The sequence below is a fragment of the Onychostoma macrolepis genome, chromosome 01 (genome assembly GCF_012432095.1).
Source record: "Onychostoma macrolepis isolate SWU-2019 chromosome 01, ASM1243209v1, whole genome shotgun sequence".
NCBI classification, from domain to species: domain Eukaryota; kingdom Metazoa; phylum Chordata; class Actinopteri; order Cypriniformes; family Cyprinidae; genus Onychostoma; species Onychostoma macrolepis.
The window spans coordinates 16,682,310-16,970,667 of NC_081155.1; the positions used below are offsets into that span (position 1 = coordinate 16,682,310).

The 288,358-nt window shown below is 37.6% G+C and overlaps 11 protein-coding genes across 31 annotated transcripts; 7 read left to right on the forward strand and 4 right to left on the reverse strand.

Annotated features, from left to right (window-relative positions):
- Positions 1-4,268: 4,268 nt before the first annotated feature.
- On the forward strand, positions 4,269-129,911 carry grin2bb (glutamate receptor, ionotropic, N-methyl D-aspartate 2B, genome duplicate b). Its single transcript, XM_058777380.1, is given in 17 exon segments — positions 4,269-4,324; positions 7,555-8,206; positions 22,401-23,018; positions 75,745-75,888; positions 80,752-81,022; positions 81,617-81,809; positions 103,472-103,586; positions 103,842-104,050; positions 105,087-105,258; positions 111,900-112,053; positions 112,155-112,280; positions 112,841-113,070; positions 114,137-114,297; positions 115,833-116,020; positions 119,839-120,077; positions 123,221-124,640; positions 124,643-129,911. Coding segments are annotated over 16 exon segments (5,340 nt in total). The 5' UTR covers positions 4,269-4,324; positions 7,555-8,179; the 3' UTR covers positions 125,716-129,911.
- A 353-nt stretch (positions 129,912-130,264) lies between these two features.
- Positions 130,265-139,768, forward strand: LOC131541564 (uncharacterized). Of its 3 annotated transcripts, none has more exons than XM_058777393.1 (2): positions 130,265-130,510; positions 135,113-139,768. In XM_058777393.1, exon 2 carries the CDS (start codon positions 135,424-135,426, stop codon positions 138,637-138,639), a length of 3,216 nt encoding a protein of 1,071 aa, XP_058633376.1. In that variant the 5' UTR covers positions 130,265-130,510; positions 135,113-135,423; the 3' UTR covers positions 138,640-139,768. The 3 variants fall into 3 exon arrangements, 2 of the variants coding, with proteins under 2 accessions (XP_058633376.1, XP_058633386.1); XM_058777403.1 differs by lacking the exon at positions 130,265-130,510 and adding an exon at positions 130,851-130,884; XR_009271536.1 differs by lacking the exon at positions 130,265-130,510 and having other exon boundaries at positions 133,589-139,584; positions 139,639-139,708.
- On the reverse strand, positions 132,823-150,646 carry si:ch211-243a20.3 (uncharacterized protein LOC100151507 homolog). Of its 2 annotated transcripts, none has more exons than XM_058777426.1 (5): positions 150,332-150,646; positions 143,268-143,371; positions 141,695-141,822; positions 140,433-140,562; positions 132,823-133,574 (listed from the first exon to the last, which is right to left on the reverse strand). In XM_058777426.1, exons 3-5 carry the CDS (start codon positions 141,807-141,809, stop codon positions 133,259-133,261), a joined length of 561 nt encoding a protein of 186 aa, XP_058633409.1. In that variant the 5' UTR covers positions 141,810-141,822; positions 143,268-143,371; positions 150,332-150,646; the 3' UTR covers positions 132,823-133,258. The 2 variants fall into 2 exon arrangements, with proteins under 2 accessions (XP_058633409.1, XP_058633400.1); XM_058777417.1 differs by lacking the exon at positions 150,332-150,646 and adding an exon at positions 143,518-143,605.
- A 3,105-nt stretch (positions 150,647-153,751) lies between these two features.
- Positions 153,752-162,235, forward strand: si:ch211-243a20.4 (uncharacterized). 5 transcript variants are annotated; one of them, XM_058785425.1, is made up of 8 exons: positions 153,752-154,023; positions 155,459-155,593; positions 156,029-156,107; positions 156,284-156,568; positions 156,962-157,083; positions 159,691-159,798; positions 159,955-160,044; positions 162,028-162,235. In XM_058785425.1, the coding sequence occupies exons 3-8, from the start codon at positions 156,044-156,046 to the stop codon at positions 162,079-162,081; spliced, it is 723 nt and encodes a 240-aa protein (XP_058641408.1). In that variant the 5' UTR covers positions 153,752-154,023; positions 155,459-155,593; positions 156,029-156,043; the 3' UTR covers positions 162,082-162,235. The 5 variants fall into 5 exon arrangements, with proteins under 5 accessions (XP_058641408.1, XP_058641400.1, XP_058641412.1 ...); XM_058785417.1 differs by lacking the exon at positions 155,459-155,593; XM_058785429.1 differs by lacking the exons at positions 155,459-155,593; positions 156,029-156,107.
- f8a (coagulation factor VIII associated) lies at positions 162,202-166,771 on the forward strand. Of its 2 annotated transcripts, XM_058785394.1 has the most exons (12): positions 162,213-162,496; positions 162,865-162,911; positions 162,989-163,061; positions 163,148-163,307; positions 164,131-164,199; positions 164,324-164,444; positions 164,561-164,653; positions 164,922-164,986; positions 165,118-165,199; positions 165,292-165,338; positions 166,030-166,085; positions 166,187-166,771. In XM_058785394.1, the coding sequence occupies exons 1-12, from the start codon at positions 162,288-162,290 to the stop codon at positions 166,266-166,268; spliced, it is 1,104 nt and encodes a 367-aa protein (XP_058641377.1). In that variant the 5' UTR covers positions 162,213-162,287; the 3' UTR covers positions 166,269-166,771. The 2 variants fall into 2 exon arrangements, with proteins under 2 accessions (XP_058641384.1, XP_058641377.1); XM_058785401.1 differs by lacking the exon at positions 164,131-164,199 and having other exon boundaries at positions 162,202-162,496.
- Positions 166,772-166,849: 78 nt separating this feature from the next.
- On the reverse strand, positions 166,850-170,772 carry emp1 (epithelial membrane protein 1). Of its 5 annotated transcripts, none has more exons than XM_058785461.1 (5): positions 170,523-170,772; positions 168,989-169,107; positions 168,701-168,809; positions 168,264-168,404; positions 166,850-168,129 (listed from the first exon to the last, which is right to left on the reverse strand). In XM_058785461.1, the coding sequence occupies exons 2-5, from the start codon at positions 169,064-169,066 to the stop codon at positions 167,969-167,971; spliced, it is 489 nt and encodes a 162-aa protein (XP_058641444.1). In that variant the 5' UTR covers positions 169,067-169,107; positions 170,523-170,772; the 3' UTR covers positions 166,850-167,968. The 5 variants fall into 5 exon arrangements, with proteins under 5 accessions (XP_058641444.1, XP_058641454.1, XP_058641439.1 ...); XM_058785471.1 differs by lacking the exon at positions 170,523-170,772 and adding an exon at positions 170,266-170,504; XM_058785456.1 differs by lacking the exon at positions 170,523-170,772 and adding an exon at positions 170,106-170,216.
- Positions 170,773-172,750: 1,978 nt separating this feature from the next.
- si:ch73-90k17.1 (adhesive plaque matrix protein) lies at positions 172,751-176,229 on the forward strand. The gene is made up of 5 exons (XM_058770775.1): positions 172,751-173,211; positions 173,425-173,543; positions 173,846-173,996; positions 174,089-174,207; positions 174,277-176,229. Exons 1-5 carry the CDS (start codon positions 172,899-172,901, stop codon positions 176,026-176,028), a joined length of 2,454 nt encoding a protein of 817 aa, XP_058626758.1. The 5' UTR covers positions 172,751-172,898; the 3' UTR covers positions 176,029-176,229.
- A 6,501-nt stretch (positions 176,230-182,730) lies between these two features.
- Positions 182,731-192,846, forward strand: LOC131539148 (uncharacterized). 2 transcript variants are annotated; one of them, XM_058773503.1, is made up of 18 exons: positions 182,733-183,356; positions 183,445-183,609; positions 183,704-183,822; positions 184,302-184,470; positions 184,670-184,782; positions 187,427-188,246; positions 188,465-188,589; positions 189,172-189,442; positions 189,524-189,660; positions 189,736-189,826; positions 189,947-190,069; positions 191,072-191,244; positions 191,318-191,415; positions 191,495-191,622; positions 191,811-191,991; positions 192,205-192,346; positions 192,441-192,510; positions 192,681-192,846. In XM_058773503.1, the coding sequence occupies exons 1-18, from the start codon at positions 182,918-182,920 to the stop codon at positions 192,701-192,703; spliced, it is 3,387 nt and encodes a 1,128-aa protein (XP_058629486.1). In that variant the 5' UTR covers positions 182,733-182,917; the 3' UTR covers positions 192,704-192,846. The 2 variants fall into 2 exon arrangements, 1 of the variants encoding a protein (XP_058629486.1); XR_009270790.1 differs by lacking the exons at positions 192,205-192,346; positions 192,441-192,510; positions 192,681-192,846 and having other exon boundaries at positions 182,731-183,356; positions 191,318-191,410; positions 191,811-191,948.
- Positions 192,847-193,240: 394 nt separating this feature from the next.
- On the reverse strand, positions 193,241-239,237 carry evi5l (ecotropic viral integration site 5 like). Of its 7 annotated transcripts, XM_058773547.1 has the most exons (24): positions 239,018-239,237; positions 226,147-226,515; positions 222,165-222,354; positions 221,806-222,030; positions 221,177-221,251; positions 220,959-221,084; positions 220,321-220,464; positions 219,770-219,859; positions 219,572-219,669; positions 219,396-219,456; positions 218,918-218,971; positions 218,388-218,420; positions 217,665-217,805; positions 210,630-210,746; positions 210,249-210,389; positions 209,923-210,090; positions 209,355-209,501; positions 209,030-209,125; positions 208,833-208,928; positions 202,639-202,843; positions 194,479-194,651; positions 194,038-194,154; positions 193,567-193,732; positions 193,241-193,379 (listed from the first exon to the last, which is right to left on the reverse strand). In XM_058773547.1, exons 2-24 carry the CDS (start codon positions 226,386-226,388, stop codon positions 193,282-193,284), a joined length of 3,003 nt encoding a protein of 1,000 aa, XP_058629530.1. In that variant the 5' UTR covers positions 226,389-226,515; positions 239,018-239,237; the 3' UTR covers positions 193,241-193,281. The 7 variants fall into 7 exon arrangements, 5 of the variants coding, with proteins under 5 accessions (XP_058629530.1, XP_058629508.1, XP_058629502.1 ...); XR_009270796.1 differs by lacking the exons at positions 193,241-193,379; positions 193,567-193,732; positions 194,038-194,154; positions 194,479-194,651 and adding an exon at positions 198,651-201,861 and having other exon boundaries at positions 202,421-202,843; XR_009270795.1 differs by lacking the exons at positions 193,241-193,379; positions 193,567-193,732; positions 194,038-194,154; positions 194,479-194,651 and adding an exon at positions 198,651-201,969 and having other exon boundaries at positions 202,421-202,843.
- Positions 239,238-252,627: 13,390 nt separating this feature from the next.
- ddx39aa (DEAD (Asp-Glu-Ala-Asp) box polypeptide 39Aa) lies at positions 252,628-268,923 on the forward strand. Of its 2 annotated transcripts, none has more exons than XM_058785581.1 (10): positions 252,628-252,734; positions 253,900-254,112; positions 254,423-254,550; positions 256,748-257,024; positions 257,116-257,234; positions 257,364-257,495; positions 257,582-257,691; positions 257,765-257,909; positions 258,406-258,553; positions 268,017-268,923. In XM_058785581.1, exons 2-10 carry the CDS (start codon positions 253,905-253,907, stop codon positions 268,031-268,033), a joined length of 1,284 nt encoding a protein of 427 aa, XP_058641564.1. In that variant the 5' UTR covers positions 252,628-252,734; positions 253,900-253,904; the 3' UTR covers positions 268,034-268,923. The 2 variants fall into 2 exon arrangements, with proteins under 2 accessions (XP_058641564.1, XP_058641556.1); XM_058785573.1 differs by lacking the exon at positions 252,628-252,734 and adding an exon at positions 252,857-253,257.
- Positions 268,924-270,623: 1,700 nt separating this feature from the next.
- Positions 270,624-272,013, reverse strand: LOC131543675 (mucin-2-like). Its single transcript, XM_058781282.1, has 4 exons — positions 271,633-272,013; positions 271,428-271,492; positions 271,024-271,169; positions 270,624-270,808 (listed from the first exon to the last, which is right to left on the reverse strand). Exons 1-4 carry the CDS (start codon positions 272,011-272,013, stop codon positions 270,624-270,626), a joined length of 777 nt encoding a protein of 258 aa, XP_058637265.1.
- Positions 272,014-288,358: the final 16,345 nt, after the last annotated feature.

Genomic DNA, 288,358 nt, shown 5'->3' on the forward strand with positions numbered 1-288,358 from the left:
GGGAAATGGAGTCCATGTGATGTGTGGTGTGAAAGTCCATGTGGTGAGCGAGTGACCTCTGGTGGTGAATGAACGGAAGTGCAGACCAGATTCGTGACAGAGTTCAGGGACGGCCTCCTTGGCCGAAACAGGACGGGGAATCAAGGACGGCCTCTGTGGCTGTTGCAGAGCAAGACGAGAGTTGGTGAGTGGATACCACTGACACCTCCGGAGGTTCTGCAGCGGTTGCCGCCACCTCTGGAGGTTCTACAGCGGTAACGGTCTCCTCGACGGCAACTCGACAGACCGCTTCTGGAGGTTCTGCAGCGTGTGCCGCCACCTCGGGCAGTTCTGCGGTGGTGTACGCAGCCCAAATGCAACAAAGCGATTCCCATCAGGGGAAGTGCCTCGGACAGGGGAATATGCATAATAACAGGAGGGTTAGAGTGAGTTGGTTTGGGGATACCAGCCATGCGTGCAGACACCAGCGGTACATCCCTCAAACTAGACATCAAATTGGGATAGTGGAAGACTGACCTTGATGATCTGGGTGTGTCAGCCGTGACTCTGGAAGATCAACAGAGACGTGACTTGACTCATGACGAGACTCTGGACGAGCAGCTGAGACGTGCTGCTGGGACTCTGGACGAGCAGCTGAGACGTGCTGCTGGGACTCTGGACGAGCAGCTGAGACGTGCTGCTGGGACTCTGGACGAGCAGCTGTGACTTGTGAAGATAAGCTTTGACTTGGCTTGATTCATGACGATCAACGGTGACTTGACCTAGCTCATGAAGTTCAGCTGCGACTTGGTTTGACTTGTGAAGATCAACTGTGACTTGACTTGGTTCTTTAAGACCAACTGTGGTTTGACATCAACTGTGACTTCACTTAGTTCGTGAAAATTAGCTGTGACTTGGCTTGACTCATGTAGATTGACTGACTTGACTTGGCTCATGAATGGCAGCAATGACGTGACGGGGTGTTGTTGTGGCCGCCATTTTGTGAACGGCTTCGGTGTCACTGCCATTTCGTGAGCGCACAGAGATACGTCTGCCATTTCAGTCAGACACGCCGTCGCGTTCCTCTTCTGCAACACCCACAGTAAACAAAGAGCCAGAACATAGCAAAGCATAGTCCAAAAAAATCAGTCAAACTACAATTAAACTTTCCTTCCGGTAAACATGACTTGATTGGCTCACTTAATCCAAAATGGAAAATGTCCTTTAAGACAACCTCATCAAAAGGAATCCTATACGCCAGCTCACAGAATTGAATGACGTACTCTTCAATAGATGAACTACCGTGTCGCAGATCGAGCAGCTGGTCGAATGGATCCATACCTGGCCAGGGTTCCTTGGAAAAGCCGCTGGATCCTTGTGCAGCCGAGTATTCTGTTACAGGCTGACGAGATGTGAGACGTGCGGATCCATGTGCAAGCTTTTATTTAAAGGCATGGTCATAAATACAGGCAGGGTCGAAACAATGGCAAACAAGTATGGCAGGGACAAGACAGAGTAATCCTAAGGCAAGCGAGGGTCGACGATCTGCAAACAGGATCCAGAGGGGCTAGGCAGAGAGATAATCCAGGTAAAACAGGCTAGAGTCCAGTAGGGGTGCAAACAATGTCCAAACAGCAAGGCAAGGGTTAATCCAGGGAACACAGGCTAGAAACAAACACAGGAGAACAGGCAAGACTAAGACACTAACAAGGGCTCTGAAAGTTGCTACAGCTAGGGGAGCGGTAAACGCAAACAATACTCGGCAGTGAGGCAGAGAAAGTCCAAGGCTTATAAAGCGTGTGTGATCAGTATGTGCCTGGGATCAGGTGTGCGTGTGATTAGTGCAATGAGTGATTGGTGACAGCTGTGATCAGTGTTGGATGATGGGAAATGGAGTCCATGTGATGTGTGGTGAGAAAGTCCATGTGGTCAGCGAGTGACCTCTGGTGGTGAATGAACGGAAGTGCAGACCAGATTCGTGACACTTAGTAAGTGGTTGTTCTAATGTAAAGTAACACCAAGGTCACATTTTACCTGATAGACGACCAGCAGATATTTGTCTTGTTATCCAAGAATCTATCCACTCAAAACATCTGGAGAGCAATAGTGGAATGATAAAGATATCATATGTGACCCTGGACCACAAAACCTTAAGTGTCAATTTTTCAAAATTGAGATTTATGCGTCATCTGAAAGCTGGATAAATAAGCTTTCCATTGATGTATGGGTTGTTAGGATCGGACAATATTTGGCCCGAGATACAACTATTTGAAAATCTGGAATCTGAGGGTGCAAAAAAAAAAAAAATATTGAGAAAATCGCCTTTAAAATTGTCCAAATGAAGTCCTTATCAATGCATATTACTAATCAGAAATTAAGTTTTGATATATTTATGGTAAGAAATTTACAAAATATCTTCATGGAACATGATCTTTACTTAATATCCTAATGATTTTTGGCATAAAAGAAAAATTGATAATTTTGACCCATACAATGTATTTTTATCTATTGCTACAAATATACCCAGCGACTTAAGACTGGTTTTGTGGTCCAGGGTCACATACAGTATAATATACAAGTCAAAAGTTAATTTGAACACTTGAGCTGTCAAACAATTGCGCTGCGCAATTTTACATGCAAGAAGGTAAATTATCTATTGTAAAATAGCATAAAGATGAAGCACTGTACAGAAGTCACATTTTTGTTGGTTAGCGCAGCAATTTGCACGATCAATTTGAACATAATTGAAATCTGCATGATGAACCCTTACACCTTTACACGTGAAACTCCAGATCAAGCAGATTCCTATTGAAATGACTGGATTTTGTTCTCAGAATTTTGAGAGAATTTTATGTACAGAAACAGATATTACATAAATGATTTATCACCATAAAAGTTAATGTCAAAATAGCTTTAACATAATAGTTAATGTTAAAGCTGATTTATCTGATATTATTGCTTATAGCAAATCTCCCCATCTTGTGTTATGCATCTAACATTCAAACTGGTCACGGCAGAGGAGTTATAAAAATGACTAAGACAGCACATTATTCACAATCTGCTATATGGCTGGTGATCTTGTTCTCTCACATTACCCATCTTCTCATGGGAATTGCACAAGTCCCATTGGTAAGCAACAGCCATTTCCCATCACTCACCGTCAAATAACACATTCAATTAATGCTCATCTCTCTCTCTTCTCCATCTGTTTGGCAACATGATGACTATATGTGTGCCAAAATTGCTGTCAAACTCAATACAGAATACAGCTGCTAACTTAGCTGATCTAACAAAGTCTCCCTAATCAAAACAGTACAGTGGTAGAGGGTCAAAAATATTACTTCTGCTTACTCTCTGCTTTTGTTTTGTAGACAGTCCTAGAGCATGATATATGTATTCTCTGTACTAAGGGGGAGAAGGAACTAATTCCTATATAGGCTTCCATATTTTTGTCTTATTTGTTGTCTGTTTGTCTAAATACATTTTGTAATTTAAAGATGTATTTTGATATCATTTTGAATATAATACATAATCTATTTTTCCCAGTATTTATTCATCTTTACGTTAATTTGCAATGTAATTTACAATTTTGCATTAGTTCAGAAGATGCAGTGAGTTAATTTGGTTCATACAGTAAGTCTGTGTGTTTCTGTTGAAATATAGGGATAAATAGTGAAACTGGTTTGACTTAATTTATCAGTTATTGCTGCTGCAAACAGTGTGGATGAAATTGCCCATGACAAAAATGGTGTGGACACATTGGACGGCCCCAATGTAAATGACGCCAATAATGCTGCCAGTATTGATTCAGTTATATTCGAATTGTACGTAGGCTACATGAATTCCAAACAGGGTTAAAGTAGCTTTTATAGTGCTTTAGGGTTAGTATTTAGGATTGGTGGTTTGTATTTAGGAATCTGTCATTGATGTGCAACCCTCTAAGATAGTCCTCCAGTATCTGTTTATCTCAGTTATGACAGTGGCACTTCAAGCCTGAGATGGTAAACTGTATTTCTTAACCTTTTCAATTCAAATGATAAACAATCCTAAAATCTTTATGCACAAATTGCACCATTTCCATGGTCCTTCTGTAACTCACCTTTTATTTTTGTCTATTTCCAAATGATCAACAGACAGCAACAGGCAGACAGACTGTGATTTTTAAAAAAGGAGTGGAAGACAGGTGCCAAGAAACGGAGGATCAAAAGCACAAGTGATCAGTAGCTCAAGCCAAGAATCCAGAGAAAGAGAGAGTGAGCCCTTGAGAGAGCAGACATCTGAGAACCAGACATTCACATCTACACAGAAAACTCCGACTCATGACAGATGGAGTGCTAGTGCACCGGTACAAAATCAGTATCTGAGCAGGACTGGGCAATATTCAGAATTAAGAATTGGCTGCATTTCAATTAATGAGCTTGAATTTTAATTTAATTGCCTGCCTGCATACCACAGGATGATAAAAAGGAATTAGCAGTTTTTCGGAAATTCAACATAGTCATAAAACAAAGAGATTTCATTTCTGTTTTTAACAAAACAAAAATAATCAGATAATTCAGATCACAAATAGAGTATATTTTTTTGAGTAAATATACATTTCAAACTTTTATTTATTGTATCATTTAATCTTGTGTTTGGCAAAATCCCCCATACTGTGTATATAATAACTTACTATGAAAAACTTTACTTTACTGTAGTAATGCTACTTTGTGGCATTACTACTGAACTACATATTAAACTGCACATAAATGTATGTATAGGTACAGCCATACATTCTCAAATTCAAATTGACAACTTTGCATCCTGTTTGCCGCCTCATTCATATTTAGTTAGACTGAACTGGAATTGAGAAGGCATTCTTTTTCTCACTCAGTTGTGCAGTTATCCTGTAGAGGGCTCCCTCTCATTCTCCTTTCTCTGCCTCACTCCTACTCCATATCCCTCCATCTGTAAGGGAGGGGAGAGAGAGAGAGAGAGAGAGAGAGCTCAGTCTCGATGTGTGGAATTCTTGGGCAGACATTGCAACCATTACACCTCTTTCTACTGTTCTGCCTCAGTCACTGTCTGTGGAAAAGGGCTATTACTTACTGCAAACGGAGGACTCCTTCTACAGAAGCCAAGAGAAAGAAAGAGAGGAAAAAAGAGTGAGAGAGAAAGAAAGACATGAACTAAAGCAACAACTGGATGACAGGAACAAACTGACTGCATTTCCCTGTTTAAAAGAAAAGAAGAAAAACGGAAGGCACTGGAGTATTTGTTTTTTTCTTTCGTTTTGTTTTTTTCTTCTTTCTCATCGTGGTGCTGGGAGGCACATCATCTTTTCATTTATTCGCTCTCTCCATCATTTGCCTCCTGATATATTTCTCCATCTATATGGTGTATAATTTTGTCTATTTATGACGAGACAGGAGAGAAGAGAAAGAAGGGGCAAGTTTGTTTGTTTTTGTTTTTTACTCTACCACTCATTTTTTACTATTTATGACCCCCTTCATTCCTTCACCTGTCCCTCCTTGCCATCTCTCTCCTCTGATCATCCCCTCTTCCTTCCATCCCTCCCTCCATCCCAAAAGTGTGATGCTCCCTGAATGAAAGTTGGTTAGAATTGTGAAAGAGACTCACAAACCATCTCCACATCTCCTAATCAGTTTTTTAATTCTTTTTCTTTCTCTCTTTTTTTAAACAGTTCTTTTAGTCCTCCACCATCTACCCTCACGTATCACTCTTTTTTTCCCTGGATGCTTTAATATTCTTCTAGGTAGGTTTAACGGCTCGTTTAGTGTCTGTCCGTTCTGTTTGTCTGTGTGTGTGTACTTGTGTGTTCCTTTTTTACACGCACATAAAACACACATTGACACACACATACACACACACACACACACATGCATTAAACTAATGGACAGCCAGGTGTCAAGAATTAAATATCATTTCTCCATGCCCATTTTTACCCTTCTCCAACCCTGTCCATTTTACTTATGAACAGCAAGACATTTGTTTCCCATCATTCTTTCTTTTGTAACACACACATTTAAAACACACTTACACACATCTGGTCTTGGGCTGCCCGGTCTGAAATATCCTCCATTCATCTCCAGTGTCCAGTGCAAGCATCAGTGTCCTTTATTTTGGTTGAGAAATCGTTGCAGACACATTTCAGATGAGCTTCTGCTTTGACTGAGATGGGTGAGGTTGGCGTGACTGCTTAATTTGCGGTTCTTGGACACATTTTGAACTTGTGATTTGTGTTGTTGGCAGCTTCCTCTGAGCTGGTGAAACACGAAATCTGAATTGTGAATAATAGACTGGCATTTGCTCCAAATATTGATTAGTTGTTTTTTTTTTTTTTCTTGTCTCACCTGCTTGCGAGCTCGAGACCATTTGAGCTGTTATGTTCACTCCTTCATTTTATAGAGTGTTTAATTTTCTGCTGGCGCTCACCAGCTTTTTCTCTCATTTTATCCATCCATCTAACACCTTTCGGACAGGCCGTCACCTCCTCTTCTTATCACAACCTCTTGATTTTCTTTGTACTCTTTGAGGGTCCCTGTTTTTATCTGTCGTGCATGACCACTGTATGACCGTTAGCTCATTAGAGAATGAAAACTTTTCACTCCCCACTGTAAGTTATTTATATCCCCTAATTCACCCTCCTTGAATGAACCTTTTGCACTTCATTATGTACATCATTTTAATTCAGAACTGCCTTCTTTGATTTGAGATTCTCTATAAGTATTTTCATTTTATAGAATGTAGTGTATATTTACCTCTGAATATAAAAAAAGAGTCAAGAGTTTTATTTTTCCTTGGTTTTCAGTTGATTTTAAATGAATCTAAGAAAGGGATGGTGATCCAAGAAGTGCCATTGTGACGCAACTTATGATGGAAAGAAATCTGAATATCTCCTTTTTCCATTCATACTGATATTTTATTTTCTATGCATTGTATTTAGTTTATATGCTTGTGCTCTCTTCTTGGTGACTGGTTAGAAATGCCAATTAACATTTAGCTTTAGTTTATTTTTTTTTTTAAATAGGAGTTTCTGTAGACATCCTGAATTCATCATCTTCATCACAATTTTTCTTATATATGGACTGTATGAAACCAAAAACAATGAACTTGCCTATTATTGGGCGAAATGGACATATCAAAGGAAGGCGACCATCTTGTCTTATGTTTTTGAATGCTTGCACTCGCCCTCTGTCTTGTGTATTACATTTTTGTAAACATTATCCAAATATTAATGATGAAATGCCACAGGACAGTTAGACTGGTAAGTAACACGATAAAAATATCACACATAAATGTATTTGTATACATTTGTAAGCGTGTTACTGTGTGTTTGTGAAACATGCCTGTCCCTTCTATGGCTCTAAATAGACTAAACTTCATCTATTACGTAACAATTAAGCAATTAGTGTTGAGCACTCTATATTAGATCAATTGAAAAAATAACAAAAGGAAAAAAAGAAAAGAAAAATCTCAGTCAGTTTTCCAAAGCCCTCATCAAATTTGACATTTTTTCAATATCATTTGCCAGAAAACATGTGCTGAAGATACTGTTCTCTTCTTTTCCAATAGTGTCATGAGAAGGACCCAGCAAAGGACGTACATGGATACCTGAACCAATGACGATTTAAGACCAGACGTCGCAGCTCTTTCACTACCAGGCAGCAAGCAGCTCCAGAGTTTGTGGACTTGTTCACAGATGAAAATGGACTTTTAGACTCATCAAGAAAAATCTTCTTCTTTTCACCTTTTTTTCAATTTCTATCACATTTTTGTAGCCAATGTAGGCTTTGTCCTAGACTTTGTCCTGGTTCATTTTCAATTTTAAGTACATTTCTTAGATTTGATATAAGACTTTTAACTTTTCTTCAGTGATTGAACATCATTTTCATAGCTCATACATTCAAAGTCTTACTTGTCTTTTATTTTGTCTTCATTTGTGAGCCAGGCGTCTTTCTTACTTTTCTTAAGTGACTTTACTTGATAGTTTTGATTCAATAGACAATACCTGTGCTCAGTCATCCAGCCTGGATTTACAGTAGGGGCCAACACTTTCATCCACGGTCTCTACACCAGTCCTACTTTTTCTTCCCAATCTCTCAAACTACTTCAACGGTCAGTCACTCCTCCATCCAGGGCTATGAGAGGAAGAGACAAGACCCAGCTCACATCAACATGCAAGAGTTGAGGAGAGAGAATGGGAGTTGGGCTGGCAATGTTCAAGGTAAGGGAAGAACTCTGTTTTCTTTTCCTCTCTGATGTTTTGTAGTACTTAATGAATAATGTACGCTACCATTCAAAAGTTTGGGATCTGTAAGATTTTTTTTTTTTTTTTGGAAGATAAAACATTAAGCAGCACAATTGTTTTCTACACAGTTAATAATAAGAAATGTTTCTTGAGCAGCAAATCAGCATATTAGAATGATTTCTGAAGGATCATGTGACACTGAAGACTGGAGCTGAAAATTCACAATATTACTTTAGAGTAAGAAAGCGTTCTGTAAAAATATGGCACAATGTACTGTATTAATATTAAGGAATTTTCCATATTGATTTTTACAGGCGTTTTACCTGATTTCTGTATTTTGCGCATCATTGCGTTGTGTTTTAGGGTAATTGGAAGTGTCCATAAAATTAATGGATAATGTCCTGGCAGAAAATTACCAGTACAATTTCATTTTTTGTGTTTTTAAAAAAGTGTGTGTTTTTTTTTTTTTTTAAATACCGTTTTTACTGTTTTATCAAATAAATGCAGCTTTTACTTCCATTGAATGACCATCAAAAGAGAAAATGCTTTTTGCCCACAGTATGGTGCTAATGGTCCTAAACGGACCCGGCCAAATCACTTTAACTTATCAACTGGCATCCAGTTAACATCTTGGTTAACTGCTTTTTTAAAAATCGTTTAAAAGTGTTACACAAATTGGCAGTTCAATCAAATAACGAGTCATGAAAAAGATGTTAAATAATTTTACGTTAATTTATCACAGTGGAAATGAAGTACAATTGTATGCTGCCCATTTTGACAAATGTAGCAGGTTATACTCAACATATACAGGAAATTTGCATGGAATGCATACTGTAGCAATTTTAAAACTAGTAATGGTAGAATAATATTCTGAACATTGCCAACCATTCTTTATCTTTGATGTGCACTTTTAAGCACACACGTTCACTCTCTCTCATCTCCATTTTATCTTCTGTCACTTACTCGAAGGCCTTAACGACATGTCTGTTTTTCCTTCCAGGGCTGTAATTTTCTGTTGCCTCAATGAATGTGTGTGTGTGTTTGTGATCCTCAGTGTGCCATTGTCTTATTTTCGTGCAGGCGTTCGCCCAAATTACTCTTGGTCGTGCTGCCTTCTATCCAGTCTGAGTAATGTGCCTGTGGTCTGGGTCAGACATGGTAGCTAAGTGGGTTAATGAAAGCAAGAGCAGGAGCGATAAATACTGAGAAAGAGAGAGGGGGTAAGAAAATAGGGTGAGAAACAGACGGAGAGGTCGAGCTGCCTTTCACTATCCTGCTCTCTTTTCTCAAGCTGCTCCAGAGACGCTCCTGATCGCCGTTAGGCTCCTTCTTGGGAAAACACAAAAGTAGTTAACGGATCTGAAAACGTCTGATGACGTTTCCCCCCGTATCGCCCTCTTAAGATGCGCCGCTTCTGATTAACGTGAGGTGACAGCATTTTTTACCCACGTCAGTGGGGTCGAAGCAGCTGTCAATCAAGCTTGACGTTGATTGACGGGGACCAGAGGGATGAGGACAGTGTGGAATGTCTTTCAGAGTGAAGCATCACTCAGAGATTCTGTTGGTGTGGTAACGGAGCTTCTGTTGGCATGGCAACGGAACATAGGGACACGAGGGCATTCTAGACTTTCAATGATATAACTGCTACACAGAGATGGTGCAAATCTGATTTCGTGTCAGCTGTTGTTTCATAAATAATGATACTTACGCTGTAGACACCTTGCTTGTGTATACAAATTGGCTGACGATGTACTGCTCGACATTGCACTGGTGTATGTGTGTACCGAATGAGCAAACAACAGGCTATCTATCATCCTGAAAACTGGGGGAATTTGACTTGTATAAATGTTAGTTTTCGAACAACAAGGATAATAGTCAATAAAAGCCTCTCAGGGATGCAGGGATGGATGATGAAACATGTTAGATGTGTAGTGTTGTTTTTGGTGCTTATTTGCTTTATACTTTTGCGGTGAAGATAAAGTAAAAGTGAATCTGGGGGGCTAGTATGTTGTGTACTTTCTGGTAAAGGTCTGTTAATTTATTATTATTATTATTAATAATTATTAATAAAAAAATGTAATAATATAACCAAACCTGGCTCTCGCAATGAACATAGCCATAGAAGCTGACATGGCATTAAAAAAGGAAAGAAAAAATGTAATAATAATATAAAAATCATTATCATTAGTAAAAATAAAATATGATTAAGAACAATTGTATTATTATTAATACAAATAACAATAATAAAAAATAATTATAATACTTTATGAAAAATGCATAATAACATTTTTGAAATCCAATGTATCCAATCCAGTTAGACAAGGAAATAAAAAATGTAAAATTTGTACTACAATTTGGAAAGATCCTAATGCGATAATTTCCAATGTGATTCCAACAAAAAAATATTTATTTATTTATTTAAACAGGATTCATATTTGACTTGTTTGGCTTCAGAATCATTAATTATTATTGATTATTTTAATATCAATAGAAAATAGAAAGATAGTAGATATGTAGAAGTGTATGTACAAAAAAGACTGACTTATAAAGAAAAGGAGCTCTTAACTCAGCTAAACTGAATGAAATTGAAAGTGTATTTTTTATTTTTATTATTTTCATTTGGGTACAGCTGTATATTTTCAGATAAAACTGAAAAACTGAAAGCAGGTTACAGAGTTCAAACTGTTGTCTGCTAAAATGCATAAACACTTTTGTGTGAAAGTGTTTGTGGCAGCAGGAGAGATGGATTGACATGACATGGAGGTCATTATCCTACACTGGTCTTTTCTCATCGGCTTTAACAGTATTGACTAACAAATTAAGGGGATTTGGTTCCAGTGTGTGTGTTTGTGTAAGGGGCACATTTAACAGTGTTCTCCTGTGTAATCATAAACAGGTAAAAAGCAATATCTAATGGCACAGGTCAGTTTGCAGACTGTTACGGCTGTGTGTGCATGTGTGTGTTTTGACCCCCACGGCGATGATTTACCAGTTTAGCAATGTGCACCTGTTGTACTTCACACCTCCATCACCATAGGAGTGATTTTGGCTCTCGTCCCTCGTTCGCTAAGATGGTTGAAGCTTAGCCTTAATCACAGCACATGACTTCATTACAGATAGAGTTACAGTGACTTAATGAGCTCTTGTCCAGTCATGCACAGTGTCGTAAGTCTCTGAGATGAGTGATGTGCATATTTAATGGTGTAATTTCATTATGTCTTTCATTATGTCACTTAATGACATTCTGCTTCTTTGGAATGTAGGATATGGATGAGAAAGTTGCCAGTAAGCGGATCTGTACTGCAGACAACAGTCAAAATATCATTATACCAAACACTGCAGTTCAATACCATATTTTGCTTTGCTGTTATTTTTTGTGAAGTGTGAAATACTGGATATATCAGATTAGCTGTCACCTAAAAAACGTTTGGTCTGCATTTTCTAGCTTTACTGCAGGGGTGCTCAATCCTATTTCTGGAGATTTACCATCCTCTAGAGTTTAATATAAAACTCTAATCAAACACATGGTAATAGGTAGTAATGGTCTTTATGCCGAAAGGTCAAGATTTGTCTGGTTAGTATGGCCCAGATAACCCCTGCCGGTAGATGCTGTAATCTTGGGGCATTCAAAAGTGACAATATTTTTTGCAGGACTCATAAAAATTGCATTTTAATATACTAGTAAATGTTTTTGCCAGAGGAGAACTCTTAAAAGTTTTAAATGTACAGTACTTTCATTTTTCCCTGTCTTCTGCCATTCATGTCACACCTCAGAATAGTCACTCAGGAAAGAGGAAAGATCTTGACAGATTGAGTAATGATTCATGTTATATAAGTGTTATAAAAGTGATTTCATATGTTTTTTTTGTATATATATCAGGGTCGGAAATGAATGGGGGCTTGGGGCAAAAATGCCACTAAATTGAACAAAAATGCCCCCCAAAATCATGAAAAGTATCAAGACTGAATTCTGCTCGATTTTACATTTTTATACATATGTATGTGTGTTTATTATAAAATTTCATATCAGGGTCAGAAATTCATGTAGCCCATTAAGAGGCAATATTATCCCCCCTGGAATTAATTTCCAGGGGCTTTTTTTCCCAAGGGATATTTTATAGTTCTCTCATCAACAATCATTATTGCAATAGCAGGAGCAATAATCAACAATGATGATTTTGTCACGATATTGCAGCATGAGATATATATATATATATATATATATATATATATATATATATATATATATATAGGCCATTAACGTTATGCAATTTTTGTCTAAATTCATGTACATGAGTAGTCTGTATAAATAAACATAAATGCTCTGTCAGGTGCAGCTTCTCTTCCAATTTTGCAGTATAAAGATTGATTTTGATGTTGATGATGATTTGTAACAGTCTATAGTATTGTGATTGATTTAACTGGTTAAATGCTAGTATTTGACATAACTTATATTTAATAAGGTAATTAAAATATGGCCTTACAAAGGAAAAATAACCCTTGAAATCAATCAAATATTGCCCCTTAATGATTAGTCAACAATATCGGCATAAGTCCTATTTGGACGGGACTAGTTTTTCAGGGGGTCGTTAGAGAAATTTGTGTTTCACAGACGTACTTGGTGATTTTAATCCCGTCCGAATCTGCAACATCTGTGTTTTTCTCAAACAACCTCTGTAATAATTCCAGAGCAAATTACCTACTGTTTTTCAGCAAACTCAGTGATCCTCTGAGAAAACTAATCCCGTCCGAATGCGATGTCTGTGATTGCTGGTGATTTTTTTTCCCCCACAACATGTTTCCTTGTGTGTTTTGGCCAATGTGAATTACCGTAGACGCTCTTACCGCATGCACTTTTGATACATTTGCCTCCCGGTAAAGAATAAAAAAAATAAAAAAATAACAATAATAAAATCAAGAGCCAGATGACGTAAACTGTTAAGACTGTTAAGGCTATTGTAATATCAGCATCAGGTAAAATTATTCACGTTCATTTCTGCACTCAATTACATAATGTTTTAATTACATATGTACATTTATGAAAATTAAACACGGGTTTACTGCAAATAAATAACTAAGGTAAGAGTAAAGTAATCACACATTAACATGGTTTTGCTATACTAGCCATTTAGCTTCACCATGGTATTTGTGTGATTATACTAATGGTAATCAATGCACGCATATCGGAGCGCGTGATCTCTGAAACACCCAGATGTCCAAAACAGCCCCTGATGTTTGTCCCGTCCGAATTGGTACATGAAAATCGCAGACGTCAGGTGATAAGAATCGAAATTAAAATGTAGTTTAGAAAACTAGTCCTGTCCGAATAGGACTATAGTCAACAAAACAAAAATAATTGTTGTCAAATATTTTTATTATCGAATGATCTCTTATGACCAAAATGTGCAATGTCTCTTAAGACTTTAATGATTATAATAACATAACTATTGTGATTTTGTAGGATTCTAGTTAATTGTAGGACTTCAAATCAGGAACTGGAATCGTTTTCAGCTCAACAGGCAGAGCATTAATGACAACTGAATTGAATGACCAACTGTAGAGAATTTTTGACCTTTTGAAGTGCTGTTTTTGACTAAGTGACCTGCTCGTAGTTGTGGAATATCAGTAATGGGAGTCCGTGTGATTTTATGAGTATTTAAAATACAATCTGTGCCATAGTAAAGGATGTCCAGTCCATCACATCACAGGTCATGTTCGCATCTCAGTCTACTTCCACCTCCCTTCGATGTTCAGCGAACGCTACATGGTTTATTACAAAGCGCTGAGGATTGGACGATTGAGTGATTTGGGATGGGGCTCATTGTTTCATGGTAACCATGTGCTGATATTCATTTGGCCTAAACAAGGAACAGCTTGGTAATTAATTACCCATGACCAATGGGCAGGGGGGGTGAGCCAATCCTCGTGTGTGATTGGTCAAAACAGAAGCAGGCCATCACCAAGCCCTCAGGGGAGGAAGTGATCTCTCACCCGAAAACCTGCTCAGCAGTGTGTCCGTGTCTGTCAGAGCGTGTACGCTCTGATACAGATGTTATGATTGCAGCCATTCATAACATCTACAGTATTTGGCATATATACAGTAGGTAGCGCTGCTTTGCCTCTGCATCTGCTAGCCAAAAAACTTTCCACGTAGAATCTAACACGTTCTGTGTGTTTGTATAGGTGTGTGAAGTTGTGGGGATGTAAGTTCAGTTTGTGGGCCCATATGGATTTGCATATGTTTAGGGCTGTGTGTGTTGTGTTTGTGCATGTATGTGTGTGTCATATGCTTGTGTGAACATATGTCTGTTCCTTTGGTTGTTTTTGTGTGTAATGTATCTCTGTGTGCATTTGCTAGTGGCAGTGTGTTTTTACGTAATGCATGATTTCCTGATCTAAACGTATCTCAAACTTTGATATTTACATGCATTTACTGTATGTTATAATGTAAAGCTGTGTAATTTCATGTCAAGTACATTGGGTGGGGTGGGTTTTAATATCATTTCAAAACATGTTTAGTTTTTGTGCAATCATTTATTTTTTTGTTAATTAGATTTACTTGTTTCAGTTTTTTTTATTTTGAGTGTTTCAATTAAAAAAAGTGACATTAAAAAATTGATGTAGATTTTAAAAATGTTTTGACAGAAGTCTCTGAATTATTTGCTCAAAAATACAGTAAAGACAAGTAATATTGTGAAATAATATTTTTATAGTTTAAAGTAAAAAGCAATTTATCCCTGTGATCATTTACGTCAGATGTTATTCTAATATGCTGATTTGGTGCTCATGATTTCTTCTTATTATAAATGTTGTAAAAAAATATGCAGATATTCTTTTTAATTCATTAATTAACTTATTTTGTAAAAACCATGGTGCATTTTTTCAAGGATTTTTTAAATGAATATTAGTAAAAAAACAAAACAAACAACAACAACAAAAAATACAACAGCATTTATTTGCTTTTAAAGGTATTTTTTTTACTATCAGTTTTGATCAATTTATTACATCCTTGCTGAATAAAAGTATTATTATTAATTTATTTAATTTTTAAATCACTGAACTATTGATCATGTTGATTATTTATACTTCAAAATAATTTTTGCTTCTTGAAAAACCTGTTTGTACATAGAGATTTTTGTCTGTCACCTAAGACAGTCATGTCTGACTATCTTGTTTTTACCCCTGTGATGCGTCTAAACAGACCAAATCTATTCAAAGATATTCAAAAATCTGCTTTAATACCAGGAATCTTGATTTTAGCATCTGTGCCTCAGTTGCAATCAGAGCAAACCGCTGCTGGCTGTTGTTTAAGCGTCATTATGAGGAGAGAGGACTTCAGTAAAGGTTACAGCTCAGAGGCAGTAGTTCATAAACACTGCTTAATGGAACCGCGCTCACACTGCTATGACAGATATACCTTAGAGACCAGAGTGTGTGCGAGGTGTGTGTTTGAGCACCACGTATGCTTGCGAGGAAGCCAAGACAGAAGTGCTGGCTAAATGTCTAAATATGAAAATGAGCTTAGTTAGCGGTAAATATCAAGACGTTTCCCTGTGATAGTGTTATTTGTGTGTAGGTTGGTGTGTGTGTGTGTGTGTGTGTGTTACATGTACCCCAGAGATTATTTGACGTAAAAAGGCAGGCTGCATACCTCCATAGTGTTGCACTGGATTACTAGACAAGCCTAATCTCTTACTTTAAGCATGGTCTGTGCGTGAGTGCATACGTGCATGGGTGCGTATGGTTTTACTGTTACAAACCTCTGTCATCTCTTTATGCTGAATTAAATAATGTTTTTTGTGCGTTTCGGAATTGAATCAACTGTCTTGGGTTTATCGGAATTCATTCTGTATAACTGCATCAATGAATGTTAATTCAGTTTCTGGTTGTTATCAAAGCTTTCCCTCCCGCTCTGAAACAGAGCTCGTTTAAGATGGGAGGGAGTCTGTGATGGGCTTTTGTACAAACATTTTGTTGAATACATAATTTATTACTTTGCCAGGAAGAACTGAGATGGAGGACGGCGTAGAAAAACGCCTTATCTGTGTTTCCCGAAGCAGTGAAAGAAACAGCGATGTATTACAGTGCACAAATGTACACACTTGTTTTCATTCACTTCACATCCTCTCTCGCCCTCTAAAATGTGCACAATGTCAGGATACCTTTGAATCACCTGTCACACATGTTGTACCCTTCCCTGTGTTAGTTTAATGGTGTCAGTTTCACTAGTAAGTCTTGTTTGGTTGGCAGTAATCATGTTGGTTTGGGTCGAGTTTTGATCAGCGACTGCTTTTGAGATCAATAAGTCTTTCTAAATGGCATTTTAGCTGACACCAACAGACCGGCCCAGGCCTATTGGAAGCTTTCTGACCATTGTAGCCAATCTGGGACCTTTGGGGACCATTCTCTCATCTTAAGCCAATTGCCAATCAGGCCTGAGGCCGAGCACAACTGTCTCACAGAAATCAAGAGAGCGATCTATCGGAGCAGGCAGATGCATGGATATTATACAGCACCACGGGGAGTGTGTGTGCATATGTAACATTTTTTGTCATCTGTGTCAGTTAAACTTAAGCTTTAGTAGCCATCCAGCAAATGTTGAGCGACTCTGGAATTCTTCTCAACAAACACCCGTGTACAGTGACAATGCAGCTTGGGTATGCAAGCATGTATACATGTGTGTCTGGGAGCATTTGTACTGATGAAGCAAATAGTTGGCAATACAAACACAAAACAAATGTTACAGTAGATATGTGAAGTATTTATGTAATAGGGTTAAAGACGAAAAGGATTTTCAGGCATCAAAACAATAGTTTATTACAGCTTTCTTGTTAGAATGTGTCCTGTTTGATTTCATTTTTTTTTCAGAAAAAACATCAGCCATGATTCAATGAAGACATCCACTAAAATTCCATTCAGTTTAACAGTAGTTCATTTACCAAAAAAATCTTGTCAGGCATATTTAGAAGAACAAGAATCATTGGATGACATTAAAAGTCTCAGTTTAAGGATCGTGGTGCAGACCCGCAAAAACTATTTAACTGCAATTTTAAACCCGTACTAATCTGTTACACTACACAGATAGATAGATAGATAGATAGATAGATAGATAGATAGATAGATAGATATACAGACAGACAGACAGACAGATAGATACACTCTAAAAAAAGCTGAGTTAAATACAACCCAGTGCTGGGTAAATATTGGACAGAACACATGCTAGGTTGTTTTCAACCAACAGTTGGGTTAAATGTTTAACCCAATCGCTGGGTTTATCCATATTTTACTGTACTGAACCCAGCATTTTTTAGAGTGTAGACAGATAGATAGATAGATAGATAACCTCAATGGACAAACTAAATTTAATTGAGGTCAGGATTTCCATTCAATAAATATGTTGAGGTTAAACATGATCAAATAATGTTTTATTTTTATTTTTTATTTTAACTCTTTTTTTTTTTTAATTCTTATATTTTTTCCCCCTATATAAAGAGAAGAGAGACAAAGCTTGGTTGAGATGTTTCTATTTAAAACACATTCAAAAATCAAATATAAAACAGATGTGCAATACAGTTACTTACTGTAAAACAACCATAAGAGAAAAAGGAAGATATCCAATAGCTGTCAAAATAATCAATATGCTAGATAAACATTTGCTTTTTTGTCAGAACAATGGACTATGGAATATTATTTCACCCATATTTTAATATATTTTCACAAAAGAAATTTAAAACATTACTAAAGTAGACACTTTAGTTGCATTTAATATGCTTTCTGTGTATGCAATTTCTATGTATCACTTTTGTATATTTTATTTGATGCAGACACCAAAATGGGACGTCTCGTCTTTGACCCAATATATAAGAACTGAAATATTTGTGTAAATTACTAATGTGTAGATTACCATCCACAGCTACACCAGTTGACAATGGTTCAGAAGGAGATAGTTACTGTTATCTTCCTTAAGCACGTTGGGTTGACATTTAAGACAAAATACACGCAAACCACGAAATACTAGTGAAAATCAGTGCCTCCATGTCACTGTGATTGGCTGATCATGCAATAAAGCTCACCCATCATGTTCTCACCAGCCTGCATTTTGGCCTGAATGGGTCAAATTAGTGAAAATGGACAGATTAATGAACTGCAGAGCAAATAACCCACTCACTCACTTGCACTTTTTAAAAGAAACTGCAAAGAGTTGCAATGAAATGACAAAAACAATGACATGAAATGCAAAATGATTTACAAGTAAGCTGAGGGTATATTTATAAGCATGTAAAAACATTGCAGTCAGTATTGGATTCTTCTTTGTATTGTAAGACAAATGATCTTCCTTATGCCTATAACTGAATAAACATTAAAATGATCTGAACATGAATTTAAACTAAAACACAGAGAACAAACTTTGCAGTTTAATTTCAGAAGGCTGCTACATATATTTGGTGTGTGTTTTACATGTGGATCAGCTGTAATTCAGTTCAAGCATTTCAGACGATTCTCTAACATACAGTTTGAAAAAACATTTGTGGAGCTGACATTGAGCCTTTAGCTCCTTAGGAGAAAATGTGTGGGAGGTGTGTGTGTGTGTGTTTCATTTTATGTATTTATTTATGTATCGCAAGAGATGGTGGTATGTTCACAATTTGTACAAAATGCCTTTTTCAGTTGACTGTGAATAGGTGTTACTATGGACTTTAAGACTATAAAATCTATATAACTGTGTCTGTATATAGCAGTCTCTGTTTTTGTGTGTGTGTGGAGGAAGGTTCATTTGAATAGTTGCTATGGAAACCAAGTGCTGTTAAAATGAGAGGCAGAGCCAAATAGAGCATCTTAGTCTCTCCTCCCTCTCTTGTTCACCCAGCTGCTGTCCTCCTAGTCTTCTATCTCCCTATCTAGTGCTTATCCTTCCGATCTGCGTGCTTCTCTTTGCTTACCTACTTTTAATGAGCTGATGATTAGAACGCTTTCTCTTTTTCGTCACTGCTCTCCTTCTGTCTCTGCTTCATTTATTTAGTCCCCTAATTTTCTCCTTTTCGTTTTTCAATTCCGTTTTGCAGTTCCATCTCTATACTTTTCCATTCCCCCTCAACCGATTTCTCTCTTTCTTCCTCCCACACTTTGTCCTCCTCCGTCTCTTCTCTCGTCTGTAGCAGAAGAGAGCTAATTCACAATTAGCATGTGTACCTGCAATTAGCACTGACAAACCTCCAATAATTAGCCTTGTAAAAGCAGTCTTCCTTTTTCAAGCGTGTTTGCTTTCTTTCTGAGCAATGCCTCACTTATGTTGTCCTTTCATCTTTTTGTCCTCCTCTTCACCCACCATGTTTTTCTTTCCCTATTTTTTGTGCCTGTTCTTTAAAGACCCCTTGAAATGTGTTTTGTGGCTGTTAGCCGGCATGTCATTCAGTCTTTTAGCCTCAAAAACAGGCTGCTATTGGTATGCTTTTCCTCACAGAATGGAAAAAGTCACTTAACTTAGAAAACTGTATTTTTTTGCACCATTATTTAAATTTAATTTATATTAGGATGCATTTTAATATGTAATTTATTGCTGTGATGCAAAGCTGAATTTTCAGCATCATTACTCCACTGATCCTTCAGAAATCATTCTAATATGCTGATTGATGCTTGAGAAATGTTTCTTATTTTATCCATGTTGAAAACAGGTGAATATTTTTGTGAAAACAATGATACATTTTTCAACGTTTTTTGTTGAATGAAAAGTTAGAAAGGACTAAAATAGTTATTTGAAATGGAAATATTTTGTAGCATTATAAATGTCTGTCACTTTTGATCAATTTAATGCATTCTTGCTGTATGAAAGTATTATATTTACTGACGCCAACCTTGTGAATGTTAGTGTATTATATGTCTGTACAAACTTCCTGTTTTAATGGAAAATATGTCTACATGAAATGAAACGACAATGATCAAGCAGTTTTGTGTTTTAATGTGTTTCAGAAATGCCATCATTAACAAACAGCTACAAACATATTAGCTAATGACTAACTTGTTCCACACCTCTGCTAATGAAAATGGCTCTATATAACAAGTGTTTCTCAAAGTCTTCACAGAAAGAAAATTGGCAAATGTCAGTCACTGTGTGTGTGTTGTGTGTGAGTGAATATGCTGTTTGCCGATAAATCAACTTGTATCTTACTCGTCTAATTGCATTTGGTATTCAGTGTACGCACACTACTCTCTCAATCTTTCTCTGTATATATATATATATATAGTTACTCTCTCTCTCATTGTGCTTCACAATCAAGGTCTTTTGAACTCTTTGAGCTAATTTTTAAAGTGCATGTATTTGTGGGCCAGACTTTGTCTACACCGTAGGAACCAAATGTCCCCATAAGGGTCAGAAAATAGCTCAGTATAAACAACTGATGTCAATGACAAGTCCCCAGGAGAATGAAAACCCAGAATGCATTGTGATACATTCCCCAGCATTGCAAAAAAATGTGAGGACCAAATGTTACCAGAATTTAGTGAAATCTGACAAAACCTCCATTTGGGATGGCATTCATGATTTTGGCCACCAAAGTATGACAGACACAACGGCTACCTAAGCATTTTAGGACATTTTAGGTACAAAGATTGTTAATATGAGGATGAATTATGCTTTCCTATGATAAATATTGCCCAGATTCTAAAACACAACACATGTATTTTTAGTGGATAAAGAAAACCCAGAATACAGTCTCCAGCAATAAAAAAAAGTGTGCAATAGTTTGAGGACCAAATTGTTATCAGACAAAACATCATTTTGGGATCTCTAGGGATGGTATTCAAAGGGGTCATGAACTGACTTTGTTTTTTATTTTGTACTGTTCTCTTAGGTCCACTTATATGTTATCAAGGTTTTTACATGAAAAAACACTATTTAAAAGCAATAGGCTATTTTCTGTCCTGTTTTTGACCTCCCTCATCAGAACGCTCTGTTTGAATAGGTATGGCGGATTGTAGACTTAGAAGTAAACACCCACTGCTGTGATTGGCTCATAGTTGTGTATGTTTGACAGCCTACAACCTTCACAGATAGACGCTGCTGTGATTTAGGTTAAAAACACTTAAATACTCATATCAAATGATCTGTAATAACAGTGGCCACGTAATAAAAACAGTTACTCACACCTGTGTGGTGCTACATTACTGTTGGATCCAATGTAGCCGGCACAGCATCGTCTTTTAGTTAAAATTTTTCTGAAAATCCTGCGCCGAATTGTGCCTTTTATGTAAACAAATCCACGGTGAATTGATGTGAACAAAGAACCAAGTTCTTACTGATGTTGTCTGGAACTTTATTAAAAAGAAAGTTCATCCAGTCTTTCCTAACGTTGGAATCAGAAAGAAGGCAATGCAAAGACAATGCAATGCATTTTCCAAAACTTGGCACTGCACAGCATCTTGTTGTCTTCGGAGCCATCTTTATTGTTTGGTTTCTGTGTAGACCTGCATTCGCCCCTCTTGTTATTCACACTACATGCGCAAATGGGTGGGCGGGGCTAAACGGGCATCGCTGTAGAAGCAGGGGTTGATCTTTTTTTGTGGAGACGGTGCTTATCCACACTATTACATCATAGAGTGGTACATTCCACAAGCTGTCATTTTGGCAGATTGGCTTCAATTTAAGCTGTTTTTAGACTAACGACAAAGTTTTGAGTTCTGAAACTTAAAGGATGTTTTTATATTACAGTGACCTCTTATATGTCAAAAGATCAAGGGAATTTTGGTTTCTCAGTTCATGACCCCTTTAAGGGTACAAATAATTCAACTATATTTTTATCAATCTAAAAATTTGATTTGGGGTTTGCCCTACTTATTTTAATTAGCTTTATATATATAAAAATATTAGAAGTGATTTATATATCCTTAGTTAGATAAACCTGTGTGTGTGTGTTTGTGTGACTGCTGCAAACGACCTCATTTCCCAAGACTGCCTATGTTTCTGTGATTTCTGTCCAACATATGTCAATAATGAAGAGGACAAACCCTTGAAATGAGGACACATGCTCTTTTTAAAACCACAGGTCTCTCGTTGGTTTTTCTTGCGAACTGCAACTCAACTTTCACCAGTCAAGTTCAAATCGTGTGGATTTTGTGAATTCAGCTCCCAAACTGAAGTTCTCTCCCTCTCTCTCCTCTCTTTCTCTGTCTGCAGGGACTGTATCTTCACTCCTCCGCCATGCTTGTCAGCCTCCACCTCTCCTCTTCCCCTTTCTCCGACCGTCGCGTCCTGTCTTTCGTCTCCCTGGCTTCTTCCAACAAACTGCCCCTCTCCCTCTCTCTCCTTCTCCTCTCTCTCTTCTTCTTCCCCACCTGCGAGTCTCGCCGTGGAGGCGGGATCGGGACGCCCATCGGGGGCATGAGCGGCGGCGAGCGCGGCCAATCGATAATCAGCCCTCCTCATTATCCGCCACCAGGAGTCAATCCAGTGGGTCCTCCATTGCCACCAAAGTTTGCTCAAGGCCTTAGCATCGCAGTGATTCTTGTGGGAAACTCCAGCGAGGTGTCCCTATCTGAAGGTCTGGAGAAAGAGGACTTCCTCCACGTGCCTCTCCCTCCGAAAGTCGAACTGGTCACGATGAATGAAACCGACCCCAAGAGTATCATAAACCGCATCTGTGCTCTGATGTCGCGGAACTGGCTCCAGGGTGTGGTGTTTGGGGACGATACCGATCAGGAGGCCATCGCCCAGATATTGGACTTCATCTCGGCTCAGACGCATATCCCCATCCTGGGCATCCGTGGAGGCTCTTCCATGATCATGGCAGCCAAGGTATGACAAACGCAACTGCTACATAGACATTTTAAGACAGTTGAGGTACAAAGGTTAAGATGAGGACTTTGGCCAGATTCTACACCTGCCCAGCGTTTCTTATAGGAGAGCGTAATTGCTTGTAAATTTACTTTACACTTTACAATAAGACTGCATTAGTTAGCTATTAACATTAATTATGAACAATAGCTCTATAGTTTTTACTGATCGTAATGTAAGTTTCAACTTTCACTAATATTTAAAATCAACTGTATTTGTTAAAGGGATAGTTCGCCCAAAAATTACAATTCTGTCATTGATTGCTCACCCTCATGTCGTTCCAAACCTGTAAGACCTTTGTTCATCTTCAGAACACAAATTAACGTATTTTAATGAAATCTAAGAGCTTTCTGACAGATTTACTGAACAGGGCAATTTAACGTGAGGCCGGTATTCCATAAAAGCACAGATGGGAGTGGAAAGTTCTTCAAGTGATCTACTGACAAGAACACAGATGCAGCCAGTGCATTACCATAATGACTAATGCAATCTATCAAGAGCAGCGCAAATTAGCAAAGGGTCAATGATAATCAGGTGCGGGTAATCTAGTAACAGTACAGGCGCAAAATGGGTTAAGACGTTTTTTTTGTTGGCCGTTAAATAATGGCGCAAATTCTAGTAAATTGACGCATGCAAACCTTAGTAAATCACCATGCATGATTAATTTAAATACTGTCCTCACATAAATTTAGCATCTGAACTCGTATAAATGCATATGCAAAGTTAGCTGCAAAAATAACTGTCCATGGCTTTTCAGTTTTTTACTACATGTCCTTAGTAAGTTCATATATATTGCTCCTTGTTAGCTAATGAATTGAAGGGATAGTTCACCCAAAAATGAAAATTCTGTCATTAATGACTCACCCTCATGTCGTTCCAAACCTGTAAGACCTTCATTCATCTTCGGAACACAAATTAGGATATTTTTGATGAAATCCGAGAATTTTCTGTCATGAACACGCACTGAAGATTGACACGGAAGAGAAGAAATTGTTGAATAAAGTCATTATTTTTGTTTTCTTAATGTACGAACAGTATTTTAATAGCTTCATAACATTAAGGTTGAACCACTGATGTCACATGGACTATTTTAATGATTCCTTACTACCTTTCTGGGCCTTGAGTGTGTCAGTTGCATTGCTGTCTATGCAGGGTCAGAAAGCTCTCGGATTTAATCAAAAACATCTTAATTTGTGTTCTTAACTGGAGTAATGGCTGCTGAAAATGCAGCTTTGCCATCACAAAGATGAATTCCTTTTTTAAATGTATTACAATATATATCATTTTTTAAAATATTTATTTTAATATTAATAAATATAAAAACAATAACTTATAATAATAATAAATGTATTTTTATATAGCGCCTTTAAAAGTTCATTATTATTTTGTAATCACATTATTACTCATTTCACTGTATTTTTGATCAAATAACTGTTGCCTTGGTGATCATAAGAGACCTTTCAAAAACATAAAAAAATCTTACAGACACCAAACTTTTGAATGGTACAGTTGTATATACAGTATATGAAGTCTCTATAGAACATGTGTGTGCATGAATTAAACCACCCTGAAAAATACCATTATTTCAAGTGATTTGAGAAAATCCAGTAAAATTGAGGTTGCTGTTATTTTTGGCTTTTATTGCTGATGTGTAATGTTAATGAAATGTATGCCATTGAAATCTCCAGCTCTGAAGATTGAAGTCTTTCTTCATTCACATAGATAAGACCTGTATTGACTTTAACCATGATGGTCACTAGAGAACCAATCATACAAGACACTGTACTGCCCACAAAGACGGTTATTTATCGTGTCCTGCCATAAGTTGTGTATATAGAGCATTTCAGAGTATTTTGAATAAGATGCTTTAAAAGTAGCTGCCTGTGTAGACAGTAGACTCATTAGGGTTTGGAACAGAGCCACACTGTCTACTCTTTTTCCCCTCAACGTCTTCCATTCTCACATGAATATTCATACTCGTACATCCACATGTTCGTCTCTTTCTCTTTCTTTTCCGCCAAGGTCAGAGTTGTGTGGCAGGTGTAACAGACTTGTGCCTGCTGTTAAGTCAGTGGAGGTCTGAACTGCTGGAAACAGATGTGATGGAATGCATAGTGCTGTGTACTGTCCATGCTGTCGTTAACTACCTGCAATGTGCTTCATTAAGATGACTGTGTTTGAAAGAGGCGGAAGAAAGGGAGAGAAAGTTAGAGGGAAAATAATGGCTATGCAGATCTGTTTTTCAATAGACACTGTTTTTGTTCCTGGCCAATAAGAAAGAAGGTAATATAAAAGATGAGACAGAGGGAGAAAAGTGCAGAAAGAGAAGGAAATGTCAGAGGGACTTTTTGTAAATGCCACACAGTGAAAAACAGGGAGTCAAGTACATTTATTTTGTCATCTTGGAGAAAAGGAAAAACAGAAGAGGACAATAACTGCAGACACTTGCAGTGTTAAATACACCGTGCAAACAAATATTACCTAAACTTTAACACAACATTCTCAAGCTTTTTGCAGCTGCATACATAATTACGGCTGTCCCAAGGAGACCTATTTTAGCAGTTTTTGGGAACTCGGTACACCCGATGTACTCAGGGTATTTAAAGGGGCAGCCATTACTGCTGAAAGCTGGTGGTAAATCAATGACCCCTGTCCTGAACAGCCTTTGTTTTAATGGAACAGGTTCCATTATATTTAGCAAGAGGGACACTATTCATCCAACTCACACTGCAGTATATTTCCAAGAACATGCAGCTCAGATCAGTTTTCCTGATTGGTGCCTCTTTGATGTTTATGGCCACAGATGTGTCAAGATCTTGTTACAGGGGTTTTGCGCTTGATATTAACTGAAAATTGAAAAGCGAACAGAGGAAGTGATCATTTTCACCAGGGATTTGGACTAATTCAGGGCTCTTGAGTCAAAATTTTAATGACCAACTCAGAATATCAGATATATCGGAATGTTTGAGACGAGGACTGCAATTAATCATAACAAATTACATTAATTGTTCAGAATATTCACAATTTATCATGTACTTTATTTACAGTGAAATGTAGAAATTCTTATGAATTCATAAAAATTTCATTATTTTGGAGGACGAAATCACTGAACAGACAAAGGTAACTTTCATATTATTGAACATAAGCTTATCACAATTCTGTAGTCCAGTGTTTTTATTAACTAAAACTAAAATGAAAACTATTAAACATTGTTTATTGAAATGAAGCTGAAGTAAAATAAAAGATGAAATGAAACCGTTTAAGTTTAAAACACTTGAGCAAAAATTCCAAATATTTCCTTGGGAACCAAATGAAATAAGTTGAAGTTGAAATACTAAAATTATTAAAATTGAAATAAAATAATTGAAATAAAAATGAATGCTAATTATAAAAACTTAAAACAAATAAAATGCACAACAAAATTACTAAAATGTAAACTAAGATTAAATTAAAAAAGAAATTTAAAAAGTAATTAAACAAATTTAAACAAATGTATTATGTAAATTATATATGTAAATAATTCTAAAATAACACTGCTATAGTCACAATCAAGCTAGACTTAAGGGCAACATATTATTGTATTATGCAACATAATACAATATAATAAATCAACCAGAATTAATTTCCAAATGACCCATAATTTTTCCCATGATGCCGTAGTGTGACCTGAAGTAGGCCATGAGTGCTAAAGTGGACTCGAGTTGACTTCAACTTGGAAAATAGAATTACTAACTTTTTAATTGTGTGATTTTTATGTCTCCCATTAATTTTAGATGTACATAGATCCTGTTTAAACGCATTGGGAATGTACAACTCGTCTGTCAGCAATCTCTTTGTTCTAGATCTATTTTTTGCCATATCTGCAGGCTGTTACAAGGAGAGGAGCTCTTTTTAGTGTTGGTGTAGGGTTGTTAAAACACGCCATATCCTCTCGTAAGCCACTGAGGAGCTCGATAAGGGGCTAATTGAATTAGCGGAAACATTTTACCATGCTCGATGACTTTCCATCCAACCACACATACATAAACGCACTGTTATCTTCATTTTATGACTCTTTTTTTCCTTCCCAAGAGCAGTGGAGTGGATGGAGATCTTTATATTTACATTATATGCACGCAGAAATGACAAAAGAAAAATCATCTAGTGTACGTACATAAGCCATTATGAGGAATATTAGGACTTGTTTCTAATTCTGAGACTTTACCCCTTGACACCATAATCAGTTGGAGTCCATCCACCCTACTAACTCTAGGCGAGCGATGCGCTGGCTTATCCGTTCCGTGTGCTTTACTCAGTGTTAATGGGGAGTCATAGGAGCGCTGGGATACTTAACGAGCGCAGCCGCACTGCTAATTTCATGCTTAATGGGAACACAAGCCTCTCTCACTGGCACACGGTAGCATTAGATGTGCATGTTGTATTTAGCTGGGACAATTTAGACAGGGACTGTGTTGTCAAATCGCTCATCAGATGCACCTGCCTGACCGGTTCATGCAACACATTTGCTCACGTGTACTTTGGGATATATACACACACACACACACACACATTGAGAGAGCGAGCGAGCATAGTGCTTTCTCTTCTGCATTTGCATTTTCAGTCATTTGTGCCTGTGATGTTTTTATATGCCACATCTGTCCACTTTTTTTTCAGATATTTATCTGTTAGTGTTGTGTGTGTTTTGAATCTGCATGAATGCATTTTTGCATTTGTGATAATTTGAGTCTGTTATTCTGCAACATTGATTCACAACACAGCAGGTTTCACGAGTCTGCACTGAAAATCTGGGATACAGTCTAACCTAATACATTATATTTAAACTTGGAAATTAATGGAAAATGTATATGAAAAAATTAAGAAACTTTTTTTTTTTAATAAAAAGGTATTCAGTAATTTAAAAAAGATTATTAAACATTTAATTTTAAAAGAAAGTCAGTGAATCAGAAATACAGTATTTCAGATTGTATAATACTTCTCTTCCACTAATCAAATAAGCAAATTTATGACACTAATTATGTGAACCTATCATGAGTGCTGCTGTCATTAAAGGAATAGTTCACCCAAAAAATTAAATTTACTCACCCTCAGGCCATCTAAGATGTAGATGAGTTAGCATTATATCATTTGCTCACCAATGGATCCTCTGCAGTGAATGGGTGCCATCAGAATGAGAGTCCAAACAGCTGATAAAAACATCAAAAGTTCCACAAAATTTGTAATCCATAATAACACCTTCAGTGAAAAAAATCCATTTCCTATTTTCCTCTCACATCAAAATCCACCAACATATTTATTTTGGCTGTTTGCACTTCTCTCCTGATTCAGACGAGATTACTTTTTCACTGGAGAAAGCAATGTTATGTACAGAGGACTCGTATTTTAGCTGAAACCAACTGTTTGAAGTTAAAACCATATTTATGATGGATTTATTTCTTATAAACCATACAGCTTTTCACTTCACAAGACTTTAATTGATGGACTGGAGTCGTGTGGATTGCATGTTAATTATTGTGATGTTTTTATCAGCTGTTTGGACTCTCATTCTGACGGCACCCATTCACTGCAGATGATCCATTGGTGAGCAAATGATGTAATGCTAAATTTCTCCAAATCTGTTCTGATAAAAAAAAACAAAAAAACTCTGCATTTTAGAGGGACAGAAAATTAATATTCATTTTCAATTTCAACATTTTACTTATGCTTATTTAAATAAAGAAAAAAGAAAACCCTGAATTTAATTATATAAATGCAAAAAATTGAAGTATTTTCAGTGGTGGATAGTGTTTTTAAAGCCTAAACTATCAGTGTCAGACTGATACGATCAGTGTCTTGTTTCAGATGATCCTCCAGTCCCCCTCTTCATAAATCTAGACGCTCTGTCGTAAAAAACCCTTGTTACACACAAACACTTCAGAAGTGTCGGTTATTGATTGAAAGCCTGTTGCTCAGTCAGCATCGCAGGGGAAGCCATGCAACACTTTCACATTTGCACCTTGCGAGCGAACACTTGTGACCCATGTTTCAGTGTGCTGTTTCTCACTGTTTGAAAAGATACCGTGTCACACAGTGTCATGAATACAGTAGTTATGACACATCGCTAATGTAGAAAAACACTATAGTGCACTATAGTCTACATCACATCCAGTGAATTTGACTCATCGTTTAAACCTAGAAGAAAATAGTAAAAAAAGAAAAAAATGAATGCCTCTTTAATAATATAAATAATTACAAATAAACTCATAAATAAAATATTTGTTTTCTAATTTACCGTTCAAATGTTTGGGGTTGGTAAGATTGGTTAAAAGAAGTCTTTCAATAAGACTGCATTTATTTGATTAAAAATTCAATAAAACGGTCATATTGTGAAATATTATTACAATATACAATTTTCTATTTTAATATATTTTAATGTAAAATTTATTCCTGTGATATATATTTTAGGATTCTTTGATAAATACAGAGTTAGAAAAGAACAGCCTTTATTTGAAATAGAAATATATATATATATATATATAATTTTTTTTTTTTTTTTTTTAACAATGTGTCTTTACTGTCACTTTTGATAACTGTAATGTGTCCTAGCGGAATAAAAGAATGATATTTTTGTCAGAAATTATATAATTGTCATGGCAATTTGAGTAATTTGTGAATGCTTTTTGCTGTAATGACAGCAGCACTTGTGCTGCATTTACGCCACAATTCTGAGCAAAATCTGATAAACATGTATAACCGTGTCCAGAATGAATTTAGAGCAATCCAAAGAACATCGGCTCATTCATTTCTAGGTATTTCTAGGTCTAAAAAAGTATTTGAATCCCAGATTTTCAGTGTGTTCCCAGACCAACAAATTTCCAGAACCTTCAAATGCAGCATTCAAAGCAGTTGTTTAGATCATCTCTAAGTCTGAATGCAAGAAAACACTGATCAAACGGCTGCCGAACGAGTGAATGCTACTGGAAAAAAGCAAGAATGGAAGGAGAGAAGGAAGGATGAATATGACAGCTGGAGAGGGAGGTAGAAAAAGACTAGAGTGGGAGAGGGAGAGAGAGGAAAGGAAGAGGGGACTGTTTTAAAATGAAACACGTGGGTGTGAAACAGAGGAAGAGGAAGGCACTCAACATGCAGTTACAACACGCTTACATCTAAATGGAGGCATTCAAAAAGACAAAGAACAGATTGAAACAGAAGAAACGTGACTTTTGGAGAGATGCAGTATTAGGGGATGATCACATAAAGATGAAGAGGGTGAAAAAGAAGTGTTATAGGACAATTCGATGGAGAAAGAGAGAATATAAAAGAGCCCAAGCACAGATGGGGGAGTGAAAGCATGCATGTGAACGAACGAGAGAGATGTGTGACATGCCACAGGAGGTGGTGGTTAAATAGAGGGGATTGAGGAGTGTTTTCAACCCTGTCTTTTTCTTAATAATTACTTTTACACGCTCTATCTCTCTCTTTCTGTCTTTCTCTACCCCACCCCAAACACACTCTGTGGGCTGCATTGGTTGGCATAGCAACCACTGCTACATACATTTCTATATATATGTGGAAGGAACGCGGGAGAGAAAGACAACGAGGGAGTCGGGAAAAGGCAGAAGATGAGATTCAGCACAGGAATGTTTCAATTGCTCTGCATATAAATCTAGTCGGTATAGGGAATAAGTGTACTTCGATATATCGCTTTACATGAAATTTAGCCACCATTCATTGTGTGCCACCGCGGTACTATGTGAACTTTGGTCAGTGAAAACGAGTTGAGGGTCTGGTGTTTTTATTCACTTGGTTTCTATGCCGTTCATTGGTAAAAAAAAAAGAATGGGGGTTGTATGGATGCATTATGATTACATATTATAAATGAACTCTTAATAGTTAATTCATTTTAATATGATTTAAATATATATATATATATATATATATATATATATATATACACACACATACACATACACACGTATGTATGTATTTATTTAAATATTTCACATATTTACTTTACATGAGGCATTACATGTATGTGGGCACATTTTAAAGTATGGCCATTTATATTTAAGACCTCTAATCTGTGCATCTCATTGTTTGCTGATGTTGCAGGCTGCCAAATGAGGCATTTTTGTTGAGTGAAGTGAACTGGTCAGTATAGGGAGCAGTAAGCACTGCGTAGGGACCCTATGAATTGGAACACAGGTTGTGAGTTATTGAAAGGGCAAAGCAAGCATCAGGGGTTGTGGTCAGGCTAAGAGCACATTAAACACACACTCTTCAAAGATCTTGGCTCAGATGGGAGGCTTTACATGGGTGAAGTGGAGGGAACTGTACAGTGTGGTACATAATAAAAGTTAAACATTATTTTTAAGCCTCAGTGTGGCCACAGCAACCCTTAAAGGAATGTTCATGATTGAATATAAGAACTACAAAAACTTGTAAATGTTGATTTCATGAAAAAAAAATATATATATATATATATATACACACACACACACACACACACATATACACACACACACACACATACATATATATATATATATATATATATATATATTCTGTATATATATATATATATATATATATATGCTGTTTATATATTCATATATATATATATATATATATATATATATATATATATATATATATATATATATTCTGTATATATATATATATATATATATATATATATACACATACTGTATATATACTGGCGGTGACAATCACACAGTGTGAATTATCAAAGAAGCGATCTGAGAGAATTGCTGATGCGTCGCCGACACCCGTGTGAAATATTTGGCATACTAAATATCTGGAGCTGTCAGCGAGTTCTGACTGAAAAATACATCGGTGTTGACCTACAGCCAATGAGAGACCAAGATACAGGGTAGAGGGAAGTTCGAGGAGGACTTTTTTTGAGTTTTAAAAAAAATTATTATTAAGCAATTAGCCATGTATACAAGTAACGTGGCAATATCAATAAATTTTTGCATTAGAATATACAGAACAGATACAAGAAGATATATATATATATTGGTGCTGTCGATCCATTAAAAAATTTAATCGCGTTGATTCATGATTAATCACAAATTTAAAATACTAGGATTTACCTGTAAATGTGTTGAAATAAAGAAATGCATGACAGACTAGTTTAAGGAAACAGAACATTTCACACTTCCCCCAGGTATGAGACATAATCCTTATTATTCTTTTATCATTATTCTTTTGTTTTTATTCAGCCATTATCAGCCTTTATACTGACAATAAAACGTTTACCAAGCCACATCACTTCAATCTCAGTATACATTTACCCAACTATTATCAAAAGTATTTCTAAATAAATAAAGAAAATCACATACAAACCATATTCGATCGTAATCGTGTGTTTATTATCTAATATAATCTATAAATTTGTGATTAATCATGATTACATTTTTTAACCGATTGACAGCACTAATATATATATATATATATATATTAGTGCTGTCAAACGATTAATCGCATCCAAAATAGAAGTTTTTGTTTACATAATATACAGTAGTGTGTGTGTACTGTGTATATTAATTATGTATATATAAAGATACACACATACAGCATATATTTTTGAAAATATTTACATGTATATATTTATATTCATATAAATTATATAATATATAAATATATTTAATATATAAACGTAACATATTTTTCTTAAATATATACATGCATGTGTGTATTTATATATACATAATACATATACACAGTACACACACATACTGTATATTATGTAAACAAAACTTTTATTTTGGATGTGATTAATCATGATTAATCATTTGACAGCACTATATATATATATATATATATATATATATATATATAATTAAACATAAATGGGGGCTAGTTTTTCCTGAAAACAATATTCGGTAACACTTTCTATGAAGCCCATATTTTTAATACATTGTAAGGGTATTCTTAAGGCATTATAATGTATGCATAATGCATTATAAAAAACCTTATAATATGTTATATAATCTTATGAATATAATGTATTATAATATTTACTTTACTATTTGTGGTTATAGCTTTTAAGAGTATGATGATTTATAATACACAGTGAACATGTTGCATCCACTTAAGCTACAATGGATTAAATTTCTCATAGTTATAATGTATTATAAGTATCATATCTTGCCATCTTTTTTATGCTACTTTACTTAAAGCAATCAAATACCACTTATAAGTATTGTAGTAATAATAATAATAATAATATATATATATATTTTTTTTTCTTTTTTTTTCTCAAAAAGCCATAGGATCAGATATCAGATCAGATGAATGTGTAATATGACACATTTGCTTTGAACTATTTTTATTTTAATATCAGTTTGATTATTTTGATGGTACCCTTTAGACCAGTGGTTTTCAAACTTGTTCCTGGGGACCCACAGCTCTGCACATTTTGCATGTCTCCCTAATTTACACACCTGATTCAGATCATCAGCTCATTAGGAAAGAGCTCCATAAACTCAAATGAGTGTGTCAGATAAGGGAGACATGCAAAATGTGCAGAGCAGTGGGTCCCGAGGAACAGGATTGAAAACCACTACTTTAGACAGCTATTGATAAGTAACTCTGCAACTACATGTCAGCTAGCAGTCATTAGAGTATTAGTAGTATGTCTGCTAAATATATTCTAACACTTTATTTTGATGGTTCCCCAACAGACAAACTGACTATAAGTAACTTTGCAAGTACGTCAACATTCTACCGACCCTAACCTTAACATAAGCCTATTAATACTCTGAGAGTTAGTTGACATGTAGTTGCAAAGTTGATTATAGTCAAGGGGACTAATGCCTGGCTCACACTACAGGATTTTTTGCCCGATTTAGCCCCGATTTCCCCCTCCCGAGAATCGGAGGGAAAATCTTGTCGAGTACCTCGATCGGTCCCGATGTTCGGCGCGGATTATCTGGTAATGTGAGGCGTTCACCGATAGAACTTTGCACCTCCTGATCTTCTAGCACACAAATCGGGGCCGCCCCGATCATATCAAACATGTTTGATATTTAGGATTCAAATCGGGGTGATGACAGCTATATGATTACGTCAGCACTTATAACAGCCAATGCAAGACCGCAAAACAGCTGCTGTACGGCTCCGTTGAATAGTGGAGACAGAGGAAACTGCTTCTTGAAGTTTTGTAGTAACACGATTGTCTGTATAATATGTCGAACAGGTATCACAACTGATAAGGAGAAAGAGAAGCGCTGGGGTGAAATCGCCTCAGTTTTGACATACCGGGTGAGTGAAAGCTGCTAGTAAGCTAGCTATTATGTAAACATTGCTGACGAGCTGCTGCATGAGATCACGTGAGGCGCTCCCTCTGGCATGATAACCTTAATAATATCTTGTAGTGTGTGATGCGCCACGAATTTCAAAATTTGTAGTGTGTGCATGTTTAAGATTTGAGGGAAGATAATCTGCAAAGATTCTCCTTATGTGTGTGCTGCAACCAGATTTCATAATCGGTTAGGATTTTAAAAATCCTGTAGTGTGAGCCAGGCATAAGGGGACCATCAAAATAAAATGTAACCTAACATATAAGCATTGCATTCTCACATTAAAATTAATATTAGCCTCACAGGGAACACTCAAATAACACTCCACACCTAACCACTTACAAGATGTAAGTTACTGGGCAGATCTTACATAAACAATGTCAAGATATATAGTCCATTATAAATGTAAAAGTAGATTTAATACGGTGTTCATTGTGTGCAATAAATTATCATTATCTTAAAAGTTATAACCACAAATGCTTAAGCATTATAATGTATTATAATTGTTGTTATGATTATAAGATGATATAACATATTATAAGGTTTTTTATAATTCATTATGCATTCATTATAATGCCTGTAGAATATCCTTATAATGTATTATAAATATGGGCTTCATAGAAAGCGTTACCCAATATTCTTCTATAAATGACAAAAGATTTATTGCATTTGTCTTTTTCATTACTTTGAGGGCTTTTGTAGGTTATAAGAAATAAACTCATTATAAAATGCACAAAACGTTGGTTTTACATAGCCTACTTAGATTTGTGTAGGCTATATACAATTTTCCCATCAGAAGTATGTTGTTAACAAGTCATCTTTGCTAATTATTGTGTGTTCGGGGAGGACTGTATTATTTCCTTATCACTTCTCATGTTTTGGATGTAGTTTTGTAAAACAGACAGAGTTGTCGGTGAATCTTCCTATTGTAAAGTCATGCAGTGTGTAACCTCCTGTCGCTGATCCATCATGCAATGTGAACACAGCAGCGACTGAATGCTACCCCAGATAGTCGTGCAGCGTGAAAACAACTCTGATCCGATGACTTTGAAAATCATGCAGTGTGAACTCGGCATTATTCTTGACTTTTTTCATTCCAAACGGCCATGTTGTTTTAAAAATATTTGCGAATTGGGATAATCAGGTAAAATGAAACTATAAGATTCGAACAGCCAACAAGTGTGCCCTCTTGACTTAATCATTCGCTCGCTTTCATCACTTAACTGAACAGACAATCAGAGCATTCAACATGCTCAATCGACCACAAAACTGCCAACGGGCTCTAACTAGTGTCATGGAGCAGAACACACTGCAAAAACTGAGCTCACAGACACTCAGCGTTTTGTAAAGTTTACAAAGTTTGCCCCATGTACTTCCATTGTAGCTACCTAAATGTAACCTAATTGATTTCTTGTTTTGAGGTGTGAGTCCAAATGGTGAATTTCTGTTGTTATCTAAGTATGCCACAAATGTGTGATTGCCGCTTAACTTGAACCCAAAACATTGGAATTTAGAAGTTGGAATTGTTCCGCTGCTGTGCCTCTTCATAGCGACAATTTAAATTGCACACACAAATACTTTTCTCGTGTCTCCAACATAGGCTAATAAAGTCAGTTTTCTGTGCTGTGTAGCCAGTGAAATGCATTGTCTTTCGGCCTGAATACATATTCTGCATTGGGGAGATAGAGACGGCGCTATTGTTCTCTGTGATTAGGCTGTTGATTAGATCCTGTCCATAAGCCCCTGGTATTAAACCGTCATCATTGTTTCCCAGCTGTTGCGGTGGGGAGCAATAAGTCGCTTGTGAGTGCTGAGAGGTGAAGGCCAAAATGGACGAGAGTTATTTATTCCCGTAGAGTCAGCTCGGCTGTATTGGGGGCGAGTGTGGATGTGCACGTATGGACCGTTGCTAGTGAGCTTGGGTCTAATCCTCAGACAGGCTGGTGGTGTTAGACTTGTGCGTGCTGTAAGCGAGAGCACACGGATACACAGATACACAGACAAACAAGCACACACACTGGGGTTTGCTAGGCTATAGTGTTCTGCCGATCAGTTTTATGGAGATAAAGCCTGGAAGTCTCACGAAAACCCTGTGCTGCTCTCAGGTGCTGAGCAGCGCCTCAACAGAGCTCATGCAGTCTCTCTCTCTGTCTCCTGAATGATTTTCTTAATTTAGCTTTCTGCTGGCTCTCATCACAGCGTTTATGAATGTTTAGTCCCATGACTTGAGGAACAAAAACCTTTTTTAAAGACAGAGGAAGGTATAAGGATAAGAAAAAATGGGTCTGATTCAAAACTGTTCAGCCATTTTCGCATTAAGCTTTTCTTTGAATTGTGTCTTCGCTTCTAATTTCATTTACGCTGCTCTTTTCTGCTCTTTTCTCGTCCTCTCCTCGTCTTTTGTCTCATCTATTTGGTTTGCGTCTCAGTCTTGTCTCTTCTCTCTTTGACTCACCTTGTCTCTACTATTCTCATCTTTGCTTGTCTCAACTCTTCTCGTTTCCTCTCTGTCTCTCTTCTGGATCTTGACTCTGCTCTTCTTTTCTCTCCTTGTCTCACATTGTCTCTTCTGTTCTCTTCTCTGTCTTATTTGTCTTGTCCACTTGTCAATCTTGTTTTGTCTCAACTTTTCTCTCTTTGTCCTGCCTTTCCTTGTGCCTTCTCTTCTTGTCTTACCTCGTCTTTTCTCCTCTTGTCTTGTTTCATCACGTCTTGACTCATCTTTGCTTCTTTTCTCATTTCTTCTAGCCTTGTCTCTTCTCCACTTTTCTTGTATTGTCTCATCTTTACTCTCTGATACTCATATTTTATTGTTTTTCTTATCCTCTTTAACTTTTCCAGTTTTCATCCAATCCTCTCTTTGCCTCTTTTTTTTTTTTAATTTTGTCTCTTCTCTTCTCTTCTCTTCTCTTCTCTTCTCTTCTCTTCTCTTCTCTTCTCTTCTCTTCTCTTCTCTTCTCTTCTCTTCTCTTCTCTTCTCTTCTCTTCTCTTCTCTTCTCCCCTCTTCTTTTCTGTACTTGTCTCATCTTATGCTTTCTCCACTAGTCTGTCTTGTCTTGCTCCTTTTTGATATACTGTATTTCTTTTCGTCTCTTACTGTCTCTTCTCCATTTTCTAGGTATTGTTTTGTCTTGACTCTTCTGTTTGTGTCTTTATTCATTTTGTCTTGTCTCATGTCTCTTCATGTCTCATCTTGTGTTTTCTTCACTTGTTTTGTCTCATGTTGACTTTTCTCCTTATGTCTCTTCTTGGCTCGTATTGTTGTTTCTCCTCTCAGCTTACCTTCTCTCTTGTCCAGTTTTTTTTGTATTGTCTCACCTTCTCTCTTCTCGTCTCATTTTGTCTCTTCTCAACTCAACTCGTGTTTCTCCACTTTTCTTGTCTCATCTTGACTTTTTTTCTTTGCTTCTCTTCTTGCATTGTATCATACTCTATCATATAACGTATCATAATCTCTTCTCTTCTCTTCTCTTCTGCTCTTTTTTCTCTCCTCTGGTCCTTTGTAGTTGACAGGCTTGTGGAATTCTTTATTAACCCTTATTATACAAAAGCACCGTGGATGCATAGATAATGCAGTACCTCTCTCTCTTTCTTGGTGTCTAACTCTTTCTCTTTTTTTATCATTTGGTGCTCCTTGATGTCACTTGGAAGTGCTACAGTGCCGTCCTTTGTGGGTGTGTGTGTGTGTGTGTGTGTAAGGCTCTCCTCAGAGATCACAGGAGTCCAAGTGTGAGAGTGTCTGAGACATCAAAGGGGGAAATATGAAGACACCAGGCATGCCAAAGATCACAAGGTCTACGCGCGCATGTGTGTGTGTGTGTTCTACCTTTCTGCGATATAAAGATCACATCAGGCTGTAAGTGTGATTTTTGTCATTGTGACAATCACACCAGATACTTTACACAAATCTAAATGCACAAATGTGGTATTGGGTGACTTTGGTTTTGAAAGGACCTGTCAGTTTCTGACTCTGTTTGTTTGTGTTTGTTAGGGCACTGTAAGATCAAAGTGCTTCTGTCAAAGTGTGTGTGTGTCACCGTTTAGCTCCGTGCTCTTTTGTTCAGGGTGAGAGAGAGGCAGCTGCTTAATTGGACAGACAGTTCTCTCATCTCACACACACACACACACACACACACACACACACAGTCATGCAGTCTGGCACTGACAGAATAACACTTCACTTTCACCACCAGAGACTAACATTCACACACACACACACACACACACACACACACACACACACACACACTGACCAGACAGAACATGCAATCAGACCGGACAAAACAACACACTAATAGCAATAAACTAAGCCCCAAAACACACTCTGTTCATTGCACACACAAATACAAAAGAGCAGGTATATAATAAAGCAAAAATCCACGAGATGCTGTGCATTACAGTGTTTTATACCACAGTTAATGGCTGTTATTAGGCACAGCATGAAGCAGCTTGCTTTTATATAAAATGGAATCAGAAGTATGAAAAAAACAGTTCATTTTAATTCCAATTCAGGTTGTCATGCATTACAGTGAAGACATAGTTATTTATATACACTACCTTCCAAAAGTTTGAAATCAGATCTATCTATCTATCTATCAAAGGGATTGGCTCATACAATTTACAATTACTAGATTTCGCTATCCATTCCCATTTTCAAGCCAGGAACTGCAGTAATGTCCCCCCATTTTGTTTATTAATCTACAAACTGCACTGTAAGCACACAGCGTTGTTGAACTGTGATTGACAGCACAGTTGTAAAGACCCACCACACAGGCTCGCCTGGATAAGGATGTTAGGCGTGGGAACTTGTCGTCGTGTTGGCTGAGGGACAGTGGCGTGATAAATGACATAACCGTATCTCAGCTGTTGTTTTCATATGAGCTCTGTTCCTTCTGAATTATATTCATATATGCGTAAAAGCACAATATGAATGCATGCAGAGGCATTGCTGTGGTCAACCTAACTCTGAGGTCATACATGCCAGCGCAGCATTAAAGAACTAACGCTATAAATATGGAATATCTGTACTGCTGTCAGCAACACGCATTATGGGAATCTATTGTTGTGCAGGATGAATTTTTTATCATTTACTCATCTTCATGTCTGTCCTAATGTGTATGCACTTCTCTCTTCTGTGGAACACAAAATAAGAAATTTTGAAGAATTTTCCCACTGTTTTTGTCCATATAATGAAAGTTCCAAAACAAAGGTCCACATTGACATCAAACCCAAATAAAATAGATATTCTTCAATTAGTTTTTTAGTTTTTTAGTGTTTAACAGAAGAAAGAAATGAATACAGGTTTAGACAGACATGATGACAAAATTTTTATTTTGGGTGAATTATCATTTTAATTTATGTTACGTTTAAATGCAATCTTACATTGATCGGGTCCTATGATCTCCACGACACAGAAAACATATGGATAATGGAATCCAGTCATAAAAACCGAATTTACTGTATACCGTGGAATGTTACGGAATTTGCCAAATTTTGGAAAGATGCATCAAAAGTCGGTCAGTACACTTAAAATGAAACGCGATATGGACTAGTGTCTGTAAATATTAAGCTACAAAAATAGACGTGCATTTCTTCACAGCATCCAGTCAAAATAAAAGTTCGGTTTAACTTAAAGAAACCGTGACAGAAATATTACTTACTGTAATGTGCTACTACTAATACAATTATTATTTAAACATGATTTGTAAAGGAATATTTACCAGAAAAATTATTAACCAGAATTTATTTAGAAGAAAAATGTAAATACACAACACATAAATACACAATTTCTGAAAAAAAAAAAAAAAAAAATATATATATATATATATATATATATATATATATATATATATATATTTTATTTTATTTATTTTTTAAAATATAAAATCTATTAATTAGAGATGCTTTTGATTATTAATATTTAATGAAATATTTAATGAATCCAGAAAATTAAGAAATTTGGTAAATTTGGTAGAAAACAGAATTTGGTAAAAATAAAACTGAATTTGAGGGGAAAAAAAGAAACAAAAACATTCACAGGGCATTACATTTTTTTGGATGAATAAAATTTAATTTAACCATTAAAACAGAGTCTAGAAAAATTAAAATGGAAAAAAACTGAATTTGGGAAAAATAAAACACTTAAGGCCCAACACTAAAAGAGAGTCCAGAATATCATAAGGCTGGTTTGACTTGGGCCAGTAAGCAGTAAGCCTCCCTGAACACTAGAAATCACATAGCAATGCCCTGGCAACCATCCATAACAGCCTGGCATCATGTCAGTGAGATTTTCATTGGCAAATACCATAATTTTCTTCAGAAATGTGCAATTTTGAATTGCATCATGTTTATCTCATTTTTTTAAAAATTATTTTTGTTTAGGGGGTTTGTATGTGTATTTGTCTGTTAGCATTTGAATGTGCATATATGTGTTTCAGATTGTGTTTGTGTCTGTGAGTGTGTGGGGAGTATTTTTTCACTCTAATGGCATCTTTAGCTAGAACGTAACGATGGAAACCACGTTGCCACGGAAACACTGCATGTCTCTTTGAATTAGAAATCTCTCCATATACACACCCTTCCTTCTCTCTCTCTCTCTCTCTCTCTCCCTCCTGTTACTGTTAGTGACAGTGCAGCTGTCCCTAGTCAGGAAGTGTCAGAGCAGAAAGATATTCAAATTCAAATAAAATATATAGCGCAGAGAGATAAACTGAGAGGGAGAGTGAGGAAGTGAGATGGACTTCCTTGAAGGGAGAGTTAAAGAAATAATTATCTACCTCAAAAAAAGAAAAGAAAGAAACTGAAGTGGCGAGATAAGGAGAGTAGCAGAGGATAACAGCTGTAAGAAGAGGGTTAGTGAGAGAGGAAGAGAGATTGGTTATGCTGTTCTAAATGCTGCAGGCGTTAAGTAACACTGTACAGCTCAGACAGTTTCGCTTAGATCTGAATTAACACCATATTACTGCTATAATATTAATAATATAATACTATATTAATAATAAATACTTTGATCAATTGATATAGTATATATTTGATCAAAATTAAAACCGAAAGAAAGTAATTGTGGTAAAAGAAAACAATAAATGTGTTAAATTAATAACTTCAAAATTAGGGAGACTAAATTATAAAAAATAATATATTAATGCATTAACTATGCCTTGTAATGCACCTTATAATGCATTATACAGTCTCATAAATGATTGTAACCACAGTTAATACATTATAACACTTATCAATCCATTGTTACAATATGTATTTTAAATTCAGTTATAATTATTTACGACAAGATATAATGTATTACATATAATAAATAATATATAGATAATTATAATAAATAATATATAGAATAATTATAATGCATTATACCCTTTAATAAACCTTTATAATACGTTATACATAAAGGCTTTAAGTAAAGTGTTACCAACCTGCATCACCAATACTGCTACTTTTGTATGATAATCCCCCATTTTTAGTATAATTTTACTCTGTAATCTTACTAATTTTGGAGTCACTTTGGAAAAAGCATCTCCTAATTGATTAAATGTAAATGTACTACTACTACTACCACCATTACTACTGCTACTAATAACTATTTATTTATTTATTTATTCTTAAAATTAAGAAATGTAAATAAAACAAATATAAATAAAACGTTTTACCATAAAATACTGTTTTATTATTTTTTTATTATTTTATAATACTCTTTTATTATTTTAATTTAATATTTAATTCAATGTGTTACTGTTTCTTTGTAATTACTTGTGAACTTTACTAACAATTTATGAGTTGAAAATTTTTCCAAGCTTTTATCAAGTAAATTCTACACCAGTTTTTTTGTGTTCTATTAATCTATGAGAAAATAAATAAATAAATAAGGAAACAATAAGTAGTGAAAATCAGGAAGAATAATTACTGAAAAAGAGCTTGGTAACACTTTAGAATAGGGAACACTTATTCACTGTTAACTACGACTTTTCCCTCAATAAATTCCTAATTTGCTGCTTATTAATAGTTAGTAAGGTAGTTGTTAAGTTTAGGTACTGGGTAGGATTAGGGATGTAGAATAAGGCATTCATATGTGCTTAATTACTACTAATAAATGGCTAATATTTTATATGCATGCTAATAAGCAACTAGTTAAGAGACCTTAAAATAAAGTGTTACCAAGAGCTTTTATTTTACTTTATTTTTTAATATAAAAAAAAGTAAATACTCAGAGTCTTATTTCCAGATCTGTGATCTACCAAAAATGGACGTAGCAAAAATTAACACAATTCTTCCAGTGATCTCTGGTTTGCATAACAATATTACTGAAAAATCAACAAGGATTTGGAGGATATTTTGTGCGGATCCATCTGCATGCTTTTATTACAAAACATGGTCATTAAAACAGGCAAGGTTCTGACGATGGCAAACAGGTATATTGAGGGCAAGGCTAGAGAGTAATCCAAAACGGGCGTGGTTGTTAGATGGCTAACAATATCTAGCGGGCTTGACAAGCGGGGCAATCTGATAACACGAGCAATGGTCCAGGCAAGGTGCAAACATAGTCCCAACATATTACAATCCAGGAAGGTGGTTGGGAGGGATGGAGGGTCAGGTCCATATGGAAGTGGAGGGACAAGAGACTGAGGCAAAGCCAGCAGAGCAGGATGCCAGGGCGGAGCTGGCAGAGCAGGAAACCAGGGAGGAGCCGGCAGAACAGGTGGAACTGAGGACCACCACAGCAGAGCAGAGTCTGAAGATCCCCACGGCGGAGCTGAAGACCCCCAGAGCCAGACAGAAGACCACCACGGCGGAGCGGATGGAGCAGAAGACCACCACGATGGAACAGACGGAGCAGAAGACCACCAGAGCCAGACAGAAGACCACTACGGCAGAGCAGACAGAGCAGAAGACCTCCACGGCGGAACAGATGGAGAAGAGAGCCCTGGTAGAGACTGGGACCTAGGGAAAACTGAGACACAAGAAGCAGACAGAGCATATACGGTCTCAAGGACCAAGGCAGGGAACACAAAAAGTTCAGCAACAGGCTCATTGACTGAAACTGAACAGGCAGACATTTTATAACCAAAATCAGTAACTAAAACAGGACTGACAGAAAGTTCAGACATATTATTCAAAATTGGGCAAACAGATACATTTAAGTCAAGAGCATTGATAAGAACTGGACAGGCTGACATGTCGCACACAGGCTCATTAGTAGAAACTGGACAGATGGATGGTTCAACATCAAACTTGATGATTAAATCAGGACCGACAGATAGTTCAAATTCAGACTCTACAGAAGCATTAGGACAGACAGCTCAGGTTTAGATTATTTGACAGAAAAAGACAAGACAAACAGTTCAAAATCAGACACGTTGGTAGTAGAGACTAGACAGACAGACAATTCACAATCAGCCCCCATGGCCTTGACAGAACAGGCAAAGAGTTCACAGGCAGCCTCCATAGCTGTAACAGGACAAGCAGAGAGTTCACAGACGGCCTCCATAGCTGTAACAGGACAAGCAGAGAGTTCACAGACGGCCTCCATAGCCGTGACAGGACAGGCAGAGGATTCATAGATGGCCTCCATAGCCGAGACAGGACAGACAGCGGATTCACAGACGACCTCCATAGCCGTGGTTGGACCGACAAGGAGTTCATAGACAGCCTCCATAGCCGTGACAGGACAGGCAGCGGATTCATAGACGGACTGGTTTAGGGATACCAGCTGAACGTGCTGACACCAGCAGTGGGTACTCCACGCTGGATGCCAGTCTGGGATACTGAAGAACAGTCCTTGAGGATCTGGGTGTGACAGAAAGGAAGTGACAGGACTCTGAGCGAACAGGTGTGACGTGACTTGACACTGGACGATCAGCTGTGATGTGACTTGACACTAGGGCTAAAACGATTCCTCGAGTAACTTGAGTAACTCGAATACAAAAAATCATAGAGGAAAATTATTTGCCTTGAAGCTTCCTTTAGTCCATTTACTGTAACTACACATGGAACACTGTTTCCCCACGGACCATATTACTGACGCACAACCCAATAAACGCTGGACATAGCCTGCGTCCCAATGTGCACACTATCCATCCTAAATTCTATGTGATATTAGTCATTTTCAATACTATTTAGGGCAGATAGGGTGGATAGTATGTACATTGGGATGCAGGGATATTTAAGACCGTAAATCAGTATGGTGGCTAGTTACGATGTCCCTAAGTTAGCTATGTTTTGTGAAAGACTAAGCATCATTCGTGTTGATTGTCTTATTCTCTCTCTCTGTGACACAAACACACACTCCCTATACAGTCATGCATAAAAATACCACAGAAAGAAAGTTAATCAATATCACACGAAGAGTGCCCGTTTTTACCTCTAAAAATCAGCATGATTACAAATGTGATACTGATTTTATGCAACAGTTCAATAAACAAGAAGTTAATATTAAGATTTAGACATTTTAGACACCATATTGCCTGTAGTGCTCAATTTCGCCAACAAAAAATAATTCCATACACAGTCACAGTGCTGTTTTGCATCTCTGAGAAACATGACAGTGTTTTGTTCCTGAATGAATCACCCGTTCAAATGATTCGGTTCAATTGCAATGACTCACTTATTGACAGTGACTTGCTGCCACCTACTGACGGTTTTAATTTCACATTTAAAGTATCCTTTCATTTTTTAAATAATTGTAAATATCAGTATGCAATATTTAATGTTTAAAATAACAAAATATTATTTATGCATTTGTAACTGCAGGTTAAATGCGTTCATGTCCCTCTGAGCTAAATTAAATAGTGTGTAAATAGGCCTACATCTAAATGCCTCTTCAGATGCAGCTTCTGTGTTTCTCCTGCATTGCAAAGATTAATTTTGTTGATACTGATATCATTTGTTTGATAACAGCCCAAATGTCTTATTATTCTAATTGATTGATTAAATGTAAGAATTTAATTCAAAAGATGATGCACACTTTTAGAAAAAAAGACTTTATAAAGGTAAAAATGCCCATAAAATGTAAATGTTTACCAATATAAAATGTAAATGTATACCATTGTTTAGGTATTATTATTTTTATTACTATTATTTTGATTTATGCCTTAGTTTTAGTTTGTACCTCTTTACCTTTTTTAAGTAATGTGAAATAGATTTTTATATTTCTTGATTTATGCCTTAATTTTAGGTTGTAATTAGATTAGATTAGATTAGATAATACTTTATTCATCCCTTTAGGGAAATTCCTTGATCCAGTAGCTCACACATATCAAAAACACCATAGACAATCAACTATATAAAAGACACATATAAATATAAACTACACATAATCCTAGAAGAATAAATAATCATTAACTAAAATTACTGGCCAGAGTATTATCCGTAGTCCTTGAAAATCCGATAATAAATAAAACCATTGTTCTTAAAATTTACACAAAGAGTTCAAGAACTGTTAAACAGTCTAATGGCCGTAGGGATGTTTAACTTTTTTAAAGTAATGTTAAATTGATTTTTGTATTTTAATTTAATTTAGTTTATATATATATATACTAGGGGTGGCACGGTACATGTATTCGTACCGAACCGTCACGGTACGGGCGTCTTGGTTCGGTGCACGAGGCCTTACGACGAATACAGGCAATTCACCCCCAATCCAGAAGGGGGCGCCCGCAGTAATGCAGCGCTGTTTGATAACCTCCAGCAGAAGAACAGCGAATGCCATGAGTTGCCCATTTGAAAACAAAGCCGCCTAGACAGTGACAATGTGCTGATTCTGAACGCGTCTCTCACATAGACTGACAAGGGAGTATACTTTAAAGGCTTACGCACTCAACTGTTTGCGAAATGGGGCTTTGTGCTCGTGTATCCTAACTCTCTCATTCGGCACAAATCCAAATATTCCATAATATTTCCATATTTGCGATGTAACGTATATGCTAAACTATTATTTATTATGTAAATGATAGGCTTTGTACTTCAGTCGCGTTCCAACGGTGACACAGAGGAGGGCGCGCTGATGTTTGGTTCACTGTATTTTATTTTGATAAAGTACCAACTCTGCGGTCAAGTTAGCAATGCTGGAACTGATGTGTGTATGTGTGTGTGTGTGTGTGTGTGTGTGTGTGCGCGCTCCGGTGCGATCACTTCAACTGCTTCCTGAGAGGCAGTTTTAACATTAAGTGACATGACATCTGACGCACAGATGCCATTGGCACATGCCACTATGCTCAGTGACACTTCCGGTTTTTAGTGGCATGTGCCAGTAGAGAGTGTCTGTAACCTGTGACACATGTCAATGGACTGCGTCTTGTGTCACGGACATTGTCGCGGTGCGTGTCGCACCTTCGGTAGTGACTGACACCTGCCGCTGGATGCCGCTGCATAATGTAGACAATGGCAGAACGATATTGATTTAATTAACAGTATGTTGTGGTCAAGTAAACGATTTATTGCGTCGCTAAATTAATTTTTTTGTACAACAAATATTCCTCTATTAAGATTAAAATGTGTCTAATGCCCTTTAATGTGTATTTTTCATTGTAAGTTTATTTCCAGTAGCCTGCTTTGTACAATACATTCAAATGTAAATACGCATTTTTATTTTTTGCATAGATTTGACAGTTCAGTTTATCAGTTGTAATTATAAAATAATAGAGACTATGCAGAGGCCATAGCCAAAAAATAAAAAATAAGAAAAGAAAAATGAAACGTTTTAATCAAAAGTGCCACCTGACACTTACCTATTTGAAATTACATAAAAATATAAACTGTCATGAGAAAACTCCACAAACCATTATAAAGTGATGTCTACTATTCTAACGTGCTTTATGAAACTTACACCAACCATTCAGAAGTGTGCTTGACCTTGACACAGGCTTTTCACAATGCAATGTAATGTAGCCTAAGTCTGCAACGAATAATGTCTAGATGCTATTTAAACAAAATTTCTACTTATTAACGTGTCTGCAGAAAGTCAAATGCTTTGACAAAACATTCAGGCAACTCCAGAAGAAATGCATGCTCATAATATACACAGTGATACACAGAACTGTTTGGTGAAGCGGTCATAGCCGTGCTGTATCGTGAATAAAACACAGCTGCCGACCAATCAGAATCGAGGAATGGCACTAACCGTTTTATAACATGTAATAATATTTAGTATTTTCACATCTAGATTGAAAAAAAATTTAATTTGCACTACCGTCTGTTCAAAATAAACAAAAAGAAACTGAGCATAGTAGATTTCCCCCCCCCTGTTGTACCGAAATCGTATAGAACCGTGACCCCCGAACCGAGGTACGTACCGAACCGTGACATCTGTGTACCGTGCCACCCCTAATATATACAGGTGCATCTCAATAAATTAGAATGTCGTGGAAAAGTTCATTTATTTCAGTAATTCAACTCAAATTGTGAAACTCGTGTATTAAATAAATTCAGTGCACACAAACTGAAGTAGTTTAAGTCTTTGGTTCTTTTAATTGTGATGATTTTGGCTCACATTTAACAAAAACCCACCAATTCACAATTTCAACAAATTAGAATACTTCATAAGACCAATAAAAAAAAACAAAAAACATTTTTAATGAATTGTTGGCCTTCTGGAAAGTATGTTCATTTACTGTATATGTACTCAATACTTGGTAGGGGCTCCTTTTACTTTAATTACTGCCTCAATTCGGCGTTGCATGGAGGTGATCAGTTTGTGGCACTGCTGAGCTGGTATGGAAGCCCAGGTTTCTTTGACAGTGGCCTTCAGCTCATCTGCATTTTTTGGTCTCTTGTTTCTCATTTTCCTCTTGACAATACCCCATAGATTCTCTCTGGGGTTCAGGTCTGGTGAGTTTGCTGGCCAGTCAAGCACACCAACACCATGGTCATTTAACCAACTTTTGGTGCTTTTGGCAGTGTGGGCAGGTGCCAAATCCTGCTGGAAAATGAAATCAGCATCTTTAAAAAACTGGTCAGCAGAAGGAAGCATGAAGTGCTTCAAAATTTCTTGGTAAACGGGTGCAGTGACTTTGATTTAAAAAAAACACAATGGACCAAAGACAGCAGATGACATTGCACCCCAAATCATCACAGACTGTGGAAACTTAACACTGGACTTCAAGCAACTTGGGCTATGAGCTTCTCCACCCTTCCTCCAGACTCTGGGACCTTGGTTTCCAAATGAAATACAAAACTTGCTCTCATCTGAAAAGAGGACTTTGGACCACTGAGCAACAGTCCAGTTCTTCTTCTCCTTAGCCCCAGGTAAGACGTCTCTGACGATGTCTGTGGTTCAGGAGAGGACCACTGTAGCCAAATTCCTTGACACGTCTGTGTGTGGTGGCTCTTGATGCCTTGACCCCAGCCTCAGTCCATTCCTTGTGAAGTTCACCCAAATTCTTGAATCGATTTTGCTTGAAAATCCTCATAAGGCTGCGGTTCTCTCGATTGGTTGTGCATCTTTTTCTTCCACACTTTTTCCTTCCACTCAACTTTCTGTTAACATGCTTGTATACAGAACTCTGTGAACAGCCAGCTTCTTTGGCAATGAATGTTTGTGGCTTACCCTCCTTGTGAAGGGTGTCAATGGTAATTAATGTATGCAATTTTAGCAGTAATTTAAAAAAAAACCCGAAACATTAGTTGTTTATTTTAAGAGACCTATCTTATTTTCTCTTGTATATCTAGTATTGCTCTTTAATAAAGAAAAATAACTTATTATCCAACTACTCGAACAATCGGTAGAATACTCGAGTACTAAAATAATCGATAGCTACAGCCCTACTTGATACTGGACGATCAGCTGTGACGTGACTTGACACTGGACGATCAGCTGTGATGTGACTTGACACTAGGGCTAAAACGATTCCTCGAGTAACTTGAGTAACTCGAATACAAAAAATCATAGAGGAAAATTATTTGCCTTGAAGCTTCCTTTAGTCCTTTTACTGTAACTACACATGGAACACTGTGTTTCCCCACGGACCATATTACTGACGCACAACCCAATAAACGCTGGACATAGCCTGCGTCCCAATGTGCACACTATCCATCCTAAATTCTATGTGATATTAGTCATTTTCAATACTATTTAGGGCAGATAGGGTGGATAGTATGTACATTGGGATGCAGGGATATTTAAGACCGTAAATCAGTATGGTGACTAGTTACGATGTCCCTAAGTTAGCTATGTTCTGTGACATGACGGGGCGTTGTTGTGGCCGCCATTTTGCAACCGGGCTCCGCTGTCGCTGCCATTATGTGAGCGCGCTCTGGTGCAGCCACCATTTCAGTCATAGACGCGGTGTCGCATTCTTCCTCTGAGACACCCACAGTAAACAAAAAGCCAACAGTCAACAAAGCATAATCCATAAACTGAGCGAGTGACGAACGCGGACCCTTGTGTCTAAGCTCAGACATCAGCGGTTGATTAATACCTTCGCAAAAAATCTCTATTAGCACACAGTCCGGTAAATTAGAGTAATAGGCAATGGATAAATACTCTCGAGCGATCGCGTGCCCTGCTCGAGGGCTAATAACAGTCTTGCACTGTCCATACCTGGCCAATGTTCCTCTGAAAAGCTGCTGGATCCTTGTGTGGCCAAGTATTCTATAACGGGGCTTTTATTAAAAAACATGGTCATAAAACAGGCAAGTTTCTGACAATGGCAAACAGGTATATTGGGGGCAAGGCAAGAGAGTAATCCAAAACGGGCGTGGTCGATCGACGGCTAACAATATCCAAAGTGATTGACAAGAGGGGTAATCCGATAACACAAGCAATGGACCAGGCAAGGTGCAAACATAGTCCAAATGACAAGATGAGAGAAAACCAAGACAGGCAGATAAGCAGGTAACTGGCAATAACAAGACAAAACAAGACTATGAACTGAGACTGGGAGCTAAGACAGGAAAACTAGACTGGCTCCGTAATGTAGCTATCGCTAGGAGAGTGATAAACGCTAAACAATACTTGGCAGTTTGAGAAGGGTCTGAGTGGATGTAAAATAGAGTGTGTGTGATTGACTGCAGGTGAGTCCAATCAATGCAATGGAACATGGGAAATGTAGTCCAGGGTGATGTGTAACAGTATGTGTGGTGTGAGAGTCAATATAATGGAAGGGTGACCTCTGGTGGCAATCAGACAGAAGGCCACGTACCGGATTCGTGACACAGACAGTCTGATTTGAATGAGGGCGCCAAATAATTAAATTCTTTTAAACCAACAGAAGATCTTTAAAATCAGTCTGGAATTGTGTACTTACTGGGTAGCCAGTACAAATGAGCTAAAACAGGTTTGATGTTGTAGCTAATGTGTAATACAGCGAGAGAGAGATTTGGAGAGGAAGCTAGCATGTAAGAGGGTGGAGTGAGAAAGGTGGAGAATGAGGGGGAGGAATAACGAGTAAGTGACAAGGAAGGGAATGACGGAAGCGAGATGAATCGAAGAGGAGAACTTGGGAGGTGGAGGAAAATTTATTTGAAATACTAAGCGCAGGGGTGCCAGAGATAGAGAGACAGAGAATGGCAGACAGAGAAAGCGAGTTGTCATGAAAGAGGGAGTGGAAGAGAAAGTATATGGTGAAGAAGGACGCATGGGCTGGCTGATGAATTAATGGGAAGAGGAAGAAGAGATGAGGGTACCTGAGATAAAAGAAAACAGTAGGAGAGATGGCGAATGTAGAACAGCCCACAATACAGTGGCAGGGTTATGAACTGAATGACGTTCATTTTACAAGGTACTTGACTCTGACTGGGCACACAAACACACACACATGTTTGTTTGTTTTTGCGAAAAGTGGGGACATCCCATAGGCATAATGGTTTTTATACTGTACAAACTGTATGTGCTATCGCCCTACACCAACCCTACACCTAAACCTACCCCTTACAGGAAACTTTGTGCTATTTCAGATTTTCAATACACTCCATTCTGTGTGATTTATAAGCGTTTTGAAAAGTGGGGACATGGGGTAATGTCCTGAAAAGTCACCTTCTCCTTGTAATACATATGTCATACCCTTGTCATTATACAAATTTATGTCCTCATTTGTCACAAAACACACACACACACACACACACACACACACACGTACACAAACTCCCTCATGTAACACACTCATTATAGAAAGAAAGATTCTGACTCACACACTCTCCTCATAAATTGGAGGCATTTTTCCATATTCAGGCACAGCGCTCTATAAAGCTTGTATTCATTACTCTAATGAAGCTTAATGAAAGCATTGCCTTCACTAGCAAACACCAAAGATCACAACAGAACAACCTGTTCTCTGGAGCTGCCATTCATCTACGTGTGCACGTAACAACACCTCAGTAAATACAATCATGTGGTTTCACGTGGATGTCTTCGTAGAAACAGCATACATGGAAGTGTATTAAAAAGCTCATGATGTAAACAGTCCTAAAGAAAGTACTTAATGTATTCTTAAAAACGGACTTTAAATGGTGTAATCAAATGTAGTAAGGTTGATTCAGTTATGCGTTGAGTTAATAAATAATAAATAATAATAAAAATATGTTGACGGCTATTCACTTACAATAAAAGAATGTTAATGCATGCTGTTTTCGTTTTTACAAAAGTGACGTACACTAGTTTAGTTTATTACTTTTGCCTTTTTTTTGTTTATTTTTTTTCTCCAGCTGTTATAGGCAATTACTGAAAAAGATATATTAAAAAAAGCCTAGGTTCCCAACCACTGTTGTAAGTAACATAAGCTAAAGTTAATGTTGTTTGATTAAAGTTTATTGCATTTTTGGTGGTTGTCAGTATATTATAAAGGTACTTCAGTAGGGCTGTGTATTAACATTACAGTATATCCGTTCATTTTACTGTAAATTTAAGTTAAATCTGTAAAACCTAAAATATTGCTACCATATATATATATATATATATATATATATATATATCATTTTTTAGTGTATATGCTTCATATAGAGAGAGAGAAGGTAAATAATATAGATAGCTTTTTTTTTCTTTTCCAGTTTGCTCTTTTTTCAAACACCAAACTTCAAACTCAGTGATGCCACTTTGTTCATTCTTGAAGTGAACTTTTGCCTGTTTGTTGATTAGATGAAATGTTTTGGACTACTGTCTTGAACTGAATGTGATGTGTTTGGTGTGTGACCACCTTCAGGCATATAAATAAATGGTAATTTTCCAACTTTTGAGCAATTTATTACTGTTTTTGTGAAGTTGTCATACTAATTTAAATGCATTGTTTTATTGAGCACAATGTGATTGTTGATAATTGGCACATACTGTATTTTCTTTTTACTTTACCAGTTACATGCATTTTCTCAATGTTTTCTGTATTTTTGTTCCATTTTGCTTTTACAGCATTTCCAATTTTCTCTCCTCTTTATCTCTTCTCTCACTACCTTGAGATTATTTAGGCAGTTTAAAGACCCTTGATACATACTAATGCAGCATGCACACATGCACACACCACACCCTGGTGCTTTTGATAAAGATCAAGCGTTGAGCTTTCAGCAGAGAATTCATGGTGCGTGTGTGTGTGTGTATTTTGGCTCTTTCACACGGCTTACATGTGTCAATAAGTGACTAATTGCCTTTATCCTCTGTGTTACTAATGAGCTCTATTAACTGAAAAGAGCTGAGAATTTAATTACCATACGGGGTTGAAGGGTATGAAAAATATCAACTCTGCCTCCATACTGTCCCCCTTTCCGCTCCACTTTCACTTGCTTTTTTGTATGTGTTCTTTCACTTATTCTATCCTTTTCCTGCTGTCTCCGCCATTTGCGGTCTATGTGTTCAGCTGCACTGTTAGCCACAATTGACGAGCTCGACGTATTGACATAAAGCATGCGTTTTAATGAGGCGATCAGCTATCATTGCCCTGCCTCCTTTTTGCTTCACCTTTCATTACAAATATTTAAAGTCAATTCAAAAAATACCCTATTTAAATTCTTAAAAGCAATATTCTGGGTTTAATACAAGTTGAATTGACAGCATTTGTGGCATAATGTCGATTCTCAAAAAAATATTTAGGCTTGCTTTCTTTTAAAAAAAAGTGTGAAGCACTAAAATGGAAGTAAATGGGGCAAATTTAATTTTTAAATTAAAAAAAGCACTTTTGCAGTCAGGGTTTTAGGCATTATGTTGTCAAGGCAACACACTAAATATAATTTAATGCTGAAAAGGTGCATGCAATTTGTTTTACACTAAAATCATATAAATGCATTTTAACTTTTTAAACAGTGAGTATTTGAACATTCAAAGATTGGCCCCATTCACACTGCTGTAACCCAGATTTTTGTTTTTATTTTAAGAAAGTATAGGGACAAATGGAAGTTAATTTAGTTGATATCAACATTATTCCACAAATGCTGTGTTGTATTGAACCTAAAATATTCTTTTAATGCATGTTTCAATGTTATTTAATTTTTTTGTTTTCTTTTGTTCACTTTAAAAAATGATTCAGGGGACCTGTTTCCACAAGTTGCAAGTTAATAATTCTAATTTAATAATTTAATTAAACCTTTAAGTTGCAAACATTATTTTGTTGAGTTCAGTTGACATAATAATGTTGATCATGACATTAACTTTATATTGTGTGTAATTTAACCTCAGATTTCTGCGTTAATTGAATTTCATTAAAAATTCAGTTGTAGTAACTTAGTAAAATTGTCTTGTTAACTTTAGAAATTGGGTAGTGGATTTCTAGTTCTCATCATGCTTTGCAGGACAGGATAAGTAGAGTAAATGTTGAAATTACGTGTTATTTTATGTGTTTCTTAGTGAAGGGAAATACCTGTTATTTTTTAATGCTGCTATGTTTGACATTTAAAAGAGTTTCTGTTATATTAAAGTTTTTAGACCACATGCATTGACTCTATTAGCAATGACAGCCCTAATGCTAGTGACAAGTAACATCTTACTTGTTCATTAAATATACATGATAAATAAGTTACAATTAGCGTATGCTAGCTGTGGATTTGAACTGAAAAAAGACTATATAAATTGGTTCCAGGCCCACAAATCTATTAGTTGGAGCAACTTAATTTTGAGTATATGTGTTTGTTACAAATTATTAAGTTCTACTAACTCAATGTAGTTTGTTGGTTGAACATAATTTCACTAGAAGCTGTCAAAATAATCGATGCAAACTGTTGTTGTGTTAATTTTTTTTTTTTTTTTTTTAGCTAACATTATTTTTAGAGTGTAGTCTTTAATCACTTAGGTCACACTGGATATTGGATAATGTTAACAGATAACACATTTTTAGCATACACTTAGACTTTTTATTGTATTTTTGCAGTAACTTACTGGCAGCACTATTGCCTGTAAGTTACTGTAACTACCCCTCTACAGTAGCTTATCGCAAGTTCATTTTACAGTATAATGCCCTTACCGCAATTTCATTTTACAGTGTGATGACCTTACCGCAATTTTATTTTACAGTGAAATTCCCTTACTGCAACTTAATTTTACAGTACTATGTCCTTATATCCTTACTGTAACTTATTTTACAGTATAATAATTTTGCAGTAATTTTACTGTAATTTATTTTACATTATTTATTTTATAAAACCTTTGAATATTTTACATGAATATCATTGAATTGAATAGATTACAAATAAGTGACCTGAGTCCATGTACAACAGTATATTTTTTATTCACTGTCACTATTAAATACATCCATTACTTATTTATTGTGTTTTATTCTGGAACATAAAAAACATAAAACATAAAAAAAATAGAGAACTGGATTCATAACAACAAATCAAAGCAGAGATCATGGCAATATTGCAACAAAAAGAAATATGGCAACAAGCATCCCAGTTGGTCTTGGCTGCATGGCATCCATAACCACTGACAGCTGATCTGAAACAAAACAGAGGGGAAATGTGTGAGAAATGGTCATGAGTTTATGTCATCTAAATTTATTCATGGACAGACAAGGTAACAACTTATTCAAAATATTACAGCAGTTATTCCCAGTATAGTACTGTTTAAACAGTATTGCTTTTTTGCACATCTTTGTCAGGGAACTCCATTAATTGCCTGAATGTACAATCACATTAAAGAGGTACACTGAGTAACTTTATGGTTCTTCAAACTTAAACTTTTTTTTTTTTTTTTCAGCTATTGATCCAAGGAATATCAGTGTGTAACATTTGTATTGTTTGTAAATATTAGAGCAAAACCGGCTTTTGAGTAAATCTAGAAGTACTCTTGAAGAATACAGGATTATCACCAAAATGAATACTAAATCAAGGTACATAAATGGCTGTCATCAAATTCTCCGAATATTTTAATCGAACTGGAAACTGGAATCATATTAATCAGAATAGGAGAATAAGAATAATTGTGAATCAAACTGAATTGAATCAAGATCAGAACGGAATTAAGAGCTTGTGAATCAAATGGAATTATGGAATGAAAAACTTACAAAGCCAAAGGTGCCATGATTCCAGGTGGCCCATAAAAGAGTCTTTAGGGCGTAGTTGGCTCCTGCTGACACAAGAAAAAGGGAGGAAAAGAGGAAACATCAGAGAGATAGTGCATATCTCAGGTGTGGGGTGCTTGATCATATATATACATATCAAAACATCTCTTTAATTATTATTATGTTAAGACATTTCGGTCATAGCTGCAGTTAATCTAAAGTCACATACTGCGTCTGATAGTTAAAACATACTTACAAAGCCAAAGATTCTCAGTGCTGTTGCTCCTAAAATAGCCTTTGGGGTGTAGTTAGCTCCTGTTGAAACAAGCAAAAGAGAGAAAAAGAAGAATCATCATTTTTCGTCAGTGATTATTGACTAATCACTATTATGAACATGATAAATCATAGATCTAAAATGACTGCTAGATTGATCTCTTACACAATCAGATTACAATCAACACTGAAAAAAAGAGAGAAGAGAATATATACAATAAAATGTAAAAAATAATTCATATGAAACTTAAGAGAACACTGACTTTGATGAGACCTTGCTTCTATTAACAAACAAGAAACCATAATAAAGAATAGATTTTCATTCTTGAATTAATTATAATTTTTTTCTCTGGTGTATGCACTGGCGCAAATGTTTTATTTACGAGAGAGAGCGCGTACGCGCGCGCGAGAAAGAGAGCGCTCGTGCTGTTTCAAATGACGTCACACACATTTAACGGCATTTAACGGTATTCAAATAAAATTAAATAAAAAAATTATAAAATTAAAATTTTGTGGGGTGTAAGCAAAGTTTATATCTTTAATTTTTTAATCATTTTAAAAATGCATTTACTTCATCACACTTGTGCTTACCCAGACATTAAATTGAGTATGCAGATTCATGTTTTTCATCCGCATAACAATTTACAGTAGCACTACTGCCTTATTACAGTAGTTAACCGTAAAACACATATATGGTAGTTTACTGGGCTTTTTTGTGGCAAGTAACTGTAAAATTACAGCAAAGTCTAACAGTGTACTGTACTTCCATTTGGTCTAGCAACATTTTGGTATGCCCACTTTTTAAGATCCAATCAAGTTCAGTGAGTTTTACTCATTCATACATCAGATTACAGAAATAAAACAGGCTGCGAATGGCAATTCATGCTGGCTTGAGAAAAATCCAAGTGAGAACATTGATTTGAGCAGCTCGAGTATGCTGGAGATGTGTAAAGAGCTCTTTGTGATTAGAATACGGGTTAAGCCTAATTTTAGAGAGCGAGGATTGATCTGTTTTGATTACGAATTCATTGGATGAAAAAAGGATAAAAGATAAAAAGAGAGAACATAAAAGAAACAGTAGTGAATCGAAGAAAGGAAAAAAAGGAATGTGAAATTGTGCTTTTTTTCTCCTTATCCTTGTTGAAAACCGCTGGTATCACATACGCTGATAATGGTGTTTAAAGCTCAGACCGCACACGTGTGTTTGTGACATTCATTATCCAAACGTTTGGATGTTAAGCAATGCTGGCCGTTGCTTCGGAAGATAAAGTGTTTTTTTGCGCTGTTGTGCGAGTTTGCGTATTTCTGCAGGTCTTTTTAATATGAAGTGCTTAGAGCATGTGGTGTGTGTCTTAGGATGATGAAGTGTTTAGAGTCGAAGTGTGTGTTTGCGCGTGTCTTTGGAAGATGAAGTGTTTTTAGTCCCCCCTGTTATTACAGTCTATTTCAGTCTGACTGAGCCTCATACATCTATGTCACAGTAAGGGAGCACAACTGTGTGTGTGTGTTTGCATGTGTATGGGGTGAGTGTTTTTCTGATGAGGTGAGTCATGTCTGTTTTCATTTTTATTGTGTGTGTGAGTTTGTTCCTTCCGGTTACGAATGTCTTTGTGTTAGTGTGTCTAGGAGTGACTGTAGGTTTCCGTGCTGTTAGTGTATCTGAAATGACACCCTGAATTTATTTATACGTCTAGGAAACTGTGCTTTATAGAATACAAGTATGAATGCGCTTCTTAAATGTGTTTATGTGCACGTCCGTAATGTTTTTCTAGTGTTTGGCTGCTTTATGCAAATGTGTCATGCATCTTGCGTGAGGACATGGCACCAAACGTTGCCGAGTCACGCTTTGCTTGTGGAGGAGCTTGAATAACCGTAGCGATTTGCATAACCATGCTTGCTTGTGTTCAAAGGCAGAGGTCAGGAACACTAGCCTAAGGGTTGCTTTAGCGCGGCTAGCGGTACCGCTGGGAATGTGCGCTTAGATTCTGTGTAAGCTGGTGATAACAGATCCTCATGGCTGCTGAGCGTGTTTTGTTCTGTTTCCACAGATGAAATGCAAAGAAATACAATGCTTTGATTAAATCAGTCATCACCTGAGGAGAAAGCTGCAATGGGAATTCAGGAGTATTATCACTTTATACAAACCATCAAATTATTATGCTTCGCAACTAACCCGTTGCTTCTAAGCCTGATGTCTCAGCAAAACCGCACACAGATCAGTAATAGCGTCTTTATTTGAGCCGGGCAGTGTGGGATTTATTCGTATATTAGTGTTACCGACATGAATGAAGAGATTTGGGTTTCAATTATTCATACTTCATTTCCTGCTGCCCACATTAATAGTGAAACTCGGGGCTTGAAAAGGCCTTGGCATATTAGAATTGTTAGTTGCGCAAATATTGGGAGTTCATTATCGCGCTTGAGTTATTAGCGCGACCGATAATTATAACGGACAACAAAGTCTTGAGTTTTTAATACGGAAATAAATGGCTGGTAATTTAGGAATATTACACATGAATTTAGAGTAAAAGATTAAATAGTTGAAAATTGGCCATGGGGAGAGAGAATTAGAGAGATAGGGATTTTTTTAATGAAGGAAAGGCGATGTATTCTCTTTTTGCGCCATGCCAAGCCTACTTAGTGAGCCAAGAGAAGCATAACTGCTGCTTCTTTATGAGATGCAGGAAGTCTCATTAAATTCAGCAGGAGTGACTCCTCTTGGTCCGCTGCAGATGCTCTCAGCAAACGGGGCTGAGACCTTACACTTCATTTAGACACGGAGGGCAACCGGCTTTTAAAACTATAGATGTTAAACTATGTAAACGTCACTGTGTTATTTTGGGAGGTACAATTAAAGCAAAGGGGGACAGAACGTGCAGCAAAATGTCTGATCTCAAGAGAGTTTTGTTTGTAGCATACGAGTTTTGTCTTCGGACCAGTTCATGTTCTTTTGGAGCTAATTAAGACAACGATCAACAAAATAAACGGGGGCTCATAAAAAATGTGTTCAGTTTTTTTATTTATTTTTTTATTTATTTATTTTTTAACCAAAGACCTTTAGTTTACATATAAAGCACTGTTAAATGTTAATGAAAAAAGTCTCTTATGCTCACCAAGGCTGCATTTATTTAATCAAAATACAGTAAAAACAACTGCTATCTATTTAAATATATTTTAAAATGTAATTTATTCCTGTGATGCAAAGCTGAATTTTCAGCATCTTTACTCCAGTCTTCAGTATCACATGATCTTTCAGAAATCATTCTAATATGCTGATTTGCTGCTCAAGAAACATTAATTATTATTATAAATGTTGAAAACAGTGAAAACTGTGATACATTTTTCTTCAGGATCCTTTGAATAGAAAGTTTAAAAACATTTATTTGAAATAGAATCTTTTGCACTATTATAAATGATTTTGCTCTCACTTTTGAGCAATTCAATGTATCCTTGCTGAATAAAAGTATTAGTTTCTTTTAAATATCAGTAAAACGGTGTACATAAAATTATAGAATTAAAGAAAATGAATGAAATGGATCAACTCACACCTCTAAAGTAAACTAAAGTAAATATGAAATATGGTGACTTTTAGCCGCATCTTAAACAATGTTTTGAAAAAAACTTTCCAAAGTTATGAAAAGCACCACTTCTAATGTCACGATTTCTGACTGTCACTATGGTTACAGGTGAAAAAACAAAAGGAGACTGATTTTGCTAATTGTTAATATAGGCATTATTTGTTCTGCTACTTGAGATATTGAATGAACATGACAATTTGCGAGCTTTACTTGCTAATAAACATGTTTATCAATCTCAAACACTAACTGTGCGACATATCCAATGTTTCATCATTTTCACTGTGATAATTAACCCCATCATCATTATCATCATTCATTTAATTAGCCACATCCTGATATTTGTCTTCACCATAGCTACCTGCTCAAAAATCAGCATCAACAGACGTCACAAACTCTGATACACTATAACCTAAAAAATAGCATCCATTTTTTTATTCTCAGTCTCCATGTATGACTGATATAGTAGTGTTTCGCTCATTGTATGTCAGAGTCTCACCCAAAAATGCATGGCATGATAATAATTGCATATGTATACAGTATGTGGGCGCAGGTATTGTAGTACACGTAGTAGCCAGTGTAAATGGCAGCGTTTGCTTCATTCGTGGAACCGGTTTCAACTGTTCCTCCCTTCCTCTCAGCCACAGAGAGCAGGGAAATGGCTTAGTTGTCCCTTCAGAACAATTGGTTTTGTTCGGGGAGAGATAGAAATGATGAGGGGTTTGGAAGAAGGTAGAGATGTGAGGGAGGAACGCGTGTTATTGACTTTCCTGAAGAAAGAGACATAAAGGAGGGAAGCAAAAGAGAGAAAAGAGAAGATAAAGTCCAGGTTGAAAGACAGAGGGAGGAGGTAATAGACAACAGAGAGACGGGCTGACAGCGCTGGTGACAAGACGAATAAGACATGTTGCAGCCAAGACTGATAATGGAAGAGAAAGTTTCAACAATTAATGAGCCTGGTAGCACATCTCATTTTCTCTGGAAGAAAAACAGCAAGAATGAGGGATCAGAGAAGTGAGGAGGGGGTGAAAGTCTTTGCTCTCATTTCCCTTAGAGGGGCCTTGAGGCAGGAAAAACTTGAAAAAGAGCAAAAAGGGGAAAGAAAATGAGGTCATTGTGTTTCTGACATAGAAACTTAGGCCATTGCCTATGGCTAATACATGGGCGTTATCTTACTAAGTTATTAACTAGACAACAGTTTGCATCCCTGAGTGTCGTTTATGTTATTATGCTGATACAGAGACCTGTGCGCTAACGAATAAAGTGTTTATAGGTATGCAACTATTTAGTTAATATGTCCATTATTTCTTACATTTCTTAAATTGTTTCTTTTATCAGTTGTACAAACATAAATGTATACATATAAATCTATTTTTAAATATTGGCATTATATTTTGATTCTTTTTAAAATACATTAGTCAACATTTGAAACTTTTATCAAAGTTGTCCTAAAACCTAAAACCAAAATGCGTTCTTGTTTTAGGACAACTTTGATTAACTTTTTTGATCCACTTCAAATGTTGACTACTGTATATAGTATTACATTTTTATACAATTTTCTCTAAATAAATTACAAATAAAATTAAAATCTCAAAATGTTTTAAATGCTACAAATGAATGTAGGCAACACAACATTATGACAGTGTGAATATTGTGCAGTATGAAATGTGTAAATTCATCTTAATTTGCTAAAAGGCTACATTTAAGAGGATTAGTCATTTTAAAGATGAACTTTAAGTGCACGTTTGATGAAGGCAAAGGTAATCTAAATGTAAAAACAGCATGCATATATCCAGTGTTGACTAATACCAATGAATAGAAAAAGAATGCAAGTCAGCCATATAATCATGCATAGCAAAATAGCAAAATTTCAAACTCTCAATTGTTATTTGAGTATATAATTTCGATATTATTATTGTTATTGTTATCATTTAATTTTTTGATTTCGTTTTCGTTTTAGTTAAAGTTGAAGTTTTAATAATTTTGTTGAGCTTTGTCATTTTTATTTGCTGTTTGGGGATTTGTTTTCAAAGGTTTTTATAATTTTAACCTATAAGTTTTAGTTATTTTAGGACTTCAAGTTAAATGTAAAAGGAAAATGTTCTAGCTAAAATAAACTAGCCGGTTTTTTTTTTTTCCATTTCTTTTTTTTAGTATTAGTATTAGTTAACTGTAATAATCCAGCTCTATAATAACCAATTTGGAATTAATATATCATGCATCATCTACTGTTTTTCCACTATTTCATAGTTGCATTTTTATTTCTGCAAAGTGACGTCACTGAACAAGGTTTTCTGGATTCTCTGGAAATATTGATTTTACCAATAAGTTGTTTCAGCCCTAGTTCCTTACATATCAGCAGGTACGTGACCAGCTTTTTAAACCACTATTTACTGTGTCACTTTGACAGAGTGTAATCTCCATCAAAAGGCTTTACATTCAACAGCTTACGCAATGATTCATCTTGTATGCAGGCTATAGAACTCCGCTCAGGAGAGAGAAGTAGCGGCGTCGTGCCACACGCATTAGTGCATTATCAATATCCACTCTGGCTGTAATAGAAATGAATGTGAGGGGAGTTTTAGTGCTTTTACGGCACTGTTTACCTCCATGATGTTGATTAACGCAGATGCACCAGGGCACTATTGAGACAAGGTGTCTAGACGTCACTCACACCTATGGCTGAATTCGTTCCCACTTTATCCTCGAAATTCAGGGCCTCAGGAAGAGAGAACAGAGTGAAAGAAAAGGGGAGAGGAGATGCACAGGGAGAAAAATAGGAATTATCTCTGCTGGACGGAAATAGCCCCGTGTTTCAATCAAAGACAAGCTTTTTAAAAAATTAGATTTAAGAGCGCCGACGGGAGGGGGCCGTATAATGGGAATTAAGGTTGTTTCACGTTAATTATGCGTCATATGTGACATGTAATTAATTCAGTGTGCGTTTGATTAGAGATTGGGGTGCCTTAAATAAGATATGATGAACAAGCACAATGTGTTGATGGTCCAGAATAACATGAAAATAATTATTTCTGTGAAGATTAGAGGAGAAACAGAGAGGCTTAATAAGGCAAGAAAGATTGGGTAATTCTGTGAAACCAGTGCTTTTTTGCTTTCAAAAAGGAGATTTTAAGGTGAACTTGACTTTTTTTTAAAGATTTTATACATTCTGTGTAATAACAAGTACTCTATTTTAAGTGTCATCTCAAACTAAATAAATATACATTTTGTTAATGTTGGCAGACAATTATAGACTTAGAAAAGATAATACACTGGAAAAAGTTGGTGTAGAAACAATTTCTATCAGCTGTATCTTCAAATATAATTCTAGAAATTCTCATTTAAAAGAAAAAATCTCAGATGGACGGAGGTTTTTGTATCTGAAGTCTTCATATACTCACAAACATAAATGTATAGTACATGTATGTATTTATATTTAAATTATATTTATGTATAATAAAATATATAATAATACAATTTTCTATGAATAAATTCTAAGTAAAATACTAAGATCATTTGTTTTAAATGCTACATGTGAATTGTGTAGCAAGTTTTCACTCAGAAATTGTTAGTAAATTTCATAAACAATTACATAGAAACAGGAAGTAACAGTGAGACAGTGATCCTTTCAAAGAAGAATCAAATCGATCTTTCTTCAAAAATATGTTTATATAAATTAAAAAGTATTTAAAAATGAATATATATATATATATATATATATATATATATATATATATATATTCATTTTTAAATAATTTTCTAAACTATATATGTGTGTGTTTTGTATTCAGACTTTATTTATATGTCAGTGTCAAGTATGTATTAGCACATACTAAACACCAGGATCCACTATTCATTGTTTATCTTATTTTTTTCCACTCAACTGTACATGAGGGACACCGATGGCACCTGTCCTGTAGAAAGACCCAGGCAGAGAGATGCCATAGGCTCTGGTGAGATTATGCGATACAGGACCATAAAACATAAACAGTGTGCCCATGGAAGGGTAAAAGCACACAAGTAGTGTATTACACTAAGGCAAGAACAGAAAATAAACCCAGCACAGCTCAAAGAATATAAAGCAGTGTGATGTGTATTTGTGTTGGAGCTATAGTAGCATGGGAACTCGTGTGCTAAATGAACAGCTGGACATGCAGTGGAGCCTATTGATTGTTTATAGTGCATATCGCCTGGGGAAATAAGGTTTTTTAAATAAGAAATAAGATATAGAAAGAGTAAGAATGCTGTTACTTTTGCAACAGAATGGACTATGTGTATATTTCAGTGATTTGTGCTTTTGAGCAAATACTGTGTGTTCTCCTGATGCAATGTTCAGAGAGAAAGCTTTACTAACACTCATTCAAATCAAAAATAGTCACTTCTAGAGCCGCTCAGTTGCTTATCAGACCGATATTAAAGTAAGATGGTCAGTTGATTTTACAGATCCATCATAATTCACAAAGTCTATTAAAACATCAGCCTCATTATGTGAAACACTCACAACAAAAGCAGAAGATTGAGCGGGGTGAATTGTGATGGCCCACCGCTGCTCTAATCCTTTGATGGCTTGGGTTGTTAGGAACAAGACTCTTTTTTTTTTTATTGTCATTTCTCTCTCTTCCTCTGTGTCTCGTGCTTCTCTCGCTCTCCTTCTTTCTCCTCTTTCTGTTCTTTCTCTAAAACCCCTTGCGTGACTTATGAGTCATCACATCCCTTTCTACAGTACAACCCAAGCTCTGTTCTGTATTACTGTATTACAGTGCTTCCATCCATCTATCTATCTATCTATCTATCTATCTATCTATCTATCTATCTATCTATCTATCTATCTATCTATCTATCTATCTATCTATCTATCTATCATCGTTCTATTGTTCTATCATTCTCGTTTCGTTCTATCATTTTGTCTTTCGTTCCATCTATTTTGTTTTGTTCTATCTATCTAAATTCAAATTCAAATTCAAAATTGCTTTATTGGCATGACTGTAAAAATTACAATATTGCCAAAGCTTGAAATATATGTGGAGAAATATAATAACAATGAAAAGATCAAAATAATAGAATAAAAACATTATAACAATATAAATTTAAATAAAAAGTGTAACAAATAAGAACATGTGTGAACATTTCATACCACAGTGTTTAACATGTATAAACACACACAGGCTGAGGGTCACTGTGGTGGACAGTAGGGAAACACACTGAGGTCAGACATAATAAACATATTACACACATTCACCTGCTGTCTCTCAGGCTGTGGCACATCCACACGTATCTTGCAGCCAGTGCTGCTGTCTGTCCCTCTCCAAGTACTATCTTTATTTGTTCCTCTTCAGTCATGGCTGTAAAGTTCTTTATAATGTTTGTGAATTTGTTGATGTATATGACTCCGATTGATTTAAATTGGTAACAGTGAAGGAGAAAATGCACCTCTGTATCTATCTATCTATCTATCCATCCATCCATCCATCCATCCATCCATCCATCCATCTTCAATTCAAAATTGCTTTATTGGCATGACTGTAAATGATACAATATTGCCAAAGCTTAGTATACATGCACAAATAAAATAAAATAATAATATAATAACAATAATAATAATTAAATGAATATCGCATTAATAGAATGGAATATTATAACATCTTAGAAGTATTAAACTGTAACAAATTAGAATGTGTGTGTCACATCTACGCTGGAGCAAGGAGAACGCAGGAGTCGAGGAGCATAATCAAACCTTCTTTTAATGAAGCACAAACACAGGGAAACATAGAGCACGGGGGTAAAACGAACAATACCGGACCTCGGAGACTGGGAAACACAGGGCTTAAGAACACTAGGAAATCATACGAGGAAGAACAGAAACAGGTGGGGAGTAATCAAACACGGACGGAGACTAATGAACTAATGATCACACGGAACGAGGACAGGAACAGGAAACACCAAATATGGGCAAAACGGAACAAACACGTGACAGATTGCCCCTCTCCCGGTAGGCGCGTCCTGCGCCGTAACAGTTCTACCGGGGTGCCCTGGAGGCGGTGCAGGGCAGGAACAGGGAGGAGCTTAGGAACGCCTCCAGGGCAGGGGAGTCAGGCGGCCATGGCAGGTCAGGGGTCTCAGGCGGCCATGGCGGGTCAGGGGTCTCAGGTGGCCATGGCCTATGCCCCCCTCAACATTTTCCAAGGGGAAACTATGGAATCTGGTTGGCGCTCTGGACGAGCGGGCTGTGGTGGGAGCTCTGGAAGCGCGGACACTTGGGGGCGCCCTGGAGGAGGGGGCACTGGAGGAGGGGGCACTGGAGGGACGGGCCCTGGAGGGTGTTGTCGATGAGCGGGCTCTGGAGGGCGCTTGCGAGGAGCGGGCTCGGGAGGCGCAGGCACAGCATAGTGCTTACGAGGGGCTGGCACTGGCCTGGGGGGAGCCACGACCGGCAGGCTTGCCACATGAACCATAGGCTTGCCATAGGGACTGCCGGCGGGCTTGCGTGGGCTGTGGATGGCGGCGTGAATTTCCCCGCGGACGGCAGGCTTGACTGAGCCGCGAACGGCGGCGGGCTTGAGTTTTCCGCAAACAGTGGCTGGCTTGCATTGGCCACGAATGGCGGCAGACTTGAGTGTACGGCGGCTGACGGGCTGGATGGCAGGCTGGTTCTGGCTCGGGCCCGGACACTTCCCAGGGAGGTCCATGGGGCGATGGTAATTGGCCCTGAGCCAGAACAGACGATTGAAGGCGGTGTCATCCTACGTCGCCGCCGCGAGCTTGCAGAATTCCCCAGTGTACTCGTAGAAGGGGAGATCTCGATAGGCTGTGAATTGAGCGGCAGTTTCCATGCCGCGGGGAGAGAAAACAGGGAAAACAAAAAACTTTCAAAAACGAAACAAAAACACGAGGGGAACGCTCACTTTTTTTGTGGATTTCCGACACAGAACAAGGACAGGAACAGGAAACACCAAACATGGGCAAAATGGAACAAAAATGTGACAGTGTGAACATTTGATACCACAGTCTTTAACTTAACATAGAAACATACATACATACATACATACATACTAAGGATCACTGTGTTGGACAATAGGATAACACACAGGTCAGGTCAGAGACAATACACATTCACCTGCTGTCTCTCAGGCTGTGGCACATCCACACGTATCTTGCAGCAAGTGCTGCTGTCTGTCCCTCTCCTAGCATTATCTTTATTTGTTCTGTTTCACTAATGGCTGTAAAGTTCTTTAAGTTGGTGAGTTTGTTGAAGTAGAGGTTTCTTATGGATATGTATTTATGACAGTGAGGAGGAAGTGCGTCTCTGTCTTGATCTCTCCTGTCTCACAGTGAGCACACACCCTTTGCTCTCTGGGTAACCAGCCCTTTTTCTGTCTGCCGGTGTCAATGGCTAGTCTGTGCTCACTGAGCCTGTGTTTGGTCAGGATCTGTCTCTGCTTTGTGTCTCTGACACTCTGGAGATAATCTTCCAATTCATAATATGATTTTATGGTCCGATATAGTTGTAATTTACTTTGTGTTTTAGTTTCTTGATTCCAATGTTCCAGATATGTATTTTTAGATTGTTTGATAATTAGATTTATTTTGATGTTTAGGTGAGAAGCAGTGCTAATCTGAGACTGGTTAGTGTTAGTAGAGTTAGTCAGGTTAGTAAGTCTCAGAACCAGCTGACTGAGTGGACTCTTTTCGGGGTTCAGTTCTTGGGTTTGTTAACATTAAGTGTCCATCTACAGTATTATATATAAGGCTTTCACTTTTAGTGTACAGTAATTTTATCTTGTTGAGGGGTTTGTACCGTAATTCAGACGGCTCTTTTCAATTACTCTGTGCAATTGTTTTTCATCTTCCACATAGTTTTTTTCTCTTTGATCTTAAGTGTATCTGTACGCTTTAATTTCGATAAAGGTTTTATCTTCTGCGATCAAGGTTGTGCTCTTTTTCTCTGTAGTTTACAAGTCAGACAGCTCCGTGATAGCTGCCAGGCTTAACAAGCCAGCAGCAACAGAGGCTGTTAATGCTGCGAGTGACCTTCTGGAGAGCGAGTCTCTGTCTCCCTCTCTGCGGCTCAGCACGAGCTCCGTTTGGTTGTGCTAATGCCACTGGTGTTCTGAAGAGCTGAATCTAAACTATCTTGTCAACACAGTTGTAGAGGAGAGAAGCTGTCTTTAGCAACGGAGGTAATGGTACATCAGCTTTACCCAGAAGATACAGTGAAGTCAAATTAAGAATTCTGGACTCTTGACTCTCATTTTATATCACTCTCTCTCTTTCTCTCCTCCTTTTCATTTCTCTCTTTCTACTTTCTCTCACTGTGTCTGTTATTTTTCTCATCTAATTTTTATTATTCAAACCTATCTCTGAGTCCGTGTTAAGAAATAGATTTTGGAGCACTACTTGCTGGAAGGGCCTCTTTCTATTGTTGTAGAAAAGTTTCAATATTGAGTTTCAATATAGAAAAATAATTGTCCGAGATACTACTTCTGATACAAACCTTAAAAAGCCTTTATTTTAATTTAATGCGTTTCTGGAAAAGAACATTGATTGGAATGTGTCAGGCTATGAACGGACTGCAGCTGTATCCTAACAGTGAGCCATGTCAGAATAATCGTATTTATCAGTTGTAAAGTAACAATTCTGAATGCTGACATTACTGTTACAAAACAAATGATGACTTTTATGAGCTAGTTCTTTTTAGTGAATCAAAAACATAAAGTGCAGCCAGCGTAGTCTGATTCCCAAACAAATTATTCTAACGAGTTGGTGAGTCAAACACACAGCTTAAAACTAACTGTGGGGTTGCTGACTGGTTGTTCTTATGAAAACATGCACTGTACTTTGTAAGTGATATTTTATAAAAATAAATGTTACCACATTTTTTGTTTCTTTAAGTATCAGTGATTACCAGAAAAGGGTTCTTTGGCTTGTAACTGTCACATATGCTCTGGAGCCAGGGAAACGAGGAGGCAAGGAACTTCTTCAATCATTAACTTTATTTAGACAAACTCAGGGATTGCTGGAGACATTGAACAAAGACCATAAGACGATCAGACCAGAAACTGAGGCAGGGAAACACAGGGCTTAAAAACACAGGGTGAAACTAGATAATTAATGACAAACGGCTAGGGACTAATCAACTAATGATGACACCAAACAAGGACAGGAACAGGAGGACCAAATAAGGGCACGGGATAAGGGGAAACACAAGACACAGAGACAAAGTCTGACACTACTCCCCCCTCCCGGAAGGCACGTCCCGCACCTAGCAACATCCAACGGGGAGGGGGGGTGGGCGCTCTGGAGGCCTCCAGGGTGGTGCCCGGTCCGGGAGCCATGGCGGGTCAGGGGACTCGGGAGGCCATGGCGGTACAGGAGACTCGGGAGGCCATGTCGGGACTGGAGACTCGGGAGGCCATGGCGGAGCAGGGATCTTGGGCAGCTGTGGCGGATCCGAGGATACAGGAGGCCATGGCATGTCAGGGAGCTCGGGCGGCCATGGCATGTCCACCTCCGAGGCCGCAGCCCCAGCCCCCGCCTCGGCCTCTACGGCAGGAGCCCTACTAACCCCCCCCCAAAATAATTCCTTGGGGAAATTAGAGGTGGTTTCAGTCTGGGGTTCAGGGGGAGCGGACTCTTGGGGGCGCCCTGGAAGCGCGGACTCTCGGGGGCGCTCTGGAAGCGCGGAGCTGGACGGAACCAGCGGGGACGACGGAGGGCTGGACGGGACCAGCGGAGTTGAAGGAGGGCTCTTGCGAGGAGCGGGCACTGGAGGGCGCTTGCGAGGAGCAGGCACTGGGCTAGGGAGAGCAACGGCAGGCGGGCTTGCCACACTCTCTGCCGGCGGGTTGCTTTGGCCACGCACGGTGGCGGGCTTGCAATCCAATCAATATGATGCTTTTAAGTCCATCATTTTGGTGTGATTAAGTGGCGATTTTTCTCTGCAGATGATGAGGTTGTAGAATGTCATCTGAAATACACAATTGAGTTTAGAGTTACAGTGTGTTTATGTAAAAACAATTATGTTTATGAAGGCCAAAAGCAAAAATGGACAGTATGTTTTCTTAAAAGAAAAAAGTGATATAAAGTCATGGGATAGTTTTAATATTTTTTGTGACTGGGTATATTTATACATAAACCCAAGTAATAATTTAAAAAATAACAATATGAATTATAAATTCATTGTCTCTTTTACTTACTTAGTGGAGAAGAGGAGAGAGGTTTCCACAGCAGAGCTGCACACACCTACTGTATATGTGACCAAAAACAACAAAAAAAAAAAGATAAGAACATGTTTGTTTGGAAACTAGTTACAATTTTAAAGTTAAATTTGTATTTAAATTTAAGAATGAAATCATTTACCTGTTGAGAGTGTGTTGACAGTCTGTGTAGTTGGATCACTGAACTCCATTTCAGTGAAAATGGCATTTCAGCATAAAAGGGTTCTTCAGAATGCTATGGTTCTAAATAAAACCATTACTGCATGTAAAGAACCTTTAAAGAACCATCTTTTTTTAGAGTGTAGACTAGTCTGTGTAAACACCATTTTTAAAAGTTTTGAGAATATCTCCTCATTTGGCAATGGAATTGCATTTTTTTTTGTCCAAATATGTATTCCTTAGTGTTATTAGTTAAACTATTAATGTATTTGAATCATTGAGTAATCTGAAACAGAAATTAAAATGGATAATTCACACAAAAACGAAAATTCTGTCATTAATTACCCTCATGTTGTTCCAAACTCGTAAGACCTTCGTTCATCTTCGGAACACAAATTAAGATATTTTTCATGAAAACTGAGAGCTTTCTGTCCCTCCCATAGACAGCAATGGAGCAATGAGACACGTTCAAGGCCCAGAAAGTTAGTAAGGAATCATTAAAATAGTCTATGTGACATCAGTGTTTCAAATGTAAATTTTATGAAGCTACGAGAATACTTTTTGTGCGCAAAGAAAACAAAAATAACAACTTTATTCAATGATTTCTTCTGTTCTGTGTCAGTCTGATTTTGGGTACCAGACAATACTTGTTTTTCACAGGTTTTGGGTACCAGACAAACAGATATTTTCTGATGGCATCTGGTGTGATCTGTGATTTCATCAAAAATATCTTAATTTGTGTTCCAAAAATTAACGAAGGTTTTACGGGTTTGGAACGACATGAGGGTGAGTAATTAATGACAGAATTTTCATTTTTGTGTGAACTATCGCTTTAGGAACTGCTTTTTCTTAGGGCATGTTAGATCGTGCCAACATCCTGCTGACTACACCAAGACATTAGTTTATGCTGACATCCTGACGAATAATCTAAGGTTGAGTCTCCATGTCAGGAATATTGGATCCAACCCCCATCGCCAGATCCCAACAGAAAAAATATGTTTTGCCTGGTACCCGTAACCTGTTGGTACCCAAAATCAGTGTTTCATTGCACTTTATCTAGTACCAAAAACAGTATTAACAGTCTTCCATCAACCCAAGCAGGGAAGAGAAAGCAGGAGATGAGTAATGATGATAAAAAATGAGTTTATTAAATAATCTTAGTTGCGTCTGTTTTAATGCTCAGTCAAACTTCATCTGACTAGCACAAATCCAACATAAACTATAGCAATGGAAAATTACTGCTTCAGAACATCATCCCATGGTGTTAACCGTGAAATGAAGACATTCTCTTACTGTCTTATTAGTGAAGACAAATATTCCTGGAAACCACAAAATCATGAAATTAACAGTTTGAAAACAAATATAATAGTATAATATACTATAAAATGACCGATCAATGAATGAATCAATAAAAGGGGTATATAATTATTATAAATTATTAAATGGAATAATAAAATGTTTAAATGCTAATTATTATAAATAACTGAATGTAAAAGAAAGAAAATAAAACACAACACAAATATGGTTGCTCTCTTGAAGCAACACAGAGACACCTTTCTGGCTGCTAAGTGCCTCTTATTTCCAATCAATCTGATACTTGATCCATCGTGGTAGATCAGCTGATGAATCACTTGAATTTAGATGCATTCTCTCCTCAACGGATCTCAATCTCTCCCCTTCCTCTCTTAATGACATGCTGTTCTGGCACGGTATCGTCGATGGCAGGAGCTCAGCTGTTATCCCCTCCCAGCAGTCAAGAGTTAGTGGGAAACTTATTTTATGCCTCTGCCTCTCATTCGAATATTAAAGTTACTTTGCTTATAAACTGCCTCTGCAGGACACTAGTCTCTATTATTGAAGAGGAAGGGAGAAAAGTAGTGAGAGGATAGTAATGTAAGGTCTGGATTAACTCCCTGCTGCTCGAGCGGGGCTGTATTGGGTAGTGGATGACTAGGTTGGCCTCTCCATTGTGCTAAACGGGCGATAGAGGAATGGGAGTCTTGCATGTGGAGTGCATGTGTCTGTGATCGCTCATTTTGAGATGAATAGACTCAGAACGGATGAAGAGGAGGAGCGGAGTGAGGGAGATTGATGACAGGGAGGGGGTGAGGAGCAGAAGTGTAGAACGACGGATTAGAGAGGAATGATCCGGAAAACAAATCTGACACATGGTATCCCATATATTATGTGTGTGTGTGTGTGTGTGTATTAAATGTAAAGTTGAAATGGGAGGCCATGTGTTTCATTTCACATGTTCATCTCAGTGGTGTATCTGAAGTGTAAACTGCTGTTGTTGGTGTTGTAAGGAGAATATTAACTTGGAATCTGTAATGGGTCGACTCAACATTTATTCTGAAAAGAAAATGTCAGTAAAATAAGCATGCGTGGTCAACCTTGATAGATTTCTCTCCTGTTTGGGATGAAGTAGAATTATAAACTATATTATTAATATTTTATTATATTGTATTTGTACAGTCTATTTTGACATTACAAGTATTGCTCAATGTCATGAAACTACAAGGTGCTTCCCAGAAAACAAATGTAATGCTCATATAAGGCTGGTATATTGTTGCAAAGGTTTTTTTACATTTATTTTTAATTTAAAAAAAATTTTTTTTTTCATTTTGTAAAGAGGAAAATAATGGTAATGTTTGTGTGTCTGTGTGTATATGTATACACACACACACACACACACATTTGTTTTTGTGAAAGTAGCTTTAGAAAGAAATGTATTATTTGATTCAACATAAAATTTATAACACAAACTTTTAAGCTGCATCTTAATTGGATATATCTAAAGACAGTTTATTGCAGCTCAGAGGTGGCATGAATGCATTTTTCAACTTTAACTTTGGAGCAAAAATCTGGCTTTAAACTTGAAAGAAATAAAGATTCGACATTTATCGTGATAATTATCGATATCGACTGATATGAAAAACATTATAGTGATAATTTGTTTTGCCATATCGCCCAGCCCTAATTGCAATTGTATAAATAATGGCATGAGATAGATAAATGAGTTTTAAATGGGTATTAAAGCATTTTTTTATTAATATGGAAATAAGAAATATTTTTCTAATGAAATGATATTCTAAATAACAAACTAATACTGCCTTTTTCCATAACTAATTAATTAACATGTTAAATTTACAACCCTAATAGATTTTTTTATTTTTTTTCATTTAATATTAAATGTAATTTATTCCTGTGATGGCAAAGCTGAATTTTAGTGCTCATAAGAAACATTTCTTCTTCCCAATGTTAAAAACTGAAAATGTTTATGGAAACCATGATACACATTTATACTGCCATGCAAAGGCAAAAGACCGTAACTTCGATTTTTGTCGAAAATTAGTTATTGATATTTTTGGGACATTCAAGACATCCTTTATCATGTACATAAGTATCTTGAGTCAATTTTGTTGTTTTTCCGAGAAAATAATGGGTCGTCTCAACCATAACTACAAAAAGTCCCGGAGAAACCAAGGCAGAACACTGTATAACACCAGTTACCGCTCTTTCGCTTTGTTTGGAACACTCAAAATGAGTTACGGCGTTCTGCCTTTGTTTAGCCCCGCGTCAATATGAAGTTACGATTACGGCTTGGAGTTATACGGTGTTCTGCTTTTTTACAGTCTGACACATTTTAATCACGGTGTAGACAAAAGAATTAGATCGCAATCTACCAAACAGCTCCATATAACAAAGCACTGTAAAGACTAGACAGCTTGGCAGCAATACATAATCGTGAATAACCTTTAAAGATTTTTATTTTTATTTTTTGTAATGCAGATTATCACCAGGTTGTCACTTCTAGTTGGATGCATGTGTACTTGAATACCGTAGCATGTAGCATGATCAATCATAAAATCAGTAGCCTAACGGAGATGTTTAATCCACATTTTTCTGAGCATTATTCCTGCTCGCTGGCGTTCACCTCAATCCACAAGTCGTTCTTTTAGCTTAGGCTATTTCGTTCAAGTCAATATAAGCAATTATGCTATGTCTTGCATTATTTTACGTTACTGAGCATAGCAAATAAATTGGTTGCAAAACAGTATCCACTCAGATGTTGAACTTTTAGTCTGCTTGTCACGGTCAAAAATAAATAAATAATACAGTCACATTTTATGCAATAGCCTATATGAGATAGCCCATGATCACTAGATTTTATACAGGTGTTACTATAACGATTTTTTGTAAATGGTGATCAGCAACCAAATATTGATCATGTGGAAGTTACTGTCTTTGGCCTTGGTGTGACTTCTCAGTTTTGCAGACAGTGCAAAGGCAGAGTACAGTAACTTCAAAATAGGGGTAAAAATCAAGTTTGAGCTCACAATTTTTTTAATGTAGATAATTTTCATTACTAAAACATCTAATCGCCAAATTTCCAGTGTCCTACGTAAGTAAAAAACTTTTTTCACACTCTAGCGAGTCAAGGTCTTTTGCCTTTATAGGGCAGTATACAGGTTTCTTCGATGAATAGAAAGTTAAATAGAACAAAATTAATTTGTAATATAATTTTTTAAATAATATTATGAATGTCTTAACTGTCAATTTTTGGTCACTTTAATTCTTGCTTGCTGAGTAAAAGAGCTCATTTCTTTCTGAAAAAGAAAAATAAATCTTACTGACCCTATGACTGGAGTCCCACCTCTCTTGATGGGATCAACTCCAAAAGGGAAGAGGAGGAATTAAGACAGGAAATTAATATTGGGGGCACGTAAATGAATAGAAGTCAGAAAATTAAAGAGGCAGAGGCACACACATACACACTGGCAAATCAGGCACACATTAAACGTTTAGTGAAAATCCACAAAACAAGAATATATAAACACATATGTAAAACATTATACTACAGCCGTTAGATTAACAAGCTAAGCCCCCCTTCCCGCAGCCCCATCAGTGGTGTTACCTCATTAAAGCCGAATCAAGGTAACGGATCAGTCCATCTCGGACCCCAGGGGAGTGGCTTTGATCTTGAGTAGAGCGTGGAGACCTGAAAGAGAGAGAGACAGAGAGACTGTGAGATTTCGCCATGCGGCATGACTAACATGGCAAACGCCCACGACCGACTTCACACATGAGTGCACACGCAAAACAATCATTTACAGCCATGTACAGACTTATACATCAGTGTGCATGCATTCATGTGCACTGTCATACATGTGTGCATTAAAACGCTTTGGCTTACACAAACACACACTCGCACCAATGTAAGCATATTAGATGTGAAGAGTTCATTAACGTGCTTATTATAAACATTTGAAATCATTCATCACCAATGTACCATAGACTTTTTCGTTTTGACATTTGAACTGCCTGGGATTTGTTTCAGAAGTGGTCATTTAGATGTTAAGGGAGCAAAATGTGTCTTGTTCACAGGCTTTGATGCAGCAGATGTTAGATCTGGCGAACTGTGGTTCATATTTCTCTCCGCTCTTTCTCCTGATCCTTGTTCCCTTTATCCAAACTTTAATAGGTTACTGTGGTGAAAAGAAAAAAAAATTATACTTAACTTCGGGTTTGTCACTTTGTCTTTATAATGGGCTGGAGGCAAGAAGAATACAAGAATTTTTTCAAAATTATTGAGCGGGCAAATTCTTATCTCTCTCTATGACATACTGTATGTACTGTTGAAAACCAGTATGAACTATAACTATAACCGACTGATATCCTATTATAATGTGATTCGCCTCGATTCTTCTGTTCTCATGCATGCATGTATCTTTGTTTCTTGCAGGATGACCATTCCATGTTCTTCCAGTTTGGACCCTCTATAGAGCAGCAGGCCTCTGTCATGCTTAACATAATGGAGGAATATGACTGGTACATATTCTCCATTGTCACCACCTACTACCCTGGATACCAGGACTTTGTCAATCGGGTGAGTTGTCGCTATTCATTTTTTTCTCAATTCGATTCCATTTTAATTTCAGTTTAACTGTTAATTTAAGCAGGTGTAGAAGTAATTCACTGTATAGCATGTCAAGTTTTAGGTCTTCATCCAGACCCCAATGTATGTTTATGAATCAAGTAATCTTGAAAATAAAACACATGAGTTCTGATGTCAGTTCATTTCAGGTGTTATTTCATATAAAGCAATAGAAGACTGCAGGAACTCATCAAACATAGTTTATATGTTAGCTAAATATATATTTACATGTACATTTAAAAAATATATATATTTACATATACGTTCAAAAGTTTGGAGTTGGTAAGATTTTTAAATGTTTTTTGCAAAAACCTCTTATGCTCACCAAGGCTGCATTCATTTGTTAAAACATACAGGACAGTAAACAGTGATATTGTGAAATAATATTAAAAATGTTTTAAAATGTAGTGATTTTATTATTTTTTATTTTCATCAATATTGGTAATAATAAAATATGTGTTATTATTATTGAAAACAGTTGTTGCTTAATACTTTATATATTACTTACTACTTGCTTACTACTTGATATATCACTGTGATATATTCATGTTTTTTTCAGAATTCTTGAATAGAAAGAACAGCATTTATTTGAAATAAAATAAATCTTTTGTAACAGTGTCTGTAAAAGTCTTTGCTGTCATTTTTAATTTCTTGAAAAAAAAAAAACCTTACCGACTCCGCACTTTTGAACAGTATTTTATGTGTATTGTTGTTATTACATTTATTTATTATTTTAAAGTTATGTTTAACTGAGAGTTTAACAGTTGTTCCCTGGATTTTATTTTTGAAGGAATTTGGAGCGGTGCAGAAAAGCATTGCAATGTGCTTGCTAAGATGTTCTGGATGTTTTTAACATGTTGCTATATGTGCTTGCTAGGGTGGCTACCAGGGCTTGCTAGGTGATTTCGAGTGTGTTTTGAGTGGTCAAAAGAAACGCATATCAGTTTAAATGGCTCATGTTCATAATCCCACCAAACAATCCATTCAGAAATTGCTCTTGTTTATCAAATCACTGAAATGCATCATCAGGGTGTATAAACACTCACCTATCCAGAGCTGCACCAATTTGGCCAAATTGAGATGGGGATCTCGTGAAAGCCTAGACTGCTGTTTGCTTCACTGCCCCCAATTCTGGAAACTCTAGCTGGTTCGATTCACACCCTAATACCGAGGTTCTAACTCCCGCTGGGGCGCCAGCCGCTGCGGTTCGAGTCTCTTTCATCATCAGGAGTTTGCCAATGCTCCTGACTCAACTAATGCTCTCTTCCTCTCCTCTATCTTCTGTATGCTAGGGCTCCTGTCAAAAGTAATACACCCGTCCTCTCCTCTACTTTCACTATACGTCGCTCCTATAGGAACTAATGCTGCTTTCCTCTCCAATTTTATGTCTCATTGTTTTTGATTTCAAGACATAGTTCACTCAAAAATGAAATTGTGTCATCGTTTACTGACCCTTATGTCATTCTTAACCCATGTGGCAACAGAAAAGAGTCTGCATGCAAGATAGAAAGTCAAACAGGTTCGGTATGACATGAGGGTGAGTAAACGATGACTAGTGCAATTTTCCCTGTAACCATCTTTCTGTTCATTCATCACACGCCTCTCACAGTATGCGCCTTTAGCCTTGTATACAAGCCCTATAATAGTAGTGTTGACCCTTTTAATTCATACTAGCAAAACAGCCTTTTTAGAACAAGGTTATTATTGTTAACTAAAACTAGAACTATTTAAAACATTTTGTTGATTGAAATAGAGCTGAAATAAAATATAAAAATAAATGGAAAGAAAATAAAAATAAACAAAAAAAATTAACTAATTTAAAACTAATGAAAACAACAAAGGCATGTAATAAAATATCAAAAACTTAAACTAAAATGAAAATAAACTGAAAATAATAAAGAAATGCGTTGAGTCTGTGTAGAAATATATACTGTATTTTGCCTCAACTGGGAAGCAACGGCTGCAACTTACTGTTGTCACAAACCTCCTAAATTTATGTCTGGTCCACAGTGCTGTGGATAAAGTTCTTAAATACACAGTGCAATGGTCAGGATTGTGTTCTTTGATTTCTACTGTAATTCTCCAAATCAGGAGCAGCCTCAGGGCGATGCAAGCAGAGGTCCAGAGGATGCTCTGCTTATTGAGGAGGCTCATGCAGCAGGCTCTTGATGTTCTTGCAGGTGTATGGCAGGCAGGCTTTGATGCTCTACCAGTGAGACCAGTGCCAGGCTTTGTGTTGCTGTCTGCTGGAGGAGGAACAATGGTTCAGGCGATTCCAAAAGCTTGAACAAATTGTGTCCAGTTCTGTTACTCTCCTCTCCAGCCACACTGACATCTGTTTTCTTGTGCCTCCTATTTGTGGCCCTTCATCTTCTGCAATAACCTGGGTTGCTGCAGTAGTTTTTTTCTGTTACTTTGCGCTTTGTAAATGGCCGTAGAAATACCTTGGTATTTAAATGAGGAATTCACAATGTGTCAGGAAAATATCAGTTTTCAGCCAAATATCAGCCAACTTTAGATTTTTTTGTTTGTTTAATTAGGCCTAATCGTTGTCAGTCGATATTGAATATGCATGCTCACTTCAACACTCACTAATCTTTATAAAACTCGAAATAACATCTGCTTTTTATATGTGCATTTATAATATGATGCCTAAATTAATTTGTAACATTTTAAATGATTGATTTTAGTGTAGTTGTAGTTGATTTTTTTTTAGACTGAATTGTATAGAATTTTAATATAATTTATTTTCTTTTCTTTTTTTTGTTATTGGTATATCAATAATTAGTAGCTTATCAATATGGGCCAAAATTTACTAAAATTGAACTAAAACTAAAACTGTATGTTAAATTATTTTCAGTAACTGATATAATTTTGAAATAAAATATTAATAATAATTAGGTGAAAAACTTGAAAAATGTCATTATTTACTCTCAAGTTGTCCAAAAACCTGTACGAGTTTCTATCTTCTGCTGAACACAAATGTTGCTAACTACACAGTTGCTGGTCTCCATTGACTTCCATAGTATGAAAAAAAAAAAAATACTATGGAAGTCAAAGGCTTCCAACAACTGTTTGGTTACGACCAGAGGCATCGTGCCAATTTTTGAGCCAAGTGGATTTTGAATGCAGCATTCAAAAGGCAAAAAATAGCTGAATAATATTTTGTATATTTGATACAATCACACCAGCATTATTAAATAGTTCAGCGCGTCATATCATCAGCTGCTAAATTCAAATCTGCATTTGCTGGCTGGCTGAGCCAGAGACATACGAGTTTGTTCAGCACAGCGCATTATAACCAATCACACACGATTCTGTTGAGCTTATGAATGCAATGACCAATCAGAGGTGTTCAGAAGAGTTGTTGCTAAAATGCCGGTGTTTTCTTCACTTGCTCGCTGACTGAATACCTCTTTCTGGCGAATTCTCTCATTAGAAACAACAAACTGCAGATGTGTGTATGAATCTGTAAGTAAGATATTCATTTCATAGTGTAAACAGCTTCAGTGATTTTTAATGGGAGTTTTTGAGAGTGCTTCAACTTGATAATGTAAATGTTCTTTGCTCTCTTTGCTTTTATTCACATGAACTTTCAATGTTAAATTCACATTAAATATGAAGTCAGTCGTATTGAAAATATGTTATGTCATGACATAGACTACATTATTAGGCTACTTGACCATCGCCCACTAAAGATCAACTAACATAATCTATAAAGGTGAAAATCGAGATATTTCATGGTATACAGTAGTTAATGCGTTTGGGAATGTTTCGAATAAAAAAAATAAATAATGAGTGCATGACGCCCCTGGTTACGACATATCAAATATCTTCTTTTGTGTTCAACAGAAGAGAGAAATTCATACAGGTTTAGAACAACATGGCGGTGGTGAGTAAATGATCACAAAAATGTGAACTGTCACTTTAAGAAATGTAAGAAACTTAAAAAAATTAAAGCTGTATAGAAATGTAAAAACCCCTAAAAACTAATACAAATGACAAAAGCACAATTACTAAAAATAAAATGAAAAAAATTATAATACAGAAATAAAATCAAATTTAAAATGTATTTCTAAGTACATTTTACTGTTATTAATATTATTAAAACAGTATATAAATAAAACTAAAATATCTCAGATGTAAATATAGTGATCTGTCAGCAGAGTGGAATTGAAATGTAAGAGTATCAGTGTACCAGGGACCATCACAGTCATTTTTGTAGATTTAGCCCTGTGGTACCGGATGCTCACAATACACTTGACTGCATGTGTGTAATGATACTGTCAGTGCAATTTGCAAGTCTGTCAAATTGGCTGGAAATATTTGGCGATACAGAAATATGCATCATCAGAATTGTGGGTACGATAATTTCATTTTCCTCTAGTTTTGACTGCAGTAGATTATAATGGAAAGCATCTCTGTGGACTAGTGTTTGAACAATTTGTTATGAGGAAATGCAGTTTAATTTCTCTCTGTCTCCTCAGACAGAGCAGAGCAGAGCAGTTCTGTGCATTTTGAAACGTGGATTAGGTCTGCTTCTTTACAAATCATAGAGATCAAAAAATGTTTGGTATCTGGATGAAGTGCATGATGGGAATTTCACTTTTTATGATTAGTGTTTTAATTTATTCCTTGAAATAAAAATTTAGCTTTCCCTTTCTCTCTCTTGTTGTCTTTTTGCCAGTTTTCTTTTTAAACTCGCTCTTCTCTTTATATTTAAAGAACAAAAGCAAAAAGAGCTGGAGGCAGCAGGAGGGTGTTACAGGACATGCCATTTTTTCATCTTCCTTTGTCTGTTTTGCCTTCATCCAGATCCGGAGTACCGTCGAGAACAGTTTTGTTGGCTGGGAGCTGGAAGAGGTGCTGCTGTTGGACATGTCAGTAGATGATGGCGACTCAAAGATCCAGAACCAGATGAAGAAGCTCCAAAGTCCTGTTATACTACTGTACTGCACTAAAGAAGAAGCCACGACCATATTCGAGGTGGCACATTCTGTCGGCCTCACTGGTTATGGTTACACCTGGATCGTACCATCTCTGGTGACAGGGGATGCAGATAATGTACCCAGCGTCTTTCCAACAGGTAAAAAGAAATATAAATGATATATATGCTTGCATATATACATCAAATTGCATGCTATTTCTTTACTATTGTTTTTTAAATTTACTAGCAATTTTTGACTGAAAATAGTTTCTACAACATTTTTGTCAGTGTAATCTTTGTAAAATCTTGAAATAATATACATTTTTCATACTGTACATTATTATGCCGTGATGCCTAAATTCACTTTAGCATTTAATACAGTTGATTGTAGTGGTTTTAGTTGATTATCTTGTGACTAAATTGTATAGAATCTTCATTTTTGATTACTGGCCATCAATATTGATCAGCTTGTCAGTATTGGCAAGAATTTTAAATGACATAAAATTTAATATAAGAATTTTATATCAAAAGTCTGAAATAAAATAAAATATTTATAAAAATTAGATGAAAACTTAAGCCTAAGAAATGTAAATTAAAATGAGAAATATTGCTTTGTCAACTAACTGAAATAAACAGGTTTACTTTTAAGTACTAAAATTAATAAATAAATCAAAATAAATAAAACTATAGAAATATTTAGCTACAAAAACTACACATTATTTATTTACTGAATTTACACTTCCTGCATCTCAGGTTTGATCTCTGTTTCCTACGATGAGTGGGACTATGGACTGGAGGCTCGAGTGCGTGATGCTGTAGCCATAATCGCCATGGCATCCTCCACAATGATGCTGGATCGGGGTCCTCACACGCTGCTTAAGTCTGGATGCCACGGTGCACCTGACAAGAAAGGCAGCAAGTCAGGAAACCCCAATGAGGTGCTGAGGTGAGTCAGGCTTAGCGGGGTGCCAGGGTTCAAACACTGACATCTGGGGTCTGCAATCATACACGTACACAGGCAGTCTTGCCAGCATACACACACTTGCAACACCTGCTCAGGAGGGTTTCCGAACTAATGGAGTGTTTTGAAAAGGGTAAAGAGCGCTAGACAGGTGCACAAGCATACTGTACACGCATACATACAAACACACCATGGTTGCTTTTAGATGCTGTACAGTATAGATCTATACAGTACTTTGGGATAATGGGTTTATTTTCATGATAACATTTTAATCCCTGATTTTATTGGTGATTTGACATACAGTACTGTTCAAAAGTTTGGGGTCAGTAAGTTTTATTTATTTTTTATTCAGTAAAGTATCAGTATAGACATTTATACTGTTACAAAAGATTTCAATTACAGAAGATCTTTGTTTTAAATTCATTGTGTAAGCTGAATTTAATTGCGCTCTGTAAATAAAATTTACTTACTTAATTACTAAATAAATGCTATTCTTTTGCGGTCTCTATTCATCAAAGAATCCTGAAAAAGAACATCATGGTTTCCAAGCATTTTCAACATTAAAAATAAGAAATGTTTTTTTGAGCAGCAAATCGGCATATTAGATCGATTTCTGAAGGATCATGTGACATCGAAGATGCAGAAAATTCAGCTTTACCACCATAGGAACAAATTACATTTTAAAGTATATTTAAATAGAAAACACTCATTATAATTTGTTGTAATTTTTCACAATATTATTGTTTTTACTGCATTTTTGATCAAATAAGTGCAGCTTTGGTGAGCATAAGAGACTTCTTTCATAAACATTTAAAAAAGTCTTACCATCCCCAAAGTTTTGAATGGTGGTGTATATTACTGAAATGTAAACTTGTTTTGGATATTTCTGTTTTTACTAGTGGTGGGCATAGATTAATTTTTTTAATCTAGATTAATCTCACTGTAATCTTGGAATTAATCTGGATTAAAGTGGCTCATTTGAATTCTGCCAAGTAGATCAGAATAAGTTCACTACTAGTAGTAAACAACTAGCAGTCATCAAGAAGCAAACATAATATGGTGGTAATTCGTGGTGTCGTGGTAATTAATAGGCTAACTAATTAAATTAAATTATGTAATTTAAAATTACATAACGTAGCCTACCTAAAGGCTTTTGCGTTTTTTCCCGACATAAAAATAAAGGGGATTTAATATTGATAATAACATTGAAGACATTGTATGATTATTCCTTAAAGATAAGGTTTTAATAGTTTTAGTAGTAGTCGTCTATTAGGTTCTGCCCAATGTCTTCAAGTGAAACCGAACTTTTATTTTGACGGGTTGCCGTGAGGATAGTAGTGATGGGAAGTTCGGATCATTTTACTGACTCGGACCTTTGAGTCTCGTTCAGCAAAATGAACGAATCTTTTTTCGAGTAATTTTGTTCATTTCGTTCATTTTAGCAAAATATAATTAAAATGTTACGTGCTACTTCCTTAACACATCTACTACTTATGCAAACGTTGATCACACTACAAACAATACAAACTATAATGCTATAAGAAACAGAAAAGATTAATTTATCGTTTACCTGGGTCTTGATTAGCTCACCTCACCTCTTATCTGACAAGTCTTCGGGTTTGAGTCGTTCGTTCATCACGTGACAGCCTCATACACTAACCAATGCAGTCAGAGCCGGAAAGAGAATTGATTCGTTCACCTCCCGAGTCTTCGGGTTTGAGTCGTCGTTCTTTTGTCACGTGACCACTTGCCGGATCAGTAAAATACTATAGTAAAACTGTATTTTTTGTATGTTGGATCATATTTAAGAATTATCATAAAATTATCAAAATATGTGTAATAAGCATTTTCCTAGAAATAAAAATGGTCTGTTTTTGTGACTGTTTCTTGAGGATCTGTGTTATTTTAAAAATAAATAAATAAAATATTGATTGATTTGTCCTTTCACTGTCTTTGTCTATCAATAAACATATAATATAACTATGTAATAAAAAAAATCCAAGCCTAAAATTACAAAGCACTTATAGTTTGTTCATTTTTACTCCAATTTTGACTTTGCTGGTATAATTGTTTTTCCTAGGCAGACTTGACATATTGGTCTAATGTTTGTATAAGAAGATTGGTCAAAAAGGACACAATGACATGAAGTGAAAGCAAATAACATTTTGAATATGAATGATTAATGTTAGTTTAAAATATTAAGGTTATGATCTGGCTCTGTGGCTTTAGTATATTTTAATTTTCTTGTATTTTTTATTTAAATTGTTTTAATTCATTTTGGAATAGTTATTCTCTTTGCTAAAGCTTTTTCTGGCACAAAAATAAACAATAAAAAAACAATTCAAGAGTGTGTACACAGTGTTAATGTCTAAAGTGTCATATGTTACAAAAGTATAGTAAGTAACACTGTAGTCTAATTTAAAGGGTTAACTCAAAACACATAAATACAACAAGGTATTGTATTTTATGAAGATTAGACTCCAAAAAAATAAATTAAATTAAATTAAAGCACAACCAACTCTTTATTATCTTTATTACTACATTCAGTATTATGGGAAAGAACCATCGTGACAGAAATTAAAAGCAATAATTTGAGACCAGAAATGCATCACATAACTGTACGAGTAAATAATAATAATAATAACAATAATGACTATGCACCCGTTTGTAAGGAAGGTTGTAAATTAACAAATTTCTCTGCCCAAAGCTGTCACGTCACGTGACAAAAGAACGAACGACTCAAACCCGATGACTCGGGAGGTGAACGAATCAATTCTCTTTCCGGCTCTGACTGCATAGGTTAGTGTATGAGGCTGTCACGTGATGAACGAACGACTCAAACCCGAACTAAGGTGAACTAACTCCAGTACAGAACCTATAGGATGTTGCGCATGCGCGACTGAACGAATCACTCCCTGAGACGAACGTTCTTCCCGAGTCACATTAAAGATTCGTTCAAAATGAACGAATCGTTCAAGAACGACCCATCACTAGAGGATAGTTTTTCTCAAATGAAACGCTCGAATGCTCATGAAGTGACTCTCAGAGCAGATCTGGAGATGTTGTTCATGTATTTATGTCCTCATTTAGTGAGACGACAGACGTTAATATCACTGCAAGCATCGCGGTCTTCTGTATGAGTAAACAAACCCGCGCGTCTGCGCCATACATTAACACAGAGACACGCAGAAGTCATATTTAAATAGACGTTTTGCGGCTTAATATTTACAAATAGGAGTAGGAGTGTGCTCACTTGTGTGTGCGCTTACGTTTGTTTGTTTGTTTGTGTGTGTGTGTGTGTGTGTGTGCGAACCGGGGCGGAACTCCGCTGTGCGCGCGATACAGAGAGCGCCACCATGTAACGTAGAGACAGAAATGACACGCCGTCGTGTAAATAAGATAAATAACATAAGGCTATTTAGTTTGTTTAATAAAAGAACAAGGTATACACCTGTTCTATAGGGAAGGTAACATTGAATGACTTCTTTTGTGGTCTGGCGCTATAGAGAATATAAAATTAAGGCCGCCCCCCTAAAATAATGGTAGGGGAAACACTGAGATTTCCATTGGGAAAAATACATTTTCCCTGAAGCAAACCCGGCGGCTTCATAGCTGCATCCATGTTAGCACGCATACACACAGGTTCGAAGACTCGTTCTCGTCCCCTACAGTGCAATTCGGCTAGGTATACATCCGCGCTAAAATATCAAGGTGAAAGTCATCATAGCTTGCGTAGTATAGACCCAGCTCCCAACCCAACTTTGAGAATAGATTAACGGCGATATTTTTTTTATCGCCCGATAAGAGTCTCACGTTAACGCAGCACGTTAACGCCGATAACGGCCTTTTTGTGCTAAAAAAACATCATGTTTATGTTAAAAACATATTAATATATAGCTTAATTAAAAAAATCCATTTAATAAAATTATTGGAATCATGTTATCAATATTGATGATACTGGCCATTAGTGGTAAAAAAATAAATAAAATAATAATAATAAAAAAATAAATAAATCCCTTATTATGCTGCTTTAAAGTTCTAATTTTGCTTTGGAGGTACACTGGGTGTACACCATATACAGCACAAAACTATTTGAACACTTGGTAGAAAATATATGCATAAATAATTAATCATACTTTAAGATTGTGATCCAGAGGCACAAGATGGTCCAAATGAACGAGGGTACATCTGGGTATTTTAAATTCATCAAGATTTGAGAAGCAGACGCCAGTAAATGATGGGAACACAATGAAATGTTGGAGTTGTACTGCTGCGTCACTGTAAAATTATTTTTAACCACTGACTCTTCGCATCCTCATCCTTTGGGAGTGCATACAGTGATGGCCAAAATTATTAGAACACTAGTAATTTCACCAGCTAAAAAAATGGTTTTAAGTCAGTTATTTCTATCTTTTGCTGTAGTATGTCAGTAGGAAATATCAGTTTATATTTCCAAACATTCATTTTGCCATTTATTTTAATAATCCTGTGAGATTTTTGTCTGACAACAGCCAGTGCTCCACACAGAGATCTGATCATCATCCAGTCTGTCTGGAATTACATGAAGAAACACAACAAACTGAGACAGACTAAATCCAGAAGAACTGTGGCAACGTCTCCAAGATGCTTCAAGAAACCTACCTGCAAAGCTTGAGAAACTTCGCACGAGTGCGAACGCTGCTTTAAACGCAAAGGATGCTCACACCAAATGTTGAGTTAATTTAGTTAATAGAAGTTAATTGATAAAGAAAATCTATTTATGACATTATTTTTGACAGCATCCTCATTTTACAGCATTTTTACACAAGTGCCTAAAACTTTTAATAGTACTGTAGCTTTGCAGGTAGGTTTTTTGAAGGTCCAATTCGTGTTAACTATGACTTTTGCCTCAATAAACTCCTAATTTTAAAAGTTAGTAAGGTTTTTGTTAAGGTTAGATATTGGGTAGGATTAGGGACGTAGAATATCGTCATGCAGAATATGTGCTTTATAAGTACTAATAAACAGCCAATATGTTAAAATAGGCATGCTAATAAACAGCATGTTAATAGAGAGAATTGGTCACTATACTAAAGGTGTGTTGCTACCAAGGGGCATCTGATGATCCGTCTCACCTGACCATTTGTGATTGGATCAGCCAATTTGGATCCTAATACCAGGTGTAAAGCGAGTCCTAGATTGAGCAGCATTCTATTATAGCCATACTGTACCTGTAACAGCTCCTGCAGAAAGAATGAGCGAGAGTGACAAATGGATAACAAAAGAGAAAAAGAGAGTACATTATTGGTAATGTGGGTCTGCTGTAGCTCCTCGCTGAAGCGTCTGGCACAGAGCACCTTTCACTTTTCTTTCCCCATTATGTCTCCTCTGACATTCAGCCTGCGCCCACGTGTCTGTACCGGCCCGGCTGTTATTTTCATCTTAGAAACATAAATATCCATCGTAATACAAAAGTGAGCTTTTCATCTGAACTGCTCTGTTCTCTCTTGTACTGTTATTTGACATTTAGTATTGAGGGGCATTGATTCCTAAGTATTAATTAGCGTTTAGGCTCGGTCACACTCTCTTTTAGCCAGTCATTTGATCTGCTGGTGAGGAGTTAATTGAATGCTCGAGGCAGAGCAGGATTAGGAAGCCGAATGGAACAACAGTGGGAGCCCGGCCTCTCTCTCTTTTTCTCTTTCTCTCTCTTTTCTGCGTCTAGTTTTCCCTCTTTCTTTCTGTCTGCCTGTCCCCTCCCTTGATTAACTCAAAACATGGCAAAGGAGGATAATTGTAACACTTTTGGGTTTTTGCTCCGTGATCTAGGGAGCGTTTAGACTAAATCTTACAATTTTGCCACAAACATTGTTGACCTATCAGCAATCATTACCTGCGTCAATTAAATCTATTTCCTAATCAAACTGGATAGCATTGCACACTAGTGCGGTGTTACATTCACTCACCTAGACTCAGTAATTGCAGGCTCTCTAATACGTCTTTTAATGTAATAAACTTTAAACCCCAGAGACAATCTTGAAATACAACAGTAACAAATTAAAAATTACCTCTCATCCAGACTTTAATATGAACAGTTGTGGCACACGTATGCTGGGTTCCCTCGGTGTATTCATCACGTGCCAATTTCAGCAGAACAGACGCTGGACTCACCTTTCCTCATGTTTAGAGGAGGCTGTTATAATTGTGTACTGTATACTGTACAGTATAGGTCATTGCAGGTTTTTTATAATATCATATTAGGCCCAAAAATCAGAATCAGAATGATAAAGGATTTTATTGCCAAGTGTGTTTACACACACAAGGAATTTGTGGTGACATGAGCTTCCAGTGCAGACATGCATATAATTTGAAATACATATATCATACACTCTAAAAAATGCTGGGTTACATACAACCCAGTGGTGGGTAAAAATTGGACAGAACACATGCTGGGTTGTTTTCAACCAACAGTTGGGTTAAATGTTTAACCCAACCTTCTGGGCAGTAACCCAACCGCTGGGTAAAAACAACCCAATCACTGGGTTCGTCCATATTTTACCCAGCTCTGGGTTGTATTAAACCCAACATTTTTTAGAGTAATAAAATGAAATTTAACACTAATGAAAAAAACCTACATTAAAAATTATATATGATTTAATTTATTTTAAACACAATTACAACAGTAAAAATAAAAACTGCACTACAATTTTAACTAATAGATGTCATAATTACATTTTTTGTCATAATTTACTCACCATTGATCGTGTTGTTCCAAAACTGTATGACCAAACCTGCATATAGATCTTTCCAAAAAACTGTTTTCAACATAATAACAGCTACTTGAGCAGCAAATCAGCAAATTAGAATAATTTCTGAAGGATCATGTGACACTGAAGACTGTATGATGCTGAAAATTCAGCTTGGCATCACAGAAATTAATTATGTTGTAAAATATGTTAATTAGAAAACATATGGTAATAATATTTCACAATATTACTGTTTTTGATCAAATAAATGTAGCCTTGGTGGGCATAAGAGACCATTTAAAAAAATCTTAATGATAAAGGGTAGTGTTTTTTTTTTTTTTGTCTACAATATTTATTTTAATATATATATTTACAGTTATTCCTGCTCTACCTACACTTTCTTCTTTCATCTCTTTTCTTCTCTATGGCTTCTTTCTGTTTACTTCCATCTGATTAGTTTTAGGCCAAAGGTTCATGCTTTATTTTAAGGTCCAATTCTCGATGTTAACACACCATTAACTGCAGAATTGGTCCCTAAACTAAAGTGTTACTGATTCTTTCTTCTCTTCTTTTTGAACCCTTACTTTATACAGTTGTCTGTGTGAAGTGTTTGAGGGGTGGTTAGCAGGGAAACATTCAACATTCCTCCGATCGCTTAATTTTGCAGTCTCTGAAAACACTTTAAAATATTCAATGCCAAATTTGGAAGCTATTTTCTAAGGCATGTATGTAAAAGAGCACTTATTTCCAGCACTTAGCTTGGACTTGAACCAGTCAATAACACACTGCATACAAATGCACCATCATTAATGAAACACAATAGTTACGGTTTGACTTAAACATTAAATTAAACATTTATAATGTTTCTGGAACTGCATGTAGCCAGGAGAGCATGTTATGAAGAAATATAGTTGTGTTGTTGCAAAAAGCTTTGTTTGTTTAGATGAAGGAAACAAGTAATTAAGTGGAAAAAAACACTTTTATGTTATTTGTGAATGGTGGATTTACAACAATTACCCAGCAGGCATAGTATCTGGTAGAACAAGATGGTTGTATTTGTGTAATTAGGCGGATGTGTTAGACTAGTCTTTAGAGTCGCTGAAGTGGATTTTTGAATTGGATGATGAGAAGATAAGGACACTTATATCTTATGAACACTGGAGAACACAAAAAAGATGGAGAAAAAGTAGCCGTAAATACAAAACGGAGAAAACGGTTTTGTTTAGAGTCCTCTGGGAGTGCAGGTTCACCTGCAGTGCACACCTGGGACCTCACATATGCGTGCACACGCACACACTTGAAGATTTTGAATGACAGCGTTATGAGGTGGGCTGAATGAGAAGCACCGGACCCTGTAACCCCTCGAGGACTCTAATGATCCGCTTCCACCATAATGGAGACGATTTAAATGGCATTCTGAGATTCTATATTATCATTCTGGAACACCCACCATGCTCTGCGGTGGATCTGTCAGCGATGATGGAGGGCTTTTCAGCTGGATGGGTCATGATCTGTGATGGTTAAGGGCCTGAGACAGCCTCAAGGGCTTCCTCTGAAGGTCAGCTGAAGGTTTTGGCATGGTTGTGGAAGGTTAGATGAGATACATGTACCCTATAAAGGTTGAGAGCGAGATTAAATGAGGTTACATGTACTTATCTTGGATAAATTGATTGCGAGGACATGTGTGGATTATTCTTGTGAATAAAATTTATTTGATTCGGATCGAGCTTGAATTTTAATTATTAATTTAATCAATTTAATGGTTCTTTAGTTCTGAATCTTGATTTTTATTGTTGTGAAGACAGTTTTCCACAATTTTGTAGATATTTGGAATCCACATAAAATATCATTAGCTTATTGATGTTCTAAATTCCTTTAGCACTTTTCATCCTACTGATTTCCAAGTTCTTATTTTGTTTTTAATATGTTTATTTATTTATTTATTTATTTTAAATTGATGCAGCCTTTTATTGTCAAATAAATTGCATTTTAATCCTCTGAATGATACGAAACTTGGTGACTTTTATGGCATTTGGAATGTGAACACAAAAAGAAAAAAGAAAAAAAGAGGGCATGATTCGAGCAGGGTAAGTGGTCGTAAAAAAAAAAAAAAAAAAGTGTCAAACTTTTTGTCTTCGGTCAAAAATGACCGACCATAGGAAATGAATGGGAAAATTAACAAAAACACAATTCTCAGAATTTTTGTGTGTACAATCAACATGATCTCACAGAATTCCGTGTAATGTTCACGGACTTAATTAACCTCCGAATCTGTGGCATCACGGAATCGCCAAAAATTCCGTGATGGGCTCAGAAGTGATACCAATGTAAGTCAGTGACAGGCATCAGCCGTGCTCCACGCACGGAAACCCTTAGCATCAATATGCCGACGCAAATTTATCGTCATCATTATTGTTCAGAACTGGGTAGGTTTAGGGTAGGGGTGGGGTCAGGTACTCCAGTGAAAGTATAACTGCATCGGAGTCACTCTTTTTACATGGTCCGATGCAGCACTGGTGTTGAACCAGTGAATCCGTGCGTGGACCACGGCTGATGCCTTCTGTGAGCCCATCACGGAATTTTCGTCGATTCCGTGAGGCCACCACAGATTCGGGGTTAATTAAGTCCGTGAACATTACACGGAATTCTGTGAGATCAGGTTGGTACAATCTACAAATCTGCCACAATGCAGAAAAAAGTACACAGCAATGATGGGGTGAAACTCTAAAACATCAAGAGTGCAAAACCAACACATCCACTCGCACACACACACACACACACGTGTACACCCACACTTATACACACCTATGAACTGGTGTGACTGTAACACAGCAAATATGTAAAATAAAAACAATAACTCAACTACAATGCAAAAATGTGGACAGCAAGGAAGGGGTTACACTCTAAAACATCAAGAGTGCAAAACAGACACACACTCACACACAACTATACACACTGGAATTGGTATGGCTATAACCATATAGCCAAAATGAGTCAGAAAACTGAAATAAGAGGTTGAAATCAGATTAGACCCAGAAGGATTAAGCTCTGATAAAACATTCCTGTTCATTTGTTACATTTTTATAGAATTTTAATGTTTTATGTAACAAAATGCTTTCTCTGTGTTCAGGTTTGACTGTAGTAATAATTCAAAAACTGACACTTCAAATCAACATTTCAAACCAAAAAAAATAAATAAAAATTCTAAACCTTTACAAGGAGTTGTCTTTGAGAAGGTCTAAACATATCCAAACCCACAACTTAATAAAAGTATTTAATAAAAGAGTATTTATGTCTAAAAACAATTAGAGAATTTATAGGCCTTTTATATAGAGCTATATAGGAATCTAGTGGCTAAACCATAGAATTGCAGAGGTTTTTTATTTTTTTTATTTTACTCCCACCAGATGCGTAACAGAGCCGACGAGACGTGAGGCGTACGGATCCATGTGCAAGCTTTTATTTAGAAACTTAGTCAAACACAGGCAGGGTCAAACATCAGCAAACAGGTATGGCACAGGCAAGACAAAAGAGCAATCCTAAACAGGCTTGAGTCAGACGACGGCAAACATAATCCAGAGGGCTTGACAAGAAGGGTAATCTGTAAACGTGAGCATAAATCCAGGTGAGGAGCAGACACAGTCCGAAACAGCAAGCAAAGGGTTAATCTAAGATACGTGCAAGAATCAGGAACCAGGAAAACAGGCAAGGCAAGACTATGAAAACTAGAGCAGGCTCCATAAAGTAGCTATCAGAGTGATAAACGCTATACAATACTCGGCAGAGAGGTAGAGGAAGTCCATGGCTTAAGTAAGGTTTGTGATGGGAATCAGCTGTGTAATTAGTGCAATCAGCTGTGTGTGTCATCAGTGCAATGTATGATGGGAATGGTAGTCCAGGGTGATATGTACCAGTTTATGTGTTGTGAAAGTCAATGTAATCGGAGGGCGACCTCTGGTGGCAAGTGGACAGAAGGCCATGGACAGGATTCGTGACAGAGGTTCTACAGTTGTACCATCAGGATACAGGGGGAGTTCAGCAATGGTTCCTTCGACCTTGATATGACAGGCTGAGAGTGCGTTGCTGGGCGCCACCACCACGCAAGGAGCTGAATCGAGCATCGCTGCTTCGAGAGGTTCTGCGGCATGCACCGCCACCTCTGGAGAAACTGCAGCAGGCACCATTGCTTCAGGGAACACAGCAGCGAGCGACACTACCTCAGGAGGTTCTGCAGTGTCCGCTGCCACCTCTGGAGACATCATAGTGAACGCCGCCATTTCTGGGAGTTCTGTGGTGGTGTATGCAGTAGGGGTTGCACCAACTAATCGACTAGTCGAGTAGTCGACTTTAATGCTCTGCCATGACGCTTTAAGCTTGACGTTGACTAGTCGCTGGCCCTATAGAGGGCGCAACAATATAAGAAATCTCTGAAGGACTTCCACATTTAAGCTCCGTTTCCAAACAGTTAAAATGACAAATAAATGCATACTCTGAAAGCGCTCCACAAGACATGTGTGATTATATTACTGGATGCTCGAAATTGAACGGGAGAATGCACGTTTTAAACAGCTTATAGTACAGGTCAGTTAATCGCCATTCTAATATAATGTGCTGCTGCTCTGTAATGCACACACATAGGCTTCAGACAGTAGCGCGTACATCACGCGCACACAGAATCGTTCAGCGTGGAAATGTATTGTCAACACTGTTCTGCGATTTATCAATAAAATAGCTTAGAAACTGAAACGTTCAAGCATATATTTCTTATTAACTAAATCCCACAGCTTCATTACTAGTAGAGATTAGCTGCCAGATAGAATTAATTCACACACGCAATCGCTCTCACGAATGCATTCATATGAATATAATCTTTACTGTGCAACTTTATCTGTATGTGATTTAGAACGAGCAGAAATCTGTGAGAAATATAACGAATATAAAGACAAAAGAACTGATAAAAATGAGCTGTTATAGGAGCAATAGCCATGTGGGCGGCACTGTGTCATATGCCATAGCTGTGCACAAGGTGTTTGTCACAGCTCCAGACTTATTTGTTCATTAATGACGTCATCAGCGACTAGTCGACTTCGAATCGACTTTCTTCACATAAAAGTCGACTTTAAAAAATCAGAAGTCGTTCAACCCCTAGTATGCAGCCCAAACACACCAAAAAGCAATCCCCATCATGGGAAGCACTTCAGACAGGGGAATCAGTTCAGGAACAGGAGGGCTTGAGTGAATGGGTTTGGGGATACCAGTTGCGAGTGCAGACACCAGCAGTGCATCCCTCACACTGGATACCAGACTAGGATACCGAAGAACTGACCTTGAATATCTGGGTGTGGTAGACCGGACGTGACGAGACTCTGGACGATCAGCGGAGACGTGACGAGACTCTAGAACAGCGGCCATTTTCCGAAGAGACTCTTGAGTGGCGGCTATATTGCAACGGAGCTCTTGAATGGCAGCCATGTTGTGTAGAATCTCTTGAGTGGCTGGCATGACGTGAGCCGGTTCTGGAGTAGCATGTGTGACTTGACTCACGAAGATCAACCGTGACTTGGCTCACGAAGATCAGCGGTGACTTGACTTGGCTCAGAAATGGCAGCTGTGACTTGACTCATGACAATCAACTGAGAAATGATGGTGCATTGTTTTGGCCACCATTTTGTGAGTGCGCTCAGGTGCGTCCGCCATTTCAGTCATAGACGCTGTGTCACGTTCCTCCTCAGCGACACCCACAGTGAATGAGGAGCCAACACACAAAGCATAGTCCATAAACTGCGCGAGTGATGCGTGCGGACCCTCGTGTCTAAGTTCAGACTGTAAAGGCTTATTTATCCCATTGCAGAATCAAAACCTATCAAAACACAGTCCGGCAGATCAGAATAAAAATAAATGTTCAAATACTCTTGAATATAATCCTCGAGTGATCGTGTGCCTTGTTCGAGGGTTAATATCAGTTTTGCAGTGTCCATACCTGGCCAGTGTCCACTTGAAAAGCTGCTGGATCCTTGTGAGGCCGAGTATTCTGTAACAGAGCCGACGAGACGTGAGGCGCACGGATCCATGTGCAAGCTTTTATTTAGAAACATAGTCAAACACAGGCAGGGTCAAACATCAGCAAACAGGTATGGCACAGGCAAGACAAAAGAGCAATCCTAAACAGGCTTGAGTCAGACGACGGCAAACGTAATCCAGAGGGCTTGACAAGAGGGGTAATCCATAAACGTGAGCATAAATCCAGGTGAGGAGCAAACACAGTCCGAAACAGCAAGCAAAGGGTTACTCCAAGATACGTGGCAAGAATCAGGGACCAGGAAAACAGGCAAGGCAAGACTATATAACTAGACTATGAAAACTAGAGCAGGCTCCATAAAGTAGCTATCACAGTGATAAACACTATACAATACTCGGCAGAGAGGAAGAGGAAGTCCATGGCTTAAGTAAGGAGTGTGATGGGAATCAGCTGTGTGATTAGTGCAATCAGCTGTGTGTGTGTCATCAGTGTAATGGATGATGGGAATTGTAGTCCAGGGTGATATGTACCAGTTTATGTGTTGTGAAAGTCAATGTAATCGGAGGGCGACCTCTGGTGACAAGTGGACAGAAGGCCATGGACAGGATTCGTGACAAGATGGCACTAATTTGGCTTCAAAAAATTGGATTATAAAACCATTGACTCTATTTTAACATGAAATACTGCATTAATTCAAAAGTAATATACTTTTTTTTTTTTTTTTTAATTTGTATTATTTTCAGTGGAAAGAAATTGATCATAATTATTACATAAATATTAATTAGTAGCATGAAATTGTCTCAAAATACAAAATGAAAAAGAAAAAATATTATTGAACAAAAATGTTACATTGATTTTACTGGGGGGGAAAAAAGTAAAATTTAAAAAAACAATTTTTAAGTAAAACTTTTGACCATGAAGGCAACAAGTGTGACTTCCAAATAAGGAGGGTTAAAAAGATAAAACTTTTTATAATTCAGTTACTGAATTATATGCCTTTTAAATATTTATAATTAATATATTACACTGTAAACAATTCAGTGAAATTTACAGTAAAAAAACAGCAACTGGTTTTACAGATTAAAATTAAATTTACAGTAAAAAAACTTCATAAAATAAAATAATGTTAATATAGCAAATTACTAAAATATCTAAAAAACGGAAAAAAACCCTCTTTATAATGTACTGACAGCCACCTTAAAAACACAAGTTGTGAGAAAGCCACATTATGAATCAAATTACATCACAAGTAACTTTTAAATAAGTGAAAGTGATGTGACGTGGCCAAGTATGGTGATCCATACTCGGAATCTGTGTTCTGCATTTAACCCATCCTAAGTGCACACACACAGCAGTGAACACACACACACCGTTAGTAAATAAATACTAATGTCATAATAATAGAAGGTTCACAGGGTCAAAAAAATGAAATAAAATAAAAAACATCATGGTAACATAAAAAATTAACAAGAAACAGTTATTTCAATCAAAAAACGAAAGTGAAGTGCCACAGAGAATTCTGGGAGCGTTAATTTACGTTTTTCACTGTAAATTATAGGGTTACTTGTACTTTTTCAACTTACAAAAGCTGTAAATTTAAGTGCATTGTACATTAAATCTCCCATTAGATGTATTACAGTTTTTCATTGTCTGAGCGTTATCCAATTTACAGATTTTTACAGTATATTTGTACAGCCATACATGCATAAATGTTACGTGTAAACTTATAAGCTAATTTCATATATAAAATATTTTTATTTAGAATTGTTACATTATAAATGTCTACTGTCTAAAATGTGTATGTATTTATTTTGATTCTTTTTGTATTGACTAAAACATATACAGTATATGGTCTCCCCAATCTTGAAGATATTACATTCTTGCTTGTTTGTTGGTGTGTGTGAGTGTGTGTATTACATTGTGTTTTCCCTTGCAAGTGTGATTGTGTGGCTTGTCTCTCTGATGCTTTGACTCCTCTGAGGTGCTTAAGGCTTGTGAAGCTGCCAGGCTTTTATTCTTCACTTGAGTTAATTGTAGCCCCTCAGGCTGCCGCTCTCAGGTTCACTGGGTGGCCAGTAGACCTGATGCCCAGAAAGTTTAATAAGGTGGTTGTGGACGTTTTTATTATGCTTTTGGGCATTGCTGAAAGACGCTGACAATAACTCTTCAGAAGTAGGTCAAGATATCAGTTGTACACTGGTGAACCCCTTCGGTCTTGCAAGCTGTCTTTCTCTCTCTGTCTTCTTTCTCTGTCTATCTCTCCATTCTCTGCTCACTGTCACACACTTCCTTTCTGTCTCCATTTATTGTTTGCTTTCTCACACTTATAGAATACAAAATACAAAATGAACAGTCTGCCCTTTCAAAATATTTGGCTTTAAAGCTTTAACGCAGCTCAATTCCCAAAGGTGTGTTTGTGTGCCTTTATACAGAGAGGAAGTGTTTGTGTGTCTATGTAACAGTGTGTGTTTTAGGTCTATCCATTAGAGTGTGTGAGTGCTGGTGGTGTATCACGGTGTTACAAGGCCCACAGGCTTCCCTGGGGAAGGGGTTTGATCATTACATGGTGTCCTGTGTAAGTAAAGGTAATTAATCTCTGGTTCACCCAGGAGCCTCTAACTTGCTTTAATTAAAAATGCATACATAAACACGCACACACACTTTTAGAAAAACCTATACACACTTCCCCAGCCCACATCCACTTTCATGTATATAGATCACACTGTGGGTGGCTCTGAATATGAGATACGAGAACCAAAGTATGATTCGATCTGTGTTCGGTTAATCTGAAATCCTGTTTAGGTTCACTAATATCATGATGTCGTAATACCTCATGTGTTATAAATCCTCTGCAGATTATTGTCGCCCCTGTGTTGATGATGCATTAAAATAATCCAATGCTGGTGGGCAAACACTGTAATTACTTCTAGACTCATAACAGCCATGCCTGCCTCCCTCTAGACCAGTGACGTTTGGTGGGCTTCTGAAATGAGAAGACAAAGCCCCCTCTTGGCGGGACTTTTAGTCAAATGTACTGTAAATTCATGCTACATTTGATGTTTACGAAGTTGAAGGCAAATGAAACACCATTTACCTGACATTATCAACAAACTAGTTTTTTATATTAAAGGCATAGTCACGTAAAAATGAAACTTCTGTCATGATTTACTCACCCTGAAGTTGATTCAAACCTGAATGAATTTCTTTCAGATGTTGAACACAAAAGAAGATATTTTGAAGAATTTGTGTAACCAAACAGTTGACAGTAGCCATTGACTTCCATAGTATGGGAAAAAATACTATGGACATCGATGGCTACCGTCAACTGTATGGTTACACATTCTTCAGAATATCTTTTTTGTGTGTTCAACAGAAGAATAAAACATAAAGGTTTGGAGGGTGAGTAAATGATGACAGAAGATTCATTTTTGGGTGAACTATCGCTTTAATTGGACTCCATATGCATTATGTTTCAGTAAATGGTCACATAATTTTCATTTCTGAGCGAACTGTTCTTAATAAACATACTATTTATTAAAACCAAGTCATATCAAGTCTCATTAAAATGTGTTGATGCTTTTTGTATTACTTCAAAAGCAATTTTAGAATTATAAAGTAAAAATCATATTTTATGTGTCATTTGTTATTATTAATAGTCACATTATTTTCAGAACATTAGTCAGCTAATCCCCTATAAACACAGTTGGTGTCATGAAGGTTGCCGACACGGAGGTGCAGTATTAAATTAACTGAGCTGAGTGCTCACGAAAAAACTTCTCAGTCACAGATCATTTAAAGTAATTTCAAATTCGGATGTGACCATAAGTAGTGATGTCTGAGTGGGTGAATTTTTTACCTCATAATTAGTCCGTCCAATTCCAATGGTTTGACCCTGCCAGGCCAATTTGTGGACTGTTTGTAAACATGATGAGCGGGCGTTATCCCATTGACAGAGTAATTGGCCAATCATATCACACATTCAAATTTCTTTTGTCCAATCACATTGCACCTTCTATATATCATTTACTTTAAACTGAAGATCATATACTCACCCTTATGTAACTTGCATGACCTTTTTCATAAAAAAAATAAAAAAAAATTTTAAAAAAAAATCCAGCTGTCAAATTCAGGTGCAGTTTTACTGTTGAATTCAAAATCATGTTTGAACCTGGGTCCACCTACATATTCCAGAGAAACTGTACCACTAGCCATGAACTTCTTATACTTGTGTAAAGAACTACCAAGTTGTTAAACAGTTGTTTTTTCTTTGGTCATGCCTCATCTCGCCCAGGGCACCAAGTGATCCCATCAAAAACAATATATGTAAGACACCCATGTGCTCAGGGGAGGCAAAAGACACATTGCCTCCTTCTGAAACTTTATTCAGTGGTCTCACTGTTGGACAGTGTTACTTTATATGCATATTAAATTTTTTATATATTTGTAATTTAATTAATTTTTAAAAATTTTAATACATTTTTGTATATTTTAAATTTTATTTCAACTTAATTTCAGTGAGAGAAAATTATTTTTGATAGTTTTAGTTAACAATAACAACTTTGCTCTTCTGAGAAAACACCCCTGCTCTAGACATTAATGAAATAATCATATACAGTCCTCACACTCCCTCAAGTTTTCGATGGTTGTTAAAGCTGTTCCCTGTTGACCTGAGAGGCTATCTCACAGCCGTGACAAGTATCATGAAATGGCATGGTGTCAAGCCAGGAGATGTTATGTCAGGTCCAAAATTAAACATGAGAGGAAACCCTTGAATGTATGATCAAGTAATTCATAGCTCCTTGAACGGTTGTATTTTAAATGGGTGTACAGTAAATCTTAAGATGAGTTTTCTAATGTCAGATCAATGCTAGAACTGAAAAATGTTTGATACGATAAATCTGGTTGGCTGTCATGTCCAATATCGATCTGTTTGTATTTATAGCGACAGATAAATGGGTCTCTGCTGCATCATGCGTCTCGCTGTAAGTACAAAAGATGCTACCTCTCTCTCCATGTCTCTTCCTCTCTTTCTCCCTCACTCTCTCGGGTGAGATTACTGTTCCCATGGCAACACAGCAGATTGCTTGGAGATTGCTATGGTTGTGGGCACCATGGTAACGCATTTTATATGCTGGTGGGTCTCTCTCTCTCCCTCTCTTTTTCACACACACCCTCACACTTTCATTCTATCTGCTGGCAGTTTGGAGTTGTACGTACCTTCGTGTGTCAGGAATCAGCACAGACTGCCCTAACACACCAATTTGGGAATTGATGGTGTGCGAGTCTGTATGAGACTGTAGGTTAAACGGATCAGATGTGCACGTAGATATTGCAGTAACTACTGCAGTTTGTATGTCATTCTCTAGTAGTGTTAATGTAGCAACAAAGTACTATTGCAGTCCCATAATACTTTGATATTTACCATGCTACCAAATATATCATGATATTTAAATACATGTCCGAAATCTGTTGTAAGTGCTGTTTTAACAAATCACGGGGCATATTTGACGGGTTAGCATGATTCAGTTAGCCCCTGCTGGTGCTTTAGCTACACCATTCAGTGCGCATACAATGTATTTTTTCCATTTACACCTATTCAAAATTAGCTATGATTAAATGGCATTGCAGGGTGATCTGATCTAAGGCAAAAAATAAAGGACCAAATACTGAGCCATGAGGGACTCCAGAATTGAGGGGCAGAGAAATTTTATTTTATTTTTGTTTTTTGCTAACTTTCTATAATCTGTTCAAGTAGCAGATAAACCAGTGAATTTATAAGCTATTCAAAAGTATCTATGTTTTCTGTTGTCTATTTTTGCAAACAAACATATTCTAAATTGCAAGTATTTCAACTGAAGGGCTTAGTGTTGTCATTTTTATGCACCTCCCAAGCACCCATGATCAAGATATCAGATTTCAAGTCACATACTATACTTTTGGAAGCTCCTGTGCCAGATGAGCGGCTACCATTGATATGCTAACAGTTAGCTTTCTCCAGATGTTATAGACCTCCTCCCAGATGTCCATTTTTTGATGTTAGCTTCTGTATGTATAGATGTACAACATTGTTTCACAGTCTTACTCCATTGTATTGTACATGCTCGAGACATACTCACTATTTGTTTGGTCATTCTGCTCTCTAGCTTTCCCTCTGTTTGCATATTTCTCTTTCATTCTCTCTTGTTTAGAGCAGATATTTATTTCTTGTGTGGTGAGTTTTCATGAGGCCAATTGTTGTCATGGTGACAACAGCCCACAGATGGAGGCAAGAGAGCGAGGAGTGCAGCAGAGAGTTTTCACTGGCTCTGACACAAAAGTTGTTGACACACATACATGATACTCACGCTATGATGAAAATCTGCGTGCGTATCAGCACTCAAGGGCACAAACACACACACACACACCTGACTACAGACTGATTTACAGTCACTGTCTAAATTGGGTCAGTTCTTCTACATCATAAATTTTACACCCAGATGGAAGAAAAGGGAAACGACTTGTCTATGTGATTCTGTTTCATGATGTTTTACTGCTGATGCCTTTTATTACTATGGGGAAATTTATGTTCTGTGTTTGACACAGTAGGGTGAATTAATGGCAAAGTGTATCCATCTAAGCACCTTTCCATATTTATCTATAGGGAACACTGGGGCTGGTTGTCATACATAATATTGGTCAGGGTACGTTTATTTTTATTAAAATCAATTTCCGAACATCTTAGAAACACTTTTGAACATTTCCACTGTCATTGTCAAGGAAAACCAGTTACAATTCAACACAGATTTATTATAAAATAACAATTCATGAAATAGCAAAAGTGTAAAAGGTACTGTACAAAAATATTATTTTGGCAAAAACAATAAAATGTATTAACGTACAACATGTACATAATTATGAAGAAAACAATTGTCCTGAAAACACATTTGTTTACATTTGGTTTATAGTTGAATGAAACTATAATTTACTATAAAATATTAATAAGTATATATTTACATAAAAATATAAATATATTTGACTCATCTGAATGTATGTTAGTGTCATTTTTAAAAAAAAAATTTTTTTATTGTTTTTACTTGACCAAACAACTATACTAAAAACTAAAATTTCAGTATCATATTTTGGTCACACTTTAGTTTGAGGACTAATTCTCACTGTTAACTATTACTTTTTCCTCAATAAACTCCTAATTTGCTGCTTATTAATAGTTAATAAGGTAGTTGTTAAATTTAGGTAATGTGTAGGATTAAGGGATCTAGAATATGGTCATGCAGAATAAGGCATTAATATGTGCTTTCTAAGTACTTATAAACAGTCAATATGCTAGTAATATGCATGCTAATAAAAAACTGGTTAATAGTGAGAATTGATCCCTAAACCAAAAATTAAAATTTTAGTTTGGATGAAACACTGGAAGAAACACACAAAAAGCACTGGAGGAAACACACACACACACACACACACACACACACTGCTAGAAAAAGACATTTGTGTAATATATTGATCGTACTATAATGCCATGGGCTCCCATAACATGTATTGTATAATGTTACTGAAGGGTTTTCTTTTTCGTCTTATTATGAACTCATACATACAGTACATATCATGTAAGTGCCAAATGCTGGAACTGTGGCCAAGAATACTAAGAAGTCAAGTGCAAAGTTAGATCTCAAGGGCAACAAGAAGAACAACACAATATAAGAATGCTTAAACATTGTTGATGCAGTTCAGATGTCTAAGTGCTAGATGAGGTCAGGAAGACGAGTCACTAAACTCAGACAGTCCATTAAGTACTGCCCAAATTTGTCTGCGGAGTAGGTTAGTGACATGAAAGAGGTTAATTACAACAGAGGTTAATTACAACTCGACCGAAAGCATTTTGTATGAACTTGAAGGGGTTATTTGACAAAATCTGGTGGGCCAGTGAGGAGGAATCAAATTTACACTCTGATTAGATGGTAATGCAGGGTTATCTGATGTAGATGGAAAAAATTAAAGGACCAAATACTGAGCCATGAGGGACTCCTGGATTGAGAGCCAGTAAATGAGGCTTTTTTGCTAACTTTATATGATCTGTTCAAGTAGGAAATAAACCAGTAAATTAGTTGTCGTTGTCCGCACTTAAATGAACAGTTTGTGGCTGACCATGTCAAAAGCTACCCAAGGCAGTGTAGTCAAGATGCTCTGGTTCTTAAGGTTGCGTGACAAGGATTAATTCCTAAGCGATGGAGGTCAAGCATGCTGTTTTTGGAAAAAACTTGACATTTGGATGAAACTATTCACCATGCAGTGTTTGCTGTCTCATCTATAGCATCCATTACAAGCAAATACAAAGCCAAATTGTTTCAAGATGCAGCAAACTGGTTTATAATGCTACTCTCAAATAAAAAGTTGCTGTTAAAATTTTCTTGGATGACTAACTAAAGGCTAAGATGTCGGTTGTTGGTTCTGATATGTAATATCACTCACCTCTGTAATAAATATTTTTCCCTGGATTATTATATTTTATTGGATTTTTGATTATTGTGTTGTGTTAAGGTGAAATTCATACCAGCTCCTCAAAACTCTCCAACTGGGTGGATTTTAAAGTCATAATAGTGGTTTTGTGACCAGGAGGCTGCCAGATTCACATTTGCCATTGTGAATATAATTTACTATAGCCTCTAGCAACAAGCCTGCTTTCCTGCATTATAAATGTGTGTGGACATATGCGGATAGTGTGCAGAAGCCCATAGACTAGGTACACTGGAAAGCCATGTAAACTGCTGACATTGAGGGATCCTGTAAATTGCTTCGACTTATTCTGAAAATATTTGTGCTATACAGGTCTAATCGAGGAAGGTGCCTTTGTGTTAATAATCACCAAATGTGTTTGGTCTGATATATTCACTCTGTTTTATCTTCAGGTACCTCATGAATGTGACATTTGAAGGGCGCAACCTCTCCTTCAGTGAGGACGGTTTTCAGATGCACCCAAAGTTGGTCATTATACTGTTAAATAAGGAGAGGCAGTATGAAAGGGTGGGTATCTCTACTCATTTCTCTCTTTTGCCTCTTGATTTCTCTTAACTCATGACTGTGCAGTTCCCTGATGTAATTATCAACCTTCATTTACTCTTTATCTCTCTTTATCTTAATTCAAGATTTCAGCCGTCCTCAAATTTAGCCCGCACTAATCCAATCGCAGCCACTTCAACCTCAACACCCTCTCATTATCTCACTCGTTATCCTTCTCTCATCTTCTGCTCTCATCTTGCCCTCTTTGCACTTTCACAGGTCGGTAAATGGGAGAACGGGTCTCTGGCAATGAAGTACCACGTGTGGCCTCGGTTCGAGCTCTACTCGGATGCTGAGGAGCGGGAGGACGACCACCTGTCCATCGTTACGCTGGAGGAGGCTCCATTTGTTATTGTGGAGGATGTTGACCCCCTCAGTGGCACCTGCATGAGGAATACAGTGCCGTGCAGAAAACAGCTCAAACTCCAGTGAGAATCCAATTGGAACTGTACAGATATTCAGGAAAATGTGCTGCAGTTTGGTTCAAAATTCAGATTTGTCGCAGATTTCACATCAGATGTTATAAGTGGTAGACTGAAAAATGTTATAAAACTTGTCTAAATCACAGATGAATACAGCGAGGCCTAAAAAACTGGACAATTAAAATATTTAAACCTGGAAATAAACAGAAGGATGTAGGATTAAAAAAAAAAAAAAATCCAAATCCAAATACTAAGACCTTTAGAAATTGAAGTAAATATTTCACTTGAATTATTATCCTGCTTATATATCTGATTAATCTCTCAGGCATACCACATTGTATATCTGTGAAGATTTGCTTATCCATATCCAAGATGGATAAAGCTACATAGTATAGGTAACATATCTTAAATCTGCTATCTAAAATCAGTCATTGTATAAAATCAATATGAGATCATCAGTCATTAATCTTGACTGCCAAAGTGCAGACTTGTCTCAGGAGAGCACTAAGTACAGATCCTCCATTCAGTTTTCAAATTCAAGGTGCTCTGTCATTGTCAGGACTAGATTATATCATATGGTAAGAAAGTGTGGTGTATACAGTATTGTACTGTTAATGTAAAAAGACTGATTTATTTATGGATTAAATTGGTATCTCATGTTTCTTTTTAATATTGATTAAAAATATCTGTGTTAAATTAGTGTTAAATTCATTTAGCATTCTTGTAATAAATTATTGCTAAAACGCTCATTTATTATGAGAAATGATCCGAGATTAATGTGAATTTTGACAAATTTAAGTCTCCTTGTTCCGATGTAGTCAATGCAATAGTCAGTGCAGTGGTCATTAGTCATTTTGATGTTATGTTGACTCACTGATTGATTTTTTCAGAAGCAGATTTATTCTGAAATGGTATTTTGATTAAGGATTGATGAACAGCTAAGGAGAAATTTGTTAAACGCCATCTTTACTATTTAGAAAAATAACTTCCTGCGCTAACATTAATCTTCTCAACTTTTTCTTCCTGTTTTTCCTACCTCTAGAAATCAGACAGGAGATTCAGGGATCTACATTAAACGCTGTTGCAAGGGCTTCTGTATAGACATCCTCAAAAAGATCGCCAAGTCTGTAAAATTCACCTATGATCTCTACCTGGTGACCAATGGGAAGCATGGCAAAAAGATCAACGGCACATGGAATGGCATGGTTGGAGAGGTTAGTTTCAAAACGCTTTTATTAAGAAACCTCTGTTTCTCATCAAACACATAGAGTTTGGGTTGAATAGGTTGTTTCTGATTCAAGAGCTTGCTGGAACATACACTTTTGTTCTACCATTCCTCTGCATATGATGGATAAGAGGAGCATATTCATCTGTAGGGTACAACGGGGCTAAAGGCCAGGGATGTGCAGAGAGTTCCTCAGGGGCAGGGGCTCAAATGTAAAAAGGGGGTGATAGGTCAAAAGATTGGATACATTACTATTTTATATTTTTGCAAGAAGTCACTTATAGTCATCAAGCCTGCATTTATTTGATGAAAATCTTTAATATACTTTATTAATTTACTTTATTTACTTAATGCTTTTTATGCAATGTTGATTTATTAGCATTTATGTTGAAAACCTGTGATACTTTTTTCAGGATTCTTCAATGAATAAAAAGTTAAATAAGAACAGCATTTATTTAAAATATAACTTTTGTAACAATATACACTACCGTTCAAAAGCTTGAGGTCAGTATTTATTTATTTTTTTAAAGAAATTAGCTTTTATTCAGCAAGGATTTGTTGTTGATTGATATTGTTAGAAAACATCTCTATTTTGAATAAATGCTGTTCTTTTAAACTTTATATTTATCAATGAACCCCAAAAAAGTATCACAGGTTCCAATAAAAAAATTAAAAAATTAAGCAGCACAACTGTTTTCAACATTGATAATAAATCAGCATATTAGAATGATTTCTGAAGGACCATGCGTTGAAGAAAGGAGTAATGATGCTGAAAATTCAGCTTTGAATCACAGAAATAAATTATATTTTATTAAAATAGTATAAATGAATATTAAAATAGAAAAAACTTTCTTTTAAATTGTAATAATATTTCACAATATTAGGCTACAGTTTTTTCTGTATGTTTGATCAAATAAATGCAGGCTTGATGAGCATAAGACACTCATAATGCTGCATAATTATCAAAAATGGTAATATAATAAAGTCCTTTCACGTCACCATCTCGCCAGCCTACACTTCACATAATAGGCCTGTAGGTGGCACTTGGGCTTAAATAACTATGAGCGTTTCATCAAATAGTAAACGGTGTATATCATACATAAATATAAGTGAATTGAATAACCTACTGATTACCATTATTGCGACTTTTGGCGCTGCACGGTTTTGTGCAGTGCTTTTGTAGTCATTTAGCATACATTTTCCCAGCGATGTAATTTGATTTATAAAATGAGACAAACCGCAGATCCAGATCGCTCCACAAATAAGCTTGTCTGTCCCATGTCACATATTGTCCAATTAAATTTGAACTTCTTGTGCCAGATCATGATTGGTTGGTGTATTATAGCTACATGACCAGGCATTGATGAATTATGTAATATTATAAAATATATAATATATGGATTTTTAATTAAATCGACACACTAGCTTTTATTATTGATGAAAGATGTTTAAAATATTGTTTGGTTTATTTTTTCCTTCAGTCGACCCACTCACTGAAAGAACCATATATGGCTCGAGAGCCTCAGTTTCCGAACAGACTGCTGAATATCAGTCAGTCGAGCAAAACACACGAATACTTTCCAAAACATTCGCTTTTCAAGATGCACGTGTAAATTTGTCTGATCCTTGACACGATCGTGCGCAGCAGCGCAAAGTTTATCCTGTGCTTACTTGATCTAATATTTTATGTTTTTTTCAACTGTTGTAGATTTAAGTAGCAAATGAGAATCGCTAAAATTATTGCATATATTTTGAGATAAAGGTCTTCTTTATGATTTTCAGTTTTGTTTAAGTTAATTAAAGCAACAGTTTTTAAATAACGAAAGAATATGTAAAAGTATGGTATTTGGGGTAAAAACGCCTCTGCTGTTGGGGCTAAAAGGCACAGTAATTAACATGATTATTAATAGATCGCTGATTTTTCCATTTATTGACAGACATGGTTAGATTCAGATGGTAAATATCATATAATATGTTGGGTGTCCATATTAGAGATAATCACCATGTTTAGAATTAAACCATCATATTTAAAAACATGATATTAATCATATCATATAATATCATTTGTTGTTACTACTGTAAATATATATTCAATTATTATTGGATCTCCTCCAATACTTTCAGAATCTTTACTTATTAAAATAATTTTGTTTCTGTATTTTAAAATATATTTTTTATATGAACATATTTTAAATGACAATATATTTATTGAACAAAAATTTGTTCTTTTAGGCCGCATTTACACTGCATGGTTCAAGTGACCCAATTCCGATTTTTTCCTCCCATGTGGCACAGATCGGATATGGCCCACGACCGTGTAAGCAGGAAAAAAATCGCATGGATTCCGATATGCTCCGATCGGTTTCAGGCCTCATTCATATGTGGAAATAAATCAGATATGAATCAGATACGTGCATTTGCGCCTGCCGTGTAAGCGGTCAGATCGGATATTCCCCTGTAAATGCGACCCCTACGTCATTGAAAAGTGAGTTTTTTAAAACATTTCAGGGTACAGACATACCTGTAACAAATGAAACATCTCTAGTTGAGTAGCAGAGTATTCATTTCGTTTGTTTGTGTTAAATAAAAGGTGATCTGACGCTGAATGTATTGCTTTTGAAATCATGCAGAGTGCTCGTTGCTGCTGTTGTCAGTGCTCAGACGAGCGCTTCAGTCCCGTTCGTTCCATTGAAACCACAAAATAAATGCACACAAACATGTCCCTGCCTTTGATATACAATCACTGATGAACGCATTTGGTTTTAATTACTAAAAAACACAGTCGATGTGACATGTTTAACATTATCTACCACCTGAGTATTATTCCACTCGCAAGCTTTCAGCGGAGCTGCGTACATCACTGTCCTGAAGAATTTGTTCTATATAATTATTTTGATGTATAGATGTAACTATTGCATTAAAAACGTTTCTATATGAATTCCATGTCAATAAACTAAACTCAATGTACTATTCAAATTGATTTGTGATGTCATATGCTATTTTTGGCTTGTTTCACCAAGTGCAGTGTAAAATGCACACATCGGATACGGGCCACTTTTAAAAGAAATGTAAGCACGTCGTCCAAAAAATCGGATATAGTCACAAAATCGGAATTGGTCATAAAGACTTGCAGTGTAAATGCAGCCTTATTTTTCAAAATAAGCAGAAAATAGTATAAACTTTGCTTAAGTGATTGTTTTGAACAAGTATCAATTTCGACATTATTTAATAAAACATTATTTTAGCTGAATTATTTGTATCAATACCGTGTGCCTTTTACCCCAAGCTGGTGGGCCTTTTACCCCGTGTGTGGGGTAAAAGGCCCCCCTTGCCACCTCATACATTTAGAAGATTTTTAAACAAAATAAACAACTTGAATGATTTATTTTCACACAAAATCTGTTGCTCCATTAATGTTCAATACATGTGAAGTGTAGGTGCGGTGAAAAACTAATTTTTTCTTAAGGTGGGCCTTTAGCCCTGTTGTACCCTATACTTTGTTTTTTTCACACTGTAGGTATACTTCTACTACACCGTGCATTAGGACAATATAGACACACATCCTATTCCAGGGAGATTCATAACATTTTATGTTGATTGGAAATTCTTAATTATTGCCCTGATGGTGGAAATGGGAATTTTCACTGCTCTAGCTCTTTTCTTAAAGCCACTTCACTAATTTGTGAAGCTCAATTACCTTTTGCTGCACATCAGAAATATATTCTTTGGTTTTTCTCATTGTGATGGATGATTAATTTGGAATTTGGCCTTTCTTTTCCCTCCTATTTATATTCCTGTGAAACAGGAAGCCATGGCTGGATAATTTTATGTTCATAATCACCCTGGTGTGCTCAACATTGTAAACATGAATGGGAATATATTTCAAAGGTATTTTACTGATAAGAATGTTTAGGGGTACTAATAATTGTGTCCAACGTGTATTTGAGAAAAACATTTATTTCACAATGAAAATCCCCCAATTTTCAATTGTTTTAGTTCAATGAAAGGTTAGATTATATAAAAGTTAAATTATATATATATCAATGACTAATAAATGTTGTTATTAAAAGGGGGACATTGGATCAGTGAATGTTTGCGACCCAGACTCAAACTCACATTGCATGAATGCCTTTGGCTCCAGTGTTATTTTAGTATCACTGATATACCACTATATTTTGAATTAAATTTTTCTTTTTTTTTAAATGTCTATATAGATTTATTAACTGTGTTTTTTTAAAAGTTCATTTAATTACATTTTTTCAAGTTATTTTAGGTTTTCTTTTGTTTAAGTTAATGTTTATTTTATTTCAAGTAAGGAATTGTATTTTTAATGGTTTTAGTTAACCATAATAACCACTAAGACAAAGTTCTGGAGCGTCTATGGGTTTCTGATTATATATAATTTCCAAAAAATGAAAATCTGAAAAATATCTCTCATGACAAGAACAGATGAAAGAGAGAGAAAATGTGAGCAAGTGAGTTTGCACAAGCCCAAGGGAAAATACAGCTGGTGCATTAATTCAGATGAGAAATAATATGAGTTACCGGATCATATGTAAATCCACAGTTGGAATGAATGTTATGCAGTTCCCTTTTGGTCCTAGAATACTCTGAGAAATGCACCACATTTGGAGCCGCAGACTCTTCGTAGCTTGCTTTATGTTTACTTAATGTCTTTACGAGATCTGATGCTCCAAGACATGCTCATGTTCAGTGATAGATGCTATAACACAACACACACTCAAGCAAATATGCAAAATATACTCTCATATTTTGAAAAAATGGAGAAAGAAAATAGGAAATATAGAATAGCACTACTCAACATGCAGCCCGCAGGGCATTGTCGCGGCCTGCATGTTTTTTGAGATTCTGCTATATACCATGGTAAATGCACAGTGCAATTTAAAAAATCCAACACCAAGCAGAAATCTATAGTCCACTCTGCAAACTGTGCCTCAGATGAGCGCTTACAGTACAGCTTCATTGATTATAATGGGAGCGATTTAGTTTGATACGTGGTTGTGTAAGTGTATAACACTCAGTAGCCTTATTAATATAACATAAGCACTATAAAAAAAATTAGAAGTGTGGCCCTTGAGGCTAAAGAAATCCGGTTTTGTGGCCCCTTAGCCCTGATGTAGACAAAGCCTTCCTGTAGCTTACATTCACCTTATTAACTCTGTTTTGTCCCATTTTCCTATATCAATGGAGGCCCCTTATGGCTCGTTTCCACCGAGCGGTACGGTATAATACAGTTCAGTACAGTACGATTCGGTACGGGTAACCCTGATCAGGCTTGCGTTTCCACTGCCAATAGTACCCTTACTTGGTAGGCGTGGTGTATGCCGGAAAGTAGCGATCGACGATAAAGCGTGACAATAAGCACAACTCTGCCTCTTTTGTTAAATGTCAGTTTTAATGAACAATAATAGCCATTATAAAAGTATAAGTACAAAGTATAAGAGGCTTATCTAAGAGGAAATAAAGACAAAAGCAAACAATTCAGTCAAACGTATGCTATAGGTCAGCGCTGTTCTATGGTAAAGTTCAAAATAAATATATAAAGTTAAACATAACTTTGTGCTCAGCCAAAACGATATGACCAGGAACAAATAATAGATTCATGAGACCATGAATGCCTGTTAAATATAGCCTACCCAAAACGAATTGTATCTCATGTTTAATCACTACAGAGACATCAGAGCCAGCGGCAAATGTCGGATGGACTAGCCGAGCTAAGGCTGCTCTATGCGGATACGTGAGCACTGAGCGCCCGGTGATTGCCTGGAGCTCCGAAATCGGCATAGCTAATTTTCAAATAGGCGCTATCTTTATAAATAAACCGCAGATTTGAGTTTTAAACAATTACATTCTCGCCTGAAAAACTCTTAAAACTACATTTCATGACACAATGCCAGTATATTTAGAAAATTACACGGGTTTTTGGGCAATGACGTTTCACAAGTTCACAAGAACAGACAAGAACGCATATTGAGAAACGGCTATTGTCTGTGTGAAAATATAAAATTGTGTTTGCGCACTCTGATGTAAATAAGCCCAACACTCACGGACAGTAGAGCGGAACGAGTGAAGGAGAAACTTTATCCCCTTGTATCACACAAAAGTGACGATTCTAGTCAACAACTCAACGTTCTGCAGTGAGTTTAGCTCCACCCTTTTGGTACACTTTGCTGTGCTAGGTACCCCAACAGAAGGGTACCAAAAAAGTGGTACGGTACGGTTCGCTATTTTGGTACCATTCACAACTTCTGACAGTGGAAACGGAAATAATTGCGTACAGTACCGTACAGTACCGAACCGTACCGCTCAGTGGAAACAAGCCATTATATGTAAGTCTAAATATACCTGGACAAGTGATGGGTTTGGGGAAGTAGTGATTAGGGAAAGCTACTATTATAAGCTACTGCAACCCACTGTAGGAAGTAACCCGATTTCTGCCTTCCTTGGTCTCACAGTCTTGTTTTTTTCTTGATGGTTTTCTCATTCACTAGTTCCCGTTTATCCGTCTTTCACCTTTTGCTTCTCACACTGTTGCTTTTTTCCACTTCTGTTGCGGCAGGCCTAGACTAGTCCAGGTTTGGTATAACCGCCCCTTTTCCTCATGTCTAGGTGGTGTTGAAGAATGCCCACATGGCAGTGGGGTCCCTGACCATTAATGAAGAGAGGTCAGAAGTCATTGACTTCTCTGTGCCCTTCATAGAGACTGGGATTAGTGTCATGGTCTCTCGTAGCAATGGCACAGTGTCGCCTTCTGCCTTTTTAGGTAAGTGCTATATACACACTGTAATGGCATTCAAGATATAATTCCATATTCAAGTGCACTCTTCATTAGTAATTTCTTTTCCCTTCTTTTTTTGCTCTCAGAGCCCTTCAGCGCTGATGTCTGGGTAATGATGTTCGTTATGCTGTTGATAGTTTCAGCCGTGGCTGTTTTCGTTTTTGAGTACTTCAGTCCTGTCGGCTATAATCGCTGCTTGGCAGATGGACGAGGTGTGCTCACACGCTTTTATAAACACACACACACACACACACACACACATATATATATATATATATATATATATAGACCTTATACATAACACCAGTATACATTTGGTATATATAGTTTAATGTCTTCACTTTTTAACCATCTAAAAATTTATATAATGACATTCACTACATTTCATTACAATATCATATTTTTATTTAATATAATATAATATACTTTTGTTCATAATTATGCTTTAACTTAAGTAATGGTGTTTTATGTTTTTCCATTTAAATATATATATATATATAGTATATTTTATATATATGCAATGTATAAAAAAATTTAAAATAACCTCGTCTTTTAGTTTTGGACATTATATCCATCTTTCCATGTTGTATTGGCTGATATCATGCTTAGCAATGTACTGCTCTCTGAATATTATTGATCAAAACTGAATAGTTAATTCATGGCTATTTATTATGGATTTTCTTCCTCTGCCCTTTTACTCCTCTCTGATTCCTATTAAATTATAAGGTAATAACTCTCGATTTCAATTTCTCTACCTCTTTACACACCTCAGAGCCTGGCGGTCCCTCCTTCACCATCGGAAAAGCTATTTGGCTACTTTGGGGTTTGGTCTTCAATAACTCTGTGCCCGTGCAGAACCCCAAAGGCACTACTAGCAAGATCATGGTCTCGGTCTGGGCCTTCTTCGCTGTGATTTTCCTGGCCAGCTACACTGCCAACCTGGCCGCATTTATGATTCAAGAGGAATATGTGGACCAGGTGACGGGCCTGAGTGATAAAAAGGTAAAAGGGTTTATTGGTCAAATTCAGCAGCATGTGAAAAAGTGTAGCACGGGCATCTGAAAGCTGTTATTAAAATTATAGTTCTCATTTATCTCATTTATCCTACTGTCAAAAAATTGGATCTATTCCACCTCTAGGACATAAAAAGCAGTTTTTTTCCTCAAAGACTGCCTTGAACTGAACGTGACTTGACTTGATACACCAAACTCTGCTTTATTCTTGATGTTAAACAGCTAAGGTTAATTCGCACAGACTAGCCAATATTTAAGGTGCACTGTGTAATTTTTTTGATGTTATAAAATGTTCTTCTGTCTCAGTTTAATGTGCAAAGACAGCTATAAGTAAGCCGTTTGTGGGTTTCCGAGGCTCTGGTGCTTTAAAAATGTTTCTTTGTTTGTTTAAGCAATCTGACACGTCAGCTTCTGGTTTAGCCAATGACATGAGTTTGAGGCGGGATTTGTTAGTGAAACCTGTGTGGAAATGATGATTTTAAAAGGAATTTATAGAAAAAAAACGTCCCACTTCATGGTCTGAACAGCGAATCATTTTTCTTCATCAGCGAATTCATGCACGCTTATATGGCACAGTGTTGCATGTGACATACTAATACTACTGTTTATTATCCTCAAACGACTGATGACATATTTGGGCAACCACATGCTGACTGGTTTTGTGGTAATTTGTTGTTGTTTTTTTCCATGTCATCTTTGCGTGTAAAAAAATTGGGCTAATGTGAATTAGCCAACCGTTATGAAACAAGATTTGAGAGGGTGCTGTAACTTCTTTAATAATTGATGTAGTGAGATTTTGTTTTTTACTCTTAAGTCATGCTTTACTTTTTATGTCTAGTGAAGCTTTGAGTGTCTAGAGAAAATAGAGTCTGTGTGTTTACACTGGAAATAGTTCTATTATGAATGGTGGAAAAAAAAAAGATCTGTTGTATCTTTAAAGGTTTTTTGAAATGACACCTCTCCTCACACTTTGTCCCTTGAGTGTTCACTGACAATGTGGACACTGCTGAGTTATATATATATATTTCTCTTCTCGCTTTTTCTCTCTTATCTAGTTTCAACATCCGAATGACTTCTCCCCTCCATTCCGCTTCGGTACTGTGCCCAATGGCAGCACAGAGAGAAATATAAGGAACAACTACAAAGAGATGCACGCCTATATGACCAGCTTCCACCAGAAGAACGTAAACGAGGCCCTCCACAGCCTCAAGTCCGGGTGAGAGCGAAAAAAGAGAGAGATGGTATCTGCATGAAAAGAATATAAAGGGTGGGAAGACAGGGAGATGAAAAGCTTGTAGGACAGCAGTAAGTACAGTGGGTGAGTGAGTGGGTGGATGAACTCTGGATTGATAATAGCATCAAAATGAGGCATCCTGGAGGGACTTTGTTTGGAGATGCTGATTGGTAATAGACTGATTCAACATGAGACTGGCTTCCTTTATTTTATCAGTACTAATAGTTGACATTTTAAAGGGGCACTCAGTGCATTTTTATGTTGTGCTGGCCGATATGACAGTCATGTTGAACTAACAAAAAATTTTACCAGGATAAAGTTAATAGTTTTTACCTGGTCATGTGATTTCAACAGGGCAGTTCATTAGATGCAACCCACTTTATGTAAAAGCTACATAAAACAATTTATTAGGATTCTTCATACCATGTGAGCGCACATCATTTTAAACAGTTTTTTAAAAGTGCTATTCATTTTTTATATTTAACACTTAACACTCATAAACACTGAGTTCTTCATTATTAACACTTTACAATAAGGTTCCATTTGTTTACATTAGTTAACATAAACTAACAATGAAAAATAATTCTGAAGCATCTTAGTTGCTGTCAATTTCAACATTCACTAATACATTATTAAAATCAAAAGTTGTAGCTATCTGTTTATATTATATAATGGACCTTTATTTAATTAAGCTAACGTGAATAAACAGTGAAAGGTTGTATTTTTATAACATTAAAAAAGATTAATGAATACTATAACAAATGTATTGCGTATGTAATGCTTTAACATTAACTAATGAGACCTTATAGTAAAGTGTTATGGAGTTTTTTAACAACAGACATATCTTGTAGCAAGTCACCTTTTTCAACTTTTTTAAGTAACTTTTTGACTTCTCAAAAAATGAATTTTTAAAAGTACAAATTTCATGTACTCATGAGCTCATTAAATTAGATACAAGAAATAGCCAAATGTTATTTAAATTAGCATTACACACTCTGTCAGTAACCTGAAGTTACACCTCAAATCCAACACACGATGCCCAAGAAATGTTTTTGTTGGTTTGTTTGTTTCTCCAGCTACTGTGTAGCTTATTTGTTGCTGACCAGGAAAGAGAGAAACCTTAAAACAAATGTGATTGGCACAGGTTAACTAAACCTAAAACCATTAGAAATGTTATTACTTGAAATAAAATAAAGATTAAGCAAAAAAAAATAATAATAATAATAATAATTTTAAGTAGAAAGACTGAAATAACTAAAACTAAATAAACTAAAACTTAATAAAAACTATGTAGACAAAAAAAAAAAAAAACGAATTAAGTGACAAACTAAATTACTAAAAGTTTAAATTTTAAATGAAACAATAAATATAAAAATAAAACAATGCAATTCTGATTATTAACAAATACTATATTAGCATATCAATGATACTAAAATAACAATGGTTTGCCAAAGTTTAATGTTTGACAAGGCCTCACCAGCATTCTAACATATTACTCCTCTCCCTCCACCGTGTAGTAAATTGGATGCATTCATCTACGATGCAGCGGTCTTGAACTACATGGCCGGACGTGATGAGGGATGTAAACTGGTGACCATCGGCAGTGGTTATATCTTTGCTACTACAGGGTATGGCATTGCCATTCAGAAAGACTCAGGCTGGAAGAGGGCAGTGGACCTTGCCATTCTGCAGCTCTTTGGAGATGGTAAAGACAAATTTTTTGCTAATTATTATTTCATTGGATGATTGCATAATCTGCATGAATTAGTTAAAGATATTTAGGGGAAATTCACTAAGAATGAATCAGCATCGCTGCGTTCTTTTAGTATCTGATTCACTAAAAAATTCTGTGATTGCACGCTGCAAAGCTATAAAAGATAGCAGACAGCTCCTGGTTAAAATGGTTTGTGGGTGGTTAGTGAATAAGGCAGGTTTTTGCGATGAAATGCTGTTCACAAAAGTGGCGCGAATGAATTCACAGCTTGAGATGTTTACTTCATTCACTTCTTCTTTAAATGATTCTCAATGTGCCCTCAAGGCAAACAGTTTTGAAGAATACCTGGCAAGAGATGACAAGTGCCTACACTGTCTGTTAGAAAGCCAACAACTATGCCGCACAAAATGGTATTAGATGTGTGAAAATATGGCACCCTGTTTTTCAAAGCTTCCTTTGTGTGAAATTCACATTCTGTTAAAGCATAATATGCTAATATTGAATTAATGCACTCATCAAATCAAGGATTCATCTCATAATATGCTCTGTAATATGAATTACTATAGTTTACACCGCTTGCACAGGTGATGCAAAGCTAAATGTGTCTTAAAGGTGCAATAGGTGATTGTCTTCAGAATTTTTTTTTGTTATTCTGGTTGAAAGTCTCTTCACATCCCGATAGCAATCATTAAGTTAAGTGGTCTAAATGTATTTATCTGTATTTATATATTCTGTGGAAGGTGTAGGACCAAGAAATGTTCATCCAATCAAAACGCTCGGTCTGAGCGTTTTAATTGTCTTTCTTACCTGCCTGTCAACGTATGTATTTGCATACCTCTGCGCACCCTGTTCGCACAGACAGGATACGTCATCAGCGTGTTCACGTACAGACAGAGTGAGAATGGCAGACAAACATCAACAACCCGATCTTCCTTCCTGGTATTGTAGTGCTTTTACTAACTGTACTATAAAGTTTTCTCACTGGTGAATGACACATGAGGCCCTTTCGCACCGCAGGAACCTTTTCATAGTACCGGAACTAATTGTGGAACTACCCACTTTTTGGCGTGTTCGCACCGCGGGAACTAGGAACTGTTTTAGTTCCCGGAACTCGTTTGGAGGAACTAAATTAGCTCCTACTTCAGAGTAGGGTCTAAAACAGTTCCATAGGAACTATCGTGACGTACGTGTACGCTGATTGGCTAAACGCATACGAAAATGCCCTCACCCGCCATGATTTAAAACGGCGTGTAAACACATACTGTGTAAACATCGCATCAACTTATATTTTGCAAGAATGGAGAACAGCGATAGATGGATGGACGGACGGACGCTTAAGTGCAGGCACTTTTGAACATTTTGAACTCCTTTCCGATCTTTCAATCGCTTGACGTATAAGTTACGTCGACATTCCATGTCCATTATTGTGAACCCCGCGAGACACATCCTCCTGTTGTTAACGTTGTTCTTCTTTGTTTTCGTTGTTGAACGCCACGCACAAATGACGTCGCTGTTGACCGGCTTACGTCACTTCTTAGTACCCACTGTCGGTGCGAATGTGACCCTTTAAATGGTACTGGGAAATAGTTCGCGCAAAATCGTCCCAGTACTTCAGTACTGTACTTTTAGTTCTGGAACTAAAGCGGTGCGAAAGGGGCTATGATGTAGCCCAGCAGTTCAATTCCAGTCCTCGCACCCCCCGTCTCTGCATATTTTGCATGTCTTGCTTAGTTAACACACCTGATTCAGATAACCAGCTCGTTAGAAGAGAGCTACGTGCATGAACTATGTTCCGATTGACATGTTCCCTACACAGTGTTCTTTGCTCCCTACTCCCTGTGCAGGGGAAATCTGTTGAAGTTTAGCGAGGACTGGAATTGGGAACTGCTGATGTAGTAATGAGTTCAGGGGGTGTGGCTTTGGACGGCGATTGCAGGGAGGGTGGGACATTCGCTTTCAGTGCTATCAGGCTAAAGTTAGCATTTTCCAAGATCTCCTACTGCACCTTTAAGTTTTCTTTCATATTAGTCTATTTGCACAATTTACATGAATTTGCGTTTATGATTTTTATATGCAGTACATCATATAGCTGCATTAAATATGGAGGGAAAATGGGGAAAGATGCAATGTACAAATGAAAGTTGTTGATAGGAATATGAGATTTGCCAATATGAAACAAATTACTGTAGCAATTATATTTATAGAAAAATAATACTTTTATTCTGTGATCAATTATGCATTAAATCGATCAAGCGTAACAGTAAAGACATTTGTAATGTTCTAAAAAGATTTCTATTTCAAATAAATGTTGTTCTTTTAAACTTTCTATTCACCAAAGAATCCTGGAAACAAAATTATCAAGGTTTCCACAAAAATATTATGCACCACAACTGTTTTCAATATTGATATTGAAAATTTAGTTTTACCTCCATAGGAATCAATCACATTTTAAAATTTGTATTAGTAAATTTGTACAATATATACAGTATAGTATACTAATATAGTGTACAAAGTAACTATAATAGCTGTACTGTACCAGCAATAGATGTAAAGCATTGAAAAGTGTTTATCTCCACATCTCTAATTCAGTTTGATTCAAGCACTTTCCTAGTGATCCAGATCCAGGGGCCATGTCTAGAAAACTTCATCTTTCCCAAACAGCATCTGAGATGACAAGCTGTTTGAATCACATCCAAAGACACATGCAGAACATGCCCTATGCACCCCACACACGCATAAACAGTGTTAACAATTTTAGACACTTAAGATGACATTTTGTAAAGAGATCTTATAGAGACTGTATACGGGCACAGTCATAGAAAATCTGATTGGCTTGTAGATACATTTATATAATATATATGCTCTACTTAATGATTCCTCATGCATGCATGGTTATGTCATGCAAGCGGGACACGTTAGATTAGATTAATGGCAAGGTGAGTGTTCATATGCATATTGACAAGCAGGCAGTGCATGTTGGTTTGGCACACTGACACAGCAGTATGGAATCGGAAAGGTACGGTTAGGTGTATCACATGTTGTTATATAAGCCAGCATATGGTCCAGGAGCAGGAATAGAGTTCTATTTGCAAGTGTCAAGGGGGTGCTTGTGTTATCTCAAAAGTACACTGGGACGGCATCAACTGTGTGACATATACATGCAGGTACACATGAATGCACCGGCACAGCTTGTGAACACCAGCGTGCACATTCACCCTCACATAGGTGTTGGGTTTTTGACGGATTTGAAGGCTGAAGTCCCCGACTACAGTTCCCAGTGTGGCATAGAACTGTAACCACTGAATGGATAGATCCTTTTGTATATTTGTGTGTATCTGCATTTGTCCCTAAAGACAGACCTGCAGATCACCGGCCATTCTGTTTTAGAGTTTGATCCTGTCCTTCCTATGCGGGCTGTCAGACCCCTCAGGGCCCTTATTAGAGCTGGGAACCAAATCTCAAGTGACTCCCATAAGCAATCATTAATGTGGAGAGAGCTCCAGTGTGTATTGAGTTGGATTAATCCGTCATGACAAATGTTACACTTCGCAGGGGCCGTAATTTGTTTACTGTGCACAGTTTTGTGGGGGCTCTAAATAAATGCAGTGCTGAAACGCATTGAAATCGCCATGGATAGACAAACGTGAACAGACACATCTGCTAACAATAAAGCTCGAGAGCACTCGAAGCCCACAGACACACAAAACACACAGATGGAGAGGCAGAAAGTAAAAAGATGCACAAACAATCACTCTTTCTAACCCACATTCAAATGCTAGAAAGTACAATCTTTTTCTCCTTCTTTGTAGGTGAAATGGAGGAACTTGAGGCCCTGTGGCTGACTGGCATCTGCCACAATGAGAAAAATGAGGTGATGAGCAGTCAGCTGGATGTAGATAACATGGCAGGTGTGTTCTACATGCTGGGAGCTGCAATGGCCCTGTCCCTTATCACATTCATCGCAGAGCACCTCTTCTACTGGCAACTGCGATTCTGCTTCATGGGTGTGTGCTCGGGCAAGCCCGGCATTACCTTCTCCATTAGCAGGGTGAGTGGCAGATTCACTTTTTAACTTTTGATCCAAAGGCAAACAACCACCAAGACTAACTTTACTATTACTCAGAAGCCAACAGCCTATTTAGTTTATGAAGCTTTAGAGATTAGGAGCGCAGATAATAGAGATCATTTTCTTCATTGGCAACTCAGTCTTGCTGTCCAGTCAAAATTTCTTTCCTTTCCATTTGTAGCGACAGATCTTTTTTTTTTTTTTAAATTGTGAAACACATCCAACTGTAACAGACACAATAACAAACAAACAAAAAAGTAACAAACAAACAAAAAACAATGTAGGCGGAGACATTCTATGCATTGTTGTTTGATTGGATTTGGAGATGTGGTCGTTGCACACAAAAGTAGCAACAGTTGACCTTGAGCTTGAGCTTGCAGGGAGCAGGCTTTAAGCAGTCTAAATGATTGGAGAAATCTTACATATGACATTTTCCAGAAAGATTACAAAGTCAAAAGTAAAACAAAAAAAATCATACATAAGCAATTATTATGGAAGCCCATTTCTGCCACTGAATAAAAAATAAAAAAGGTAATTTGGACTTTTTTTTTCACAATTCTGAGAAATGAAGTCAGAATTGTGTGATATAAACTCACAGTTGTGAGAAAAAAAAAAAAAAAACTTCAGAATTATGAGATATAAACTCACAATTCTGACTTTTTTTCTCCTAATTGTGTTTATATTTCGCAGTTGTGACTTTATTACTTGCAATTGCAAGTTTATATCATGCAATTCTGAGAAAGCAAGTCAGAATAGTGAGTTTGTATAATGAAATTCTGAGAAAAGAAATGTCAGAATTGCAAGATGTAAACTCGCAATTGCGGGAAAAAAAAGTCAGAATTGTGAGATAAAGCTCGAAATGACCTTTTTAAATTTTTTTCAGTGGCAGAAATGGGCTTCCATAAAGTATGAATTGTTCACAATAAGATCTATTAACATGCATTTAGAAAATATTTTATAGCAAATTTATATATCTAAAAAATGTATCATGAATGTAAGTGTACATTCTCAACCCATCTGAAATTTACCTTTTTAATAGTTTCAAACGTGAACTGTCACACTTGGTTAAATTTACTATTTTAAGGATGCTTAAGTATTCTTTACCTAAGCAGTTATATTTATAAACAAAATGATACTGATTACGAAAATGATTTTGCAGTGTAAAAACAAAAATTTTCTGTCATCAGCAGATAACCAAAATAACTTTTTAAAATGTGCAAAGTGTATAAATGTTTCCTTCACGTTAGAGGTATGTCAACACTGATATTTATGTAGAAAAATCCAAAAACTTCTGGATGATAATTAAATTTTTTTTAGGGCATTTTATTTATCTGGTGGTGCACTTTTTTTTTTTTTTTTTGTACATTTAAATCATTCTGTTCCTTTTGTTCTGATATGTGTAGGGGAAAGGATGAATATACTTTTGAATGCCCATTTTGCACATATGCAACATTAGAAATCAGACCCTGATCTTGAGCTAACAGGGCAAAGCAGCAGTCTCTCATTCTAGACATTCGGACATCAAATCATGCCTCAAGTGATTTGGAGTGGTGCCATGACCCACATAATGGCGGGGATGAACACAGAGAGAGTAAATATCAGTTTATGTGACCAAACTGGCAAGTGACTCAAACATAAACCTGGGTTTTCCTGAATTCACAAATGATCGAGGCTAAAAGGATAAAAGATTGATATATTACTCTGTTAGCCACAAGGGCAATTTGCATGACCAGATTCCTCAGCTACATGTACAGACACAGGAAACCGATTTTCTTACTAGATATATTTCCCTTTGAGATGTAGATGCGTGTTTGAACACTAGCTAAAGCATTGTTGCTGTGGTGGGGGTAAGAAGAGCCTAAAATGAATAGAGGGGGGAAAACATACAATAGAAGAGAGAAAGGCACCTCTCAAGAGAAAGAAGGAAAGAGAAAGAGAAATGAGATAACACTGAATGAAGAATATGTTCCAACCCAATTGGATTGAAGGGTCAGGAGATGAATGAGAATAAGAGTCACTGTGGGAAGGATGACCTGAGTTAAAAAAAGACAGAAGGTAGAGAAGATAAGAGGAACATAAAGAGAAGAGGGAAAAAAATACACAAGAGTGGACAGACACTAAGCGTGACTACGAGTGAGACAGGAAACATTTCTGACATGTTGCCTCACTAGAGGGATGGATCACCAGTAGACGAGTAACCTTTACCCTTTAAAAATGTTTTGAAGAGAATTCTATTTGTTCCAAATGTGTTTCACACATTATGAAATGGTTTTCATGGTTTATATATATATATATATATATATATATATATATAAAAGACCTTCCATTATAGTGAATCACAACATTTATAGGTCCGGGTATAAATGGAAGCACCCAACAGTTTAAATGATAATGAAGTATTTTGACTTCAAGCCAGTTTTACAATAACACATTTGCCATTAAGAAATTAGTTTGATTAAATACAGCCGAAAATACATAGATAAATGGATTAAAATGCAGTACATCTGCATCACTGGTGAATGAGCTGGAGAGGTTTATTAGAATATTGTGTAATTAATTTGTCATGGCAGTGATGAAGGAGAGACACAGAGGAGTAGACACAGTGGTGTCAGTAAAATTTTAATCACATTGATTGAAGACATTGATAGGCAGTCAAAACCACAGAGTTACTGCAACCCTGCCACCATGTCATCATTAATCAGAACCTCTGTCGCCCCTGCCGTTTCTCTTTCTTCAACATATTTTGTTCTCTTTTCTTGTACACATAATGTCAAAAGTTTAAAGACAATGAAGAATAAACTTTTTTTATACATGTGATATTTTTTTATTTTTATTAATTGTCCTCCAGCAGGCTTTATAAAACTAAACTACAGCATATAAAAGACTGTCAGAGCAGTAATTACAAGATAATTTAAAAACATAAAATTCATAGAAACTAAGAGATTTGACTTGAAGGGACTTGTAACAAAGCGCTAATCCTTGAGACTTGACATGAACTTAGCATCAAAATTGTGAAAATGCTTGCTGCTAATTAAACTTTTTACTAAACAATAATCTAATCCCACATTTTTTGTTCCTTCTCCTTTCCTTTGTTTTTGCTTTCCCTCATTTTATCTGTCCAACAGGGCATCTACAGTTGCATCCATGGTGTTCAGATTGAAGAGAACAAATCAGCCCTTAACTCACCATCAGCCACTATGAACATGAACATGAACAACACCCACTCCAACATTCTCCGTTTGTTGCGTACTGCCAAAAACATGACCTCTGTGCCTGGGGTCAATGGTTCACCTCGGAGCGCACTGGACTACAGCCATCGTGAGTCAGCCGTTTATGACATCAGTGAACACCGGCGCAGCCTAGTAGGCCACACAGACTGCAAGCCTCCACCGTACCTGCCAGAGGACAACATGTTCAGCGACTATGTAAGCGAGGTGGAGAGGACTTTTGGGAATTTGCACCTGAAGGACAGCAACCTGTACCAGGATCATTACCTACACCACCATGGGGGCACGGGATCCGAACTGGCTCTCGGTATGTCGGGTCCCCTGCCTAACCGACCTCGTAGCTTAGGGAGTGCCAGTTCATTGGAGGGGGGGTACGATTGTGACAGCTTAGGGGGAGGGGTAGCGCCCATCTTCACCACCCAGCCACGGCAGTCGCTGACACATCGGAACAGGGAAAAGTTTGACCTGATTGCGGGTCACCCAACCCAGTCAAGCTTCAAGTCCGGCCTGCCAGATCTATATGGAAAGTTCTCCTTCAAGGGTGGGGCATCCAGTTCAGGGTTTATTGCAGGACATGACAGGTACTGCGGGGGAGGTGGGGTGGGATCAGGAGGGGACGACGGAAATATTCGATCCGACGTGTCCGATATTTCCACTCATACCGTAACCTACGGGAACCTCGAGGGGCATGGCAAACGACGCAAGCAGTACAGGGACAGTCTAAAAAAGAGACCTGCTTCTGCCAAGTCTCGCCGTGAGCAGGATGAGATTGAGCTTGGTTTCAGGAGACGTCCCCACCACACAATCCATCACCATCATCACCACCATCATCCAGCAACACAAGCACACCGCTCAGCCACCCCACCCGTGGAGCGCAAGAGCCTGAGAGGTGGTAACAGCACCTCCTATCTATTCAGAGACAAAGAGGATTTGAGGGACTTCTATGTGGACCAGTTTCGAGCCAAGGAAGGGGCATCCCCATGGGAGCATTTGGATTTAAGTGATTCTCCAGGAATAGGTGGAGGAGTGGGACTGGGTGGAGGCGGTTGCGGTGGAGTAGTTAGTAGCGGTGGTGCTGGGGGAGCGTGCACTAGTTTGGTTCCCATGGAAGATTTCCTGAAAGGTAAATCCAAGAAGACAGAGTGTAAGGGTGGAATGGGAGGAGGATCGCCTGGGCAACAGGGCCATGCATGCTGGGAAAAGGGCATCGGAGGGGTGGGGGGGTTGGCTGGAGGGGATTGGGAGTGTCGGAATTGCCACAGTGGAGGGGTTGGAAGTGGAGGAAGCAAGCCAGTTTGCATGCATGGGGGAGGCGGGGCTGGGGCTATCCAGCTGCTGGGGGAGTTGGGGGAACCAGTGGAGGGAGTGGACAAATCTCAAGTCGCCCTAGTTCAGCCTCCTGCAAGCGGTGTGATTCGTGCAAGAAACCGGGCAACTTATATGACATCAGTGAGGACAACCACCTCCTCTTGGATCAAACTGGGGGCAAGCACCCTCTGGAGAGTGGAAAGGGAGGGGGAGGCACAGGGGCCCAAACCCAGGTACAGAGGCGGAAATTTGGCCCAGGTGGTAAGGTTCTGCGCAGGCAGCACTCTTATGACACATTTGTAGAGCTGCAGAAGGAAGGGGCGGGCAGGATGGGTGGGTTTGGAGGCAGTGGCGGAGCGTCAATGCTTCCTCCACCCCGAAGCGTGAGCCTAAAAGACAAAGACCGCTACATGGAGGGCACGAGCCCCTACGCCCAGATGTTTGAGCAGTATGCGGGAGGGGAGCGGGAGACATCATATTTTGGGGACAGAGGGAAGGGTGGGGGTTCATCATTTAGCTTATTCCGTGGGGGTGAAGGTGGGTTGCACCGTCGCTCCGTGGGTGAGAGAGACATGAGGGACAGGGATAGAGGCATGATGGGAGGAGGTGTGGGCGGTACCCGAGGGGTCGGGACTTACTCCTTGTCTAAATCTCTCTACCCAGATAAGGTGAACCAGAACCCATTCATCCCAACCTTCGGCGACGACCAGTGTCTATTACATGGCGCCAAATCATACTACATCAAAAAGCAGCAGGCACAGCCGCAGCAGCAACAGACGCCACAACAGCAGCAGCAGCAACAGCTCCTCAACAACAATCGGGCTGACTTCCGGGGCTCCATGGGGGTGACTTCCTATTTGCCTGCCTCCGCAACTTCTGGGGTGCTGTCCAATGTGGCCCCTCGGTTCCCCAAGGAGCTTTGTCTGGGCGGGCCTCTTGGCAACCACCACGGTGGAGGACCTAGCAACAACAAGCTGCTGTCAGCAAGGGATGGGTTAGGAATGGGTCAAGGACAGAGACCGTTTAATGGCTCGAGCAACGGACATGTTTACGAGAAGCTTTCCAGTATAGAGTCTGATGTCTGAAGAGGGAAGTCAGAAACAGATAAAAACACAGAGAAGAAGCCAACGGACATGCGGAATGATGATTGAGAGAAAACTGAAAAGGCAGTGTGTAATTAGTTCCTTCATGCTCCTGAAAAGAAGAGGAAACCATGTGTGAGGAACTGACTCATGCTTTCTTTAAGTTATGCGGATCACGCGCTGCCAAGCATACGTTTGTAAATAGAGGGAGGGGACCTGCCCACTGTCGAAAAGTTGAGATTAGGGGGGAAAATCTGTTTATTCCTCTCTTTTATTGTTTTTTTTTTTTTTTTTTGTATATCCCACTATTTCCCTGCTCCTAACATCAAAATAGCGGCCAATCCAGATGAGACAACCGTGTACAATCCTTTGTACAATTGTGGATGGAAATCAGTTACTCTTTTTAAGCAACAGGGTAAAACTTACAATAATTGTATTGATAATGTTCTTGATAATAATATTATTATATATTATTACAATGTTTATGATGTTCCATTTGGGCTTGGTTTCTGGATGTTTTATGCTGTTATATATTTGTACTGTAGTTTCAGTTCTTAGTTAACAAACCACTTTGCGGGAGGCTTTTTTGATTTGTCAACTGAGCTTATTTGATTGTTAATTGAGTTGTAGACGAACTTGGATTCCATAAAGGTTCTTTATTATTGGTTATTCAAGTTTATTTTACCAGTATGGAGTGCTGTAAAATGTGTGTATAAGGCATGATTTGCAAAGTACTTCAGCTGTACTTGAGATATCATTGTGAAGGAAATGTATTATCACCTTATTTTATAGTTTTCTGTTTGTTAGAACAATATTGGTTTAATACACAGCACGTTCTGTGCCTTACCAAGACTTACAGAATACCTGATTTACAGGTCATATTGCCATGGTAACTTTCTGGTCACTGCACACAGACTTGTCACTGGATGATTCATATTATTATGGAACCTTCCTTTTAATGGTATAAGCACTGATATGGAATATCCAGCATTGAGGAGACATAGGCTAAATGTGTTTATAGTATTAATCTCGTGAACTAGGTTCTAAAGAAAACCAGATAAATTATTATTCGAACAGCTTTTAATAATAGGAACATAGGATATTTGAGGTTTGCACAACATTGTACAGTACACAGTATCCTCTCTGAGAGTCGAGACGTGGGGCGTTACATTTGTATGGTGTTATCTACAATATAGAAACAAAAATCAATTATTTAATTATTTTTTCTCCACCATCCCCCAATTCTGAGGAAGTCTTTGATCAAGCAGCAAAATAACAACTGTGTCATGGATTTGTTTCTTCTTAGAATGCAGTTAGTATTGGATATGCTTATCTGTACTTTCCTTAGGGAGACACCAGTACACAGTATGTAGGGTTTTGCAAGATTCCCAGCAAATACTTGCATTTTGTTATGTAAATATTCATTTTTTCCACTCTGTACAGTGAATAGACAGAAAGGATGTAACTCTACAGATTTATGTTTTACCATATTGGTTAGATGATATTTTAGGAATTACATTAAAGGTTAACAATCCAACTTTGCTGCAAAATGTATCAGTTAAAAATCAACGAATGGACAAACATTAAAAAAATTTCTATGTCCTCCCTACTGTTTTTCAGGCTAATACAATCCTTTACTGCACCTGTACAGGAGAAATGAAATTTTGTAGATATTTTAGTTTATGCCAGTCAGAGTGCTTTTTTTTAATAACTCAAGACATTATAATGGTGGGGATGACTCCAGTTATTTCCCCTATCCATTTGATGTTAATTTGCAGTTTTAATACCCACTTATATGAAGTAGAGGTATTTCTCAGGAATTTTGGATGGGCACAGGCAAAAACAAACATATCATTTAACTAAATTGCCTAATTACCTAAATCAATAAACTAGTGAGCTCATTTAATTGGATAAATGAGAGCCATGTGAGGTTCGTTGCAAGCATTTATGACTTTTTCCCCCCATCATTTTCGAAGCCACAAATGAACTCATGGCAGGTCAGTCTTGAATGCATTGTCATTTTTTTAACTTTTGGCCCACAGCTTAGATAAAATCCTTTACTTGAAGTTTGTTGTGTTTATTGCAGATTTTCTTTATATATTTTCTTTGTGAATGAACTGTTAGCCAAACAGATCTCCACTTTAAGCACAATATTTATAATATTTGGTTTATAATTGATGTATAGCTATCGATTTGTGAATTTTTATCTTAACTTTCTGCCACATTCTTTTTTGACTCAGTTGTCTTTGTGTGTGAGAGTTTGTGTTTAAGATGAGCATGCATGTCTTTTACTTATTTATTGCCATATCTTTAGCGTTTCATACATTTATGTCTATTTAGATATCATGCCTGCTCTTTGTGGGTGCAATATGTTGATAAACTGCGCATCATACAGGTTTGGGTTGTACAATAGATGTGGTGATTCTAATGAATTGATAAGATCTTCGAAAATGGATATGTATGGAATAATAAATCGTTAAATTTATTATCGCAAATTTGGGTGATATTGCTAGATTTCGTCAGGAATACTGCCATTACTTAAGCATAATTTTAAAGACCATTCTTGTGTCCACACAAGACTAATTTTGTCTTTTTTTGTCACAATATTTTTTCACTTGCTCTCACGATACCTTTCTTTGCATGGTACCATTTTTCTAAAGTACCCTTAACATTTTTTTATGCTTGGTCTGTTTTTCTCATTTTAGTTTTATTTAGTAAATCCTTTAAAGATATCTCGTTAGGTATCTCATAACAGTGTGGCATTGCTTTAAGAGCTATAGATGTGGTAACAGACTTAGACCACTGCATTTCCTGTCAATCTCTGTGTTTGTACCGCAGAGTCGAGCCTATAGTTTTTAGTAGTAGTACTATGTAGAAGTAGTATTGTGTGATTGGGTGTGTGTGTGAGTGTCAGGGACAGATGCCTTTGCTCTTCCTGAAAAGCTTTCCAGTTTTAATTCTCACTTTGAAGATGTGGCCTTGTAAAAGCACGCTAATATCATTTGATTAACACAGGTTAAGTGCGAGACGACATTTGCAGCAGAAGATACAAGGACGGGATGGATAGTAGCCAGTGTTCTGTGTTATTTCAGTGTTTTATTTCCCTTTTCATTCATTCTCATTTGAACTAATCTCTTTCTTTATGACTGGTAGGATAAGACTACAGTAGTTTGACTCTATTTTACTGGTTTGCCATTTTAATGCCCTCCCCAGTAAGGTACGTCACATATGATTGTACGTGTATCTGAAATCATATGCTTGATTACCTCTGTATGTGAGTGGGCACGTGTGCGCACGGGTGTTTGTGTGTGCACATTTGTCTGTGCACGTGTGTGTGTGTGTGTGTGTGTGTGTGAAAAGGAAACAGAGCACAGTGCAATGGTTATCTATTATGTCTGCTGTAAATAATTATGTCCCCTTTCCATTGCCTTTTAATATATGGAGATAAATATTTAAAATAATGAAATTTGAGATACATTTTTGTCTGGAAGATTTTTTATAGCCACACGGGGAAAAGTTATTAGACCACTGGACCAGGAGCACAGTGCCATTCTAATAGCATCCGAGAACCAGAATTTAAGACAAAATTTACACCTCTGTTGTCTTCAATTCTGTCCTTCTTGTATTTTAACCACTTATTTTAAATGTTACTTATGGATCAGAACTGTACAGATTCTGTAAATATGACAAAAAATTGTTTCTTTTTTCTGTTTTTGTATAGAGAGAGATTACATGTGTTAAAACTACAATAATAATTTAATGAGACATTTCACAATACTTAAGCTATTGAGAATACAGACACAGTGTGAAAATAAGTGCTAAGATATATTCTTCTGTCTCTTTGTACAAAACAGTGTTGACTAAAAACAAAATAAAAGGGAGATATCTCAAGCCTCATAGTCCTTCTGTGTTTTTCCATACATCTCCAGCAGTGAGAGGAAGCAGCAGAATCTGAGAGGAAATGGTGACACTCCTTTTTTTTCTGTCATCATGTGCCAAATATGAATCTCACATGGTTTTCACAATCTTAATATGAAAATTTGGAATGTGTTTCTAATGTATGTGATATCATTTGATAATCACACTGACTATTCAGCACAAGCTTAGGTTTGCTTCGTGACATAATGTGCATGGAAGGTGAATGAGAGCTTCTTAGCCACTGGTGTTGCCCTGGATACGTCTGGTTCACTGCATCATGAACAAACTGCAAGCAAATATCGATGTCACTGAATTCATCTCTCATTTCTGTATCTATCGATTCATGTCAAACATATTCTGATTATTGATTCCTGTATGAAAGTGTTGTTTCTAATCATGACAATGTCGTACATGCTGTTTATTTTTAAAGTAATAGCTGTTTATTTTTAAAACCATTTGCAATTCAATATTTCACAAACCTACTCTTTCTATTCCTGTCTCACTCCCCCACTCTCTTTTTCATTCCCCTTTCTCTCTCTCTCGCTCTCTTTCTTTCTCTCACACGCTTCCTTAAAGCAGCCAATCACAGAATACATTGCAACACATGTAACTATTTCTTGACAATTAACTGTTACCTAGCAACTGGACCTTTAGAGAAAGAAAGAGAGAGAGAGAGAGAGAGACGGAGGGAGAAAGATAGCGAGAGAAAAAGAAAGATTTGTGTAGTATACTGTGTCTTGGTTTGGGTGCTACAACATATTACACAGAAACAGCAAGTACTGATGATACGCAACACCCACACTTGTCCATGCCGTAAGGGAGGGAAAAAAAGATGAAGAGAGCTAAACGCAAGCAGGGAAGTTGAAGGAAGCAGTGACAGGTACATAGATAGAGGGAGTCGTGAATGGACAGATTCATAAAGTATTTCAAAAATTAAGTCGCAGCTTTTACGTTCATTTAAAGTAGGACTGATAACGAATGACTGACGCTCGTTTACGTGAGACAGAGTTGCTTGTTCATACGTACCAATATTAAGTCACACGTCCTCACCCGCAAACTTTAAGTATGAAGTTATATTGGTAACCGTTTTTAAGTCCTGTGTTGACCAAAACAGTGGCCCACAGACTTCAAGCTCTCACTACTGTCAAAATAACGCGCGGCGAACTAACCGTCGCAACACTGCCACCATGCGGCCGGAGTTACATAACGCTCCAGAGGCACCTCGCTCACATCTGAAGAGGCAGAGGCGCTATGGTTTGTATTTTCAGTTGTTAAAATTACACCACTATGATTCTGACTGTTATATAAGAGCACAAAAAAGTCCACAATCTGTTCTAGCTAGCATGCGTTGAGTTACATTATAAGCAATTGTGTTTCTCAGTGCAGATGTTCGTAATTAGTGTTCAGTATTATTTGAGGGAATTAATATCATTAGTGACTCGCCTATTAGTAAGCAGCATAGTCTACTGCTGTTTAGTAATGATGTATTTTATTTGCAGAAGTTAATGTGTGGTAGCTATACAATAGGACGCTGCTCACATATAGGCCTACACAGAGATGGGAACCATATTTTAATTTAAGTTTTGGAAGCCTGAGAGAAATTATGCCACCCGGCTGACATCACTTATGAAAAGCATGTGAATGGAGATGGTTGGCGTGCATTGAGTGTAATATGATGATAATTTGATAATGCAGAACATAACCACATGCTTACCTCTATATACAGACAGACACACATGTGAAACAGTGCCTACATAAATAAATAAAAAAACATGATAAAACATTATAAAACTTCATCAAATGAATAATTTACTAAAAATGAGCCATACTAATCATAAATGTAATTTCTACATTAAATAATTTAGTTCAGGCAAGAATAAAAAAAAGAAAGAAAAGTAAATTCTATATTAGAACTCAATTTAAGCTTGTACAAATTAAAGTTTGAACTTATAAGTATATTTTACTTGGAATTGTTTGTTATGTTTACAAGGATTCTTTAAGTAAATATCAAAGTTATGATCCCGTTTTTACCATCATGCACTGGGGCATGAATAATTAAAAAGGTTAAATGTTTCACTGTTTTTGAGTTGTATTTACACTGTTTCATGATTGCTTTAGTTGTTAGGTTTAGTAACTTACAGTTTTGTGACATTTGGAGTTGATTTTCTACTTAAAATGACCTATTCATACTCAAACACTATCCACTGATTGTTACCGTCATTGTGTATGGTGTACCAGGTATTGAGGTCTCTGTGTTCATTTGGGTTGTTATTATATTGATTGGATATGTTAACTTAAAAGGATAACAAGCTGTTTACTTGCTTACTGATGTATTTGTAAGTGAACCACATGTTTTAATAGTGTGGTTGTTTTTCCAATGTTATGCTGTTTGAGTAAATTTTAGAAGCTAAGGCTAAGTGAAATGTACTTAAAGGGATAGTGAATGTGGGAAACAGAGCAGTTCTGGGGTGCCATTGAGTTCCATAGTATTTTCTTCCCCTACTATGGAAGTCAATGGTGCCCCAAAACAGCCTGGTTACAAACTTTCTTCAAAATATCTTCCTTGGTGTTCAGCAGAACAAAGAAATTCATATAGGTTTGGAACTACTTGAGGGTGAGTAAACAATGACAGAATTTTCATTTTTGGGTGAACTATCCCTTTAAGTACTGCAGATTCAATTTAAAATCATTAAGTAAAAATTACTCAAATTCTAACTGGCCATGTTAAATTTACTTATTTCCTTTGCTAATTTTACCTAACTTAATTCAATACTTAAATTTTACTTAAAATTTATGTGTGCAAAAACTTGCACAATAAAAATTAAGTAAATCTTACTTATAATTTTTTTTTCAGTGTGTGTTAAGTCATAAAATAGAAATTTTACATTTTTCTGTATATTTCTTTCACATTAGGCACTGTGCCAACCAAACCCAAACTGCGTAACATAATTGAACATAATTAACACAATTAAGTAACGTGTCTGGATTTGTTTACCCAGAACTAAGGATTTTGTGTAATTAGGTTATCTTAATATGTTCCATCCAGAGATATTCAACAAAGAATTAAAATTGTCAACCTGCATTTAGTTCAATATTTGAGCACAATTTAAAAAATGAGTAGTAAAAATGAGTAAAAAAAACAAAAACAAAAAACACAAACACACACACACATTGACAGAATTATATTTTAAAGTATTCAAATTTATTTCATTATTTCATTCCTGTCACACACATGTCTCTGGATACCAATACCTAAATGAAGATTCTCCACAGAAAATAATAACTGATTGTATATGGCTTCATCTTTGTTTGTTTGGAAAGAGCTGGAGTGTCTGTTTTTACTCTCAAGTTTTTTCTTTCTTTCTTTTTTTCATTTGGTATTATCCTGCTGGGAAAGTTTTCCACAATCAACATTCCCAGCCTTCACTTTTCTGCCAGGGAACTATAATCGCACCTTTGAGACCCAAACATGAAGGAGTACAGACAAAAGAAAATGAATGCACGCTTGTAGTATACTAACATTTCTAATATGTGAATTATTGTATACTTTATCCCCAATTTAAATTATATTTCCTGAATAACATTAATGCATTTGATTATAATATTTGCAAATCTTTCGTCTATCCCTCTACCTCTCAATCTCGCTCGCTTTAACCCTTTCATTTTCATTTTTGAACACTTTGACTCGTCTGGTTCTCACCACCCTGTTCACAGGACGGACCACTCGAACCACGTAGTGCCGTGGATACTTCGCTTGACTCGGTCCCACACTCTGAGGAGCCAGTTCCTTGCCATCCCCTCCTTCCTCCCCCTCCTCACGGTAACCATGATGACGGAGGAAGGGTTCCAGTGTTGCTAGGCGATTGTTAAGATCTGTGATGCGCCTCTGTAAGTGGGAGACTTCTCTGAAAAGATCATTTAGGGACTCTGAGAGAGGACGAACCCTGTGAGGAAGAAGAGAGTGTGAAATGGGGCGAGATAGATGAGGCTTCTATGTTTGTATGCATGTGCGAAAACATCTGTAGGCCTACGAGAGAGAAAAGAGTGTATAATCGTTTTTCTGTTTCTTTTGTGAGGGTTTGGCACACGCTTTGCACACTCGACACCCCAAAAAATCCTCCAAAAGTTAATTATGAATTATTAATGTGAATAAGGAGATTTCATGTTTGTTTTAGTGTACTAAAATGTGGGGTCAGAAAGTCAAAAAACATACATTAACAGGACGTAGTTTAATATGACAAGGCTGAGCTTCTGGTCCTCTTAGCCAAGACCTGCCTCACAAAAACTCTAAAGGTCATGCCGCCATTGCCTCTAGGTGTGTTAAAACGTTCTGTGCCATAGGATGACGAGTCCTTTGTACACCACATTATGACAACTGTCCGATCCGGCCGCTTCACGAATAATAACAAAAGAAAAACAAAGCCTTTTCTCCACAATTTACTCTTCTGTGTAGCGTATCTGCTCTTTAACATTTTCAGGGCTAGACTACTGCAAAAGTCTTTCTTCCGGCAAATGCCGTTACAGGTTTTCAAACGTATCCAAAATCCTGCCATCCTGGCAACGGTCTGTTACTTGCTCTATGCCTTTTACTTATTTATCTAAACATGCGTTAGTACGTTGCGGTATTTGAGTGTAGCACTACTTTTCAAACGTGCCGACTTGTTCAAGCATGCCTCTTTTAAAAAGCCATGTCAAGTTAGATTAAGTTCTAAGCAAGATTTAAAATGCATTGTGTGACCCTGCTTTCTTTTTCATTCCTTTGCTTCTCAAAGTTCGAATTTTTAAATTCAAAAACACATTCTGTGTGAATGTACATTTCAAATATAAAGATCCTTTAGCTTCAGCATTTAAACGGCAGACATATGTCTTGTAAACCTTCCTTATTAGGACATTTGTTGTTGTTTGTTGTTAGTTTAGTAGTTTAGTTTACAGTGTTTCTTCTTAGTGCTTTAGGCTAAGCTTCACATGCTTTGTGATCATTAGCTGATCTGATTTGATCTTGTAATTGCTATTTGCCATTTGATTCATACGTGTAATTCTTAAGTCTCTTTGGGATGCCTTATGAAACAGTATATTGGAATATAGCCTACTGGAAATATAATGTAAACTATTAAATAATGCATACCATATATGAGAAAATATTTTTTTTTTTTTTTTTATATATACATGTATTAGTTTTGTTGAAACCCTCACTTAATTAATGCATGGATTTACAGGCTGCACACATATTAATAAACTTTCATCTCTTTATTATTTTCATACACACTTCATGAAAATTATTTGTAGTGGTTGTGACGCGTGTCCCGAGACCTCATCAGCGTCGCCCTGGAAACGGAGGAGGATCACCTGTACGACATTAACACGGGCTGGCCGGCCACACCTGAAGCCCATCAAGACGTGGATATAAGCACGCCGGGAACAGAGAAGGGTGAGATATGACTCCAGTTCGCGCATCACTAACTTCCCTCTCCCTCTGTCACAGAGAGCAGCATCTGACCGGCCAGCCCACAGCACACAGACTGCACGGACACCAGACCCTCTCTCACGCAGAGCACGGAAGACCAAGCTGATCCTGGAGCACGACGATCTCACCCACGAGCACTACGGCACGCTTGCACACCCCAATAAACGCACCCTTCGGGGCATTTATTGATCCTCCGTGTCCCGTTACACTGGTGGAGAATGCGGGCATAACACGGGAAGAATCACCGACCGGCACTGTTTGTTTTCCCCCGTTCTGATATCTATTTTTTTTTTTTCTGTTTTCACTCAGGCGGCGACTCCTCCCCAGCCATGGAAGAACTGCTGAAACATCTGACTGAAGTCAGCATTCGACAACAGCAAATCGTCGAACACATGGCTGCCCGACAAGGAAAGGTGGTGCGGGAAATCGCCGCCCTCTGGACCGCCTCCGCCCAGCGGGTTCCACTGCCCGACCCCCGTGTCCGAGCGCCGGCGCTACTGCCAAAGATGACGGCCCACGATGACGTCGAAAGCTTCCTCCTGATGTTCGAGACAACGGCGAGTCAGGAAGGCTGGCCCCAGGACGAGTGGGCGCGCGCGCTGGCACCGCTGCTCACCGGCAAACCCCAACGCGCCTATTTTTTGATGTCACCAGAGGTGAGGAACTCCTACGAAGAATTGAAGAAGGAGATTCTATCCCGGGTGGGCCTCTCGCCCATCGCGGCGGCCCAATTGGTACATGACTGGGAATACTCACCCTGGTTGCCAGCCCGCCCCCAGGCAGCCGATTTGTCTCGCCTCGTACGCCACTGGTTGCTAGTAGGGGACCCCAGCGCCGCCCAAGTGGCCAAGCGGGTGGCCGTGGACCGTCTTCTTCGAGCCCTCCCGCGTCCCATCCGCCAGGCTGCTGGCATGCGGAACCCGCTCACCGTGGAAGAACTGGTGGATGCCATCGAGTTGGTGGAGGCGGCCCAACGTCGTGAGGCTGGGGAGCGAGCGCCACCAATTCCCCGGAGGGTGCACCAGGAGCGACGCTCGCCGGAGGGTACCTATCGGCCAGTAGGCAGGCCGGCGGCTCCCGAGGCCCAGGACGAGCCGATGCCCACGGAGCCGCCCACCGCACCACGTCGGGCATGGCTGGCAGATTGCATCGTCCACCATGAGCCCCCACTGGCGGCCCCGAAGGTCAACGTCGAGGTCAACGGACAGCCCTACCGGGCACTGCTGGACTCGGGCAGTGCGATCAGTCTGATACAATCGACCGTGGTATCTCCGCGGCCAGGATCCAAGGCCGTGCTCCCCATCACCTGCGTGCATGGCGATACGCGCCAGGTCCCCACACGACGAGTCAACATCACCGCCGCCTCTGGTTCCTGGCCCGTCGAAGTGGGCTTAGTGAAGGACCTTCCCGTCCCGGTCCTCCTAGGACGGAACTGGCCAGGATTCGACCACCTGCTCGCTGATGCCACCCAACCTGCCAGCCCGGCCGGGAGCCGCCGGACTCGGAGATTCAGCCGCCGTCCCCGCCGACGCGCCGCCCTGCTTGCCTCGGACAGCCCCCGAGATGGTGAGTCCCCCTCCCAAACCACTAACCTCTTCTATGACATCTTTCAACAGGTTAAGGGAGGTGGGGCTTTTGCTAAGGAGCAGCTCGGGGACGAGCGGCTGAAACACTGCTGGGCTCAAGTGAGGGTGACCGAAGGAAAGGAAGTTCAACCACCTCCCCACCCGGTCCCCCACTTCATTGTGGAAAATGGCCTGCTCTACTGCGTCGCACCACGAAGGGGGGAGGAAAAACAATTGCTGGTAGTACTGCGATCCAAGACGGAGACAGTGATAGAGCTCGCCCACTCCCATCCCATGGCCGGTCACCTAGGGGCCCACAACACAATCCAACGAATTCGGGATCGGTTCCACTGGCCCGGACTAGATGCGGAGGTGAAGCGCTTCTGTCGCGCCTGCCCCACATGCCAGCGGACCTCGCCCTGCACTCCTCCCCCCAGCCCGTTGATTCCGCTGCCCATCATCGAGGTACCCTTCGAGCGAATAGGCATGGATCTCGTGGGGCCGCTGCCGAAGTCTGCCCGGGGCCATGAACACATCCTGGTCATAGTGGATTATGCCACTCGCTACCCCGAAGCCATCCCCCTCCGGAAAGCGACATCAAAGGCTATCGCCCAGGAGCTCTTCCTGCTGTGTAGTCGAGTTGGCATCCCCGCGGAGATATTGACCGACCAAGGCACTCCGTTTATGTCCCGGACCATGGCCGACCTCTGTCGCCTCCTGCAGGTTAAACAGCTCCGCAGATCAGTCTACCACCCGCAGACCGATGGGCTGGTCGAGAGATTCAATCAAACCTTGAAGCGGATGCTCCGTCGGGTAGCCGCGGAGGACAAGCGAGATTGGGACCAAATGCTGCCGTACGTCCTCTTTGGGATTCATGAGGTGCCCCAAGCGTCAACCGGCTTCACCCCATTCGAGCTCCTTTTCGGATGCCAACCCCGCGGATTACTCGACGTCGCCAAGGAAGCCTGGGAGCAACAGCCGGCCGCCCATCGGTCCACGATTGAGCACATCCGTGAGATGAGGGAACGGATCGACAGGGTCATGCCAATGGTTCGGGAGCACCTCACCAAGGCTCAGCAGGCCCAACAACGCCACTATGACCGGGCAGCCCAACCACGGGAATTCCAGCCTGGAGATCTCGTCCTAGTCCTGGTCCCCTCCACGGCCTGCAAATTTCTGGCGAAATGGCAGGGGCCATACACTGTGACGGAAAGGGAGGGGCCCGTCACCTATCGCATACGCCAGCCCGGGAAACGGAAAGAAGAACAGCTGTATCATGTGAATCTCCTGAAACGGTGGGTCGGGACGAGGACCCAGCTGGCCGCCCTAGCCACCTCCGCTCCCGTGGTTGTAGACGTCAACCCCCACCTATCGGCTGCCCAGAAGACTGAGTTACAACACCTGGTCGGTCAATTCTCCGACGTGTTCTCTCCACTCCCCGGGCGGACCCATGTCCTTCAGCACGACATCCGCACACCACCTGACACCATCGTCCGGCAGCGGCCCTACCGAGTGCCAGAGGCTCGGCGACACGCCATCGAAGAGGAAGTGCAGGAGATCCTGAAGTTAGGGCTAATAGAGCCCTCGCGCAGCCCCTGGTCCAGCCCCATCGTCATGGTACCGAAACAGGATGGCACCCTCCGCTTTTGTAATGACTTCTGCCGCCTAAATGAGGTCTCCGAATTCGATGGGTATCCCATGCCGCGGGTGGACGAACTCCTAGATCGGCTGGGGAGGGCCCGATATATCTCCACATTGGATCTCACCAAAGGCTACTGGCAAGTGCCCCTGTCAGACGAAGCAAGACCGAAGACCACCTTCTCCACCCCCAGTGGGCACTGGCAGTATCGGGTCCTCCCCTTCGGCCTGCATGGGGCCCCAGCCACCTTCCAGAGGTTGATGGACATCCTGCTGAGGCCCCATCAACCCTACTCATGGAGCAGCGCAGGGTGCTCATGGAGCTGCGCAGGGCGGGGCTAACCGCCAATCCCCGGAAATGCCACCTCGCCCTCGATGAAGCCAAGTACCTGGGCTACCAGGTGGTCCGGGGACTTATCAAACCCCAAGAGAAGAAGGTGGCAGCGATTCTCTCTGCCCCACGGCCCACCTCCAAAACCCAGGTGCGTGCCTTTTTGGGATTGGCAGGATACTATCGGTGTTTTATCCCTAACTTCTCCTCCTTAGCAGCACCCCTGACAGACCTGACCAGGAAGGGGCAGCCGGAGAGAGTCGCCTGGGGACACCACGAAGAGGAGGCGTTCAAGAAGGTGAAGGAGGCTCTCACCGCGGCACCGGTGCTCCGAGCCCCAGACTTTAACTGCCCCTTCCTGCTGCAAACGGACGCCTCCGACACCGGGTTGGGAGCCGTCCTCTCCCAGGTGCAGGACGGTGAGGAACACCCGGTGATTTACATCAGCCGAAAGCTGACCCCCACGGAAACAACGGTACGCCGCCGTGGAGAAGGAAGCGTTGGCCGTCAAGTGGGCAGTCCTGGAGCTCAGGTATTACCTACTCGGCCGGAAATTCACGCTGTTCACCGATCACGCCCCTCTGCAGTGGATGGCACGGGCCAAGGAGACGAATGCGAGGGTCACCCGCTGGTTCCTGGCACTCCAGGACTTCCACTTCGTCGTGCAACATCGGGCGGGGACGGCCAACGCAAACGCCGACGGACTTTCCCGGATCTGGTCAGCTTTCGCAGGTCTGTCAGGTTTTCTCCCCACCCCCCACCCCCCCACACTTTCCCCTTTCGCCCGCAGGAACAGGACGACGCTTAGCGGGGGGGAGTGTGACACGTGTCCCGAGACCTCATCAGCGTCGCCCTGGAAACGGAGGAGGATCACCTGTACGACATTAACACGGGCTGGCCGGCCACACCTGAAGCCCATCAAGACGTGGATATAAGCACGCCGGGAACAGAGAAGGGTGAGATATGACTCCAGTTCGCGCATCACTAACTTCCCTCTCCCTCTGCCACAGAGAGCAGCATCTGACCGGCCAGCCCACAGCACACAGACTGCACGGACACCAGACCCTCACTCACGCAGAGCATGGAAGACCAAGCTGATCCTGGAGCACGACGATCTCACCCACGAGCACTACGGCACGCTTGCACACCCCAATAAACGCACCCTTCGGGGCATTTATTGATCCTCCGTGTCGTGTGATTCTTCCTCCCGTTACATGGTATATAAGAAAAAGGTGTTTACTGAAAACAGATATTAAGGTTTTTGGAAAATATAGTACATATATGTTCAAACATATGTATAAGGGATATATTTATGGTAAGGGATAACCTCTGTATTTATGCGTTAAATGTAATTTGATCTAATAGAAATGTTATACAGATATAGATACTAAGGAAACCTTTTCTGGGATTTTAAGTGCTGTTTCCATGCTTGTAGCTTAGAATCAGCTTCATGAAAACAATCTCCTTAGGGCTAGAATGTAAGTCTGTTAAACTGCCGACTTCAGGATAACAAACCCCCAAAGGACGGTGCGTTTTTCTAGTTTATATAAAACAGTCCAACAAGCAGCTTTCATGTGAAAAAAAAACTTTTTCCACTAGACAAGAAAGCTTTAGTGATCATAGCAAAGAGAGATATAGCTGGTTTAACACTGTCAAGTGTTATATGAAAATGCATGTTATAAAAATATTGGTGGTTGGTTAACACTAATTGCTTTACTTGCTTTGTAAGTAAAGCAATTTTAACACCATAGTAAAAAGTCTTTTCAATTAATTTGTACAGGTATTAGGAAAGACAATGTGTTACCTGGAGTAGTCTGGCAGAAGGGCATTGGGTTGTGAGTGTAAGAGAGTCTTGATATCTTTGAATATGCGTTTGCCCCAGGCGTCCAACACTCGAGTCACGCTGCGTATGTTAGCCACGTTCACATTCTCTGCTGCCGTGAGGGCAAAGACAATGAGGTTAGTCTCTAACAAGGCAGGCAACCACATAACAACAGGCTTTCTGATGCTTTAGAATGGTTTTAATCAGGTTTCTTTCACCGGACTACAGGGCTTTAACTTTAAAGGGTGTAAATAGGAGATGTCTATTTGTGTTTTAGCTGGGTTGACAGGTAAGGGTATGAGTTTGTTGGTGTACATAGGTCAATGTGATTTGTATTTTAATATTAGCTTCATGAAACTGTACATCTGAACAGATGTGTTGCTGCTGAGCCGATCCAGACTGACTGACTCATTTTTTTTTTTTTTTTTACATTGGCCACCACACCAACGATTGAACTGGAATGAGGTTTAAAAAACACCTAATATTCAGTAATATGAAGTGACCGCACTGACACTATCGGATGAGAACAAAACTAAATTTATCTGTATGATGACAATTGACTTCTGTAGAGCTGCTTTATAGCTGAATCGAATTTGTTTCATATTAGTGAACTCTGCACCATTAATACTGTTACAGAACTGAATGAATCAACACTGAACTGACTCAAGCCAGCCTTCTTTAAAGCTAGCTGCTTTATAGTTGATTTGAGTTCGTTTCATAATTTGATTCATTACTACTGAATTGAACTGAATCAATACAAAACAGAATTGAGCTGAATAATGACACTATTATCTTCTTTAGAGCTGCTTTATACAGTTGAATTGGCTTCATAATTAATGAACTTTTGCACTGCTACTGAACTATACTTGAACTGAGCTGAATAATGACAGTATTGGTTTTTAGGGATGCTTTCCTTTCATAACTTCATAACTTGTATAAAGTGCTATAGAAATAAATGTGACTTGACTTGGCATGCAACTTTTTCAAAAAAAAGTTACTAGTACTAGGCCTGCACAGAATAAATTCCAATTTCAAAATCAGATTTACTCAAAAATGAAATGACTGTTATTAGTATAATTATGCTCACCTAACACCACTTGCATGTTTATTTATGGAATATTAGGCTAAATTGATATTACTTTCAGATAGCAATAAGAATGCAATCTTATCTCAGTTTAACACATTTCATCATTCTTAAATACATTCTGCACAATTTCACAGATTTTATCATTTTAGAATATTACCTCCCTCTCTGTAGTTCCAATTCCCATAATCCACTTCATTGCTCATCCCAAGACATGGAGTCAAAAACACCACGACCATCATAGGCACCATCATCTTTGCCATCGAAACGGCCATTGTGAAGAAATGGCTGAATTTTAAAGGAGAGGTAAAAAATATCAAAAAGTTAAACAAATACTAAGAACACTCCCAATGTAAGGCAAGAGATTTAAACCTTTACCCTGCCAATACATCTGGCACATGGGAGAGCACTTTGTTTTTTCCAGGACAAACAGCCAGATGTGTTTTAGGGGCCGGTGATACTGTGGAAAATTTCAGTGCAGAGGCCTGCATTTTTATATGATAATATCCTCTATGTTTCATTTCTATATTCCTTTTTTTTTTTTTTCTCCTCATGATACTTTCCAGAGCTCTTTTTTGCTGTTGTTGTTGTCTTCTAATTCTTCTTTATTATTATTATTATTATTAGAAATTTGTATTTAAGTTAAATACACAAATCCCATACAGTAACCATTATACCCATTGATTATTTCGACTGTACATCACGGTGTATAAACATAGTAAAAGTCCATATTTTCATCTCAACATTTTCTGTAGGTTAAGCACCTTCTTCTCTGGCCATTTGAAAAAGGAAAAATGACTTTTAATTTATTTTATGGGATTCATGCCTTCTTTTGTGCCGTATCCATGGAAAGTGCCTCATGCTCTTCGCTTCCCAAGAACAATCACGCAAGTGTCGGGTATTTCCACTCTATTAAATGACTGCGATCAGATCACAAAATGACTCGAGTTCATTCAGGAACACAGAGGGGAGATGGATGACGGGTTGATTGTCTTGTGACTGGCCTAACTGATAGCAAACTCAATTAGCTTATTTGAAAGAAAATCTCCTTTGTGCTGGAGCCACAAGGGCCAATGCCACAGAGAGCTCTCTGAGGTAAGATTACTACGAATAGGCAGAACTGCTAAAAACATGATCATTAGACTAAAAAAGCCACGTTTCAGAGAAATGCTGCAGGAAAGCAAAGAGAAACTGGAGTGACTCCACACTGCGAAGGAGTCCAGAGGGGACTGAGAGCTTTACATAATATTGAACTTGGAGATCATAGTAATTGACTTTGTAGAGTGAGTCACTAAAGAGGCATTTCTTAAAATGGCTCGACGTCGTGGCGCAGCAGATATCTGGATGTGCAAAGGAACTCGAAAATCACAGGATTAATGTTTGATCAGGACACTTCTGTCAGTTTATACCCGTTTCACACATTTTTTCAAATCATGCAGGCTTTAAAATGCAGAGAGAAGGAACTGACATGCAATAGGAATAGCAATCAAACAATTGCAAAAGACATGCATCCACTAACATTTGGATTTATTGATTTCTTACACTTGCTGTAAAATTGATATTTGATGCTTTATGAAATCTAGATGGACTCCAATGCTAGATACAAGGCTTTATCCAGTAGAAAGAGGAGAAATAGCAGGGTAGTAAAACTGCAGGACACAGATTAGTGAAATGTTATAGAATATGTTTTTACTTTTAATGGTTTAAATTCTTCTAAAGTGCAAATGACTTACTATATCAGGGAATGAGATGTGGCTTTCCTTTCTCTTTTTTTGTGCTCCTCTCCTCTGCTGTGATATTGCTGTCCTGTACACTTCTTCTCTCAGCGTGTTGAAATCTGTTGACAGTCAGTGTGCAAACACTTAAACTTCTGCATAAGAACTATGATGCTGTGTACATTCACCTCTCTCTCTCCTCTGTCTTATTCTTCCCCCTCCCTTCTGTACTTTTTTTTTTTCAATTTTTTCTCTCTCTCCCACTTACTTTTCTCTTGCATCTCCTTTTCTTTCTTTTATTCTTTCTCTCCTTCTCTGTCTCTTTCTCCCCCTCTCTCCATCTGTTTGGATCTGTCTTTTCACTCCCTCCCAAACTATCACTCTTTTCCAGATGTGCAGATATTTGATGTTTTTCTCCCTCCAATCATTTGCCCTTTTCTCTTATAGTGACACACACTCAAAACAGACCTTATATAGTAAATAGTGATGACCTTTCATAGACATAATGGCTTTCATAATACGATTATAATGCCCTACCTTTAAACCAAACCCTTACTAAAATCTCTTGACATTTTGAAGCATTCTAAACATTTGAAATATTATTAGTGCTTCAAATAGTGATATCCACTTTAAATGTCCTCATCAGTCAGTTTTTGACCTGTTTCACTCTATGCTTGAGGACGTTTTCCCACAAGTATAGCCAACTCTGCACACACACACACACACACACACACACAAAGAATCTTGCAGGTTAACAGAGCAGTCAGTCTCATAAATCAGGTCTCATATGATTTCTGTTATTCAATCAAAAGGCTCTTTAACAACGCTGAGCAACAACTGCATCAACTTGCATGTGCCTTTCAGTTGGAATGCTCTTTATTAAAAACACTGCATTCTTAATCCAGTCTCCACGTCTCACAGTATTATTTCCATGGTTACAGTGGGTGAATCTTTGTGGGTCACTACAATAAATGTCTGAATTAAATCTAGTTGAACCTGGATAAAACAATGTCCAGACTTACATCTGTTTTACCTTGATGAAGACTTGACCATACTTTTGTATTTAATACAAGAAAACCATTCTTTACAGGTCAGTCATATAAAAATTGTCCAAACCTCTGTTTCTGAAGTGTTTGTACAAGATTTAATCTTAAAAAAAAACAAACAAAAAAACACTTTTAAGTAAAATAACCAAAAACTTATATAAACTTACTATATGTTTTATCTATCTTATGGTCATTTATATCCAGGAGCCTGGTTCAAATTTATAAATATAGACAGCATAATAAATATACTATACTTCTTCTTCTTCTTCTTCTTTCTGTCTTCCAAAGTTTTTCTTGCTCACAAAAGCAGCCTGGAATTAACCCTTTCTTAAATGCTTTAGTTGTATTGTAGTCCTTTACTATCATGCCTCTATATGTATTGATTTTGACTCTCATTATGACTGCAGAAACAAGAAGATGAAAGAGATTATGGGACGGAAATATTTGTATTCCCTGGTGTCCAGATGTTATATTTGTTGTGCCTCTACGAGATCTCTCTCTCTCTCACCCTGGTCTGTTTTTGTGGTATGTGAGGTCAGTTTCGCCTAGCTTAGGCTTATAAAAGTATGTGAGTATTCCTTTACTTCAGCTCAGAAGTCACAAGGCACTCATGCACCTGTTTCTCATTAAACAAGGCAATTTGTCACCTCTAACTGAATTGCTGGCTCTTCTCTTCACCTCACTCTCTATATATCTTCCTATCTCAGTCTGTTTATATTTATCATACAATTGGAGCTTGAATATTCAACTATTTCAAATATGTAAGGTGTGTGAAATCCATATTTATGGCTGTATTTTGTTCTTATGTGAGTCTTTTTTGTTGTTGTTGTTTTGTTTTTTACTTTTTTACATCTTCACTTATAACACTTAAACGTGTTTTTATCTGTTATCTATTGTAAATCAGAGATTATATTTTTTTCTATATATAGCCTACAGTAATATTTAATTTAAAGTCATGCTAAACTAAGGAAAAAGTGGAGAAAGATTCTGTACTGGTGTTTTTGATTTATCTGCCCTGGCGCTAATTATGTGTAGTCTATTTCAGTGACAGTGATGTAATCATTACGTAATTCATTTTTGATGATTTTGGAACTCCTCTGTATTTGATGTAAGTCAGGCGCTCGCTTACAAAGTATCATGTGCTCTTCTGCTGCCGCCTGGTGGTTAAAGTAGACTATTTTTGAATCCTATTAGCCTACTGAACTTGGACTAGCATACTAGTTTATGCATATAAACCAGTGTTAAATCAATGTTTGTTTTGCTATCTTATCAGGTTAATGATATTTTCTATCCCCTAACCCGACCCCTATCCTTAAACTTAACCATCACAGAAACATTAGATCTACATCAAAACATCTTTTGGCTGATTTATAAGCCTTTTTAATTAGTGAGGCCCAGTCAAATGTCCTCACTAGTGGGTTGTCATGATCTTTCAAAGTGTAGTTAAGGGGAGACACTGCAGGCAAAAACACTGTTTTTTTTATGCACCTGTCAATTTTGAGATTTTGGTTTTTCATAAAGTGTTTTTTCAGACTAGTAGAACGAAAACATCCAAAAGACACTGTTAAGTGTTTCTTTTATAGCACTTTATCTATTTGTGTGAATAGATTTCAATTACAACACATATTTTTAAAGGCCATTTTCTCAAAATGAGTTTTTTCTCCTACACTGAGCCATAAATCTCCACTTCAGTAGCACTCACACACACCAAACTTTACATTTTTTATTCCTGTCTATATCCTGAAGGTTTTTACAGAGGGATTTGTTCATATATCATTTGCTTGATTATATACAACATTTTAATCCCCCCAAAATTGTCAAAATATAGTGTTTTCTGTTTGTTCTCAGTATTTTCTGAATTATGGAATGACAAAATGAGATACCCAAAATTCCCTCTGTTAAACTTTTGACTGTAATATGTCAAAAAAATTAAACAAGAATTTTGAAACTGACTTCATCCAGTGTTTAGATTTTTGTACTAGAAATGTATGCAAATTAGTGCATATTTCATTAAATAATGCCTCATTTGCATATTTAAACCTAACATTTGAGAAAACTTGTAATACAAATTTTTTTGCAATTATCGATGTAATCAATCAACTAGGTAAGTAAGGCGATAACTATTAGTTAATTTTTTTACCCTATTCACCTGCAGTGTCTCGCCTTAAACCAGTATACATCCTGTAATGGCACTCCTAATGATCCAAGTTTGCAAATGTACCATTTGTTTAAAGCAACCAGTCTGATGCGACGAACTCATCCAAGTCATTATATTCCTTTTTGATTCCTGTTTATTTGTACTTCAAAGCAGGAACAATCTTTAACTTTATATAACAACACAATATGGAACGACGGTCAAAAACTGTATTGCTTCGTCTCTTGCTCGCTACGCCTCTAACCCGGATATGATGTCTTAATCACATCATCAGTTAACAAGGACATAATAAAAGCATATATAATGACAGAATAAACATTCTTAAAAATTATAAAAAATACAAATGCAGTAAATAATTTTAACAATATTTCAATATTCTCATATTTGCATAATGTCTATTATGGCTCTAACATTCCGGCCCCTAATTGTATAGGAGGGACACTATATCAATTACCAGTTATTTTGATGGAGCCATAAATACTGAGAATAATTATTTCATTTTTCTTTTGTTTCCAGTTACAAACATAAATTTAAACAGTCTCTTCTAACAAACAAAGCTTAGTAATAGGTCTTTCTAATGTATTGTTTTTTGTTTGCACCACAACACGTCTTACGGTCCCATTTGAGTCTGGCATAGTCTTTATGATCCTGCCCATCATCCACGAGTTTCTTGGTGCACAGTGATCCACTATGAGAACCACATCTACTATCTGCAGGTTTCTGTGGGTCTTAGACCATTTTTGACGTTCTTGTAATTGAGGCAAGTTTTCAGCAGTCCGTCTGCTCCAAAATAAATCCGCAAGATACTGCACTTGCCTCCAACACCTACTTGCGTAAAGATCTTCTTTTCTGAACATGCCTGGTGGCAGCATTGCCTGTGTTTTTAACAACAATAAGTGATTTGGTGTCAGCGCATCAAGGTCATTGGGATCATCTGATGTCTTTGTGATCAGTCTGTCATTAACAATGGCTTCAACTTCACACAAGACAGTTTGAAGACCTTCATCATCCAAGTTTTGTTGCTTTAACACAGACGTGAGTACTTTCCTTATAGTACGAATTTGCCTTTCCCACACACCTCCATGGTGGGATGCTGCAGGTGGGTTAAAGATCCACTGGATGCCTTTTTGGCTCATTGCATCTTGTATTTTGTTTTGATTTAAGGATGTTATTGCTTCTCGCAATTCCTTGTCCGCACTGATAAAGTTGGTTCCTTGGTCTGAACGCATAATAGCAACATTAGTAAAAGGAGGCTTGTCTGCTATAACACGATCCTCAGGCAAATCTGCCATTTTCTGTATTACAGGTTTGGCATGCAAACATCTGCATTTCGAGCACTGTTCTAAGACCTTTCTAATTGCAGAGTTTGATTTTGGAATCCAGTATTTTTGTCTCAGTCTTGCCAGCATATGGTTCCTACCACTATGTCCATGTTCTTCATGTATATGCTGAAGAATCAAAGTGGAAATGTGCAGGTCTTTAGACAAAATAACTGGATGTTTGGTCACTTCCGGCAAAGCAGATTTATTCAGTCTACCTCCTACTCTCAATACTCCATCTTGAAGCATTGGATCCAGTTTGTAGATAGAACTACTTCTTTTATCTGAAGTTTTATTCTTTTGCAAGGTTGCAATCTCGTCTGCATACTTTTCTCTTTGAGTGAAACGAATGAGTTCAATCTAATTCATCCACCATGTTTCTTTGTGTTTTGAATCTTTTGGTTAAGGAGAATGTTGTGCTTACCAGGGTTACTTTCACTCTGATGTATTGCATCCTTTAATTCCTTTCTTTTCTTTTACTTGCATAGCAGCACTTCTTTTAACTGCATAAACCAGGCTACTGCTTTTTTCAGTTGATGCCACTTGGAGTAGTAGTTGATAAGCAGATTCAAAGCATCAATACTCTTATCCACAACTGCAACATTAACTGAAATAGATTTCTTAACCTCAACATCATCATTAGCAACCTTACCAATGTTCATGTGTTCTTTTCGGCCATTCATTTTCATCCTTCAACAAGTAACTTGGTCCTTGTATCCAACTCTCACATCTGATGAATGCTTCTGCTCTCATACCCCTGTGTTTACATACCTCCACTGATTTGCTGTAGTGGATTCTTGTATGACTGCTAGACGGTTAGCTACAAAGGTCTTAAACCGAGTATTCTGGTTCTCAATGTACTTCAACACAGTCATATATCTGTCCAAAAGACTGATTCTTCAAGATTCAAGCGTAACTCTTGTCGCATCATTTTGTCAATTTTGACTGCAACAACAGCAGCAGTCAATTCCATTCTTGGTATTGTAATCTGTTTCAAAGGTGCCACCCTTGGTTTGGCCATTAGAAAGGAACAGTGTTTGTCACCCTTGTCATTCTTTATCAAGATATAAGTTACAGTACCGTATCCAGTTTCACTAGCATCAGCAAAGTGATGGAGCTGAGCCAGTTTTGTAGATCAAAAAATTAGCTGGCATCTGGGCACTGCAAACTTAGAAAGTTGTTGCAAGTCCAAGAGCCAGTTACACCATCTTTGTTCTTGATCATCTTGTATCTCTTCATCCCAGCCTTTTTTATCTTTACATAGGTTCCTCAGTAGTTGTTTAGCTGGCTTTAGTTGTGGACCACTGGACTCCTAGAACTCTTTCCATGGGTAAAATATTGTGACTCAAATCAAGGTCTTTGACTTCTTTAGCTCTGTCTTCTACGGGAATGGAAGACAAGACTGCTATGCTGTTACTAATCCACTTGGTCAAGCGGAAGCCACCAATAACATAAGAACATCTAGAACATAGAACATCTCTGTTGACATAGAGTTCAGATAATCATCAACATAAAAGTTCTGCAACACTGTGTCCACTAGTTCTTGAGGTACATAATGTCTGGCATCTTCCGCCATTCTCTTAAGTGCATAGGATTCACAGCTTGGGGAAGAGGAGGCCCCAAACAGATGCACAACCATTCTGTATTCCACAAGGGGTTGTTTCAAGTCACCCTCTGACCATCATAAGAAACGTAGCAGATCAGCGTCTTTGTCTGGAACCTTTACTCGATAAAACATAGACTCTATGTCTGCCATAAGAGCCACTGGTTCTTGTCTGAACCTAATCAAAACTCCTACCAGAAAGTTAGTGAGATCAGGTCCTTGCAGCAGCTGCTTGTTCAGTGAGGTACCTTGTTACGGTGCATTGCAATCAAAGACTACACAAATCTTATGTTTTTTAGGATGGTACATCCCATGATGGGAAATATACCACACTCTGCCATCATCTTGGCTTAGTTGCTCTTTTGGAACTTGGACTGCATAACCTTTCGTTATGATATCCTTCATGAAGATTTTGTAGACCTTGTGCAAATCTGGGTTCATACTCAGCCTTCTTTTCAAACTGTTAGCACATTGTTCTGCGACACCATGATTATTTGGCATTTTCACAGTTTCATTTTTCATTGATAAGCCAATGCAGTAGCGTCCGTCTGCTAATTGTGTTGACTTTTCAACAAACCTCATGAACTGGCGGTCCTCCTGTGACTTCTCAGGTTTGTCTTCAATACAGCGTTCTGCAAGTTCTGTATTGTACTGCTGCACTAACAGGTGTTCAATACTCTCAACAGAAATTCGGTTTGCATTTCATTTCCAATACAACAGCTATCAGTTTCTTGGCTGAGCCCATTTACTACCCAACCCAAGGTAGTTTTTAATGCATAGGGACCATTTCCTTTGCTATTAATGACCTGCCAAGGTTCCAATGCTTTAGGAATGCTGGTTCCTATCAACAAGCCAATTTTTGCATCAATAGTAGGAAGGCGCACTTTACTCAAAACTCAAAGTTTTCTCACTCTTTTTGGATTTGACTTTTATGGCCACAATTGCAAGGATAGACTCACCTTCTCCGGCCCCAGTACAACCACATGATTCCTTTTCAAGTGAGACCAGAGCAGAGGATACATTTTTTTTCCTCTGTGCTGTCTTCTTTCTTTTGCTTGTGTACTTGATCACCGTTCTTATCAATGTGAAGTATACTTGGGTGTCTCTGTCAACACTGTTGGCATATCATTCTTTTTCTACAGTTCTTACTAAGATGACCCAATGTCAGACAGCCGAAGCATAAGCCATTTGACTTTAAAGTCAATTCTTTCTTTGGAAGAGCACTCCACAAATTTACCACAGGACTCAAGTGTGTGATTCTTCTGACAAAACAAACATGGTTTTTCAAATGTGCTGGCAGGTTGTCACATGTCTACCTGTCTGAAGTCCCCGTTTTCCTTATTTGGTCTGGTTCCGTTTTTCGTTTGTTAATTATCATTTCATTGTCCCCACCTGAGTTTGATTATCTTGTTTGCTCTTTTGTTCCTGTCTGTTTAAAAGTCCTCAGTTCTCCCTTTTGCATTTGTCCGATCTTAAGTTAATAAAGTGAGTTGGCGTGTGCTTTAGGGGAAAGGACAGCGACAGGTAAAGTGAAAGTGTTATTGTGAATGTGGATTGGTAACTGCAACCATCCTAAAGGCACCTCTGCTTCGCCATTAGCCAAATACAGTGGACCGCGAGACCAAGATTGGAGGTTCTCTTGTGGAAAGAGATTTTTCCACAAACTCTCATGGATCATGGTGTAGCTGGCCCCTGTGTCCATGATGGCCTTTCCAGACCACCCACCAATGCGGATTGGAACGATCAGTTGTTGTGGGATGACAACAGGAGAACCAGGCATTGGTGTAGGGGGTGATTTCTTGGAAGTGGACAATCTTTTATTTGTTGTGGCTGTCACAGAATTACTAGTTGCTTGACCTCCAGACTTGCGGGAATGAAATGATCGTTGACTAGTGAAAGGATGTTGTTTTGCAGGTTGGTTTGTGGATGGGTTGCCATAAAGTGGACAACATCCAGGTGAGTGATGTCCCTTACATCTCCAACATTGCACTTGGGGTTGGTCAGTGGGTTTAATGTTTTTTGGAATTACTTCTTGTGGTGATTTTCTGCTCATACATTTTTCATATTGCATTTGCTGCTCATGGTCCTTCTCTAGCTGATGTCCCAGCTTTACCAGTTCCTCAACGGTGCTCACACGACTACGTAGCTGACTGGCAAGGTAAGGTTTTACATTTTTGAGAATCATTTTTACTATTTCATGTTCAGTTAGGGAAGGTTTCCATCTTTTGCAAAGAGCTCGATATGTAAAGGCAAAATCTCTGATAGATTCTCTCTCTCCTTGATACCTTGTGCGGACTCTTTCAGCCAACTCATCTTCGTAGTCTTCGGAGAGGAAGGCTGAGAGGAAAGCAGTCTCGAATTCGTTCCATGCCGTTACTGAAGATCGGGCGACTTCCCACCAGTCACGTGCAGTGCCGTGGAGTACGCTGTGGAAGGTTGCCAAGAGGTCGGTCTCTGCAAGTGGGTGCAATGCCAAGAAATCCTGACACCTTGTTAGGTACAGCAGAGGATCGGCGTCATCCGACGGTCTTCCAAATGTGGGAAAGGTCAATTTTAAATGGTCACTTTTTCCAGCAGGAATAGGAGGACACTCTGGGGCATTTTCTAGTGGTGATGGGTATGCGGTAAGTATGGCACTGGGTGGTGGTTGTATCCCTTTACTGTGGTGATCAGCCATTTCTTTTCCTTGCCGTTTGACTTCCTCTATGTTTGTTTGAAGCTCATTTACTTGTGTTGTTAGCTTGTCAATTTGAATGATGCACTGATTACATTCAGTGGAGAGCTGCTCATGATCCTTTTGAAGGTTCTTTTGTGTGGCTCTGATGTCTCCCTGAAGTTCAACCTGAAGTTGATCCACCATAAAACGGACTTCAGAAATAAACGTAGACTCTACTTTTTGTAGCTCTTGTGAGATCATCACTTTCATGGCTTTGACTAGTTGATCGGAATTGGCTAAATCTGCTTTTGTTGCAGTTAACGTGGTGAAAATTTGTTGCTGGTTAGCCTCCATTTTGGCAGTCAGGTCTCCAAGTTGTTTTTCATGATGGGAAGTGGCTGTCTTTTGCTCCTGGGTGAGTTCGTTCACAGCTTTCTCCTGATGTTTCATGAAATCAAACAAGTTGTCCCAGTTACCTTGAACTTGTGCAGTCAAATGGTGAATTTCTTTTCCAGGAGTTGGGAGGTGACCAGGCAGGCGATGCTGTGACACTGAAGAAGATGGTGTAGTTTCAGTGGATGTGCAAAGTTGCATAGGTTCTGGCTGAAATGAAGTAGCGCCACCTGGAGGCATGGAGGCAAAATGCACCTGAGACCGGGGATGGGGACTGCTGAACTGAGTTGGGGTGAAGTGGAAAGTGGAAAACTGAGGTGGATGAATGGGTCTTGGTTGCACAAGCGACCAGACTGGAGTTGCTATGTCTGGGGGAGGTTCAATTTCCACAGATGTTGAAGGTGAAGGAGGGATAGTGGCCATGTTTGTATGTGTTGTTGCTTGGCAATGTTGTGTGAATAATCAGTAAATGAGATGAGTGAATTGGAATGACTGTGTCTGTTTTTTGGGGCACCAGGGGATATAAACAAAAACAAAAAAGCACAGAGTACAGTTTCCAATCTCAATTTTCTCAAATATTTTTCACACAGCACATTCAAAATGCAACATCAAGTTCCCAGTAATTAGATTTCACTTCAATTACCCAATTATCTTGGTACCTTTTCCAGCTGATACACTTCAGTCAAACAAAAGCACACCAAAAAAATGCAACAAGGTTTCTTTTAAGGTTCACAAAAGATATAAGTTAACAATTAACCATAAGGTTTCAATAATTCCCCAACACAATTCAGATTCAAGTGTCCGTTTGTTCAAGTGAAAGTGTTCAAGTCCCTGTTCGGGCGCCACTCTGTAACGGTGGCCGCCGCCCTAGCTTAGATAAGCTCTAAGGGAAGTGTTCGGGCGCCAGTCAGGACTAATCCTGACAATTTAAGTTAACCCAGGATAGCAAAACAAAGGCCACCTGTTACAATATTAATTTACAAAAACAGTCAAAGAAAAAAAAACTCTGTTCACAAGGGGAAGATTTATTCCACGATGTCCATGAGAGAAAAAAAACACAAGTGAAAAAAACAGTTCACCACTTCCGTTCACTTTTGAAGCCGTGCAGAAATTGCGTCACGCTAATTCACGTTCCCAACATAGGCAGATTCGCGTCCACAATCATAATTTGTCCATAAAAAGAGAGAAAAAAGAAACATAAAACATTGTTCATTTCATAGTTAAGGAAAAACATCAAACAATAATCTTAAAGCAAAAAAATAACCAATAACACTACATAAATACAATAAGCACATCGAAAGTGCGGAAGTGAATGTTGTGCGAGTGCGTGCGTGTGTGTGTAGGAGTGAATGAATGAGTGTATGTTGGCGGCTAGAGGTACTGACCACGTTTGCAGTCATAATGGAAACTGGAGAGTGTTTCGGGTTTTGTCCGACAGCAGGACAGGTGGATGAGCAGCCATCACTTGTCTTCAGAACAGTTTTACTAACAACAGACGATCGTGATGTGCAACGCTTGAAAGTCAAGTGAACTTTTCGACGCACCAGACATCGCTCACAGGAAGCAACAGTTCGACAAGCTGCAGTCTTTCTACGTCACACGGTAATCCCTTCACGCTCACTACTGCAAACCTACTGATGACGCAATTATTCTCGGGTAAAACACGCTTCCTTATATCCTCCGTCCTTCCGCCGTTAATTGAACACTCCACCCCCAAACACACAAAGTGAAAGTAAAATGATTTTGGTGGCACGGATTTTTCGCATTGCCACAACATGATTACATGAACCGTTTCATATGAACTGGAATAAATACAAAACTAGAGCCAAACTAAAGCTGAAATGAGACCGTAGTAATAAATAGTATAGTGAATAAATGAAATAATCTTAACTTGAAAGCACGTTAAAAGTCAATAAATCCTTGATTAATATGGATATTTTTATTAAAAACGTACTATTCAATAAAATTCCAGTAATCTATTAAATAACAGCAGAGTGAGCAGGTTTTTGGATATGGTAAGATTAAACTTAATTTAGTGAACAAAGTACCACATTTCAGCTCTCATTTTGATGGGCAAAATGTTATTTTATTCTTGCTTCTAGGAAATCCTCAATCTATGCTTTCTAACAGCTTCATGTGGCCATAAACATAAATAAAATAATTTTAACTTGGCTTTAAGTACTATGCATCATTTAAGTTTCACTTTCACCACGTAAAGCCGGTAAATGTGGTGTTTAATCGTAATATGAGTTTAGCTTATGGTCTGAACCCAGAGTCTCCACATCAGCATCTTCCATCCGAAAACATGTGTTGCATTTCGGGGAAAAGCAAAAAAACATTGTCGAACAACAATATAAAATGCGGGAAACTATTTATTGGTTATTCGACAATTAATTGAATTACAAATTATACTACAACTGGAAAATACTGTAAATTGATAAACTGTTAGGCGTGATGACGTTGAATGTCTCCGACAGCGCCTGTAGTCCCATTTAGCAGCTTGTTACCAACCGTCTTTTTTAAGAAACATAACAGTTTAAAAAATCATGAGTGTGGTGTAACTGGTGTGTTTTATGTCGTAGAATAAAACATGAAAGTATCTTGAGCTTGTGTGAACCACGTACCTTATTTTAAGGGATTTAACCAAAATCCCTTTCAGAAAACCCATTGACTCTGGGACGATGGAACCGGACGTGCTAAAATGCGAACTTGCTTGCTTTTTGCCTACAAAGTGACATCATAGTTCCACCACTCTGTTTCAAAAGTGAATCCCGTATGAGTGGTGAGGGATTTATATGTCATCATATGTTTGTACAGGACCGTTGGTCCTCTTAGCAGCAGGAAAAACAAAGCTTATTTAATTTAAGTTCGGAATGGATTATCCTAGGAAGCGTGCAAAAAGCGATTCCTTTATAAATAACTAAAAAGCTGTCACTCACTTCAGTTCATCGCGATCTCACAAAGTTTTGCTATAATCAGTAAAGGTCTCTACACTGCATAATGAATGTATTTCTTAAATAGTGTATCTTGGTTACAGTGAGAGAATCACAATGGCCAATCAGATGTGTTTAAGAGATCGACGGAGAAGTCTGTGATTGGTTACATTACTCAACCCTACAAAATACGTTGTAAATAAAAACGTTTGATGCTCTGCAAAACATAACCACAAGAGGTACTGGAGAGGTTGCTAAAATGTTTTGTGAATGTCCTGTTTCACTGAGTGAAAAAGCTATAACCATTTTAAAGACCTCGAGTTTAATTTGTGCACACATTTTGTAAAGAAACTACATTTCAGTTTTGAAACCTTGTTTAAAACCGTTTACATTTACTCCTAGAATTGATTGTTATCAATGCCAACCAAAGAACAACAGTTTTGTAAAAGGGGATAATTTAGGAAGTGAGCTTGTGGAGTAAGAGAGGAAGTGGTTTCTGAGGATTGCATGAGATTCTGAGATTGTACTTCATGTAAGGGTCCTGTGAACATCCACTGTGGTGTAATATGGTTTAACCTCCCGCGTTGTCTGGACAGAAAGCAGTTGTTTGTTTCTGAGCTTTGATGAAACAACAGAGAGAAAGAAAAGGTGGCTCATTTTGTTTCAAATGAAAGGAAATTCGCTCAAGGATGTATGCAGCCAAGCCTGTCCTGTGTTGGATCGTAATTCTGTGCTGTTGGCAGGAAACTCTAGGTATTGTTGATCTTAATTTATGTAATTACAGTGTGTGTTTTATTTCATTTTTATTATTGTATTGCTGGATTTCTCACCCACACCCTCTTAAGCTGAATTAGAATCCATAAGTTATGAAGATATCAGGAGAGCACAGATGCTTCAATAACACCATGTTTTTTTCTCCGTTCCTCCAGCCAAACCTAGAATCTCCATGCTGAACAGAACCAGAGTGGCACTAGCAGGGGAAAATCTTGACTTCAACCTGTCAGTTTTCATCCCAGCAAACTACACCACTAGCAAACTTGTATGCTACCACACTCAGAGCAAGACGAGAATTTGGAGTAAAGACCTTAAAAGTGAATTATTTGATACTACACCGTTGGTGAGAGCACGTATAAACATGCACAATAGCTCCAGTTCTGGCAATTACTACTTTAGTTATGCAAATCAGGAAGTGCATTGGGTGGTTCATGTGAGAGGTGAGTATGCAGATAATTTTATTTCCTCTCTATGATTGAAATTCACTGGCAATTTATAATCTCTTAGTCACAAACATTTATTAGTATTAAATACAAATATTGAAATTATGAGATTTTTCTTTAGAACCTTTTACTCGATAGACTTGTGGCTTGTGAGCCAATAGATAGGCTGGACAGATAAATAGAAAGGTTCATTACACATGCATTAAAAAAAAAAAAAAAAATTAAGACATCATGTGAGTTTGTCCATGTGACATGTTAGACTGAAACTGCCACTTTCAGCAAAAGAAAAGCAGTGATGCAAAAACTGTGGCTGAAAACAATGTTCCTCTCTTCTGTTCTCTCTATTTCCCCCTTGTTTCTTCACTCTTACCCCAATTCTGTGTTTTCCAGATAAAGGTTATCAGGAGCCACCTGAGGAGTTAGACAGTGCCATCATCACAATGTTGGCATTCTCAGGAATTCTTCTCATCTTCACCGTTGCTGGGTCACTTTACATATTAAAGAGCTACAAGGTAACACTTGGCCTCACATTGTGTCATTAGAACACACTGTAATAATTAAATTTTTTCTAATTTGTCTAATGTAAGTTTCTTTAATTCTGTATGCCTTCTTTGATGCATAAATCAGATGACCATGCTGTAGAAGGTCAGGCAAATGATTTCTGCACGTCTGAAAGGACTCAATCTAAACAGTGAGGGATTATACACTGATCAGCCACAACATTAAAACCACTGACAGGTGAAGTCAACAACTTTGATTATCAGTGTTCAGGGAAAGTACATTTTAAAAGTAATGCATTACAACACTCTGTTACTCCATAAAAAGTAACTAAAACTGAAATTAATTTTTATGGACAGCAAAGCCTTATGTTACTTTTGTGCTACTTTTAGTCACCATAGCTAGGCTTGCTTATTTTTTTAAATAACAACCCCCCACCCCCCAAGTTACATTTTTGGCAACTGTAAAGGCTCTTTCACACCAAAAGTGAAATTAATAAGCCTCAGGCTGAAGGAAGTACCTCTGCTCTGGCTAGCCTGTCTGGTCTAATCACAGAAGAGCTCAAATAGCTGGAAAACTCAATGCTGGCAATGACAGAAAGGTGTCAGAACTCATAGTAACTCACAGTTTGCTGCATATTGGGTTGTGTAGCCCCAGACCGGTCAGAGTGCCCATGATGACCCCTGTCCACCACCGAAAGCAATTACAATGGGCACATGAGTGTCAGAACTAGACCATGGAGCAATGACCTGATCTGAAGAATCACTTTTTCTTTTAGATCAGGTGGATAGCTGGGTGTTCCCAGCTACACTGCAAAAAAATGTTAAGGAATGATTTGAGCAACATGAAAAAAGAGTTGAATATGTTGCCTTGGTCTCCAAATTCCTGATTGAGCATCTATGGGATGTGCTGGACCAACAAATCTGATACATGAAGGCCTCACCTTGCAACTTGTAGGATCTAAAGGATCTTTTGCTAATGTATTGGTGCCGGATGCCACAGGACACGTTCAGAGTAGAGCCCTGCACGGGCCTAAAATTTAGGCCCTAGCCCGGCCCTGGCCCGAGACGCTCAGGCACTAGCCCGGCCCGTGTCCGACAGCTCATCAGAATTCTCGGCCCGAGTCCGACCCGAGCCCGTCTTTTTCCCCCTTCTCCCAAAACAGCTTATCTACTACTGTTTCAGCTATTAAAATAGTTCAGTTTTGTATGAAATGGCAAAGTGATTGTATTTCGTTTCGTTATTTTATTAAGTTAATTTAGAAAAACGTTTGGAGTTTTTTTTATTCGTTAAAGATAAGTTTTTGTTTTTTAAAGTAACGACCAAGCGGCCAGCGGCAGACAGCGAGTTGATCATGGCCTATCCTATGTTTGATCAATTTAGCTTCCTCAAATCATCACGACTTCTCTAAAATTAAATCTATAATTATAAAACAGCTCCACAATGTTAGTTTAAATGCTTGACCTAGATAAATGTGCACTGATGCATATCCAGTAGTTTGTGCAGAGAGTGGAAGCTGAAGTGCGCTTTACAGGACGCGCCAGAACGATCACTTGCATTGGAAACATTTCAAAATACGCTGTCATTTTTGCTCATAAAAGGTAAAAGTAATAGGCTACGTTGTTCGGAACTGTAAAGGGTCTACTTTTATTTGTGTGCACTCACAATATCAACAAAATGTGCTTTTATAAAAAAAAAAATAAAAAAAATAAAATAAAAAAAAGAAGCAGTTTCGGTTTTGAGCAAGCTGAGCGCTTCTGAAAAACCGAAACACAGCATATAGCCTACTTGCCACACTGACTTGATAAATATAGTATCTATAGAAAGCTTTGAATTACTACTTTAAAAAGAAATAATTCGAATCGAAAACAAAAACTCTTTCATTATAAAATCCCTAAAGATGCATTTCTCTCTAAGGCGCATCCAGTGAGGAGATGGCGAGTCAGGATCATCATCAAATGCATGGCTGATCAAAAATGCAGCTTTTCCCGAAGCATTGGGAACTTTTTGTAACTCCACGCTCCAACTTCTCCCTGATGCTCTGCATGGTCAACTATCACCTGTATGCTAATGCGTGCATGCGTTGCGCATTGCTTAGGCGATGTATAATATTTATAATATAATCAGTATTTAATACGGTAGCCATGTGTGCTCTGCGCGTATATGGGCACAATAAAAGGAGAGAAGCTAAATGAGCCTGAGTCCGACCCGAGCCCGATCTATAAAAAATCTTTTTTTTTAAAAATGGCCCGAGCCCGGCCCGAATGGACTCAGCGTGTCGGGCTCCGTCGGGACCCGACGGGCTTGCAGACCTCTAGTTCAGAGGTCTTGTGGAGTCCATGCTTTGGCAACACAAGGTGGACCTACATGATATTAGGCAGGTGGTTTTAATGTTGCGGTGGCTGATCAGTAGATATGGAATCATGATGACTAAAGTAGTAAATTGTCAGTTCAGAAAAGATCATCTTTCTGTTATTATGCAAGATGCTCCAGATGGACTGTCCAGAATTGCATTGATTGCAAGATGGTGCTGTTATGACCAAAAATGGGCACAAGTGTACTCTCCGGAAAAACACGTGATGCTGTTAGTTTCAGCTCTAGTTTTGCTTCATTATTTTTAGGAACACCCTCCTTGTAGAGATGACAAAAATGAAGCTGCAGAGCAGAGACCAGGGGAGAGTGATGAAGTGATTTTGGATGAAGATGCTGCATCTGCATCACTCTACACAGTGAGATTACAGTCTATTTCTCTTTTATAGTATAGTAATTTGCTCTTTCTTTGTCTCAGTATTTGCCATTTGTTGGTAACCTGGCAACCTGTTTTAATAAGGATTTTAAATGATGTCTCAAATAAATTTATGTCGTCTTATACTCCTTTCCAACAGACTCTACATTGCAGATCAGGCTCTATTTATGATACACTGCATTCAGACACAATGCATGTAGAAAACACAAAGAAGAAAAAATCAGAAAAGGTTTGTTCAATACGGGTTTGTTTAATAAATGGCGTAATATTACATTACATGTATAGCCTATAATGTAGACCTAACAATATGCTTGTAAAATTGTAATATATAGCTTCAAGTATGAAATATATAAACATAGAGCGCATAATAATTATAGCATGTTTTTACTGAACATATAATCATGCAGTGAAGACACTTCACGACATACACAAACTTTAAATATGTAATACCCAAAAGCTCAGACAGAAAGCAACAGTAAAAATAAAGCATTCAATAAAAATAATCTAATTCATGATTATCATATGACCTGATAAAAAAAATATTTAATGTGAATACAGGTGCTGGTCATATAATTAGAATATCATCAAAAAGTTGATTTATTTCACTAATTCCATTCAAAAAGTGAAACTTGTATATTATATTCATTCATTACACACAGACTGATATATTTCTTTTAATTTTGATGATTATAACTGACAACTAAGGAAAATCCCAAATTCAGTATCTCAGAAAATTAGAATATTGTGAAAAGGTTCAATACTGAAGACACCTGGTGGCACACTCGAATCAGCTAATTAACTCAAAACACCTGCAAAGGCCTTTAAATGGTCTCTCAGTCTAGTTCTGTAGGCTACACAATCATGGGGAAGACTGCTGACTTGACAGTTGTCCAAAAGACGACCATTGACACGTTGCACAAGGAGGGCAAGACACAAAAGGTCATTGCAAAAGAGGCTGGCTGTTCACAGAGCTCTGTGTCCAAGCACATTAATAGAGAGGCGAAGGGAAGGAAAAGATGTGGTAGAAAAAAGTGTACAAGCAATAGGGATAACCGCACCCTGGAGAGGATTGTGAAACAAAAGCCATTCAAAAATGTGGTGGAGATTCAGAAAGAGTGGACTGCAGCTGGAGTCAGTGCTTCAAGAACCACTACGCACAGATGTATGCAAGACATGGGTTTCAGCTATCGCATTGAGCCACTCTTGAACAACAGACAGCGTCAGAAGCGTCTCGCCTGGGCTAAAGACAAAAAGGACTGGACTGCTGCTGAGTGGTCCAAAGTTATGTTCTCTGATGAAAGTAAATTTAGCATTTCCTTTGGAAATCAGGGTCCCAGAGTCTGGAGGAAGAGAGGAGAGGCACACAATCCATGTTGCTTGAGGTCCAGTGTAAAGTTTCCACAGTCAGTGATGGTTTGGGGTGCCATGTCATCTGCTGGTGTTGGTCCACTGTGTTTTCTGAGGTCCAAGGTCAACGCAGCCGTATACCAGGAAGTTTTAGAGCATTTCATGCTTCCTGCTGCTGACCAACTTTATGGAGATGCAGATTTCATTTTCCAACGGGACTTGGCACCTGCACACAGTGCCAAAGCAACCAGTATCTGGTTTAAGGACCATGGTATCCCTGTTCTTAATTGGCCAGCAAACTCGCCTGACCTTAACCCCATAGAGAATCTATGGGGTATTGTGAAGAGGAAGATGAGAGACACCAGACCCAACAATGCAGAAGAGCTGAAGGCCACTATCAGAGCAACCTGGGCTCTCATAACACCTGAGCAGTGCCACAGACTGATCGACTCCATGCCACGCCGCATTGCTGCAGTAATTCAGGCAAAAGGAGCCCCAACTAAGTATTGAGTGCTGTACATGCTCATACTCTTCATGTTCATACTTTTCAGTTGGCTAAGATTTCTAAAAATCCTTTCTTTGTATTGGTCTTAAGTAATATTCTAATTTTCTGAGATACTGAATTTGGGATTTCCCAAAGTTGTCAGTTATAATCATCAAAATTAAAAGAAATAAACATTTAAAATATATCAGTCTGTGTGTAATGAATGAATATAATATACAAGTTTCACTTTTTGAATGGAATTAGTGAAATAAATCAACTTTTTGATGATATTCTAATTATATGACCAGCACCTGTATATTTGGTGAAAAAAAGGAGTTGTTTCAGAATATGAGCCATTTCTATTGCTGTTTTCTCTTTCAGCACTGCAACGCACAAGAAGATGATATATTTGATTCTGTGTATGAAAACCTGTGAATGAACAGACTGAAGGAACGATTGAGGTTAATGAATGTGATTTATGAATACCTGCTGGAATGTGCTTAAGTGTCAAATAAAGAGTTTTTATTTTTTGTATAATTTAATATTTTATGGGCAAGTATGACAGAAAATAAACGAAAGATCAAAACAACTGAATATGTGTCGTTTTTCCCCCAAACTTATCAAACCTTTCGCCTTCTTGCATGAAAAGTGGTATATTTTCTGCAGCCCGTGAAAGCCCCGCCCTTAGGCTGTGTAAACCAATCAAAAGACATCTTCAGTTGCGTGCAACCAATGGGAACACCCTTTTCCGAGCTTCCTGTCTGTTTACTCCACCTCCTGAAGTGTCAACAATGGCAGCCGAGGGAGATTTTTTGACGCGCTACCGGGCGGTGTCAAATAAACTGAAAAAGTAAGAGCTAAAATATATTACCAATATTACTAATACACGAATGTTTTCAATGTTAACTTTGGTAGACCATTAATGTTGTCTACAATACTGAGCATAGCCAAAGAATGTCGTGAAAGCACTACACAACCCTCACTAGCATGTTGCTAATTGAATTTCAAGAGCTACAAAATGAGGTTCACATAAATACGATCTGTTATTGTAAAGATTTAACGTTATGGCATCAACAGCTGAGGATGACATCTTGTAACTGTTAGGTGTTTAATTTCAATCCAGCGGCTTCGCATAACGAGCTATTCAAGTGTTCAAGCCTGTCAAATTAACCTAATACAGTGGCCTTTTAATATTTTCTTCTTCCCTCTTAATCACAGACGTTTTCTGCGGAAGCCTAATGTCGCTGAAGCAAGTGAACAGTTTGGTGAGTATTGTGTCAGAAGAGTGATATTGTGCTGTAATGCTAGTCTGCGTTTATCATTATATGACATCTTTCCTCAGGTCAGCTGGCCAAGGAGCTCAGACAGCAGGACTGTCCTCAATATGCTGCCTTCTGTAATCTCGCCATGGCCCGGTAACACAGCATCTCTCATAACTGTCAGTTCTTTATCCTAGTTTCTGATCTAAAAAACACGTGGAAATGTTTTTCTGTCTTCGTAGCTGTGAGCAGACCCTGTTCAATGCTCCAGGAGAAGCCCTGGCACTGACTGATGCAGCCCGACTCTTTCTGGCCTCGGAGCAGGAAACCCGAGCTCTGAGGGCCCCTGGCTTCGACGAGAATATGCAGGCAGCAATGAACTGCTATAGTTTTGCTATTAAGGTATTTGTCGGAAACGCATATTTTACCAGATACTTCCTCAAGCAGAGAAGCATATATAAACACAGGCTGTTATTTTGCAGAATGTTGGGCTCAGTGCATTCTTGAAATCGAATGAAAAGTCTCTTAGAATTGTATGTTTTTAATATAAAATTAGATGATTCTCCTGCTCAGCGTAGCCCGACATGGTGTTATTTTAGTATAATTGAGATATTAATATAGTGTTCATATTAAAACAGTTTTTTATATTTTCTCTTTTCATTTTATTGTGTTTTTCTTCTTATTATTTTTTTTTTTAAATACATCTATTTAATTTTAATAAATGTTTATTTCAGTTTTAGTTATTTTAGTACATCAAAGTTAAAGTAAATGAAATAAAACAAGATTTATATAGCATTTATTTAATTTAAAGTAAGGAAAAATGTTTGTTTTAGTAAATTATAATAACTCTGGCCTGACAGAATCATCAAGCGAAGTATTACTTACTATTCACTTTTATTCACTATTGTTGTTAGAGTTAGAAGAAGAGAAGATGACCATGAGCAGTTAAACAACTACAAGCAGAGCTAAATGCTTTCTAAAGTAATAGTTCACCACAAAACCAAACAGTTTTAGCTCATTTTTCCTTGCAGCTATCTGCTGTTTCACATGTTTCATGTTGAAATGCTCCTAAAAAATTGATTTGAAGTCATTTGAAGAATACCTCTCTGTACTGGACTAATGAAGTAAAAAGCCTAAAATCTTGCAATCACATGCAGATTTTGTGTTTTTTTTAAATTTTTTTTTTAGATGTTATACTGCAAATATGTACTTATATATTGTTTAGGTCTATATTGAGATGAATCAGCCTGTTATGGCGGCCAGTCTCTCACTGGAGCTTGGCAATGCTCTGAAGGTGAGACATTAATCATTGTAATACACGGAGCGGCTTTCTGTTTATAAATGAATTAAAATTGCATGTTCATCTTGTTCCATGGTGCTTAATCATGTTGTGGTCCTGTTTATATATTTGTGTGTAGGAGATGAACAGACCCGGGGAGGCGATAGTTCATTTCCAGAGAGCCGCAGAACTGCAGATTCAGACTCCAATTGAGGCCTTGCTGTCACTGTGGGAAATGGCCTCCTGCAAAATACTGACCCGTGAGTTCAGATATAGCAGCGCTTTCCTGCCAGAATGCAATGCTTCATTTTGGTATTGAGTTTCAGATGAAGTTCTGTGGTGGTCAGAGCAGTGATGTGATGTTTGATTGGTATAGGCGATTTCGATGGCGCTCTTGCTGTTCTCTCTGAGATGCAGCACATGTGTCAGGAAAGAGGACTACAGCTACCAGGGACAAACACCCCTGTCGGTATGAATATAATCAACTTCCACAAGACAATACAATCAATCTTAGTTTTGAAATCTAGGCGTGTGAGGTTTCTGTTTATTTGGATTTCCTGACCAAAACCTGCAATCGCTTGCAATTTATAAGCAGAGGTCATGTTATGTTTTGTGACTGATTTTCATACTTGTCAAGTCTGCAGTCTTTTAGTTTGGACATCAGCTAATAAGGAAATGAAGCATCTGCTGCAAGATTCTTTGGATTCATGCTTCAGTTCTGTTTGTTTTCATTCCAGGTGCATTTATGGATATCATAGCAAAGTGTGAAATCTCCAGGGTGTTACTTCTTATGCTGCTTGAGGTAAATTATATATTTAAAATCTGTGAGGTTTACAAATAAGCTCACATTTTGGACAATATGTTAAGAAACCAGACCAATAACATTAGTGCTATGCCCAAAAATGACACTATATATTTGTGTCTGTGTTTTAGCCTCCCCCTCAAAAGCTGTTACCTGAGCACGCTCAAACACTAGAGCGATACGCCTGGGAATCCTTCGACTCACATGGTCAGGGTAAGACTTTGTAGCTAATGGAGAACCATGCAGGCACAGTGTTTTATTTGACTGCTGTTCTTCAAAAACTGTTGTTACTGTCTGTCCTTTAGTAAACTTCCTTCCAGAAAATGTGTTCCTCCTTCTGCAGTCGGTTGTGGTGAGTATTTAAAATCTATATGGAAAATTAGGTTGTTAAAATATACTGTCTGAGACCACATCTAATATAAATCTGCATTCAAAATCCAATTTAAACCTGGAAATAATCTGGAACCAAGTTTTTGGATTCTGAAATATTTCAAACAATGAAGCAATATGACCATTTATTTATTATTTATTTCTGTTTATCTACTTATTTTTAAAAATATATATATTTTTAAAGTCAGCAAGCATGCAATAAATTGATCCAAAGTCACAGTAAAGACATTTTTAATGTTACAATGTATCATGGTTTCCTCAAAAATATTAAGTGGCAGCGATTTTTAACTTGAGCAGCAAATCAACATATTAAAATGATATTATTTAGGTATAGATAAAATTGTTTTATTTTTTATTAATTTGTTGTTTTAAATTGTCATTTTTACAGTATAATTTTTTTACTGTATTTTTGATCAAATAAATGCAGCCTTGGCGAGCAAAAGAGATATTAAAACAAAATGAATATAATTTCAACTTTTTAATTAAATTCTTACATTGATAATATACTTTGCTGTGAAAATTGCATGAACTAGTAATATGCAAAATAGAAGCATTTTCAGTAGTGATCTCTGACTTTTAGGCTACACTATTGTCTAAAATGCTATAAACTGATTACTAGTAGAACTCTTGGATTAAGACTGACCTGTTTACAGATGGCCTGTCAGGAAAAGGATACAGAATCTCTCAAGGCTCTCCAGACGGAACTATGGTGAGCTTTCTGCATTTCCTGACTCATACTATGCATTTATCTATATTAGATTGAAGCCTTTGCAATTAGATAACCATCACCTTTCTCTTCTATGACAACAGGCCTCTCCTTTCGGCAGAACAGAATCATCTCCTCCACTTAGTGGTTCAGGAGCGAATTACACCCTCTGGTCAGGGCATATGATTCAGTGCAATACACCCCCACAAAACAGTTCTTATTGGAACAGTCCTATGCCAGTGCCTGGTGCATTTTGCATGAGGACTGTAACACAGTGGTTTTCAAACTTGTTCCTGGGGACCCACAGCTCTGCACATTTTGCATGTCTCCCTAATTTGCACACCTGTTTCAGATCATCAGCTCATTAGGAAAGGGCTCCATGAACTCAAATGAGTGTGTCAGATAAGGGAGACATGCAAAATGTGCAGAGCAGTGGGTCCCGAGGAACAGGATTGAAAACCACTGCTGTAGAAGGTCACTGAACCTAGCAGAGCTGTACATACAAATTTCTCTAATAACAGAAGTTTTCATGTCCCCTATACAAACTTGCTTTAGTGATTTGAATGTACATTTTATTCTTCATTTTTATATAGTGGTAAGATATTGTGTTGAAAAGGTAAATGATTATGTTGAAGCTTATTTAAAGTTGTAAAGTATTGATGTTGTAAATAATAAAATAACAAAAGAGATTCTTATGGCGAGGTTTTTATTTGTGTGATTACTAAAATTAATGTCGTCCCTGGTTTACACTGTTTGGCTTTGCATTGAAAAAATAACATCCTTTCCATTTACTGTTATGCTGCAACATAAAAATACATCTAGAGCCAGCAAAAACTTTAACCAAACAACGTAAGCAGAAACTGAATAGCTCAGATGTCCATAAGGAGCTTTTTCCTTGAGAGAATGTTGAATAAATACTCCCATAAAACTATAAATACATATTGACATTTAAAAAACAAAAGCACTTTATAAATTCTTTTGGAACATTCTGTGCTCTAGAATTTTACAGGGTGATCATCTGACCACATCAACAATCACTCATCATCGTCATGCTAATCAAAAATGTCTGGCATAGCAACAGGGCAATTTCATTATCAAGAAAGCCTTTGTCCACACAGAAATTGCAAATACATATGTTGGCTTAGGGTCTGTACAATGCAGTTACAAAAGGATTGTGTATTCGGATGTCAACATGATCAAGTGAGTGATCACAAATTTGAACAGCACCATAATGCATCGCGGTAACAAAGATTTGACCCTTATTTTGACCTAGAGACTATCCTGTGCTATTGCCATCAACAACATAAAAAAACTATTGAAATAAAATAAACCCATGTTTAAAACAAGGCTAATTCTTAAAGTGCAAGTGATGTTTAAAACTACACTTTGATAACATATATTTTTCTATATGTACTTTATATGTACAACTTATCTTTCTCTTTATACATGTTATAAATACATTTTTTACATTTCCTTCTTGTATATACTGCATCTTCATTATCTTTACACACTAAACCCTGCAATAAAGTGTGTTTAGACCCTCTTACTGCCCTCAGTGCTTTGCGAAACTAGGAAAGATGACCCATCAAACCGATCTATAGTATTACTTTAAACAAAAATGCAAAAAAAAAAAAAAAACATTTCTCTTCTTGTTTAAGAAACTTCTCTGGCCAATTTTCCTCAAATGCTGATTCAACACTTTCTCACTGACAGATTTGAAACTGTTTCAATGAACTGCTGATGCTGTGATTTGTTGCGCAAGTTTTTACAATTCCAACCAACACCTGTAACATTTGAAACAACTCATTATTTTTCAAGTTCTGTACTTAGACTTTGAAGAAAAATAATTAAGGCTGTACATTAGCACTGAGAGCGAGGGCTAAAGTTTAATCCACTCGTTTGCGCAGGATGATGTACATAACTCCAGTGAAGAGGGTCAGCAGCCACCCAAACCAGGCCATGATGTAGGACCAGCCATACCAGCCATTCTTCTCTTCTCTGTGAAAGTGATCGGTATAGACTGACAGAGCCACCATGATGCAGAAACCTAGAGATCCAAAGAGAAATGCATAAATGCACAACAAAAATGAATGTCTGAAGGATCTTTAAGACTATGATCCACACATGTATGTTTCAATAATGCCCAAATTTAACCTCAGATTTCCAGAAACAGGGACTTACAGGAGATGAGCTGCACAACTCCAGAGATGGTGAACCGCTTTCCTTTACCCAGAGTAAAGATTTGGAATATGAACACGCACAGAGAGAACACAGCAAACAGGCAGGACAGCACTGCGAACGCCTGGACCGCTTGCAGATAGTCTAGATGGATGAATTAAAGGGGCGTCACATGAATGTCTGTACACTCTTAAAAATTAAGGTTCTTTACTGGTATGAAGAAACTTTAACATTCATGGAAAGTTTTCATTGTATAAACGGTTATTTAGATTATTAAAATGTTCTTCAGACTAAGTAAAAAATGGGTTCTTTGGAAACCCAAAATGGTTCTTCTGTGGCATCACTGAAGACCCACTTCTGGAATCTTGTGTACATATACACTGGGGTTGACTAGTGAAAATAGGCAGATGTCCAAAAATACTTAAAATGGTTTGTCTTACCCTTCCGGTATGAGGTCGGTATATCCATGTACACCCAGACATTATCATTGTTCTCCATCACCCATCTGCCCCACAAGTCTGTATAAAGGTTCTCTGTGAACCACCATGCCTGGGAAAAACAAAAACCAACAACAAAACAAACGCCTTCAGATCACAACACATACTTTTTTCATACACATTTGTTAAAAAGTAATGTGTCTGCATGCATAATGAAGACGTATGGATTTTATTACATATATATATATATATATACACACACACACACATAGAGGAACAACATGAACTTACATCATCTATAGTTGCCCAAAAAAGAAAGAAAATTGTAGTCAGATGAAGCAAACAGATTCCTGCCAGGGCCTTGAACATATTCAGAGGATGAGGGGGAAACAGGGTAGAACAATAACCTGCTGTAAGGGAAATATTATAAGACATAACATCTTGTGTTTAAGAAATACTATACATCAAAAGGTCCTGTGCAATTCATCAGCCATCCAATGATGACTTATTGAGAATAGCTTGTATTTAAAGATGTCCCAAGCAAAGCATTGAGGAGGAAATGGGCTTTAATGTCCTTTTTACATTATTCAAAATGAATCTATGCTTTTCATCCACACAGTGCTTTTAATGGCGTTCTAGTAATAATTAAGCCATGTGTATTTGCACTGCACAATATGCTAATAACAAAGCAGTCATGGCCTATCACATCATCACATTAAAGTTGCATAAATGCCATGCAATAAACAGCAATTTAGCATTTCTATAGAGTTACTTTACTTTTTGGATACTAGCTTTGTTTATAAGATTACATACACAAATCTCCAACAGCTGTTAATCTACAGTGTCATGTGGGAGGAGAAGAGTCTTCTGTTTCTATAAGTCACAGATCCAGTAGGTGAACTGACATGTCATTTAAAATGCTGATGCATGCTGTTCATACAAACAACAATAATGTTTTAATAGAAAAATGTTGTGTTAAATCCCATTAAATTATAAAAACTATAGGTTACCAACAGTTCAGAGCAGACCTGCAACGCATTCATATTTTATATTCACTGGATGCCCGTTTACAATAACGCCTGGTACGATCAACGATGCATAAACTAAATATTATTTATTGGTAAATTCTAGCAAACGTACATTATATACATGAGACAAATATACAAGGGAAGCTAATGCGAAGGCTCCCGCGAATTACAGATGAAAGAATTCGTGTCACGTCATGCGTTCGAATGCATTTTCTTCCAAACAGTTTTCATTCAATTCTAATCGTTCTATTACAGTTTAAAACAGATTTCCCTTTCTTTTATGTCGATTCTAAGACGCTTCATTGTACCAATAAATAATAACTTTACAACCTCACTGGCATGAGAATTCTACAGCGATGGCACAGATAATAAAAGGTTACCTTGGGTATTTTAAGCTCTCAATTTATTTCTTGATTTTCGTAGTCTATCTGATGCCCCACCATCCGAGGATATTCGCACTTCCCCGCACCTCGTCCTTCGTCTCGCCCCCCTCCCGCACTCTTTGCTGCATAGAGGACCCCACCCATCCCAAGGACTTACTTTTAAGTCCTTACGTATCCCACATCCAGCGAAATCCTAGAACTGTATTGTCACTCGCTGGAAATTCATGCACGAAGTGTAGTAAGAGACACACAAACGTTGATTTCTCTCAATGTCAAAAAACAGCCACCAAAACATTTTATTTTTAAATGCCGGACTGCCCAATGTTTAGACGCCTCCTTAAACGCACTGTAAATGACTTTTGCCAAATGCTCAGTAATTCTGTGCAAGAGTTTGCGACGCCGTCCTCCTATTACCTAAAGCTGTGATGTGCTATACGGCGATCTATCCGCATGCCGCAGCATCCTAACTCAGCTCTTCTAGAGACGCACCGCAGACTCCACACTCGCCCGGTGTCGCACTCAGAGCTGCAGGCATAAAGTGGCAGAACGGGCCAAACGCAGCACATGGGTACCCAACAATAGGGCGATCCCAGAGCCAGTCAAAACCCATCTCTCCAATCACGATGAAGTAGCGCAGAGGCACAAAATGATGCGCAGGTACTTTGCAGAGGTTGATGATGAGTCATCTAAAGGTTTGGAGCGACACCTACTGCGGATTCAATGGAACGGCCTGGTCACACACACACACACACACATACATATATATGTATATATATATATATATATAGGCTATATATAGGGGAGACCAGAGGGTGTTCTAACATGGGGTTAGTTGTAACACTGCCAGTTTGACGAGCTGAGGTGATGACATCAATATCATACACTCCATTCAAATTTTTAATGTTACAGGAGAAGTGGCATGTGAATGTGAGCAACATTGTAGATATTATGACCAAAAAACTGATTTTCAGGAAAGTTGTTGTTGATACAATTATCTGACATACATAACCTAAAGTAGCTGTTTCTCCAGTTTAATTTGATACTTTGCATTCATGCTGACTTAATACCCACATGCTAAAACAGTTAGCTATGCTATGACTGTTTGTGGTGGGGATAGATTTAACAGTTCATTAAAAATGTTACAACCAACTTCTAATTATTATTCCAAAGAGTCCAGTTATCCAATCACATCCTCTATTGAGGCAAAGTCATGTGAGGTTTTTGTTGCACATCAAGGGATTTATGTAAAACGTGTTTCCATCATAGCTTATATGCGCATATCTTCTTATTTGATAAAAACACTATCCACCTCAAATGAGCACATACGTTTTTTTGTGCACATTTAGAATTTATGCGCATCTTGACATTTCCATCCAGCATTTTACACACAGCACAGCAATTGTTTTTGTACTAAATTTAAAGTCCTAGGAATACAATATAATGTTTTTGTCACTTTAAATGGTTCACTTTATTCAAAACTGATTTTTAAAAATTTTTTATTCAATTGCATAAATTGGAAGTTTGGATCCTATTTCAGCAAATGACTTCACATTGTTACATCTATCCCCAGCATGTGTTATAATTCACCCCAGTAGTGGGGTAGGTTGTAACAATGGAACTCTTTGTATTTGACATTAACTTACATAATGATTGTGCAGTACTCATCCATGTGAGTTTTATTTGTAGCAGACAAATGTGGCTACATCAATATATACAAGCACAAACAACTACTGAGTTACTGACGCTCAAACAAAAAGCATATAACAACAACATTCACGTTGATTTGTCTAGAATCCTAAAAAAGACTGCCTGTCAGACTAGTTTTTAACACTATGGTAGCTATATTTTTACACAACTGAGCTAATTGTCACAAAAGATATAGCTTAATACATTTTGATGAGACAAAATCCAACAAATGCGGGGGCTTTTTCATGATACCACTGCAAGTTGTAGGCTTTTTAGCCAATAAGTTATTAATTATTGCATAGCCTATTAATTCTTTTCGTTTGCACAAACTCCACATGACAAAATAGTATAGTAATTTATAGTAATACTGTAGTGTTTTTGAACCATACACTGTAAAGTACTTGAATTAATTTGTTGTGGTAATTATATAGTTGCTGTGCAATATAATATTGTGATATAAACAAATTACTTTACCCAATACTGTACTAAGTTTTCTACAACTAGTGTATATTACAATACACTAAATTATAGGCCTACTACAGTATTTATACACTTAATCAGTTCACTATATCTAATACAGTAGCCTGTGCTGTAGCATTCATTAACAAAGTGTTGTAGCCTAAATACTATAATAGGCTACAGTATAATACGCTTTACTATAGTATGGTTCAAAAACACTATAGTATTTACTATAAATTACTATATGTGGTTTCCTAAATTTTGAAATTTTTGTTTATTGAATTGTTTTGTTTAATTGATTCAAAATTTAAACTGCTGAACTCATTCTGACTGAAACTTCCAAAGATGCAAGGTGCATTTTTGATCCACCTCCAACCTATTTAGTGATAGCCTAATTTGAGTGTGGTTCGGTATTTGACGATGATTGACAATTAACTTCAGCTGTGGCTCGAGACAGTTCACAGGCGTCATTTCGCTGCATTTGCTTTAATTAGTAGGGCTATAACCTTTCGATGTGAATCTAGAGTTGTCACATTGATTTTTTTCCCCCCTTCTAGTTTTAGGCATTGGCTTGCGCGAGCATAATATAAGGCGAACTAAAAACAAAACAAAAAACGATGAGAAGTTATTAGCGGTCTATCCAACATGAATAAGTGCGGCCAGCTCCCGGTACTCTGTGTTTTATTATTGACTTTTCATGGTGTTTTGTGTAGCGAATTTGTCAGAAGTAAATGCGCTCTGTCGAAGCTTAAATTTCACGACGAGGTTTCAAATGGCGATATCTTCAAGTCGTTTTGGCGTAATTCAAAGCAGCGAAGAAGTGTGAATTTTATGGGAAATGGACAACAGAAGACTACAGAACAGACACAAACAAATAAACTGCAATATGAATGCGGCGACCAAATCTTAACAGTTGTTCTAAAGCATGCCGATGCCGTCAATATCCGAATTTATGGACGTAAGTGTGAACACGATCTCCTCAACGTCCTGACATAATTCCCATCAACCAGAAGCCTATGCTTTTTTTGTCATGTTGGCGGAAAATGATATATTGCGACTTATAAGGAATGTGTTTTTGTTCTGTAGACATGCATAATCAGATTAATGTAATTAGTCCTATTTTTTTATTTTTTAAACTGCAGCTTTTTTCTCTCTCTCTCTGTTCTGATAGGGCATGGAGGCCAGTTTGAATTTGACCGTTTGCAAGCATTTTGTGGTGTTTCCATCAAGACTACAAACACCGAATTGCACCTGCTATTCAACTATGTTTCCTGTTATGTGAAACAAGAGGCAAGTTTCCATTTTGTTTTAAGTCTCAGTGTGAGATGTTTCTGTTAGCATTGTTCCTTGTGTTAGCTTTCTGTTCCTTTGTTCCTTGTGTCCACTTATTAAAAGGTGTGCCCAACCAAGACTTGAATGTCCATGTGGATGTAGCAAACGTGTTTTTCACTTGAGTTATTACTCTTTTTAATAAGTGTCCAGTAATAGGTTTGTTTTTTTATTTTTTTTGTAATTGCAACATGTGGCCCCCAATAAGATGACCCTTTTAAAGCAATTTACTCTCTTTATTCTTTTTGCTCAAAACATTCTAGTCAACAAAACATGTATTGTCTCTGAGCTGGTATGGGACAAATCTTGACCTGTCATGTCCTGTAAGGGTGACCCCTCCCTCCATGGTCTGTAAGAACAAAGTCATGGAATTAACGGTGTTTAATGGGACAGCAGATGAAATGTCAGTTGCAGGTAAGTATTGAGTAATGATTGGGGAAGAAGGTGTTTCTGTGGGGCCTGAAACGTGTGATCTTGCTGATATTTAATACCATTTGTTTTACCAGTAAATGGAGAATGGGCACCTCTGCTTTATGTGGCGACTCAATGCTGGAAACGAAAGCTGTTTAACCAACGAGATCTCACCTTCTTCGTTAAACATACAAGCTGCGGTGTCACCGTAGGGGTAAGAGTTTATTTTTATTTATTTTTTTTATATTTCTATTTCTGACATGTGGTTTAAATGTGATTCCAGAAGAGTCATTTCAATCTGGATTTGAGATTAAGAGACGAGACGATCACACTGTCCTGTTCATATGAGGAAATACTAGTGCTTCCACCCAAGAACTCATGGCTTTCTGTGACAAACCAACCACTGCCACAAAGGGAACTCAATGTATACCACAAGCCATCAACTGGATTTCCAACAAAAGCAATAGCCAGTCAGGTTGTGGAGGAGCAAGCGTTTCCTGTTGAGCAACCAGCAAGAAATGCAGCTAGCTCACCCTCTCTACATCGCAGAAGTCATTCGCTGCCTAAATTACCTTCTTTGCCTGGCTCCTTTAATCTAGCTGTAAACTTCCCATTTTCACTACCTGTACCAACACGGCATGCTAACCGAGGCCATCTGATAAGTAAACCTGTGACTCCGACTCCTGAACCAACTTATACTCCAATCCCTGATCCTACTTACTCGAGCTCTGAGTTTAGCTCCAGTGTTCAAAATGGACAGCCTCATGTCTCTTATGAGCAAGAGGAAATTGCTGTTCCAGTCACTGAGGCTCCTAAATCTGAATATCAATACATGCAGTATCCTTATAAGTTTGAAAAACCTGCTTCACCTTCCTCTCAAACTGAGCCTTCTCCTGCTCTGGAATCTCAACTTTCAAGAGGGCCTGTCTCTAGTGCTGCACTGTATCAGCCTTATGGGTCTGCTCAGAACTTTCCTAAACTTAATCCGCTTCAAGTAAATCCTTCTCTTGCCAGCTTGGTGCAGTATATTCCACCTGGTTATTTCCTATGCTCTTATGACAGTCAACAACCGCCAATTCACCCACACATGTTTCAGCCTTCTGATCCAAATCAGCCATTACAATATCAAAAGCCTGACATTGCACAACTTGTTAATCCTGCTGTGCCTCCCAAGAAAGGGTACCCAGAACAACAACTGACTAGTGCTGTAGCTTCTAGCCCTCATGATTCTGGTACGCCACTTTTCCAGCCATCTCAGTTCCAGCAGTACCTTTACCAAAGTAGTTACGGGCGTCAAAGTTCCACTACACCATTATCACCTACTTTGCCGCATATTCCCATAAATCTGCAGCCTCAAACAAGGCCAAATCCTGCTTTTCAAGATTCAAGACCCCTCCAGTCACAGTATTACCAAAAGCCTAGTCAACCTCTTGGGTCAGTCCAACAACCTTGGTCAATCAGTCACTTTCCTGTTAGAGGGTTGTCTGAACGGTCAAGACCATTTATGTCCACTTCAAGCCAGCCACCTGAGTTGCTCCAGTATCAGACTGGTGGAAACCAATATCTAGATCCATATCAGAGGTCTGTTGTCTATACCCCTGGTACAGGAACCTCAAGTCATTCACAATACCAGCCCAGTCCGTTTTCATATCCACCATTTAGACCGGAGATCTCTTCAGCTGATGTTTCCACAGAAAATATGGGATCTAGTCCGAGTTTTTTCCAGCCACGGTCCAAAGCTCCAGTTTCCAGTTCACGGGCCCCAAATAAAAGTAAACATCCTATTGCATCCTTGCCACCACCTGTGCATCGTCCTTTATGGGGCAAACCTGAGAAGCATGTTGCAAAACTTCCTCTCAGTCAGGGTCCTTCAGTCAGGTACAAGCAGAATCCCCATGTCCACCCTGAAAGGCCAAGTGAAACAAGAAGTCCGAAACCTCAGAATGACACAATGCCACTGCGCCAGTTCTTCAGACAGGCAAGCATACCGAAGGATGTTTACGTGCCTCCACACTTCAGGTCTACCTCACAATAAGGGCAATCTGCAAAAAAGCATCACACTCTGGGTCGTATTTCTACATGCCTCTAGCTGCTGATGCTCACAATTAATGTGGTTGGTGTACTATGTACAGTGACGTTTATTTGGAAAGTGAAATCATGTGTTGTGAACCTGGCTTGAATTAAACCATGTGTTCTATTGATAATACAATAAATATTTTGTGCTTAATGCATTAGGCTTGATTCATTTTGTTGCATATGCTATTCTCACTCTGGTTTGATTTTAAAAATGAAGTTTCACATTAATACAAAACAAACCACTGTGGATTTATTATTATAGGCAGGGGTGCACATAAGTTTTTCAGCCTGGTTCTCATATGAGAACCTGGAGATTTGGTTTGGTCCTTACACGGGCCATGGCATGTAGTGTGACCCATAAAATACAACTGTAAAAAAAATGTATAGTGATAATATCATTGCACTTTTAGTTTTTTTTTTTTATATATATAATCAAGTGGGATAATTTTATTTTAAAATAAGGCAGTATTACATACAAATGCAATTATTTTATAGTCAACAAATGAAATGCTAATATTTTTATTATCACTTTTATTATCATTTTAAATCAATTTCATTTTCAAACGTAAAATCAGGGAGCTTTTATTTTGGCAGGTTGCCGGCAAGTAAGTATTATGCGCTTCCGGGTTTAGCGCTGCTGATGGAACAGCGTCAGTGAATGAAATGGCATAGTTTTGCTTTGAAAACGGCAGCGGGTAGCCTAGAATCTAGATTGTGCTTTCAGTTTGGATATAAATCTAATACAGTACAGTTTGTCGATCAAAAATGGTAATTGTACATTAACAGCTGTCAACCATGTCGATACGCAAATGCGCTGTCAGAACTTATTTACGCAGCGCATTTTTAATTTTGGTCGCGCATGCGGACCTGCGGACCAGTTATGTGCACCCCTGGATGCATTCAAATAAATTTGATCTTACTACCGTACTTCATCTCTGTGTCTCATTTAAAGCGGACAGAATGCTAGATCTCATCTGCACGTTGGGTGGTTCTATGCATTCACATCATGCATTAAAATAATTTAATGCACAGCTAGCCATAGATTACATAAATGACAACAGAATTGTTTTGTATTGTTAGAGTTAACAGTTGGGTTATTTATTTATTTTTGGGAAAAAAGTAGCAAGAGACTGAAACGTCACATTGGAAAATAATAATAATCTATACATATACATGAAAAAAAAAGCATATACAATTAATAATAATCTGCTTAGTTCGAGCTCAAGCATTACTGTTATGTTGGTACACCGGCCTACAAAGCAAACTGGGACCTGATTGCTTTCATAAATCAAGAGGAAATCAAAACACAAACGTTCTTTTGGGGGTCGCGGTTCTTTTCCCGGGGGTCACAATTCGTTGTCGATTAACTTAAAGTTAGTGAAGGCGTGATGGGCTGAATCGCACTGATAGAAGGGCTCTCTTTCTCGCACGCTCCACTTCTTCAGTTCTCATACAGCAGTCCAAATGTCTGTCGTGTAGAGTATCTCACGTAAAAACAGTCGGTTATGGGCTATGGCTTAAGTGAAAGTAAACAGGTGGGTGAAAACTGAATGTGTATCAGTATTACATGCATGCCTTCAGTCTTAAAGGGACAGCATTCCTAATTAAATACCTATCTATGTCATCAAAGTTAATCAACAAAAGATGTTAAATAAATGTATACTTGTTATGTAAACCTATCTGAAAAATTAGTTTAATTTGTATCTCTACCAAAAAAAAATTAAAATAGTTTTTTTTCCAAATTCAATCCTTGATTCAAATTTCTCATGCTTAATTGATTTGGTCTAAAGAGAGAAGAAATAATGAAAAATTTTTTGAAGACTACATATAAAATAGCTACCAAAATAAATGCTGGTAACTGCAGTTTGACTAAAAGTAATGACTAAAAGTTGACAAAAAATGCAATGACTTTTCGTCGACTAAAACTAGACTAAAACTATGAAACATATACAAGTGATCACCCGAATTTAGACCAACCTCTTTTATATCTATAAAATGCGTTCACAGGCAAATATGCCTCATTTATTTCCCCGGCATCGAAATCAGGCACATATAAATGTCAGGAAACACAATAGAGCTTGGCAACCGACGTCACTGCGCAGTGCATTCTGGGACGTAAACAAGAGGGCGCCGCCATATTGTGAGGCCACATCGGGCGAGACTTAAAACGAAAAACAATGTTGAAAAGTCGATTAAAAGAACGAAATGTACTATACAGGGTCCGTGTACCTTCGGATAATTCGTTTTTTGATTTAATATTGAAATCTGAAAAATGAAAAAAAACGCCACCTTTTTCGTTTTTCATTTGTTCAAACAAAACGAAAAATCAAGAATTCGGCTTCATTTTTCGTTTTTACTTTCAGGGACAGAAAAGGGATAAACTACTTGAATATTCGATCTCTACAAGTGGGCGGGTGAAACGCCCTCTCCGCTGATTGGTCTACCAAACATTACAACATAATAATAGTCATAAAAACATAATAAAAGTCTACTATGTATTCTTAAAGTGTTTATTTCTACTACATTTGATCTCTTTCTCTTCAACAAACAGCCAGATTAAGGAATGGCTTGACACAAACAATACCGAGGCAGAGCCTAGACAGAGATTTCTTTTGTGTAGGCTTAAATTCTGCAACCTACCCCTGAAATCTCATAAATATTAATTTAATTCGTACCTGCACACACAACTACCTACTAGCCTACATCTTTGGCACGGCCGCCTGATTTATTATAGCTAACCACCCTGCTGAAAAAAACAATAGAACCCTGCCCAAAACACAATAGAAAATGTAATGGATTTAATGGTTATGATGGGAATTGTATTGGTGTTAATGGAAACTATAGTGGTGTCTACTGGTATGTGATAGATTCTATTGGTGGGATGTTAAATCCTATTGGAAAAATGCCCAAAACACACTACAAAAAGGAATTTTGTAATGGTTTTACTGGAAAAAGCTAATGGTTCATAATGGTATTTTAATGTAAACCACTGGAATTTCTGTGATGGTTTCTAATGGGCTTCTATTGTTTTTTTTTTTTTTAGTAGGGCACCTATTAAAATCTGTGTGGCAAAACTGCGCAACGTATGGGAAGCCAAACAACCCAAAAGTGGGAGAAACAGTGCGATATTAAAGAGTTTGCGCCGCGCTGTCCTGTCATAGGCTCAATGGACCGAGCGGCACGACCGACTCTACAGCGCAGGGAGGACGTGTTTGCTAGCGCCACCGAACTGACAGCGCAGCGCGAACATAAGAAGTTCGTATGTTTGCAGCAATAGCCAACATTGTATGGGTCAAAATTGTCAATTTTTTCTTTTATTCCAAAAATCATTAGGATATTACTGTAAGTAAAGATCATCCATGAAGATATTTTGTAAATCCCCAAATAAATCAAAACTTAATTTTGATTAGTAATATATGCTAAGAACTTCATTTGGACAAAAGCGATTTTCTCAATATTTAGATTTTTTTTTTTTTTTTTTTGCACCATCAGATTCCAGATTTTCAAATTCAATTTTTTTTGGTTGTTTGGCTTCCCATACAACGCACTGCAGCGCGGGAGATTGTATTAGCGCAGAGCACTATAAATGTATTTATTCGTGTTAAAACCATGGCTAATTTTCGTAAGGGAACATGGAAACTCAGAGAGAATATTAGATGCGTTGATGGTGGTGAAATTATTACCGACATTAAAACACGTTATTAACATCAACAGCCGGAGTGCTGATGTCTTTTCAGGGGCATAGCTGTCCGTCAATTATGATAATTTGCATTTAGCCGCAAACATGAGGTGTGAGCACCGAGTTCACCTTCAAATCATGACGTCAAATTCACATTTCACTAAAACAGCACCATGGAGGAACAAATAGTCCCATGCCAGTGGGATAACAATATGATTTGCTATAAAGTGCTCTGTGAATAAAACTCAAAATAGAAAAATAGCTAATAGATGTGATGTGAAGGTAAATTACACAAAGTCATATCTTGTCATATCTGTCATATTATTTAGGTTCCTCCATTGTCCAAAACGTAGCGTATTGTCTAAAACAAAAGTTATGACTCTGTGTACGTTCACATACATTGATACTGGTCTGCGCTTCACTACAATACATTTTCCCGCGCTGCAGTGCGTCGCGCGGCTTTGCCACACAAATTTTGATAGGTGGCTATATAATAAAACAGGCGGTGTGCCAGAGGACTGAAAGGTTCTGCCTCGATGCGGTTTGTGTCAAGCCATTGGTTAATCTGGCTGTTTGATGAAGAGAAAGAGACCAAATGTAGCAGAAATAAACATGTTAAGAATCTGTAGAAGCAGAGGACTATTATTATTATTTTTAAGGACTATTATTATGTTGTAATGTTTGGTTGACCAATCAGCGGAGAGGGCGTTTCACTCCGCCCACTTGTAGAGATCGAATATTCAAGTAGTTTATCCCTTTTCTGTCCCTGAACGTAAAACGAAAACTGAAGCCGAATTCTTGATTTTTCGCTTTGTTTGAACAAATGAAAACGAAAAATGTGGCGTTTTTCATTTTCAGATTTCAATATTAAATAAAAAAACGAATTATCCGAAGGTACACGGACCATACAGAGACAAACTTCTACCGGACGCAAGAAAACGGTACCTGGAAAAGATGGCCAACCACCCGCACCTATATTTTTGCCTGATTTAGATATAACGGCACCCGATCGTCACATTCAGGGTTCATATACGGTCATGAAAAACCTGGAAAAGTCATGGAATTTTAAAACCGCAATTTCCAGGCCTGGAAAGTTTTGGAAAAATAAATAAACCCAGAAAGTTTTGGAAAAGTCATGTTTCACAATTCTATGTACAGTAGAATTATGTTTAATCAGGTCCTCAATTTCGGTCTGGGATTGCGCATATATTCCCGCAGCTTTCGACTTTAAAATGAGGGAAATTCCTGCAAAACATTTATTCAGTATAGCGTGTAGGTTAGATGAGTAAATAAATTCACACAACCAGTCATTTGAAAACAGCGTGAGTGATTCAGCTGCACCGCGTCCGCTCTCTTTGACCTTCTCTTCACATCTGCTGCACGCTGCGATACAAGACTTTAGCTCGCGTTTCGGTACAGCTGACAGAATTGTCAATTGCCTAATCGGTCATTGTTGCATTGTCACAGAAATGTATTATTTGCACGTCTTAAGTCTTTCGGTACTCGTGCGCTCCAGAGGCGCTTTTCTGTGCGCTGCAGTCACATCCAAAGCACGCGCTGAGAACAAACAAACACAGCGTGTTGCGCTTAAGTGGCCAAATACACACAAAATAACGTCAAAATGGTCGTAAGCATTGTCGGGTTTGTCTTAAGTTGCGAACGCATATATGTATAAGTATTGGATCCGTGAAACAGGTCTTGTGACAGCAGCCTAATAAAGCTGTGCCGTCTGTCATTAATGTTAATCAAACAACAAAAGACAGAAGAAATCCCTCACTGCTCTTGACTAAATAATGTTTTGTGGAATAACTTTAATATGTTGATTTACAGTTTATTCAATTTCTGTATCCTATTTAAAACATTCATATTACAACTTCCTCGGCGCGTCGCGCAACAAGTGGCCTCACAAAATGGCGATTTTTCCCATCAGCCACCGCGGCACTAGAGCAGTGACGTCACGCCCCCATCCCCTATTCCTGGCTGCATATCAATATCCATGGAGCACTGGTAAGTTGTAAGGAAGGAACGCTATAAGTTTAAACTGATTCAGTGTTGCCAACTAATTTTCAGGGAAAGTGGCTAAAGGAAGACTGATTTGTAGCTAAAAGTTGCTAAATGAGGTTGTGATGTAATTGTGCGATGACATCATCATGTAATTATAACACAAAATTGTGTCACTGCATCAACTCTCAGCAAAACAAACAAACAAACAAACAAACAAACATTTTATATGTCAATTTAGATTTGTTTGTAAAATAATATGAATGTATAATATAACAATAAAATTTTAAATAACTGTATTTATTATACAACATTGAATTATTGAACACTTACACATTTTTGAACAATTACAATTTTTTTTTTTTTTAAATTTATTAGCTATAAAGTAAAACTACACATTCTGAACAATTAAGTGTATTAGTATGCTACACTCTAATAAAAGTCTGTAAAAATAGTCTGCAATGTTTATATCACAGTTTTTTTTTTTTTTTTTTTTTACCTGTATTTTAAATTACGCATTGTATTGTGTGTTTTCGGGTTACAGGGTTACAGTGGATAATGGATAATGTCCTGGAAAATTAGACTACTATTAGGCTACCTTTACCATTTTTCTAGATATTTTTCTTATAGTGTGCCTACTAATTTATCAGCCACGATCTTTGATATCATACACCGATCGGGTCTGCAGCGCCACTTCAAGCGGAACACACCGAATTAATATTGAACTTAATTCACGTGATGTGTGTACTGCTAGTGTCCCGTGGGATAACAGTGAATTTAATCCAGTTACGGTTGTTAGTGAAAATTACACTAAAATGTTGCAATGACAAATATTGCACTAAATTCTCTACTGAATTTAAAACAAAAACAAATTTTAAATCTTGATTTCATGTGATTATGTATTTAAATTATGCATGAATATTCACGCCCCCTGGATCTTGTGTTCTGCAGTGAGGACCATCTCACTCAGTCCGGCGGGGGCGTGTTGCGGCGGGAAAGTGACGTCAGTGTATTGGTAATTTTCAAAACGTAACCGATCCAGATAAAAAAAAAAAAAAGAGCGTCGTGTCATTGACCCATACATGTGATCTAGATTAATGTGTTGATTAGACTCGCTGTTTGGCCGTGCGAATTTGGGTGCACACGTGAGGTAAACAGCAAACTGGCGATGTCTTGGGAACTAAACACATTCATCTCAGTTTTTATATTATCAGCAATAGCACTTCATCTCAACTGTCGTACTTTTAGCGCTACGCTTGAGCGGGAAGGCATTGGTTATTCCGGAGAAAGCAGTTTCAGTAAAGTGCTGGACAGTTTCAAAAAACCTGGATTTTCACGACAACTCCAAAGCGGCGCGCTGGAGTTCAAAGAAACGAATTCGAATGTCAAGCGCTTTCGTCGCGCCAGTTCAAAACTTCACGTCTCAGCGGATTTTCCCAATAGAAATAAGAATGAAACGCTACCTCTGCCGTCGAATAAATACATGAATGAATTTCGATCCAACAAGGATAGTGCATCTATAGGTTCTACCACTGAAAACACTGCTCTCACAAGTTTTCACAGAAGAGCTTTTGAAATCGAAGATGGATTTCAAGGCGATACCTCGGGTGTGTTCACGTTATTGTAAATGTGGAAATATGAATAATCTAGTGTGTTTTTAAAATGGTCAATAGTTTGTTTTGTATCACTGGATAGCATTTGGGGGACCAGCAATCTCTGGGAAAATGTATAGTCCTCAAAGTGGTTCTAGCTCCCCATCAACATCTATGTGGCTGGCATTACCCATGGTACACTGTTCCGAAGAGGCAATGACCTTAACAGCTGCTGGAAAAGAATACACGCACATCTTTGTGGAAAGAGGTGAGACAGTCAATGGTTAATGTTGTTGTTGTTTTCCTCCCTGATGGTGCTACAGATAATTAACTGGTGTGGTTTTTTTTCGTTGTCCTTGCAGGGGATGGAGCCCCACTGCCTTTATTCCAGGTACCTGCATATTGTGGGTATTCTGTCAGGGTCACATGGGAAGATCTGGTTCTAATGGCCCCATATGATGGGTGCTACATCACACAAGAGGTACCTAATATTTTGTCTTGGACCATAGTTCCTTAGTTTTTATTTACTAAGCATGCTATGAGAAAGGAGAGCAAGAAAGTATTACATTAGTTTATGCTTGACACATTCCAATCAATTCTAGATGACATTACATCATGGTTTTCAAACTTGTTCCTGGGGACCCACAGCTCTGCACATTTTGCATGTCTCCCTAATTTACACACCTGATTCAGATCATCAGCTCATTAGGAAAGAGCTCCATGAACCCAAATGAGTGTGTCAGATAAGGGAGACATGCAAAATGGGCAGAGCAGTGGGTCCCGAGGAACAGGATTGAAAACCACTGCATTACATGTCCAGAATGTACAAAATATTTTTCTGATTGTTCTTTTTGACAATTTTGACATTTCTTATTTAACGGGTTGCTTGCTGTTTAATCAGAAATAAAAATAAATGAATGGACCAGATTCAAACTTTTAATCAGTCTTTCCCCTTTTCAGAATGGCAATTATGGGCTTTCATTGCTGTGGTGGGGCAGTCCCATAAAGATATCCTGTCCTGTGACACCTGTCATCTCACAACCAACTCCTTCTGTCTTGTGCTCTCAATTTGGCATGGTCATTGCAATAGAAGGTGCCCGGGAAGCTGCAGAGAAACACAGGGTTAAAGGCAAGTTAAATTTAAGTTAGTCATTTTAACCTCCTTTTAAAACACAAATGATCACATTGTTCTCACATTGATGAAAATTCTCTTAAAGTTAGAATTAAATTTAGCTTGAGACCAAATTTTTATACTTTTATTCACAGTTGTCTTCAGAGATTCAAAATTAGTCCTAAAGACCTAAACGCAATTTATTTGTTATCCACAGTGAATCGGAAAATACTGCCTCTCCTATCTGAGACATGTGCATATCGCATACATTCTCCTTCTGAGGTTGTTCTACTTCATACTGTTTTCAGCTCAAGATGTGTGACTGTTAAGGTAAGAAACGGACATTTAAAATGAAGGCATTAGAATCTGCTACACTTGGGGTAAATGACCACATTTGTGAATCTTTTTCCCTATTTTTTTTTCTTCAACTGTACTTGTTGATCATTTATGGATTTTTAATGCATTAGGCTTATAGTACATAATTCAGTTTTTACACAAATTGTCTATCCTTAGAGTATGTTACTTTGGATTCAACCACTATTTCATGGTTTTCTTGTAATAAAAAATAACTCCTTGCATATGCCACACTTACTTTGGTTTCCAGACAAAAGTGGTTTTTTTTTGGTTTTGCATTAAAATTGCTTCAGTAGTTTTTAAGTAAAGAATAGTTAATGATTATTAAAAACCACTCATCCCAAGGATTTCAGGCTTTTAATTGGTTTTATATGCACTTATTGTAGCTGTAAACATTCCAGAACATTATCACTTGAAGCCATGTTGTCTTAAAGTTCCAGAAATATCTAAAACTGGTAGATGATTTGAAAAATTCACATGAGGGTGAGCGTTTCTACTATTTGTCCTTGGAATCATTTTGAAAATATCACCATTTTCAGGGAAAGTTGCTAAAGGAAGGTCGATTTGTTGCTAAATGACGTTGTGATGTCATTGCGCGATGACGTCATTACGTAATCACTATGCAAAATTGTCACTGCATCTCATCTCAGTCAAAAAATATATTTTATATATGTTAATTTAGATTTGTTCGTAAAATAATATAAATGCTAATATAATATTAAAATAGAATTATTTTTAAATACAAAATTGAATTAATTAAACTTACAATTATGATGATTATACTTACAAAATGATTACAATTTAAGTTTTATATTCTTATTAACTAGTAAACTAAAACTACACATTCTGAACAATTATAGTTTTAAACAGTGTATTAGTAGTTATTTAGTGTGCTCCACTCTAAGTAAAGTCTGTAAAATAAAATAAAATCTATGTTAATAAATAGGAATTTTCCTTGTTTTTTTACCTGCATTTTAAATTACGCATTGTATTTTGTGTTTTCGAGTTACAGGGTTACAACGGATAATGGATAACGGATAATATCCTGGAAAATTACTATATAATACCTTTTCCGTTTTTCTTAGTGTACTAACTGATCAACAATCGTAGGTACAAGCTACTAACAAGGTGTATCATAAATGAACAATGATTCAATTATTATGATTATTAAATTTAACAATTGCAAACAGCAGCTAACTTAATGTTAAAGATGTGTGTACTGCTAAGCATCTTTAATTTCCTCTTATGTAATTTAGATGGAAAATGCATGCCTTTTTATTCACTATGAGTCACTTATCAAAAGTTGCCAAATAAATATAAAAAAATAGCTAAACTTGTTGCTAGGTGCTTTTGGAAGAAAAAGTTGCTAGGGTAGTCTGAAAAGTTGCTAAATTTAGCTACAAAATTGCTAAGTTGGCAACACTGAATATCACTGATATACAGGTGCATGTCAGTAAATTAGAATGCAGGTGTTTTGAGTTGATTAGCTGATCACCATATTCTAATTTGTTGAGATGTGAATTGGTGGGTTTTTGTTAAATGTGAGCCAAAATCATTACAATTAAAAGAACCAAAGACTTAAACTACTTCAGTCTGTGTGCACTGAATTTATTTAATACACAAGTTTCACAATTTGAGTTGAATTACTGAAATGAACTTTTCCACAACATTCTAATTTATTGAGATGCACCTGTAGATAGCCATGCTTAAACTGAATCTAAAATACTGTATAGGCTAATAACAATATTATGGCCAATTATAGCCAACATGATGCTTTGGAAATATAAAACAATTGTTGAAACTGTATATATTCTTCCTAAATGTTTTATCACAATTCTTGGTTGTCGCCTCAAATTTGTTTTCATATCTAAACAAATACTAAAATCTCTAAAGGAACACTTCGTTTACACTGCAGGTCTTGATGCCCAATTCTGATTTGTTGCCTATATCTGAATTTTATTAATTTTTTTTTGCATGGTCCATTTACACGTTCTTTCAATTGTGACCCATATCCAATTCATGCGTTTACACTTGCCATACCTCCATGTTTCCTGTTGTTGTCATTTACTGCCTCGGATGGTTGCCAGGTCTTTGCAATACATTTTTTGGCGGGGTTCCCTGGTACAATCCGCATTCCAGGGGCTAAATATCATGTTATTAGGGTCGCTTCAACATGTGGACATGAAAAGCAACCCGTGGCAACAGTGTTAAAGTAACCCAAGTCTGTGGGAAAACCACAGACTTGGCAACACTGCCGCCTCTAAACGTGCTCCTCTTGAGAATATCACGTCATTAAACTGTGGAGAAGTACCAAATTGTCGCAGTTTTAATGACGTACAGAACACAATGCCTCAAATCCGATCTGCCCGTTTACATGAGTCGCATTGGCGCACACATGATTTATATCTGATTTATTTCCTCATATGACTGAGGGATGAAACCGATCTCAAAATATCCAAATGCAGGGTCCCCCCTGTTTACACAGTCATAGTACACATCCAATCTGTGTCACATCTGAGTAAAAAATCGGTCACATTTAACTGATAGTGTAAACAAGGCCTTAGTGTCCCTAATGTCACACAAGGTGCTTGTTTGAGAAGTTTCACTTGTGTTTCTGTAGGATGAAGAAAACTTCCTTGTTGTCATCTTGGATGGAAAGCAGTTCACCCTCTCTTGTCCATTTCCTCACCGCCAGTCTCAGTTTCTTCCTTCCCTTCATTCTAATCCATTCCATCAACTACTGCGGCCCAGTCAGGAGCAAGTGCCTTTTATCCCACATGTTCCTGCTTTCCCAGCAGTCCCTGAAGTCACTCGGAAACCTGCAACACCTAAGCCAGAAACATCTAAACCTGCTGTGATCCCTCACCTTCCTTATGAACAACCTGGAGTACCACAGTTTCACCCTAACAAATACCCATATACTTCTCATCATGGCACAGATCCCATCCATCAGATACCCAGTATTTATCAGCACCAGAAACCGCCTGCTCACATTTATCCCATGTATCCCCTTCATCATCTGGCACCTCCTGTTGATACTCCTAAACCTTCTGTTCAACAACATCTGTCTCTATCTGTGGATCAAATACAACAAACACATGAAGAGACGGTACCCCAATACCCAATGATGCCCCCTCCACAATATTCACCGTACCCTATATCCTGTCCCCCTTATCCCGAGAGTTTCTGTTCTCAGTATCCCATGCTGTACTATCATCCCCCACTTGCCATGACCACTGCTTCGCAATCAATGCCATGGACATTTCCTCAACCTACATACAATCCTCTAATCCCTCCGTTTATGCAAGCGACCCTGCTCCCTGTCTTTCCTCCGACTCCTCCTGCACAACCCCCCAAGAAGTCTCCATCTCTTAATTGCATGAGGGATAAAATAATGGCAACTTTGCCCTTAGCAAGAGCGGACTCCATTAAAGTCAAAGGTGAGCTATAGCAGTGGTTCTCAACCACGTTTCAGGAGATTTCTGATTGTAATAATATTTCACAATATTACTGTTCTTATTTTGATCAAATAAATGCAGCTTTGATGTTCGTAAGGGACTTGTTTCAAAAATAGAAAGTAATTTTTTCCAGTGGTGTAGTTTCTTTGCACATGCATATCAAAGTTTTGTTTTTTGCTTCTCTCTGGTGATATTTGAAGATGTGAAGACAAATACCTGGATCTCCATTCCATCTGTCCCAGCCGCCTGTAACTACACACTCCACTCCAGAGGTGGCAGTGTTGTGCTCTCTTCACCACTGCCTTCCTGCCACACACAAAAAATGGTGAGCCGTATTCCAACACGTTATTGAATAAATTGGTTAATAAATGAAATAGAATAATAATCCTTCATTCAGAATTGGAATCAAGTGTGTAGCTTTTACAATTCTCATATAAAAGTAATTTATAATCAATCAAATTTAGTAAATGTATCTCAGTATATATTGATAATGTATATAAATTCAGTAAATATATTAAAAGCAGCTGATACTTTTTTTGTTTAAGATCACAATTTTACAATTATAAAAACTATAGCTGAGAGTACATAATTAAATAGTTTTATTTATTTTTTACTAAATTAAAACATTTTACAGCTTTATGGAATTGGCTAGTAGAGTTTTAATAAGTAACTGGTATTAGTAATGAGACCTTTTCACAACCTTGCAAAACATTGCAAAATTAGTTTTATATAATTAAAATGACTACAGATTATTTCTTTTTCTTTAAAATTGTTGTTTAGCATTGGGTTAGGAATGGCTTTTGGTTACTCTCCGCATATTGTCCAGTGTTTAACAGGTATCAGGTATGACTCTCACTCTCTGCCTTTTTCTTTTTTTTTTTTTCTTTTTTTTTTTAAATCTCTTCAGTCCTCCACAGTGATCTCTCTATATGTCAGGTTCTGGGATCTCTCTCAACTGCGATACCGAACCCTACAGCTTCAGTGTCACTACATTGGCGATATAGACACACAATCTACAGTTCCTCCTGTTATAATCAAACCTTTGCACCAAATCACTCCTCACCTTACAACCAAACCCATACCCGCTCGCCCACCCCCTGAATTTCAGGTGCTGTGTTCTAGCCAACATATGAGTGTAAAACTGCCACCTGGACCAACATCTGGCCTCTTTGTACAAGGTGAGTTTGAGGTTCAGGCTTTTAATATATCAAATGGGAAAAAAAAACAAAAACAAACTTAATTTGACTTTTCTTTTATAGCCCCTTCCAATGGGATAAAAACAGAAGCTGTTCCTATTTTGGAGGCCCCAAGTCATTGTGGGTACTCTATAAAAAGGGGTAAAGATGGTACCATGAACATCCTCCTGCCTTACTCTTCCTGTCACATGACTCAGAAGGTCTGTGATGTCATTCATTGTTATGCAAGTTGTATGGCTACTTTGATTTCATGAATATTTGTTTCTGTTAATCAGGATGGACTGTACAGAATTATATTAAAATATCAGATACCAAAAGGGCGCACAGTTGAGTCATTGCTGGAGTGTCAGGCTTTGTTCAGTCAAGGTACGGTATGAATCTTTCTAATGAGTGGAATCAAACATTTTGACTTTGAAACTTTATATATATATATATATCAATATCATTTTTTTAAATAAAATTAAAAACTGCATTTTTGTTGTGCAGAGTGCAACGTTGCACCTGATCAGCAGTTGGTCTGTGGATCCGGGGTGTTATCATCATCTGAGTGCCAAGACAGAGGCTGCTGTTATTCTACAGACACCCGATCGTGTTATTACCCCATGGACGGTGAGCTGGACAAATTAAATCCAAATGGAATCGTAAACCTTAATTCAAAATTGTGTGTAGTATTTAACGTTAAAACTCAAAACAATTACCTAAATATGCTTCCAATTATAAAGAACATTTGGCAACCTTTATGTATAATGCAATATAAAAGCATTCATAATGTAGTTTAATTACAAATTTTTTTTTTTTCTCTCCCAAGTAGCAAATATATTACAGTGAACAAGAAAATGTATCTGCTAACTACTAACCCATGGGGAGGTTTCCATCGTTGAACGAAAAGTTTCTTTGCAGCTAACCAAAATATCCAGTCTTTCTCTTTTAGAGGAAATTAAGAGTTGCCATTCAACAGTAAAAGAACAGGATCTTTGGGAAAACAAGTCCGGGTGACCTTGTACAGAACATCAAGCACCAAATCCCAAAAATCTTGCACATGATCTGGTCATTCCCAAAGCATATGCATAGTTTAATTACAATTATTTATGGAAGGTTATAATGCATTCAAGTTAAAATGCATTATTATATTTGCAAATTTCTTGTTACATCTGAAACTGGTTATTTGTGATGTGCTTCAGTATGCTTTATACAGCTGTAACAGGTATTCATTAGGCTATAGAATGCATCATAAGGTACAATAAAAGGCGTATTTTTTTTTATTTTTTATAATGCGTTATGTAGAAAGACTACAAGTAAAGCGTTACCTTTTTTTTTCTTTTTTCTTTTTTTCAGTAAATGTTTTGAAAAGCACCTGATCGTTTTTGAGCATATACCTTAAACCACAAGTAATCTGATAACATTTTGATTTAATGTTTATTGTTTGTGTGTGTATATAGTGATAAGGTATTAATTACAATTTATTAGTTAGACAAAACATGTTAAACTGACAGCTGTATTTACTTAATTTGACAATATTGTTTTTGTTTGTAAAATGTTTGCCTTAAAAGATTTATCATAATCAAACAAGAACATTTTCAAGAAAACTGTATTTTGTGTGTTTCCAATCAGAATGCACAATGGATCGGCATTTTGTTTTCTCGGTTCATTCATCCGCCACTGATCCGCCCCTGTCCCCCACCAGCCTCGTCACTGCTGGCGACAACTCTTGTACACCCCAAAAAGTAACTGCTGACATGGCCCTCTTCAAGATCCCTCTGGATGAATGTGGGGTGCACAGATTTGTGAGTAGATTTGTTGCAATACGTGTGTATCTGAGAGCAAGTTTGTGTGCAAGTCTAACTGAACTGTCTCTAGGAGGTGGGTAAAACGGTCGTCTATATGGTGGAGATCCTGAATAGAGTGCAGCCCCTCAGTCTAAATTACGGCACCATCACTAGAGAGTCGCCTGTAAGGTACTCATGAAAATGCAGTTACACTGATGCACAAAGAGCCAAGCACTATGCTGAGACTCCATGTTCCCTGTTGTCCCAGGCTACTGGTTGAGTGTCGCTATTTACCCGGATCAGTGGTAAGTGTGGGTTATCTGGTGAAAAGCCCCTCCCTCGGACCTTCTATCAAAGCTCAGGGGGTGTTTGGAGTTCAGCTCAGGATTGCAAAAGGTTTACAACATTTTCTTCTTATAAAACCTAGCTGAGTCTTATCTTACAGTTTGTTGAAAAATATAAAACATTTTTCCAAGTGAAATGTTAACATGATCAAGGCATTTAATGACTTTGGCAACCAAAGTTTTTTATAAAAAAATAAATTATAAGATTTTGTACATTAACTACAGCCTCTCTTCATTCAGATGAACACTACAATGATTATTACCCACAATACCACCAGCCTCTGCACATGCTGCTGGGGAAACCCCTTTACCTGGAAGTGCGTCTGCTAAATCCTCCAGACCCCACTGCTATGCTGCTGGTGCATTACTGTGTTGCATACCCACGCTCTGCAAAATCTGCCTGGATCCTTATTTATGATGGGTACGAGAAGGTTTAGTTTTTTTGTATACTGTCACTTAATTAATTTAATGCATCCTTGCTGAATATTTATTTTTTTTTTTTTTTTTATAAATCTTACCCCAAACTTTTGAATGGTTTAATGCTCTCAACAAATATTAAGCAGCACAACAGTTTTCAACATTAAAAAAAAACAAACATTTAAAAAATCTTAATTTCAACCTTTTTGACACTTAGGTGCCCAAATTTCCTTGACCAGACCCCAACCCACAAGCCTCCTGCTACACCTGCAGAGGCCCTGATCAATCATGTTAGACGATTCACAATCACTACATTCCAGTTCCTGTCTGAAGAAGCCAATCTGCAGACAGACGAGGAGGTAGAAAGCAGCTCTGGAAGTGCTTAGAAATATAGATGTCATCTAGTCAAATTTAATTTCACATGTAACTTTTTTTTTTTTTTTGATTCATCAGATTTATTTTATGTGTTCAACTGAGGTTTGTCTGCCATCAGATGGTCCATGTGTTGAGGGCTGCTTTGCAGGTGAGTGTCAGGCATTGCACTTCATTCCCACAGTATGCAATTACAGCCATAATTTATGGTTTATGAATCTGACTCCTAATAGGTCTACTACAGTCTTTAGAGCTGCTGTTTTACAGACATTTATAAATTTTTACTGGTTGCATTTCATTCACCTAAAGCACTTTTTCCAGATCCCATTAATGTGAAGTCCTGAGAGAAGGCGGCTGAGCTGGATAAAGCCCAACTAATAATCATCGTTCTTTTTGTTTGACAGATGTACAGTCTTAATAGCAATTGCAAAACAATAAAGCTTTGAAAGTCATTTACTTGTTATGAAGTTTTAAAATGGCGTTCGAATCGATGCACTTTAGAAGAAAAAACTGTGAAAACTTGATGTCTGATTGTTGCTTTCTGTGGATTTATGCACAAGTTCAACTTGTGTGAACCGCTATAAACAAACTTGTTTTGCAGTGACTCAAATGAACCTGCGGCCATCAGCTGCACTGCTGCTTGACTCATTTCTGTATCACGGATCCATCTATATGACTCAACATTGCATTTAATTGTGCACTCTATCTTTTTCTTAGTATTCATTTATTACTAATGTACAGCTATGATGACACTTTCGTTTACATCTCACACGTAATGCTCTTAAGCACTGCTGTGTGAATAAATGACTTGGTTTAAAAACATACAGAAGAAAATATGCACTTGATAATTTATAATACTTTTTGTGTTTAAAGCTAACTTATTCACAGAGGTCTTGGTTGGGATCCTCCTGGAGGAAAGTGTTCAGCTGAAGGATCTGTAGTGTTTTCTGCTGTGTGTGATCAGGTTGGAGCTCTGACTGAAGGCTTTACCACACACTTTACACACATGCGGCTTCTCTCCTGAACAAATCACAAAATAAACCTTGTCAAATGAGGAGCAATCAAAACGCATGCACTCAATATATGGTAAATGAAATGCGGTGTACTTTACTGTTATTAACACATTAGTTATTTTGTAAGGTTCTGATAATAGACTAAATAGATCTATCCGAATCTATTCAAAGTTTCAAATCTCTGTGAGCCTCACCAGTGTGTATGAAGGTGTGTTTCTTCATGTCGGATTTCTGGTGGAATCTCTTGCCGCAGTATTGGCAGGGATATGGCCGCGTGTCCGAGTGGATCAGGAGGTGGGTGGACAGAGTGGATGAGCGTTTGAATACCTTGCCACATTCATTGCACTCAAATGTTCGTTCCTGAAATTTGAAATGGAACAAATTTAATGACAATTCACAAATAACTTTATGGTTTACCAAAATCGACATACAAAAATGGTTTACAAGAAAAATATTACATATATATATATATATATATATATATATACACACACACACATATGCACATATATACTATGTATGTATATTCCATTAAAAAAAGTACAATGTACACTGTGTGACCAGTACTAAGGCTGCAGTTACACTATTCAGCATCAGAGGGAGACATATAACAACCTTTTATCGTGAATCCACAAAAAAAAGAAATAGCAAAGGAATGGTCATACCTTCACCCTGCATGGCATCATGAGGTCTTTGCTGTCACGGAATACTAGAGACCGCCCATGATGACTGCCATGCAATCTGTACACGTGAGACTCCAGACGAGCGAGAGAGGAGAAAACCTAATGGAGAAAAATTAAAAACAGAACTGTTTAAAGAACGACTCAGGAAGTGAAAAGTTTTTCCCTTCATAGAAAGGCTTGAGGTCAAAATAAAGTGAAATATAATTAAAGAGCTACTCAAGGAAAATGTTTTGTCTTCTATTTCTTGGTGAGCAAGATTTATGGACTGGAGGAGCTGGTCAAACGAGTGGATTTGTATTTTAAACAAATCTTCCAAAAATGGCCTGAAGACAGTTTGCTTCAGTGTTTCATTTGTTTCAGTCAGTGTTACATATAACTTTGTCTTCTAAGTCTTTTTTTTTCTTTGGACACAAAAAGGCATACCTTGCCACATAAGCTGCAATGTTTTGGGCCCAAATCCCTCCGAGGACTCATCAGAGAACAGTCCAGTGAACTGTCTCTGCTGTTGAGCCCTTGTATGTCTGCTATGTCTCTAGAGTTGACTGGTAACCAGTGCACTGGAGACGGAGGAGGGCCATACCGGAAACCTGCTGGATCTGCAGAAACCCAATGAAGAATGAGTGTTAAACACAAGAGAAAATGGCTATACAAAAAATAAAAAGGAATCCCTAAAACTTCCCCGCGTATTAAAAATAAATTTTGTTTATCATCGTACCTGTTTTCCAGTCATTATCAAGACTGTTGTGTGTGCTGTTTTGGTGCATGATTGGAGAATATGGTTGTATCTCTTGGCCTGATTCCTCTGGCAGTGTAGCCACTTTTATGGGGACAGACCAGCCCACCAGGCCTAGATAGGGCACGTCAGCGATGGGAAGAGAGGAACGAAAGCCTCCCTTCCTGCTCTTTTTCACCAGAAATGAACGAGGCATAATGAACAGAGAGCTAGCAACAGAAAAGATTGTCCTGCAGGACTAAAAATGGAGAGAAGAAAATATATGACAATCGTATATATTACATATTTCATGATGCATATTAAATCTCAGCATAATATATGTATTGATTTAAATGAGGATTAAATGTTGTGCACTAGTAACTAATTTTGATCTCTGCTTATAATGAAAAATAAATAATAAATGGTTTTATTTATTTTTGTCAGGGGAAGCACAGATTCTCTTAAGAGTCTAAAATAATTTTTCCTATATCTCTCTGCTTGGCTTTGCTTTAAGCATCAATGACTCCAAATTTTGCAAGCAACAGCCTTCGTGAGGGCAAAAATGCATTTCCCAAATAAAAAAAATGTTTTTTTTTGAATATTCATGAAATACAAACTCAGGATACTAAACGGAAATGCGTTCTCATCTTGCAAGTCAGAGATTCTCAGATAATAATCAGAGCAACTTCATGTTAGCGTATTCCTGTTGAAATACTTAATTTCCATTACTTACAATCACTTTATGAAATGAATTAGATATTACTTAGAGTTTCAGTGGAGATGAGCTATATATATATATGAATATAGACATTTCTATAGCACCTTCCATGGTCTACGCTTGTTTTATGATGTCATATAATAAATAGATCTGTTTAAAAATAGGTTTAGATTTTGAAATACTGTGGCAATTTTCAAAATAAATTACTTGATATTCCTTATTTATAAAATAAAAAGAACTCTTTAAAGGCTGTATCTGGTTTACCAAAAATGTAATATTTAACAGAGTAATAAGAAAAAAATCTATATATTACGTAAAGGTCTGTGTAACATGTATTGCTTTTAAATAAGAGTTCATTAAATGCTCAATGTACTATTTAAGCGAAACACTCATGATTGTTGTAGTAAATCTTTTAGGTCTTGGTCATGTTGATTATCCATTTAATCATGAAATATTAACTCAAAAATAGAAAAACTTTGTGTGTACTGGGGCAAAAACAGACTACAGATCTTAAAACAAATATTGAATTTTTTAAAAATAAAGTTAAATAAAAAGCAAATCTAGCCATTCTTCAATGAATAAACGTTTTCAAATTGATTTTTTGTCTATTTTTCTTTTACCACAGAAAGAAAATCTTACAGAGACATCTTACAGTATTGAAAAAAAAGCTATATTTTTATATCACAGGTGTATTAAATGCACAATTTTATGATTCTGGTATTGCAAGTACAAATGGGAGGGGAAAAAAACTAAATTTCTTTACAGTTTGTGTAATTACTTCAAATGATAATTTTTAACTTTGTGATCTTATTGATAGTAAGCAAGTGAATGTAGAAAGAAGATCTTAAGAATGAAGACTTTGATATTAGGCTACATTATGTTTTAAAATGCTTCATAAATATCTAACGGTGTGCAGGGACACAGAAACTCATCAAAAAGTATATTTTAATCTAATTTAAAATTTAATTTAATTGAAAGTTTAGGCATTGCTGTGAAGACTGGTGGTTTTTGGGGTATTAAGTGAAAATGTCATGGTAAAACCTAAACCTATTTGAAAAACGAATGATTTTTGTCAGTTCACTGCCATTAGCGCCATTATCTTCAAAATAAACCGTAAGGACTTACCAGTAAATGCGTCCAGAGCCAGCCGAGGTGTTTCTATTATAAAATGAACATTAAATGCAATACTTCTTCTCACTTTTTTTTTATCTGACTGTATTTATTGCTGTATTTATTAGGCCGTGCTACGGTGTCGTGTCTCGCTCTGTCACCAGCAGTAATAAATCACTGAGGACAGGTGCGCGCTCCTTAAAGCGCAGCAAAACTGAAACCTCGGTAACGCGCGCTCACAAAACCGGCCGACCACAGACGCGTCAGTTTCCGCCGCGCGCTCTGCCTCGCGCTGTTACAAACCAGACTTAAACTAACCCTAACTACTGCTGCAGTGCGAAGGAACCAGCAAAATAAATCAGGGTGCTCTCATCGAAAACAAAGCCTTTTCTGTTGGACATACATCTTAGTTTAACCGTGGATGTGACTAATAAAAAGCACTGTGGTGATTTTATGTTCTCATTGCAAAAATGGCTGCAGTAGTCATTCATTGCAAATGTAATCCATATAGGCCCAGGAGTGTGATATGGTTTCGAAGGTGTGATTATGACGCATCATTTTAAAAGTATTAAACAGTCACAGACCCCATGCAGACAGATGAGGAAGAGAGGAAGACAGGAAGAAAGGGAAAAGTGATGAGACTGTAGAAAAACCGTGAGGAGTGTGGTTGTGCGAGGTGCAACAAGACTTAGCTCTTTTCCCCGTGCCTTAAAACCATTTAAATAACTGACATTAAGTCCTCACATTTAGGCCGACCATGCAGCGTGACATTTGCACTGTAGTGATGACAAATAGGAAGAAACGCTCAGCTTGGTTGGTCTAAAGCTGCAGTTTGCAGGTTTTTAAAAAGCAGATTTTTCCACATCAAGAAATTTGAAATGTTTACAAATGGTCAGTGCACCCTGCTGAAAAAAACAATAGAACCCTGCCCAAAACACAATAGAAAATGTAATGGTTTTAATGTTTATAATAGGAATTGTATTGGTTTTAATGGAAACTATAATGGTGTCTACTGGTATGTGATGGATTCTATTGGTGGGATGTTAAATCCTATTGGAAAAATGCCCAAAACACACTACAAAAAGGAATTTTGTAATGGTTTTACTGGAAAAAGCTAATGGTTTATAATGGTATTTTAATGGAAACCTTTGGAATTTCTGTGATGGTTTCTATTGGGCTTCTATTGTTTTTTTTTTAGCAGGGCACACATGGGATGAGGACTTAAGTGGCCTAATTAAAGTGATAGTTCACCCAAAAGTGAAAAATGAGTCATTATTTACATACACTAAATTTGTGCAAAACCTGTATGAGTTTCTTTCTTCTGTTGAACATAAATATTTTGAAGAATATGGGTAACCAAACAGTTTCTGGTCCCCACTGACAGTGTGTACCAGCAAGTGTTTGGTACTTTCTCCAGAGTATCTTCTTTTGAGTTCCAGAGAAGACAGAAATTCATACAGGTTTGGATGAACTTGAGGCTGACTAAATGATGACAGAAATGTCTTTTTTTTTTTTTTGGGTGGACTATCCCTTTAAATTTGCTTTATTCAATATGAAACAAGATAAGATGCATAACTAGATCACAAGATCAGACAAATTTCTAAACCAAAACAATGACTTTTGCATGATGCTACATCCATGCAGAGCTTCGAAGGGTCAGTTTAGTCAAAATGAACATTTCGTCATATACCAACCCTCATCTGTAGGACTTTAGTGGTTATGTAAAACACAAAAGAAGATATTTTGAAGTCTTTTTTGTCCACAATGAAAGTCAATGGGATCCAATGTTGTTTGGATGTTGCACTCTGGTGGTTCTTCAGTCATTTTAGACCAAAATATGTTCCATTTTAATAAAAAATAAATTATATACAGTATATATTTAATTTCTTTTTTTTTTTGGTTACCATATTTTTAATATTTGTATTATTTTATATAGACATTAATTCTGCATAATTTTAAGATGAATATTTTCTACCAGAAATAAAAAAACAAAATTGTAAAGAATTCATCTTATAAAAATAATACATACGCATGACACCAAAATTTGAACTTCGCAAATGTATAGCATAAATGTTTATTTTTTTTTTTAAATACATTTTATCATCAAATACAGAACACTGGATCATCATTTGATAACATTGCCATTTATATAATCTTTAGTACTGTCATTCTTAATAACACATCAGTAAAACTGTAAGAGAGAGAGGATGTGATCACGGGGAGACTACTGGACATTTATGTACTGGTGAAAGGAGGTAAGGCAGCTGTTGGAGCACTATAGAGGAGGTGATGTCACATCAGCCTCTGCGTTATGACCTCATGCCCTCACTGGCCATTTATTCAATATGGCTACACCTGAAAGCATAATGTGGTGTGTATGAAATATTGACCTCTGCTTTTGGGGTTGCTGTTTTGATACACACAGTGTTTGAAATAGCAGTCAAACTACATATGAATGAAAACACTGAATTCAGTACATACAGTACGAACATTTTCTGTATGATTGTAACACTTGAATGACATTACATGCGCTATATACAAATATTATTTTCCCAATTTATCTCCACATTTACAGTACTTAAGAAAATGGAAGACCAAAAAAGGAGGCATTAAATAATACAGTGTTCTTCTGAACAGTGATTTTCTTCAAGCTCATGCATAAAAGTGTCATTTATGCATTTTGTTGTAGTTAGGTTGTCTACTGTAACTACAACATATCTTTCATGAAACCAATCAGGGTTTCATTATGATCATTGCTTACATGGTAACCTTCAAGCAACAACTAGAAGAAAAAAAAAAAAAAGGAAAGAACAAAAAAAAGAAAAGTGAGATAAAAACTGCCATGAAAGGATGTTACCAAAAAAACAAAAAACTTCTGATAACAGTACATAAAAGTCTTCAGCTTCAACTGAAACAGTGATATAGTGTTTCTGAGATACGCAATAGACTTTATGCAGGGAAAACTAATAATATCAGTACTATGAGTCAATCACTGTAACATTTTTCATTCATATTTTTTTCTTCTTCCACTGATTAGAATATAATTCAGCCATTCTGAAGGTGACTGAAATTAGAGCTCAATGTGAGACAAATGTGTTTGATCATATTAGCCACCCATTGACAATCTGAACATGGTACGTTCCTAGTCAGGTAACAATAAACAAGCTTGCAAAAGCCTTCCCAATAAGACTGACTTCTTATTATTTTAAACAAAATTAAGTCCTTAAACAACAACTCTCATTCCAAGTTCATTTCAAAACAGCCATTTCTGATTTCCTATTAGCAAATATTCTTCAGAAGCTAAAACTCACACCACAAAACCGTTGTGTTTTGTAATCAAGCTGTGAAGAAAGTTTCCTTCGACTATTTGAAATCCAACAGTCCCAAACCAGAACAAATGTTGGTACAACAACTGCTTGATAAAGTCTTACAGCTTCTGGGACCCTCTGAGGTTTCCCTTTAAAGACCAGCAAAGAAATGAAAGGTGCAAAGCAACAAAAAAAATAGCAACTCTACAACAAGCAGTTCCACCAAACAATTTTGCATTAGACAAAAAAATAAATAAAATAATAATTTTCAGTCAATAAAACACTGTGGCACGTTAAAACAGCAACCCCAGGCTACCTTGAGAACTTGCAACCACTCAAAAGGAGATATGCTTTATGAACACACTTAAATGGTTTTCATGTCATATTCAGCACGTACTGTAAATACTTCTCCCCAAAACTCCAATGTCTTGTAATGCATCATACTGTCAGAGATATGACTGAGAGCAGCGTCTCACTGGTTTTTGTCAAAAACCAGTAAAGGGTGCAAATGTCGGCAATGTATCGCTCTCAGAAAGTCATGTAAACATGTAAAATGTCTGATAAATGCAACGACCGACGAGCTTTAGCAAAATGAGGCAGTGGTGGGGAAAGGCAATGACACTGATCGGCATCGTAGACAGTACAGAGTTAGATGGAAGTCTTCAAGACAGGTTATGAAATTGTGGGTAAAAAAATTAAAGTGACCAAACTCGATTAAAAGGAAGGAAACTGTTACAAATATGAAATATTTGTATAATATAATGTATATATACAAAATCTTGCAATAGTTTGTAAATGAACTGTAATTTAGTTGAGTAGTTACGTTTGCTTGTAAACCTTCTGTAGTTCAGTCAAACGCAAGCAAACTGTCTTTAAAAACCAAGAGCTAGTCTTCATAAATGCTTCAGGAAGTTGCTTTTGAATCAGCATAAACCCATAAAAATCAGGATCAATGCTTAAGATGGTTAACATTTGAAATGTGAACTGCAAATCAATATCGCATAGTTGCTTGAGGGTATTTATGTAGTGTACAAATCTAGGCAACTCATTGCTGGTAAGCGCCAAGTCAATAATAACTTCACAGTTTATCTTGGATTTATAGATCTACCTTACATGGGAGTAAAAATGATAAATAATAATAATATTAATAATAATAAAATAACTAATTAGATATGTCATAGCAGCAGTTGTTTTATCTGTTCTTTACCCTTTTCAAACTAATCTCTTTTCTGGAGACCCTGTAGTTTCAGCTTCATGCTGTTTTTCAGGATTGGCACAGAAGAATAGTATAAATTAAATAGTTTGGCCTCTATGCATGAAGTACATTAACATTATTAAAAAAAACATAAAAGAAATAAACGTATAAATAACATAAAAAACATTTGGCAATGTTGACACAAGAGTTCTTTAGCAATGGATTTTTCTCCATCCAAAATTTTGATCACCTTTCTTTGTTTTGTATAAAACACACACAAATACATGGATGAGCTACGGTAATATTCATCTATGTATGTAACTATTAACATCCCTATTACGTTATATAACAAGACTTTGTTCATTCTTATTTTCTTTCCTTCAGCCTTCACCTCTCATTAAAGTGATTGTAGTGTCTGTTGCGTTTGAGATAAACATAAAAGGTGTACATCCTCTCCACAGGAACAAGACAGAAAAACGAAAAACGTCCAGGTTGAGAAAAGCACCGAATCTGCTGCTTTCCTCTAAAGAAACAGTAGAGATGGTCCCTACGTTTTACGCCAAGTGAGTGTGACAAAGACAATCCCTTGATTTCCAAAGCCAAACTTTTAGTGTACCCGAAGGTGTGTATCCTGCTTGCTTTTTCTCTCCTCTGTGACCTCATTTCTAGCCAGATGGCTGTTGTACTGGTGAAGGTGGTATGCTCACAGGGATCGAGTGAGTGTCTGGTTAAATTAGAGGTAGTTTCAAGGCCACACTGTTTTCTGAAAGGAGAAAATGGCAAAAATGACCAAACTTTCTGGCACTCTGAGAAGAGGACAGTTTGACTTCTCTGTGTATGTGTTTTGTAACACAGAACTCCAAATTCAGTCCTGGGAAGAAATACAATACATTTAAAGACTGTGCAACAGACACACTGACAAAAAGACAAAGAGAAAGTATAAGAGAGAGAGAGACATAGAGGCTGTGTCCGAATTTGAAAGCAGCTGCCAAGTACGCCAAACGTCACATCTAATGATCTAGAACAAAGTTTAGACATAAATCAAATATTTAGTGAATACAATGTCATTTCTGTGTAGGTTTAAAAAAAAAAAAAAGATGTATTCTTGTATTTCTAATCTCTTCATCAGATGCCATTTTATCACTAACAGCCAAACTGAATGCACTAAATTGTGGAGATATTAAAAGTCAATCAGATGGAAGGCAAATGCTGGATTTGGACGAGCCTTAGCAAAGGCGCCATTTTCAAGTTTCGGACACAGCTCGAGTGAGAGTGAAGTATACTATGAGAGTGTCACGCTTTGCATCGGTTACCTGCCCTACCTCTGACAGCTTCTGGGTGAATGTACATAATCTCTCGCTCTCGCTATATATGTGTGCATTTTGTGCAGTCTATTCCTAAAGGATTCCGTCCGTCCCGTCTCACCATTTCAAGCAATCTCAGTTCTCGAGTCCTTCGGTGCACACCATGCCCGGGTACAGCTGCTGCTGGTTAGGCAGAGGGTCTTGGCAGGGGGTTTGAATGGGGTTCCTTTCCTCGCCGTCGCTGTCTGTGCTGCCTTGACTGTCCAGATGAGGTGAAGAGTGGTGTGGGTACAGGGAGCTCACAGGCAGGCTCTGAAGAGGGTCCTCGTCCGAACTGAGGTAATCACCTTCTGCAGACGCTGGGCTTTCCAAACATAGGTCCTGATAAACGCCACCACTGGTATTCTGGAACTTGGAGGGCTGTCCACGCAGCTGCCTGATCTAAAATGTTTAAGAGAAGGGAGTTGACTCTGGCAAACATTCTTACAAATACACAGCTCTGCAGAAAAGACCATTTTTACTAATGCTGGATCAGTGACTGCCTAGTAGAAGGACCAGCGTATGCAAAATGTAGTTAATGTAGTTAGAGCAGCTGATTGACCTTGTCAGTATAGCTGGTAAGCATTCAAAAAACAGTAGGGTACAGCGGGACTAAAGGCGCCTTTGATATTATTTTCATCTAAACCACTAGATGGCACAAAAAACATGGCATAGCACTTTCCAAAATATTCGCTTTTCAAGATGCACGTGTAAATTTGTCTGATCCTTGATGTGATCGTGCGCAGCAGCGCAAAGTTGATTCTGTGCTTACTTGATCTAATATTTGATGATTTATAAAATATTGTAGATTTAAGTAGCAAATCGCTAAAATTAATGCATATATTTTGAGGCAAAGAACTTTTGTTTAAGATAATTAAAGCAACAGTTTTTAAATAACGAAAGAATATGTAAAAGTATGGTATTTGGGGCAAAAAGCGCCCCCGCTGTTGGGGCTAAAAGGCACAGTAATTAACATGATAATTAATAGATTGCTGATTTTTCCATTTGTTGACATGACATGGTTAGATTCAGATGGTAAATATCATATATTATGTTGGGTGTCCATCTTAGAGATAATCACCATGTTTATAATGAAACCATCATATTTAAAAAGATGATATTAATCATATCATATAATAAAATATCATTTATTTTTACAACTGTAAATATATATTAAATTATTATTGGATCTCCTTCAATGCTTTCAGAATCTTTACTTATTACAATTATTTTGTTTCTGTATTTTAAAATATATTATTTATATTAACATTTTAATGACAGTATATTTATTGAACAAAAAATCTTTTATTTTTCAAAATAAGCAGAAAATAGTACAAACTTTGCTGAAGTGATTATTTTGAACAAGTATTAACTTCGACATTATTTAAAAAACAACAACATTATTTTAGCTGAAGTATTTGTATCAATATCGTGTGCCCCCTTGCTACCTCATACATTTATAAGATTTTTAAACAAAATAACTTGAATTATTTATTTTAACACAAAATCTGTTGCTTCATTAATGTTCAATACAAACGTATATATTTTTTCTGCTATTAAACATTTTTGGCGCAGTGAATAGCACATTTTTTCTTAAGGTGGGCCTTTAGCCCTGTTGTACCCTATACACTATGAAAGCCATAAAAAAATGTTCTGCAGGGGCCTACAACAAGATTTTAAAAAGATGGTTGACCCAAAATTGAAAATTTGCTTTTTACCTCGAGGCCATTCAAGATGTAGGTAACTTTTTTCTTTAGTAGAACAGTTAAGACGTTAAGATTTTTAGCTGAAAAAGTGCTCCTTGGTGATTCATAAAATGCAAGTCAGCAGCTGAATGTCTTTGAGAATAAAAAAAAAAAAAGCATATCAGGCAACACAAAATTAATACCCGTGGCTCCTGACGATACATTGAGGTCTTATGAAGCGAAACAACCGGCCTGCGCAAGCAATTATTTACAACATAGCCTCGGGCAAAAGGGTAATACAATTTTTTTCCGTGAACTGGTTCCTTCAGTTTGTTTCAATGAACTGGTTCAGTTCACTAGTTTATGTAATCATGTAATGATGTCACCCAATAAATTTGTGAAATGTGGATGTCTAAAGCATATAAAGCGAATAAACTTGTCTTTATCAGCTCACCTTTTTACACAAACAAATAAAAACTCTAAAAACTTTCATCTCACCCCTTTATTTAAGTGCTCGGTTAATGTACATATCACTGGCTCATTGGTCTTTGGTCCGAGTCGGAAGTGTTTCCTCAGTTTAGTGTACTTTTGGAGGAACTGGAGTGCTGAATGAGTTGGCAAAACCAGCATTATAGGACCATACTGGCTCATTTCAAGTTGGAGTGACTGTCAGGCATGTCTGAAAGTGAGTTTTGATTGTAGATCTGTGCTGCTTGAGCCACGAACTGTTTCAGACGGTTGAGTCTGATTTGGTGAACTGGTTCAACTAGTTCACCAAAAAGAACCAATTCAAAAGAATGATTCATTCACGAACCGGACATTACTCAGACTGTTTCCCTAAGGCTATGCATTACAGGTAATAATATTGTAAATAATGTTCAGTTTCTTGCGCAGACTGATCGTTTTGCTTCATAAGACCTCAATTTCTCGATAAGAGCCACAGTTATTAATTTTGTGTTCCTTGATATGCTTTTTTCCCCTCAAATGTGTGTAGCTGCTGACTTGCATTTTATGAATCACCAAGGACCACTATTTCAGCTAAAAAGCTCCTTTACTGTTCTACTGAAGAAATAAAGTCACTTACATCCTGGATGGCCTGAGAGTGAGTAAATTAATAGCACATTTTCATTTCTGGGTGAACCATTCCTTTAAAAATTTATATAAAAACAACAAAATTGGCAAAAATGTATTACAAAACACTGACTCATTTTTGACCTGATAAAAAGGTTAAATCTGAAAATGTTCATAACATAAATTTGGGATTTATTTTCTGTAGGGATGGGATTCAATTCCAAAAAGAATTAAAGAGGACCTCTGGAACTGATTCCATTAAAGAGTTCCTTATTAACAGACTTTTCAGTTCCATAGAGCTAATCATTAATTTGCCTCTTGGTTGCTCACTACTAGTGATTGTCTGAATTATTTCTGCATTGATTAAAAAAAAATGACTGCAGCCATTTTTATGTGTCATGGTATATCACGCTGAAACATTCAATGTCTGAACACATATTGCTAATTTTTTTTTGTCACTCTTTAAATCTGTGATCCTGCATGTTATATAAAACATTATTAGCCAACATCTTGGATAATTTTCCTACAACGACGTTTTGCACCTAAAACATAAAATAGAGACATTGATGCACAAACACAGATTTGTTCTGGATGTATGAAGTATATAAAAAGAATAAACTAGTCTTATAAATGTCATTATTTAGATTAAAGGGTAAAACTGTCTTGTTGTCTGGTTCAGTTGTCCACATTGGAAGCTTATAAACATCATTCTGGACTACATGAAGAGATAATAGATGCGGACAATAATAACTGAATACTAAGGAAGTTTAAAAGGAAGTAAGCTTTCATATCATGTAGTCACAGTGAGATAAGGTGAACACGTTCTTCTGATCTATAAAGAAATAATAATAATAATAATAAAAAAAGAATAGAAAAACAACAGTAAGGAATTCCAGAGTTGATTCCAGAACCAGGAACAGCCCTGATTTTCTAAGCATCACATTCCTTTAGTTTTCTGTAGAATATAAACACTAACATTAAAGGCATACTTCATACATTTACCCTGCTTAACCGTCCTTTTTTTCCACTTGAATTGTCATAGTAATTCTACTAAACTGGCAGCAACAAGTTGGTACGTTTCCATAGCAACAAGTGGTGACTATTAATATGTGCTGATGTAGAATTTAATCACTGAATATCAGAGGTTAAATCAATGTATAAGCATGCACTGTGGACAAGATCAGTTTGTCAATCTTATTTCTGAGTTAAATACGCTGTGGTTGCGATTAAATTGATTAAGAGGTGTTTTTACTGAGACTTTGGTGTTACTTGTATATCTGGGCTGCAAATAAAAAAAAAAGTTAGTAGAAAAAGTGTATTCAAAATCAGTTTTAATTAACTCAATTATCTGATCAAAGTTTGCACTAAAAAAGTCATGTTACAGTAAGAATGCAAGATTTTCAATTCAAAAAATTTTAATTTAGTGGTTTAATTTATTTACCTATTTTATTTACCTACAACTATCTACATTAATTTATTTTGATTTGGCTCCATACCCATCTTCAAGACTATTTACAAGGCTGTTTTTGACATTTTAAATTTGCGGTACCATTTGTATGTTAAAATCTGCATGTGCACTGGTGAATATGTTTTGCGACTATGAATGTGTGTGAATCATGTAGACACTGGATTTTCTTGCGTGACAGAAATGGACCACAATTTTTTGCTCTCATTTCAGATCTTCCCTTCTGAGTCAGTGAGCATAAGTGAGTGTGTTTGCGTGTGCGTGTGTGTGTGTGTGTGTGTGTGTGTGTGTGTGTGTGTGTGTCCTAACATTCGTGAGAGCCTAAAACAGGTATTATGCTAAAATCTCAGATCTGAAACGTCATGGGTTTCCCAATAAGTGCTTTAGCAATTTGCAAGTGTGGGAGTGGGAGGGGCTGTGGTTAACCAATGGAAAAGCGTCCTGAGACAATCATCTACACAAGCTCCACCTCTCACTTCCTCTGTCTGGTTGATCTCGTTTCAGCCAAAACCACAGAGCAAAAGTCAGTGCACAGCACTTCCGAATTAGGACATCACCGAGATTTTTAAAAGTACTGTTAATGAAACATTCACAAATCTTAATGAAAAGCACATTCAGTGCTGAAATACTGAAAAACTGCAAGATGTGCAAAAGTGCCCAAAGAATGTCCATTTACACATGTACAAAGATGAATAAATAAACTAAAAGAACACTTTCTGTGTGGACGGCCTTTAAATCTGCTTCTGGATGGAAATGGATGGTTGTGAACTGTAGGCTAGTGACTTGTGTTTGTTCAATAATATGGCAAAAAAAAAAAAAATAAATAAAATAATTGTATATTTTTTGCATTATATGTAACTGAATATATACACACATATATATATATATATATATATATATATACAGGTGCTGGTCATATAATTAGAATATCATCAAAAAAGTTGATTTATTTCACTAATTCCATTCAAAAAGTGAAACTTGTATATTATATTCATTCATTACACACAGACTGATATATTTCAAATGTTTATTTCTTTTAATTTTGATGATTAGAGCTTACAGCTCATGAAAGTCAAAAATCAGTATCTCATAATATTAGAATATTATGAGCTACATATATACACACAACAACATTGAAACAGACATTTACCCCATATAAAATATTTAACTAAAAAAAGTTATTTAAAACATCAGTTATTTTATACTGTTGAAGTACAAAATGAATAAACAAATCCTCTAAATTCACCATCATCTTGTTTTATATTACATTAGGAGCCTCTTTTATTTAGATCAAAAATTATGCACAATCTTTGGCACTACCGAACATATGGCGACCTGATTTCGTGGGTGAATATGAGCACATGTAAAACGCTGATGTAAAATCCGTCCTTTGAAAGCGCCCACAATGCATCTCAACTCAGTGATTACAGTAACCATGAAACTGGAGCATAATCACTTCACATTTGTATGTAAACACTGACACAAGCAAAGAAATCGAACGAGAGGAAACGCGAGTGGTGATGACAAAATCAAAACGAAAAGAGGGATGAAAATGAGACAGAGTGATACGTGAACAGAGAGGTGAAAGGGAGGGAAATAAATACAAGAGAAAGAGAATGTCAACACACTCTCACACCCCCTGTCACGAAAGGTTTTTCTACAAATGAGCAAGATCATCACATGAAGTGCGTGAGATCGAGTTGTGACTGGGTGCGTGGGTAAGCACCACAGTATCAAACCATCAAAGCCGTCTGTGTGTGTGAGGGCACATGGGGGAATGGGGGAAAAGATTTTCGAGTGGTTTTTATTGTGGTTAGGGAAGGTCCCAAATGCCAAGAAAAGCACTACAATACCACTTTAAAAAGGTTTACACAGGTAACCGCTCAGAGCATACTAATAAGAACGGTGACAAAGTGCAGACGGAAAGATTTAGATTATATAAAATACATAAAAAAGCCGTACTAACTGGGATAAATGGCATTTTAAGAAGAGGAGAAACCAGGTTTGTGTAGTAACATGGGATCATGGGAATCTTTTTACCGAAAACAGTGTGGGTTGCAAACGTTATGGATTTTTTTTTTCTGTTCACAGATTGTGATGCAAGTGCCAAGATTGTGACAGATAGCACACTATGCATGCACTTGTGTGTGTTTCCATGTGATAGCCTCACCTCGTTCTTGAGTTCAGCGATCTGCTCTCTCAGTTGAGTTATATACTGTCTGGAGTCTGAGTGATTTAGCTGACCTTGGATCAGTCCTTCCTCTTTCTGCAGGCAATACATACACACTCTTACACTTAATTACACTGACATAATGGTTGACAGAACTTTTTTGAACTTGGTGAACAGATACGGATGATATTTCTCACCTGTATTTCTAGATCGGCTATCTTTTGCCGGAGTTCAGCCATAGCGGCCATGCTGTCAGCTTCTCTTAGACGGACCGCCATCACCTCTTCTTTGCTCTGAAAGAAAGACAGCAAAAGACTATTTCAATTCTAATTCATGCATTAATCTATAAACGCTAATTCAGCTGTTAATGTCTATTTAAAAGTGATGCACTGATATTAAAATTCTGGCTTAAACTGGTAAGGTGATAGTTATTGATACATGACACATCCCATTTACTGTTTATCTCACTGAACATTCAGTTATCTGTTCTTCCTGTACTGTATGATGGTGAATGCACTGCACCTTGCAGTCAGACTCGGACATCTTTCTCTTCATTTCGTTGAGCTGGCTTTGTAGTGTTTTGTTGTGAGAAAGAGCATTCTGCAGTCTCTCCTGCAGGCTGGCGCTCTCTTGCTCATGTCTGACAACAAGTTTACAGTTGATCTGGTTCTTTGGAAAAAGAGAGAAAAGTTTAAGTGTGTATGTATGGTAGCAAAACTTTATCCAAAATTCTGAAAAATACAAGAAGGGCAAACCTACTAATGCATCATGATTTTACATTAAAATATTCACATACAAGTTTTATGTACAAATAAACATGCATGCATGATTAGTTAGAGTACACACAAATTTGTTACAAGGGAACTGTGGTTTCATTGCTATATTGCTATATGCTATGTGTATTGTTACATTCTGAATTCCATATACAGGCCAGGGTTATTCCTGTTAAGTAAAACTAAAACTAGAAAATAAGACCTTAAACTTATTTTCAGCTAGTTAGCAAGTCAACATTTCTCAATTTGGTTTAAACTGAAGTACTAAAATAACCAAAACTAAAATGAATAAATAAAACGGACACTGTAGTTCTAACCTGGCTTTCGAGCTGCAGGTTTTTAAGTTTGACCTCTTTGAGTTCAGCCTGACCCTGAGCCTCTCGCAGTCTCAGACTCATCAGTTTGTCCTGTAGCTCATTCATTGCATTCTTTTTAGGAGATTCTTTCCAGTGGCCTCCTCCTCCTCCTCCACGAGACGTATGATTCTGTGATAGAAAATAAGATTTGCAAATAATTAGATAAGAGGGTCCAACAAAGCATCTTGCTGCAGAATTTCTGGAAGGCATTTTTGCCTTCCAGAAATTCATACTTTTTTTTTATGAATGCCAAAACAATTAGGTAGGTTTGTATAGAGATTCTGCACCTGCCAGCAGTGGTTGAGATCAGTAACGGCCTCTTGCATCTCTCTGAAGGAGCGCAGAGTCTCCTGCTCTCTCAGTTTCACCAGCTTCAGCTCCTCCTGTAGCTGAGCTACATTGATTTCATCAGGCAGAGAGCTGTTCCTCTGTAACACATACAATATTCCATTAAGCACTACACTTCAGGATCATATAGTAAAAGCTTTGACAGGAAATAGTTTTCTAAAATTAAAAATAAACCGTTTCACTTATCATTTGTATGTGCACAAGCCGTAACATCACCACTGATCTAATCATCTCCATTGATGCAGAACTTTCATTTCATACTTGAACATCTTTACTGAAGAGTCAAATACTCATACACATACACATACACATACACACACCTTTTCCAGATCGAGCACTTTGTCCTGCATTTCTTTCAGAGCACCGAGTAGTTCTGCCTCCTGTAGACGAGACTGCTCCAACTGAGTCTGCAGCCCACTCACAAACTCCTCTGTATACTGCGGACAGAGAGACAAAATGGATTGAAACACTGATGACTGCACAGTAGGCTATAATGGCTGTCATTACATCACATTCACTTATGGCTAAACATAGTGTAACAGATATAAGGATTCCACACAAACACACATACACTGGTTTCCATGTTTTATGGGGATATTCTATAGGCGTAATGGTTTTTAAACTGTACAAACTGTAATTTCAAGCCCCTTACCCTAACCCTAGCCTTCTCACAAAACTTGCTATTTTAGATTTTCAAAAAGCTTCATTTTGTATGATTTATAAGCTTGTTTCCTTGTGGAGACCAAAACAAAAGTCCCCACAAGAAAAAAAAAAAATACTAGTATTACTATCCTTATATAGGGACATTCCTCATATTGTAGGGAATACCAGGCACACACACACACACACACACACACACACACACACACAAACACAAAAAAGCTAAATTCTACAAAAAAAGGCATTTCTTCATAGAATGCAGCAGTTTCTTGAAGTAAAAAACAGAAATGTATTCAGTTTTTCAACAGATTTTTAACAATAAACCTTTTATAATAGAAAAGAGATCATCCTTTGAAGAAACTTTGAAAACCAATCCATTAATCAGATGTTTTCCTTTGCCAACAAGAGAGCCATGCCAAGAGAGCTCAGCAGTGTCCTCCTGTTCCTGTGTAGCATTGGAAATGCTTAAAATGGCAAACGATTTAATTAGGATCAAGTCTTCCTTCACGCTCAACCTCCTTATTTATTTGTAGATTTTAATATTTTGCTATATATTGTGACGGATCGGTGGCCCTCCCCCTCATCATCATCACCACCCCGTCCCTTATTCGCCGCCCTTCACCAGGCTCCCGACTGGAGTGGGTGGATGAGAGGAGGGGCGTGGGATCAACGTGGGCTGGCGGCGTGTGATGAGGCACAGCTGGACTGAATGAAGCCTCATCACCGCCGCCGTTAAATGCCGAGCGCGCCTCTCCTCGAGAGACCGGTCTCTTCCCCCGTGCATGCACGCTGGTGTCCTCGTGGGTCCAGGAAGGGTGCGTAGAGGGACGTCGCACCACCGGAGATGTCAGCTGAAGAACCCACGGTCCGGGAGAAAGCCGCACCCGTATTACGGCCGTCGGGCCAGGATGCCGGGCCGTTCAAGTCCCGCCAAAGGCCGAGGAAGAAGAGGAAGAGCCGCTGCCCCTCGTAACCGGACTTCCCCTTCCCTGGACCCTTCCCCTTCTGAACACTGCCCTCCTTCACGAGCCCCGCAGCACAACGAGGACACCAGATCCCCCCATTTTGTTGGACACTTCTTCCCCTGGACACTTTATTTTAGTACTTTTGTTTAATAAAAGCCTCTCCGAGGCCTGACGCCACACCCACTGTGTCTGTCGTTGGCTCCTCCCGTCACAATATTTAAGTAAAATGCATTTTATACTTAAAATCAGACTATAAGTCAATAGTTTCATTATGTAAAGGCTTCAATCACATCTTGGGAGGTTTAATGGGTTTAATAAAGTGTACTGTACTTCATTATCTTATAAAAGTCTTATAACCTTTAGTAATGTTCATTTCACAGATGATTTCTTTAATTTATGGATTATATGCCTCTTAAATGAAGTATTTAAGTCCTTATGGAGAAAATGGGAAAAATTCTTCTGAATCCAAGGATGCTAGAGAAGTATGTGGTCCCTGTTGTGATCTATTCTATATTTTGTGCCAATGTTGCTTGGTAACCATTAAGAGTCTATAGTCAGACTGATGAACTATATTACTTGGTGGAAGAATTTCTTATGAGTAAAAATGCATTTGTTATTGAACATTGGTGTTACATTACTAATATCACTGTTTGCCACCATTCTGTTAAAGGTATAAACCAGTCAAGGTGTTAGTGTCTAAAAACAGCCCTTAATATTACTGTAACACAGTAGGCCTCTAGACCCTTATGTCATAAAATAACAATTTCAACCTCTTTTGCATTTCCAAAGAATTTTAAGATTATGTATGAAACAACAGTCATTCGGTAAGTGTCTACTCATAGCAACAGATGTGCATCTGGAAATTTATTTAGTTAATTTTAGCATTATCTATCACTGCAGCAGCAGTGTTGATGTGACTGTGCTTCTGCTGTGTTCTGTGTGCATATACTGTGGCCTACCAGAGGGGGCTGTGGCCTGCCCTGGAGACTTGTGTGAACACTAGTTCCCACGGACTTTTACTTCTGTTTTTCTTACCTCCCTCCATGCTTTCCAGTCACTTCATCATACCCGTATTACTCAGATGTTTCAATCACAGAGGCTCTCTCTCATTCTACCTCTGTGTACTTGAAAAGTCTTAACAGAAGGGCTGGACTTTTAGCTAAAAACCAAATGCTTTCCTTTACAGTTTGCAAAGCACAGCGGAAATGAACCTTTCACAAGAGAAAACCTGCACTGCCAGAGATTCAGACTCGACATTCACTAAACGCTAACAATTCTATATTAAAATGAAATCATATAGGTCAGTATGTATATATGTGTGTGTGTGTGTTAAAAGAGGATGTGAAATGTAGACCACAAATAACATTTCATATCAACCGCAGCGAGCCCCTTTGCTTCGGGTAATGAAACCAGATTCATCAGATTTAGGTCGAATAAGTAGCATAAACACTCACCCGTATATATACTAAATCCCTGTCAGATCTAAACTGGAGAGTGTTTTTTTATTTTACAGGAAATTTAATGAATAAATGTAGAACTCTGTAAAACAATTCAATAACTGGTATAAAAGAAGTGATGTGCGAGCATTTCAATGATGAGCACATGCTAATTTTTGACAGATTATTGTGAAAGAGAACTGAATGTTGTGTTCTCACATTGTCTGAAACGTGTGCGCTTTGAGTGCGTGCACACAGAAAACAGCACCGGTACTAGGGGTGGGCGATATGGCAAAAATATCATATCACGATTTTTTTTATTTTTTTGAAATATCACGATTTCACGATTGTATCACGATTCTTTGTCATGTTGGTTTTACTATTTTGTCTGAGCAGTGCAGCCTAAATAATTTCTCTATTATAAAGACAAAGCCTTTCAAGGATAAAAAAGAATGGTGGATATTTAGGCCAAAGTGGGCTTATTAACAAAGATACACATTACAAATACACATAATATACAAATAAAACAAACAGTGCTTTATTTTCAGGTACAATAGGTGTATTTAGCAGGAGCATTCAAGAAATTGAATGAACAAATATAAAAATAAAACACTTTATAGATTGATTCCTATTAAAGCAACTGTATTATTGTTATTTTTTTCTCTTTGCGTTTTGTTGTTTTAAAATTAAATAATAAAAATTCTGTCATCTGTCTGTCAATTCTGGCATAGTGTTTTATTTTTATACCAACATTTACTCACTCAAAATTAGTTTTAAACCTGAATGAGTTTCTTTCTCCTGCTGAAAATAAATGCTATTTTGAAGAACGTGGAAAACCAAACAGTTGCTGGTCCATAGTGACTCCATGTTCAGTACTGTCCCTTTAAGAGCTGCACGTATATCTTACATACAGACACGCATCCGTTTTTCTCTCAACTGTTTACTTTCATTTTAGACATAACCAACTGAATCTATATGCAAACCTTGTGTGTTTTGACAGTATTAGCGCAAAAGATAACTCAGTTCAGTAATCAGGTGCTGTTTAACAGGCTTTTTAGTTTGCGCGCTTCGGGTGTATGTGCTCAGAAAAAGCGCACGTCAGACGAGAGTGTGAATGAAACATTAAACCGGCAATGCTTTAAAACATGCGCAAATAATGTACTTTTGTGATTACGAAATAAGTGCAATGTCCCGTGAGAGTAACTACCGCTGAGTTAACACTGATGTGAATGTACAGGTGCATCTCAATAAATTAGAATGTCGTGGAAAAGTTCATTTATTTCAGTAATTCAACTCAAATTGTGAAACTCATGTATTAAATAAATTCAGTGCACACAGACTGGAGTAGTTTAAGTCTTTGGTTCTTTTAATTGTGATTATTTTGGCTCACATTTAACAAAACCCCAATTCACTATCTCAACAAATTAGAATATGGTGACATGCCAATCAGCTAATCAACTCAAAACACCTGCAAAGGTTTCCTGAGCCTTCAGAATGGTCTCTGAGTTTGGTTCACTAGGCTACACAATCATGGGGAAGACTGCTGATCTGACAGTTGTCCAGAAGACAATCATTGACACCCTTCACAAGGAGGGTAAGCCACAAACATTCATTGCCAAAGAAGCTGGCTGTTCACAGAGTTCTGTATACAAGCATGTTAACAGAAAGTTGAGTGGACGGAAAAAGTGTGGAAGAAAAAGATGCATAACTAACCGAGAGAACCGCAGCCTTATGAGGATTGTCAAGCAAAATCGATTCAAGAATTTGGGTGAACTTCACAAGGAATGGACTGAGGCTGGGGTCAAGGCATCAAGAGCCACCACACACAGACGTGTCAAGGAATTTGGCTACAGTTGTCATATTCTTCTTGTTAAGCCACTCCTGAACCACAGACAACGTCAGAGGCGTCTTACCTGGGCTAAGGAGAAGAAGAACTGGACTGTTGCCCAGTGGTCCAAAGTCCTCTTTTCAGATGAGAGCAAGTTTTGTATTTCATTTGGAAACCAAGGTCCTAGAGTCTGGAGGAAGGGTGGAGAAGCTCATAGCCCAAGTTGCTTGAAGTCCAGTGTTAAGTTTCCACAGTCTGTGATGATTTGGGGTGCAATGTCATCTGCTGTAGTTGGTCCATTGTGTTTTTTGAAAACCAAAGTCACTGCACCCGTTTACCAATAAATTTTGGAGCACTTCATGCTTCCTTCTGCTGACCAGTTTTTTAAAGATGCTGATTTCATTTTCCAGCAGGATTTGGCACCTGCCCACACTGCCAAAAGCACCAAAAGTTGGTTAAATGACCATGGTGTTGGTGTGCTTGACTGGCCAGCAAACTCACCAGACCTGAACCCCAGAGAGAATCTATGGGGTATTGTCAAGAGGAAAATGAGAAACAAGAGACCAAAAAATGCAGATGAGCTGAAGGCCACTGTCAAAGAAACCTGGGCTTCCATACCACCTCAGCAGTGCCACAAACTGATCACCTTCATGCCACGCCGAATTAAGGCAGTAATTAAAGTAAAAGGAGCCCCTACCAAGTATTGAGTACATATACAGTAAATGAACATGCTTTCCAGAAGGCCAACAATTCACTAAAAATGTTTTTTTTTTTTTTTATTGGTCTTATGAAGTATTCTAATTTGTTGAGATAGTGAATTTTTAGGGTTTTTGTTAAATGTGAGCTAAAATCATCACAATTAAAAGAACCAAAGACTTAAACTACTTCAGTCTGTGTGCACTGAATTTATTTAATACACAAGTTTCACAATTTGAGTTGAATTATTGAAATAAATGAACTTTTCCACGACATTCTAATTTATTGAGATGCACCTGTATGTGGCGTTGCACAGTATATTGAGACTGAGGCGCCAGAACTGGAGCTGATAGAATGTGCCTGTAGCACGAGACTACAATATTTCTCCAAAAGCAGATCGTGGAGACATTTTCAAAAATCGTCATATTGCACACCCCTAACAGGTACCAAACTCTTTTGCATCTTCTTGCACTTAAATGGTTTAAAATCACTTGAATGTTTAAATTGGCAAGACTTTGAAACACATGCATCAGTTCATGACGGTTAAACTAATTCATTGAACCCCTAGCTACAAGTAACACAAATATGGATTATAAGAAAAAACAGCTTACAAAAAGGATAGCTGTTAGTTGCACGTTACACTAGTTCTGTTGACATCAGCACAGCTACAGGACGGTGGTCAATTCTAAGTGTAACACAGGAAAGTGCATATGACCAGAGAGTGTTGCTCTGAGTGTGAAACACTCGCAGGGTCACAGCTCACACTCAACATGACACACACCACACCCTGACATCTTCTCACACATACCATTGACACCCAAACGAAAAGAACGAAAATTCCAAAATACCCCATTTGCTAGATATCGATGCTTTGGCATCCATTCTTTTAACTTAATGATGAAAGAATTAAAATTATAATGATGGGTTCAAATAGTCAACTTGGTACTAACAGTCATTTTCATAAATCTTACCAGAAAATAATCACTGACCTGTCAGTGACCCAGTTTAGGGTAATTCTGCCATGTGAAAGCAGATCTTTTGACTAAGAACAGCCTGCAGCCATGTGTACAGCAAACATAAAGATGGTTCAAAAAATAAAAGCATGTTTATATGACGTGTGACTTTGCTCAGTTTTCTGGTAAACTGCATGATCTCACATTGCAACTTCATAAGAGAGAATTTTTCCTCAATCAACTGCTGTATTACTTTTCAGTTTAATAATAATTTAAAAGGAGGTACCCTGAAAAGGATGCTATAGTTGATTTTCAGCTAGAAATAAACTTGTTTTGTTGTTTTTGGTCAAGGGATGTGATTGTTGTGTCTGTTTCACACTGCACACATAAGCAGTGATAAAGCATAACCGGGAGACCAGGCCAACTTTGCAGTGCTTTCACGCTGACAGTGTTTCAGAGCTTACTGGGTTACTACCTTGATTATTTCACTAAATAACAGCCATAAATTCTAAAACTTAGGTAAACTGCCCAAATCATCTATATTCAATCAGACTTGCTGAACAGAGAGTGCTCTTTCTATGTGTCTGTTGGGCTTTGTGCCACATGTTCCACATGCAATGGCAGACATCTTTTTCAAATGATGGGTGATCAGTTCACTCCAGTCATTTAATGTAGTTTCATAAAAGTCTATATTTAAAAAGACTTAATGAAAATGTTTGTGTAGCATTTTAGCAATATTTTCAACTGAGGTCAGCTGAATGCAGCAAAAATAGTCTCAGCACTGAAAACCAACTTGTAGCTATGCATCTGCTGTTACCTTGTGTTGTTGAAGTTCACGTATGGTGTCCTGCGCCTTCTCCAGACTCTCACTGGCTGTGTAACACTGCTGCCGAACCACAGCCAGTTCACGCTTAATAACATAGTTCTCCTCTGCCTCCTGGGCTCGTGTCACCTGACCCTAAGTGAAGAGAAATAGTGTAAGTTTCTTCTTGGGAGATTTGTCTTTTAACTCGCAGTTAAGGGGAGATAAGTATGACATTCCAATCAAAGTGATGAGATGGACTACATGCAAAGATAAATCTGCTTCATAAAACCAAAGAAGAAATCTGATCAAATCAAGAATCAAAAGAATCCCACTGATGTTTGGAATTTGATGAATTACATGATAAAATCCGAAAATGCCACCTGACCTAATACGGAACCCTGATGCACACCTATGCTTCCATATCCCACATGCAAGGCAAAACTGCCGGCAGACAGTGTCAGGGTTAACTTTCATTTAGAGTACCTCTTAGACATTTTTACAGCCATACAGACAAATGAGCTGTCAAGGCAGTGATGAGAAACAGAAAAACAAATAACCACTTTTCATGCAACAGGCCCATTCTCAGAATTTTGTGGAGGAGGCAGTGCAGGGGCAGGAAAAAGAGTGGATTATTGGAGGCATCGTGGAAGGTTGAAGAGAAGAAGCATATGATTGAGTAATGGGAGGAGGAAAGGCAGGAGGGATTAGTGAGCAGATGGCTTGACAGTACTGTACCTGAATCAACCTGTCTGCTAATGCAGCACTCTCCTACAATACCACAAGAAAAGGAAGAAAAAAGGAAAGAAAGGGACAGAGAGAAGAAAGAAAAGGTTGAAAATATGGACAGAAAGAACAGGGGAAAAGAAAAGAAACAATGGATGAGCAAAAAGGTGTGGAAAACCACAGACACACATGAAAAGAAGAAAAATGGAACATTTTTAAAAGTTGGGTAGGAAAAAAAAATCAAGCGGTGAAGGATTGTAAAAGTATAAAACATATAAAAGTACAGAATGAGAGTGTGTTTGTGGTGAAAATTGTGGGGAAGTAATTTTAACAGAGGAAGGCAGATAAAAACAAAGGAGATGAGACTTCAAAAAAATGTACCATTAGGAAGGAGGCAAAACAGCTGAGCCTCTGAAAATCTACATGCTCTAAAATTTTACATGACTCACATAATAAAGATATTTACACTGTTTACTCAAACACAAACTAATAAAGTTTTCAATTTTAGGTTCATGCATATTGGTTTGAAGAAACCATCTCACTTTTTCCAGTGTCTCAATCCTCTGCTTCAGTAGTCTATTTTCTGTACGTAGTCTCTGTTAAAATGAAAAAGCAAACAATATTTTAAATATATTTTTTTATTTAAAAAGCAAATGATTTAAAACAGAAAATAAATGGAATATAAAGATGAAATTATGTTTTTAATCACATTTTTATATTATTTTATTTTAATTACCAAAAATGTTGAATACTTTAATATCTATAAGTAAATGATGGAGAAACCCATTATAAATCAAACCCAAACGGGGCATTTAACGACAGCAAAGATACATATTTTAAAATAATACATATTTTTTATAGTAAAATTTAATCCTTAATGAAGCTCAAGAGAAATATCACTGGATAAAGCCATTTGTGCACGTACAAACAAAATTTACATGTTAGTCACCAAACTAGCTGAACCAAATCTAGATTTTAAGCAATATATGTGCCATTATATCTAAACACGCATATACAGACCTTAATTTCAATCTGTTCCTCCATCTCTTTGTTCTTAATAGTGGTATATTCCTTTTCTAACCTGTGGATGAAAAAACAACTGAATCTAGAGAAGCACTAAACTTTCTTTTATTTATTGTGAATCTCCCTTTACTTTTTACTCACAGATCACTCATTTACATTTTCAGATCACTCACTTTTTCATTCTCTTGGGATTGTATTTGACTTGATAAGCCCGTAGGATCAGCTTATCCGGGCAGCTATCAAATTGATGCGGAATCACCTTCTGAAAGTGCTGTGGTGAGATTGTTAAACAAACATCAAGTGTTGCTGTTGTTTATGTTGTTGCATGTATAACATATTGATGTACATAGCAGAGATGATTTTCCTCTAACCTGTGACATTCCCTCCATGTCTAGCTGTATGAGGTCTGTCTGGTTGTACTGCAATATTGCTATTCCAACTCGGAATATGATCTCCAAACCCTGAGAACACAACACGCAGTATTCATATAATCACAGACTAACAACTACAACAAATGCTCACACCCTAGTATATTCGTTTCTCTGATAAGTTCTTACAAACCCCTAGATGCACTCACACCTTTGAAAAAACTGAAAACCTGCATGCAACACATACAGTACACACAAATTCTGCACTTGATAGTGCTTATATATTACGGTGGGGACTTTCCATTGACTTTACTCTTGCCATAATATTGACTTTACCCTTTTACTTTAGCCTCACACAAACCTTAACATTTTACATTTTCATTATAGTACACTAAAATGTGTTTTTTGCACATTCAAGTTGATTAGCATATAGTGAAACAACCATTTGTAATTTTGAGTTTTTCAGATGTTGCTAACTTCCGGGAACATTTGGTCCAAAGTATACAGTGAAATCAGCAACACGCAAACACACACAAAGTCTCTCGTGTCCATACCTCATACATAAAGATGTCAAAGATACGTGTAGCTATTGGCAGGGGCAGGAAGGTGAGGAAGAGTGTAAGAAACCAGGACGAGGCATACATAGACGTATGGAAACTCTGAGAGCGGAAATGAACGTTCAGCTCCGGCAACTGCTCCTGATAACAGAGATAAATACATGATACCAGTAAAAAAACTATACTGTGAAAGACATTAGATAAAAATGCTTCTGAGAAGAAGCAAATGGATTGCCTATTGACTGTGTCTATACACTATAAATCTGTTGCCTCCTTGTGGACAAACATGGCATTACTCCAGGCATCTTGGCATGCATTATGAAACATATAAGAAACTGATGCTGATGCAATGATGCAAAAAATTCGGCTTTGCCTTCATAGAAATAAATTACATTTTAAATATATTAAATTAGTAAACACTTCATTTAAACTGTAATAATTTTACTGTTTTTTTAAATCAAATATATGCAGTCTTAGTGAGCACAAGAGACTTCTTTCTCTTTACAACAGCAAATTTTTCATAGTAAATTTTACACAGCACACTCCATAATCAAACAGGCAGTCTATTATGCCTTTTTTCTTTCATTATATGCACATTTTTATTAGTCTGGATTCTATAAAGTACTCTTCCTTACCTGTAGCAAGTGTTCAAACTGGTAGATGCACAGACCCAGCTCAGCCATGCTGGGCTTAAACAACTCTCTAAGCCTGTACTCCTGCATTAGTCTGACAAACACACAGAAGGCTTCCTCCTCCGGCATCTACAAACATGCAATTAATGATGAATTTGGTGTATGCAAAGTTTGGCTAACAGACATTTCTTTTTCTTACTTTAGTTCATTAATAAGCAAACCTGCATAAGTAGCAATCCTACGATGAAGGCACTGCCCTGACAATAACCAACCTCACGATCCACAAGAGAATATGCCTGTGAGATCAAGAAACATCCATTCAGATTAAAATTATAGTATATATATATATATATATATGTGTGTGTGTGTGTGTGCGTGTGCGTATAGTTCTTTGTCATTTTTGAGGTAATGGGTTCTAAAAATTTTGCTTTGCCATTACAAAAATAAATTACATTTTAAAATATATTCAAATAATAATACAAATTCTTGTAATTTTCTTGTATTTTGTATTATTTCCTCGTTTACCTCTCATTTTCATTGTACTGAAAACATCAGCTTCCACATTTTGCTAATTTTCTTCTTCTACAGAAGGAAGAAAATCATGTAGTTTTGGAATGACATGACATTTGATTAAATTCTGACTTTTTTTTTTTGTTTTTTTTGTTTGTTGTTTGGGTGAACTCTTTAAAAAAAATTTTTTTTTTTTTTTTCGTTATTAGTGTGAAAATTACATTTTGTAAATTTTTCAGTTTTTGTTCAGTCAACCACCACTCACTCTTACTTTTATTTGCTCTATTGTGTCTCCACTTTATCTGATATTTCTTCCAGCACCCATTTCTGTCTTTCTCACCTTCATGACATTAAACAGAACTTCCTGTCCCAGGCTGTCCTGGCCTTTGAAGAAGTCGTGCTCTGGATATGTGCGGGCAATATCTCTGCGTATGAGTTTTTCACAGGGTGAGGACATCTTTAAGAGTTCAGAATACTGATTCTTTACTGGCATGTCAGTGGCATTACATAATAACTGCCAAACGATTGCTCGGAAATGATGAGGAATGCCTTTCCTTATTAGCTCCTGCGCATAGAGAGAGGGTAAGGCAGAAAATAAGAGATGAATGTACAAGTTTCAGATCCTTTTGTCTAGCATCTATGATGTGGGTTAACACATTGTCATTCAGATTCTGAATGAAAAAAGGACCAATCAATCACCTTCAGAAGTTTGTCTTTCTTTCGTCTCCACTCGTCCCATTCATTGACAATCCGTCCCCACAGGATCCAAGTGTCTTCTTCCAGATGCGACAGGTTAGAAGATGCAGATGAGCTTGACACCAGAGAGGAGCCACTATTCCTCCGAGATCCACTCATTGAGCGCATGGATTTGGAATCTGCTTCTAGCAACCTGAATGCAACACAATACACAGAGATCAGGGTATACAAATGGTAGTGCAGCCTAATGGTTAAACATCTGGGCTGCTACCCAAAAGGAAGTAAAGGAAGAGATTCTGTAAGGGAGGTTAAACCTATAATATTGTTCAAAGGTTCAGGGTCTGTAAGAAATTAATGGTTTTTACTCAGACATTAAATTGATTAGTGACAGCTAAAGTAAGAAAGTAAATTGCTTGAAATAGAAATTGAAAGCAAAGTTGCCATTAATGCAATGAAGTACATAAAAAAAAAAAAAAAAGATTCAGTAGAAAGGTAGCTAATTTAAATTATAACAACATCATAATTTATTATAATCAAAGTCCCTTTCAAGGAAAGTTCGTTCACTCCATATTTGCAACACCTCCGGGCAGCTCAAACAAGTCCAAGCCCTATCTTAATGAATGGGGGAATCCTGAAATCTCAAAAACCCCTCGCTGGACTCACGATTAAATTACATATTTCAAATCAGCAACAAAATCTGAAATGAACTGCCCCATGAATGTTGTTTCTTGTGCTCAAATAGCGTTTAAAAAACGCATGCGCAATTCCAACGCACTTATGATTGCGCATGCGCAAATTGTGCATCAGCTGCTCTAGACTCAGGTTTCTCTGGGAACTGGAGTTTCTAACAGCCGCTGCAGTGATGCAATGACTTTATCAATCAACAATTGGCTCTTTCATTTAGAAGGCGGGACATAAAGGAGTGAACCGTTATTGTGTTTCTATAGTCTTTGTTATAATTCACAACATTACTGTTTGCGCTGTATTTTTGATCAAATAAATGTATTTAATAAGACTTAAAAATCTAAAGATCTTTAAAAATCATACTGACCCACTCTTTTGAATGGTAGTATACATCTTTTGTATAAACTATCACCAATGTGTCCTTGAATTTACTCTAGTCGAGAATTTGTCTAAATGCAAAATTCGCAATTACTGCATTCATACTGTATATTGGTGGTGATTAGGATTAAGAACATAGAGTTTTAGGGTACAATCTGCTGGATGGGATAACAACAATAACAAATAACTTAACAAATCAATATTTTTTTCATTTTCTAAAGAAAACTTCCACACAAATTTATAAAGAGCATCAAAATGTATAAAATTAACATAATATGACAGCTGAGACTTTGTTTCATCTCAAAAGTAACCAAGCACAGAGCTTATTGCGATTTTTTTGGATGGGATGTGTACTACAAATAATGTTCAGTGACACTTCAGAATGAGAATCGATTAAAATCGAGAAATCAATATTTTTTAACCCAGCCCAAAGCCTCTGTGATATTCTGGCCCCTAGAATATGTCTTGGGTCCCACCTTCAAATGTAAGAGCATGGTCACATTAGCATGATTTCAGTCAAATTCCGCAACAAAAACAGTCTATTGTCCACTGTCAACAGTGTTGTGATGTAGCTATAAAGCACAGCTCACACAGAAACCAAGCAGCATTCCGTTGTTCAACACACCAAAATCATATGAAAAACATGAACTTGACGCAAAATCTGCATAGGAAAATGCTGCGCCCTTACGCAAAATTTCCAACAGCACTGATTGCTATTGAAACTGATTCCGCTTGCAAAATTTCATAAATCAACTGTAAATGTGACCTTTAGTGCGTAAGATATTTTTCTCTGTGTTATCGTTAAAAGGCAAACGTTAATGAAAGTAAGTCTGATCACTTCTAAAGTATGTCAAATGTCATGTCCATGGCACTGTGTGGGACACAAAGTTTGTTCAAATTCTGAGTCAAGTATGAGTAATAGTAAGTGATGGTTGCCTTGGCACAGACCACTAAACACAATACAAATGCTTCTTTATACCTGTTGACTCCATCACCACTTGAATTCAAAATACTGTATTTCAGCCAGACTATATCAGCTGAATAATAGCTTATTAATGCTTTGTGAAATCTCAAGGAATCTTGGCGATCTCTCTGACAGAAGCACAGAGAATGTTTTAACTAATTTCAACGAGTGCAGCTGCGGTCCTCTTAAATGGCCCATTAAAGTTCTACATTCAGCATGGTAACTGTTGTTATTGTTGTTGCCAGGTAACCACCACAACTGATTAATAGCGAAAGCTTGTTACATATCAGCTGTTACAGGAAGAGAAGCTTAACTGCTATGAGTTTGCCACTCACAGGTCAAATGAGAAACCACACACATAGCTTTTTTGTCTCAAGCATGCATAGTGTTCCCTTTGTTGAAGTGTTTCTACCTTCAGAGGGATGTCAAGTATCAAAGCGCAACACACTATGTGCGTGTCTGCATGACACATGTGTTGCACTTTGACATTTGCTCTGTGCAATTACCCATTTGCTAACCCTGATGCTGTTTCAAATACTCACAGGTTTGAAACCATGTTTTGAATGCAAAATATGATTTATAAAATGTTTCCGCGCCACTGAGAACTGGGTCTATCAATCTCTGAAATTACAAAAAGGTACCATACGTGCATCAAGAAAAGTCTATACACATATTCTTTTGAAGTCATAGCTTTGTGTGAGTAACTTAAAAAAAAAAAAAATTAGGTAGTCATTCTTCCTTTTCAGTGAGCTGTTAACTGCTGAGACCAGATTATTGAAGTTTAAATCCGGATAAATCATATTTATAAACAAATCATTAAGACTGGATCTGTGAACTAAAACAACAATTATTGAAATACAATCTGATTTAAGAGAACGAACCAGACATTACTACTTCTCTCATGATCATGCCAAGAGCTACAGTGATTTTCAGGGAATAACAACAAAGTGGGAACAACTAATGACATATATCCGAGTGAAATAGATTATTGAAGAATAAAAAATGTATGGCGGGGACTTGACTCTGTCCATTGGTTGTTGATTGGTGGAGGCAGCTATGAATGTGAGCTTGCAATCGATTGTAAAACAGGGAGATTAAGTGGACTAAACACACATCACCAGAGATGAGTCTGTTCTTTGACCGGATGATTGAGTTATGACATTTTGATTAAAAATTATGTAATTTTGGTACTTGGCATTCTGGTCTTCATTCACTTTCATTACATGTGACCCTGGACCACAAAACCAGTCATAAGGGTAAATTCTTCGAAATTGAGATTTATACATCATCTGAAAGCTGAATAAATTGACCATTGATGTATGGTTGGTTAGGATCGGACAATATTTGGCCGAGATACAATTATTTGAAAATCTGGAATCTGAGGGTGCAAAAAAAAAAATCAAAACATTGAGAAAATCGCCTTTAAAGTGGTCCAAATTAAGTTATTAGCAATGCATATTACTAATCAAAAATTAAGTTTTGATATATTTACAGTAGGAAACTTACTAAATATCTTCATGGAACTTAATGTCCAATTAATGTCCAACTTAACTTAATTTACTTAATGTCCTGATGATTTTTGGCATAAAAGAAAAATCAATAATTTTGACCCATACATTGTATTTTTGGCTATTGCTACAAATATACCCCAGCGACTTAAGACTGGTTTTGTGGTCCAGGGTCACATACAGAAAAGAGCAGCCAGGATATTCAGAAAAAAGAGTAAACAATGGCCTGCTTTTCATTTTTGGGAGAACTCTAAAGGGATCTTTAAAGGGATAGTTCACCAAAAAATGCACATTTTGTCATCATTTGCTCCCTCTCATGTTGTTCTAAACCTGTATGAGTTTTTTTTTCTTCTGTGGAACATTTAGAATGTATTTTGAAGAAACAGTTTTGGTTACTGACTTCCAAAAAATATCTGCAAACTGTTTTGTATGTACGTTGCTCTTGTTTTACCTGTTCTGTTCCTCCAGTTTAGCCAGAAGCTCGAGCTCATCTGGACTGAGGTTCTCTGAGTCAGCCGGGGAGGCCGCCGGGGCAGAGAGCGCAGCATCATGGGAACTGGAATCCGGACTGAGCACTGGGCTGCCAGCTAATGGAGGGTCAGTCTCCAGTCCGGGAGGCGAGTTGAGGTCCTCCAGCTGAACAGAACCTGCCATCCCTCCCTCTCTCTCTGGGCTGCTGCTAGGGCTTGACATGACGGAGGAACCCAGGACAGGAAAAGTCAAGCAGTGACGCGGGGACTTGGAAGGATACTACAGGGTTCTAGGCGCCGTGGACGTAAACAGGCCTCCTTGAAGACGTGTATATCAGGACTGGGTTAATCTGTGGAAATGAGGGAAGTGAGATTATGTATTGAAGGGCTTTGTAATTAATTGGATGATGAATGAGATTTTGATTGCGACTGACTGTGATTAACTAATTAATTCAGTGTTTATGATGAGAGGGCTCTAATATTGTCTAGTATTGAAAACTCCTCTTTAATACTATAGCGTGAAATAAACAACCACAGAAAGTACGTTGAATGATACAGTACAACTTACTGAAGTGTTTTAACTATGAAAACACTTGTGAACAGCAAGTGCTACTTGAGTAAGTAAAAATAACACATACCTTAAATAATAAATAAGAATAAATAATGCAAGTCCATTTCCAATTATAATCGGCACTACCTGCTGTTGGTTTGAATTTATTTTGGACATTTATGCTCATACAAATTTGACAAACATATTAATAATAAATGCCTCTTAACTCTAGGAACTTTATGTTTTTATGTTGGGAATTTATTACTTGTAAAGTAAGTATTTTTATGAGAACAAGAATAAAACAAATAAAACATTGAAAAATAAATGGCAGAAGTTACGGTTATTATTTATTGCCCATTTAACCATAGGATTAATCAACTAATCAGAAATAATTTATAGATTTACCTATGGTTAGATAACCAGAAAAAAAGAATCAATAGAAAATATAATAATTAGTAACAGCCCTAAAATTGCAGTCTTTGCAATCTAATAATCACAATAAGCCATATCAAAATTTCTGTTTTATTCTGATTAATCTCAAAAATAAAATCAGCTCAAAATACACGTTTGATTTCCTGACGGAATCATAGTCTACAGCTAAAAAAAATTAATTAAAAAAATGCTCATTATACTCTAGGAAATTCTCTGAGAAAATCTGTCACTCCAATTGCCTAAAATTTGGCTTTGGCAACTTGCACAGATTCGTCCAGACTGTTTAAAAATCTGGTCAAAAGTTGTGTAGTGTATTTCAGTCTTACATCTATGTCACCTCATACTTAAATGGGGGATGACGTGCAAAGCAAACCTGTGAAGCTGTTTGAATACAACCAAGAAGAAAAATGACTGTACAGCATATGTGAACTGTGTAAGTGTAAGTGTACAACAACAAGCTATTTGTGCATCCTACAACAAACCACAGACACAAACGGAGCAGCTAAACCACAACCTAAGACATTAAAGAGAGAGATGGAATGTGCATTATATTTAGAGTATAGAGTAATGGGCGGATGACAGAGAAATAGACAAACACTCATGCGTTCATACACACATTACTAAACTACTAAAGACAAATGTGGTGTTTTCTCAAAGGTACATTCAAATTCAGAGCTTGGTAAGCCCTGTTTGGGTTTGGAACAGAAATAAACCCTGTTTCTGTAGTTTCACATAGTCAGGCATCTGACTAATCAGTAACTGGTCTACAACGAAACTTATTCTGGCCAACAACTGCCAACTAGACAGGAAAAAAACCACAGCTCATTTTGTTTTTATGTGACATTTAGGGGCAGGGTTATCTGAAACCATAACAGACCATAACAGAATAATAGACTGACAGAGAAAAATATACAATAAGCTAATGCTGTGACAGTTATACAGAAACCACTGGAATAGCAGAAAATGCTTAGTCATGGTCAAAAATATCGGCACCCTTGGTAAATATGATCAAAGAAGGCTGTGAAAATTAATCTGCATTGTTAATCCTTTTGATCTTTTATTAAAAAAATTCACAAAAATATAACTTTTCATTGGATAATAAGAATTTAAAATGAGGGGAAATATCATTATGAAATAAATATTTTTCTCAAATACACGTTGGACACAATTATCGGCACCCCTAGAAATTCTTATGAGTAAAATATCTCTGAAGTATATTATCATTCATATTCACAAGTTTGAGCACTCCAGGGTAATTATGAATATGAAATTATCCAGCCATGGCTTCCTGTTTCACAGAAATATAAATAGGAGGGAAAACAAAGCCCAAATTCCCTTAATCATCCATCACAATGAGAAAAACCAAAGAATACTGTATATTTCTGATGTGCAGCAAAAGATAATTGAGCTTCACAAATTAGTGAAGTGGCTTTAAGAAAAGAGCTAGAGCAGTGAAAATTCCCATTTCCACCATCAGGGCAATAATTAAGAATTTCCAATCAACATAAAATGTTACGAAACTGCCTGGAAGAGGACGTGTGTCTATATCGTCCTAATGCACGGTGAGAAGGAGAGTTTGAGTGGCTAAAGACTCTCCAAGGACCACAGCTGGAGAATTGCAGAAAATAGTTGAGTCTCGGAGTCAGAAAACCTTAAAAACAATTGTCAAACAGCACCTACATCACCACATGTTGTTTGGGAGGGTTTCAAGAAAAATTCTCCTCATTCATCCAAAAACAAACTCCAGCATATTCAGTTATCAGACACGACTGGAACTTCAAATGGGACTGGCTTCTATGGTCAGTTGAAAATAAAAAATGAGTTTTTTAACAGCAAACACTCAAGATGGGTTTGGTGAACACAGAGATAAAAAGTACCCCATGTGTGCAATAAAATATACTGCTGTATTTTTGATGTTGTGGGCCTATATTTCTGCTGGAGGTCCTGGACATCTTGTTTAGACACATGGCATCATGGATTCTATCAAATCCCAACAGATTAAAAAATCAATAAGTGACTGACTCTGTTAGAAATCTTATAATGGGCCATGTTTGGATCTTTCAACCGCACAATAATCCAAACACAAACCTCAAAAACAACACAAAAATGGGTCACTGAGCACAAAACCAAACTTTTGCTGGCTATTCCAGTCCTCTGACCTGAACCCTGTAGAAAATGAGTGGTGAACTGAAGAGAAGAAGTATCAACATGGAGCTGGGTATCTAAAGGGTCTGGAGTGATTCTGGATGAAGGAATGGTCTCTGATCTCTTGTCAGGTGTTCTCTAACCTCATCAGGCATTATAGGAGAAAATTTAGAGCTGTTAAACTGGCAAATGGAGGTTTCAAAAGTATTGAATAAAAGGGTGCCATTAATTGTGGCCAATGTGTATTAGAGAAAAACATTTATTTCATAATGATATTTCCCCCCCCCATCTTAAATTCTTATTCTCCAATGAAAGGTTAGATTTTTGTCAATTTTCTTAATAAAAGATCAAAAGGATTAACAATGCAGATTCATTTTCACAGCCTTCTTTGATCATATTTACCAAGGGTGCCGATATTTTTGGCAATGACTGTATATACTGAACAAATACTGATCTTTTGGTAGACAGTTTTTATTGTGGATTTTGTTAACCTTTTACTAAGTGCCTAAAAAACTCTAAAGCGTTCAAAAGTCTGGGGTTGGTATGATTTTTTTTAAATTTCAAGTCTCTTATACTCAGGAAGGCTATATTTATTTAATCAAAACACAGTAAAACTGTAAAATTGTGAAATATTATTAGAATTTAAAATGTGTCTTTTAAAATGTCATTTATTTCTGTGATGGCAAAGCTGATTTTTCTTTACTACAGCGACTCCTCTAGTCTTCAGTGTCACATGATCCTTCAGAAATCATTCTAATATGCCGATTTGCTGCTCAAGAGACATTTCTTATTATTACTATAGAAAACAGTTGTGCTGCTTAATAGATTTTTGTGGAAAAAATGTGATAAACTCTTTCAGGATTTCTGTAAACAGCATTTGTTTGAAACAGAAATCTTTTGTAACGTTAAATGTCTTTTTTGTCACTTTGATCAATTTAATGTTTTCCTTCTGAATAAAAGTATTACTTTCTTTCTATATATAAAAATAAATAAAAAATCTCAAAAGGCCCCAAATTTTTCAACGGTAGTTTATCTTTTAAAATGATGCCACTAAGCTGTAATGTAATGGTTCTTGGTTAAATAAAAAGAAGAAGAAGAGAACCATACTCGCCACCTTCGGTTCGCATTTGTACCATGATTAATCTCAATCTAACAATGCATGTGGAAGACCTGTTTTGGCGAAGAAAACCAAGCATCAAATACACATTTAGAGTGATGTGTCTGCATCTGTGTGGCGTTCTGCAAGCTCACAGCCAAACCGCTAGATGGCGCAGTCGACTACAGGAACATAGCACAACAGATGATGTTTGAATCTCCACGTGTACTGGTACACATTTGAAGGGCCGGCAGCAGTGTTAACAAATAGACTAAACTTTTTAAGCATTTATAAATACGCTAAGAACCGTACCGAAACCATGACCACAAAACCCCAATGCAATCTATGGGGTGACACCACTATTCCTATAGTTTGGTAATTCTTTAGTTAGGGACCAATTTCTCACTATTAACTAGGTTTATTACTAGGACATAGGCTGTTTATTAGTACTTATAAAGCACATATTCTGCATGACCATATTCTACATACCTAATCCTACCCAATAACTAAACTATTTTAGTAACTACTTATAAACAGTAATTACGAGTTTATTCAGGCAAAAGTCTTAGATAATAGTTAGTTAATATCGAGAATTGGACCTTAAAATATAGTGTGACCTTTGATTCCTACAAATACTTGATGCAAAAAACTGGATACCTCGAATGCACTGCAAGTCACTTTAGATAAAAGTCTTCCAATAGCATAAATGTAAATGTAAAATGCAAATGTCCAAAACATGCCACAGGCATAGACATCTACCTCTAACACATGCACACATTAAACCACTCATTCTTCCATGAGGGAGAATGCAACAGAAACAGAAAGATAACCCACAGTTAAAAATAAAGTACAAGATGAAACCTTTTTAAACAACGTAAACACACACTGTGGACAATGACAGCATTCATATTAGAGAAGCAGTCCAATCAAAAGAACCATTAACAAGCGCATGAATCCAATCCCCCTTGACCAAGAAGCACACACACAAACACAAACACACTCTCATCTCCGGTTAGTCGACGCAGTGCAGCCACAACCAAACACAACAGCAACGTCCTGAACCTAGCAGTAATCTCTGTATAGGCAGCGGGAATGGAGAGACAGTCAAAAAAATGTGGTTTGAAAATGACCTTTAATGAAACTGATGATGCAAGATCTTTATCCACATCAGAATAGAATATTGCCATCATCACTATTATGATTTTTTGATTAGTTTTCATTTTAAATCTGAAGTGTGTGTTTTTTTTTATTTATTTTTTATTTGATGATAAAATAAACAACAACAAAAAAAAAGATTTGTGTCTTTGCTGTTGCATTTCCTTTCGGTGCCGGTAGTGTCGCAAAAATTGCACTCTCAACCAAAGAGAAAAATGCAGTGTCTGTGTAGCACAACCACAATGCAGATCTACAGCAAGCCACAACAATCTCCCTTATTCAAAGTCATTGCTATGAGAACCTCAGATTTCATGGTTTGTCAAAACAGCATTAAAATATGACTAATTCACTGCCACTGTAAAACCTAAGATCAAATGCAGTTGAAGCATATAACTTCACTCTCAGAAAGTTTCAAATAAATGGACACCGGAAATAGAAATAATATGAGAGATGCAAAGGCCTTATCATCTTGGTAATGGCACAGAAAAACTGTGTGTGTGTGTGTGTGTGTGTGTGTGTGTGTGTGTGTAGTCATTGAATACAATAACAGCACTGTGTTTGCTGCATCTGTCTCTTTCTTCTCCTGATGAGCAGCATAAGTGTGGTTATTGTAGCTCTTAGCACAGTGTCAATCACACACTCCCTTCCCCCACACGCATTCAAACCCAAACCCCCAAACCTCAATCTTGCTGTCTGTACAATCACCTACATTCTTCATTGACAACATTTAACACCATGCACAATTTGCTTTTCTTCATTCCTGTGGCTGGGGAACATTATTTAGTGTAATGTTGGGGAACATTATTTAATATATACACCACCATTCAAAGACAACGTTCACTACCGTTTAAAGAATACTTTTATTCAAGGGTCCATTACATTGATCAATAGGACTGTTACAAAAGCATGTTTCAAGTAGGCTAAGTGCTATTCTTTTTCATTTTCTATTCATTAAAGAATCCTGAAAAATGTATTGTGATTTTCACAAAAATATTAAGCAGCACAATATAAGAAATGTTTCTTGAGCAGAAAATCAGCATATTAGTAAGATTTCTGAAGGATCATGTGACACTAAAGACTGGAGTAATGATTCTGAAAATTCAGCTTTCATCACAGGAATCAATTAGATTTTAAAATATTTTAAAACAGGCAAGACTTAAATTAAACTGTTATATTTCACGATGGTACTGCATTTTTGATCAATGCAGCCATGGGGAGCATAAGTGCTTGTACTTGAAGGAATTGCTATAAATATACATTTTATTTCAGCACTCTATACTGACACCTATTAGTGTGGATGCAGCGTAAAACAACAACAACAACAGTATTCTGTTTCCAATGCCAAAGCAGAAATACATTTATCACCCATGATTAATTTACTCAAAAAAAAAAAAAAAAAGATAATTAGTGTACATTCGGCAGACCATGTGATCTCAACATGGCAGGCAACATGAGAGTTATGCAGAATAATATGTGATGTCACGAGCCATTGAACTGTTTTCTGAGGTCCACTTATAATGCTATCAAGATTTTTACATCAAAAAACATAATTTAAAAGTAAAAGGTCATTTTCTGTCCTGTTTTTGTAGACTCGGAAGTAAATGCCCACTGCTATGATTGGCTAACACTTTGACAGCTTTAGTCATTCACAGATGGACGCTGCTGTGATTTAGGTTAAAAACGCACAAATACTCATATAAAACAATCTGTTTAACATAAAAAGCAATAATGGTCACCTGATAAAAACAGTTACTCACACTTGTGTGGTGCGACATTAGTGTCGGGTCCAATATAGCCAGCACAGCATTGTCTTTCAGTTTCAATCTTTCTGAAAATCCTTTGTTGAATTGTGCCTTGTTTGTAAACGAATCCATGGTAAAATGAAGTGACCAAGTACTTACTCACACAGCTTGAAACTTCATTAAAAATAACGTGACCAGACAGTGCCCAGGATTCCTAAATTGCCTAAAATAACCAGGTTTTAGCTGTTTACGCTGCACGGATTGATCATTGTATGACATCAAAGTACCATGAGAGCGAAAGAGAGCAGAACAGACGGCTCCTTATGCTTTCGAATCACTCTTGCAATACTTTGATCGTTATTTTAGGCAATTTAGAAATCCTGGGCAAAACGTGTCCCTGGGAAGTGGCACGTCTGGTCACCTTATTAAATATAAAGTTCATCCACTCCTTCTAAAGTTGGGATCAGAAGGAAGGCAATGCAAAGACCACAACTTTTTTTTCCCACAACTTGGCACTGCACAGCGTCTTGTTTTATTTTTTGGTTTCTGTGTAGACCTGCACGTTCGCCTCTCTCGTAAACACAACATGCGCAAATGGCTGGGCGGGGCTAAACAGGCAGCGCTGTAGAAGCAGGCGTTGATCTTCTTCTGTGGAGGCGGTGCTTATTCACACAATTACATCATAGAGTGGTATATTCCACGAGATGTCATTTTGGCAGACTGGCTTCAATATAAGCTGTTTTTAGACTAACGAGAAAGTTTTGAGTTCTGAAACTTACAGGATGTTTTTATAGTACAGTGACCTCTGGTATGTCAAAAGATTAAGAGAATTTTGGATTCTCAGTTCATGACCCCTTTAACATACTTGTCAACATAATTTTGCTACATTTCTAAATGGAATGAAATGTGTAAAAACTGGAAATCAAAATATTCTGTGTCAACTTAAAGTTAAGATGATCAGCAACACAGGCAGGCAGACATACACACACACACACACACACACACACACACAAAAACACACCTAAATACACAAAGACACACACGCAGCTCTAAACAAAGACATCTTAGAACAAACCGCGACATGCATCATAGGCGTGGACCACTTGTTCTGTATGACTCAAACATCACACAATAGCTTTAACTTCATCATGGAGCTCCTCTGCCCTGTGTGACATTCCCCGATCATTGAGCTCGTAGAGACACACAAGAACACACCCTCTTCACCATAACTGCCCTTCACAAAGACAGCTAATGACTCACTCACAGACTTGACTGAAGAGCTGACATGGTAATTTAGGGTGAACAATCAAGTATCTTAAATATGATCATCAATATGATCAGTTAATCTAGGCATAAAATGATCGATCACTGGAATAATTGGAGGAAGAATTGCATTACATGTCTGCTCTGTTGCACGAATGTTTCATTGCATTAAGTGGTTTGAGAAAACAAGGAGGGACAATATTGCATAAACATAACTAATGGCTTACCAGGTAAGACCAAAAAGATCATGAGGGCTAGCTTGGCACATCGGTCCACAAAATGAGAAAACAGATTATTCATATTCAGAGACCCTAATAAAATTGTTACTCCCAGGAGCCAGCCATGTATACATTAGTTATTATAAGGTAGTATTATTAGCATATATTCTAAATTGACCTTATGAAAGTAATGACTTAACCACGACCATAGCTTTTCAAGGGCAGGTGTGCTTGTTCATTATTTCAAATGCAGTTTATTATCACTCATCAAGTTGTTATACTGAAACACTAAATATAAAGTTAGAAGACAAAATGTACCCAAGGGCACTGTAAAATGATTTTTCAAACTTGTATTATTGCAGATTATTGAAATATGTTTTACAAGAAAATCCTATTTCAGTCTTTGAAAACGTCCCACTCAATTTAATGTGTTACTTGCCATTTCTTTGTACTCAGTTGTCAAATTTACAAGCAACTTCTGAGTGCAAACTGTTTGTACACCAATTGTTTTTTTCAGTGTGTCAAGTGGACAGTCGACACTTCATAAGGACTGACATGAACACAAAGACATATAAAAGAGTAAAAATGAGTTGAACTGTCGTAAGAACAATTAAAGGGGTCATCAATCACATTTTCCCTAATAATAGCTCAAATGTGCTACAAATATTCTCCAAAAATTCAAAATCTCCAGTTATAATGAAATTCATTTACAGCACTTAATAATTCACAATATAACTGCCATGTTCACTAAACTTCAAACAGTGTAGAAATTTGCCTTTTGCCATATTAATACAAATGGCTATGAAGAGGAAATATACTGTAATTTACAATACAGTAAATTATTAAAATACAATAAAAAGTTCCTCATTTGTAATTATGCTAAATGTATAAATGGCATGATTTCAAACCAGTTAAGCACAAACCCCAACACACAACCTATTTCGCTGGTCAAATCAACACACAGTCACCTGTCCTGAAAACTTCATTGATTTAGCACAGAGAAGCAATCAGCACAGTAATTGAAATGATCAATGGACTTTATAGAATCTCAGTGGGCAGGGCTTGTGCTGATCTGGTTTGGGGAGATAAAACATGCAAAATAAAATCTACCACAACAATGAAAACAACCACAGTCATAGTAACAGAAAAAAAAGCATTAGGCTATGACACAGAAAATGAAATGAGGTTAATAAACAATTTAGAGGGCAGAAAAAGAATAAGACATCTGTTGTGAACTAAGAGCAGCTGCAGTGAATTTAAATTAGTATGACTAAGTAAAACCCAACAAACAGCAGCAGCCGAACAGAGACTCAGAAGGAAGCAGGAAAACGTAAGTACAGGTCCGTTGATTGTCATGGCTGAGGAGCCACAGCTGCTCTGAAGCAAAGACATTGTCTCTCTATTGGACATACACAAAATGTTCAAAACACATGCAGGGTTAGCCCAGCCTTCAGATTCTTGTGCTGTTTGAAATGATGACGTGGAGTTAGCCAGCAGCTATAAACCGAGAGAGAGTATGACAATGCCAGAACACTTAAACACAGATACAGAAAGGAAAAGAGAGATACAGCGAGTAAAAGAGGTTGCAGAGGGCAGATAATGGCTTTCTCTCTGGCTCTCTTGGGCATGTGAACTACATAACGGCTTGTTTGTCCTGATGAAAACACTACAGTAATCCTATCAGTTAAACATTCACAGTTCACATGACCAATCTACCACACCTGTAAATATGTTTATTTTGACGTAATTTAAAAAAAGAAAGACTAAAGTGCAGCCCTTAGAACAAAAACAATGTCCACTATTTATTTATACAATTGCAAATCCAACTAGTTTTAAGTTACATGGAGAAATCTGTTAATATTCCATATTTCCTAGATGGTGCAGAACCAAGTGGAAGTATGTGCCGTCTTTGCTCATGGGCGCCAAATTCTAGAAAATTGTGCAGCAATCACCCAAGCTGTGAATGCCATTGGACTAATTACTCAGTAGAAACACGACACCAGCAGAAAGGCAAAAATACAAATATACAAATACTTGTAATGTATCTATTTCTATCTATTGCCTTAGAATACTGATTTTCAATGGCGGCCAAAAGAGAAAAGCACCATTTTTCCACAGAATGGTGCAGTAAAGACAACTTCCAATATGGGCTAACCAGCCTACACTTGAACCCGGAGAGATCATATGCATTTCCAGGTAATCTCTTGTTTTTTTTCTTGACAGTACTATCTACCACGCTAGCCTGAGTCCTAAACAGTATAGCAAATGTTGGCTGGAACCTTAAGCAAATCACAATCTTCTCAGATGTTCACACCTGTCAGATTGTGTACGAAGAGCAGGGCTGTATCTACCACAGACATAATGTAACTGTCTTAACTGTGCTTGTCAAGTCAAAATGTTTGAGATGTGAGGCTTCAGTTCTAAAGGGAATGTGAGGTAAGATGTAAGTATGTAAATATTTTATTTGACAACTGTTTTAGGATAGAAATGTTAAACGACCAATAGTAACAACCAGTTATGCAAAAAGTGTGTGAAATTTTGCAGTTTTGAACTGAAAATATAGACTGTTGTTTAAATAACTCATAAATGAACGTGATGAGATAAGATTAACAGAGGCCTTTTCGGCATATTAGGCCCAATCATGAGGTCAATATTACCTCAGCAGGCCTGGCTGTTGTTACAGTGGTTAAGAAATTTTGCTCACACAGATTTTGTGACCTTGATAATGTCGGGAATGGAGCATAACATCACATTCCAATACAAATGGATACATTAAAGTGTTAAAGGGATAGTCCATCCAGAAATAAAAATGCTGTCATAAGTTACTCTGCCTCATGTCATTCCAAACCCATATCACTTTCTTTCTGTGGAACATAATAGATGATATTTTGAAGAATGATAGCAACCAAATGATTTCAGTTCCCTTTGACATCTATTTTTTTGTTTGTATAATTGAAATCAACAGGAACCGAAACTCTTTGGTTACCAATATTCTTCAATTTATATTATTTTATGTTCCACAGAAGACAGGTTTGGTCCTACAGGTTTGGAATGACATGAAAAGACATAAATGAAGACAGAATTTAAATTTTTGGGTGAACTATCCCTTTAAGCAATAAAGCTCCAATTTAACACCAGCCAAATCGTCAACTGCAATGACATCATTTTCAAAGAATGGTCACCATATCCACTTATTTTAGACACAAGTAAATAATTAGAAAAAGGAATAAATAAAACTTCAGCATGGGATCCCACACACCTTTTTTTTTCTTAGCTGGTAGCAAAACCACAGTCTATTCATTAAATACAGAGTCAAACAAACTCTCCTCCCTACCAAAACATATAATCAGACTGCCCTTAATCATTAGTAAGCTCAGGCAAGAGCAACATAATTAATCTCTTAAACTGTGATTCACAACAAACCAAAATGAAAGACCATAACAGCTCACCAAGACATATTTTCCTTTGGTTGGCCCAAAATGTCAACAAAACGCAGTGTGACAAATGACAAAAAAGAATTGTGCATAACAGCCATGACAGTCTGATGCATGTTTAAGCTTTAATATCGCGACATTGAAAATAACACGAAGCCATAACAGGCCATTCAGGTCTTTCAAGAAGCTAGAAGACCAAAAAGGCCTAAATTAGCAATAACCGTTGTTTCAACGTGTATGATGCGGACTCTTATAGGCTACTATGTACAATAAAGCCTGTAGTCTGGACTCAGCAAACCCTCATGCAAAAGCACCACCAGGGGGGATGCCAGTTCTTACTATAGGTGTTACGAATCCATTATTAGCAACATATTACATTTGCTTTTTTGCGGAGGTGAGTTTAGTGATATGGCTGTTTTATTGTGCAGCGTTATGGCATTAAATGCAAAAGCCTTTGCAATGGAGGAAGGCTGCGTTGAATTCAGAGCACAGTGGTATTTAAACGCACGGTGTATTTTGGTGCCTTAAATTGGGTCATAATCACATCTGTTTCCGTGTAAAATAATAAGGGTGTGGATGATGATTTTTTCCCCATGGCAACTAGCAGATGGGCAAGCAGACAAATCACCGCCGCTGGTCCAGAGAGATGGGAGCATGATGCGCTGGAATTTCCCCGCTTTGTCCTAGACTGCCTCCCTGTCATATAATCCTGATTAACATGGTAATATAAACGTTGTACACAAATGGATGAGTGCACACATATTGGTCCAGCGACCACACACTGTCATTGATGGAAAATGCATAGAGCAATGCCCACCTGAATTTCGCTCTCATTACTCAAGCGGCTCCTGCGATCTTGCCATATTAAAGATGATCGGTCACAAAACCGGCAGCTATCGGCAATCCTTTTCTGTACGAAGCCGTTGGACCACTACGGTAAGTCGGGAAATGAATACGGAACCATATTGGACATATTGGTTGTGGATGCTCATTTAGAGGAAAATATGAGTCGTCAGTGCGAGCTTCCTCAAGGAGAGCTGCGGTCGACGCCTACAAGACAAAGCCCCGCCCAAGTCCCGCCTACTACCTCGTCTGTAATTTAATAGAAATGCTGGTATAAATAATCATAAACTGTCTGATTATAATAAATACGCGTTGAAAATCAATTCATAATTGCCATCTGTTTTCCGATTATTTGACGGTCTCGTTCAAAATGAACCATAGTGCCATGTTCTAACGTCAGCGGACCTCATGTGATTGACAAACGTTCGACCAATAGGAGGATAAACTAGAGGAATGGTCATGATTGACAGCTCATTCCACCAATCCGTTATTTTTCTTAACCTCAGCCACAGTGGGTAGCGGGCAGGTGATGTTGCGGTGTTGATTGGAGTAGTTGTTAAGAAACTGTTTTGTCCGGTTTATCTTCTGAAGATGCACCACATTGTTCTTTACTTCACGATAGATAGATAGATAGATAGATAGATAGATAGATAGATAGATAGATAGATAGATAGATAGATAGATAGATAGATAGATAGTGTTGTGGAATTAAACGATGGTCTTCTCAAATTTGTCAATAAAGCTCAAGAAGCAGAGTTCCAGATGCCAAAATAAAACTTTATTGAACACAGCATCAGGGCATCCAGTTTATACCCATCTTTCTAACCATAATTGACCGTATACACGATTACTTCCTGGTATTAGATAAGCCAGCTCATTCATTTCCGGTCAACTGTGCTGTGCCTAAAGGGGAGTGTCCTTTGCTCGGTTTCTCTATATAATCCATTCACAATTTGGAGAAAAGTTTTATTTGTCTAAGAGGACCAAATGTTCACGTATACTGTTTCAGGAATGACAAGCGCGAATGTTAAATTTACGCGAGTGAATCTGTTAAATTATGTGGCTAGTCATGATTGACAGCGGCAATGGAATGAATCATCTGACAAGCCGATGTCAAAATAGAGTTGTGCATTAAGTGATTCAGACTAAATTCAGACTAACAAACCTACAGCAGCAAGTCTGTCTTGGATAAAACTTAAACGATGTAGTTATTAAATTAAAAATAAACATTTCAAAATATTGAATGCATTATTGTTATACCAACTTATTTATTTTGTATTTAGGTATTCAAATAATTCAGCATTATATGCTGTCGTCTGGCCTTATTTATCTATTTCTTTAAATGACAAGTGACTTTGTGACTTCCTGCACTTGCTATACTTTATACTTCAGTGCGATAAAGTACTAAATTTGTTATAATATTTATTTTATAATAAATCAGAAGACAAGAAAAAACTAGGCAGTTGAAATGGCAGCTGCAGCCAATGATTGATCCTATACTGCCATCTCCTGGTTATAATGGTAATTTAATTTTCTTCTTAAAAAATCTTTAGCCTACTCTTCGCTGAGACATGTTTTTGGCACATTTCTTCATGTCATCTTCATGAATGAAAAGTGAACCTTTAATAATGTGAATTTCACTGCACAGAGATGAGAAATAATAAAGGCTTTAAAATATTATAAGATTTTAAAAATGTGTTCATGGCTATGAAGGTAAGATATAGATCAGGCATCCTCAAATCTGGCCCACTCCTGCAGAGTTTAGCTCTAACCCTAATCAAACACACCTGAGCATGCTAATCAGCGTCTTCAAGATCATTAGAAAATCACAGGTAGGTGAGTTTGATCAGGGTTGGAGCTAAATTCTGCAGCAGATTGGCCCTCCAGGGAAAGATTTGATCAACCCTGATATAGATTATCAATAATACCATTAAGACTTTGTTTCAGAGATTAGCCTAACTGCCTAAACAGTTACGATAGTGTTTATTTGTCAGCATTTAAATGTACAGTTATGTGTCTGGGTACTTTTCTGGGATTACAAGATTCTGCATATAAAATTATATGTTATTTAATTACATGAAACTGTATGCCGCTGTCCTTATTTACAGTGTTGCAATTTTGGAGATGTTTCTGTGAGAGTCTCTACCTATATATAGCACATATAAAATGAGCTTCACCGGAAGATTATGAGATGGCTTATCTTTATCTTTATCTTTATCTTTATTTTAATCTGGTTTGCCACAATTTCTTATCAGCCCACCTTTATTCTGCTGCCAGTAAGGTGGCCACATGGGACATACACCAAACTTGTTTATCTGTCATACTCTGGAAATCACCCAAAGTTCATTTGGTTATTTGAGTTCACTGATACAATGGAAACCACCAGTACTGCGCAATGGATAGGCCCTCAGACTTGCATTCTACATTAGGACATCCAGTATTGGAATAACTCAACATATTAATTAGTATATTGATTACTTTCATGACCATGCATCATATTTTAAGTAAGATAATACCATATTGAGTAAATAGCATAATATAAAGTAAAATAACACAATATATTCCCCCCTCTGAGACTTTACCAAGTCTCACTACTAAACCCTTTGCCCAGAGTGCAACACCATAAATCCACCTATCCTTCTATCCATCTATGAACCAAAAAATGGTCCTCCATTACCTCTTAACAATTGGTTTCTTTATGATGCTGCACTCCAGAGGAAGTTAGATCCAAACATCTCTCCTCACGATTGACTAGAGAAGAGTAAAAGAATCCGCTTCCCTACCTATACATTCTTGGGGTCAATGAACAATGAATCAATCAGCAATGTGTATCAAAGCATGTGCATGAGATGTCTTAGCCTTGCCCATGGTTGTCATAGTTATGTAGAGTACATGAATGATTAGTCAAATTATTAAAATGATCAAAAATCTGAATTAATAAAAACATAATAATGCAATAAATGATGCACTGGTTTATACCTCGCTGCCAGAGGAACTCCAGGCATTCCCGGTAGCCTGGAGCGCTATCTGGTGATGCTATCCTTCGTTGCCAGAGGAGCTTTTAGGCAAATCTCATTGCCCTCCAGCACTATCTGGTGTTGGAGTAGATAGTGGGTTTTTAAACCTCCAGTTGAATCTACTGATGCTGCTAAGCACTGAGATGCTCGTCGATCCTTTCTTCTTTTCATACTTTCCAGTGATGACTTTCCAGTGTTCAAAGAAACAGACTATATACTGATAAATGAAGGTTAAATGATGAATACTTTCAAATAATAAGTAAATATGCAATCTTTCTTTATCATCCCCTTTTCTGGTTGCATTGCCTTGTAACACAGACAATGACCTGCTTAAGACCTTCAGCGTCCCCTTTCTTTCCAAAAATAATCACATTTTACATTTGATTTAATCAAAATAAACAATTTCAGAATAAATGATTCAAAGATAAATAACTTCAGGAATAAATTACTTAAAGGGTTAGTTCGCCCATTTAAGACATGAAGTTGTATGCAATCCTTACCAGCACATAGTGCATACACACTGACCCACCCTTTAGTCACCTCCCTGGTCAGAGTTCTGGCCGCTAGAAGTTTTTCAAGATAGTACTCCCGGTTAGTTTCCGGGGCCTCAAAACTGTGCGTTTTTACGTGAAAAAATTATTTGCGTTTCAAAGCTTGATTAATTTACATCACAAAAAACACGCCTGACAAAATTCATACCTCAGTTTTAATCGGCACTATTTTCTTTCCATTTCTATCAATCCGGCGCTGCTGTCAGCGTCAACAGTGCGCACGCGTTCAGATCAGCTGTTGATAGCGCGACTCGCTGACATGTCTGACTACGAAACTTCTGATGATGAAACCAATTTTAGCACAATGTCAGACGGAACAGTTGAACCCGGACAGTTTAGACATTGGATCATAAAGTTAGTAAATAGAGCTTACCCGTGGTACTGGTACAGCAAAACTCTTTAAAATCATTTTTTCTTTTTCCTCCTTGGTTGGGGATGTAATCGTCTTCGCTGAAGTGAGCACTGCACACAGAAATCCTTGATTCTCGATATTTTAGCTCCCGCAGAGTAGCCGATGGCAACCAGCCAAAGCTGTAGCTATATCCGAAACTGGAAAACGATGGAATCTGAACGGTGATCCCGGCACATTCTTGTGGTCACAGCCTGGGAATTTACAAGTTCGCACCATTGTTCATTTTCTACTTTTATGTCGTTGTCATTCGATTGTGTAAACACTATGGAACAGCTGATCTGAGCGTGCGCACTGTTGGCGTTGACAGCAGCGGATTGATAGAAATGGAAAGAAAATAGTGCCGATTAAAACTGAGGTATGAATTTTGTCAGGCGTGTTTTTGTGATGTAAATTAATCAAGCTTTGAAACGCAAATAATTTTTTTATTAAAAAAATAAAAAAAATTTTTGAGGCCCCGGAAACTAACCGGGAGTACTATCTTGAAAAACTTCTAGCGGCCAGAACTCTGACCAGGGAGGTGACTAAAGGGTGGGTCAGTGTGTATGCACTATAGTGCTGGTAAGGATTGCATACAACTTCATGTCATAAATGGGCGAACTAACCCTTTAAGGAGTAAATGACTTCAGGAACCCTCTAACTTCCTGCCTACTCTATCCAAGTATTCTAATAATCCTACATAATATGCAAAAGAAAATACAATGAAGATACTAACTCCCTCTCTATCAAAAGTTACAATACAAGAAGAAAATTAAAGAATAGAAAATAAAAGGCACCCCTTCCCTACCACTCCATTGTGTTTTTCAGGAAGGCTTTACATAATTTCATGCAGTTCATCCAGTCCAGGTCTCACTGTATGCACGTTGGTACACCCAATGTCAATTCCAGTTGGCCTTACTGACACGTTAATCATCTGTTTGGCTGCAGCACTGGCCAGCATTGATATGATGAAAGGTACAATACAACAGAACAACAGAAGAAACACAACAACGACAATTCCTATTATGCTGCCCACTTTAGTTAACCATTGTCACCAAAAAAGTGAATCAAACCAATCCCAAGCATGCATGTCTGTTCCAGCGTTCTCAGTTTCTCCATTGCTTTGGTGAATGATCCATCTGGGGCTGTATTATTTGGAATAATACAGTACAAAAGTCAGGTCCAAACATTACACATACGCCTTTTTCGACCAACAACCAGTTCAATGTTTTTCTATGCATCATCAGTATAGTTAATACTGTAAATCTCTGCTGATTGAAATAAATATAGTTTATCCACTATATTCTTGATAGGAGTTATCTATATTATGAATTTTGACTCAAATCCATATTTTATCTCATTCTTGGCCTTAAATTGCTCTAGTATTCCCTTGATTGGTCATTCAAATGTATGTATACACTTGCATCTGCCTTATTTGCTCTTTACACTCATTGTCTTTTTTGCAGCGACTGTACAGATTCGTTTAGGTCCCCTCCTATATTGTCACCCCTTGTAGTAATCTTACTCAGTCTTCTATTGCTTCTGATTGATTTTATCATGCCTACATAATCCATTACTAGATGTTTGAATGGCCCTTCTGGGACTGGTATATGGCCTATAGGTGCAGATGTTCCTTTCCTAATGTTCCTTGGGTGCAAACTTTGCATTCAGATAAATACCCCTCCACCATTGCTTGCAAACAAGGAGACCAATGTAACTGTCGTAGGCCAGTAAGAGCTGTTGCGTGTAAACCTCACTCCCCTGATCTCAAAAAGAGGCGCTCTAGCGACTGATGCTAGAGGCCGTGGTCATGTGGCTACGTGACATTTCATGTGACGTGTATAATGCACCACGCACCGTTTCACTAAACTGGTGAATGATTTCAGCTTCAGCACAGATAGTGAGGAGCTCCCTAATTGCTGCTTCATTCCAGTTTACACATTTTTCATCATGTGAACGTTGATCTGCTTTCAAAATACCCGGTAAAACAGTTGCACAATAACATGCATCATCACTACGACACACCCTTTATGGCATTGGTTCTGGCTTTTGTTCACACAGAGCTCATTCCGGGACTGAACCCGGCAATGTTACTAGGTCCCCAACCCGAGTGCCCGCCTCCTGTGCCGGAGACCCACTTGGAACCAGAATGAGGTGTGGCGGTGCGGACCCGGGGGGGGGGGGGGGTTACACCAATATCCTTGTCGCTTTATTTATTTATTTATTTATTCATTTCCCCCCTCGCACAATGGTCAAAACCATGCAGAGACCATCCAGAGATAAAGATTACAAGCATTTGCATTATGTGTTGCTCCCCTTCTGTTGCCATACACTAATTTCATATTGTGTAGCTTGATGTTGCATTCACATCAGTTGTGGTTGAGGTTGAATCAGAACAGAGGGAGCCATTATTGCTATTTCACATTTCTAGAATGTTTATCTACTGCATTATTGTTTTGTATCATTGTCCTCTGAGATAAGAGGACAATGATACAAAGATAAGGATTACAAGCATTTGCATTATGTGTTGCTCCCCTTCTGTTGCCATACACTAATTTCATATTGTGTAGCTTGATGTTGCATTCACATCAGTTGTGGTTGAGGTTGAATCAGAACAGAGGGAGCCATTATTGCTATTTCACATTTCTAGAATGTTTATCTACTGCATTATTGTTTTGTATCATTGTCCTCTGAGTTAACTGGATTGACTTGTATATGTTTGCAACATACAAATAGAATGGTTTGTCACACGTGGGCGTGGTCAAGTCAGGAGCATTCTGTAACTCTTTTTTTCTTTTTTCTTTCAATGATTCAAATGCTATTAATGCATCAGTAGTCCACATCAAGAGTGCTCTAAGATATTGATGGCCCACATGTTTCACTAGTGCTCTAAGTGGAGCTGTTTTGATTGCATACTCGTCAATCCAACCTGCACTAAAATCTGTCATCCTCAGAAAAGTAATAATTTGTCCCACTGTTTGTGGTCGGGGCGCTTTACTGATGCCCTCTAATTAACTGAGTGATATAGCTTGCATCCCATGTGAAACTGTGCGTCCTAAGTATTCAACTTGTAGTAGGCAATATTGCAGTTTTTCTTTAGAGGCCTTATGTCCCTCCTCAGCTAATTTAGTGAGCACTTTAACTGAATCTTGATGGCATTGTTCCAAAGTCGTTGACGAAATCAATAAATCATCTACGTATTGTATCAATGTGCTGTCCAGCCTAAGATCACTTAATTTTTTTTTTTTTTTAACTTGATTGATTCTCGTGTAGGTGAGTTTTTTACCTTGGTAGGTGAATGCAAACAATGGTCTGCTCTCGGCTAAAGGAATGCTGAAAAAAGCTGCGCAGAGGCTCTCAAGTCATGCACCAAATGCCATTTTGACTTATCTGCTTTAGCCACTGGCAGTATTGGGGTATTATAATAGCTAGTAGTTTCAACAAGCACTCCTGCTTTCATTAACCCCCTCAGTCTTTTTGATTCCCTCTTCTGCTTCTGGTTTCATTGGGTACTGCAATTATCTGGGTAACTTAGCTCCAGGTCTAAATGCTATTCTAATTGGATTAGCTGATTTCACTAACCCCACATCTGTGTCATGCTGAGACCACAATTCAGGTGTTACTAGTTTCTCCATTTCTTTTAACTATTCAGTTTGCTTTGTTTGATGTTTTTTTTTACTTTTGGCGCAACTTTTATATTTATAACCATTCTGGGGACTCCCATCATTGGAGTAGCACACAACATTTTAAGATACACTTTATATACTGATTGGAAGATTAGAGAATTTTCTGTGGCTTCCCACTGGCTTTTTTCTGCTTTTTGCATCATGGGGCCTAAGTCTTTAGAAACACAGTCTTTATTTACAAACAAAGTAACATGGGGAACTGAATTTGGCACTTCAAACCATTCTTCAATGAATTTTTCCCTATCTATCTGCAGAGCTGCACCTTTTGGTCCTACAACTATGTATTGTGATATCATAGGGATTTTCAAGCCTTTTGTGTCTTCTAACCAACTTTTTTCAAAGTCTGGGTCTTATCTTTCATCATACTTCATAGTACAATGAAATTCAGTCTTTGGCAGACTTGGTTCACATAGTTGTTCTCTTATGCAAATTCCCCATTTGCTAAGTGTTTTTTTTTTTCTCTACATCTTCTTTTAGATCACCTAACCAATATATGTTAGCATATGGTTCTTGTGCTTGTTGCAATGCTGAGACATTCATTTGTCTAATTGCCCTATCATCTACATAAATTCCATCTGGAGTACACCATATCTGCATTTTTAGTTTACATATGGCATCCCTACCCAACAACTTGACAAGTGTGTGTTCTGAGACTAATATTGGTATTCTTATTTCAGTGTCTTTCAGGCTTATGCTCACAGGGGCTGTCATAGGAAGTAGCTGAGTTGTTCCCGAGAATCCTACTGTCTTGAGTTCTATATTTCTTCGCGCTCCGGTGAAACACACCAAATTGAGAAACTAACGGAATGCATAGTCGATATAAAAAACTGGATGACGAGTAATTTCTTACTGCTAAATTCTGAAAAAACAGAGGTGTTAATTATCGGACCTAAAACCTCCACATGTAATAACTTAGAATACTGTCTAACACTTGATGGCTGCTCTGTAAATTCTTCGTCATCAGTTAGGAACCTAGGTGTTCTGTTTGATAGCAATCTTTCATTTGACAGCCACGTTTCTAACATTTGTAAAACTGCATTTTTTCATCTTAAAATATATCTAAATTGAGACCTATGCTCTCAAAGTCAAATGCAGAAATGTTAATTCATGCATTTATGACCTCAAGGTTAGATTATTGTAATGCTTTATTGGGTGGTTGCTCTGCATGCTTCATAAACAAACTCCAGATGGTCCAAAATGCAGCATCTAGAGTTCTTACTAGAACCAGGAATTATGACCACATTAGCCCGGTTCTGTCAACACTGCACTGGCTCCCTATTAAACATCGTATAGATTTTAAAATCTTGTTAATTACTTATGAAGCCCTCAATGGTTTAGCTCCTCAGTACTTGAGCGAGCTCTTATCGCATTATAGTCCTTCACGTCCACTACGTTCTCAAAACTCTGGTCATTTGATAATGCCTAGAATATCAAAATCAACTGCGGGTGGCAGAACCTTTTCCTATTTAGCGCCCAAACTCTGGAACAATCTACCTAACACTGTTCGGGAGGCAGACACACTCTGTCAGTTTAAATCTAGATAAAAGATCCATCTCTTTAACCTGACTTACACATAATACAGTACTACGCATCTTATATTCAAATCCGTTAAAGGATTGTTAGGCTGCATTAATTAAGTCAACCAGAACCGGGAACACTTCCCATAACACCCAATGTACTTGTTACATCATAAGAAGAATGGCATTTATGCTAATATTAGTCTGTTTCTTTCTTATTCCGAGATCACCGTTGCCACTCGATCCAGTCCGTATCCAGATCAGATGGTCACTGCAGTCACCCTGATCCAGTCCATATCCAGATCAGATAGTGGATCAGCACCTAGAGATGACCTCTACAGCCCTGAACGTCAGCGGAGATCAGGACAACTAGATGAGCCCCAGAGACTGATCCCCAGTGAGGACCTCGTCACCTAGACAGCCATCGGGACAAGACCACGGGAGCGCTATATAAATAAAGGTGACTTGACTTGACTTTATATATTTTCTGGACATGGGGAGGTGCGAAGCATATCTTGGATTTAAACACGAAAAACTGGCCCCCGTATCCAGCATCAGAGTAATGGGTTTTCCTTTGATGTTAACTTGCAGCATTGGTTCTTGATCAGCATCAGATGATATCACTGGAAGCTGATTCCTCCCCGTAGGATTCTCTAGGAAGCCCTAATAACCTTGGTCAGGCCCACGCCATGGGTTGACAGAGCCTAGAGCTTGGGCTTGCACTTGTTGTTGTCCATAGTTGACTTCTGTTGCCAAGGATTGATGGGGCAGTCTGTTCTGTTGTGTCCAGGCTGATTGCATCCCCAACACACTCCTGGTGGGCCACCAGCTCTGTGTTGATTGTTGTTAAATCTTCCTCTGCCACGTCCTCTTTGTTGTTGATGTCTGTTCCATTTCCTGTTGTTTGACTGCTCTGGCTTGAGATAGATGACAACTGGTGCTGGTCCTTGTGGTGCATTCATTGTTGCAGGTGGATTGACAGGCTCTGAAGTATTGACAGGTACCATCACTGCTGAGTGGTCTTCCTTCTGCACTGCTTGGACCTTTTTCTTCTTATTGAGCAGCTCCTCAAGCTGCAACTGAGTCAGTTTTCTTTGCAGCTCTTTTTCTTGGTTCTTCATCTTTAGCTCTTGTCTTCTGTACTGTTCCACAGCATGGACCACATGGTCTCTGAACTCTTTGTGTGTCTTTGAGTTCAGACCTACCACATCCTCCAGCTTCACTTTCACTGCTGCAGGCATGGCTTCCACAATGGCAGTCTTGAAGAGTGCTGTCAGTACTTTGTCTTGCTCTGGATCTCTTTCCAGTTCTTCTTTCCAACGTCTCATTTGTCTCTAAATGTAGGTGGTAGGGTTCTCAGTTTCCCCCATTGGCTCCCCCTTCAGGAAACTTGGATCAGTTTGCATTGGGTATTCGACTCTCAGAGTGAGCCAGATGTCACGTCGATGTTTGTCAAAAGAGACTCCATCTGCTTGAGGCCTGTCCACTGCTTGAAGGAGGCCAGACTGCTTGAGGATGTCATTCAGCTTGGAGGCTCCCAGGCACTTAGCAAGCAGGGCTTTAATGTCACCCAGGGCCAGAAGCTTTTCAGTTGTTTCTTCTTCAAATGTTCTGATCCATTTTCCAGCACCTTCATGAATGTCTGGATGGCGGGAAACCAAAGTGTCCAGGTCTTAACTTGCCCAGGGTTGGGCACTCAAATTTTGGGGCTTCAGCCCTTCTCGATGCCCTTGTTGATCTGTGTTCCTCTTCTGCTCTTCGTCTTTGTGCTTGACCTTGAAACCGGTCATCTGGATATTCTATATCTTGCATGACCAGTGTCCCAGCTACTTGCTTGTACTGTTTCCGCTGGACATAATCATGTGGGCTTGGGTGTGGTTGCATTGGTTGAGGTTTGCCCATCAGTTCATCCAGCTCTTGTTGCAATGAGCCCACAGCCTGTTCAAAATCTTCTCTTGTCATGTGGACAGCTTGTTTGAGATTATCTCTTGTCCTGTTGCACCTGTCCTCCATTTCAGCCAGTGCTTCCTGGACAGAGTCAGCAGGTGTCACTGTTCCTTCAGGTGCATCTTCAGGCCCTGCTGCATGATAGTTCTCACGCCTCCACAAGCTGATGTCAGATGTTTGTGGTAGTCTTCCATTTCTTTGAGTATTTCTGAAAGACAATGATATGTGGGTGGCTCACCTGTTTTCTCTTCCTCTCTGTAGCCCTTGGCCCCTCCTCTTTTAGTCCTTGGCTCCACCTCATGGGCTGTTCTCTCTCTCTCTCTTTGTCTTGGCTGTAGCAGTGGTATGGATGTTCTCAGTCTCTCCCTCTGTAGCTCCAGCCCCTCCCTCATGGCTGTGTGTGTGTCTCTTTCTTTCCTGTTGTCTGCCATTCTTCCTCAGTTCACCTCTGCAGCTCTGCTCATTTGTTTCAACTTCTGTATTTATATCTTGTACATATCCCTCAAATTCTATCGACCCCTTTAAATCTATTGTTCCCTGTACTACAGGCATTTGGTTTACAGCTTGATCGCAGGAAGGAGCATATGGAGGCAGCCTTTCTTCTTTTTTGCTTTCTTGTTTCTCCAATTGTAATAATTTAATTCCATGTTGTTTGAACAGGGTCAATACCCCTAATTCTTGTTCTCTTTTTTTTCATTTCTCTTTTTGGATTTGTCATTAGTCTTGTAATTTTTTAACAAGACCTCCATTTCTTTACACATTGCCACATCAAATGTTCCCTCTGCTGGCCATCCACAAGCCAATTTCTTTTGTTTTTTCTGCCCACTTTTTCGAGAGTTCCCTTATTGCTTCTTTACAGGCTGGATTTTTAGAAGCCAATAATTCTATTGGAATTGACATTATTGAAAGTCAGAGTTATCAATTTGTTTAACACAATGAATTATTATTTCTTTTTAATTTTCCCCCTCAGTGATTTACCTCTCTAATCCCAGCGTTTTAATGAATAGCTTATCTTCACCAAGCTCATCAGACGAGGATCACTAAAAGTATCCGACCCCTAATTTCCACTTGGACTTTTGCTAGCCGGAGGACTTATCACTTTTTACAGGAGATGGTTAGATTGTCTCAGATATTTTAAAACAATCACAATGTGTTTTCTGGTTAATAATTTGAAGGGTAACACTTGGTTCTTTCCATCGCAAATTGCTTTTTGTCCAAATTATGTTTTCTCTCAAGCTAAATGCCTCAAAACTCCACAGCCTCCTCAAATGAAATTTGCGAACTGTAGCCGTCACTCCTCCTTCCCAAACTGAGTAAGTGAAAGATGGGGTTAACTCTACGCAAAACCCTCCTATCCTAGAAGTTTAATGGTTCCATAAAGTCAATTAATAATCTTTTTTCTTGTATCGATATAATTTGTCTGCCCCTTCTTCCCCGTATTTTCTTTTTCTTATTCACAACAACTTCATCACCCATTTTTTTCATTTTTTTTTTAAATATTTAATTCGATTAAGCAATGATCTCAACATCTGCTGTTCTATTTCTTAATGCTGGTGGATTTCTACCAACATATGTCCATGTGTAATGGTCTACTTCTCAACACAATCATCATCATCAGTCGTCTCAGTATCCTGCCGGTTATATGCAATACCAGTGCACTCCCTGTCTCATTTACACTAACCCTTATGTTATGCTTGGGGTATAACATAGACCCCAGACCCACTTTACATGGTGAAAATATGTATCATTAGTTTTTATCTTATTGCCTTATTTATAATTTTACAATTGTTCACACTGGTTTTTCATACCATTGCAATCATAAACAGTCGCATAAAACATATAAAATCAGCACATTTAGCTTCATGCAAGGCCCAGTACAGTTAATGTAATAATGTTCTAATAATTTTGTCCATCACTGTATATAAATGTCTATCTATCTCTTCAGCCTAGTTCGCTTTTTGTGTTATTTTAATACGAATTATTTCATGTCATGGTAATTACAAATGCTGAAAAAATCAAGCCAACAAAGCTTTTTTGACTCTGACTTTAGTGTTGCGAATATATATATATATATATATATATATACACACACACACACACACATGTATATATTAATGAATTTTGTGTCAAGGAAAATTTTAAGGAAAGAAATAAAATCTAGATTTTAATAAGGTTTTCGATTTTAGGTCGCACCGTTTACACACTCTGCGCCCCAATGTGCATACTATCCACCCTATCTGCCCTAAATAGTATTGAAAATTACTAATATATCTAAGAGAATTTAGGATGGATAGTATGCACATGGGATGCTGGCACACATTTATCATTGTGGGCCTAAAATCAGAATGCACATAGTGACATCGTGTGGACATTTTAAAGTAATGCTAGCGACTGGTTTAGGAACCCGCCCACAAAATCGACGCGGTTTTATGTTACCCAATCGCAAGCATGCGCTGCTTCTCACCCTTTATTGACGTTGAATACAACCAATGGGAGAGCTCGGTTTTTATTTCCGGGGAGCGCTATAAACTTAAGGCCTTACTGCACGATTCGCGAGTGCCGACGTTCAGTACCAACAGCGAAAGGTAATTTGTTTTGTTTATACCTTTAAGAACTCTAATTCGTTAAAAACATGATTGTTAATAGTACTCACTTCCGGATTTAGCTGTATTTTAGAGGCCATTTTAGTAATAAATTTAAAGTGTTTAAAAGTTAAGAGTTGTAGACACCTCGCGTTTCTCTAACCGCGCAGCCTGAAAGGCTCAAAGCCGTAATGTGAAAACGAAAGCGATTTGCGTTGAAACAGCCTCGTATTTCATTCTTCACGTGTATCACAAGACTTCATAGCCATAGATATTCTAGGTACTTTTGAAAAAACGCGCGGTGAAATGAAATGAAATTAAATGAAATGAAAAAAAAAAGATCGGTTTCGTTGGGACAGCGAATGGCGGCTCTATTGTTTGAGGGGTAACGTTAGTCAATTGGCTAAATCAATCGGAGCTGGTTTTATATGTATAGAAACCTGTATTATGGATGTTTTTGCCCTGTAATTATTTTCACTATCTAGGTACTATTTACGAATAGAGACCAGCATTTAAAGAGAGCAATGTAAGTGATGATTTATGGACAATTTCGAGGAGTTTGGATAATGATGCATAATTTCTATTCTTTAGTTTAGGCTTAGGTTGCAAAACACTGAACAGCATTTTTGGCTGCTTTGTAAATGTTTTTTTTTTCTTTTCTTCTTCGTGTAAATGATTCTATATTTGCATATGTGATCCTGGACCACAAAACCAGTCTTAAGTCGCACAAGTATATTTGTAGCAATATCCAACAATACGTTGTATGGGTGAAAATGATCGATTTTTCTTTTATGCTAAAAATCATTAGGATATTAAGTAAAGATCATGTTCCATGAAGATATTTTGTAAATTCCTTCCATAAATGTATAAAATCTTAATTTTTTATTGGTAATATGCGTTGCTAAGGACTTCTTTTGGACAACTTTAAAGGCGATTTTCTCAATATTTAGATTCTTTTTTTTTTTTTTTGTTGCACTCTCGGATTCCAGATTTTCAAGTAGTTGTGTCTCGGCCAAATATAAATCTCAATTTCAAAAAAATTGACCCCTATGACTGGTTTTGTGGTCCTGGGTCTCACATTATAGTAGAACATGTTTATATAATGATAGGTATCTTTAGCATAATTCTCTCTCTTTTACATCTTTACGTTTCCCTGTGTCACCAAAAGTTACCATGGCCGAAAACGATGTTGATAATGAGCTGTTGGACTACGAGGAAGACGAGGAGCCGCAGACCGCCGTGGACAGTGCAGTCCCATCTGGCAAGAAGGAGGTGAAAGGCTCCTACGTCTCTATTCACAGCTCCGGCTTCCGTGATTTCCTCCTGAAACCAGAGCTGCTCCGCGCAATCGTTGACTGTGGCTTTGAGCATCCTTCTGAGGGTGAGGATTTATGCAATGTGTTTAAGGTTTTTAGAGTGCACTGCTGTGTAACAATCTATCTAGTATTAGTATATCTATTATATGAGCAGCAGTGTATAGATTTATTTCAAATGGCTTTGTGAGTATGAATAGCCACCATATTCAGTTACATACAAGTACCTAGTTGTTCTTTTAAATTTAAATCGGTGTTAAAGTGCAAACATAAATATATTGATCCACATGGAGAATCACTTTCATGCTGCCTTGGTTTCATTGTAATTGTATTAACAAGATTTTGTTTTTAGTAGTGAAATGTATTATTTTTTCTCAGTCCAGCATGAATGCATTCCACAAGCCATCTTGGGTATGGACATCCTGTGCCAGGCAAAGTCTGGTATGGGAAAAACCGCCGTGTTTGTGCTTGCCACTCTTCAGCAGATCGAGCCAGTGGATGGGCAGGTGTGTGTTCATTAAACTAGATCTTGCAAACTCAAAAACATTATGGTTTTCCTTCCTATTTGTATAAAACAACATTGCTCACTTGTACATTAACACTCAAAGGTTTTGAAGTAATTACATTAATTTAAACGCATGTACAGTACAATTACAGTAAAAGTAATATTGTGAAATTATTACAATCTAAGAGAACAGTTTTTATTTTAATGTTTTATCATGTAATTTATTCCTGTGATGGCAAAGCTGAATTTTCAGCAGCCATTTCTCAAGTCTTCCGTGTCACATGAAATCATTCCGTTAGTCTGATTTGATGCTTAAAGGTGGGGTGAGTGATTTCTGGTAGCCAATGTTGATATTTCAAATAGGGCTGCACGATATATCGCATGCGATATTTAATGCGCATCTTGTCAGTAAAGCCGGTTCTGTAATCAGCGGTAATGTCCATCACGTGCGTGATTTCACATGGAGCTGCATTCACCACACAGAGCCGTTGTTCACGTTCAGCGTGGTTTTGTGCAGCTTGTCAGTGAACAACGACTCTGTGTGGTGAATGCAGCTCCATGTGAAATCACGCACGTGATGGACATTATCGCTGATTACAGAACAGGCTTTACTGACAAGATGCGTTAAATATCGCATGCGATATATCGTGCAGCCCTAAATTTTCAAATCACCAAAACAAACACGCCCCAACTCCAAAAGGCTCTTGCCCCCATTTTGATAGCTCTGCCCCACATGCAGCGATTAGTTCTGTGAAACAAAGCAAAACCAATGTTACTCACCTATCGAGAAGAAACAAAGCAACCTTGGCATTCGATCGCAGGCCTTCCTGCTCCTTGAGTTCTCTCCAGTGCTGGAAAGCTGATCCGATGTTTACACGGGTCCTTCTTCTTGCCTTATCGTAACACTGTGTCTACACTGGACGCGAGCGGCACGGTGCGACAAAATACTATAGAACTCATTATAATCAGTGATGCTGTCTACACTGGATACGACACGACAAAATCCCAGACAGTAAACTGCTGCCGCGTTCTATTTATGACGTATTGACACAAATTTCAAATGATTTTCAACGGTTACTTTGTCACGTCCAGAGTATACAGACTTTAGCTGTTGCGGCATGACACGACAACTGTCGCGTCCGGTGTAGACAAACCGCCTTTTGTTCCGCAGACGTTTTTTATTTTTATTTTTTTTATCTGCCATCTCTATCTTTCTGTCGTCGCTCTGCGAATGTCCGTCATGTTCACTGAGCGCTCTCTCCCCACATCATGAGTAGACACGCCCCTTACTGCTGATTGGTTACAAGTTTTTGGTACTCTGTTTTCTAAAGTGTTTTTGAAAAAAATACATACACCACCTTTAATTATTATTGGTACTCGTTATTATTAATGGTTATCATTAATAATTATGGTTACGTGGTTATGCAAACAGTTTTTGCTGCTGAATATTATTTTTTTTTTTTAAATCGTAACCTGAACTGTATAGTTTCCAAAAAGCATTAAGCATTAACAACTGCTTAAACATTGATAATAAGAAATGTTTCTTGAGCAGGAAATCAGCATATTAGAATGATTTCTGAAGGATCATGTGACACTGACGACTGGAGTAATGATGCTGAAAGTTCAGCTTAGCATCACAGGAATAAGTTACATTTTAAAATGTATTCAATTTTAAAAAAAGTTTTTAAATGCGAACTCACTTAAAGAGTTTAGTATAATTTTGCCAGAAAAAGTTTTAGAATTTTTATCATGTTAATGTAATATAACTTTGTTTGTTTGTTTGCTGGTTTTTATTGTATTTGTTATACTTGTATTTTTTTTAATAGTTTTTGCCATGAAAATAGCCTAAGATGCTGACATGGCATTAAATAAATATACTACTACTACTGTTTTAAATGCGACCTTGCAGAGCATAAGATTTTTGTTTTTGAAAGAAGTCTCTTAATTCCGAACTTTTGACCAGTAAAACCTAGAATGTTGTAGGCTGTTCTAATGTTTTTTCAAACATTTCTTGACCCTGATATCAGAAAACAATTCCGTTCCGCATTAAATCATCACACTTGAAGAATAACCAGCAGTGGTTTCTTGTGCTGTTGCAGACTGCTACTTTGGATAGAGACTATTATGAGATCTTGTGGTAGTTATGCATGTTAAGTCAACGAACCTTTTCACCCATTTTGTAATTTTCTTCTCTGCAGGTTTCCGTGTTGGTTATGTGTCACACACGTGAACTGGCCTTTCAGATCAGTAAAGAGTATGAACGCTTCTCCAAGTACATGTCCAACGTTAAGTGTGCTGTCTTCTTCGGTGGTTTGTCCATAAAGAAGGATGAGGAAGTGCTGAAGAAGAACTGCCCTCACATTGTAGTGGGAACACCAGGAAGAATCCTTGCCCTCATTCGCAACAAGACCTTGAACCTCAAAAATGTCAAACACTTTGTGTTGGATGAATGCGACAAGATGCTAGAGCAGCTAGGTGGGTTTGATTTTGTCATGTATGGGCCAGTTTACAGAGCTGGATGTTTTTCTGTTCACCAGAGGAGTTATTGTGTGTGATTGCATGTTAGATATGAGACGAGATGTCCAGGATATCTTCAGACTGACCCCTCACGAGAAGCAGTGCATGATGTTCAGTGCCACATTAAGCAAAGAGATCAGACCGGTTTGTCGCAAATTCATGCAAGATGTGAGTTATCCTTTCTTTTGTATTTGCAGTTTTAATTAGGGTTGTGCAGTTTTATCTATGAATGTACCTACTTGCCTCAAAAGCTGATGAATGATGTTCTGAACTGTAAAGTTTCTTCTGTTCTTGCAGCCAATGGAGGTGTTTGTTGATGACGAGACCAAGCTTACCCTGCATGGTCTTCAGCAATACTACGTCAAACTGAAGGACAGCGAAAAGAACCGCAAACTGTTTGACTTGCTTGACGTTCTTGAGTTCAACCAGGTAATTGTCATTTCATCACATTTTTACAGTCATCGTCCTTGAATGTGGCCGCTGTCAACTCAGTGGTTTGTTTGGCTGATTTGTAGGTGGTGATATTTGTCAAGTCAGTTCCGCGATGTGTGGCTCTGTCTCAGCTGTTGGTTGAACAGAATTTCCCTGCCATTGCGATCCACAGGGGAATGGCTCAGGAAGAAAGGTGAGACATTTGATCTCATGATCTTGAAATGGTTGGGTAGGAAAAAATGCTGAAATCCTTTTTCTTTTTTCAGATTGTCCCGGTATCAACAGTTCAAAGATTTTCAACGGCGGATCCTGGTGGCTACTAACCTGTTTGGTCGTGGGATGGATATCGAGCGTGTTAATATCGTTTTCAACTATGACATGCCTGAAGATTCAGACACGTACCTACACAGGGTATTTATGCACGCTGTGGTGTTGTGCTTTATCAAACCTAGAAGTGTAATAGCAACTGCCCAGGGCTGGGGTTGGTAAAATGTACAACTCAAGATTGTTAGGGTGTATTCACACCTGTCTTGTTTGGTTCGATTGAATCGAACTCAAGTTCGTTTCCCCTCTTGGTGTGGATCTTTTGGGCAGGTGTGAATACAGTAATCGCACTCTGGTGCGCACCAAACAACCGTACCGAGACCCAGCTGAAGTGATGGTCTCGGTCCGCTTCCAAACTAATTCTGGTACGGTTTGATGGATGAACCAATGAATGGATGACCTTAAGCACACGTCTGGTTTTGTTTACAGTTTCTGATTCACTTGCAAAAAGGGCAGTGTGAAAGCGAACCGCACCAAACAAAAAAAAATCAACATTGTATTTGGTCTGGACCAAAGCAAGTGAACTAGCTGACTTTCCTGGTGTGAATACACCTTTAAACTCTGTTATCCTCATTTCTTTCAGGTTGCTCGTGCTGGTAGGTTTGGTACAAAAGGATTGGCCATCACCTTTGTATCAGATGAGACGGATGCAAAGACCCTGAATGATGTGCAGGACCGTTTTGAAGTCAACGTCGCTGAGTTGCCTGAGGAAATCGACATCTCCACCTACAGTAAGATATTTATCAGCCCTGCATGACCAATTCGGAGTATCAGTTTGGCTCATCCCTAGTTTAAAGGATTAGTTCACTTCTGAATTAAAATTTCCTGATAATTTACTCACCCCCATATCATCCAAGATGCTTTTTGGGGAAAACATTCCAGGAGTTGAAGGTCAAAATTGCAATTTCAATGCAGCTTCAAAGGGCTCTACACGATCTCGGCCAAGGAATAAGGGTCTTATCTAGCGAAATGATTGGTCATTTTCTAAACAAACAAACAAAATATGTACTTTTTAACCACAAATGCTTATCTTGCATTAGCTCTGCGATGCGCTTCTGCGACTTCACGCATTACGTAATCACGTTGGAAAAGTCAATTGTGCAGTGTTCCCACAAGGTGCTAAAAGCGCTTGAAGTACTTGAATTTGGCTTTTTGAAATTTAAGTCCTGGAAAACCTTGAAAACAGCCATATTTATGAAAAGGTACTTGAATTTTTAAAAGGTGGTATATATGAAATTAGTGTTAATTTTTATTTTCGAAGACAATTGTCACGCAAAATTAAAGATACAGCGTGTCTGATATAAATACAGAGCCATTTCACCCGGCTTTTGGGAGTGCACGCGATCTCGCAGTATTACTCCTTGAGGTGTAGGGTTGGGTAACGTTTGAATTTTATCGATTCCAATTCTGCTTATCGATTCCAATAAGATAAAAAATCCAATATAAGTCAAACATTTAGATGTCCAATATTTGTGTCTTTTTACAAAGCATTCTGTTGCAGTTGAATAACAAGAGGAAAAATCGGCAGCCTACAGAACACTTGCAAGAGGAACTTTGCCTATGCTTTTAACAAAATGACCACAGCAAAAACAACTAGATTAATATAATACAAAATTGTAATAAATTTCAAATATTAAAGTGTTAAAGACAAATAAACAGTCAGTAATAAAATAGGAACAAACAAATCCATTAGCAATAGCATAAATAAATACAACTGAACCAAATTTCAGGTACAGAAACTGTAAAAAGACTGCATAGTTTTTTTTCCATAAATATATAGATTAATTAAATTTATTAAATATGTTCAGTCAAGATCGGTGAATGATTTTCTTTTCTTTTTGAATGCGCGCAGATCTAAAAATACTGTACAGGTGCGTTTTCTTTCTCATCTGTTTACGTTCACTTAAGACAAAAATGGCTGTGTTTATGATGATATACTGACGTAGTTTAGTCTACAGTGGAAATGGACGGAACTAGTGGTGCAACGGATCACAAAACTCACGGATCGGTTCATTTTTCAGATCAGATAAATTATTGGCTATATAAAGACAGTAACGGTAGTATTCCAGTGCAGAAATGTAGTAATTAAGTGTAAAACGACATAATTCTTACTGCACAAGTTAAATGCAGATTAATCTTTGTTAAAGCTGTGGTGGTGTTTGATTAGCAGACCAGATAGAAGTAGGTATTTCTAGGCTGCTGTCTCTTTAAGACTAAATGCACGGGCCTAATACTGACATTCATTCGGTTTCTTTCTCAGCTGTATATGTTAACTTAAGACATGGCCATAACCTACTGTGTTTACCAGAATACTCTCCAAAAAGGGTATTTTCACATAACTTTATGTATCCATCCGTTGAGGTGTTGTCTGAAACGTGGTGTCTGAATCGCGCCCCTCTCTCTCTCTCTGTGCGCGCTTCGGGTGTGTGCGGCAGCGGCTCAGCGCAGAAAACGATTCGAGTCCCGATTCGACGACTTCATCTGAATGGTCTGAAATTGCTTGAATGTGTAATTTGGCAAGACAAAACGGGTGCAGATGATAACTTTCAGTCTATACTGGTTTAGCTTAACAGTTAATCCGTGAATCACATGCTTGCCGAACCGTAGGGACTGGTCCGTACGGATCACGGATCATCTACGAACCGTTGCAACCATACACGGAACGGTTCGAGAACGGACACAAACTGGGAACTAGGGGTGGGCACTATACTGGTATTAACGTGACTGTTGTATTATGTTGTGCCATGATATGGATTTTGCTATACTGTGGATACCGTTACATATTCATGGATTTCATTGGATGGACAGAAAAAGATCCCCCGCGGTCATTACTGCGTCATCAGGGAGAGAGAGAGATGCCACGCTTGATCGGACATAAATCAGAACCGGATAGTTTTTGCACCAAACACACGATCGACTTTTCGGGACTGCACACAAACTGGATTATAATAATTTCCCAAAATATAATTTGTGTTGTAGTATTAGTATTACTAAGTCTGTAAACGGCCGTTAATACAGGACAGAGACGCAGAACACAGACACAAAGAGAGAAAATACTGTAGCAGGCAGCGCAAGATCACCGTTCACAATACTCGAAATATAGGAAGAAAACTTTCGTCATCAGGAGGGCCCGCGGACTGCCACACACCCCGTCCGCGTACAGGCAAGTTTTTGAGACCGCGCGGACGGTCCGCGTACATCAGCGGGACAAGTCAAGTTGGTGGTACTGCGCATGTGTTGAGCTTGTCCGTCCGCACTCATTGGAACTTGTCCATCCGACTCATCACAAATATAAAGTCAGACCATTCTATTTTTGTCTTTTTCTCCTAGTTATATAAGGTTAAAATACATATTTTGCCTCCAATTTAACTAAGGTCTACTAAAATGTGATTCCAATTTTTTTTCTTCTCATACCGCGATATAATATCGATATCGTCTGGACAGTGGAAAATACCGTGATATGAATTTTAGCTCATATCGCCCACCCCTACTGGGAACCTGAACAAAGACCGCTGATCTCTGTGCTCACGCTTCATGTACACTGCACGCAAACAAGGCGCAAGTTCTTTCTGCTCCTGCACCTAAATCGTTTTAAATCCCATTAAAATGCGAACGCAGGAATCGTTAAGCAGGCTCAAAATGCACGAATACCCGGTTCTTGGAAATTTGGAACCGGTTTTCGATATCCAACCCTATTGAGGTGAAAAGCGGTCTCGTGATATCCGTATAAAGTTGAGTTTAGGGGTGTGAATCGGCACTGGTTTCACGATTCAATTCAATTACGATTATCATGTCAACGATACGATTCAATTCGATATCACGATTATATCAAATTTATTTTGTGCATTTTTATTAAATTATATAAGCAGGCTAGTTTTTAAAATAATTAATTAATTAGTTAATTATACATTAATTAAAATACTAATTATTGTTAAGAATTAAAAGTAAATATAGCTTTAAAACATACAAGCAAATATAAAGTGATAAAGGGGGAGAAAAGACAATTACTAGTGATAAACAAAAAGCACTTTCAGTATCTGGGAGTGCTTTAAGTATCGAAAGTTTACAGATAATCATAGTTATAGGTTTTTCTTTTTTCCTCAGCATTATTGCCATTTGAATATTACTGATGAGCATAGGCGGACAAAGTGCACAACTCCATTACTTGAGTGAAAGTACAGATACTGCTGGTCAAATATTACTCCATTCCAAGTAAAAGTTGTAAAGACAGATTTTTACTTAAGTACTTTAAGGAAAGTTCTTCTGTACTTTTACTTAAGTACCAAAAGTATATTTCCTTTTATGTCAATGCACTGTTTTATTATTGTTGTACGTAATACTTGCTACACCTACTGAATACACTGACTAGCTTGTAGTATCTTTGAAATAAAGAGCTTTTACAATGTTAAAAACCTATGGGGAATAAAAAAAAAAAAACAATTATTTAACACCCCTTCCCACCCCCACAAAAGCAGGATGGTAGTAATCTCACACAGCTCTTACAGTGTGTGCACACATCTATGTGTAGCCATTCATCCACATTTGAACAGAGTGGACAGTGAAATTCTGTAAATACAGAGTGTGATAAGGAAGAAAAAAAAAAATCACACCTGCTTTCAAACCCAGAAACACAACTGTAGCTGTATAACTTTACAACAGCAACACTGCTTTAACAAAAAAGCAAAACAGCAAGACTTATTTGACATCAAAACAAAAATTTCAAAAATGCTGTCTAATTTCTCTCACAGTACTTTGATGTCACACACAGAACAGTCTGTGCAGTGCTGCTTCAAGTCCAGTACCTATTGTGTTTTATTAGGAGACGCACAACAGTTCTTTTGTGGCTTTATAGGTAATATTTTCACATACACAATTTAGCAAAATTAGACCATATTATGTCTAATACCACATTATGAACTCTTTATTATTGAATTGTTTTAAATAAATATCACATTTGCAATTGGTCAGTGTTCACAAAAATGCTGCGAAATCACAAAAAGAGTCACATTTTGGAGAAGAAAAAATCACCCACTGACTTTCAAAGCTGCTACATAGTAACGATTTTCTACTTCGAGGACCTTGATAGAAATGTAGTGGAGTGAAAAGTACAATATTTGTCTTTCAAATGTAGTGAAGTTAAAGTCATAAGTTTCCAGAAAAAATAATACTCAAGTAAAGTACAGATACTCAAAGTGTACTTGCACTGCGATCCAAATTATTATGCAAGTGATATATCAGTAGGATTTTGGTACAATAAAGAGTCAGATTTTTGTTTGTGGTGTTTTTCACATCTTTTTAGTTAACTGGTATCAATCTCAGACAGGTTTGTTCAATAGTTTGCCAGTTCTTCTTAGGTAAATGGAAACCCTACTTAAAGAGGTTGTTCCACATTATTAAGCAAGTCACAGTTCTCATGAAATATGGTGAGGAAGAAAGATCTTTCTGAAGATGAAAAGTATGAAACAATGCAATGTCTTGCAAAAGGCATCAACACAAACAATATTTTGCGAAAAGCAAATGGAAATTATTTAACCGTCAAAAGATTTGTGAGTGACTTGGAGCACAAAAGATCTTGGTCAGATAAAGATTTATTAAGGAACGTTTCTGTCAAACAAATTAACTGTATTGTAATACCAGCTGTAAAAAAAGCCACTGCTGAGCAGCAAACAGGTGTTTGAAGCTACTGGAGTCTCAAGATCCTCTTCATGCAGACTGGCAGTTGTGTGTAAAGCTGCATTTCAGTCACTGCTAACCAAACCTCACAAAGAGAAACTTGCGAATGCATCAATGCAACAATTAATTTTGACACCTCTAGTTGAGTTTATGGTAAAAACTTGGATAGTGCTTTGATAGCACAACCCCCCTCTCATATTTTGCATGTCTCTTTTAGTTAACACACATGATTCAGATAACCAGCTCGTTAGAAGAGAGCTACGTGCATGAACTGTGGTCCGATTGATATGATCCCTACAGTGTTCATTGCTCCCTACTCCCTGAGCAGGGGACATCTGTTGAAGTTTACTTCGGAACATTCATTCATGGATTTGTGCTGTGCAACGTCTTCACACACACTTGAGCAACAAGCGTGCAACATCATATACCTCTGTAAATAAATACAATTTAAATTCACATCTCGCACACTTTAATGCCCTTTGAATGGAACATATACACTTGTTTCGAACTGGAATCATGGCGGAATATCCGGTGATGTCCACTTTGCAGGCCATTTACGGCGTGAGGACTGGGATTGGGAAACGCTGCATTAGTTAACGCATATAGAGTCTGACGTGCTTTGTGTTGCACTGTTATCATTTACAAGCGTGGAGCACGTCTCCATCTCAGCAGCTTGGTCCACAAACCTTCCTCTGTAAAGCATCCCAACCTCACAGCATATGCAATCTATTGAGATTTTCCCAGACAAATGTTAGGTAAATCATTTATAAACCTACGCAAACACGGGAATATTTCTAGATCAACACATTTCTAGATATGCGATTTCAAAATAAGTCACTCTGAGTTTGCTTATCCAAATATTAAAATTAAATGGATTTTAAACGTCATTGATTCACGCTGTAAAGTGAAACATCACCCTCTGCAGATATTTTTAATACATAATGTACTTAAGTTGGTTATGTTCATATTTTTTTATATATATATATATACATTTATTTATTTATTAGGGGTGTCCCCGACTAAGGATTTTCATAGTCGAATCGGAATTTTCAAATCATGCCGATAGTCGAATCATATATTTGGGGGCGGGGCAAAATACATTACCAAGAGTCAAGTCAGACATTCGACAGTCATAAATACACAGGGAAAATGTGTAACGGACGCCTCGCAGATACAAACGGGGTGAATAATGTTTTATGTTTTGATTAAAAGATAGTTAACATTAAATGTCAGCGAAACCTTTAAGAATTCACAAATTTTTTTTATTACAATAGTGCTCTCATTATAATGTTATGTATATGAGTTATAACGTTCTGCATTTCTGTTTTGAGCTGCGTGCGCTGAAGATGAATGAAGCATATGATAGCCGGTTTTTAATCAATGAGATTTATCTCGTATAGAATACGCTTCGTTATTTATATAACATAACGTTAATATTACGACTTATAGGCTATCTGCACAAAATGCCCCTAATGCACATGAATGTGTCTGCACGGCTCTGAATGAACTCCTTTTGTGGATGCGTTCTTCACGCAATAACATGCAGAAACACAACTAAACACTAAAAAATCACAGCGTTTTATTATAATGGAGTTCTCATTATAATGGTATGTATATGACAGTGCCAGTCATAGTTATTAATATTCTGCATTGTTGTTCTGTTCGCACCGCTGAAGAGATAATCACCGTATAGTAGGCTACTACAATGAAGCGCTTTACTGTAGCTTAACTCAACCAAATGCATTTTATACGAGATAAAATGATTCTTGCTTTTTAAGATTCTTCGCGAATATTTGACTGTGAGATTGGTAGTTGAATCAGGCTCCTCGAATCGAAGCATCGAATCGTCGACTATTCGGTGACACCCCTAATAAATATATATATATATATATATATATATATATATATATATATATATATATATATATATATATATATATATATATGTATATAGTAGGGCTGCAGCTAACGATTATTTTTATTGTCGACTAATCTATCAATTATTTTTCAATTAATCTATTTATTTTCTTATCAGTTGATGAAATTCTTTAGTTAAACTATCAATAAATAATAACAGTAACTTCTGCTATTAATCTTTTAATATTTTATTCAAACATTTTCTCATAATTAATACTTTACAAAAAACTTATAATAACAGAAAGAAAAAGAGAAATAATAATAACAATAAATAATTAATAAAAAATACAAATGAAAGAGAGAATATTAAATAAAAAATGATAAAAATAACAATAAATTAATACAAAATAAAAATTAAAGAAAGAAAAGGAAAGCAAGGAAGCAAGAAAGAAATAATAAAAAAGAATGAATAACAGGGCAGTGATACAATACAATCAATAGAAGTGCACTTTATGGCTGCATTCACAGTTACTGTTTGGGACTGACAGCAGTTGCTTACAGGTGAGAGACTTGAAATGTTTTATTTATTCAACAAATTAAAACATCTGCTTGAATACATATCTGTATGAATGAACAGCTGAAGTCACAACCGCATTCAGGACACTAGAGACAGAATCAAAAATTGCGTCATAACAACGGGAAGTTTTATCACAGTTGACAGCCTGTTTTTAAATAAATGAGCCCAGGCAAGGCTTGTCCAATCCATCACAGTTTAACAACTAATAATGACTTTAAATGCTTTGTTTGTGAGTGCTGAGTGTGCGTTTGGTGCGCGCGTCTCAAAACTCGCGCCCACGGCACTGACGGCAGCTCCAGTGGATCTTCAGATGAACGCCAATCATTTCTCCTTCTCCGTCTCTGTGGGTGAATTAAACCCATCATGATTATATAGGAAACTTGATGTCCCGTGCTGGTCCGTTCATTCAGCGCAGCTTTGAATGCGAGAATGCGGTTGGGAATCTTGACAATGTAAAGGCGTCAGTTTGGCTATATTTATATGCGGTTCTGACGGTCGTATAATAATAAAATGCTCTATGAACGCAGCTCTATGAAGTGATGTTGCCATACTAGCCTTTACATTCTGCTCTAGAGTCTTGTTTTGTGTTACACATGGCAGAAAAATGATCTCAAGTAGGGATACGTACTACCGGCACATCCGGGAACTTAACTGTCAATTTCGTCACCGCCCCTTTTTAGGGGAAAATAAACGACTTCCCATAGACTTCAATACAAAATAGCGGCACAAAGCAACGTCCGTATACAGCCTGCAGGCGTGAATAACTTTAAGAAATCACTAAGATTAAACATGTCAAGTAATTATATGTCCACCTTGCCTGCCATAGAGCGTGAAAGATGCATCCACAAACTTAATTTGGTCAATTTAAAAACATGTCCCTTCATTCTCCCTCCCAGCGTCAAATTGGTGTAACAACCCCACCCAGTAGCCAGAGGTGTCTTACCCGGACATTTACTCGTACCTCATCGAGTCACCTATAAGCCAGTGAATGATTTTACTTCGTATTTAAAAGTAAACATCTTTAAATGTATATATTATGTTTTTATATTTACTGAGTGCATTTTTCTGTATAGCCATACAACTAGCCTGGCTTAGCTTTCGATAGCATCATCCGTAATTCATGATATTTCCAGAACAGCAAGATATGGATGATGATGGCAGGTAGCCTGGGCTAGTAATTTGGGTTTTTACAAACATTATTGGTGCACCCAACCACACAACAACTCTTTGGCATGTTGTAAGGTTAGTCCACTTCCTCGATCCAATGCTGTATGGCGGTTTGTTTTCCCCTAAAAGTGGGCGTGTATTTGTTCAGATATTCTATGATGTTGCACCGGTTGTGAGTATAACTGCAGGCTCGTGCAATGGGCGTGGCTAAAAGGTGCGATGCATCGACACATCCCATGCTAATCGACGTATTTTCGTAAACGATGTAATCGATGACGTCGACTAATCGCTGCAGCCCTAATATATAGGCATATTACATTGTAATTTTATTGTACAACACTGTTAAGATACACAATGTAATTACTTGGTTTTGATACTTTATTTGAACCAATTATTATTGCCTCATTAGTTTATTTATAAATGGTCATATTAAAGTCTGTTTTTCATTTCGGTCTATTTTTATTACTAAAAAATATCAGATTAGTCAGTTGTCAAAATAATCAGCAGATTACTTGATTGCCAAAATAGTGCTTTAAAGTCCTTGAAAGTCATGGGATTTCATTTTGCAGTATCTGTATGAACCCTTATTCCTTGGCTAGGATCATGTAGAGCCCTTTGAAGCTGCATTGAAACTGCAATTTGGACGTTCAAACCGTTGGCCACCACTGAAGTCCACTAAATGGAGAAAAATCCTGCAATGTTTTCCTCAAAAACCTTAATTTATTTTCAACTGAAGAAAGAAAGACATGAACATCTTGGATGACATAGGGGTGAACTAGGGACATTATGGAGTGAACTAATCATTTAAGAAGTCTCAAGTTTTACTAGTTGTTGTGTTTTTTTTTTTTTTTTTTTTTTTTTTAAATAATGTACAGTTACAGCTTGCCTCCTAATGTTTCTCCCTCTTTCTTTTTCTCCAGTTGAGCAGTCCAGATGAGCTAGCGGTGTGCTGAAGTGGTGGTGGCTGTGGTCCAGCTCTCCCTATCTGTGTCTCAGTGTAGTTTTCTGTGACAGCGGGAAGAGAGATCCGCCCAATTTTATTTTCATATGATCATGCCCAAAAAGCCTCTTCTCCATTTGTGTAGTTTATTTTATTGTTCCAGGGGATTGGTTGGGAATTCTTTTTTACTTCTGTTAATTGTGGTTGTTTGTTGGTTTGAGAATTAAAAACATTTTATACTACATAAGTTGTCTGTGCAGTATTCACAGTATTCGAATGTGAAGTTTCTTTTTTTTTTAATGCTAAAATGCATTCTTCTGTTCCAGTTTAATGTACAGACTGCTACAAGTAAGCTATTCTTCTGTTGTGCTTTTTAAAACATTACTCCATTTAACTGATCCAACATTTCAACTGGCTGTTCAACCATTTGAATTATATTGTGGTGGATCCACCGGTACTTGTACTATGATGTTTAGTCAGAAATGGTGAAGAGCTACATTTCTGTAGTGACGGTTCACCCAAAACTGAAAATGCTGTCCAATGGGGATTAGCAACTGTTTGGTTACCCACATTCATCAACATCTCTTGAGAAAATTACAGAATGTCTTTTTCATTTAGATGAATTAAGAAAATGGCTATTACAGAAACCATGGATTTGTATTGTAGCACCTAGTCTGATTTGACTTTTAATTTGTAATTCTTCATATGAATAGTTATTTTCCTAAATGTATAAGCATGCCCTTTTGATGATCCAATGGATGTGAAAATACTGATTATGCTTTATTTTATATAAAGGATGTAATTATGAGATTTAAAAAATGTTTTATGCTTGTTGAATGTAGTATTTCTTTAGTAAATATTTTTCAGTAAATACAAAAATCCATTTATTTTTTATGTATTTAGTTTTCATTATGATTGGGTAGCACTTTAAAGTGACCTTCCTTTTAGTGATGATTTTTTTTTTTTTTTTTTTTTCTACAATCATTTTTGCACTTGACAAAAATGACAAAACTCAAAATAGTCGTTATTTGTAACGAGCTGTCCAGTGTTCAAAAGTTTGCATATTGCATTCATATCTCGCCTTGCAGCCTTGAATTTGCGGAATCATTGGTTCAAAAAACTTCATTTATTATGAAATATCATAGGAACATTACTTTAGATCACCCACACACAAGACACCCATAGTTTCTCTCTAGTTTTTAGTACAATCATTAAATATAGTTGTTCAAAACACGTTGCAGCTTTCATTATAGTTCTACACATTCATACATCTTTGTAATAGACACTGGAATCATTAAACAAAATTTGAAAGTTATTGATGAAATAATCAACTCGCAACAGGTTTTTCAAAAAACTTGAAATGAGAAAAAAATTAGATAAAAAAAAAGATAAGCAAAAACTACAGTAGGCCTACAGTAAAATGTCAACTGGAGTGTTCCTCACTGCACTTCTATGTTTTTATCAACCCTGTCTTGTGGATTTGGCCACAGGTTCTCATCCACATCATAATGGATGTTTTCATTAGCTAAACATCTTGGAAAAAGGTGGTTAGACCCCAGTGAACATTGTTCTGAGCCACTCTCAAACTCTCCTCCATGTCATGGCCAGGGTAAAGCCTGCCTCATCCAAAAATAGGAATGGTTTTCATCAGCTTCCAGCTCTATCACCCTCTAAGAAGACATTTATTGTAGGAAAAACAAATACTGATAACAATGATAGGCCTATAGAATTTTTGGGGGATTTTTTTTTTTTCTCCCAACAACAGGCGTCTTGAAACTGATCACACCTGAACATACTCAGTCCTCAGTTGCTTCACTTTCATAATCTAAACATTTAATATTATTCATTTTCCAAAAGATTTATGCTTCAAGAGTAATGCAACAGTTATGTAGCATTTTGAGCAGTTGTATCAATTGATAGTTAGGTCATTGTAATGAAATGAATAGACACTCAATTCAGATGCAATTTGTGAGTTGCATTTTGAAATAGTAATACTTTGATGTTAAGTTGTGTCATTTTGAACCGGTGATTTTAGTTCAATGAACAAAAGATCTTTGGCTCATGTGTATTGTATCCAAGCATTTGGAAAAAGTGTTAGGCCTAAGTGTTTTGAAAAATGATGTTATTAGTGCAAAAATGATTGTAAAAAAAACAAACTGTAATGCATTATAGCATAGCATATAATTAACATGAGCAATATATTTGTTACAGTATTCATAAATCTTTGCCAAGGGATATGACTGTAATAATAAAACTGTTTTTCATATTATTAAAAAAATAATTCGATTCTTACATTTTCTTTCTATAACCATTTCTGTGCAATTCAGAATTTTCTAGGGGGAAAAAAACTACTGAAGAAAAAAAGATGCTGCAGAATATTTAATCACTTGTTTAATTGAATGAAATAATATATGAAATAATATTTTACATAAATACATGTAGTACATTAAATGATTTTTGGCATAAAAGTAAAATCTATAATTTTGACCCATACAATGTATTTTTGGCTATTGCCACAAATATACCCCAGCGACTTAAGACTGGTTTTGTGGTCCAGGGTCACATATATACAATAATTATGTAAGTATTAAAGCTCTATCAATAAGAATTTAGTAAGGTTACAAAGAAGAAGGAAAGTGACCACTTCAATGTTTCTGCTTCGTGCCACTGAACTGGCAGATGTAATAGCTGTAGCAAACTGACTGCTTGCCATTGTTGTAGTCGCTGTTGTGAGACTCTGAGTGGTGGTCGATGTGGTGTCATTTCGTGGATCTGTGTTAAGAAGTTTTTTTAAAACAAATAATTAAATGATTAGGCTTTTCATTGATGTATGATAGTTATTCTTTTTGCATTTCCTTTTTAAACAAAGGATAGTATAAGATAGTATAGTATTAAGCACACTTAGAGAGAAAATACTACACCCTCTTATAATTAACTAAGCAAACATTCCTCAAGATAACAGATAAAACAAACATTTTAACACTCACCAGCAGAAATACTGGATGTGATGACATTCAAGTTGACAATGGATTGATTAATTGTTTGTTTTAAAGAATCCTCTATATCTGTTATGTTTGGGACCACACTCTGGTTTTGAAAAATTAGCAGAGACGTTACACCCACAGAGCCAGGCCTAATGAAAAAAAGGTTGAGAAAAGGTTTTTTCTTTCATTTGTATAAAAGAAGTAGAATGAAGGTAACAAAAAAATTAAGCCGTTGTAGATCTGTTGATATTTGCTGTAGTGTTCATACCATACATTTTATACATATTGTGTGTTAGTACACTGCAACAGAAAGGCAATTACTTTTCAGACGTTAAAAATGCACAATAAGTGTTTAGAGATAGTAGCTACAGGAAGATAAAGTCAGTTTGGGAGTTTATCTAACTTACCAAAAAATTATGATAACCGCTCTCAGAAATGTATTTTGGAACACGTATTTGTATCCCCGATTAAGCTGGAAAAGAAAATAACAAAAGCAATGCAGATCATTTAATTTATCTGCTACAGTGATAACAAGATAAAAGTACAACAATGTATTAACATTTTGTTTTTAATCTAAAATATTCCTTCAAATTGAAGAAGATAGTGATTTACCTCAGTTGTTACATTTCTTTCCAGTGCTTTATAAGCAGATGATGTTTTATCTTTGTAATCTTGAATGAAAATCCGCACTATTCGAAATTTTAGATAAAGGAATCCCTCTTTCTCTGTGGGAGGATCCAGAGATGCTAGGGTAGTTGGTAGTGGTTTGGCTGTTGTTGTTGTAGTTTTCTTTTCAGTTGTTTTTGGAGTACTTGTTGATTTTGCTGTAGTTTTCAAAATGGCACTTGTTGCATGTGCCTTGGTTGTTGTAATGGCTGGTGTTTTGTCAGTCTTTGTTGGACTGGTGCTTGATGGTTTGGCAGAAATATCTGTGTGTTGCGGTGTTCTTGTTGACATTTTAGTTGCTGAGTTGCTTATGCCTGTTGATAGCATTGTCGCATGTGCAGTTGGTGTAATGGCAAGTCTAGTGGCATTGAGTGGTTGAGTTAAATTTAATGTATAAGAACTTGTAGATGTTGGTCGTTCACTTGGTGTTGTTGGAACAGTATTTGAGACTTTTAAAGACAAATTGCTTTGAGTTATTGTTGGCTTTTTAGTTGTTTTCTCTGCATAAGGGCTTGTGCTTGTAGATGTTGATGGCACAACAGTTGCTGTTTGTACTGTAGATGAGGTTGTTGGCAAAATCGTAGTGCTCTGCTGAGTTGTTGGCATGTCAGATGTTACAACTGCATTCGAGTTTGTGCTTGTAGATGTGAATACAAAAGTGGATAAGTTCATAGATGTTGATTGTAAAACAGTTGTTTGACTCATAGTGGAGGTTTTTGCCAAAAGTGTGCTGCCTTTTTCAGTTGTTGTTACTTGTTTTTCAGTTGTCATTTCTCCTGCAGGGCTTGTGCTTATTGATTGCTTTGTCATGTCAACTCTAATACTGCTATCAACTCCAGTAGTTGTTGTCTCAGCTGCCTTAGAAGTTGATGGGATATCAGTCATTTTTTGAACCATAGATGAGGTTGTTGGCAAAGGCTTTGCACTTTGTAGAGTTGCTGTAATTGGCATTTCAGTTACAGCTGCAGTAGGGTGTGAGTTTGTAGCTGATGGTGATGGCACAGAATATATTGTTTGAACTGTGGATGAGGTTGTTGTTGGAACAACAATTGTTTGAACCATAGAAGCAGATGAGGTTGTTGGCAAAATCATAGTACTTTGAGTCATTGTTGTTGGCATTTCAGATTTTGTTGCAGCAACATTGCTTGTGCTTGTGGAAGCTGATGGCAAAACAGTTGTTGTTTGAACCATAGATGATATTCTTGGCAAAAGGATAGTGCTTTGTACAGTTGTTGTTGTTGGCTTTTCAGATGTTGTTGCAGCTTCATTGCTTGTGCTTGAAGAAGTAGATGGCAAAACAGTTGTCTTTTGAACCACAGAGGATGTTGTTGGCAAATGCGTGGTGCTTTGAGTTGTTTTTGGCATTTCAGATGTTGTTGCAGCATCATTGCTTGTGATTGTAGAAGTTGATGGCAAAATGGTTGTTGTTTGAACAGAAGATGATGGTGTTGGCAAAAGCATAGTGCTTTGTTGATTTGTTGTTATTGGCTTTTCAGATGTTGCAGCATTATAACTTGTGCTTGTAGATGTTGATGGCACAACAGTTGTTTGAACTATAGATGAGATTGTTGGCAAAAGTGTAGTGCTCTGCTGAGTTGTTGGCATGTCAGATGTTAAAGCTGCATTCGAGCTTGTGCTTGTAGATGTGAATACAAAATAGGATAAGTTCATAGATGTTGACAGTAAAACAGTTGTTTGGCTCATAGTGGAGGTTTTTGCCAAAAGTGTGCTGCCTTTTTCAGTTGATGTTACTTGTATTTTAGTTGTCATTTCTTCTGCAGGGCTTGTGCTTATTGATTTAGATGTTGTTGCAGCATCATTGATTGTAGATGTTGACAGCAAAATGGTTGTTGTTCCGACAGTAGATGATGTTCTTGGCAAATGCGTGGTGCTTTGAGTTGTTGGTTTTGGCATTTCAGATGTTTTTGCAGCATCATTGCTTGTGTTTGTAGAAGTTGATGGCAAAACAGTTGTCGTTTGAACCACAGAGGATGTTGCTGGCAAAAGCGTAGTGCTTTTCAGAGTTGTTGTTTTTGGCATTTCAGATGTTGTTGCAGCATCATTGCTTGTGCTTGTAGAGGTGGATGGGTAAACAGTTGTTATTTCAACAGTAGATGATGTTATTAGCAAATGCCTGGTGCTTTGACTTGTTGTTTTTGACATTTCAGATTTTGTTGCAGCATCATTGCTTGTGCTTGTAGAGGTTGATGGCAAAACAGTTATTGTCTGACCAGCAGATGATGTTGCTGGCAAATGCGTGGTGCTTTGAGTTGTTGTTTTTGGCATTTCAGATGTTCTTGCAGTATCATTGCTTGTGTTTGTAAAAGCTGATGCCAAAATGGTTGTTGTTTGAACTGTAGATGATGCTGTTGGCAAATGAGTAGTACTTTGAGTTGTTGTTATTGGCATTTCAGATGCTGTTGCAGCATAATTGTTTGTGTTTGTAGAAGTTGATGGCAAAAGGGTTGGTGTTTCAGCAGTAGATGATGTTGGCAAATGCTTGGTGCTTTGTTCAGTTGTTGTTTTTGGCATTTCAGCTGTTGTTGCAGCATCACTGCTTCTGCTTGTAGAAGTTGATGCGAAAACAGTTGTCATTTCAACAGTAGATGATGTTGGCAAATATGTGGTGCTTTTTTGAACTGTTTTTGGCATTTCAGATGTAGCTGCAGCATCATTGCTTGTGCTTGTAGAAGTTGATGGCAAAACAGTTGTCGTTTGAACCATAGAGGATATTGTTGGCAAATGTGTGGTGCTTTGAGTGGTTGTTATTGGCATTTCTGATGTTGCTGGCAAAAGTGCAGTGCTTTTCAAAGTTGTTGTCTGTGGTATTTCAGATGTAGCTGCAGCATCATTGCTTGTGCTTGTAGAACTTGATGGCAAAACAGTTGTTGTCTGAACAGTAGATGATGTTGGCATATGCGTGGTGCTTTGGGTTGTTAATGGCATTTCAGATGTTGTTGCAGTATCATTGCTTGTGCTTGTAGAAGTTGATGGCAAAGCGTTTGTTGTTTCAGCAGTAGATGATGTTAGCAAATGCGTGGTGCTTTGCTGAGTTGTTATTGGCATTTTAGATGTTGCAGCATCAATGCTTGTGCTTGTAGAAGTTAATGCTAAAACAGTTGTCGTTTCAACAGTAGATGATGTTGGCAAATGTGTGGTGCTTTGTTGAACTGTTTTTGGCATTTCAGATGTAGTTGCAGCATCATTGTTTGTGCCTGTAGAAGGTGATGGCAAAGCAGGTGATGTTTGAAATGTAGATGATGTTGCTGGCAAAAGTGTAGTGCTTTGTTGAGTTGTTGTTATTAGCATTTCAGATGTTATTGTAGCATCTTTTCTTACAGAAGTTAACGGCAAAATGGTTGTTGTTCGAACAACAGATGATGTTGTTGGCAAAAGCATAGTGCTTTTCAGAGTTGTTGTCAGTGGCATTTCAGATGTTGCAACATTATTGCTTGTGCTTGTAGAAGCTGATGGCAAAATGGTTGTTGTTTGAACTGTAGATGATGCTGTTGGCAAATGACTGGTGCTTTGGGTTGCTGTTATTGGCATTTCAGATGTTGTTGCAGCATCATTGTTTGCAGCAGTTGACGGCAAAATGGTTGTTGTTCGAACTGTAGATGATGTTGTTGGCAAAAGCTCAGTGCTTTTCAGAGGTGATGTCTGTGGCATTTCAGATGTTGTTGCAGTATCATTGCTTGTGCTTGTAGAAGTTGATGGCAAAACAGTTGTTATTTGAACTGTAGATGAAGTTGTTGGGAATAGCATAGTGCTTTTTTGAGTTGTTGTTATTGGTATTTCAGATGATGTTGTTGCAGCATCATTGCTTGTGCTTGTAGAAGTTGATGGCAAAATGTTTGTTGGTTGAACTGTAGATGCTGTTGTTGGCAAAAGCGTAATGCTTTGTTGAGTTGTTGTTATTGGCATTTCAGATGTTGTTGCAGCATCATTGCTTGTGCTTGTAGAAGTTAATGCTAAAACAGTTGTCGTTTCAACAGTAGATGATGTTGGCAAATGTGTGGTGCTTTTCTGAACTGTTTTTGGTATATCAGATGTAGTTGCAGCATCATTGCTTGTGATTGTAGAAGTTGATGGCAAAACACTTGTTTTTTGAACTTTAGATGATGGTGTTGGCAAATGACTGATGCTTTGGGTTGCTGTTATTGGCATTTCAGATGTTGTTGCAGCATCATTGTTTGCAGCAGTTGACGGCAAAATGGTTATTGTTCGAACAGTAGATGATGTTGGCAAAAGCGTAATGCTTTGTTGAGTTGCTGTTATTGGCATTTCAGATGTTGTTGCAGCATCATTGCTTGTGTTTGTAGGAGTTGATGGCAAAACAGTTGTTGTCTGAACAGTATATGATGTTGTTGGTATATGCGTGGTGCTTTCAGCTGTTAATGGCATTTCAGATGTAGTTGCAGCATCATTGCTTGTGATTGTAGAAGCTGATGGCAAAACAGTTGTTTTTTGAACTGTAGATGATGTTGTTGGCAAATGCATGTTGCTTTGAGTTGTTACTGGCATTTCAGCTGTTGTTGAAGCATCATTGCTTGTGCTTGTAGAAGTTAATGGCAAAATGGTTGTTGTTTGAATTGTAGATGACGCTGTTGGCAAAAGCGTAATGCTTTGTTGAGTTGTTGTTATTGGCATTTCAGATGTTGTTGCAGTATCATTGTTTGTGTTTGTAGAAGTTGATGCCAAAACAGTTGGTGTTTCAGCAGTAGATGATGTTGGCAAATGCGTGGTGCTTTGAGTTGTTGTCAGTGGAATTTCAGATGTTGTTGCAGCATCATTGTTTGTGTTTGTAGAAGTTGATGGCAAAACAGTTGTTGTTTCAGCAGTAGACGGTGTTGGCAAATGCGTGGTGCTTTGTTGAGTTGTTGTTTGTGGTATTTCAGATGTAGTTGCAACATCACTGCTTGTGCTTGTGGAAGTTGATGGCAAAACGGATGTTGTTTGAACTGTAGATGATGCTGCTGACAAATAAGTGGTGCTTTGAGTTGTTGTCAGTGGAATTTCAGATGTTGTTGCAGCATCATTGTTTGTGTTTGTAGAAGTTGATGGCAAAACAGTTGTTGTTTCAGCAGTAGACGGTTTTGGCAAATGCGTGGTGCTTTGTTGAGTTGTTGTTTGTGGTATTTCATATGTAGTTGCAGCATCATTGCTTGTGCTTGTAGAAGTTGATGGCAAAACAGTTGTCATTTGAAACATAGAGGATATTGTTGGCAAATGTGTGGTGCTTTGAGTGGTTGTTATTGGCATTTCAGATGTTGTTGCAGCATCATTGTTTGCAGTAGTTGACGGCAAAATGGTTGTTGTTCGAACAGTAGATGATGTTGTTGGCAAAAGCGCAGTGCTTTTCAGAGGTGATGTCTGTGGCATTTCAGATGTTGTTGCAGCATCATTCCTTGTGCTTGTAGAAACTGATGGAAAAACGGCTGTTGTTTGAACTGTAGATGAAGTTGTTGGGAATAGCATAGTGCTTTGTTGAGTTGTTGTTATTGGTATTTCAGATGTTGTTGTTGCAGCATCATTGCTTGTGCTTGAAGAAGTTGATGGCAAAACAGTTTTTGTCTGAACAGTAGACGATGTTGTTGTCATATGCGTGGTGCTTTGGGTTGTTAATGGCATTTCAGATGTTGTTGCATCATCATTGCTTGTGATTGTAAAAGTTGATGGCAAATCGGTTGTTGTTTGAACCCTAGATGACGATGTTGCCATATGCGTGGTGCTTTGAGTTGTGAATGGCATTTCAGATGTTGTTGCAGCATCATTGCTTGTGCTTGTAGAAGTTGATGGCAAAACGTTTGTTATTTGAACTGTAGATGATGTTGTTGGCAAAAGCGTAACGCTTTGTTGAGTTGTTGTTATTGGCATTTCAGATGTTGTTGCAGCATCATTGCTTGTGCTTGTAGAAGTTAATGGCAAAATGGTTGTTGTTTGAATTGTAGATGACGCTGTTGGCAAAAGCGTAATGCTTTGTTGAGTTGTTGTTATTGGCATTTCAGATGTTGTTGCAGTATCATTGTTTGTGTTTGTGGAAGTTGATGGCAAAACGGATGTTGTTTGAACTGTAGATGATGCTGCTGACAAATAAGTGGTGCTTTGAGTTGTTGTCAGTGGAATTTCAGATGTTGTTGCAGCATCATTGTTTGTGTTTGTAGAAGTTGATGGCAAAACAGTTGTTGTTTCAGCAGTAGATGATGTTGTTGGCAAAAGCGTGGTGCTTTGTTGAGTTGTTGTTTGTGGTATTTCAGATGTAGTTGCAACATCACTGCTTGTGCTTGTGGAAGTTGATGGCAAAACGGATGTTGTTTGAACTGTAGATGATGCTGCTGACAAATAAGTGGTGCTTTGAGTTGTTGTCAGTGGAATTTCAGATGTTGTTGCAGCATCATTGTTTTTGTTTGTAGAAGTTGATGGCAAAACAGTTGTTGTTTCAGCAGTAGACGGTTTTGGCAAATGCGTGGTGCTTTGTTGAGTTGTTGTTTGTGGTATTTCATATGTAGTTGCAGCATCATTGCTTGTGCTTGTAGAAGTTGATGGCAAAACAGTTGTCATTTGAAACATAGAGGATATTGTTGGCAAATGTGTGGTGCTTTGAGTGGTTGTTATTGGCATTTCAGATGTTGTTGCAGCATCATTGTTTGCAGTAGTTGATGGCAAAATGGTTGTTGTGCGAACAGTAGATGATGTTGTTGGCAAAAGCGCAGTGCTTTTCAGAGGTGATGTCTGTGGCATTTCAGATGTTGTTGCAGCATCATTCCTTGTGCTTGTAGAAACTGATGGAAAAATGGCTGTTGTTTGAACTGTAGATGAAGTTGTTGGGAATAGCATAGTGCTTTGTTGAGTTGTTGTTATTGGTATTTCAGATGTTGTTGTTGCAGCATCATTGCTTGTGCTTGAAGAAGTTGATGGCAAAACAGTTTTTGTCTGAACAGTAGACGATGTTGTTGTCATATGCGTGGTGCTTTGGGTTGTTAATGGCATTTCAGATGTTGTTGCATCATCATTGCTTGTGATTGTAAAAGTTGATGGCAAATCGGTTGATGTTTGAACCGTAGATGACGATGTTGCCATATGCGTGGTGCTTTGAGTTGTGAATGGCATTTCAGATGTTGTTGCAGCATCATTGCTTGTGCTTGTAGAAGTTAATGGCAAAATGGTTGTTGTTTGAATTGTAGATGACGCTGTTGGCAAAAGCGTAATGCTTTGTTGAGTTGTTGTTATTGGCATTTCAGATGTTGTTGCAGCATCATTGCTTGTGCTTGTAGAAGTTGATGGCAAAACAGTTTTTGTCTGAACAGTAGATGATGTTGTTGTCATATGCGTGGTGCTTTGTTGAGTTGTTGTTTGTGGTATTTCAGATGTTGTTGCATCATCATTGCTTGTGATTGTAAAGTTGATGGCAAAACGGTTGTTGTTTGAACTGTAGATGATGTTGTTGGCAAATGCGTGGTGCTTTGAGTTGTTGTTATTGGCATTTCAGATGTTGTTGCAGCATCATTGCTTGTGCTTGTAGAAGTTAATGGCAAAATGGTTGTTGTTTGAATTGTAGATGATGTTGGCAAAAGCGTAATGCTTTGTTGAGTTGTTATTGGCATTTCAGATGTTGTTGCAGCATCATTGTTTGTGTTTGTGGAAGTTGATGGCAAAACAGTTGTTGTTTCAGCAGTAGATGATGTTAGCAAATGCGTGGTGCTTTGCTGAGTTGTTATTGGCATTTCAGATGTTGTTGCAGCATCATTGTTTGTGCTTGTAGAAGTTAATGCTAAAACAGTTGTCGTTTCAACAGTAGATGATGTTGTTGGCAAATGCATGTTGCTTTGAGTTGTTACTGGCATTTCAGATGTTGTTGCAGCATCATTGTTTGTGCTTGTAGAAGTTGATGGCAAAGCAGGTGATGTTTGAAATGTAGATGATGTTGTTGGCAAAAGCGTAATGCTTTGTTGAGTTGTTGTTATTGGCATTTCAGATGTTGTTGCAGCATCATTGTTTGTGTTTGTGGAAGTTGATGGCAAAATGGTTGTTGTTTGAACAGTAGATGATGTTGTTGGCAAAAGCATAGTGCTTTGTTGAGTTGTTGTCAGTGGCATTTCAGATGTTGCAACATTATTGCTTGTGCTTGTAGAAGTTGATGGCAAAACAGTTGTTGTTTGAACTGTAGATGATGCTGTTGGCAAATGACTGGTGCTTTGTTGAGTTGCTGTTATTGGCATTTCAGATGTTGTTGCAGCATCATTGTTTGTGCTTGTAGAAGTTGATGGCAAAACGGTTGTTGTTTGAACTGTAGATGATGTTGTTGGCAAAAGCTCAGTGCTTTTCAGAGTTGTTGTCAGTGGCATTTCAGATGTTGTTGCAGCATCATTGCTTGTGCTTGTAGAAGTTGATGGCAAAACAGTTGTTGTTTGAACTGTAGATGAAGTTGTTGGGAATAGCATAGTGCTTTGTTGAGTTGTTGTTTTGGCATTTCAGATGTTGTTGCAGCATCATTGCTTGTGCTTGTAGAAGTTGATGGCAAAATGTTTGTTGGTTGAACTGTAGATGCTGTTGTTGGCAAAAGCGTGGTGCTTTGTTGAGTTGTTGTTATTGGCATTTCAGATGTTGTTGCAGCATCATTGTTGTGCTTGTAGAAGTTAATGCTAAAACAGTTGTCGTTTCAACAGTAGATGATGTTGTTGGCAAAAGCGTGGTGCTTTTCTGAACTGTTTTTGGCATTTCAGATGTTGTTGCAGCATCATTGCTTGTGCTTGTAGAAGTTGATGGCAAAACAGTTGTTGTTTGAACTGTAGATGATGATGTTGGCAAATGACTGATGCTTTGTTGAGTTGTTGTTATTGGCATTTCAGATGTTGTTGCAGCATCATTGTTTGCAGCAGTTGATGGCAAAACAGGTTGTTGTTTGAACAGTAGATGATGTTGGCAAAAGCGTGGTGCTTTGTTGAGTTGCTGTTATTGGCATTTCAGATGTTGTTGCAGCATCATTGCTTGTGATTGTAGAAGTTGATGGCAAAACAGTTGTTGTCTGAACAGTATATGATGTTGTTGGTATATGCGTGGTGCTTTCAGCTGTTAATGGCATTTCAGATGTTGTTGCAGCATCATTGCTTGTGCTTGTAGAAGTTGATGGCAAAACAGTTGTTGTTTGAACTGTAGATGATGTTGTTGGCAAATGCATGGTGCTTTGTTGAGTTGTTGTTATTGGCATTTCAGATGTTGTTGCAGCATCATTGCTTGTGCTTGTGAAGTTGATGGCAAAATGGTTGTTGTTTGAATTGTAGATGACGCTGTTGGCAAAAGCGTAATGCTTTGTTGAGTTGTTGTTATTGGCATTTCAGATGTTGTTGCAGTATCATTGTTTGTGTTTGTGGAAGTTGATGGCAAAACAGTTGTTGTTTGAACTGTAGATGATGATGCTGACAAATAAGTGGTGCTTTGTTGAGTTGTTGTTTGTGGCATTTCAGATGTTGTTGCAGCATCATTGTTTGTGCTTGTAGAAGTTGATGGCAAAACAGTTGTTGTTTCAGCAGTAGATGATGTTGTTGGCAAATAAGTGGTGCTTTGAGTTGTTGTTTGTGGTATTTCAGATGTTGTTGCAGCATCATTGCTTGTGCTTGTGGAAGTTGATGGCAAAACAGTTGTTGTTTGAACTGTAGATGATGCTGCTGACAAATAAGTGGTGCTTTGTTGAGTTGTTGTTTGTGGTATTTCAGATGTTGTTGCAGCATCATTGCTTGTGCTTGTAGAAGTTGATGGCAAAACAGTTGTTGTTTCAGCAGTAGATGATGTTGTTGGCAAATGTGGTGCTTTGTTGAGTTGTTATTGGCATTTCAGATGTTGTTGCAGCATCATTGTTGTGCTTGTAGAAGTTGATGGCAAAACAGTTGTTGTTTGAACAGTAGATGATGTTGTTGGCAAATGCGTGGTGCTTTTTGAGTTGTTGTTATTGGCATTTCAGATGTTGTTGCAGCATCATTGCTTGTGCTTGTAGAAGTTGATGGCAAAATGGTTGTTGTTTGAACAGTAGATGATGTTGTTGGCAAAAGCGCGGTGCTTTTCAGAGGTGATGTCTGTGGCATTTCAGATGTTGTTGCAGCATCATTGCTTGTGCTTGTAGAAGTTGATGGCAAAACAGTTGTTGTTTCAGAACTGTAGATGATGTTGTTGGCAAAAGCGTGGTGCTTTGTTGAGTTGTTGTTATTGGCATTTCAGATGTTGTTGCAGCATCATTGCTTGTGCTTGTAGAAGTTGATGGCAAAACAGTTGTTGTTTGAACAGTAGATGATGTTGTTGTCATATGCGTGGTGCTTTGTTGAGTTGTTGTTTTGGCATTTCAGATGTTGTTGCAGCATCATTGCTTGTGCTTGTAGAAGTTGATGGCAAAACAGTTGTTGTTTGAACAGTAGATGATGTTGACAAATGCGTGGTGCTTTGAGTTGTTGTTATTGGCATTTCAGATGTTGTTGCAGCATCATTGCTTGTGCTTGTAGAAGTTGATGGCAAAACATTTGTTGTTTCAGCTGTAGATGATGTTGGCAAATGCGTGGTGCTTTGTTGAGTTGTTGTTTTGGCATTTCAGATGTTGTTGCAGCATCATTGCTTGTGCTTGTGGAAGTTGATGGCAAAACGGATGTTGTTTGAACTGTAGATGATGTTGTTGGCAAATAAGTGGTGCTTTGAGTTGTTGTCAGTGGAATTTCAGATGTTGTTGCAGCATCATTGCTTGTGCTTGTAGAAGTTGATGGCAAAACAGTTGTTGTTTCAGAAGTAGATGATGTTGGCAAAAGCGTGGTGCTTTGTTGAGTTGTTGTTTGTGGTATTTCATATGTAGTTGCAGCATCATTGCTTGTGCTTGTAGAAGTTGATGGCAAAACAGTTGTCATTTGAAACATAGAGGATATTGTTGGCAAATGTGTGGTGCTTTTGAGTGGTTGTTATTGGCATTTCAGATGTTGTTGCAGCATCATTGTTTGCAGTAGTTGACGGCAAAATGGTTGTTGTTCGAACAGTAGATGATGTTGTTGGCAAAAGCGCAGTGCTTTTCAGAGGTGATGTCTGTGGCATTTCAGATGTTGTTGCAGCATCGTTCCTTGTGCTTGTAGAAACTGATGGAAAAACGGCTGTTGTTTGAACTGTAGATGAAGTTGTTGGGAATAGCATAGTGCTTTGTTGAGTTGTTGTTATTGGTATTTCAGATGTTGTTGTTGCAGCATCATTGCTTGTGCTTGAAGAAGTTGATGGCAAAACAGTTTTTGTCTGAACAGTAGACGATGTTGTTGGCATATGCGTGGTGCTTTGGGTTGTTAATGGCATTTCAGATGTTGTTGCATCATCATTGCTTGTGCTTGTAGAAGTTGATGGCAAAACCTTTGTTATTTGAACTGTAGATGATGTTGTTGGCAAAAGCGTAATGCTTTGTTGAGTTGTTGTTATTGGCATTTCAGATGTTGTTGCAGCATCATTGCTTGTGCTTGTAGAAGTTGATGGCAAAACAGTTGTTGTTTCAGCAGTAGATGATGTTAGAAAATGCGTGGTGCTTTGAGTTGTTTTCAGTGGTATTTTAGATGTTGTTGCAGCATTGTTGTTTGTGTTTGTAGAAGTTGATGGCAAAACATTTGTTGTTTCAGCTGTAGATGATGTTGACAAATGCGTGGTGCTTCGTTGAGTTGTTGTTTTTGGCGTTTCAGCTGTTGTTGCAGCATCACTGCTTGTGCTTGTGGAAATTGATGGCAAAACGGATGTTGTTTGAACTGTAGATGATGTTGACAAATAAGTGGTGCTTTGAGTTGTTGTCAGTGGAATTTCAGATGTTGTTGCAGCATCATTGTGTGTGTTTGTAGAAGTTGATGGCAAAACAGTTGTTGTTTCAGAAGTAGATGATGTTGGCAAAAGCGTGGTGCTTTGCTGAGTTGTTGTTATTGGTATTTTAGATGTTGTTGCAGCATCATTGCTTGTGCTTGTAGAAGTTGATGGCAAAACAGTTGTTGTTTCAACAGTAGATGATGTTGGCAAATGCGTGGTGCTTTTTGAGTTGTTGTTTTGGCATTTCAGATGTAGTTGCAGCATCATTGTTTGTGCTTGTAGAAGTTGATGGCAAAACAGGTGTTGTTTGAAATGTAGATGATGTTGCTGGCAAAAGCGTAGTGCTTTCTTGAGTTGTTGTTATTAGCATTTCAGATGTTGCAACATTATTGCTTGTGCTTGTAGAAGTTGATGGCAAAATGGTTGTTGTTTGAACTGTAGCTGACGCTGTTGGCAAATGACTGGTGCTTTGTTGAGTTGCTGTTATTGGCATTTCAGATGTTGTTGCAGCATCATTGTTGTGCTTGTAGAAGTTGATGGCAAAACAGGTTGTTGTTTGAACAGTAGATGATGTTGTTGGCAAAAGCGCAGTGCTTTTCAGAGGTGATGTCTGTGGCATTTCAGATGTTGTTGCAGCATCATTGCTTGTGATTGTAGAAGTTGATGGCAAAACAGTTGTTTTTTGAACTGTAGATGAAGTTGTTGGGAATAGCATAGTGCTTTTTTGAGTTTTTGTTATTGGTATTTCAGATGTTGTTGCAGCATTATTGCTTGTGCTTGTAGAAGTTAATGCTAAAACAGTTGTCGTTTCAACAGTAGATGATGTTGGCAAATGCGTGGTGCTTTTGAGTTGTTTTGGCATTTCAGATGTTGTTGCAGCATCATTGCTTGTGATTGTAGAAGTTGATGGTAAAACAGTTGTTTTTGAACTGTAGATGATGTTGTTGGCAAATGACTGATGCTTTGGGTTGCTGTTATTGGCATTTCAGATGTTGTTGCAGCATCATTGCTTGTGCTTGAAGAAGTTGATGGCAAAATGGTTGTTGTTCGAACAGTAGATGATGTTGGCAAAAGCGTGGTGCTTTGTTGAGTTGTTGTTATTGGCATTTCAGATGTTGTTGCAGCATCATTGCTTGTGTTTGTAGAAGTTGATGGCAAAACAGTTGTTGTTTCAGCAGTAGATGATGTTGACAAATAAGTGGTGCTTTGTTGAGTTGTTGTTTTGGCATTTCAGATGTTGTTGCAGCATCATTGCTTGTGATTGTAGAAGTTGATGGCAAAACAGTTGTCATTTCAACAGTAGATGATGTTGGCAAATGTGTGGTGCTTTTTGAACTGTTTTTGGCATTTCAGATGTTGTTGCAGCATCATTGCTTGTGCTTGTAGAAGTTGATGGCAAAACAGTTGTTGTTTGAACAGTAGATGATGTTGTTGGCAAATGCGTGGTGCTTTTTGAGTTGTTATTGGCATTTCAGATGTTGTTGCAGCATCATTGCTTGTGCTTGTAGAAGTTGATGGCAAAACAGTTGTTGTTTGAACAGTAGATGATGTTGTTGGCAAAAGCGTAGTGCTTTGTTGAGTTGTTGTTATTGGCATTTCAGATGTTGTTGCAGCATCATTGCTTGTGCTTGTAGAAGTTGATGGCAAAATGGTTGTTGTTTGAACAGTAGATGATGTTGTTGGCAAATGACTGGTGCTTTGAGTTGTTGTTTTGGCATTTCAGATGTTGTTGCAGCATCATTGTTTGTGCTTGTAGAAGTTGATGGCAAAACAGTTGTTGTTTGAACTGTAGATGATGTTGTTGGCAAATGCGTGGTGCTTTGAGTTGTTGTTTTGGCATTTCAGATGTTGTTGCAGCATCATTGCTTGTGCTTGTAGAAGTTGATGGCAAAACAGGTTGTTGTTTGAACTGTAGATGATGTTGTTGGCAAATAAGTGGTGCTTTTGAGTTGTTGTCAGTGGCATTTCAGATGTTGTTGCAGCATCATTGCTTGTGCTTGTAGAAGTTGATGGCAAAACAGTTGTTGTTTCAACAGTAGATGATGTTGTTGGCAAATGTGTGGTGCTTTTGAGTTGTTATTGGTATTTCAGATGTTGTTGCAGCATCATTGCTTGTGCTTGTAGAAGTTGATGGCAAAACAGTTGTTGTTTGAACAGTAGATGATGTTGGCAAATGTGGTGCTTTTTGAGTTGTTTTGGCATTTCAGATGTTGTTGCAGCATCATTGCTTGTGCTTGTAGAAGTTGATGGCAAAACAGTTGTTGTTTGAACAGTAGATGATGTTGTTGGCAAAAGCGTGGTGCTTTTTGAGTTGTTGTTATTGGCATTTCAGATGTTGTTGCAGCATCATTGCTTGTGCTTGTAGAAGTTGATGGCAAAATGGTTGTTGTTTGAACTGTAGATGATGTTGGCAAATGACTGGTGCTTTGGGTTGCTGTTATTGGCATTTCAGATGTTGTTGCAGCATCATTGCTTGTGCTTGTAGAAGTTGATGGCAAAACAGTTGTCGTTTCAACAGTAGATGATGTTGTTGGCAAAAGCGTGGTGCTTTGAGTTGTTGTTTTGAACTGTAGATGATGTTGGCAAATGTGTGGTGCTTTTGAGTTGTTGTTGGCATTTCAGATGTTGCAGCATCATTGCTTGTGATTGTAGTTGATGGCAAAACAGTTGTTTTTGAACTGTAGATGATGTTGTTGGCAAAAGCGTGGTGCTTTTTGAGTTTTTGTTATTGGTATTTCAGATGTTGTTGCAGCATCATTGCTTGTGATTGTAGAAGTTGATGGCAAAACAGTTGTTGTTTCAACAGTAGATGATGTTGTTGGCAAATGTGTGGTGCTTTTTGAGTTGTTGTTTTGGCATTTCAGATGTTGTTGCAGCATCATTGCTTGTGATTGTAGAAGTTGATGGCAAAACAGTTGTTTTGAACTGTAGATGATGTTGTTGGCAAATGCGTGGTGCTTTTTGAGTTTTTGTTATTGGTATTTCAGATGTTGTTGCAGCATCATTGCTTGTGCTTGTAGAAGTTGATGGCAAAACAGTTGTTGTTTCAACAGTAGATGATGTTGTTGGCAAATGTGTGGTGCTTTGAGTTGCTGTTATTGGCATTTCAGATGTTGTTGCAGCATCATTGCTTGTGATTGTAGAAGTTGATGGCAAAACAGTTGTTTTTGAACTTTAGATGATGTTGTTGGCAAATGCGTGGTGCTTTTTGAGTTGTTGTTATTGGCATTTCAGATGTTGTTGCAGCATCATTGCTTGTGCTTGTAGAAGTTGATGGCAAAACAGTTGTTGTTTCAGAACAGTAGATGATGTTGGCAAATGCGTGGTGCTTTGTTGAGTTGTTGTTATTAGCATTTCAGATGTTGTTGCAGCATCATTGCTTGTGCTTGTAGAAGTTGATGGCAAAACAGTTGTTGTTTGAACTGTAGATGATGTTGTTGGCAAATGCGTGGTGCTTTTTGAGTTGTTATTGGCATTTCAGATGTTGTTGCAGCATCATTGCTTGTGATTGTAGAAGTTGATGGCAAAACAGTTGTTGTTTGAACAGTAGATGATGATGTTGGCAAATGCGTGGTGCTTTGAGTTGTTATTGGCATTTCAGATGTTGTTGCATCATCATTGCTTGTGATTGTAGAAGTTGATGGCAAAACAGTTGTTGTCTGAACAGTAGATGATGTTGTTGGCAAATGCATGGTGCTTTGAGTTGTTACTGGCATTTCAGATGTTGTTGAAGCATCATTGCTTGTGCTTGTAGAAGTTGATGGCAAAATGGTTGTTGTTTGAACTGTAGATGATGTTGTTGGCAAATGCTGGTGCTTTGTTGAGTTGTTGTTATTGGCATTTCAGATGTTGTTGCAGCATCATTGTTTGTGTTTGTAGAAGTTGATGGCAAAACAGTTGTTGTTTCACAGTAGATGATGTTGGCAAATGCGTGGTGCTTTGTTGAGTTGTTGTTTTGGCGTTTCAGATGTTGTTGCAGCATCATTGCTTGTGCTTGTGGAAGTTGATGGCAAAACAGTTGTTGTTTGAACTGTAGATGATGTTGTTGGCAAATGCGTGGTGCTTTGAGTTGTTGTTATTGGTATTTTAGATGTTGTTGCAGCATCATTGCTTGTGCTTGTAGAAGTTGATGGCAAAACAGTTGTTGTTTCAACAGTAGATGATGTTGTTGGCAAATGCGTGGTGCTTTTTGAGTTGTTATTGGCATTTCAGATGTTGTTGCAGCATCATTGCTTGTGCTTGTAGAAGTTGATGGCAAAACAGTTGTTGTTTCAACAGTAGATGATGTTGGCAAATGCGTGGTGCTTTTTGAGTTGTTATTGGCATTTTAGATGTTGTTGCAGCATCATTGCTTGTGCTTGTAGAAGTTAATGGCAAAACAGTTGTCGTTTCAACAGTAGATGATGTTGGCAAATGCGTGGTGCTTTTTGAACTGTTTTGGCATTTCAGATGTTGTTGCAGCATCATTGCTTGTGCTTGTAGAAGTTGATGGCAAAACAGTTGTTGTTTGAACAGTAGATGATGTTGTTGGCAAATGCGTGGTGCTTTGTTGAGTTGTTGTTATTGGCATTTCAGATGTTGTTGCAGCATCATTGCTTGTGCTTGTAGAAGTTGATGGCAAAATGGTTGTTGTTTGAACAGTAGATGATGTTGTTGGCAAATGCATGGTGCTTTGTTGAGTTGTTGTTAATGGCATTTCAGATGTTGCAGCATCATTGCTTGTGCTTGTAGAAGTTGATGGCAAAACAGGTTGTTGTTTGAACTGTAGATGATGTTGTTGGCAAATGACTGGTGCTTTGGGTTGCTGTTATTGGCATTTCAGATGTTGTTGCAGCATCATTGTTTGTGTTGTAGAAGTTGATGGCAAAAC

Excerpts from the sequence above, each read along its gene's own strand:
- LOC131539148 (XM_058773503.1), top strand. The coding sequence starts at position 182,918 with ATGTCTTGGGAACTAAACACATTCATCTCAGTTTTTATATTATCAGCA. Across the intron at positions 188,247-188,464 it reads GGACTCCATTAAAGTCAAAG|ATGTGAAGACAAATACCTGG; the intron begins GTGAGCTATAGC and ends TGATATTTGAAG. Across the intron at positions 191,623-191,810 it reads TCAGCTCAGGATTGCAAAAG|ATGAACACTACAATGATTAT; the intron begins GTTTACAACATT and ends CTCTTCATTCAG.
- f8a (XM_058785394.1), top strand. The coding sequence starts at position 162,288 with ATGAAAAGTGGTATATTTTCTGCAGCCCGTGAAAGCCCCGCCCTTAGG. Across the intron at positions 163,062-163,147 it reads TGTAATCTCGCCATGGCCCG|CTGTGAGCAGACCCTGTTCA; the intron begins GTAACACAGCAT and ends CTGTCTTCGTAG. Across the intron at positions 164,654-164,921 it reads AGGGACAAACACCCCTGTCG|GTGCATTTATGGATATCATA; the intron begins GTATGAATATAA and ends TTTTCATTCCAG.
- LOC131541564 (XM_058777393.1), top strand. The coding sequence starts at position 135,424 with ATGGAAGAACTGCTGAAACATCTGACTGAAGTCAGCATTCGACAACAG.
- emp1 (XM_058785449.1), bottom strand. The coding sequence starts at position 169,132 with ATGTCTTATAATATTTCCCTTACAGCAGGTTATTGTTCTACCCTGTTT. Across the intron at positions 168,810-168,988 it reads TTTGGGCAACTATAGATGAT|GCATGGTGGTTCACAGAGAA; the intron begins GTAAGTTCATGT and ends TGTTTTTCCCAG. Across the intron at positions 168,130-168,263 it reads AGTTGTGCAGCTCATCTCCT|GTTTCTGCATCATGGTGGCT; the intron begins GTAAGTCCCTGT and ends TTGGATCTCTAG.
- si:ch211-243a20.3 (XM_058777426.1), bottom strand. The coding sequence starts at position 141,809 with ATGGCCGTTTCGATGGCAAAGATGATGGTGCCTATGATGGTCGTGGTG. Across the intron at positions 140,563-141,694 it reads TTGGAACTACAGAGAGGGAG|CAGAGAATGTGAACGTGGCT; the intron begins GTAATATTCTAA and ends CCCTCACGGCAG. Across the intron at positions 133,575-140,432 it reads CTTCTGCCAGACTACTCCAG|GGTTCGTCCTCTCTCAGAGT; the intron begins GTAACACATTGT and ends TCTTCCTCACAG.
- si:ch211-243a20.4 (XM_058785425.1), top strand. The coding sequence starts at position 156,044 with ATGTATGCAGCCAAGCCTGTCCTGTGTTGGATCGTAATTCTGTGCTGT. Across the intron at positions 156,108-156,283 it reads CTGTTGGCAGGAAACTCTAG|CCAAACCTAGAATCTCCATG; the intron begins GTATTGTTGATC and ends CCGTTCCTCCAG. Across the intron at positions 159,799-159,954 it reads CATCTGCATCACTCTACACA|ACTCTACATTGCAGATCAGG; the intron begins GTGAGATTACAG and ends CCTTTCCAACAG.
- si:ch73-90k17.1 (XM_058770775.1), top strand. The coding sequence starts at position 172,899 with ATGAATAAGTGCGGCCAGCTCCCGGTACTCTGTGTTTTATTATTGACT. Across the intron at positions 173,997-174,088 it reads AGATGAAATGTCAGTTGCAG|TAAATGGAGAATGGGCACCT; the intron begins GTAAGTATTGAG and ends TTGTTTTACCAG. Across the intron at positions 174,208-174,276 it reads GCTGCGGTGTCACCGTAGGG|AAGAGTCATTTCAATCTGGA; the intron begins GTAAGAGTTTAT and ends ATGTGATTCCAG.
- evi5l (XM_058773547.1), bottom strand. The coding sequence starts at position 226,388 with ATGTCAAGCCCTAGCAGCAGCCCAGAGAGAGAGGGAGGGATGGCAGGT. Across the intron at positions 218,421-218,917 it reads GGATTGAGACACTGGAAAAA|GAGAGTGCTGCATTAGCAGA; the intron begins GTGAGATGGTTT and ends GTGGTATTGTAG. Across the intron at positions 209,126-209,354 it reads TGTCCGAGTCTGACTGCAAG|AGCAAAGAAGAGGTGATGGC; the intron begins GTGCAGTGCATT and ends TCTTTCTTTCAG.
- ddx39aa (XM_058785581.1), top strand. The coding sequence starts at position 253,905 with ATGGCCGAAAACGATGTTGATAATGAGCTGTTGGACTACGAGGAAGAC. Across the intron at positions 257,235-257,363 it reads GTCGCAAATTCATGCAAGAT|CCAATGGAGGTGTTTGTTGA; the intron begins GTGAGTTATCCT and ends CTGTTCTTGCAG. Across the intron at positions 257,496-257,581 it reads ACGTTCTTGAGTTCAACCAG|GTGGTGATATTTGTCAAGTC; the intron begins GTAATTGTCATT and ends GCTGATTTGTAG.
- LOC131543675 (XM_058781282.1), bottom strand. The coding sequence starts at position 272,013 with ATGCTATCAACAGGCATAAGCAACTCAGCAACTAAAATGTCAACAAGA. Across the intron at positions 271,170-271,427 it reads GCGGTTATCATAATTTTTTG|GCCTGGCTCTGTGGGTGTAA; the intron begins GTAAGTTAGATA and ends TTTTTTCATTAG. Across the intron at positions 270,809-271,023 it reads CACATCCAGTATTTCTGCTG|ATCCACGAAATGACACCACA; the intron begins GTGAGTGTTAAA and ends TTCTTAACACAG.